At 37.8% G+C, this 254976-nt stretch overlaps 6 protein-coding genes across 82 annotated transcripts; 3 read left to right on the forward strand and 3 right to left on the reverse strand.

Moving 5' to 3' along the window:
• Nucleotides 1-7843: 7843 nt before the first annotated feature.
• LOC18438173 (chloride channel protein CLC-a) lies at nt 7844-17802 on the forward strand. Its single transcript, XM_088869531.1, has 7 exons — nt 7844-8383; nt 8463-8661; nt 9242-9421; nt 14402-14664; nt 15191-15460; nt 16262-17393; nt 17525-17802. Exons 1-7 carry the CDS (start codon nt 8205-8207, stop codon nt 17633-17635), a joined length of 2334 nt encoding a protein of 777 aa, XP_088725657.1. The 5' UTR covers nt 7844-8204; the 3' UTR covers nt 17636-17802.
• Nucleotides 17803-22281: 4479 nt separating this feature from the next.
• On the reverse strand, nt 22282-47797 carry LOC18438174 (S-adenosyl-L-methionine-dependent methyltransferases superfamily protein). 27 transcript variants are annotated; one of them, XM_088869534.1, is made up of 17 exons: nt 47579-47797; nt 47281-47395; nt 45650-45729; nt 45351-45457; nt 44645-44756; nt 41052-41096; nt 40876-40943; nt 39778-39832; nt 39560-39639; nt 39236-39319; nt 31383-31496; nt 27839-27957; nt 27025-27142; nt 26772-26905; nt 26150-26303; nt 25927-26006; nt 22282-22688 (listed from the first exon to the last, which is right to left on the reverse strand). In XM_088869534.1, the coding sequence occupies exons 4-17, from the start codon at nt 45372-45374 to the stop codon at nt 22571-22573; spliced, it is 1305 nt and encodes a 434-aa protein (XP_088725660.1). In that variant the 5' UTR covers nt 45375-45457; nt 45650-45729; nt 47281-47395; nt 47579-47797; the 3' UTR covers nt 22282-22570. The 27 variants fall into 27 exon arrangements, 12 of the variants coding, with proteins under 12 accessions (XP_088725660.1, XP_088725659.1, XP_088725658.1 ...); XM_088869533.1 differs by having other exon boundaries at nt 45351-45569; XR_016057531.1 differs by lacking the exon at nt 27025-27142 and having other exon boundaries at nt 27738-27957.
• Nucleotides 47798-54829: 7032 nt separating this feature from the next.
• LOC18438175 (oligomeric golgi complex subunit-like protein) lies at nt 54830-76951 on the forward strand. Of its 28 annotated transcripts, none has more exons than XR_016057559.1 (15): nt 54830-55356; nt 56004-56210; nt 66496-66832; nt 66986-67147; nt 67270-67369; nt 67474-67689; nt 67811-67958; nt 68860-69060; nt 73675-73779; nt 74242-74395; nt 74533-74667; nt 75603-75874; nt 76175-76289; nt 76412-76492; nt 76672-76951. XR_016057559.1 is itself a non-coding variant. In XM_088869546.1 (13 exons), the coding sequence occupies exons 1-12, from the start codon at nt 54892-54894 to the stop codon at nt 76286-76288; spliced, it is 2313 nt and encodes a 770-aa protein (XP_088725672.1). In that variant the 5' UTR covers nt 54830-54891; the 3' UTR covers nt 76289; nt 76412-76951. The 28 variants fall into 28 exon arrangements, 3 of the variants coding, with proteins under 3 accessions (XP_088725672.1, XP_011624936.1, XP_020525431.1); XR_016057552.1 differs by having other exon boundaries at nt 74273-74395; XR_016057554.1 differs by having other exon boundaries at nt 74273-74395; nt 75725-75874.
• Nucleotides 76952-81308: 4357 nt separating this feature from the next.
• Nucleotides 81309-111607, forward strand: LOC18438177 (nuclear pore complex protein). 5 transcript variants are annotated; one of them, XM_006848366.4, is made up of 9 exons: nt 81309-81750; nt 81933-81986; nt 82507-82566; nt 82683-82793; nt 104174-104239; nt 104318-104404; nt 110481-110582; nt 110722-110874; nt 110976-111607. In XM_006848366.4, the coding sequence occupies exons 1-9, from the start codon at nt 81499-81501 to the stop codon at nt 111096-111098; spliced, it is 1008 nt and encodes a 335-aa protein (XP_006848429.1). In that variant the 5' UTR covers nt 81309-81498; the 3' UTR covers nt 111099-111607. The 5 variants fall into 5 exon arrangements, 4 of the variants coding, with proteins under 4 accessions (XP_006848429.1, XP_088725675.1, XP_088725676.1 ...); XM_088869549.1 differs by having other exon boundaries at nt 81310-81750; nt 82670-82793; XR_016057573.1 differs by lacking the exon at nt 104174-104239 and having other exon boundaries at nt 81310-81750; nt 104312-104404.
• Nucleotides 111608-112386: 779 nt separating this feature from the next.
• On the reverse strand, nt 112387-194722 carry LOC18438178 (mannosyl-oligosaccharide glucosidase GCS1). Of its 16 annotated transcripts, XR_016057548.1 has the most exons (25): nt 194243-194722; nt 172335-172408; nt 171607-171748; nt 171248-171357; nt 158189-158363; nt 155935-156021; nt 151094-151162; nt 150724-150820; nt 146613-146695; nt 136294-136401; nt 123641-123858; nt 122153-122267; nt 121832-121953; nt 121483-121590; nt 121266-121339; nt 118677-118802; nt 117161-117228; nt 116865-117014; nt 116732-116782; nt 114356-114412; nt 113652-113795; nt 113405-113496; nt 113118-113227; nt 112900-112963; nt 112387-112806 (listed from the first exon to the last, which is right to left on the reverse strand). XR_016057548.1 is itself a non-coding variant. In XM_088869544.1 (23 exons), exons 1-23 carry the CDS (start codon nt 194531-194533, stop codon nt 112671-112673), a joined length of 2538 nt encoding a protein of 845 aa, XP_088725670.1. In that variant the 5' UTR covers nt 194534-194722; the 3' UTR covers nt 112387-112670. The 16 variants fall into 16 exon arrangements, 2 of the variants coding, with proteins under 2 accessions (XP_088725670.1, XP_020525551.1); XR_016057540.1 differs by lacking the exon at nt 122153-122267; XR_016057543.1 differs by lacking the exon at nt 122153-122267 and having other exon boundaries at nt 121422-121590.
• A 15022-nt stretch (nt 194723-209744) lies between these two features.
• Nucleotides 209745-225299, reverse strand: LOC18438182 (uridine/cytidine kinase UKL1, chloroplastic). Of its 5 annotated transcripts, none has more exons than XM_088869554.1 (16): nt 225115-225262; nt 224862-224995; nt 223606-223697; nt 223272-223407; nt 222069-222138; nt 220470-220588; nt 220253-220349; nt 215806-215885; nt 214003-214197; nt 213747-213830; nt 213579-213639; nt 212456-212516; nt 211560-211653; nt 211394-211466; nt 210206-210288; nt 209745-210036 (listed from the first exon to the last, which is right to left on the reverse strand). In XM_088869554.1, the coding sequence occupies exons 7-16, from the start codon at nt 220278-220280 to the stop codon at nt 209986-209988; spliced, it is 810 nt and encodes a 269-aa protein (XP_088725680.1). In that variant the 5' UTR covers nt 220281-220349; nt 220470-220588; nt 222069-222138; nt 223272-223407; nt 223606-223697; nt 224862-224995; nt 225115-225262; the 3' UTR covers nt 209745-209985. The 5 variants fall into 5 exon arrangements, with proteins under 5 accessions (XP_088725680.1, XP_088725678.1, XP_088725679.1 ...); XM_088869552.1 differs by having other exon boundaries at nt 209745-210139; XM_088869553.1 differs by having other exon boundaries at nt 209745-210139; nt 223590-223697; nt 225115-225220.
• Between the last annotated feature and the right edge of the window lie 29677 nt (nt 225300-254976).

Consider the following 254976-nt stretch of genomic DNA (forward strand, 5'->3'; position numbering starts at 1 on the left):
AGAGAGAGAGAGAGAGAACATTTAGAAAGAGAAGAAAGATATTTTTTGTGTAAAGATTCATGGTATAGGGTCCTATATTTATAGTGCAAAAATAGGATTAGGGTTTTTCATAGCTTGCATCTTCTTGTGAGATTAAATATACACCATTAATCTTGGGTGACTTGTGAGGTGCAAGATTTGAGCCCTCTATTCCATAAATGGACCGTCAACATCATATGGAAAGTACTAGCACATTTATCCCCTATTTCTTAAACCATTTTCCCATAAATAAAAATTAAATAAATTAATTCAAACATAATATTGTTCTTACCAAAAAATATGCACAATCCTCCTCATGCTTTTTAAAAATCCATTCAAAGCTTCCTCAAGGCAAAACCTTTCTAAAACATCACAAACCTTTTTTTTAAAGCCAAAGCTTAATCCAACAAAATTGGAAACCTCTTTGGAATGGGGCGTGCCACCTTAGGTGGCACTCGTGGGCCCCACCCACAATGCAATGGTGGGGCTATATAGCTTATTGGGCCTCCCATATAATAATCAAATTAATTAAAATATTATATAATGTTTAAAAATTCATAAAATTCAATTTAAATGATTAAATCATTCTAAAATCAATATCTATGTTTTTATAAATTCAAATTTAATTAATAAAATATCCAAAGATCTAAAAAAATTCAATAACAATTCAAAAAATCATATATTATTAAAACAAACATAATTAAATTCATTAGATGAGAAAATGATCCATTAGGTCTAGGAATTAAATAAACAAACATTGTGCATTCTACCTTCAACTGTAGATTGCGCTCCACACTTGCTTTCTCAAACTGGCTCAGTGTTGCCTATGGCCCATAGTCTGTACAGGGGCTCATTTGTGAGTTACCAAAGTCTAGCCAATGAGCAAAGGGTAGTAATCCAAGTTTGTGGATTTCAGGTTCTCCCCTTGAGACATACCAAAGTCACCCACACCTTATACAACCACAACTCATATGGTGCATGGGGGTATTTCTCACACATGTATAAGTTTTGGTTTGCTTATTTTAAATAACTATCATATATCATGTCTTGTGATGGAATGCGGATAAGACTCTGACCCCCATCTCTAAAGGCCACCATCACACACAAGGGCTACACAGTCCATCGGCTCACTCATCCAGACATAATTCGGCATCATCAAAGGATAACCTATTAAAACCCTTATCGGATAAATTTCTATACCTATATAACATAGGTTTTTTCCAACCGACTGGCGTATTTCGTAAAAGCTCAGTTTGATATCATCAAATGTTATTTGTTTAGTATGGTTCACAAAGGATCACACTCCCACTGAGTTCATATTCCATTATACCAAAATGTTTATTACAAGCACTCATAAGGCTTTAATGACCACACTCACCCAACATACATGAATAACGTAATTTTCACAAGTAAACATTTTTATGCAAGTATTTTTATATCTAACAAACATGGTATAAGTTTCAAGTCAAAGGACCTATGAGTGGAATCCACTAGCCTTAGAAATTTAAAAAAAAAAAAAAAGTTTTGAAGTGGAAATGAAATTGTGGAAAAATTATGTGATTTTTAAGATTTAATTTTTATTGAACTTTGATATCCTATCCAAAATCATGTGAATTTTAGAAATCATGTGATTTAATTTTCTAAAAATCATGTGAATTTTAGAAATATCCAAGATATTAAAAATCTATGTGCCCACGTGAGCCCTTAATTAGTTCTTCCTTTGGATGAGATTTTCCAATAAAATCTCTCCATGAGCCCACTTAACCTAATCCTCCATTGTTGCATTTTGTCCATTGATGAAAATTTGTGTCAAATTGTTCTACGAGCCACTTAGACCCGTATAAGAATTTTATTGGTTAAAAAGCAAAATAGATGAAATAAAGATTCTTTCTTAACTCGGAATTGAAAATCAAAAGAGATTTTGGGAAGAAAATGATTAAAAAGGAAAAATATATATATAATAATTGGTCTTAGATATTTTTATATTTTAATTGGATTTTTTTAAGGATTTTTGTATATCAATGTAATATGAATATTTTGGGACAAATTTAAATGAATTTGGTGAAACGGTGAATTTAGAAATCCACGGTTTTCAATTTCAGGCTAAATGTTTTTCCAAAATCTGAACTTGTGTTTTGCTTCTAATGAATTGTTATTGGGGTCCATTAGAAAACAGACAAGTAAGTGGAAACAAATTTCAAATTATTTATTAAAAAATTGGAGAGAAAATGCAAGAATAGCATACTGGTTTTTAGGCTCAAACAAATAACGAGCTTTTAATTAAAAAATCTCACCCATAGTATATCTTTGGATCAAAAAATGATTTTTGGGTGCTAACAAGGAATGATTTGTATTAAAACCGATCAAAATGGGGGTAGAAATTTTGGGACATCGGACCAGCCACAACCTTACAAAAAATAAATTTTAAAAAAAAGAAAAGGAATTTAAACCGGTTAGCCTCGGATAGAGGGGCACTTTGGAAAAAAATGAAAGTTTGGTAGTCAAATTTTTTTAAAAAAAAAAAAAAAAAAAAAAAAAAAAAAAGAAATTTAAACCGGTTAGCCTCGGATAGAGGGGCAGTTTGGAAAAAATGAAAGTTTGGTAATCAACCTTCTAGGAAAAAAATGAAATCCATTTGTTTTGGATGGGGTTTTTAGAGTCAGCCGACTCATATTGTACATATGCAAAGCCCTTTTAAAGCATCTTAGAGATAGATTTTTAATCTAAAATTTTCGGGATTCATTATTAGGTTAAGATGATCAAGAACATAAAAAAATAAAATAAATTTTATAATATTTGAAATATTATTTTTTAAAAAAATTTCTGCACTATGTCAACCTTGTGATTTTCCTGCAGACTTTGGTGAAGCCGCGAGCGTTTTTGCATGGGTTAATTCACGACGGACTTTTACGTTCATGTCCGTATGTAGATAACTGAGAAGGGGAAATCCGATTGGACAAATGTGGAAACCGAGATGTGGGCCCTATGCCACGTGTCATATAAGGCGTGAACCACGGGATAATGCCTCTTCGAGTTTTGGAGAGGCCGCTTATTTGAACATTCGTACGACCAAAAGATGCGACCGGTCTCATCACCAATCACATCCCACGTGCTTCAAGCTAAAAGGCATCCCATTCATTACAAAGCTTATAAACACCCTCGGCTCTAAACAATCAAAATTAGGACTCACTTCAAAAATTTCCTTAAAAATGGTTGTTTTGATGCGTAAATATTCTCAAATTGATCATCCACATCGAGATACATGGACATGATAAAAAATAGATTCTAAAGTTTGAAAATAGTGCATCTTCTAATGCATTTTTGGACCGTCAATTTTCAAGTTTTCATATATATGCTCGATCTTTGAAGCTTTAAATTTTTATAATTATGAAAATATATTTTAAGGCTCGCATAAATTTTTCTAGTATTGAAACTGCATTTCTCGACACTCTTTGAAGATAAGCTTTACTTTGATTGTTTAGAGCCGGATTGTATAAGACCGGTATCACAAATCACAATTATTTATGACCATACGTGAAATCATTCACAAAGTTCCATAGAATTTTGTTTTGAATCTTTGAGTTTGGTCAATGGAATAAATACAACCACCTAATGTTACATCTAATGGTCAAGATTAATTGTGACTACCTTGTACTAAAAGTAGATGGTCGCATGTAAAAATACTGACCCTTTAATAATTTATTTTTAAAATAAAATTTGATCCTAATTTTTAAGGAATATATAATCTTTAACATGGAGATTATAAGTCTGTAAAAATATATAAATTTTGGAAGCTTGAAATGTTAGTTTTTTGAAAAAATATTTGAACTATTGATTTTACTTTTTCTTTGGAGGACTATTATTTATGGGACCCGGTTTTGGTGGACGGTGTAGATCTCCAATCCCGCATAGTAACAGGTGCAGGCTTGGATGCACCAAACAATTTGTTTATTTTTTCCTAAGGTGTATTTCTTTATTGGGTGTGGTTTCTATACTGTTGCAATCTTAAACAATCCAATTAAGGTGCACCTCCAAATTTTATCATAACATGTAATTTTGGTGTAAAAAATTATTATAAGGTTGCAACCTTAAACAATTCAATTACTGTGCACCTCCAAATTTTATCATAACATGTAGTTTTGGTGTAAACAATTGTTAGGATTATCTAAAAATCTATTTTCATATCTAATTATAAATTTTTAAATTTTAAAAATAGTTAACATTAAGTAGATCTATAAACATAAGAAAATCTTGAAAATATACCGTCTAGATAAATATGTTGCAAGATGTTTCTAGGACTCAAAATTTTTTTTTTTTTTTCATGTTCATACATCTCGATGTTGAGATGATCCATTAGAGTGTTTTTCAACGTTACATTAACCTTTTCTTATGTACATCTTTAATTCTACATTTTAAAGTTACAACCTTAAATAAACTTTTTTTTCAAATGTTCTCCTTTGTTTAAAGAAAGAATTGGCAATTACCAATTAGGAGTCAGTCCAGAATTATAAAGTACATTAAACAGTCACATGATGTCAAGGAAAAATATTACTCTCTCTCTCTCTAAATGATACTTGAATTCCACTTGTTTAGTACATAAGTTATTTAACATTTTAAGACTTATTTTGAACTTTCTCTCTCTAAAAAAAAAGAAAACGAAGCAAACATTATAGGAATATTTCAAACACACAGTCTCTCTCATCATCAAACATATCCCCACAAACACATACATGAACATGTATAAGTTGAAAGAAGAGCAAGATCTTGTCCACAAATACTACACAACTTCCAATTTTTATAATCCTTTATCCTTTAAAAATTATATTTCTATTCCTTTGTCTTAGGGTCTTCGTTTGAATGATGGCAACTTATATCATCTTAATCACGTGCTGCAAGTTTTAATTATTTGGATAATTTTGGGTAATTATCCATTACACTTTGTTATTTTTTTTAATAATTTTTTTAGTATTTTATATTTGAGAAAGTATAAAATGAGACCATTTATCTTTGGTACAAGATGGTCACATTAATCTTGCCCATTTGATGTAAAATTGGGTGGCTGTAATTATTCTATTGATCAATATCAAAAGAATTCTTTCGATCTTTATGACACATCCAAACTATCAAATTTCGCATCAAATGGTTATAAAGAATTGGACCACCTTGTATCAAAGGTACAATCTTTTTATATTTTATGTTTGTCTCAATGTTTTGAGAGCTATCTTCCATTTTAATTCTATTTTTTTGTAATAACTTGAATTAAGCTTAAAATTTGAGTCTCCGTACTTGTCGCCATCATGTACCTATGAAAAAATATATAAAAAAATATCAATAAAATAAGGGGACCAAAATATTGAGCATAATCTTGTGCATACAAAAATAAAATTAAAATAAAAAATATGCACTTCAAAAGTAGAATATGAACATAAATAATGAAACATAGAAGACATTTTTAAAGTCTACAAAACATAAAAAATATTTATGAAAATTGCCTCAATTGCCGCCCACAATGTTTAGTTAAGACAATCCTCATCTAATCATAAACGACTTTTCTTCAATTTTTCCAAATTTTAAAACTAACCAACATAACATTTTACTGAGCTCCTTACTTTTTATTTACTTTCTCAACTAAAACCCATTTTAAGATTACTCATCAAACTCGAAATTTGGAGATATAACCTCTTCAACTAATATGCTAACTCAATAAAAAAAAAAAGTTCCAAATTGCAAGTTAAAAAGTATAATGCCTCATGATTTGGTATAAACTTTTCAATTTTTGAAGGGTGAGATCTAAGTGTTTAAAAGTTCAAAATTCAATTTTTTTTTCTTCTTTTGAACATAATCATCTAGTAATTTTTAAGTAGTTATCAAAATTTCAGATCGAAAAAATCATTACAAGTAAATCTTATGCCCCAAGGAAGTAAGTGTAAATATGTTCCTTTTTTAAAAAAACAAGAAAGTAAGTGTAATTATGCTCTCCCATTATGTACAATCTAATGTGCCTATCCTAATTCAAAATAAATGCATAAAAATCCTTTTCATGTACGGAAAAAGTTTATATCAGCTTGCGACCTTAAAATGTAGAATTAAAGATGCAGCTAAAAAATTTATCGGAAAATGTTGTTTCAATGTTGGAAACTCTAATTGATCAGCTTGACATACAAAAAAAAAGAAGAGATTTTGAGTAGCATCTTGCAACATATTATCTAGATCATCTATTTTCAATATTTTCCTATATTTATAGATCTACTTGATTTTAACTATTTTTTTAGTTAAAAATTTTATAATTAGAGATGAAAATAAATTTTCAGATAATCCTAATACTTTTCTACTAAAAGTACGTGTTATGATAAAATTTGGAGGTACACTTTATTTAGATTGTTTAAGGGTGCAACCAAACCATTCATGTATTATTTAGGGTGATTTTAAAACCTTGAATACATGTAATATGGTCCATCACATTCCATCAAGATGTGCATCATTGAGTATATTATAATGAAATTAGGAGGGTGGACGTTTTCAGGTCTCAAGGGACACCACAGCAATCTACATCATAATTGTCCAAAAAGAATAATATGCTCCCTCGGATCGTGATATACATTTACTCCTTCGGGATTAGAAATATATGATTATTTTCAACAAAAACTTAGCATCTTAAACACTGAGAATTTACCTGCTTTGGATCTGAAACCTGAATTTCGAACTCTATCCGGATCCGGGTATGGATCCAAGATTTAGATCCAACAAGTCAGATCTAGATCCAAATTTTGGATATGAAAAATAATTTGAATGGGATATGGGTACAGGTGGATCCGATATGGATCTAACCTAGTTATTAAAATGTTATATATTATTACATAAGTATATTTTTGTTATAGATTATTTCGTAGATATAAATAAGATTATTTTATAGATATAAAATAACTTTATTGGGTCCGATTGGATCCGGATCCAGATCCCATGTGTACTTTATAGATTTGGGTTTGGATCCGAATATTATGGATTTGATCGATATATATTTTGGATCCAAATCGGGATCCCCATAGATCTAGAGCCAATCTAGGCCCTATCTAGATTGTTCCTTCCGAAAATTGGATGGTTCAAGTGAGAGTTAAATTCTTTTTCCTCAAATGATGATTTTCGATTACAAAAGGGCAAGCTTTTTATGTTTTTCTTACAACTTAGAAGTTTTATCTAACCGTCCATTCTGAATGGAGGGCTAAGATTGCCCCAATCACAATGTCATGTCTCTACACTATTTTATTTTTAATTTTTTTTTATAAACTATTTTGACACCATATTTTGGACATTCATTCCTCTATTAAACTCGCACTAACAAAAAATATTAAAAAAATACTTTTAATAAAATAAAATGACCAAAATATCCCTGAAAGCTTTAAGGGGTATTTTAGTCATTATATTTTATCAAAAAATTATTTGTTATATTTTTTGTAGGTTCGTCTCGAGAAAATGACAATACCAAATTTCATATTCATAAAATTTGTATAAAAAAAACTAAAAATAAAATACTTGGGATGCCAGATCTAATATCAAACGATAAGTAACTCTTTTGATCAAAATTAGACGGTTGGATGGCAGGGGGATGAAAGAACTTCTATGTTGTAGGGGACGCATATAAACCTTTCCCATTACAAAAATCACATCCCTAAAATTTGGGATCCAAAAATACTCCTAAAAATAGTTTTGTTCGACAGAATATATGGATACTATACTCCCTCGGGAGTAGGAATACGAAGCTTGCTGGCAGTTTAGAAACAAAGGTGAGAGGGATGATCGGTTGCCGCGAGATCCTTAGTCTAAACCTACCTACGCCTTGACACTTGTCAATAATAAATGGCGATAACTTATGTAAAGACTATACTGCCCCTGCACATCCAGTGTCTTGGGAAGGCATTTGGCAATGTCCCTTCACATGATCTAGCGTCAGTTTTGTCATTGTTCGGACATTATCCACCCTTCACTGACGTTTTTTTTTTTATACAAAGCTGGCACCTGCATGTAGAGAGAGAAAGCTCGAATCAATTTGTTGTTTCCACTCTCTCTCCTCTCTGCAAGAGGCCTGGTTTCCCTCGGAAGGGAGAAACTGCTGGAGGGGAGAGAGAGGGAATTTGGAGGAAAGAAAAACAGTGGAAGACTTAGAGAGAGAGAGAGAGACCAGAGGGCTAATGGCTCTGCTTTCGTCATCAGATGCGGCGAATTTGAGGACCCCAATGGAGGAGGAAGAAGATGAGGAGAAAGACCCAGAAAGCGACAACCTTCATCGACCCTTGCTCAAACGCGTTCGCACTTCGCAATTGGCGCTTATCGGAGCGAAATTATCCCCAATTGAGAGCTTGGACTATGAGTAAGCAACCCTCTCTCTCTCTCTCTCTCTCTCTGTAATTCTGTCTATCTCATCTGATTTGTGGGTTTTTTTCTGCAAGGATAAATGAGAATGACCTGTTCAAGCATGATTGGAGAAGCCGTTCGAGGGTTGAGGTTTTGCAGTATATAATCATGAAATGGACATTTGCATTCTTGGTTGGTCTTTTGACTGGCTTGGTTGCAGTCTTCATAAACTTTGCTGTGGAGAATATTGCAGGGAGAAAGCTTCTCGCTGTTTCTCATATGGTGGACCAAAAAAGTTGAGTTTTACAGAGTAACTTTTCCTTTTCAACTTGCTTTGTTGTTTTAGAGAGAGAAGAAGAGTTGGATCTTCTGAGAATTTGATCAAGAAGTAGAAACTGCTTTGTAGAAAGAGAAAATAAGTATTTAGGGTTCAATTTTACGATTTCGGGAACTCCCTTGTGTGATTTTCACAACAATTTTGGTGTGGGGAGATAGCGTTTTGCTGCGGAGAGATGGCATTTTAACCGATTGGTGTGAAAAACTCTCACACTTAATACGAATTTTTTCAAGTTTATTTTTACGAAAGTATTTTCACCAGTATCAAATCGGCCCTTACGTTGGAAAATTACAACTAAAGAATGGACTGCCTTGTTGGGTTTTTTTTCTTTTTTATAGTGGAATATTAGAGGAAAAAAATGAGTTCTAGATGGAAGACATAAATTGGTTCGTTTTCTTAGATCATTTGATTATCAAAAGAGAAATGGAGGTAAAAATTTGTAATTTTGTAGAGTTTGGTTTTGTTATTATGAATCATTTGAATGTTGTTTGAGGGGGGGGGAAAAGTCTCATAAAAAGGGTGGTTAAAAAAAATTGCAGGTTCTGGTCGGGATTGATATTTTTCACAGGGGCAAATTTGGGGCTGACCATGGTGGCTGCTGCCCTTTGTGTGTGCATAGCACCCACTGCTGCCGGGCCTGGAATTCCGGAGATCAAGGCTTATCTCAACGGCATTGACACCCCCAACATGTTTGGTGCCCCAACACTTATTGTAAAGGTATTCTATCTCTCTCACAAATCCCTCTACTCTAGAGGTGGCAAAGCGGACCCGACTTGACCCCGGTACCTGGACCTGGACCTGATCTGGGTCTGGGTATTGGTTTAAAAATTGGACTGGGTAAGTTGGGTCTCGGTCAAAATTTTGAACCCAAACACTATTTGGGTGATAATATTTTCCGCGTCTCAATATATGAAATAGATTTAAATATATCGATATTTTAATTTTTAGATTTGATCCGGGTTTGGATCCCATATCATTTTTTGGGTCCAGACTTGCCGCGACCCGTTGCCACCCTTACTTTACCCTTTTCGTCTAGGGTTGGCAACAGGCTGGAACCGGGCCACCCCAAGCCTTGTCCCCTATAAGTACCTCAGCAGGCCAAAGTGACCTAAGCCTAGGCCTAGGCCCACCCTAGCCCTAATAGGGCCAGGCCAATTGTCATTGAAGAAAATAAAGGAAAAAATAAAAAACAAAAAGGCCAAATTGAGTTGGCCATGGCCCAGCCTGGCCTAGCCCTACCCTCAGGCCACAATGACCCGCCCTGGCCTAGCCTTCGAGCTACATTTTGTGGCCTAGCCCTACCCTCGGGCCACAATGACCCACCCTGGCCTAGCCTTTGAGCTACATTTTGTGGCCGAAGCTCTAGTTTTTTTAGGACCAAGCCCGTTGGGCTGAGTCGAGCCACCTACCCGATTGCCTCCCCTATATATCAAGGTCATGTCTTTTCTCTTTCGCACTTTACACGTCTTTAGTACATACTTATTGTGATCCCCAATGTTGGAAAGAGTGACTCACGCCAGGTACTCGGCCTAGGCACAAGTCCGCGTAGCTGCCTTGATTTGGGCGGTGTTGGCTACAAAAATGTTAAAAAAAAAATTTATTAAAAAAATTTAAAAAATAAAATACTCTTTAAGTAAAATCAAACAAAACATATCTAAATGAGGTTAAAAAGGTAGTGAAAATTGGATTTTGAGTTAATCAATTTGTGATTGGAGTATTTTAGAAATAAATTAAAAAAAAAAAATGTAAAAATAAATATTCAACACCAATATAATTTGTAATTTTGGCAAATAATAGAAAATATAAAAAATTAAATTACTAAAACATAGAAAATCATATTCCTAGTAAATTTCATATTTTAAATTTTTTTTATAATTTTTTAGAAAAATTTTAAAATCACCGAGTTGGACACTGAAAGCCAAAGTTACTGGGGCTGGTTCGAGGCGAGCCGGTCCGCTCCAAGAAATGCTCCATTGGACCTGCCCGCTGTCGACGTGGCTTTTCAAGTGGAACACTCTCCTTATACTTTCTCACACAAAACACTTTTAGGCCAAGATAAGCCAGTGCAAAGACATAATTATTTTGCCCCTCTCTCTCTCCACTTGGATCTCCCCCTCCCTTTCTCTCTCTACAAATTGACCAAATTGTAAGGCTCCCTTTGTTAAAGATCAATGGTATGGTCTTTAATAAAGTATAATAGCGACATACTAAATTTTGTGTAGCCGATTTTAATTAATAAAAAAATTTATTTTATCCAATTATTTTATTAAATTTTGTGTTGCTGATTTCAATTAATTGAAAAAAATACTCTATCCAATTATTTCACATATATAAAACATGGGCCAACACAAACTTAAATTCCTCTCCTAAAATAGAGGTCACCTCTCCTTACTCTTCATGAGGAACAATTTGAGGGTAAAAACTTCTCTCTTTTTGGTCTTGACATGTATCGCTTGCTCATCCTTATACTCTTTACGGGACAGCAGCTTTGTCTTTTTCATATGGACAGGTTTTTATAAGGTACACGGTTTCTATGTGGCCAGCCTACATATTATAGAACTGCAGGATTGGCAATAAATATATTTTTAAAATATAATTTGATCTTAATTTTTAAAGAATATATAATCTTTAACATAGATACTATGAATATGAAAATAATTTGAAAACTAAAAATAATAAGTATATTAAGAAAATATTTAGACAGTTAGTTACACTTGTTTTTAGATGGACCACCTATTTGCATCCAACTTTAAAATAGATGCTTTATACTTTTGGACGGCATATTATAGAAATCTGTTCCAGTCCACATGACATAATTTTCTTGTTACAAGTCCATGTAGAAATGAATCACCTCTTAAATATTTTTTAGATGAATTTTTTGATCTAATTTTTAAATACATATAATCTCTAACATGGAGATCAAGAATATGAAAAAATAAATAAAATTCAAAAATTAAAATAATAATTCCTATTAAAAAATTTATTTGGACTGTCAGTTTCAATTGTTTTTAGATGGACCACCTATTTGAATTCATATTTAAGATGGATGCTTTATACTGTAAATGTAGAAATGTGGTCCCCACCGCATGAAACAATTCTCCTTTTCGTATAGTATTAAAAATACTAATTATAAAATCAGCCATTTGATAGCATTTATACACCGTTTAGAAAGGATGAGAGGTGAGATTTTAGTCGATATTAAGCATTTTTATGAGAAAATTTTAAAGGAAAAAATTGAATTGTGTAAGTTTTTTAAATGTGAAATAAAGAAAACACATATTAATAACTATAGATCCGTAATTGATTTTACATAAAAAAACAACATATGCATTACTTCGTTCCAAAACCATGCATGTTATGCACCAATGGAGTTGCACTACAGTGTTTGATTTTTTTTCTCTAGAATAAATAACTCACTAGATCGCTCTTACTATAGAGCACGTATACTAAGCTCCTTCGAGATTATAATTTCCTTCTACTCCCTCGGTCAGGAGCCTTATTTGGAGGATTTTTTCAATCTAAAATTTTGGAAACCATTTAAAAATTATTAAATGATTCACCATCTAAAAATTGGAGGGTCTCTATTCAATCTTGAGACATTATTGTTTTCAATTGTATAGTGCAATTAAGAATTTTTTTTATTTTTATATTGAAGTTAATCTATAGATATAACATATTACATCGCTAAAATTTAGGGTCTTAAGATTAATGCTAAGTGAGATTTTACGTGAGAGAGTAAATGGACATTCTACTCGTGAGAAGTAGAATATCGTTTATAAGAAGCCATTTTCAAGTCCATCTCTCTCTCCATTAATAAATAATGTGATAAGTCTCTTTCTCAGTTTCAAAGTTTTATTAAAAAAAGATAGTGAGTCATTAATTCTCTTTCAATTAGATAAGGGGTTCTATGGATAAGGGGATAGGTCTCCATCTTTGCTTCTCTTTTTGTAATTTGACCTGAGCACACTACTGTTGCACCCTGTTTCTCTTCTGTGGGACTATGCTGTGAATTTACTCCCTCACCCAAAACATTTAGGAACATTTTTTTAGTCGAAATTCTGGGAACCATATAAGAATTATTAGATGATTATTTTTAAAATAAAAAAAATTTGAAATTGGAGTTTTCTGACATTTAGATCTAGCCTTTCAATAATTGGACGGCCTCGATTGAATATTGAAGCACTAGTTTTTTCCAGTATACAGAGAGTTTATTTGGGAATTTTTTTGAACTGAAATTAGTGCATGGGTTGTAGAGATTACATCCTCAGGTTTGAGATATAAAAAGTATCCCGTTTTGCCGGTGGGAGTAAATGGTTAGTATACTCCGGTGTGCGTGGAAAGACTTTTGGCTTTAGCCATTGGCCAGTTGCACGGTCCATAGAGCCGTGGAAAATCTATGACTATTAGTGTCATCGCCGTCCAATGAATGCTTGAACGGTCTTGAAGATAACGTGGGCCCATTTATAGTTCCCAATCTCCTGTATCTCCACCTGATGTATCCATTTAATCAGACTTTGTAGCCTGTTACTTGCACTCTGGTTTGGAATTTGGACAACTAATTGGGGTGTATGATGATCAAGAAAGGGAAAGAGTAGCTTATATGCACCGTGCCTACCAGTAGAGAGTATGATATACCGGCTTGGCACCCCATATTCATGGTCCCGGTAAACCACTGCCAATCAGTGCTTAGAGACTCACCTCAAGCCAGGTACTCCACCCTAGCCCGAGGTGAGTTTGAATGGACTAACTCAAGGAAAAAATAAAAAAATATTGAAAATTAAATGGAAATAGTATAGGCCAAATAAAACCAAAAAAAACTTAAAAGGTCCAAAATAGCTTAAAAAATATATAAAATATGGACTTCAAAAAAATTTGATTTGTAGTTGAGACATTTTAAAAATCCAAAAGAAATAAAAATAGACTTCATGACAAAAAAAAATTCATCAATCTTGGCCAATAACATCCAAGTTTTATATAGAAAAAATCTATACATTACTCCTATAATTTTATATATTTTATTAGGATTCCTTTTCATATTTTAATATACTGCAAGTTGTACTGAGTTACTCAGGGTAACTTGGCTCGCCGGAGTGACTCGGCTATGTCTGAGTGGCCTTGGCCGAGTCTCCAAACGCTGCTGCCAATGCTGTTGTAAATTATCCTACACTCGATTGGGACTATTGAACGATACCTTTTTTTTCTTTTTCCCATAAACACTGATAAAGGCTTCTACTAGTGGAGCGTATAGCACCTTTTTTTTCCCTCACATTTTCGAAGTTCATTAATAAAACCAGTGTTTGAAAGTACAAAAATGGGACTTGAATTGCCAGGTGACCTTTTCGATTCAATTCACGCAGTTCAAATCAGAGGGATTCCCTAGTTAAATCAATGTCTTGAAAAAATAGAAAAAAAAAAAAACCCAATAATAAAAATCGGGAGGAATAGGGGGTTCCAGGGCTCTTTAGAGGAAGATTTCCCCCTCTTAAGGCCGATCTTGAGTTGACTCGATGATTTTATAAACATTGATTTACAAATGGAAAATGCATTATGGTGCCATCATCTTTAAAGAGATTGAAGAAACTATATCAACCAACATAACCAACAAGATTGGGCTTTAAAATGATAATTTTATCCTTGAACTAAGAAGTCTCTAAGAACTCAACCGTCTCACTATAATTGGATTTGGAATATATACAGATAATCGGGAGCATTGCAGCTGTCTCAGCAGGGCTGGATCTGGGGAAGGAAGGGCCACTGGTGCACATAGGCTCATGCATTGCCTCCCTTCTAGGTCAAGGGGGGTCGACTAGGTACCACCTCACCTGGAAGTGGCTTCGGTACTTCAAGAATGATCGTGACAGGAGAGACCTTATCACTTGTGGCTCGGCTTCTGGCGTCTGTGCTGCTTTTCGAGCTCCAGTTGGTGGCGTCTTGTTTGCACTTGAAGAAATTGCAACTTGGTATGCGTAGCTACTCTATATTTTTTATCTGCATCTCTTTATGAGCAAATGTGGTGTTTTTGAGCCGATCCCGAATAGTTAGGATAAGGCTCAGATGATAATGATGCCTTACCGGGCAAATACGATATTTTGGTCCATATGGACTTAGAAAACTGATGCACTGGTGTCATGACCATGCAATCGGTAAATGAAAACAATGGAGAGAAATGTGGGGATCCAACTTAGTTCCCTGATTCCCTTACCACTCAATGCATCGGTAGAACAGTGATGGCACTTCTGATCCTATATTTCCTATGATTGTATGGATCAACACTCTCCATTCATCGGTCGGATGCTGAAGACACCTATGACCATATAGTTCTTGTGAATGTACGAGTCAACACTCTCCATGCATCGATTGGATGGTGATGGCACCTATTACCAGATATTATATTGTATTGATGAAATTATGCTTTCATACTATTTCCTAGATTCAATATTCATGTGGTCATGGCTCATGAGACAGATGTTTGGGTTTGGTTTGAAGGTGGAGGAGTGCTCTCTTGTGGAGGTCCTTCTTTAGCACAGCTGTGGTGGTGATGGTGCTGAGAGGTTTCATGGAGTTCTGCAGGAGTGGGCACTGTGGTCTTTTTGGAAAGGGAGGGCTCATTATGTTCGATGTTAGCGATGTGACTGTGTCCTATCACCCCATGGACCTTCTCCCTGTCGTTGTTATTGGCATCTTTGGTGGTTTCCTTGGCAGCCTCTATAATTACCTCCTTCATAAGGTTCTTCGTGTCTACAACCTCATCAATGAGTGAGCGTCCCTCCCTCTTCTCTCACAAAAAAAAGGTTCCAAAATAACTGACTTTAACTGAAAAAAGCATACTTATAATGCCAATAGCCCCACCTGTCCGGGAAAAGGGCTGGGGTCACGGTGGTAACACCCCCACACTCTAGTCACCATTGTGGTTTTCATCATACCACCACCCCCACACTCTAGTCACCGTTGTGGTTTTCATCATACCACCATCCCGGCTGATACCACCCCACTAGCGCCTTCAAAAAACCAAGTCTTAAACTATTTGAAAAAGGGGGTAGGGCCTGTCTTTCCCCACCCACTGAATTACGACAAAATAAATAAAAATAGCCCCACCCATTACGTTATTTAAATGGGGAGTATAAATTGGTAGTTATACTAAAATAATTGGTCTTTTATCATGCAAAATAACGGCCATTGCCTGATGTTAACTACTGTTATGGGGTTGAGCTTTTCAAACTAAAACAGAAGGAAAATGAAACAAGCATTACTCTCCGTTCAAAAAACAAACAAGCATTACTCTGAAATCAGCATCCATTTAAACGACTGTTATTTGAAATCAGAGTGTCATATATTTGAAGAAATGAATTAGCATTTAGAGTTCCTTTTTTAAATTTTTGTTATTTTTGATTTTTTTTTCTTTTCCCAAATTTCACTGCAGAGTACTGTTACCTGAAGGTAATGAACCGATTTGTATGACTGTAATGTCCAATTTTGGTTTCTTGATACTTGCACACAGTACCTGTAAAGAATAAAGATTAGTAATTTGGAGAGAGATGAAATGTATGCATGTTTCAGGAAGGGGAAGCTACACAAATTTCTACTAAGCGTCTCAGTATCCCTGATCACCTCCTGCTTCCTCTACTCCCTCCCTTTCCTGGCCCCTTGTACCCCCTGCGACCCCTCGATCTCCGAACCCTGCCCCACCACTGGCCGCACTGGCAACTTCAAGCAGTTCAACTGCCCCCCGGGCCACTACAACGACATGGCCACCATTCTCCTCTCTACCAACGATGACGCAGTTCGCAACATCTTCAGCACCTCCACTCCCTCGGAATTCCTCACCCTCAGTCTCATCATAGCTTTCTTGCTTTACTGTTTCTTAGGCCTCGTCACCTTCGGTATTGCTGTCCCCTCTGGCCTATTCCTCCCTATAATTCTGATGGGATCCTCCCTTGGACGCCTCCTTGGCCTCTCTATGTCACAATACACTCGCATCGACCAGGGCCTTTTTGCAGTGCTCGGTGCTGCATCGCTGATGGCGGGATCCATGCGAATGACCGTATCGCTATGTATAATCTTCCTTGAACTCACGAACAACCTTCTACTTCTTCCAATGATGATGCTTGTTCTCTTGATATCAAAAACAGTCGGGGATTGCTTCAATCCTAGCATATATGAGATTATACTGCATTTGAAGGGTCTTCCTTTCCTGGAGGCACATGCAGAGCCCTGGCTGCGTAATATAAGCGTCGGAAATCTCATTCGAGCAAAGGAGGAGATTGTGAGCCTTAGTGGGGTTGAGAAGGTGAGTCAAGTACTCGCAGTCTTGCGCAACACAACGCATAATGGGTTTCCTGTGGTCGACATGCCACCGATCTCACCAGTCCCAGAGCTCCATGGGATGGTATTGAGAGCCCATTTGTTGGAAGTTTTGGAGAAGAGGTGGTTCTTTAGAGAGAGGAGGAGGTCATCAGAGGAGGAGGTGACAGAAAGGTTCTCGTCATGGGACCTCGCAAAGAGGGGACGGAAGATTGAGGACGTGGTGGTGAGCGAGGAGGAGGAGGAGATGTACATCGACTTGCACCCATTCACTAACATGACTCCATATACAGTGATGGAGAGCATGTCAGTGGCAAAGGCAGTCGTGCTTTTCAGGCAGGTCGGGCTCCGGCACATGCTTGTCATGCCCAAGTCGCAGGTGGCTGGGGTAAGTATCAAAATAAGTGTATTCGTGTATGTCTTTGTGTGCGCACGTGTGTGAGAAAAAGAGAGATGGCTTGTTTGATATGTGTGTGCGTGAGAGAGAGATCATGACCAGAATGCTTTAAACTTGTGCAGGGTTCACCAGTTGTGGGGATCTTAACTAGGCAAGATTTGATAGCCAACAATATAAAGAGCGCCTACCCTCACCTTTTAAGAAGAGGAAAAAGCAGACACTCCCTATCCTAAACAAGAAGTGAAGGGCAAGTTCCTTGAGGGAACATCCATTTATTTTATCATTTTTGCTGAGTTATTGTATTCTTTACAGCATGTCTTGTATTTGAGGCATCGATGAAAGCTTGAACATTTTCTAGTTTTTTCTCAATAAAATATCTATTTTGAGCTTTGTGGTGAAATGGCGTAGGAAAATATACTTTTTCAAATACTTTTGAGGGGTAATAAAATGTACCAACAATTCTTCTATTTTCAAGCATAAAACTTCATTATTACATGATAATATTTGTCTCTTACCGATAAATATTTATGGTTTAAAACCATGGCATATGACAAATTATCCCATAAAAAGCACTTGTGGGGTGTCCTAGAGATCGAACTACAAAAGGATCACACCATCCAAACCTCGGTAGAGGATCCAAGTCAGCTCATTCTTCCACATTTTCTAGCAAACCCACATCTTAGATGATCCAATGAAACCACTATGTAGAAGGCAAAATATATGTAGAGGACCAAGTTAGCTCACTGTCCAGGACTCATGACATGCCTAAGTGAGACCAAGAACCAGACTTAAAAGAGTCCAGTTTAGCCACCCCTCTCGGGTTGACCCACAAAAAGCGTAAGAACCCCTAGAAGTCAATAAAGCCATGTCTCAACAGTTTAAGGCATACCATATTCAAGAAAGTCGAAAGAGGAAGAACCCCTCGAATCCAATAGGGGCAGGGGCAATGAGCACACCCTAAGGCAAAGAAGATCCTCTCCCCAATAGGGGCAGCCTCACCCAACGATGATATAATAGGGGCTGCATGTGAGGTTGAGGCTTCATCCTATGTACCACATGGCATTGTGTTTGAATGCGCCTGAGGAATTACAATTTAAACTAGTGTTTAAAATTTGGAAAAAGTTTATATATAGAACTACGGATGCACTTCAAAAATCGATCAGAAAAAGTAGTTTTAATGTTTAAAAACCCTTTGATTGATCATTTCGACATCGAGATGTATGACCATGAAAAATAAAAAGATTTTAAACAATGGTTTAAAAAACAAATCGGTGCTCTAGATCGGTGAATCGGCGATCTGGATTGAGAATTGACCAAATCGATCGGATTAAGCTTTAAAAAAATTTCAAAAAAATTATTAAAATTCATTATAAATATTCTTTTTCAATAATCCAATAAGAAATAGGGGTACTACATTATTAACTTTTATTTTTTTTCATCAATATGTGAATATTGAGATGTTCTTTCACTGTATGAACTTATGTTAACAATTAAATTTGCATCACACAAAAGAAAAATCATAGAATTATCATGGATGAGGTATATAATCATACATGGACTATAATAAAGAATAGATTAAATCGATGAAAAAATGGTCACTAAATTCTTGAAGCGGCGGAAAACCCTAATCCACTAAAAATCCAAATTATTACAACCTAACTAACATTAATCCAAAATTATTACAACCTAACTAATATTAATTCAAAATTATTATGACCTAACTAACTATAATCTTATATACTTAAATTGAAATTGTTGGTTTACATTTTATAATTATTTTACAATACAAATAATAACAAAACCAAAATATCTTATACTATCATCTAATTTAAAATATATTATTGATAACTGTAAGAAAAAAATAGTAAGTTACATAATTTATAATGAAAATAAATTAGTAAATAAAATATAAGATTTAGTTATCAATGTAGAAATTATTAGAATGCGTACCAATTTTAAAAATTCTAATTTTTTAGGTTTCAAAAATCAATTTTTTTTAAAGTTTCTAGAATAAACGCAGCTCAAATGCGTGCTTAAAAAGCATGATACTTGTTGTATTACTTTTATTTATTTATTTTACAATAATACTTGTTGTATTACTTTTTCTTTTTTTTACAAGAAAAATAAGAAGATGGCGCTGCCCAGGTAACTTTAATTTTTTTGAACTTTTATTTTTTGTCATAAATTTTATTTTTTTGCCAAGGTAATTTTTTTTTTTTAACATAAATATTATTTTTGTCATAACTATTATATTTTTGTCAAGTTAATTTTTATTTTTTCGTCAAGGTAACTTTTACTTTTTCTACAAAAAAATATTTTTTTGTCAAGATAACTTTTATTTTCTTTTTATAACTTTTATTTTTTTGTCAAGGTATCTTTTTTTTTTATATATATAAATTTATTTTTTTGTCAATGTAACATTTTTTTGTCAAAATAACTTGTATTTTTCTTTGTCAAGGGAATTTTTATTTTTTGTTTTGACAAAAATTAGTAATTTTTATTTTTTTGTCATAACTCTTATTTTTTTATCAATATAACTTCTATGTTTTTGTCAAGATAAATTTTTTTTTTTTTTTATAACTTCCTTTTTTTATTTTTGACAAAAAATCAAATATTGTTCGAAAGGTTCAAACTTATAACCCTTAGTGAGAAAAACAAAGGCAATACCGACCATACCATGCTAATATATATATATATATATATATATATATATATATATATATATATATATATATATATATATATATATATATATATATATATATGACTTTACGTTCTTAATATTACAAAGCTTAATATCCCACATCAAAACTTTTGAGGAAGATTGGCAAGTATAATTACTCACTGGTACCACAAAACATTGCGTGTGTGAAAGGTTGTCGCTTTGTGGGACGCTTGTGCGTGCTCGTCACACATGTATGCACATGCCTGACTTGCAAGTGCCCGTGTTTGTGACATCATAATTGCCTGGTTTCTTGAGTTGCGGTTTTAGGTTTGTGACATCATAATTGCTTTGTGACGTCACATAATTGCTTGGGTTGCCCCAACAAGTTTCTTTGCCCGGTGTTTGTGACGTCATAATTGCTTTGTGACGTCACATAATTGCCCGGTGTGCCCGTCATAAGTGCCAAGTTTTTTGTGACATCATAATTGCTAGGTTTCTATGATGTCATAATTGATGTGTGACATCACATAATTGCCCAGTGTGCCGGTCATAATTGCCAAGTTTATATGACATCATAATTGCTTTGTAACATCACATAATTGCCCGGTGTGCATGGTGTTTGTGACGTCATAATTGCCAAGTTTTTGTGATGTCATCATTGCTTTGTGACATCACATAATTGCCCGGTGTGCATGGTGTTTGTGACGTCATAATTGCCAAGTTTCTGTGTTTGTGACGTCATAATTGCCCGGTGTTTGTGATGTCATTATTGCCAGGTTTCTTTCTAGAGTTGCCCGCCTGGTGTGCCCGATCTAGGTTTTTGTGTTTGTGACGTCATAATTGCCCGATGTTTGTGACGTCATAATTGCCAGGTTTCTTTCTAGACTTGCCCGCCTGGTGTGCCCAGTGTTTGTGACATCATAATTGCCAGGTTTCTTTCTAAACACGAACGAGTTGCCAGGTTTCTTTCTAAACACGAACGAGTTGCAGTTTTAGGCCACAACCAGACTTGCCCAACTGCACCATTAAAAATTTGATGGGCAAGATTAGAATTACCTGATTCAACCCGAGAATGAATAGTCGATGAAAGTTTTACTTCCTTGACAATACAGGAAACGAGGCAATTCCCACTAGAATCGGCCCTACTTCCCTGACAATATAGGGAACCGGGCAATTCCCACTTGAATGGGCCGGGAACTAAGAGATCTCATTAAGAGAGATGGTGTGATTGTGGCCCACGTAAGTATGCCCTTCTCCAATTTTGGGTTGAACCGTAGTAGAGTAAACCATTTATAGCGCGTTACTTCCCAATAACTCATATTTCCCTGATGTGGGACTAATCAGTGTCTACTTATTACTTACCCATTGGTATTTAATACATTCTTTTTGGGTGGATAAGCTGGAATCAAAAGTACGTAGCTCTCTAGCTTCTAATCGTCTCTAGCCACAAACAACCTGAAAGGTTTAGAGCCCAAGGAATAAAAATAATTATGAATAACTTCATATTTTATCAAGAATGACTCACCCCACCCCTTTTCCCTCTCATTTTCACTCATTTGTTACGTATTTGACCTCCTCTCATTATATTTCCTCATTCGTTTTCACCCTCTTATTTGACCATCTGTCTCTATATGATGATGATTTTTTACCATCTACCTCCCTCTCTCTTGCACTTGTTGCTATCAAATTATCTCTCTCTTACCTCCCATTCACTTATTTAACCCTCTCTCTCTCATTCTCATTCGTATTTACATTTAACTTCTCCCAGTCCTGTTAGGGCTCTAGAGGGCAATGCCATTTTCATTGGGAACTCCCACCAATGCACCCTAACTCAAGATTTTTCCATATCTCAATTTTGTTTTTTTTTTTTTCACATAAGGGATTGTATACAAAGAAACCATTGATATAATGAGATCACAATTAATCTTGACCATTGGATATGAACTTGGGTTGTTGCATTTATTCCATTGACCAAACTCAAAGTTTAGAAAACATAAAAAAAATTCATCGTATAAGTTGGAACAATTGCAAATGGGTAAAATGTTAAATTTTGCATAATTCATAAATCTCCCTAGAATATTAGTCTTTTTACTCCATCCTTTTGGATTGCTTTCCAATATTTTAGTGCGCTAAACATCATCTGATTCAATATTTCCAGTAAAATATGAAAAAACCCATAATAAAATACATATTTTTTTAACCTAAAAAACTAGATTTTAAAGAAATTTTAGCAATTTGTTAATAAATTTTAAGGCCGGATCAGCCGGAATCCCCAGATACACCAATCTAGACAGCCGATTCGCGCATCTGGACCACTTTTTCAAGCAGCGAATCCACCCCACCAATCCAAGTTTCAAACATATGATTCAGACCAAAAACTACGGAGCAAAATTTTGTGGCCTCTCCTAAAATAACTACGGAGCAATGCTATGCTTAGGGCAAAGAGTAGGAGAACGTTTCCTTCAAATCATCTCTCCTCTTGCAATTGTTTGGTGAAACCACCTCAATGCATGTTTACCACTGCCTTTCGAGTTATCTTAGACATTCTTTTCTTCTTTTTCTTGGTTCCTGTCTGCCCCTTAAATTGGCCTCCCCTCTTGAAAACAGCTAGAACTTCTATACTGCATAGACAATCCAGACAAATGTTTTTCACTTCAAAAAAAAGAAAATATCCAGATGAATATTCCAATAGATATAAACCATCCTTGAAAGCCCATAGTGATGAAATATACATACTCTGAAGTCCAAGAAAAAGAGAGCTCTGAGTGATGAGAATTTCAACAAAGTTTTGAGCACTTAACAATGGTTTCTCCCATTTACTACACCACATTGTATGGATGAAAGGACCCAAGTATATGAGAGTTGTTTCCTGAGCCTTTATTTCATCAGAAATGTTTCGGAGAAACAATACATTGCGTCTCCTTGAAATATAACTTCCCATAAAAAAAACACCTTTAAATGTAATCGATGCGGTTTCAAGAAGTGTTGACGTATATTTGGCCAAGACCCAATTCTAAAATGCAGGTCGTCACTTGAACGGACTAACCAAAAAATAATCTACATGATGTTGACCCTATGTCTTTAGCCAACAAAGGATCTATATATATTGAAGCCAGTGCTTCAAAAACCAGGGTTGCCCAGGCAAACCAGCCACATGGAAAACTAATCCAAATTGGTGAGCAGGGAATTCTGATCGGCAAACCAGTGTTTGTTGACCATTACATTCATTTCACAATGAAATGAACTTTAAAGTGCAACAAATTACAATCATACCTAATTATCAAGAATATGACCACATATTCTAAAAGATACAACCTAATACCAAAACGAATGACGAGTTGCCTCATAGTCAATTGAATCCTGATTCCCAACGCATAACTATTGATATTAAATCATTGAGTTGGTTGATATACGAGTTTGGGGATTCAGACTCTTGAGAACCTGGTAGACCATACCTAGGAATGGGCTTAATGCACTAGTTAGGATGGCGAGATGCAACAACGTGGCATATCGAGTTCCATTTCTATTAGGTCCCATGTATATTGGGGTAGGGGTTGTTAGGTTTTTGTGGCCATTTAAAGGCCTTATGAGAGCATATACTGAAAATATATAATGCATTATTGACTCTAATGGGAGTACGGTCCAGCTTGGACTGTGGGACATTAACAATGCCGCAGACTCACATGAGTTTTGACTAGCTATGACTCAATGTGAAGTCCAAAACCCGTAGTCCTGGGTATCGTGTAAACACAACCAATAAGGGTTTCGATGTGGGGTTATCCCTAGATGAGATTGGAGATGTGCCTAGGACAGTTAGCCAGGGGACATGGATTTGACCCCTGTGTGTGATGGATGGCCTAAGAGGACAAGGACCTTAATCCTCATCATTACCATCACACGACATATACACTAGATAGTCGTTCAGGAAGCGACCCTTTGGATAAGGGTGTGTAAAATGTACATGTACGGAAGAGATGACGCCCTGCAACACTGAACTGTGTTGGAAGGACCCATGGAGCACACTGTTGAGATAGGCCCTGGACTTTTCTTCAGGGAGGGACCTGTAATCCATGGTCTAGGATTATATCTTCTCCATTTATTGGCTGAATTTGATTGTCCAATCATGAATCCCTACGATGGATTGTGGGTCATAGGATCGGTTGGGTCAGTTTGAGAAGATGTAGTGTTTAGAGAGGATGGAGTCCTCAGTATATTTGGCGTAATCCTAACTCTATGGATCCAATTCCCATCAAATCTTATTTAATATGTTTAAATAAGTCTCAATTATTTTATAAATAATTAAAATGAATTTTTAGACCTCTATGAGTATTTTATTTTATTGAAAAATGATTTTTATATGAGGAAAAATCAATTTTCTGGATTTATTTTTAATCAGAGAGAAAAATAACATATTTGAAGGTTGTGTTTTAATATCTAAAAATTAATATTGATATATTGAGGGCCAATGGGGTTCAATGGGCCCACCAATACGTGGGGTGTGGGGCCCACATGGACACCAAATGGGTGGTGCGCACCACCCCAAGCAACCTTTCCTTTTGTTTCATGTGCCTTCTAAGGCATGTGTTGTTTTAAAGTTTTGAAAAGTTCAGATGTAGAGATTTAAATTGAATCTAGATAAGAAAGTGTAAGATATCAAATAGTATGTATTAAATACTTTCTCTACACAAAATATTTGATGGGTATGGAGTTTTGGAAACTAAAGGATAAGGTTCCACATCATTCCTTTAATCATAATGGCTGATTTAAGGAATGAATGGCTGAAATCCCTTCACCCCATATATCTTCATGATCAAAGGTCAAGATTAAACATCACAATGATGGCAAAACCCTAACCCTAGAAACCCTAGCCTCTTGTCTATATATACTAGCTAAGGGGGTTTCTACTTCTCATCTCTGTATCTCTCTCTTTCCAAGCAGCCAAAGGGGGCACGCCTCACTCTAGCTTTCTCTCTTTCTTTCTCTCATAAAAAATTATCTTTTAGGAAGGTTAAACCTAAGGGGTGGCATACCCAAGCCACACAAGCCCTAGCCCTAGGTTCTTGCCGCATGCTCATGTGTCGAGCCTTGGTCAAAGAAATCCCATGTGATGCTCTCTAAGGGTTTTGCCATGTGATGCTCTCTAAGGGTTTTGCCTATGCTTCCCTAATTGTGAGGTGTGTTCTTGAATCGAGATCCTGTGTGTCATCGGTGGAGGAGACCCGGTTTGGGGTGTACGAAGCCCTTGGGGGTAACCTGAGGCAAGGTACGAGTTGTTTCATGATTTCGTGCTTTTGTAATTTTCAGTTTTATATGATGAATGTAACTTTCTTTTTATGGCATGCAAGTGAGAGGTTTTGGCTATTTCATTAAGTCAAAATTGTATTTTGGGCACTTGTAAGTGATCTGGGTGGCAATACATATAAGAGAGTGGCAATATATATAAAAGAGTAGAAAAATTTTAATTGGTATGGACTTGCCCAGTCACATAGTTCACCTTTCAGGGGTGTTTGCGTTTGTGTGTCTTATAAACACAAACATATCAGGTACTCTATGTGTATGTGTGTGCTATAAACACAAACATATCAAATACTTTGCCAGTTCCCGTCTCCCGATAGCCTGACAAGACAACATAGGCTACAAAGCCTTTAGAACTTGACATTTTGGACACCAAACTACAAGTGTCAAATGACTTTTTATAACTCAAAATATCTATTTCTATTTTGAGGTGTTATATGAATATAAATTCCCCCAAATAGTTGGGATAAGGCTAAGATGATGATGATGATGATGATATTAATATAAATTTCAATCAATAAATTGAGCAACACGTAGCTAAGTTCAAGAATGCAAAGTTGATACCTTTGGGTGCCAGGGAAAAAGTTGAAAGCATGGGCTTTTTCCAAACGCCATGTATTGTTGGACAACAAAGACCGGCAATCCTGTTCAGGATAACTGAGTTTCAGAAAATATAAACAAACCTCGGGCCCCCACCATTATCTGAATACACCATACATAAAACAAGAAAAACAGGAAATCCCCAACAATCAAGTTGATCTTGGTCAGTAAGCATGCTACATGATACCTCCTTAAAGTTTTCCCAACCACAGCTTATATAAATGAGTGTTTGAGGCCATGATTGATGTTTGTCCAAATTTGTCTCACTTTCTACTTCAACACAGGCTTCCCTTGCCCGCAGAACCCATGGTCTTTTTTCTTCCTTTCCTTTTAAATCAGAACTGTTCGAGCAAAATTAAATATTAACACATTGATGAACTTCCAAGAAAACATAACACAGCGCAAATTGTGAACATCAATAAACATGTGGCCTCCTATTGACCATTTCTATAGATAAATTCTGCCTGTACCATTATGGTCAAGGTGCAGACAGATAATTCCAAAAGGGACAGCACATTATAACCTGATGGACCATGGAAGAAACATACTCCACCAACTTCGACAGTGCAGGCATGGAGAAACCATAGTCCAACACAATGGATACTGAAGCAGAGAGCGGTACCCAGTAGAACAGGACATGGATTCAATGATGGTATCACTTTCTCTCTGCCATCCATGCCAATGAACAGTGGTAGCCCAGTGCCCTCCAAATCTTTTTTTTTTTGGGGTATGCTTCCATGGTCCACTGGATTACCCATCAAAAAATATGGAAGTCCCTAGACAAGAGAAAAACTTTCATGAAGTTTCACCTTCCAGACATACGAACAGATTTCTTTCCCAATTTTGACAGTTTCCCAAGAGCTTCTATAAGAGATGGGTGCAACCCTTTCCGTGGGGGATCAACCACGACAACGTCGGCATTCTCAAGCCAGTAGAGAGGCTCCTGAAAAGCATAGAAAAATACATTATAAAAACATTCAGATGTAAGATACAAGTACTCTGATTTTCTAGCTATATCATGGTACTGATATTAAATATATGGCCAGAGATTTAAGAACCAACAACTGAAACATCTGCGTGGTGCCAGCTGATGTTGCAATCTAAAGATTTGGGTAAGCGCCCGATGGACTTCTCGAAAGATATTTTAGACTCTTTGTTAACTTCTACACACTTTACAGTCCTGCAAAACTCAATTATTTATCCTTGACATCTGAAAGGCACAGCTGTGACATTGCATATAACAAGAATTTAGAGAAAGGGAACCATACTATAGTGAGTGTAGTCAAATCATAGTCAGCAAGTCTCTGATTAAAATATGATTTTTCAAAAAATATCGGATTTTTAAAAATTCATTAAGAATTCCGAGTTTTTAAAAAAATTACCTTTTTTTAATGGAACTGATATAAATCCATATTTTATCTTTTGCAAGAAAGAAAATTCAAAAAAACTTCCTCCCTATGACTTTATCACGAGAATGGGTGTCTAGGCATCAAAAAGAATGACTACACCTTGTAGCTTGAGATTGGGCGTCTAGTTCAAGTTGTTTGATGCCTTGAAAACTTCTAAACATCTCCTCTCACAAAAAAAAAGAAGGTTTAAATGCATCCATACAATAATTGTGCATGGTTTTAATGCATCCATACAATAATTGCAACTCATAATCCTATATTGTGTCATCTTTAAATATCCGATTTTTTTACTCCTTTTTTTTAGCCAAATCCAAAAAATTCATGATTCTCTAACTTAAATAATTTTTGGCAATCCATATTTTTTACCTGATTTTTTTCCTCCAAAATTTTGGAGAAAAACCAAATTGTGCTTTTCCATGGACCATTGCTATAGTATGCATTCCCTTGAGAGAAATACCAGCACTTGCCTGCATTTCCTAGTGACAGCTAAAGATAGGCCAATGACGCCAGCGCCTGCATACAAATCTACAACAGAAGCTCCATAAGGAATATATTTTTGTAGCTTTTGGAGGAGAGAATCAAATGCCTGCAAGGATGAAGACCTACCAAAGGTTAGGGAATATTCCAAACTTGGCATTCAGAAACCAAATTCCAAACATCTTAAACAAGGTTTGTGATGTGAAACACCAAAAAAAAAAAAAAAGAGGGCCAATTTTCTAGTATTAATAAGTCATTTTTTCACAAACATCAAAGACATGTTCAGCACAATGTTTGAACCCCTCACCTCCCTCCTCCCTTTGGCCCTCCATCCCTCCCTCCCTCCACAAACATCAAAGGCATGCTCACTCTCCCTTAGGAGTTCATATATTTTGCTTTAGCTATGATTCCCCTGTAAGCCGCAATGGATGGTGTGTTCCTTATATTAAAGAAGTTAATTTCTTTCCTGTGAATTAAGAAACAAATGATTAAAGAAATCGTAATTAATCCAAAATTCATATTAAATGAGTTAATATTGGGAAAAACAAAACTTTTTCTTATTCAAACTCCCATTGAGCCCATTCAAAATTTCATGGGGCTAATGGATTTATACCAATGTTCTAAAAAAGGGTCTGCCTGGGGCCTAAGCGCCCAAGACACCACTGGCCGCACGCCTAGACTTGGACGCCCCATTCTGGGCAGGCGCCCAAGCACATGGGCCTTTTTTTTATTTTAAAAGATGCCCAAAGGGAAAAAGGGGGTAATTTCCCAAAAAGGTTTAAATAAGTTATTGGGGTTATTTTCAACCCCCCAAAGTTAAAAGAACACTTCTATAAGCCGTCAATCTCTTAGCTTTTATGAGAATCAAAAGTAATTTTTGTGGTTTGAAGAAGTTCCTTAACTTTTCTTTTCTCATTGGAATTATTTTCTCATATGGAGAGTTGGAGACCATTACTAATACATAGCCTATTAGACTTCTAAACTCTTTTTTAATTTTGGATGGTTTGAATTTTCAAATTTTGAACAAGTTTATTCTCAACACGCGATATGTCATATGTATATATATAAAAAAATATGTTACAATATTTTCAAATGGAATAAATTACAAAATTGCCACAAATATATGCATAAATGTGTGTTTGGACTTTGGACGGCACATGTATGTATATATCTAAAGAATTTGTATATAAAAAATTTGTATATATCTAAAGAATTTTTATATACATATGTATATATATAAAAAAATATGTTACAATATTTTCAAATGGAATAAATTACAAAATTGCCACAAATATATGCATATATGTGTGTTTGGACTTTGGACGGCACATGTATGTATATATCTAAAGAATTTGTACTACAGGGTGTCTGAGGTTCTAGTGCCTGGGTGCTGGGTGCTCCGCACTAGGCCGGCAGCCTAGCATTTTTTGAAACCTTAATTTATACTACCCCCCAATAGCCCCATAAAGTGTTGTTTTTCCATTTCACAGTATTTATTGTTCTTTGGTTTTTAACGGTTTTTTTTCCTTTTTTGCTCTTTTTGAAGCATAAGTTTGTCTAAGTTGATCTTCCCAATTTAAACTTCATGGGCTTATTTTGAACCAAATCTGTGTTACTTGCCATAAAGTCAAGAATTGCAGTTTGTCTTGTGGGGAAACCCACACCATCCATATCCAAGGAGACCAATAAATGGAATCAAATACTAAAGTTGAAGTCCTCGGGAGATTATTAAGTATCTACTCCACATCCATGAAAGCATGTAATGTCCCTTACTGAATATAAACTGATTTTCAAACTAATTTTTATTATTAAATTAGAAATTCGCTTGGAAACATACTTCGCAGCAAAAGGTACAGTTATTGTGGCTCATTGATGTTCAAGGAAAAATACCTGATGGTATGGATTCCAGCCATATCATACTTCTAATTTTGAGGGAAAAAACCAATCACTGTGATGGTAAAATTGAACGGGAAAATAAACATGATCCTAAAGAGAGGATCACTAACATTCCAAATGGGCATAACACGGAAACATATGAAATAGCTTAAAATCTCTTAAACCAAACAATTCACTATACAAAATCTAGACCAAATGACCATTCAATTTCAAAACGAGTCAAGGGTGTGATGTCCCTCTTGACCAGCTGCTACCTAAATATAAAAAACAAAATAAGAAAGGAGAGTTTTCATTCTAGGTTGCCGTGCAATTGAATCTTCTGCGACCCATGATGTTCGCTTATAGCATTATAAACTCAGCAGTTGCCAGACCCAAGAGGTTGACCCTTGAACCAAGAAAAGGCAAAGCACAAAATTAATCCTTCCTCACAAAAAACAAAAAATATATATTTTTCTCATAGTAGTCATAGTGATTGCGCTTGTGGAATAGGTTATTAAGAAGGTTTAACCGTCCTACAACTTCTGCTTCTTTTCATTAACTGCTCTGACTATGGACCAGATCAAACTAAAATGGTGTATTAGTGTTGTTGGCCTATCGGTTCTTATAATACTCACTTCACATAATCACCCAAATTGTAAAAAACGGGTCATCGAAGAAAGTCATCAAGGGGAAATTCTCAAGGGGAAATTCAATGACGTTTGGCAAGAAAGTCATCTAAGGGAAATCAAGTGACATTTGACAAGAAAGATGGAAAAGGACCATAATGGTTCTACCAAGTTATTCTAGGATGGAGAAGATAATGCAGAAGAAGATCAGAACTAAAGTGATATTTCAAAGAAAAAAGAGGACAGGAGTGCTAAGTTGCAGACCTGTTTGTGGAATGATGAAAAACTAGAATAGTAGTCAGGTGCCATTCTGAGCATATGTGCACGGAAGACTCCATTTGGAAAGAAGCTAGGTTTGTTGGTGGGAGTTCTACTTTTCTTCTCTGAGCTTTCAAATTTATACAAATGAATTTATTACTTAGAAAATGAAAAGAGGGAAAGAGAATCCCACTTTGACACATGGTTGAAAGTTAAAACTAGGGTCCATTCTGAGCATTGTAGTAAGGTGCCATTCTGAGCATATGTGCACGGAAGACTCCATTTGGAAAGAAGCTAGGTTTGTTGGTGCGAGTTCTACTTTTCTTCTCTGAGCTTTCAGATTTACACAAATGAATTTATTACTTAGAAAATGAAAAGAGGGAAAGAGAATCCCACTTTGACACATGGTTGAAAGTTAAAACTAGGGTCCAAAATCTGCAAAAAGACAAGGTTCAGCATTCGAAAGGATAGACTATGTATAATATGATCTACAAGGTATAATAAAGTAGATAATTGCATAAAAACACATGTTCTCAATAACAAAAAAAGAAAATAGAATACTGAATTATAGATGTCAAGAAAATCATGATGAACAATGAAGTTTGCCTGCAAGAGGGAGTAACAATTAATTATAACACTCGTAATATCACACACAAGTTATATGCATAGATACAGCACCAATTTCTCCTTTTTTTCCTGATAATTGCAGGTTATTTTTGGGCATAAAGAATTGAATTTGATAACCAGGAGATAGCCAACATGCCCTTGGAATTACCTTCGTATTTGCTTGACCAAAGCTTGATGGAATCAAAGAGATATCAATTCCTCCAATATGCTCCCAAAAATCTCGTTCTCCTATCAAATGTCTCCACCTATTTCCAAAGATTATCTGCACACATTGAACAGATTCATTCAATGGATGTGGAGAACATAGGGAAGTCTTGCACAATATACATACATACATACATGCATGCAAACATAATATATACGTATATGTAAAAGGAAAAAGATTTGGAAGATGTGGAACCATGTACGCCCAACAACGTGATGTTTAATCTGCCCAATTGGACGGCCAATGTCACATTTTAAATTTTTTTATTTGACATGAAATTTTGAGGGGGCATATATATATAACTAGGGTGCACCCAATTAATATATAAAAAATAACTAAGAATATAAAAATAAACCCAAATACCCCTGAAATTGTAGATATAACCAGGATGCACTCAATAGAAAAACAAAAAAATAATTCACGTAAAAGACCAAAAAACACCTCAATGTTCCAAGGGTATTTTGGTCGACCTTTATTTTACAAATTATTTCTAATATTTTTTTATTGCGCACACCTGATTTGTAAGAGTTTATGACCCACATTTCATGTGAACTGGATTTGTAAAAAATAAAATAAATGAAATGCATTCATGGACATCGCACAGATTCACATTGTACCGTTGGACATACACTATTGTGCCGTTGGACATATACACTATTGCATATACGAGCTGGCATACCAAAATCGGCTCCTACACACACATGGTGGTGTATGTGTGTGTGTATTACATACTGGTGGCAGTGTCTTCCTTCCTTTATTCTACCTTTGTTTCACTACAAACCCTAATCTTGCCTATCTCGACCACTTCCTTCTAGGTCAATACTCTTGTATCTTACTCCTCTCTTGAAATCCGATCAGAATCTTCCCTCTCAAATGAGATCTCAAATTTTCAAATCAGATCTGCCTGAACCCTACATCAGATCTGAATCCCTAAAATCATATCTATGTGAACCCTGAAATTGAATCTTAAAACATTGAATCAGATTTGTGTGAATCCTAAAATCAAATATAAAAATTTCATAATAGATCTGAATTTTCCTTCAGAAGTTTCAAATTGACAGTCCAAATTATTCAAAACCTAAGTTCTCTTATTTGAACCACAACTGAAGTTTCAAACCCTAAATTCTCTTTATTTTGTGAAGTCTCATCGCCTCATTTATCCTTGCATAGCTTACTCATCTACAAACGTTTTTGTGACTCCTAAGATGCACACATATGATCTCTATTAAACTGGACTCTACCAACTTCATGATTCGGAAAAATTTAATTGTTCCAATCCTACGTGGGCTGAGATGAATGACATACCTTGATGGAATCATTTCTCCTCTAAAACTCATCGAGAAAGAGATTGTCCTCAAAGAGGGTATAAGGTCATGCAATTAGTCTCCAACCCTGAATATGAGAACTGGTTTGCCATAGACCATTCACAAAGGCTGGATAAATTTTCATTAATTCCCAAGGACATTATATCTCATGTGATAGGTGTTCATTCGACCAAAGAATTATGGGATCTCATTCATGAGCTTTATTCTCAATCATCTATGGCTATGAGGACCAAAAATAAGAATGCCGTTTTACATGAGGACCAAAAATAAGAAGTATATAAGGAGCAGCCAATGGAATACAGTGAAGGAGACCTAAAAGTCATGGTGTACAAATTAAACCAGGTGATATATGGGTTAAGGCAGGTATTACGGGCTTAACTCGATAGCTTCTGTAAGGTAGTAAGGAGGCATGGATTTCAGATAGCTTGAACGAATCACTCCTTATTTATTCAGCATGACGGGAAGAGATCACCTTTCTACTACTTTATGTAGATAATATCATATTTACAGGCACCTTATTGAAAATGTTGAATCACATTAAAGAAGTTTTCCTTAATGCATCCCAAAAGAAGGACCTAGGTAGTATAACATATTTCCCAGAAGTTGAAAAAAGAAAGAAATATAGGATCATGCTTATGCAACACAAATATGCTTTAAGATTTTTAAAAGGTACAGAGATGTTAGATGCAAAACAAGCCCCAGCAGCTCTTGTTTTGAATAGGGGATTGAGAGAGAATGAAAATTTTGGAGAACTTAATTCAAATCCAGAAGAATAGAAAAGTATAGTTGGTGTGTAACAGTATCTTACCTTCACAAGACTAGATATATCTTAGGCAGTTGATTAAATAAGTCAATACATGCATCATCCTAGAAGAGATCATCTAGAGGCTGCCAAAAATGTCAATCCCATATGGAATGCCTTTTCATATGCAAATTGGGCTAGGGAAACAAGTACCAACAGGTTAGTTACACGTTTATTGTGTGCTTATGACCAACAACTTCGTATCCGGTGTACCAAGAAGCAAAGGACAGTGACAAGGTCAATCCCAAAAGCTGAGTATAGGGCAATGGTAGAAGTCAATTCTGAAATTACATGGATAAGAAGCCCTTCTATTGTTCCTGGTCTCAGTCGCGTAGTAGTGTTCTATTCTATGTCAGTCAAAGTGCTATAGCCATTTCCATGAATTCAGTGCTTCATGAAAAAACCAAACATATTCAGATAGATTGACACTTTGTGAGAGAAAATTGAAGACAAAGAATAGTGGCAAAGTTTTTTTGGACCAATGAATAGGTGGTAGACATTTTTACAAAAGGGTTGACCAAACAAAGACAGAGACTTCTAAAGGGCAAGTGATCGAAGGCATTTGTATGGTCTTATTCATCTTGTACTCATATGTGTAACATTTGAGATTGCATTGAGTATATTTGTATTGTTAGCCAATATTCAGAAACTCAGCTCCGGCTCGAGACTTGGGGCCCGCCCAAGTCGATAACTCGAGCAAGTCCACTCCAAGAAAGCCCCAGAAAATAAAAAAATTTAAAAATAAAATAAAATAGTGAAAATCAAACTAAACCAAAAACTGTTGGCTATGTGGCCTTTCAAGGTCTTAAAGCCAAAATTCTTCTGCTTAGTGGGAGCTAGAGAGAGCCTGAATCTGGGTGCTTAGCGCACTGGGGCCCAGATTCATATTACTCCGAGTTTTATAAGGCATTGGGAGCTTGCGTTTTGGAGAGAGTAATCTCTCGGGGAGGTGTAAGGGTCACCTCCAAGTCAGGACTATATAGGTTAGAATGCCTCATAGTTGATGTGATAAGCCAAGGCATGGAGAATCCAAATTGAGAACAATAGAACCCAAGTGTATGGAATGGTCATAGCTTATGGGACATGAACCCATATCTTGACATGAGACCGTTCCATGGCATGTGCACCCACAGTCGCATGGGGAAGCCACTATTCTATAGTATTATCCGACTTAGAAGAGCTAGTACACATGTGCTTGAAAAAACCTTGAAATAGAGTAGTAATATGTCCCACAGGGGTACACCTGTAATCTATTGATAAGCCGGATGGTAGGAAGCTTTGGCTCAATGACTTTAATGTGATCAATTATGTGTCACTGCCATAGGTTATGAAGCATAAGTCCGTTGGGTGAACTTGAGACACCGGTGGACCATCATTCGCGACTAGCGTAATGGAGTACTCATGTTACTAAGTGAAAGCCTTGAGATCTCACATATACCTTTAGTTTAATTATGATGAGAAATGATGTAAATATGTTTCAAATATTTATTGGGATTTTTTGGAGATCTTTTCGGATTTTTTAAAGCACCAAAAATGTGTTTTTTAAAATTGTTTGACCTTAATTCCAAATGAGGACATTCATGTGGATGCCACATGGCACCCGAGTGGCCATAGGGTGGCCACGTGGCACCATGGGCCCTTCACATTGGGCCTCCTTCTAATTTGGGCATGGATCCCCTTTTGACACTAAATTATGTAATTTGATTTCCAAACCATATGTTATATGGTTATAACTTAAAGTTACATTTTAATCACATCGGTAATTGTCACACATGTGACATTCTTGGTTGTGTAAAGCCAAGGGAATTTTGAAATAAAATTTGTTATTAAAATTTATATCCATATGCGAAATATTGCATGTGAATATTTCATGTGGATGCACCTCATTGGTGTGACCCATGTGAAGGTGTGAAGGGTACGGGTTGGGTTGATTCTATTGGTGGTGTCATAACCCTCCTTTTGCCTTTCCCATGCAATGACACCATTTATTGTTTTGACCCTTGCGCTTGGGTATTTTCTGCACTCTTGAAATAAATAAATGTTAAGGGTATTTTTGTAAGTACACTTGAACATGTTTGAAATAAAAGCATGGGGTTAAGGATAATAAGGTAAATGTGGTTTTGACCTAGGGTTTTAGTGTGTGATAATGGTGGCAAATCTCATCCCTTCATCTTGATGGTGGATGGGAATGAGTGGCTAGGATAACTACCCTCTCATGTGCTATTGATGATTTGCATCAAGGGTTGAGATTCAATCCTACTCAAACACTTCATATAAATACAATCTTATGGTCCAACATAATCCTAATTTTTGAAAAACAAATTTTCACAAGAAAAAGGAACCTAGAGAGAGAGCAAGAGCTCCCATGAGTTCTATGCACCAACCATTGTAGAACTTGCATTCCATTGATTATATTTGTAGCTTTAGGGCGATCATTCACTACATGAGATAGAGTTCGTGTTAAGCCATCATCAAGGTAACACTCCGTCGAGTTTTTCCCAATTGTTCTTCATCCTATTCCACTTCAAAGCTTGCTGTAAATTCTTAGTCACGGTAGTTTTGTAATCCTTTTATCATTTGCTTCAAGTGATCTTTATGATTGCGTTTTATAGGGTAGTCACCCACTTGAGTATAAGCTTCATACCTTGATGATTCTTTGATTGAGTATAGTTTACCCTTGATTTTTATTATATATGAACTTTCTGGTACATTTCTTATACTCAAGTTTCAAATTCCAGAGATCTATTAACTCCTTGAATCATTTAGAGTCCATACTTTTGCATGCAATCCCGTTTTGGTGGTCCGGTAGACTGTACCATATAATTTTGCTCTATCTTACTCGATTTTGATCAGATCTCTCTCGTTTTTTTTGCAAATTGTTGTGGATTCATTTTATTATTGATTATAGACCATATGAAGTGTTTGTAAAGGTGTTTAAGCTTCCCAAATTGGATAGATACCCGTGAGATAAATAAACCACTCGTACGCTCATCTTTGGGACAAAAGTAAGTCCTTAAAAGCCCCGATTGTGAGCCAGGCACAAGGGGTTCAAACCATTGCTTTCCCCATATTTGTTTGCATGTTAATTTGATATATTTACAGTCATTGAGTGATTCATGATTGATAGAATTGAGTATATTACGTGAATATTGAGATTGCTCTTATAACTATAGAGTATACGCTTCAATGTTACACTTTATTATTTATGTGAATAGAGATTTCATTGTATTATTATGATCAAGCGTATGATGTGTATAAGATAATGTGGCATATGATGAGGATGAAGATCGAAGAAGATATCACTATTTAATTTTGATTTAATGAAGAATATTGAGTGCAAGTCATGTAATATGTCGTAGAGATGTACATTGTGCGTATTTTAACATTGTATTGAGTTTGACTGTATTTTTTAGTAAGGGATTTGTAAGGGACCTATTAGGGTTGAATTGTTTTTTATTCAAACGTGCATAAACCAAGCTTGTAGGTTGAAATTTATGTATTATGGTTTTGTATTGAGATATTCATGTATTTAAAGCCTAGTGTTTTAATGAAAAAATAATAATTAATGAGGTGTATCTAGCCTCTTGGTCTTATACCACCAACAAAAACAACATAAAAAGTCTAAACAAACTCAAAAAAAAAAAATTGATTTACAAGTGGAGACATCTCAAGAAAATACAAATATAGGGCATACGATAAGAAAAACTCACAAATCATTATCAAAAGCATCACATACAAAATATCTGTAAACCGATTTCACAATTTAATATAATTTTTGAATTTTTTAAACACCCCGATTTTCCCCAAGTGCTTGGTTCAGCAACAAGCCAAGTCCGAGTAACACAACTAAGTCCAAGTCGATTCAGCCAAGCTCATAAACAATGTTCATAATAATGTATACATGCATACATACCAATGTTTTAAAAACGATCTCCCTGACGCCTAGGTGCCCGCCTAGGTGGCCTGGACCAAAAATCCGCACGCCTAGACCCAAGCGACCCTACACGGGCAGATGTACCTAAGCGGGCAACCAGACGGGCCAGGCAAGCGCCTAGGCGGGCGCCCAGGGCCGTAAGGCCTTTTTTCGTGCTTTAAACCACCCAAAAGGGTAAAAAGGGTCATTTTGACCCCCAAGGTTCTATAAAAACGTTATGGGGTTTATTTTCAACCCCCAAAGCACCAAAAAAAAAAAAAAAATCAATATATAAAAACCCCCAAAGTGAAAAAACTACAAGGCGCCCGAGGTTCTGGGCGCCTGCCTAAGCGCTGGGCGCTGGGCGCCTGGCAGGCCGCCTAGCGTTTTTTGAAACCTTGATACATACATATAATACATATATAGAAGGACGTCCGAGTACACTATGGTTAGTCTTGGACATTCAGCTACTCTCCTTCTCCACTTATCCATAACCTCTATCTTCATCTTTCATTCAGGTCGATTGTTCTCTACGACTTCTTTTTCTTTTGTTTAATTGGTGACTGTTATTCATAATTCCTGTACAAATACCCCCATATCAAGCTATAGTCATTGCATATTAGTTAATTCATGTACCTCTTGTAGTTGAGATGAATCAATGTACAAAATTTTGCAGCTCTTCCTATGGGACGTGTTTCTTTGAAAAGTGAGAATTGTGCAATCAAGAACAATACAAATTTGAACCCAGATCTTGGTTATATGTGTTTCATTGGAACCTAGATTTCAAAAGAAATAAAGGTGACTAATAGGCAAAATGAGATACACATAATAGCCAAACAGTTAACTTTGTGTAGCATTTCTCTCCCGAAAATATACTTCAGCAAATTAAATTTTGTGTTCCTCATTTGTATTCAAAGATATGTCATCATTTTCAACAATTTTTGTGGAATCAATATCAACAAATATTTATTCACTTTCTCCCATAAAAAAAGATACTCGTTCAAGAGGTTTCAGAAACATAAAAATAAAAAGTTCACCAGGATAAGAAAAGTGCTTTCCTGACTTCCTAGAGGCTCTCGTAGTGCATTGTTATGTACCATGTGAAAGATGTAAGAAGGTCTCATGGTCTCTCCCCTAATATATGGAGAGATTTTCTTATTTTCATTTTTTTTGTTCACCAAGTTAGCAAGGGGTTTGAGTGAGTAACCCACCCATTGTATTAATGTGTGAAATAAGTACAAAGTGTATATAAAAGGAATGAAATGCAAAAGAGCTCTCAAGAGATCGCTATGCACAAGTATCCTCACAACAACACTCAGAGCTGTCGGAGTAAGAGATAAATCCCAACTCTTTTAGATAAGATTTCACTAATTATCTACACAGCAATTCAACCTGTTCTGCAACACTTTCAATCTCTTTTCTCCTGGAAGTACCATCCAATTATATGTTCTTTTAAATTATCCCATACATGCTTCTTTGAAGGGAAACAACCCTTAAATAGAAATTCAAAGTTAGTATGAAAAATTTTCAGGTATACCCTCAATTTCACATGGATAGTTCTTTTATTGAAATAATGATCCACATGGTGCAATTCCAAGCTATTCCTTCTTAGCACAAACAGCATCTAGAAGCAATAGTAATAAGTTGCTCAAGTAAGAAAACAAAATAACCATATAAATAATATCTTGTAACTTGTAGCAATAGAAACAGTGAGAATCTCAAATAAAAGTCTGAGGGTACTATTCTTAAAACTTACATTATTAGAAGAAGTTTGAAAGTTAGCCCACACAGAGTGAATAAGATGAAAGTCAGCACTACATCCGCCATTGCTCCACAGAAACTGCATGACACTTCACATTACCATAGTTAAGAGACAATGAAAGAAGTTGATGCAAGAAGGACAACGGTGAACTGCTTGAGGCAAGCACTCAAGAAGGCCGAACTAAAAATGTTAAAGTCAAATTCAGTAAAGAAATAAATAATGAAATTCCAGAATAAGATCAGAGCAACAAAGTTTAGCTCTTGGATCAAATATCAGTAAGCAATGTGCGGTGATTCTAAGAGAAAGTTATATCTTTACATCTGAGAGAGCATTCAACTTCTCAACACCGGGAGACTGCTCGCTTCTTGAATTCCAAACTAGAGCCACCTGAACTCTGCCTGGTGACCAATGAGAAGAATCTAAGCCTTCACAAAATATTCGTAACTGTAAAGCAAAAGTGAATACAGATAGAAAAAATATGAAATAAGAAAATATATAAGACTTAAATCACTAACCAATGCGCCAGATGTACTAACCATTTCTATAACGTTCTCCAACTGGCAGTGATGTATTATATGTAGTCACGGCCATCTGCAGGAATTTCAGAAACAGGAGAAGATAAGGAAATGTGCAACAGTAACTAAGACTAAATACAAAGAGAAACATGCCTGAGATCCAAAGATAAATTCAAATTAATCAAATAATTTTTGGCGAGAAGGGTGTTGAGTTTCATCAATACAACAAAAGGAAGCATAAGACATTTGCAAGAGTCAGCTGTCCTTTGTGAAAATACAAGAAAGGTTTTAGTGGCAACGGTTACCTAGAAGGAAGTCAATAACGTTCATTCTGTTTGAGAATCATTTTTGTAACTTTAAGACTTTCAATAATGTGGTGCAGGGCCCATGATTTTTCTTTACATCAACAATTTGAAGACCAATAAGCAGTAAATCATATCATTATTGACCTTCCCCCATAGTGCGAATTTGTGACGGTTTTAATGGAATGAAGTAAAATTTCAGAATATTAAACTGTTATAAGGAAAAAGTAACATAAAATTTAAATAAATTTCTTGCTGTTCTAGTTACATCCTCGTGTGCTCTTTTCGAGGTAGGGAGAGTTATATTCCAAATTACATTTATTTGGCCCTTTAAAAAATTTAACCATGTCACTGATAAGGGAAGTATAAATCTAATCGGGGTCAAACGAGCCCAAACAGAGCATATAGATCAAAAGGATAAGGATATATAGGACAGATAGCATAGAAAGATTAGGCAGCAAAGAGACAATACAAGGTGGGTATAATGGGGTCTAGCTTGTCACATCTCCTTGTAAACCAACTGTGGACAGCTGAAGTGTGTGTGTGTGTGTGTGTGTGTTTGTGTGAGAGAGAGAGATATGGGAATGGAAAATGTTGGAGCAACACCCTGAGCTATAGTGAATTCAAGCAACAGCCAGATATTTTTATCAACATAGATATGACTCCATTACTATCTCCAATTTAACATGATACATTCTTCTCCATATTGTTTTTATCTTATCGTAAAGCAAAGCACACTGTAAAACAGAATGTTAAAATGCAACTCTCTTAACAATCAACACACATTTGGCAAAAATCAGAAGTCCACAGTACCAACCTGCACATATCTCAGTTCACCAGTTCCCATATCTTCATCATATGGCTGGATACTCAATGCAGCAATACCTAGACAATTATAGGCAACCATGTTGAAGGAAGTTGCAAGTTTTTAATGTTTTCCAGTAATTTTCAAGTTTCACTAAAACTCATTATCAACAAAGACAATAGCCATGCCTTGTTTCAGTAAGTTGACAGCAGCATTGATGCTGGGATGATGAGCTGCAAGCAAAACGTCCAACACATAAGTCTTCAATCAATCCAAAACCATCAGCAACAAAAAAAATAAATATTTACAGAAGACAACGACTAACTATTAACAATGCAAAGATAAGTAATGTAGGCCCCATGAAAAAATGTCCATTTAGTCAAAGAACCCTAACTCCAGTGGTTAAGCCATTTTACCATTTGATCAACAGAAATGAAGAAAACATTTCATCTATCATATCAAAGTTTGGTGCACTTCATTTGAAATTTATGGAAGACAAATGAATCTCAGCTGCTAAACCAAGAGTTGACCTGGCTAAATGAATGAAGAGCAAGCAAACGAGCGAGAGAGAGAGTGAATCTGCACTATGGTTTCACATTCTACTACAATGCTAACTTATTGATACAGAATCATATTATAAAACTACACTTATCGGCTTATATGTATACATACATATGTAGAGATATAGATAAGAGACAGAGAGAAACAAGCTTTTTATCCAAAATAAGGAGGGAGGAACATCAGTACTCTCATTCCTATATAAAGGCTAAGGGCCTCCCTCAATGTTTAGTCCCATAGTGAAAAGGTAGATGGAGACAACTAGCTGTCACTCGAATAAAAAGGGTATATCTCGCTTAAAATTGTATAAAAGATAAATCAAACCCAAACATTTAATTTAAAAATGATATATTAAATTAAACTTTCATATTCAATTACATAACTAAATAACTATCCCAAGACATGGCATATCTTCTAACAAGACATGCATGTCATGCATGACCCACATTTGTGTGGTACAACATGATGTGTTGACTTGTGTCATGTAAACACACAAAATGGGATAATTTCATATGTCTAAGTAACATAGAGGACTGTTTGGATGACAATTATTTTCATATGGAATAGACTACCGTATCTGAAATTAGTGTACTCTGCATAATATTACTATTTTAGCTGTTTGATACATATACTTGTATTATATATAATATTTGTTAATTATCAAACCTTTTTTTACGATTTCAGCTATTTCTGGCTGAAAACGTGTGGTTTGCAGCAAATTACTTTAAAATAAAGTAAAAGGACAAAGTTATCTTTAAAACTGCCCATGGGTCTATCTCAGATAACTTTATATGCACACTGCCAAACAACAGATAATTCATTATCAAGATTAACTTTATTGAAATAGTGAACTATCAGTGATAATGAGTACATCAAAACCTGCCCTAGATTCATAGGCCTAACCAACAACAACTCAGAAAATCAACACACAATTCAACACACTATTGTCTTCAGTTTCCCTGAGAACGAGCTCGTGTCATGCATTTTCTCCAAATTTTGGAAATATTAACACGAAAAAAATTGCTGAAATTTTTGCATTTGGCAGTGTCAGAATTTGACAATTATATTCCAAAAAAATAATTTATGCACTACTAAAAGTCTAATATTTGAAACATTTTGATCTTATGAACTTCAGAATCCAGGATGCTTTAGAAACTCAGATTAGCAAATGCTAGAGAATACCCCTCTTGAACCATGTCACTATAACATGTGGATTTCGCCCACTTTTCACATGTCGACAGACATGACTCAGCAGTCATGACATGCACATGGTCGCATGTATTGAGGCACGTTACATCCAAGAAACATGTTATGTAACAAGATTTATCATAACTAAAGACGTTCATTTTGTTTGGTATCTATTCTTCCCATCTTTTTTTATAACTTCATTAGGAACATTCTTCTTGTATAGAAGCTAGAGAGTTAGTAAGTCTCACTACCTACTCAACATGAGACAAACTATTAAAGGACACAGTTAGCCTTTATAAAGAGTCGTGACTTCTTACCCTCCCTCTTACTACCTACTCGACGTGAGACAAAACATTAAAGGACACTGTTAGCCTTTATAAAGGGCTAAGACTTCTTATCCCTCCCTCTTACTACCTACTCAATGTGAGACAAAAAATTAAAGGATTTCTTATCCCTCCCTCTTTCTACCTACTAGACGTGAGACAAAACATTAAAAAACACTGGTAGCCTTTAAAAAGGGCTGAGACTTCTTTCAAAACTATTTGTGTGTGTATAAAAAAACTCATCTTTCTAACACCTATAATGAGTCATAAGCCATCCAATTAGTAATGAACCTTGAATCAGATCTTCATTTCAAAACCTATGAACCTTGAATCAGATCTTCATTTCAAAACCTAGACCTTGTATATAAAAGAGTTCTGTAAATAGACATTTGTTGATAACTTTTTTCTTTCTTTTTTTTGAAAAAGGTTACTTAAATAGTTAAATTTGTCGATAACTTTTATGTATAAATCAATCAACTTTCTATTTTTATAATTATTTTAGTGAAAATTTTCAAAAAATACCCAAGAGACGAACTATTTAACTTTGGGTGTGGTTTGTATAGAGCCGAGGCTCTAAACAATCAAATTAGAGCCCACCTTCAAATAGTGTCGAGAAATGTTGTTTCAATATTGGAAATCTTTGACTAGCCTTAAAATATATTTTCATCTTTAATTATAAAATTTAAAGCTTCAAAAATAGTGTAGATCAAGCAGATCTATAAAAACTTGAATAACTTAAAAATTGACGGTCCAAAAATGCGTACAAGATGCACTATTTCCAAAACTTGAAATCCATTTTTTTCTCAAGTCCATGCATCTTGATGGCGAGATGATCAATTTGAGGATATTTGGGCATCAAAACAACATGTTCTAGTGAAATTTTTGAGGTAGGCTCTAATTTGATTGTTTAGGGCCTAGGCTCTATATAAACTTTTCCCTTTAACTTTTCATCCATTTCTTTCGATTTAATTTCAAAAGGCCCATCAAAATCATGAGTTAGAATAGTTGATATTTTAGGTGTGAATTGATAAATTCCCCATTATTCTGTTAAAAGAATGCATGGATGTTTCAAAACCGTGCCTAATTTCGGGTTGTCGCAGATGACCTGAGTCTATGTCATGGTAACATAGCTCATGGGTGCCCATCCTTGATATCCAAAATGGCAAAAGACCTCAAATCTTGAGTTATATATAGATCTGAGCTTTCAACATATGGTTTGAAGAACAGTCCCATGACCTAAAAATGCATTATAGGATTCAGGTGTGGATTAAGGATTTAATCTTTCATCGGGCCTTAGGCCCCTCACTGAAGCGCTAAGGGGACTCAGGTAAACCAAGACTTCCCCCATTTCAAAGACTTTCTGCGAGACCGGCCCAACAAAGGGGCATCTGCCCCAAGTCTTAATGGAAGCAGAATAAATAAATCAACAAATAAATAAATAATTCAAACCTTAGTTTAATATATATACTTGATAGAAACATAAGTTAGTTTAACAGATATCCTTCATAGAAACATAAGTTATGATGAGTTCTAGTTCCAATACCAGCAAAATCCAAATAGCAAACTTTAATCTCATCAAGTAATTAATTCCAAATAAAATGGCACTAGGTATACATCTTACACTGTAAAATCCTTGTCTCTGCATGTCTCTTAGGTTGCATGTTATTCTTATCAGAAACATTAATGAAAAGGGAGGATCTTGGAAAATTAACCTTGGCAAAAAGGAATATCCGCAACAGAGTGAGTACCCTCTTGATAAAGTCCAATAAGAGGATTGTTTGATGATCCCCGAACAGCAAGTTTTGCTCGACATCTCCATTCCCACTATTACAAAGAACATAAAAATAAAAATAAAAGTATATTGGCAAAAAGAATAAAGACAAACCAAACAAAAAATTTACAAAACATAATCATCCTGTAACCCTATATTTAAAAAAAGTTGTCTCAAATTCACAATAAATAATTGTCAAGTCTTACAATATTAACTGTACCAGCATTCATTAATTTTTATCATCTACATTCATTAATTTTTACAACATATTTTGCTTTACTTCTAAGAAATCAGAGCAATTCAATCTTTTATAAGAACAAATTCACATCATTCCAATATAATTAAGAGTATTTCTGTAGCTTCGAAATATTGGAAGAAGCCCAAAAAGCAAAGACCAGCTTCAAAACCAGGCCCTTTTCTTGTTTGAGCTAAAAAGCCGTTCCATCAGTTACTTCCTGAGATCAGTCAACATCAATGTTGGAGGAACACAGATACGTTTCTCGGTATTTGACATGGATACAAGGTGTCCGACATCTCATGCCATGAAGAAGACGATTGGCGACACAGCTGTATTTTCAAAAGACAACTATATCCAACAATTGTTTTACTAGTATGTCATTTCATGCATGGAGCAAGAGATGATATACCTTAATTGGCTGAATTGTAGACATTTTGAAAGTTTCATAGACAAGACCAGCTTCAAAACCATGCCCTTTTCTTGTTTGAGCTAAAAAACCGTTCCATCAGTTACTTCCTGAGATCAGTCAACATCAATGTTGGAAGAACGCAGATACGTTTCTCGGTATTTGACATGGATACAAGGTGTCCGACATCTCATGCCATGAAGAAGACGATTGGCGACACAGCTGTATTTTCAAAAGACAACTATATCCAACAATTGTTTTACTAGTATGTCATTTCATGCATGGAGCAAGAGATGATATACCTTAATTGGCTGAATTGTAGACATTTTGAAAGTTTCATAGACAAGACCAGCTTCAAAACCATGCCCTTTTCTTGTTTGAGCTACAAAACCGTTCTATCTGTCACTTCCTGAGATCAGTCAACATCCACGTTGCAGGAACACAGATACGTTTGTCGGTATTTGACATGGATACAAGGCGCCCGATATCTCATGCCATGAAGAAGATGATTCACGACACAGCTATATTTCAAAAGACAACTATATCCAACAATTGTTTTACTAGTATTTCATTTCATGCATGGAACAAGAGATGATATACCTTAATTGGCTGAATTGTAGACATTTTGAAAGTTTCATAGACATTCTCAAAGTTCATGTGTCTAGAAATAGAAAAGAAGGTCAAGCCTCTAAATTGATGCAATCAATGGTTAATAAACAAGAAGATGAATCCAAAATAATCTGCTTCCGTTCATGTGTCAATACGTGTCCATCACAAGTATGGCACCCAAACAAAAGAATCCATGTAAAATAGGTCAAGTGGTCAACATAAGTCGGACTAATCAGACACACCACGGCAAAAAGCAAATCTGATCATCCACAAAAGAATGCTAGTTTCCTCTAGTATGGGCATGCTTTAAGGATGACTATACACAAGTAGATATTATTTTATAAACGTCAGATTTGGAATGAATGGACCGTACTCAATACTCCATTTTCAATTGAAGCAACGATGACGTGAGCATCTTTCGAGAATATAGTGCACACGTGTATTGTATATTTCCTAATAGTGCTAAGATGTACCTCTAGAGCTTATTTTCTATGAAACCTGTTTAAAATCTCTTTCATATCATGTGCTATCTTTTGCCACAGCCATTCAAACCTCCTCTCCCATCATTTTTTTATCAAAAACTCTTTCATAGTATGTGTTCTATTATGCCACAGCCATTCAAACCTTCTCTCCCATCATATTCTTATCTGTTTCAAATAGTGTTACTGTAAATTATATTGATAGAAATTCATTGTTGTTGACATCAAGTTCAATATTGAAAAAACTACTATGAGTCTGTTGTGTTTATTCTTCATGATTCTTGTTCAGTTTAAGACCCATTGAATGGAAGTTGAATAAAAGACTTCACCGCGCTGACATACTTTCTTGTCAACACAACTGCTTATAAACTTTCTAAAAGATCACTGCAACTCTAATTTGGTATACTTCAGTTATTTGGACCAAGAAACTTCCTGCATTAAAACTTAAACATTCGTGTCCAGACCAACACGGGGTTGTAGTAGTAGCCGTGGTAATAGTAAGAGAAAGCAAAGATGCCACAGTAGTAGTCATTGTGTTCAAACAGACATAGGAGACTACTAGTAGTAGTAGTAGCAGTAGCAGTAGCAGCAGCATAAATGGCATTGTAAAAGACATACCCAGTAGCAGTAGAAGTAGTTATTCATGTGCAAAAAAAACCGGTAACAGTAGTAATAGGAAAATAGAACTGTAGAAGTAGTAGTAGTAGTAGTGTGATGATGACGACGATGATAATGGTGACACAACATCAATTGCAGAAGAAAAAAGCAATGGATCTAGGACATCCCAACAAATGTTAGATGATCATGATATGATATAAACACAATATATTCAGAAGTAAACGAACCAATAGTCCACTGTCAAAGCTGAAATCAGGAACACCAATTCCACTGAAGAAATTATTCGCCTCTTTGATAATGTGGGGCTGGTCCAATCTCCACTCATGAGCGCACCCTGAACACCTGAAAACTCCAGACAAAACAAACAATTATTAAATAGAAATATAAACTCAAAAACCTAGCTTTCAGATTTCAAAGTAAACGAAAACGTGAGTAGACATACTGAAAATTGAAGATAGATAGATAAATGAGAGAGAGAGAGAGAGATGGGGTAAATGAGATAAATCAACCGGTAGAGAGAGATACATTTCAAAGTGCTGGCACTGTAGAGCGGTGGATAGAGAAAGGCCTGGGTCTTGCTTGGTGAGACTGAGAGAGTCTTTGGATGACGTTGAGGTTATGGTTAGGGTTTTATCACGATTTGGTGTTAGGGTTTGGTTTGAGCGCAGAGAAGGAGAGGAAGGAACGCAGGCGAAGGTCAAAGCCATTGCCCACCTCTCAGCAGACCTCTCTCTCAGTTTAGATGGCGTCAAAGCGATAAGGGGGGCGCATCTTATTGCAACGGCCATACTATCTTTTGTCATTTCGGATTGGGAAAAGTTTATATAGAGCCGAGGCTCTAAACAATCAAATTAGAACCTACCTCAAAAAATCCACTAGGTTGTTTTGATTCCCAAGTACTCTCAAATCGATCATCTCGATGTCAAGATCCCAAGTACTCTCAAATCGATCATCTCGATGTCAAGATGCATTGACATGAGAAAAAAAAAAGGGATTCCAAGTTTTGAAAATAGTATATTTTGTAATATATTTTTTAACCGTCAATTTTTTAAGCCTAAATACACTATTTTTTAAGCTTTAAAGTTTATTTAAAAGTTTATTTTTTTATCTTTGAAGTTTATTTAAACATAAAAACATATTTTAACGCTATCACAAAGATTTCTAGTATTGAAACTATATTTTTCCACACTATTTGTAGGTAAGCTATTGTTTGGAGCCTACGATCTATACAAACCAAAGTTTATATAAGGATACAACCTTAAAATGTAGAATTGCAGATGCACCCCAAAATTTGATCATAAAAGGTTGTTTTAATGTTGAAAAACCTTTAATTATTCATCTTGATATTGAGATGCATGAATATGAAAAAACAAAAATTGAGTCCCGTAAATAATGCATCTTGCAATACATTATCGAGAACATCCATTTTCAAGATTTTCATATGTTGATAGATCTAGTTGATTTAAACCATTTTTTTGAGTTTAAAATTTTCTAATTAGATATGAAAATAGATTTTAGATAATCCTAATAATTTTTATGTCAAAATTATATGTTATGATTAAATTTGGAGGTGCGCCTTAATTGGATTGTTTAAGGTTGCAAGCTTATAGAAACTGCGCCCCTTTTACCTTTTATTAGGTTAAAAGTAGGGGTGGCAACGGGTCAAATCTAGGTAAGACAGACCCGATTGGTTCCAACCCAAAATAGGGCAGTGATTTCATGCAATAGAAGTACAGTAATATAATACAACAACCTTAAAAAACCATGTTAGAGCCATTAGTTTGATCCAACTTTTAAAATATACACTCTTTTTATTTTAATGAACAATTACAAAAAATATAAATTTAAAAACGTAACTTAGAAAGCATTTTTTTAGCCAATTAATATAGGCCATCCATTTTGGTGAGATGCATAGATCTAGGCTTTAGAATGACTTTTTTTTTCCCCATAATTTTTAGATAATTTTATTATCATTAGATTAACATTATTAAAAAATAAAAAAGTGATTTTAAATTCATAAAGGCCTAGATATTGACAAATACAAATGGCCTCGTGGTATACAATCCCATTAAAAATATATTTAGAAACTTGTCCAATTTTTTGAACTTTATATTAAGGAAAAGTTTATATAAGGTTACAATCTTAAAATGCATAATTAAATATACACCTCAAAAATCATATGAAAAAGTTGTTTTAATGTTGAGAAACCCTCTAATTGATCATCTCGACATCGATATGTATGAATATGAAAAAAATGAAGAATTAGAGTCGTAGAAATAGTGCATCTTGCAACACATTATCTAGACCGTCAATTTTTTAGATTTTCATATGTTTATAAATCTACTTGATTTTAACTATTTTTGAAGTTTAAAATTTTATAATTAGATATGAAAATAGATTTTAAAATAATCTTAACAATTTTTTACCCCAAAATTACATGTTATGATAAATTTGGAGGTGCATCTTAATTAGATTGTTTAAGGTTGAAACCTTGTAGAAACCACACCTTTAAATTAATACCCCTTTTGGCATCTATTTCTATATAGGGTATGGTTTGCATGGGGTCACAACAAAAATAAGCATCCAAACAGTGTCATGAGATGCAATTTTAATGTCGCAAATTGTTAACATGCTTGATAAATTATTTTTTATCTCTAATTATAGAGTTTTGAACTTCAAAAATAGTTCAAACCAATACATCTATAAACGCGAACATCGTGAAAATGGACAGTCCAGATAATATGTTGCAAGATGTACCATTTTTAAGACTTTAAATCCTATTTTTTCCCCTATTTCCACACACATCCTGGCCCAAGATGATCAATTAGATGGTTTTCCAACATCAAAACAATGTTTTTTGATGAATTTTTTATGTTCAACTTCATACTACAATTTACGATGTCAACCTTATATAAACTCTTTCCGTTTGTCCAACAATACCATTTAGTTTGGTACTAGTTCCAAAAATAGCATTTCGTACTGATATATTTTTGTGCCTTTAATTAAATTTGGTGCAGGCCTTTCTTTGGTTGGTTTCTCTTCATCGCACTTTTGACAGTGAATAATCTAAGGAGAAGAATAGCACCACAGTTAATGATTGCATGTTGTACATGAATAAGGATGAAACTAGATACCACCTATTTCTTAAGGGATTGTATACAATGAGACCGTTTATCTTTGATACAAGATGATCGCAACTTCTTACAACTATTTGATGGCAATTTGATAACTTGGATGTGTCACAAAGTTCAAGAAAAATTCATTTGAAGTTTGAATTTGGTCAATGAAATAATTACAGCCGCCCAATTTCACATCCAACGGTCAAAATTAATCTGATCACCTTGTATCGAAGGCAAAATGGTCTCATTTTATACTTTCCCCTGTTAGAGTTTTTGATATGTTGGGTTCCCAATTTGCTCTTTCGAGATCGGCTACATAGATTTTGGGTTATTTCAAGTTAATTAACCTTCTTACAATGAGGAGATGTATTTGGATAATTTTTCAGGCCACTATTATTTGGGAGCTTTTGAGTAGAATGTTCATTTGCACAGTCGGGTAAAACTTGATCTGGAAATAATTTTAAGATCTCAAATTTTAAGGAGGTGACCACTTCAACTCACACATTAACGTCAATAAATATAAATAAATAAATAAATAATCTAATTGTACCCTTTACGCACTTGAAAAAAACCTCTCACGATTGAATAGTTGGGAAAAGGTGGTGATAATGATACACTTGAAAAAAAACTATCTTGAGATTGAATAGAGACTATTCGTTTTAGAAGGTAACATCCAAGTGTCATGTACCTTAAAAGTTTAATTTTTTTTAGAATAATCATCTATTAATTGTTAAGTAGCTTTAAAATTTGAAAAATTTATATATTAAGGTTGAGGCTCTAGACAGTCGACTTAAGGCGCACTCATATTAATAAAAGTTGTTTCAATGCTGAAAAACCTTCAAATCCGATCATCTCGACCTTGAGATACATGGACATAAAAAATATGGACTCCAAGTCTTGAAAATAGGGCATCATGTAATGCATTATTTAGACTGTTAATTTTCAAGATTTCCAAGTGTTCATGGATCTGCTTGATCTACATTATTTATATATTTCTCTTATGTTTAGTACTGAGAGCACCAAACTATCTCCTTCTTTTATATTCGGTATATTTTTTGTCAAAATCAATTTCATCATAGTGCATATCTAAGATTACCAAACTAAATGATATTTTTTTTTAAAAAGAAAAAGATGGAAAAAATAAAGGAAATCAATGTAAAATTCAAATTTTCTAGGACATTTTCTAAATACCCCAAAATAGTGGATATTCATGTTAAGTTCCTTAAAAAGGAAAGAAAAATCTTATTTGTTTCCATATTTTGAGCTCATGTTTTTGTTTTTCCAAAATATTACCATTTGGGTCTCCAAATTTCAAACCCGTGTCTTTTTGTCTATGATATGTCGATACAAAACTTAAAAGTTAAAACCATTTGAGAAGTGGTTTTGGAACGTGAAGCTTGCTAGCTAAAAAACAAATTGAAAATATAATATTATTCCCTACTTCTAACTTCTACATCTAATTAGACCAAAAAATTGAAAATATTACTTATAAGCAAAAAGACTCGATCCTTTTTATCTTCCAAACCACTAAACCCTTTTGACCATGTTTTGGTGACCTCAACAACTTATTAGTTGACTATATCTCTCTCTCTTTAAACTCCATCTCTCTCCCATATCATCATTTCTCTCTAAAACCCAAACTCCATATCTCACACTCACATCATCATCTCTCTCTCTCTAAACTCCATCTCTCACACTCACATCATTGTCTCTCTCTCTAAACTCCATCTCTCACACTCACATCATCATCTATCTCTCTCTAAACTCCATCTCTCACACTTACATCATCATCTCTCTCTCTCTAAACTCCATCTCTCTCCCTAAAACTCAAACTCCATCTTTCGATCTCTTTAAAACTGAAACTCTATCTCTCTCTCACACATAAGAAGGTGGCTCGTGTTCGAGCTCAAGCTAAACCTCTTGGCTGGTAAACTTATCGAGAAACGAAGAGAGAGAGAGATGGAGTTTGAATATGGCGTCATTTTAGTGTTTGTTTGGATCAAAAATTTACGTCAAAGGCGTCCAGGAGGTTGTAAGATAAAAAAGATGGTGACCTTTTGCTTACAAGTAATATTTTCAATTCTTAGGTCTTATAAGATATGGAAATTAAAAATAAGGGATAAGGAGATATTTTCCCAAAAATAAACAAGTGTCCTTGGTTCCGAAATTGAAGTTCCGAATCGACAATGCTTGTGCCCCTTATGAGTGAATAAGTAGGTTCAAACCGGTCTTCGACTTAGTTTGAAACTTCAAGTTCCAAGAGTTTTGGATGGGGTCAATCGTCTACTCGGCAACTTTCGAATTGCTTAATTTTCAAAAAAGTCTGTTTTGGAACTTGAAGTTTCAAACCATTACTTCACATATATTAGGGTGCGGTTTGTATAATATAAGTAGAGTAAAGTGCACCTTTAAATAATGTCAATAAATGTGGTTTCAATACTGGAAATCTTTTTGATAGTTTTAAATTTTATTTTCATCTCTAATTATAGCATTGAAAGCTTACAAAATAGTGTAGATCGAGCAGATCTATGAAAACTTAAAAATCATTAAATTGATAGTCAAAAAATGTATTACAAGATGCAGTTTGTGTATTTGTCTATGTCAAAAGCACTGGTTTGTACAAGGCACTAGAGAGGGGAAGAGGGCTTGACGCTAGAAGACAGCTAAAGAGGGCAAAGCACTATTTCCAAAACTTAAAATCCATCTTGTTCTCATGTCCATGTATCTTGAGGTCGAGATGATCAATTTGAAAGATTTTTGAACGTCATAACAACTTCTTATAGTGAAATTTTTGAGGCGCACCTTTAGTTGAATGTTTAGAGCCCCACACTTATATAAACGATTTCCTATTAGTTTTCTTGCTCTCATACTCAATGAAACGCATATGAATTATTGGAGATATTTTCATATTATTTCGCTGCCCATTTCGTTTACCTAGAAGATACTCATGAGAAGGGGAGGTAACACATTTTATGAGAACTTTTTTTTAAAAAATAAAAATAAAAATTTATTAGCTTGAAGGTCTCAATTTCAAATGATTTTGCTTCAACTGGTAACACATATTTTTATCAAGGACCCGCGACCAAGCCTACATATGTAGAAATGCGGGCCTATTAATAAATCTATTTTTGAGATGGATTTTTGGACTTAATTTTGAAGGGCATGTAATCTCTAACATGGAGATCATGAATATAAAAGAATAAGTAACTTTAAAAAACTAAAAATAGCAATTGTAGTAAAAGACATTTGGGCCTTTAGTTTACATTATTTTTAGATGGAATGCTTTACATTTTTTGGACGTATGTAGTCATGTGGTCCAGCCCACATGAAACAATTTTCCTTTTATCAATGGGTGAGAGGTTCCTACGAGGCGCCGACCTTATACTCTTCAAGTAAGGTGCACCTCAAAATTTTTACTTGGAGATGCAATTCTGTATCAAAACTTTATGAAGGTGTGAAAATCCTTATTCACCCCTAGTTATGGAATTTAGTTTGAGAAACAATACAAATAAAAAAAATCTACAAATACTTAAAAATCTTGAAAATAGATAATCAAAATAACTTGTTACAAAATGTACTATTTTTATAACCTATAATTCTTTTTTTTTTTCTTTATAGCTATATATTTTGTAATCGAGATTTTGAAATCGAGATAATCATCTGAAGGTTTTATAACTATCTAACATTCTTTCTACTAGATTTTTGAGGTACACCATACTCCAAGAGTATTAGGTAGTAGCTTTGTATAAACTTTTTATTTTCTCAAATGCACAAATGTGCTGCAGTTTCTATATGGCACAGGCTCTACCAAAAAAAGTAAACGTTCATTTTGAAATCTTGTTTAAAACGCACTTCGAGTATGGGAAATCGTTATGATGGTTCTAAATCTATGTTTACCACCGGTTACTCGTTATGATGGTTCTAAATCTATGTTCACCACCTGTTACAAAGTTTGTAGCTCAAAAAATTGTATAGATCTTGATATCCATGTACACTTGAAAATGGATTGTTTAGATAATGTTTTACAATATACAATATTTATAGGGGTTTAAATCTGAATTTTTTTCATAACTACACGGTCAAGATCAAGTTGAAAGTTTTTCAATGGCTAAATTGTAATTTCTAGTGAGTTTTGAGATGAGGCTTCACTTTTTCCCATAAGGCCTAGGTCTTACTTTACCATTTTCCAATGCCTATTTTCAGAAGGGAAAAGTTTATATAGAGCCAAGGCTCTAAACAATCAAATTTGAGCATATCTCAAAAATTTCACTAAAAGAGGTTGTTTTGATATTCAAATATCTTCAAATTAATCATCTTGATATCAAGAAGCATGGACATGAGAAAAAAATTGCTTTCAAGTTTTGAAATTAACATATTTTGTAATGTATTTTTGGATGGTCAATTTTCAATATTTTCAAGTTTTCATAGATCCGTCATTATTTTTTAAGCTTCAAACTTTATAAATAAATATAAAAAGATATTTTAAGACTTTCACAGAGATTTCCAAACCAGACTTCCCAATACTAATACTATTTAAAGGAAGGCTCTAATTTGATTGTTTAGAGCGTAGGCTCTATACAAACCGCACCCTTTTCAGAATTGCCCATGAAGGCCGGTAGAACGACGCCTTAAATTTCAGTGAGAGGAACGGTCACCAGGGAGTCACCATTTCCCCCCCTCTTCTCCCTGCAAATTCAGAGTTAAAAAACCATAGTAACAATGGCGGATCTCATCCTTCAATCGCCTGTGAACCCTAGATCAACCTCCGATCTTTTCGGTGACCCTCACGATTCTCAACCCCTCTGGTTCAAAAAGGAGGTCTTCTCTCAACAGGACTTCGATCCAGATGCCTATGTAGCTGATCTCCGACGCTTTGTTCCCCTCGAAAGCCTCAGAGCAGAGCTCAGAGCTCATCTCTCTACCCTAAAATCTGAGCTTGTTGAGCTAATTAACAGGGATTATGCAGATTTTGTGAGCCTCAGCACTAAGCTTGTCGATGTGGATGGTGCGGTTCTGAGGATGAGGGCTCCATTGAATGAGCTCAGGGCTCGAATTTCTCAGTTTAGGGCGAGCGTTGAGGCTTCTTTCACTTCCCTGAGGGATGGGTTGCAGAAGAGGGCTGATGCTGCAGCTTCGAGGGAGGTTCTCGAACGCCTTCTTGATACATCTCATGTTGTCTCCAAGGTGGGTTTTATGGTTGCTTCTTTGATCTCTGTTTCTTTGTTATTGTCATAATTTTTCGGATTTGGTGTGAGATAACTGAGATCTGAATTGAACATGAGTTGTGCTTGGATAGTAAATGGGTGTTCATGGATGAATTATTTTGATTGGTTGTTGGATGGACGTGATTTAATAGTGTTTTAGCGGATACTTTCTAATGTTATGCATAGGTGATAGTTTTCTTGGCCTTAGTTTGCTTTTGATTTTTTGTCAAATTTTCCAGGCATTTTGGTGCTGTATTTTTTTTTTCTTTTTAATTGAGTGGCATCAGTATAGATTTGGATCAAGTTGCATCAATATACATCTGAACAAATTGGAATGGGAAAGTTCATTGGGAAATATGTCTACTAATAGAAAAAGGCCTTTCACTTGGGTGATTTAAATGAACTGGAGGATAGGAGGCAATGAATTGGAAGAGATTGTCCAAGTGTGATATAATCCAAATCAGAGGCCAATTTGATCTGTAACAGTAACATAATTTTGAGTGGATTGATGAATTGATGGATCCTTTGGCTTTTTATCTTACTTGAAGTTAGTTAGAGACGGGGCACAATAATGGTAATTTTTTGAAGTTAACACATTTGTTTGATAAATGGGTATTCATTTTGCAGGTTGAGAAACTAATTTTGGAGTTGCCAAGTACTCCAGCAGACTGGTCGAATCCTGACATAGCTCCAACTAACAAGAGTTTATTTAGCAATGATGCATCTTTACAACCTGTTGAGCATGGGGCAAACCTGAGAGAGACTCAAAGTATGCTTTTGGAGAGAATTGCTAGTGAGATGAACCGGCTAAAGTTTTACATGGCTCATGCTGAGGTATGTTTTTCTTATTCCCCTTAAAATTTGGTTGTTATAAATGTTCTAAGTTGTTGATCTTGTTAAGTAAGTCTATTTGATTCACGAGACAACACCTAGGGCTATTTTTTTCCTTTCTTGCTTCATTGCCCTCTTCAAGTGGTTCTCTAAATTTAATTGTTGCTTTTGATAAAAAATACGCGATTGTTGCTTGACTCAGAGTTTCTCTGCATAATAATAGTTAGTAGTAGTGGTGGTAGTAGTAGTCATAATACTTATAATAAGGGAAATTTATGAAAGTAGATTGTTGCTTGACTAAGAGTTTCTCTGCATAATAATAGTTAGTAGTAGTGGTGGTGGTAGTAGTCATAATACTTATAATAAGGGAAATTTATCAAAGTAGCCACTAGAGATGAATTGTTCAACATTTTATCCATTTGCAACTATTCAACTCACAATCATGTTTTTCTTATAGGTATTGTGAAATTAAATTAAAAACTATGGGTAGAATGTCCAACAGTTCATCTCTTATGGGTATCTAGATAAATTTCCCATTGATGATGATGATGATGATGGTAATAGTAACACTACTACTAATAATAATGGCGCTGGAGGCTCGCAACCCAATCGAGCCATCTTTGGACGGAGGTCATACGACACAAATATTGTTCTGGGAATAGCCATTGGACTCCATAATGCAAAACTAGTGACCAGATCTTGGGTTTTTGGAGGTCCGTTCTTTGGACTAGAGAGACGTTCCTCAGCCGCATTCATTTTCACCGTATGGAGGGGACACGGGTGAAATTTTGGACTAATATCTGGATCGGCCATACCCCCCTTAGATATCAATTTTCCAATCTTTTCCTTTTAGCCCAGGAGAGCCAGTCCTCAGTCGCTAATAACTTCAGTATAACTGGAACCCTCAGAACTTGGAGGCCTATGTTCAAGAGACCCATCTTCGATCACGAGTTCAAAAACCTTTCTTCTTTGGCTGCAAGCCTACACTCCGTCTTCCTTCCTTCCTCGAGGGAGGACAAAATTATTTGGACCCCCTCGGTTACATGTATTTTCTCAGTGGCTTATTTTTTCAGCACAATCACTGCCCCTCCCAACCCTCAAGCCCACCTCCTGCCTTAGCTTCCGAGGCTTGGAACCCTTCTATTCCTTCAAGAGTACAGGTGTTCTCTTGGATTGCATTGCACGAAAGATTGTTGACGGTGGATCAACTACAAAGAAGAGGGGTGCAACTCCCAAACAGATGCAACTTTGTTTGATGGAGGAGGATTCCAACTTTCACCTTCTTCTCCATTGTGCACTCTCTAGAGCAGTTTGGAGGTCCAAGCTAAGCTTGTTTGATTGGGTATGGGTAACCCCTTCCAACATCCCTCAGTTGTTTCAAGCGTCTCTCTTTACTCTTTGGCTCAAGGCTGGAAGGCTTCTTTGGAAAGCTGCGATCTCAGCTACCGTTTGGGTGTTGTGGGCCGAGAGAAATAATAGAATCTTTTGGGGTGCAAGGTCTTCGACCAACCAGATGGTAGAGAAAATTAGGAACCTAGTAACTTTTTGGGCCTCCAACCACACTCTTTTCAAGTTCTCTTTCTCCACTGACGGCTATAACAATTGGTCCAACCTTTTATTCTTATCTGACCTCAGAACCTTGAGGGCCTCATGGTGGAAACCACCTGAAGTGGGAGCGGTGATACTTAACTTGGACGGTTGCTCCTAGCCAACCCTGGTCCCTCAGGTATTGGGGGGCTCTATCGCTCTTGTGATGGCAGCACCTTGCTGTCCCTTTCGCTACCTATCTGCTTTGTAGACTCCACTCTTGCTAAGGCTCTGGCCCTTCTGGAGGGCCTTTACAAGTTAGACCACACCTAGAGTCACAACGTCGTGGTGGACGGGGACACCAAAAGCATTATTCGCTGGGCATCCAACCGCTCATCTTGGCCTTGTGATGCATTATAAAATTTACCGGCAAACACCACCGATAAAAATAACCGTGTCTTAGAGAAAAGTAAAAATCAAGAAGGAAATCATAAGAAGAAAGAACAAAACGTACTGATACGAGTATTCCGGCGTGGGCCCATAAGCAAAGGAGAAGAAATAACACCCACAAAGGGTTCTCTCTCTCACTCTACACAATCTCAAAGATCACTTTTTTTCATTCATAAAATTGAATTCTCCCTGTTTACAATGGACGTTCCAGCTTTTATAACCCTATTGCCTTCAATCCGTCTCAATTCTTTTCCTTCCCATGAGATACATTCAAGTCCACGTGCCTGTCCACAAGATAGGCACCACCTCTTCAAGTTTAAAAGATAAATGGTAACTACCCTAATAAAAGCAACTAAAGATAATAACTGTTTATAGGAGACGGACGCACTTTCTATCTCAACTAAATATAATAATTACCCATAGGAAACGACTTTCTAAAAAAACCTAACTCTTTCTAAAAAGATTTATTCTAACTTTCCTAATTAAATCCCCATGTAGAAAATACAAACACTTTCCTAAATTATAATTTTATAAAAAAAAATCCCTACTTTTCTTATTTCTAAAAATTGATCCTAATAAAATAAAAATAAAAATTCTACCCAATCTCTAAAAATAAAATTAACTCAACCTCGAGTTTTAAAATGTGCTAAAATCAACTTTGTATTAGTGCCACGTTTTCAACCTGAATTTTGGAAACATGATATTGCGACTTGTGGGTTATTGCACTAATCTAAACATGTACTGAAATCGATAAGCCCTTGAGGATGGGTCATCGTATATGTTGTAGGGTATTTTTGACACGGTTGTATCCCTGGTACGAATAATGAAGAAGCCGGTGGTGACTTAAACCCGCAGGCACCAAAATGCCTGTGGATTGCAGAAACCCTGATTAGAGGAAGCCTAATTTTGAAAGGATTTGACAAAGGTGTCAGATTGACCTCAAAAAGCATAAAAGGGTGGTATACGATGTTTTAAGAGTGCCCACCAAATTTCATCCCAATCCAATCAAGATAAAGCAGATCAGAGTGAAATTTACATTTTGTAGAACCACTTTCTATCATGTTGAAAGGTACCTCATAACTGGAGCTATACTGTCAATGTCTCAGATGAGCATCAGACCACCGCCATTGGATCCAGAAGGCCCAAAAACCCCCAGATACCAATTTTCAGCTTGTTTGACACTTTTGGACCATCTTAGGGCAACTTACCCAAAATGGGTGGGTTTTACACTATTCATATGATGCTTCAATGAATCAGTTTCCATTTTTGGAAACTGCTATTTTCAATTTCGTGATTGACTTCTAAAGCTCATAACTCACTTATTCGGAGGCCAATCGAGCCCAAATTTGGACACGTGGTAGATCTCATCGAGCGCACGTTTTGATATAAGATATGTCTCGAGTCGATACCCAGATTGAGAGAAATCGTAGAGAGAAGTTGCATTTCGAAACTCATGCTTTGCAATATTTTTAAAGAGCGATATCCACCCATTTGAAGCGTCATATCTCGAAGTTCCGGCATCCCGATAACTTCAAGAATGGGTCCGTTGCAATCGTCGTACAAAGATCTTCAACTTGAGGTAAATTTTGCACATAATTGAGGACCAGAAAACACCCAATTTGAGTCCGAAAGAAGGTGGTACTTTTTTTGGTGGCCGGAATCCCATTTTCTGGTCATCTCCCCAATTTAGAAAGTGATCATTTGGCATCCAAAATGACGGATTTTTATTGTAAAATGATCGCAATAACTTTCCCTTCGATTTGTTATAAAGAAAATGGCTAGAAACAACAAGAAATGTGTATGGGTATAAACTGGCCCGCACATTGGGCGATAAAATTTGCAGTGCCTGGTTCTTGGGCTTCAATCTTACTGCCAGGGTAAGGGGATCTCCCCATTGAGCTATCAGGAAAAAAAGAAAAAAAAATAAAAGAAAAAAATATTATGGCGACTCCATTGGGGATATGGAAAAAATATTATGGCGACTCCATTGGGGATATGGCTTTATGGAGAGGTGATTGCATGCTTTGAAGTCACACAGTAGAAACTGTGGTACACCTCAATTGGGGAGAGTACTTTACGGTGTTGAGTTTAGAGTGATGGTGCTCTGTCACTGCGGATTTTGGAGCAATGGTCCTCCTTCACTGAGGATGTTATGAAGAGGGACATGATAGGGGCTATATGTGGCAAGGTGTCATGCTGCAACCCCATGGGGATATGTAAGAACAGGAAGCAGTTTATAGTCATGCAAACGATTTGTATGTCGCACAGTTTAATGTCATGCTACAGGGACGTAAGACCATGACACTTTTACCCGTAATGACCTGTAGGATAGGATCAACACGTCCATCATTTGAGAGTGAGTGCCCAGAAGGGTTTTCACCACATTCCATTTATTTTGGCACTTTTGCCTTTAGCGCCCTTACATGTTTTCACTATGGCCGTCTTTTCTCTTTTCTTTTCGACATATTTTACCCATGGTGGCTTTTGGGGTGCACACCATGTCCCTCATTTCTCTCTTTTTTCTTTTTTCCCGATAGCTCAGTGGGGAGATCCCCTTACCCTGGCGATAGGATTGGAGCTTGCGATCCAAGCGCTGCGAATTTTATCGCCCAACGCGCTGGTCGATTTATACCTAGGCTCGTTTCATGTTGTTTCCGACCATTTTCTCTATCACAAAATCGAAGGAAAGGTTATTGCGATTATTTTACAATAAAAATCCCTTGATTTGGATCAAATGATCACTTTCCAAATTAGGGAGGTGGCAAGAAAATGGGATTCTGGCCACCGAAAAAAGTGCCTTCTTTCCGACTCAAATCGGGTGCCTTCCTGACCTTGATCATGTGCAAACTTTACCTCAAGTCGAAGCTCTTCGTACCACAGTCGCAACGGTCCCATATTTGAAGTCATCCGATGCCAAAACTTTGAGATATGCCCCTTCGAATGCGTGGGTGTTTCTCTTTAAAAATCTTGCAAAGCATGAGTTTCGAAATGCAACTTCTCTCCACAATTTCTCTCAATTAGGGTATCGACTCGAGCCATATCTTATATCAAAATGTGCGGCTCGATGAGATCTACTACGTGTCCGAATTTGGGCTCGTTGGCCTCCGGATGAGTGAGTTATCAGCTTTGGAAGTCAATCCCGAAATTGAAAAGAGCAGTTTCCATAAATGGAATCTGGTTCATTGAAGCATCATGTGAATAGTGTAAAACCCACCCATTTTGGGTAAGTTGGCATTGGGATGGTCCAGAAGCATCCAAACGAGCTGAAAATTGGCATCTGGGAGACTTTTGAGCCTTTTGGATCCAATGATGGTGGTCTGGTGCTCATACGAGACTTTGATAGTATAGCTTCAGTTATGAGGTACTTTTCAACATGATAGAAAGCGGTCCTGGGAAATGTAAATTTCGTCATGATTTGCTTTATCTCGATCAGATTGGGATGAAATTTGGTGGGCACTCTTAAAACATCGAATACCACACTTGCATGCTTTTTGAGTTCAATCTGGTAGTTTTTCAAATCCTTCTAAAATTAGGCTTATTATGATCGGGGTTTCTGTAGACCACATGCATGAGCTAAGAACTTTTGATGACTAATTTAATTTCATTTATGTATTCTGCTTTGAGTGCTTCCTTTTTTCGTTTTTAAGGGGGATTGGGATAGAGGTTTGTATGCGAAAGGGACTAGAGCAGAATTGGCTTGTTTAGGTACCGGTGTAGTGTGATGTTGTTTTTCATTAGGGATGTAGGGAGAGTGATTAGGGGCTGGGAAGACGATAGAAGTTAAGAGCAGAGGGGGAGGGAGAAGAAGGTGGTTTGGACACGTTGCAGCATGTTGGATGTTGGGATTAGTGGAGGAGCTGTCAAGATCTCCAGAGGATGGATGGGGATTAGTGGGAAGAGACATTGAGGAAGGGTGGGGAGGTAGGAGATGAGATGTTGGGGCTGACACCTGGGGGTTATTAGAAATTGGGGTTGGCAAGGGTGGCGGATGGAGAGGGGTGATGATGGCTGTAGAGGGGGGAGAGCAAGGGCCATTAATTAGTGAGGGATGGGGGTCAGTCGAGGACACGGGCTTCGAGGGTACCTTAAAAGGAGTGAGAGCCACCATGTGAGGTGGGGGGGCATGCAAGCCAGAAGGTACAACGGACGACACCACAGTAACCTGGGTACTTAATGTTGGGGGTGGTGGGGGGTAACAAATGTCAAAGTATTCATGGGAATACTTTTGACTAGGCAGCAGATGGGAGGAATATGACCGGACGTTGGTGGTCTGACGGCCTAGGGAATGATCAGTGAGAGGTTCCTTACCTCGGTCTGGTTGAGGGCGGGAATCTCGGGACAATGGGTGGGAGGAACTTACACTGCCGGGTAAACAGTGATTATGGTCCTTGGTGGGAGCGGTTGTGGTAGGTCTAGATACTAGATTTTTGTTTTGGTGCAAATTGCTATTGTGGTCCCTAGTGGACTTGGGAGCAGCAGATGGGGGCCCCTGAGTACGGGAGTGTCCACTAGGTTTTCGTTGGACCACAATCCAACCTTCGTGGTCTGGCTGGGGGCGTTCATGGCGATCCAGGCCCTGGACTGTTACAGTAATTTTGTAAGAAAGGCCATCAAAGTGCAGTGAGAGAGAACTGGGGATAAGGTTTGCTGATTCAGTTGATGTTAAGATGACAATTTTTCCCAGAGCAAGAAATCCCATGGACTTCCAATGGACAGATAGGAATTGTCCACAACTGTTTGCTCGGATTTGAAAGACCTTGGTAGACCAAAAGATGGAGGGGAATTCCTTCTAATGTAACCCAAAATTTATTGATTGTTGGGCTCCCAAAGAAGGATTCCATTTCTGTAGGGATAATATCCGACCTTTAAAGCTTAAGGTGGGATTGGGAGGAATAACCAGTTTAAATTTGTCTGGAAATGAGATGAGGTACTTACCATTTGAAAGAAGCCTGCAAATGACATGAGGGTTGCTGAAGACAGACTGTAACGACAAATTAATCCCTTTGATGTCATTGCGCTGAGGTTGGAAAGTGCCTATAAGGGAGTTTTCTAGACAAGAGAGTCACTCAACAGCGTCACTATTAGGGGAGAGTCAGGTGTGGGGTTCAAGGTTATGGACTGAGATATGATACTCGGTGGTTTGCGATGTTTGTGATTGCCTAGGTTGGAGGGGGGTTTGCTGGGGTGGAAGCTACTGTCTGGGCAAAGGTTTTGGGATATACAGTAGCAAGATGCTCTTTACCAGGGAAGAGTGCGGTCCGGTTTTGAGTAGGGTGGGTAGCTTCTGCTAGAATGGGGGGATTGGGCTAACGGTGAGGTGGTGGGGGACGATGTGGTCTTGCTTGATGAACTGAGAGGTTGTTGGGATGAGAGTACTGGGTTTGGGGGTGATTAACATTCCTGGTAATGGGGTATTTACGGGGTAAAGGTCTTCTTAAGGGGGATGGTGTTTGATGGAAGATGGATGTTGAAGATGCTGATGGTGACTGCTATTGGGGTTCTGTGGATGGCTGTGGTTCGCAGGTTCTCTGTGATGGTGGTTAATGGTAGGATTCTGTGCGCTCAACTCATTGAAGTTTCGGTAGGTGGGCTTTGAATATCTGATGTCTTTGGGGTAATTGGAGGAGTAATAGCTGTAGTCTCACTGGTGAAGACGTCGTCTGTGCAAAGAGGGGCTGCGTCTAGAATGAAGATACATGTGTGGACTGTAACCACCTCGAGGAGAAGGATTGTGTCTAGAACGAGCCTTCATGCGAGGACTATATCCTCGATGGGGAGGAGGAGAATTGTAGCTGCGGTGAGGAGGGCTGTATCTTCCCCTCCCCCTCCCTAAGCGACCGATCCTCATTCTCAAGCATTCAGGAAATTTTTACTTTCAGGGTTGGGTATTTTCCAGAAGTGCTTCCTGTTTTTTGTCGTCAAATATTCTTGTAAGCTTTCTCTGTTGCTTTTTTATCTCCCCATCGATAAGAAAAGTAGATATCCTTGCTGCCTCAAGGATAACTTCTCTCCTATGATCTTGCTCTTTATAAAAAATAGGATCTTCATCAAAGATGATATCACTTTCATCTTGCTCTTCATCAAATATAGGATCTTCATCAAAGATGAGATCGCTTTGGAATGATAAGTCCAATTCATGATCCAAACCAACTGGTTCTTCATCAAACTTCACTAGATCACATTCCCGACCATGAGGAACTAGATCACTCTTCTGATCATGAGGCTTCCGATGAAAAGCATTAGTATGGATCGGGTTCTCGAAAATAGCATCTGACTCACTACCGCCATCATAGTGTGTCGTAACTAGTTTTTGTGCCAAGCGCAGGGTCAGCTCTTCTACTTGCCTTCTCAAAATTTTGTTTTCTATCTCTCGGAGAGTTTGGAGGTTTCGTTTGTGTTGAATGAGTTGAGTCCTGATACTTGGCCATTGACCTTGTCCACGAGCTATGAGGCCATTCGATAAACACCACGATCCACAAGGATCGGCTACGCTCTGATACCACCTGACGCAGTATAAAATTTACCAGCTTTCAAATTCGAGATTTCTCAAATGGTTTTTCTAGATTTCAGTGAGGGATGCATGCTTTGTGAAGAATGTTATGATGAGGGGGATTAATATATCTGATTGGTGTTATTCTTAAGTTTTTCTTTTTTTTCTCTCTCTTTGATAATTTACCAGATATTCTAAAAGAGCAATATACATCTAGCTGTTTTCCATGCGAGAGCACCAGGGATTGTTTTTTTTTTTTTTGGAGAGTGGGTGGGGGGGTGGGGCAGGGGGCATGGTGGGGTTGGGTGTTCAAGTCACGAAATTCTCTGCGACACTTCACTCCTTGTAAGCCCATTCATCATCTCCTTATCTCTCTTTAAGTGGTGCGGAAGGAGCTGCATTGATATTTTTGTAGATTTCCATGTCGCAAATGGAAAAAGAGTTAATATTGGAAAAATTTATCTTTGCTGGCTCGACTTTAACACTAAAGCTTCACAAATGTGCCATCTTCCATTAAGTGAATCATTTATGCGAGTAGGGGTTGGGTACTTATGCGTTCCTTTGTTGAGTGGTGGCTGGTGAGGTTGGCACCTGCATTGATAAGTTGATGGTCTGACAGAAGTTTTTGCATAAGAAATAGGGGGTTGAAGATTGTCATGATCTCAAAAAAAAAGAAAAAAAAAGGAAAAAAAGAAAAGAAAAGAAAAGAATTGTCACGGAGGTTTTGTTGAAAAAGAAAAAAAAAGAAAAAGAAAAAAAAGAAAAAGAAAAAAAAAAGATTGTCATAATGGAACGATTGATGTATGTGCACAGTTTTGAGAATCTAAACTAACCAATGCATCATCACTGCATAAATACACAAAATCATGTGTTTGTGCATTCATACATGCACATCTATGTTACATTGACATGGCATCGTGTCTCCGCGTCCAACATGGACACCTACATCTCAGGCAGGTTTGACACAAGCTTCCACATAAGAAATAGGACTTTGAAGCAAACCTCCACAGCTATGGTCATGGAGGCACCATTGATGCTATTCCTGAACACATGTATGTACCTAGTTTGGAATCCAAACTTAGCAATGCATACATAAAACTATGCATTCACGCATAAATACATATATTACTATGCTATGATGACAAACACATCTGTCCACGTCCAACACGGGCACCAAAGTCAGACATGCCAGCCACAGAACTGGGCTTTATAATATGACATGTCTATATGACATTGAGAAGGGGTTTGTTTTTTTTGGGGGGAATTGGATTTTAAGGAACTCCAAGTACTTTATTACTAATATTCTTTAAAAAGTTGAGCGGACCTAGGTAAGCGTTGGAACACGTTGTGTCATTGGCATGCAGATACATGCCAACCTTGGACTGTATATACATGCAGTGTATCACGCATGCATGTAACGGATGTAAATGGGTCTGCATAGCATACTACATGTATTAGTCCCCATCTTCCTTTCTCTGTATTGGATGGTGGATATGAACCTTTTTCTCTGCTTGAATGGAGAATGGTGGAAGGATGTTTTCCCTCACACTGCATGTCTAATATGGGCATGGTAAGTCTGGGCGCTCATGTTTTGTATGGTTTGAATTGTCCTTGCATACTTTGCTTTCCTCCTGTAATTGTTCTGATTCAATATTTTCCTTTTTCATCTATGGAGTTCATCTGCAGCTTTGGTATTCTAAGTGATAGTGCATATTTTATCACTTCGTATATCCTGGTTTTGATAATTCTGATTTGTATTTGCAATGTCTCTCTAATGGCATCCATAATATCTTATTTCTGCACTATATTATGGCAGTACAGAATCTTCCCTTCATAGCAAACATGGAGAAGCGGATTCAAAGTGCTGCTTCATTATTGGATAGTAGTTTGGGTCATTGCTTTGTTGCTGGGCTGGAACACCGAGATACAAGTGCAATCTATAACTGTTTACGTGCATATGCTGCTATTGAGAATACCGCCAGTGCAGAAGAGATTTTTCGTTCAACTATAGTGGCTCCGTTGATTGAGAAAGTTATCCCTCATAACCCTTCACGGGAAGTTGCTGAGAGTTCCGCTGATGAGCTTGGAGATGATTATCAACAAATTAAAAGGCTTATTGAGAAGGACTGCAAATTTCTATTGGAAATTGCTGCATCCGGTGCATATCTTGTTTCTTTTCTTATTTTCATCTTGTTGTGGTTTATTATACATTGAATGGCCTATTGGTTTTGTTTATTAATTTTTATGTGGAATGCTTACCAAGAATATTGTTTTTATTCTCTTTACTGGAACTTTTTCATATGATTTTCAGCCAATTCTGGACTGCACGTGTTTGATTTTTTGGCCAATTCGATACTTAAAGAAGTGCAATCGGCTATCCAGAAAGGCAAACCAGAGGCATTATCTGCTGGGAAACCAACAGAATTCTTGAGAAATTACAAAGCAAGCTTGGATTTCTTGGCCCATCTTGAAGGTAAGACTAGTCCATACTTGAGAGTATTAATTTCGGGATACAAGTAGTAAAATAATTTGCTTTTTTAATGTTTAGCATTGGATTTGATATTATTTGCTTATAACTTCACATTGTCATGTAAGGCTACTGCCCGTCCAGATCTGCTGTGTCTGAATTTCGATCTCGAGCTGTCTACATTGAGTTCATTAGGCAATGGAACATTGGTGTCTACTTCTCTCTGAGGTATTTTCTCCATATTCTTGCTAACAAGTATACAGTTTGCATACATCAGGTCCTATATATTGGTCACAGTAGTGAGCTACACATTTGATTTCATGTTTCCTTAGATTTCAAGAAATTGCCAGTGCTTTGGACTTGGCATTGATGGTCACCACTATTACAGTAGTTGGCAATTCACATCTTAACAAAGGCAATTCTCGGGAATTGACCTTAAATCAAAGTGTGCAGCTTTTGGAGTGCTTGAGATCCTGTTGGAAAGAGGATGTTTTTGTCCATTCTCTCTCTGACAAGTTCCTTCGGTTATCTCTGGAGCTTCTTTCAAGGTTGGTTCTTCTTTGCATGCCTGATTCAGTCTTTATCTTATTCGTTTGCTCTTTTGGTTTTAAACACTCATGTTTGTGCTTTCTCCTCAAAGAAGCATTCATGTTTGTGCATACAATGCAGGTATGCAACCTGGTTATCAGTGGGGCTCGCTGCCCGTAAGGGTAATGCAGCTACTCAGTCAGGTAGTGCAAGTACTCATGCTGGTAATACAAGTTCACATCCTGGGGGCGAGTGGGCATTGGCTGCAAGTCCAGAAGATTTCATTTATGTAAACTCCAACTCATATAATCTGTATTTATTCATTGCATTCTCACTCATGTTTCTCTGTCTTCTTGTTCTTTTGAAAATTTCAAAAGGTTTTTTAATTTAATCTTTGCTTAGTATGCCTGGCATAAAAATTATGAGTCTGAAAATTAAGCCTGTGTCCGGGTCATTTAATTTGTTGGGGCATTTCTTATGTTGAATATTATCCTAGAACTATGGTTAAATGAGTATAACAAAGAAATCTTTACTGCTAATGTGTAATCATTAAAACGAGTAGTTCTGACTTTTTATTTTATTTTATTGGGAATACTGTGGAAATATCTATTGTCAACCAGTAACCATCCTAATTCCAATTTTCTGCTGATTGGTAACTCACTTTGGTCCCTTGTCATGTCGCCGTTTATTCAATTGTTTGTATGCCATGCTTGTTCAATAATCAGAAGTTGGAGAAGAAAATGTGATACAGTGGAACTTGAAATAGTAATCTTCTTGTTCACTAATGTCATTTAATTATTTTAGCTCCGTTTAATAACGAATAAATCGGTTTACTCCCCTGCCCATTTAGGAGTTTAGAAGGAAATAGCTTGTTCCTCTCCCCTATTCTAGAGTATGAGCCTTAGAAGTTACACCTGCTTATCCTTAAGTGCATTTTCTGCAATGATAGCTTATATTAGGGTTAAGAACAGTTTGTGACGTATTATCTTATGTCTAAGTTAATGTTAATCTCTCTTATTTCTTATATTTCTGGATCGCTTATGAGATATTGTCGGCAGTTCTGTTGGCTTTCTCTCATGGTGGCTTATGGTAATTTTTACCTTTGTAAATATGGTCTATGAGGTGATCTATATCCTCTTTGCATGTGCTACATTTTTAGCAACTATTTATGTGGCTTCGATAATTTTCAGGTGATGCACGATGTAGATATTCTGGTTACTGTGGTAAATGGTGATTATATGGAGAATGTGCTTCAACTTCTGTCTAGTTGTTCAGCTGATGTACTTTCTCAAGTAAGGCAAAGCATTTCATCGGCTGGGAAGAGATTGGTGGACTTGGTACCTAGTATAATGGATACGATGATTGAAGGACTTGTGGAGAAATCTGTTGAGGTCAGTGTCAACAGTTATGTTTTCATTATACAACTATTGATCCTCATCAAATTATCCGTTTCAACGATTTGTCGAGCAAGGTAATTTGATAAGTATGGTTCAAATAGGTGAAGAGAATTCTGTTTTTGAGAAACTTTTGCATCACTTGATCTTAGTTTTGATGAGACCACAGAGATTTACTACTAATGCATCGTGTTTTCCTTTTTTTACAAATGGATTCAATTCTTTGGATCTTCATATACACTAATCACCTTGTGCAGCGATGAGACATAAATGGCTTCTATTGCACTATCTTGGAAGCTCAAGTCCTTAGAAGTCAGATGGACTGTGCAGAAGAAAAAAAAGGCTTTCATTAAGTTATGAAAATTGAACTCTGGAATGAACCAATAGGGTGGCAGGTCTGGTGAAAGCAACCTATTTTCCAGATCATAACGGGCTTGGTCAGCTTTTGAGAGTATGGCAGTATTTTAAATGGAAAATTATCCTGTAGTATCTGTCTATAACTTGTTTGCATATAAAGAGGTTCTCAATCATCTGATGTTAAAAAATGGTTGGGAAATGGTTATTCTTCTCTCAATGTCCGTCCAATGTGGAGAGAACCTTCAGTGTGGGAGCAATTGTCAACTGTTCATTCTTAGCTTTGCATAATTGAGGGAGCTATTTATAGCCTGTTTGATGTAAGAAAAAAGTTTTCTAAGGCATCAACCTTGTACTATAGAAGTAAGACACACCTCAAAATCCATTAGAAAAGGTTATTCAGATGCTTGAAAACCCTACAACAAATGATCTCGACTTTGAGATGCATGGATATGAAAAAGAATTATTTGAAGTCCTAAAAATAATTCGTCTTATAACATATTATCTAGAACATCCATTTTCAAGATTTTCAAGTGTTTATAGAATTGTTCGATCTTTACTATTTTATGAGCTTTAAATTTCACAACTAAGAGTGGTGATGAATTTCATAATTTTCATAAATTCCATAATTTAATAATACTACTATACCTATTTATAATAATAAAGGAGATGCACAGAATTCTACAAACTATTGAGGGATCAAACTAATGAGCAACACTATAAAGTTTTGGGAGACAGTAATTGAGCAACACCCACAACATGAAATGAGTTTATAAAAAATTAGTTTCGGTTCTATACCAGGGAGGTCAACCATTAAGGCCATTTCCCTACTTGAGCAATTGATTGAGGAAGTTTAGGGAAATGAGAAGACCCCCACATGGTCTTTATTGATTTAGAGAAAGCATGCAATTGGGTACCTAAAGAGTTAATTTGGTGGGTGTTGGTAAATAAAGGAGTCTCTAGAGGATTTATTGACATGGTGAGGGATGTGTACGATGGAGCTCAAACCAGTGTAAGGACAGCTACTAAAGAGACAAGTGAGTTTTCAGTGACAACAAACCTACATCAGGGGTCAACATTGAGCCTATATCTATTTAGTTATTAATGAGTCAACTACACATCTACAGGATGAGGTACTGTGGTGTACATTGTTTGTGGTTGACATAGCTTTGATTGACGGCAACGTAAAGTTAGAATTTTTGAGGGATGCTTTAGAATTTAAAGGTTTTAAAATTAGCCAAACTAAGATAGAATATATAAAATGCAAGTTTAGTAATAGTAGCAATAGAAACATGGAATTAACTATGATCGATGGTCAAGAAGTACTTGAAAGAGATTATTTTCGATATCTTTTATTGATAATCCATGAGAATGAAGAGATTGAGGAAGATATCACGTGTAGAAATAGAGCTGCGTGGACGAAGTAGAGATGTGATCATCAAATTTCAATGAAACTGAAGGGAAAGTTCAATAGGACTGTTGTACGACCAGCCACGCTTTACAAGACATAATGTTGGGTGATCAAGAAACATATCCATAGTAGAATGAGTTTAACTGAGATGAGGACATTGAGATGGATGAATGGCAAGAGAAGAAAAGGTAGAATTAAGAATGAATACATTCGAGGGAACTTAGGGGTGGCTGCAATAAGCGATAAGAGGGAAAGTAGACTTATATGGTTTGACCATATGCATTTCAACCTAGAACAACGCTGGTTAGGAGGGGCGATTTGTTCAAGTGGAAGGCTATAAAAGGGCAAGGAGAAGCCCAAAAAGACATGGATGGAAGTCGTGAGAATAGATATGGTGACATATGGTCTTACTGAGGGTATGACCCTTAATAGAGTGGAAAGGTGGAACAAGATTTGTGTAGCCAACCCAAAATAATTGAGATGAGGCTCGGATGATGATGAATTAGGGGTGGAGATAGATTTTCAAGCAATCATAGGGATTTTGGTGCCAGAACTCCATGTTCAGATAACTTTTGGATGTGCGTGTTACTTTGGTTACATTGATTTAAACAGCGGTCCGCCCAGCACCTAGGCGGGCGGCGTGGCCTGGGTGCATCGCCCAGGCTTGGGTGGACCAACTAGGTGGGCTGTCCCTAGGCGCCTAGGGGGGTACTTGTTTTTTTTTTGGATTATAAAAAATGAATGGATATGTTTTTTTAATACAAAATCTAGACCTAAAACAAGATTACTTGACACCTCTTAGTCCTTTTTGAACCTATGCCTCCTAGGTTCTTGGCGGCCTAGACCTCCCTGGCTGCCTAGGCGCCGCCCAATGTTTTTTAGAACATTGTTTTGTTATTTAAAATTAACACCTTTTACAAACCGCATCCTTGATATGAACATGTACAATAGTGTCACCCTTTTGAAATGCTATAAGCCAAAATTATCAAGACCAATCCCAAGTGCAACGTACGGTGGTCCTATCTAGTCCAAACCAGTTTGACGGGTCGGTCCAATAGATTGGACTGGTATGAAAGAAAAGCAAATTACAAAAAGGAATCTAAAAGATTATCAAAGCAGTCAAAATGGTATGACTCATTGGATCGACCAATTTTGGCCGGTTTTAGGTTTTTCGCTTTGTTCATCAAATCAGACCTAATTTGGGCCCACTTCCTAATTCAACTAGTTCTGTCTTTATGACATTGTGATGAACTAGTGTTCAAGAAGGCGGATTTGGCTGCCTAGGTGGGTGACTAGATACTTGGGCAGCCTGCACATAGGGGGGCAGGGGTGCTCTAGGCCCTTGACGATGATATTGGGGGGTTGTGTTTGTTACTAAACCCCCTTGTGATTGTGCAGAACATTTGTTTTTATTGAATAATATTGTTTCACAGTTTTGTGTGGGTTAGTTTTTCGTGCAGTACAAACTTAGACATACATGACTTTGAAACTTGAAATTGAATAAATAAAACTTTAAATTAGTGAAAATTAGTCGAAATTCCTCCATGGTGCAACATTATAGTCTCAATACCCATTACATGTCAACATGCCATTACAAGTCAAAAAAGTCACTAATGCCAAATTAAATATAAAAAGGAAATCACCCAAAAATTTAAAAAGAGGCGGCAGTCAAATAGAAAAAAATAAAATAAAATTACCTTTTTTTTAATTTTTGGACAATCTAAGGAAATAATAAAGTAGAAAAAAACCTAGCATTTCAATAAGAGCCAATAATCTAAAATTAAAAAGGCAAAATAAAATAAAAAGCAAATCTAAACCGAATATTTGTAATTATTTATAGATGTCACCAAATCCTAAACGAACAAATGAAATCATTTAACTTTCAAAACCAATCAAACTTGGCTCGAATCAGACCTTTGGTTGTCGAAAGACCTCTTTTGCAACCACTGCAATTCGCATTCTTGCAAACCCCTCTGCCGAGAGAGAGAGAGAGAGAGAGAGAGAGAGGAGAGAGAGAGAGAGAGAGAGAGAGAGAGAGAGAGAGAGAGAGAGAGGGATTCGTTGTGGATTGTCCTTGGGGTGGAGGTGAGAGATATATATATATATATATAGAGAGAGAGATTCGTTGCGGATTGTCCTGGGGGGGGTAGGGGGGTGGAGGCGAATTTTTGTTCAATATTTGCCAGTAATTTCAAGGAATAGCTTACCAGAGACCGATACAATAAGGCTACGAAAAGCTTATGAATACCTTTTCACAAGGAATACTGTTAACCTTTAATGTGTGTTTGTTTGTGTCGTTAATTTTGACCAGTAGATTAGAACATGATAGATATTTTACGAAGTGGCAAGGGCATATATATTATGCAACAATAGGATATGTGAGATGATTTTAATGGTAGAAATATATCACAGACAATTACCACCAGCTTCTTGGGAGGCATGTGGGATTTCTTGTGAGTTAAAGGAAAGCAAAGATTGAGAGAGGGAAAGGGGAGAAGGAAAAAGGAAGAGGAAATTGGTTACCCTCTTTCTCAAGTTACCTGCAAATTGTTCATTCTTATTTTATGTGATACATGATTCCCTCAGTTAAATCTCTAAATAACTCCCTGTCATTTTGCTGACATTATTTGTAAAACCATTTACAAGTTCACATTTCTAAGGTGTTTATCATTGGTTCCCCCCCCCCCCCCCCTTCTTCCAAAACAAAAAAAAAAGGTGAAATTTGTGTTACTTTGTGGATTTACTGGTACTCTTTTTTTTTTTTTTTTTTTGTGGTGCAATGGTGAAGGTGTATTGCATATTTACCACATCTAATATATGTTTATGCTTTCTAATGAGTTTTTCAGGACTTGAGGCAGATTAAGGGGATACCCACTACATACAGGATGACTAATAAACCACCACCTGTTAGACATTCACCTTATGTTTCTGGCGTTCTGCGGCCCCTTAAGGTATTCTTTATCTTTTGGTACATGCCTTTTCTTAGGATGTCTTGATGTCTTTTTTGAACAGTTTGAACTGTTAAAAGGATGTCTTGATCTATCAATTTAGCCCTGTTCATATCTGCCTTGTTCATGTCTAACTTAAAAGTAATCTGGGCAGCCTGCCATAATTTGGACCTGAAGCGAAACTGAATCAGTTTATTATCAGTAGGAAAGATAACCTGGAATGAACCGACCCATTTATAGCTGTGTGATTGAGATAACCCTGTTACAATTTCTTTTGGTATCATTTTTCTCTACTTTCTTTGCTAGGTCCTTATTGGTTCTTTCCCAAAATATAGTAGTTTTTTTGGGAATCTTCTTTTTATCTTTTGTTTTGAAATATCATAGCATTTTTAAAATCAAAGTAAGTATGAAGAAGTTATCTGCATTTTATAGCACATACCCTTGAAGTCCTAATTTTCTTTGCAGTTAATTGACTTAGTCTGGGAATAACATATAGGCTTTTCTAGAGGGAGAGCGCGCTGCATATTTGGCAAGCGAAACCAAAAGCAAACTGATACATGGTGCAGCTGAAAGGATTACAGGCCATTATTATGAAATAGCATGGGATGTTGTCAATGTGGTTGGTTTTCCAGCTTTTCATTTTATATGAATTATACTATCATTTTAGGTTACCACTTTAGTAGCAGACATCATTTCCAATTCATCTTTACTTTGCATAAACTCTTCTGTTGATGAAATAATGGCCTGATTGAATAGCAACGGAGGACAGAGTCCTCGCTGCAACGGCTCAGGCAAGGAGCTCAGAGACGAGGTGGTGCGAGCTCAGATGCATCTGACCACAATATCTCTGATACTGATAAGATTTGCATGCAGTTATTTCTTGATATCCAGGTAAAACTTAGCTATAAGAGAAATTTCTGGTTTCTGAAGTTTATCATATCAATAGTGCTATAAAAACTATATACTTCTTTTTGGTTTCATCATGGCAATTTCAATGTCTTTTGTTACTTTCATTCTTGTCAAATATCAGAAACTTCCTTTGATAATTGCAGCCTTTTTTGTCGATATACAAGTTGATGAAAAGCTTCGTCTTATAGTTGAAGTAAGAAAAGATGGACTGCTAGGCTACTTCGACATTGTATAAATGTAATAATGCAATATACAAAAAACATTGAAATGATTTTTTAGTCAGATGATACGAACAACTTATGCTTGGAGAATTTCCAAATTGAGAACCTAATATTCTGTATATACAGCTTGCATAATCCTGGTGTTAAAAAAATTACACTTCTTTTTGGTTTCATCATGGCAATCTCATTGTCATAACATCCAGGGACTTACATTTTTGTTGAATTTCAGAAAACACCTTTTGATAGTTGCAGCTTTCTTGTTGATATACAAGTTCCTGAAAAAACTTAGTCCTGTATTTGGAGAAAGGATAGAAAGTCAGATGATGCAGAGAAGTTATGCTTACTGGTTTTCCAAAATGAGAACCTTAATATTCCTTATATACAGTTTCCATAGTAGTGGTATTAGAATTTGGTGCTTGATTTCTTTATAGTACAGTTACTACAGAAAAGGTTTCATTTGAAGTACTTTTGTTGCTCTGGACTTTGAATTTTTAAGCTTTTTGATTGACACTTTTGGATTTTCACAATCCATCCATATACATTATATTAAAATAATATTGTTATAAAAGGAACTGGGTGCTTCTTTCCTTCCCCCCTTTTTTTTAATAACTGGCTTTTATATCGAAATAATTCACTTTTCTTCATTTTCACTTCTTACTCGTTTAGATTACGTTAAAACTGTCTGTTGTTACACAGGCCTTGGTAGTGGTACAATGCTCTTTTACTGATCCTTCGTCAATAGTGAACTATGTTAGCCTCCAAGAAAATGGATGTCTTAACCCTCGCTATCCCTTACGGATTCGCTTTCCTCATGACAGAAGAGGAAACTGCATCCTCCAATAAGAAAAAGGAACGTCTTGTCTGTAAATGCATAGGGATTTTCCAGCATCCTAGTGAGCGAACCATGCTCTCCTTCCCCTAGGAAAAGGCTACTCCTGCATTCCATATAAGGGACTTTCTATTTAAAGGTGAAAATTCAATGGATAGTAAATCTTTTCCTTTTCCTGGTTCATCATAAAGTCAGTGATTAAAATGCTAACACTCGTTTAATGCATGTACATTGTACCCTAGAATACATTGATCATCTTGATTGTGGTCAGTTTGCATTGGTTGCATTGATGGGAGCACCTGTATGTAGTCCATGAGTCATGCATGCGAGCATGTCAAAAAAGCATGCATCAAGGCATAATATATGATCATTTTGTAGCATATTATCTCTTTCTTTGATGGCTTTAGGTTTCTTATCTTAAGCTTTCCCTTGTTGCCAGGAATATGGGAGGAACCTATCCACTATTGGAGTTCAAGCAGCCGATATTCCTGCATACCATTCGCTTTGGCAGTGTCTGGCTCCTACAGATATGCAGACGAACATCAGATTTTAGTGTATTTATTCTGTCATACACCACTTTGACGTTGGGTAGATCACTTTTTGAGGTTGCAATGCATTCGTTGAGGCTGTTCTTTCTCCTTTTACTGATAATTGTCATGTCTTGATGTTGATTTAGCATTGCTGGTCTCTCTCTCTCAACACACACACACAGCAGATGACAGATTCTAGAGAAAGCCTTCTGAGATAGCCACATGAGGTAGCAATGCTATATCTGTTCATTCTCCTATTGTGGGCTGATAAGGGATATCAGTAATGCATTAGTGTTAAATACCTTTACTTGCCATCTCTGTTTCTCTTTCGAACATTGCATCTCTCTCTCAAATTTTTATCCACAGGGCCTATTTGCTTGTTGATTTATGAATTTACTGTTTATAGGGACTATGAAATACGGGCAGGCCGATTAATTTGGATTTCTTGAGAGACATGGGATAGAATAGGAATGATACGGAGAATATTTATTTGGATTTCTTGTAAAGATTCAGTTTGAATTTGACTCCATGAAAAATTCCATCCCCTATTGCCTGTAACTAGGGACTCGGGTCTTTTTCCGTTTGTGGCTTTTTTTTTTCCTCATTTGGTTTTGGGCAAGATTTTGAATTTGTGAATGTTCGAACTCACCAGTTATTAATCATCATAATTATTAGTATTTTTTCAACTATTTAGTGTCGGCTATACAATTCCTAGTTTGCTATTTTGTTCTAGGTATTTTGCACGCACACTAGTAATTAGTGTGAGTGCAAAATACCCACAAGCATGTGACTACAAAGATTGACATAAGTAGCTATGATTACATACCACGAGAAGGGTGTTTTTAGCTGGTTAAATAATAAATATGCAAAAGAATTGTATGCTATGAGAAACTATTTATCTGTTATATGGGGGTCACAATTATTCCTAGCCATTTGATGTGAAATTGGATAGGTTGGGTAATGTCATAAAGTTCGAGAAATTGTTTTGGGATTTTGAGCCTAGTCAATAACACTCTAACGACCATCCCTCCATTTGAAATCTGATGGACAACAGTGATTTGTGTTCTTTTTTATGCAAATAGGCTATTCTTTTACAATTTCTAAATCGGTGAGAGAATCACTTTTAAAAAATTTCTTCGTATCAATTTATTTCATTTTTCGTGCCTAGTATAATACCATTTTCGGTCTGATGAATCCAACATTAGTTGACAATTATAAGAGACTAAGAGAGATCACTTATTTCTTTTGCCAGTACCATTGACAGTCCAACTAAAATTACTTGATTGGGTTGATAGATTGAATTCTCCGTTTGCACAAACATATCATATCAGAATTTCATATTGGGTCTTGAGCGGTCCATCTGAAGATCTCAACAGGAACATACGCACTAACATGTTGATGGAGTTCCTTTCTATTTTATTTTTTATTCTTCTGATAATACTTTAGAGAGGCAGAGATAACTCTCACGTATCTTTCATTAACGGAGAGAAGATGAATATACAAGGGGTTATTACATATGACAGATGACACGTACCAATCTAAATGGGTAGTGTAAAGAATCTCAAAGAATATATTTTAATTAATATATATCTTTTAATATCTCCTTCAAACTCAAGGTACCTTGAAAGAGAGCAGCTGGAGTTTGGATAATGGATAATAAGTAGCGAAAACGTGTTTTAGTGTGAGTTGGTTACTTGGTGTGTTAAGAGAACAAAAAGAAGTGTAATTGTCCCTTGTAAAACATGATTGTGAATAAAATGACAATCAATTTCAATGTGCGTCTATGAAATACATCATTGTGAGCTATTTGAGGGATTAGAGCTGGAAACACCCATGTCTTGGAGTTAGCAAGATAATCTTAGATTCCATGTCTTGGAGTTAGCAAGATAATCTTAGTTGTAGTAGAAGCAAATGCACGATATTTAGCTTCGGCACTGGATTGAGCAACTATTCATTGTTTCTTGCTTTTTTAGAAGATACCAAAAAAAATATGATATCCAGTGGTACAACGATGATATGTAACATCACCTACCCAATCGGCATCAAAATCAGCTTGCAATTTTGGTTTAGATGTGAAGGAGAAAAGAAGACCTTGAAATGGAGTGCCACGAAGATATTGTAAGATCCGAAGTATTGCAGCATAATGAGGTGCAAACATAAACTGATTGACAATATGAACGGCATGACTGATATCTAGGTGAGCACAACTCATTGAGGGAATAGGGGTAGGGCCTCACACATCAGAATCTATAAGTTCAAAAGGTGACTTGGTAAGAGTCTCACTATTAGAGAAAGGCAATGCGGCGGGTTTTGCCAACTTACAACTAATGTGGTTATGATAACTATCAGTTTGTATTGACTGACTCTAACTTTTCAGAAGATATAAAAAACTTAAGACAAGAAAAAGAAATATGACCTAATCTGCTATGCCAAATAGAAAAAACCGAGGTACACTTGTTCTATCACAAAGAAGTCCCAGTACTAAGTAAAGCACCCGGTTGTCGAAGAATATGTAGGTATTCCAAGACAAACAAACGACCAACTTTATGGCGTGCCCCAACTTGCTTCCTCGTCAAGTGATGCTTCACAATACAACCAAATGAAGAAAATAAGATGTCATAACTTTGATCACATAATTGAGCCACATAAATCAGATTTATAGAAAGATGAGGTACCGGGAGTACATCAGAAATTGAGAATTTGAGGGACAGTACCGACATGACTTACAGATATTATTGAGTTATTAGCCGTACGGATGGGAGAATGGTTGTTACAGTAATCGATACTTAGGGAGATTTAATACGCAAGGAATAAAAAGGAGATCATAAGAGTTTTTCTTATAACAGATGATATATGACCTGTTTGATGACAATCTGATTAGATCAGCAGCCGGAATGCGTACAAAGGTCACGCTGATCAGTAGTCAGAATGCGAACAGAGGTCACGCTGATCAGCATCCCAAATGCAAACAGAGAACACGCCGATCAGCAGCCAGAATGGCGACAGATGTTCCGCCGATCAGCTGTAGCAGTTTTCTTTACAATCCTCAAAATCAAGACTCGCTTATTACTGGAGATTCACCTTTTGAGTTAACCTTGCTATGATGCCATGATAATGCTTAGAGGCAGAGAAAACTCTCGTGCATCTTTCATTAACAAAGAGAAAATAAATATACAAAGGGTTGTTACATACTACAGATGACAAATGGCACATACCTATCTAAATGGAAAGTGTACAGGAAATATACCAAGATCAAATTTGTACATATCTCAAAGAATCTCAAAGAATATATTCTGATTAATATGTATCTTTTAACACTTTTCTACTTAGCAAGTGGCAAGGTAAAAATGAAGCAAAGTGGCACCAATTTTGGGAATCGATATTATGCAATACAATTTGCAACGTAGAATATAAAGGGAAAGTATATAATGAGACTATTATATTGTGGTTTGTATAAAGCCGAGGCTATAAACAATCAAAGTAAAGTGCATCTTCAATAATATTGAGAAATGTGGTTTAAATACCAGAAATCTTTGTGATAGCTTTAGAATATATTTTCATCTCTAATTATAAAAATTTAAAGCGTTAAAAATAGTGTAAATCGAGCAGATCAATGAAAACTTGAAAATCTTGAAAATTGGCGGTAAAAAAATGCATTACAAGATGCATTATTTTCAAAACTTGAAATCCATTTTATTCTCATGTCCATACATCATGAGGTCGAGTTGATCAATTTGAAGATATGGCATCAAAACAACCTCTTCTAGTGAAATTTTTGAGGTGCACCCTATTTGATTGTTTAAAGCCTTGCACTTATAAAAGCTTTTTCTACTTACATTTGGTATAAGATAGTCACAATTAATTTTTTGATCAATAGATGTGAAATTAGGTAGTTGCATTTATTTTATTGACTAAGCTCAAAGTTTTGAAAAAACTTTTCAAACTTTGTGACACACCCAAGCCATCAGATTTCACATAGAAAGGTGATAAAAAATTGTAAAATTTCTATACCAAAGGTAAATGGTCTCATTCCATATAAACCAAAAGAAAAATTGACAGGTTCCTTAATGAGAGTACATCAACCTTATCTCGATCGTATTTATACTTGAATTCAAATGACTAAAATCTCATTTCTTGCGGCACAAATTCGCATTAAGTCAACTCAATTCATACAGTGGGCGAGTTTTATTGATGGAAAACTTAGGATGGATCCAAGTTGTTTGTATTTTAATTATTAATTAATTGGTGAGGGCCCCATATAACTCTTAATGTATATTTGACAAATGCGTAGTCATTGCAATGTGTTAGTATTATGGTATATCTCAAATGAGGGCATATGAGACTAATTCCCACTACGATCCCACTTTTTTTTTTTTTAAAAGAAAGAGAACAAAAAAAGAACACAAATCATGCAGTGGAGGGTTTTTTTTTTTAATTGTAACTATGTGGCCAGATTAGAGAAATGATTGAAATATTATGAAATTTGAGATTGTTTCAAAAAAGACTTCGTCACAAAAAACTCACACTAAAAATTTGAGTCAAAGAGATTCATTTTCTTATAATGAGTTGTATTTTAAGTTTTTAATTTGACTATAAAATGGATGTAATGAACAATAAATACTGAAACATGCGATATCTTTTTTTTAATATTTGTGCATATCTAATAAAAAAGAGATGATTTTATGGTACCTTTCTATACCTATATGTGTAAGAACTCAAAGGATGGTCATTAAATTTGATACAGATATCTAGAAAAATAAATTCTACATTTGTGTAATAATTTTTCTAGAGATTTATGTCAAATTTAATGGTAATCTTTTTAAAATCTTATATACATAGTGAAAGGGGGTTTTTAATATCATTATTTAGAAACCAAAAAGCCGATTTTCTACAAATTAGGATTTTTGAAATCTTTTAATATCCGATCTTATCGAGGCCGAATATCCAATCCAGTGCACGGATCGAACGGTGTTTACTTTTTAGGGTGGCCAATCCATGTCACCGTTCCGTTTTTTTTAACCTTATTTTTTTTTTACGGCGAACTGAAGAAAGGAAAACTTATTACGGGACAAATATTAGAAGGAAGAAGTTGGAACTGTTTTCCCGCTTGCCCTAGCTCTCCTCGGCAGAGTCTCTCTCTCTCTATCTTCATGTCCTTGATTAAGCCCATGGCGACCTTCTGAAAACTGCCTTTCAGGTCCATCCACCATTGACGACGGGAAAGTTTGCAGAGATGTTTGGGCAAACCGGCGCTTCTGCTCCGGCCTTTGGCTTTGGAGGAGCAATACCTTCGACCCCTTCTTTCACGACGCCAAATGCCCCTGCTTTTGGGTCTTCATTGTTCTCTACACCTGCAACTGCAGCTACTAATGCTTCTCCATTTCAAATGTCTCAGCAACCATCCCCATTTTCTCAGCCTCAGCTGACTACACAAATGGCGCCCATTTCTCCCCTTCCATTTTCCATGGCTGATAGAGATATCCAGGTCTCTAGATTTCTTTTGGGTGCTTCGGTTTCTGTCCTTCTTTTTCTCACACTTATTTGTTTTGTGTCATTTGGATTGCTATTGCTTGGATTTATTATGCTTGTTTGTGAATGGTTTTTGTTTGTGAAGAATGATGTTTTGCGTTGATTTGGAGTATATAATGTTTTGGTTTTTCTCTCTAGGGAATTGTGGATGCTTACAAAGATGAGCCTGGAAACCCTAAATATGCTTTCAAGGTGAGTTGTTAAAGTCCCTTCTCTGTTCTTCATGTTGTGTTAAAGAGAATCGTGTTTTAAACTTTCAATTCATAAGTTGGGTTTTGTTGTAGGGTGTTTTCATTTCTTCAGAAGTTGGATTTTCTCCAGTCATTTTTTGCGCGGGAGAAATTGGCTCTGGATTTGTTTGAGTTTTAGTTTTTTTTTTTTTTTGGGTGGATTCTGTGGTGTTCTTCAATTGTTCCTATTATGATTTGGATTCAGTGTCATGTCTTTTTTTCTATCAACTCAGAAGTTGGATTTTCTCCATTCACTTTCGTGTGGGAGAAATTGGCTCTGGATTTGTTTGGGGGTTTTTATTTTCTATTGGGTCTTGTTTGGTGGTGTTCTTGATTTTTCTGTCCTATGGGTTGGATTATTATTGTCATTATTGTTGGTGTTGTTGTTGGTGGTGTTGTTGTTGGTGGTGTTGTTGTTGGTGGTGTTGTTGTTGTTGTTGTTGTTATTATTATTATTAATGTCTTTGGTTTCTGTTATGCAGCATTTGTTATTCAGTGTGACTGATCCATCTATGAGAGTGAAGCCTGTCGGGATATCAGATGTGAGTTTTCATTGTTACAGTTGTTTATACTTTATATTGCCATTTTGTTCACTTATTTATTTATTTAAATTTTTAGAAAAGTTTTATTTATTTCTATTTATAGTTTGCTCTGCCAGATCATGTGGGCAGAGGCGATGGCCAAGCTAGAGGGGATGGAGAGTTCTGATCGTGAAAGGCTGTGGCCTCAACTTGTGCAAGGTTTCAAGGATCTCTCTCAGAGACTTAAAGTAATTTGACTTTTAACTTGGGGTGGGCAATTGTTTTCACCTGACTTTGCTTGGTCTATACCAATGGTTTAAAAAGCGGATTGGTGACCTGGATCGGGCACTTTAAAAACCGATCCGGATTGGTGAATCGACGATTCGGATCGGGAATAGGCTGAATCGGTCAGATTAAAGCTTCAAAAAAATCCGAAAAAATGATTAAAATTCATTATAAATGTTGTTTTTTAGGAATCCAATAAGAAATGAGGGTACTACATTATTAACTTTTATTTTTTTCATCAATTTGTAAATATTGAGATACTCTTTCCCCGTATGAACTTATGTTGACCATTAAATTTACATCACACAAAAGAAATCGTAGAATTATCATGGATTAATTATATAATCATATATGGACTACAATAAAGAGTTGACTAAATCGATGAAAATTTAGCCACTAAAATCTCGAATTGGCGGAAAATCATAATCCGTTAGAAAAACCCAAATTATTACAACCTAACTAACTATAATATTATATACCAACAATATTTTATAATTATTTTATTATATAAATAATAACAAATCCAAAATATTTTATAATATCATCTAATTTAAAATGTATTATTGACAACTGTAAGAAAAATAGTACACTACATGATTTATAATACAAAAATTAATAAATAAAATAAAAGATTTGGTTATCAATGTAGAAATTATTAGAATGCGTACCAATTTTCTTTAATTTCTTAGGTTTCTAGAATAAATTAGTAGAAAAGATTGTTAGCAGAAAGAGAGATTTCAAATGGCCTCATTGTATGAATCCTATCTTTAAATTAATATTACTAAATTTATGTTAAAGACCATCATGTTATAAAAATAAAAAATATAATTAGAATATTTATTCCTAGGTTGTATTAAGAAATACCTTTTATTTTTTTGAGAAGAAATACTTATTGTGCTATCTTTTAATTTTTTTACAAGAAAAATATGATACTTGTTGATTATCTTTTTTTTTTTTTTTTTGACAAAAGAAGAAGATGTTGTACTACATTTTCTTTTGCTTGTTGTATTACTTTTTATTTTTTTTCACAAGAAAAATAAAAAAATAATGTTGCCAAAGTACATTTTATTTTTTTAGGCCTTTTTTTTTTTTTTTTTGCAAGAAATACTTGTTATATTACCTTGTATTTTTTTTACAAGAAAAATAAAAAAATGTTGTATTATATTTTTTATCTTTATCTTGAAAAGCTTTTTATTTTTTATTTTTTCTAATTTTTTACAAAAGTATTTTCTGCCTTTGTTTATTTTTGTTGTCAAAATTTTTTTATGGCTTTTGTTTTATTTTTTTTTAAGAAATACTTTTTATATTACCTCGTATTTTTTTTACAAGAAAAATAAAAAAATGTTGTATTTTATTTTTTATCTTTATCTAGAAAGGCTTTTTATTTTTTATTTTTAAGCTTTTTTTACAACAAGAAAAACTTTTTATTTTTTCTATTTTATTTCAAGCTTTTTATTCATTATCTTGAAAAGCTTTTTATTTTTTATCTTTATCTATATTTTTTATCTTTATCTTAAAAAATTGTTGTATTATATAAACGACGACGAGCGGGGGGTTCGAACTCAAGACGCCCGTCTGAATATCAAGGTTGTCAACCAACACCACTACATCGCCGGATGTGATTCATTAGCTTCTATAATATAATACATATTCAATCATCTTGCTTGAATGGTTTTTTGGGGGAATTATCCCACATCGAAAGATGAGTGACCCTTTGTTCTCTTTAAAATGCTGTGTACTAGTCCATCAGCTGCGCGTATAGAAAAGAGAGGGGGGCTTACGAGTGAGGTGAATTAGCACATGTGGAAGATTTTTAGTTGCCACGTGTCACTCTTGTGAGGCTGCCACGTGTCACTCTCGGTGAGACTCGCAATTCACTATTGGGAATCGCCCGGTTCTCTCTGGACACGGGCGATTGCCGGTTTTTTCGTGGAATCAGCTCGGTATCAGACGATTCCCGAGTCGAACTGGGCGAGTCCGTCTCGACTAGGCGAGTTTTTAAACACTGGTATATATAATTAAGACATTCAATACAATGGTGTGAATTTGATTTAGCTGTATAACTATACTTATTCTTTTGTTGTCATGGGAAATATCATCAGGAAAGTGCTAATAGTGTTGTGACCAAAATAATATTTTCTATGCAAATGATTCTAAGTTACATTTTCATGCCCAAACACTTATTGGAAGCCATAGGATCATTGACTTGTTCAGAATGAGTATTTCTTTTTCTAGTTTTAAATTGTCATAAAAAAATCGCTGGCTATGAATTACAGTAGCCCTTAGTGAAATATGGCATGCCACTACAGTAGCCATTAGTGAAATATGGCATGCCACTATAGTAGCCATTAGTGAAATATGGCATGCCTGAGTCAATCATGGAAATCAACCTTGTGTACTAGACGAGCATGGTGGGCTATAATTGTTAGTAATAAATGTATATATTTTTTAGAATCGTAGAATCCCATTTGTATTGTTTTAGAATCCTACAAATTCTTTATGTTGTATGATGGGTTCTTGCTTTTTCAAGAACGAAATGGACATAGGCTGATAAGCTTGATGTCACACGGTAGGAATACCAAATGCAACTGTACATTGATGAAGTGCCACATGACATTATGCTCGAATTTGTTTAAACTGGTGGAAATACCCTTCCAAGCATGAGAACAATTCTTACTTTTAGATAGCCATATAGAGGAGTTTCTAAAGTACTTGTGTTTGAAGAATCTTGAGAACAAGGAGGAAGGGTTCAGTAGCTATGTAGATTGGAAGATAAGATAGGTTTGAGCCATATTCCTTTGCCTTGGTTGCGGCTCAGGTGCATAGAGGCCTTTCAAATGAGCTAGAAGCCTTCTTTTCTTAGCTATGTAGGGTACTACAAAGGACTCCTGAGATAGGCGGCAACCTATCTTGAAGCTAGCTTCATCATACTAGCTAGGTTAACATCCTGCAAGTTTCTAATACCAAGACCACTCAAACTTCAAACCTAAGGCAAACTGTTTTCCAATTAATGAGATGGATTCCCTTATTATCATAAGTCCCAACCCAAAGAAAAATCTGTTGGCATCTTTCCATTATTGCACATTGCATGTGCGAGTGGTCAAAAGAAAGGATAGAGTCCAATATATCGACGATGGACTTCGTTCGTTGATGAACTGCTGTTTGCCTACAAAGGATAGTGTTGACGCTTGTCAGGTTCCAATTTTAGCAATCATCTTACCAACTGTCGAGCCATGGGAAAGAGGCAGGCCTAATATTTTTCTTGGTAAGTTGCCTTCCTCAAAATAGTGTATATATTTAATTGCCGACTTGAGCTCCACCCACCAAAAAATATAGACTTGTTTTTCTGCAACATTGAGCTTCAGACTAGTGGCATCACAAAAAGAATCGACAATATTTTGAACCGAACTTGCAGCCTTGGTCGATACCTTACAAAATATCAAAACATCATTTGTATATTTTGACCTAGAGGGGAATGCTGTGGACAAGTAACCATTCTTAAAAGCCTCCTCTAAGAGATAAGGAGATAAGGAGTCTCCCTATTGGAAACCTTGCTTGCTTCTGAAATAGCTTTTAGGGGAGCCATTCACCAAGATCGAAAAATGAGTGCTAATACAATGCATCACCCAGGTTAAGAAAATATCAGGAAAACCTAAATCCTATAGTCTCTTCGATAAGACGTCGTGGTATACCATGTCATAGATACTGCTAAGGTCAAGTTGGAGGCACATTTTAGGTTTGGAGTCTGCTTTGTGACACATGGAAATAATTTCAATAGCCAGTAAAACATTATCAGTAATGAGCCGACATTATCAGCAGTGAGCCAACCCGTCAAAAACGTCTCTTAACAAGGGTGAATAAATGCATCCTATGCCGTATGCAATTTATTAGCCATGATTTTACTCGTGATCTTGTAGAATACATTACATAAACCAATCAGCTTGAAATCTTAGACAATACGGGGTTATTTAATTTTTGGGATCAGGCACATGAAAGTGGGATTTACCTCCTTAAACATTTACCTTTTTTGAAGAAGTCCTTGAGAGTTGAGAATAAGTGGTAGATAATTTCCCAACCAAATTTATAGAATTCTACTCCAAAACGATCCAGTCTAGGTGTAGTTTCACTCTTCATACTCGAAAGACATTTGGGAATTTATTCCATCGAAATCTCTTTTAAATAATTCTGTCTCTTTGTTGATTTTGAAATTAAGATTTCTGGTAGAAACTTTGATGGTGAGGAGGAATTGCAAAAGGATGCTGTTCAAGAATGCTCAATCGCTCAAATGTACCAAGAAGGCCTCCTCACTCCTTTAAATGCAGTCACATGGCCCAAAGGTGTCTCATCTGCAATACGCAGATGACAACTTGGTGTTCTTAGACGCCTCCCTAGAAGAAATTGAAAATCTGAGGCTCTTTCTCAAATGCTTCGAGACAGCCACAGACTTTAAGGTCAATATGGATAAATCAAAGATGATGGGGGTGGGACTTACCAACGACGAAATCAGGGCACTCATCCCAAACTGGGAATGTAAAGTGGAGGATTTCCCCACCACGTACCTGGGTATACCATTGGGATTGGGAAAGCCTAAAAGGAGACAGTGGGCCGAAGTCATAGACAAAGTGGACAGGCGTCTGGCAGGTTGGAAAGGGAGATGCCTCTCCTTGGCTGGCCGCACAACGCTGGTCAAAGCAACACTGGCTAATGCTCCGGTGTACTTAATATATATCTTCCACATGCCAGCCTCGGTGGCCAATCATCTAGACCAGCTTATGAGCTAGTCTGGATAGGCTGAAAAAACCAGACATCACCTTATCTCTTGGGATGAAGTCCGACTACCCAAGTCCCAAGGAGGGCTAGGGATCAAGGACTTAAGAAAACACAACTTGGCTCTACTAGGGAAATGGTGGGGGCGCATAGCCACCCAGACTAATTCTCTATGGGCCCAGGTTATTCGCAGCAAATACAGGATCTCGGAACATACATGGGTGGCTGAAAGGATTTCCCTGAGTAGGGCCTCAGGAGCATGGAAGTCCTTTCCCTACTCTCTCTCGTTGTTCAAACAAACCATCCGATTTCATCCTAGAGAAGGTACAAGAGTGCGTTTTTGGTCTGACCTCTGGATAGGATATACTCCTCTAAGGGACCACCCCTTTATCATCTTACCTCAAATAAAGACTCTACCATTGTAGAAGAAATGGTCCTTTTAGGGGCCCGAAGAGTCTGGAACCCTCTTTCAGAAGAAACCTCAATGAAGAGGAAACTAGACTTTTCCTCTCACATTTGGTAGCTTTGCACCCCTACTTCCTAGCTCCACTTGGGAGGGACTCTCTAGTCTGGACCCTTACTCCCATTCGGTACATTCTCAGTGGCCTCATTCTACGAAAGACTCATTCAAACCCCCACCTTCTCACTTAATCATATTTCTGTCCTTTCCAAGGTCTGGTCCACCATAGCTCCTTCAAAAGTGCAGACCTTCAACTGGATTGCATGTTCTCAACGGGCTCTCACAGTTGACCAGCTTCAAAAGAGAGGAATTCCGATCCCCAACAGGTGTGCAATGTGCATGAGTGAGGAGGAATCGAATCCACACCTTTTCATTCACTTTAGTCTCACTTTTGACCTGTGGAGCCAAGTGCTACAATTGTTCCGCCTAAAATGGGTCACCTCCTGGCCCTGCGGGAGCTGGAGGTGTTTTCCGTGACCATCATTGTAGTATTCTCTTCACTTATTCTGAACACTTGGGCCATGAAGACTCTCAGTACACTGAAGCCATGGCTCTTCTCATGGGTCTTAAAATTTTTAACCCTTCTTGGGGCTCACAATTACTGGTGGAAGGATACGCCCAAAATATCATCTCCTGGGCAGCAGGCACTTCACCACATCCTTGGTACCTCTCCTCGATTTTTGATGAGATTGCTAACATATGCAGGGATATGAACATCCTCTGGAGGCAAATTTGGCGGACGTCCAACGAGTTCGCTGATCTTCTTGCAAAAGACGGAGCTAGAGCCCATGCTGAAGACCCCACCCGGTCCATCTCCTTTTTTGCTCTGAACCACAGAGGGCGTTTAGGCGCTTAGTTACACACGTCTACAGATCTTGTAATTGGGCAAATCTATATGTACTCTAACACCATACAACAAAACAAAAGTTAACTCTCTCTCAATAAAAGGAGCCCTTGGAAGAAAGATGTTATATGACTCTTCATTGCAGAGTAATCAAAGATATCATGTGCTAGGTCTATGCATTGTGGCCGTAATGGCTTGGTCAAAAATGTCTATTACATTAACTGAATATATATTGGGGTTCCATAGCAAGAAAACTCTAGATTTCCCATTGACATCATTTTGCTACATATGGGTTATAAAAACTAAGTTTATGAGAGCACTTTCTAACATTAACAAAATTTTGTTTGGTCTCCAAAAGGAAATGAATTTCAGCATGCCAAAAGACTGGAAAATATTTCCTAATTGCACCCTTTAAGTACTTGGAAAAAATAATGTCTCAAACCTCTTCAATACATAGATTAACCTCAATACAAAATTTCTAATTGCACCCCTTAAGTACTTTGAAAAAACCATGTCTCAAGATTGAATGGAACTGTCAAGTTTTTAGTGGGTAAGATCCAAGTGTTAGAAAAGTAAAAAATTCAAATTTTTTTTTTGGAGAATAACTATCTAGTGATTCTAAGGTGGCTACCAAAATTTCGGATTGAAAAGATCTTCCCAGGTAGGTCATTGCATCAAGGGATTAGACTGAAACTATGCTTTTGAGGGAGCATAGTAGATATGCTTTTCCAATATCATGGTCAATCAAGAGTTTTTTAAATTTTGATAATCTCCCTTGAGCATTTATCCTCCTAGCATTCCAAGATAAAATAAACATATAATTAAGGGGGAGGAAACATGGCCACCTTCATTCTTTGTGATTGCTTGGGGTAATTTAGAATAATGGTCTCATCACGCCATTCATCATTTCTCACTACATGCTTAGAAACATGAGACTCCTTTTCCTTGATACAGGCCACGTCAGCTGTATGGTGAGATATCGAGTGGCTGATATCAATTAATTTATGACTGGACTCTTTCTTGTCTTTATTGTATGTACTTCGACTACTCCACCATTATCTATGCCATGTGTAGCAATGTCACATCTACCAGCCACTCTATCAAGCTTTTCTTTTTCTATTGGTATGTCAATGGAAAACTCACCGTGCAAGTTTTTGTCAACAAATTGCGGCTAGGTAAACTACTTTTTTGTTCGTCATTCACACCACAGGAAATAGTCGACGAGTTTGCCGGCTCACATGTATCTTTGCAAGCTAATAAAATGACCTCCCACAGGCTCCCTTGAATATTGTCAAATTTTTACATGTCTCGCTCCTCAACCACAATATCATGATGGTTTCCAATAATAGAGATCTCGTACCCGCCTGGTTGTGTGTTATTCTCATCACTATCATCAATGGCTCTCGATTTTCTATATAAGCGCTTGTGATGGAGTGGTCTCTCGGTTGCAACTCTTTTTGAGTTGCCACATCAGTAGAGATGACAAAATCCTCAACAAGCTTATGTTGAATTTCACCAATAAAGTCCATGGATCCAAGCAATAGTTACTCGAATCTCTCACTAAAGGTCGTGATTCTGATTCAGAACCCCGAATTCGGCGATTCTGACTAAGAATCGTCATGGAGCCAATTTCTTTGAAGTCTAGAATCTTGATTCCAAGACTTATAAAATTTTGTTTCAAATATTTATTGATTCTGGATTCCGTAATTGGTGAATTTCGATTCTATACTTGTTGAAACTGGTTTCCACATTTATTGGAATTCTACCACCTTCCCTCCCCCCCCACTACTTGAGCTAGACACTCAAATCTAAGTGACAATGTGTAGTCATATGTTTTTTGGCATGAAATGACCAATAGAAACTAAAGTGGTGGTCAAGTTCTCTATTTAATTCTTCAAGTATGGATTGTATTAATCCAAATGGAGAGCAAATGTAGACACAATGCAAGGCATGCGTTAAGCATTGTTCAATGCCATTCCACAGTGAGCAAATGTTGACACAGTGCTCGACAAATACATGAACATTGTGGCTGCATTGGCGCTTGCCAAATGTGTGTACCATAGTTACCGGAAGCGCCTCAACAGGGTGGCGCTTTAGCTCTGGAATCTAGCTTTGGTGTTCCATTAGCAGAATCTCGCTCAAAGCGCGTTTTTTTCTTTTGGGATCTCACTCCCATTTTATAGGTGCTCACTCTAATGAACAAAAGGATCTCGACCCCCACATACCATAGTGCACTTTCATGAAATTGTAGATTCTGTTCCCGAATAAATTAGATCCTCGAACCCGGAAATTTGGGAGCATGATCCCTGTGTACACGAAACTCCATCCCTATCCAGATTGAGATTCTGTTTATGTGGGAACGAGTTGCAATGCTTAGTGGAATCATGAATCCATTTGTAATGGGGTTGGGTTCTAGATACAAGTGGAGTTCTGTGATGGGACTGTGAACCAATCATGTAGGGTACGTGATCCGTTATTAGTGGAGTTTGATACGTTCAAAATAGGAACGCGATTCAATTGTAAATGGGATCTCGTTCCTTTTCCGGATGGGAGCACGATCCTATTGCATATGGGAACATGATCCCATTGTGTATGAACTGCGTCCCCATTTAATAAGGATCTATATGTTGTGAATGCGCTCCGCCTTCATATGGGATCTCGTTCTGCTACTTCTACCCTCACCAGAACTCGCTCCTCGAGAGCCGGAGCTTTGGGTCGCCATTGATCCGATGTTCCCGTTCCTCGGAACCATTCCCGCTCCGGTTCCTGGTAACTATGGTGTGCACTGCTAGCCTTGCACATTGTGCATGTGATTGCATGTGTGCAATGATGGGCATGCAATGCATATATGGGGTACTTGGCACACTTCACTGAACACAATGCTAACCATGCACCAGTGTTCAGTGCCATTCCATGGTGAGCGAATGTCGGCTCAAATATGGAGCTCTAGTGGACCCATGACTGAGAGAGGCACAAGCAGCCATGACCGAGGGTACTTTTGATTCTTTCATGCCTTCAAGAGAGGGATGCAACTATGGCGACGATCCTACCATGGTGAATCCTTTGGATATGAAGCCCTCCGACCCTATTGGCTTCTCTCTAGACGCTATTGTTTCTTCTTTGTTGGGTGAAGTTGGAGATCCACTATCTTCTACTGATGCTGATCTACACATCAAAAAGCCTAGAGTTGATCTCTCAAATATTGGTGTTCCTAAAGATGTGCCTAATCTACATGTTGAGAGACCTTGATTTGAGATTCCTAGTTGTTGGATGGATGTTTTAACAACGGATCTGCTGTTTGGAAGTCACGGTGCACAAAAGGGTATGGTTTATTTCAAGATCAGGCTTCCTCTCAAACAAAGGATATTGAGGGTTGATGCATTTGTCAAAAATCGACTTGAATCTGTACGAGACATGTGCATCAAAGTGGAATTACTGTATCATTGGTTTCTTTTTGGGAAGAAGGCTTGAATTGTTCTTTATGTAAAGCATGCTTATGACGATGGGATATTAAAGCCGAATTTGAATCTTCTTTCTCATGGATGGCTTCCTGTTGTTTTGTTTTACGGAGTTGAGAGTGATATGGAAACAGCCATGACATGTGGACCTTGGTTCATTGACAAAAGATGTTTGGTACTCTTAGTTTCAAGTTGTGTTGAAAATGGATTTTTTTTTCAAAAGATACCATTTGGTACTGAGACATATTTGTGCCTTTAATTAAATTTGGTGCAGGCCCTTTCTTTGGTTGGTTTCTCTTTATTGCACTTTGACAGTGAATAATCTGAGGAGAAGAGTCGCATTGTAGTTAATGATTGCGTATTGTACAAGAATAAGGATGAAACTGGAGACCACCTCTTTCTTAAGGGATTGTATACAATGAGACCATTTATCTTTGATTCAAGGTGGTCACAATTCCTTACAACCATTTGATGTGAAATTTGATAACTTGGATGTGTCACAAAGTTCGAGAAAATTTCTTTTGAAGTTTAAGCTTGGTCAATGGAATAATTGCAGCCACCCAATTTCACATCCAATGAATGTGATCACCTTGTATCAAAGGTTATTGGTCTCATTCTATACTTTCCCCTTTCAAGATTAATTTTCCTTTTAGAGTTTTTGATATGTTGGGTTCCCAATTTGCTGCTTCGGGATTGGCTACATAGATTTTGGGTTATTTCAACTTAACCAACCTTCTTTATGTGGGGAGATGTATTTGGAGAATTTTTTAGACCGTTATTCTTTGGGAGCTTTTGAGTAGAATGTTCATTTGTACCATCGGGTAAAACTTCATCTGGAAATAATTTTAAGATCTCAAATTTTAGGGAGGTGACCACTTCAACTTACAGATTAACCTCAATAATAATAATAAAAAAATCTATTTGTACCCTTTACGCACTTGAAAAAATCTCTCACAATTGAATAGTTGGGAAAAGGTGGTGATAATGATGCACTTGAAAAAAAAAACGTCTCGAGATTGAATAGAGACCATCCGTTTTAGATGGTGACATCCAAGGGTTGTGTAACTTGAAATTTCAATATTTTTAGAATAATGATCTATTAATTCTTAAGTGGCTTCAAAAATTGGAAAAGTTATATATTAAGGTTGAGGCCCTAAACAATTTACTTAAGGCGCACTCAAATTAGTAGAAGTTGTTTCGATGCTGAAAAACCCTCAAATCCGATTATCTCGACCTTGAGATACATGGACATAGAACAGATGGACTCCAAGTCTTGAAAATAGGGCATCTTGTTTAGACTGTCAAGTTTCAAGATTTTTTAAGTGTTTATAGATATGCTTTTTTTTTTTGGATAAAGTTCATAGATATGCTTGATCTACATTACTTGTGTATTTTCATGGATCGACTCACAAATCAGTAGTTTGCTCTAAAGGCTGGAAGCAAGGGTCTGTGTGGCACTGAACATTGCTGGAGAGAACCTTGAAGAGATTTGGATGTGATATAATGGTAAGAAAGTAAGAAAACATGTTGTTTACTAGTTTATGCTTGTTAAGTATTCTAAATGTCATGCAATCGGACATAAGCCGCATTTTTGGAAGAGTAGCAGCTCCATTGTTACTGCTAACCAGAAGGGTAAGTCAGTGCCTCCGTTGTTACTGCTTGCACTAGATTCTTCTCTCTCTGTGGCTGTAGCAAACCCAATTGAACCACCCTTGAGGGACCTCTCCATCTCAAGTGTCAACGTGGCAAATTGGGAACTATTGGTCTCAACTGATTCTTTGTTGGATGGTGATGGGGAAAACACACAAGCGGGAGGTTTGGATATTAGTAATTGTCACGATATCTCTACCAAAGAATGAAAGGTGTCAGCAGGGGATTCCAATTTTTTCGACTAGTGAATAGCATATTGGAGGAAACTTTGTTGGAGGGAAACACAAACTTTTAGGGGCGGAAGTTAGATGCTTTTGGCAAAACTTAGGTGCATAGAGGCACTATTTCAATGCTTTTGCTGGAGACTTTAAGTTGCCGGAAAAACATGATCGGAGACATATACTGCTCAGGGGAAGAAGTTTTGACGGCCAAAAAAAGTGCTAGTGAACGGGCGACTCCATAGCCTCTCTTTTGCAGTGTGATTGATGAGGATAAAAGCAGTTTATCTAGCCTGAATTTTCTAGCCAGGAAATCGCACGAGGTTTTGGAGGGTGCAAAGTCACAAGTTACGAAGAAGGTTGAATTGTTGGAGGGAGTCGAAAATGATTTGTTTGACGTTCCTGACAAAATAATGATAAATTTCAGTTTTGTTGCGCTGACCCCGTTGGAGACTTTTGGTTGTCGAAAAAATTTGGACGGAAATCTTGATTGACGTAACAGTGCGAGTGAGCCGACAATCATTGTGTGATTCGTTTGATGTGGGAAAAATATTTTGCCTTGCCAAAATTCTCTAGCTAGAATCTGCGACAATGTGTTTTCCATGGTGTTGCGGGAGGTTTTGATATGACATCCGACGTGGTGGTTAAACGACGTATTGAAGATTTTGGAGTTACTGAACTCTACAAGAGCAAGTTGGCTAATTCTAGCTACCCGATGAAGAATTATGCGACTGAGAAGGTTGGACTTACCAAACTTGATCAGAGCAAATTGATCAATACCAGCCACCCAATGTAGTATTATGCTGCTAGTGATGTGATGAGGCTAATTTGTTGTATGATCCCAAAGAATCACGGTCCATGAGGGCTCAATGCATTCTTAAGAATAAGCCTTCCTCCATGAGTGCTCACTCTGTCAAATCAGGTATTGCCTCCTACCACTTAATAATGTCTATTTTATATTGGAGTGTTAGGGGTATCAGTGCCCAGGGGAGATTGTCCGATAATAAAAGATTCCTTTTGAGCATATATTGGAATCCTATTACTTTTGAAACCAAATTAAGTTATGATAAAGTGGATAAGTGGTATCATAAACTTGGTTTTTATAATTCGTATGTTGCCAATTATGTCAATGGGAAATCTAGAGTTTCTCTCTTATGGAACCCAAATATATTTTTAGTAAACATAATTAACATCTGTGGTCAAGCCATCGCAACAAAAGTATGTAGACCTAGCATCGGTTCTTCCTTCACTGTTACTGGGGTCTATGGGAGTAATTTTGCAGCTAAAAGGGAACTCTTATGGAATCACGTGAGAGACTTACACCTTAATATTTTGGGTCTTTTCTTGATTCTAGGTGACTTTAATTCTGTGATTGACAGTTTTGAAGAATTGGGAGGTAGTGCTGAAATTTGAACTGATGCAGAGAGTTTTTCAAAGGTCATGGTTGATAGTGGTCTTACGGACCTTGGATACTCTCGTGGTTGGTTTTCTTAGTCTAACCATGATATTGGCAGCAAATGTACTAGAGAAAGATTGGATTGCGTCATAGCTAATGCAGATTGGATTCTTTCTTTCCCAGGGACAAAGGCCGATCTATCACCTAAGGGCACCTCAGATCAACTGCCCTCTTTTGGTCTCCCCTGAAAACACTATTCCCATGGGTCCCAAACCTTTTAAATACTTTGTAGCCTAGTAATCAGCTGCTGTTTTTATGGATCTTATTAAAACTTCTTTGGGGGGCCAAATTGGAGGTACTCCTATGTACCATTTTATGGGTATACGAAAACGACTTGTTATCATAAGGTGGAATAAGTTAGTACTTGGGGATATTGCGGTCATAATAAGGGACCTCGTGGTAGACAATCAGAATTGCACGACCTTCATAGGGACCCCTTCCAATCATGCCTTGGCTCAGGAGGACAAATGCACCTTGTCTCTAAACCTTCTTTTTTGCCTAGAGGAAAGTTTCTGGCAGTGGAAATCTAGGGAAGTTTGGCTCCAGGATGGTTATGCAGTAAAATAGAGTCGAGGCAAGAACAATTCATTAAACCATCAAAACATGCCAGATTTTAGTGGACTTGATTTTCCTTGCACAAAAAAGAGACCTCAAAACCCTAGATAAGACTTGTTACCATTCACTACGTATTTTTACTATTCACGCCCCACAAGTGTTAGAAGAAAACCTAACACTCGGGCCCTTTTATTACATTATAATGGAAAAAAAGCCAAAACTACCCCCACTTAATTCAAAAAAGTATACTAACAGTCCTTTAACTAGGCAAGACAATTCTTATGGGCCTTTTAACCGAATTAGTTTATTCTTTAGCAAGCCCCTTAATGACGATCCACATCTCAATCTTGCAAGGAGATTCAGAAGGGGGAAGATCGATTTTTAGGAATTTATTTTTAGTTTGTTGCTATATTTATAGTCTCTTAGTAATTTTTAGTGTTTTAATTACAAGTCAGGGCAATCTAGGGATCTTTTATGTTTTTAATTCAAGTGAAGGGACTTATGGGGGATTTAAATAATGTTTTAACTTAAGTAGAGGTAATTTTGGTCTTTTCTTATTATAATGTAGTTAAAGGGCCCGAGTGTTAGAGTTTCAGACACTTTTGGGGTGCGAACAGTAAAAAAAGGCTATGAATAGTAACAATAAGACCTATCTATTGGGGTATTTTTTTTGTGTAAGGAAAATTAGGTCTACCCAAATCTGGCTTGCTTTGATGGCTTAATGAACTGTTTTTGGCTTCCTTTCTCTATTTTTTTGTATCATATGGTGACTCTAGTACGAGGTTTTTTCACATGTATACTCTTGTGTCCATGTAATAACTTTCTTTAAGGAACTCCTTGAATCTGAGTACCCTGCTTCCCCTCTTGACACCCCCTTACCCTTTGATTTCCTACTAGAAGTGTCACTTTCCAATCAATATAGAGAATATTTACTAGGGAGATTTTGCTTGAAGAAATCAAGGAGTGCATTTTGTAGTATGAAGAGTGAAATTGCGCCTGAACCAGTTGGTTTTGGAGTTGAATTCTAGAAGTACAATTGGGAAGTTATTTGCCAAGATTTATTTTCAGCTCTGAAGGGTTTCTTCAATAAAAGAAAATTCTTAGAGGAGGTCAATTCTACTTTCATTTGCTTGATACCAAAAATAAATCTCTCCACACTCTGAAGCATTTTAAGCCAATTTGTTTATGGATCATGAGTAAAATTGTGGCTAAAAGATTGCACATGGTATTGGATACTCTCATTCTCCCTTATCAAGCAACGTTTTTGAAGGGTAGTCTCATCACTGGCAATATTTTAAACGAAAATTAAATTGTTTCCATGTGTCATTAGCTTCTAGACCCAAAATGTGCCCACAACAGGATCTTAGTTGGGACCAGTGTTTGAAAAAGCGGATTAGTGACCCAAATCATTCACACCAATGTTTAAAAATTCGGTCCCCCAATTCGGAATCGTGTGATCCGGATCGAGAATTGTCTAGTCTGTCCTAGATCCGGTGGAAAAACGGAATTCGACGAGTTTTCTGTACAAAATCATTATGCTGATGTCACGACACGGCGATTTTGTACAGTAACTCGGTGAGTCCATCAGTTCCTCTACGAGTTTGACCTTTTTAATCAATTATTTGATCAAAAAGAAATATTTGATCAATTTGTAGGCTTTGGCAGATCAGTTTATAACCTTATAACGCATTATAAACGAATCCATGCTCGATTTGATATAACAAATTTGATTTAAAAAACCGTGAATGCAACGAATTTGTGATATTAAGTTGAGCATGGATTCGTTTATAATATGTTATCCTGCAAATCGATTAAAGTGTTATGCGAAATCCTGCAAATCGATTAGAGATTCGTTTTTGATAAAATAATTGATAAAAAAAGATCAAACTTGCAAAGGAACCGGTGGACTCAGCGAGTTACGGTACATAATCGTCGTGTCGTGACGGCAACACACCGATTCTGTACAGAAAACTCGTCGAATCTTGCTTTTCATTGGATCCGAGACGGACTAGACAATACCCGATCCGGATCACCCGATTCCGGATCGTGGCATTGAGTTTTCAAACACTGGTTGGGACCATGTGCTGAAGAGATTGCGAGCTTTGGGTTTCCCTAATAAGTTCATAACCTGGGTCGTGCATTGTATTAGCATACGTAGTTCGTCTACTTTGGTTAACAACTTGCCTAAAGGTTATTTCAGAAGCAAGTTGGGGTTGCGGCAAGGTGATCCCTTATCTCCTTATCCATTTTTAGATCTTACGGATTTTCTTAGTCGGCAATTGGTGGCCTTTAGAAACGTCTCGTTGCCCACAACATTCCCCTTTGGTTTGAACTATGGGGTCTCTCAGTTATTTTACGATGATGTTTTGATTTTTCTTTGGGGCATTGCCCAAGGCTGCAAATTCAGTTAAAAATATTCTGGACGTGCCATGGGCCAAAAGCTCAATTTTACAAAGAGTAAGTTTCTATTTTTTTGTGGTAGTGCTGGGCACAAATCCGGCGATTAAGGATATTCTTCATTTTGGGGAAGGTGAATTACAAATAAAACATTTGGGTTTAGTCTTTTTTATGGTCTCTTAGACGCACCCATTGTCAATCTTTAGTGGGGAAGACGATTGCAGAAATTGGGTCTTGGCGATCTCTAATACTCTCTTTTGCCGGTGGACTTCAATTGCCAAACTGGTTTTACCTGCATCCTCTTTTTATTGGTCTATCGTTTCTCCGACTAGCTCTCACATGCAATGTTTTGGAGAAATTCCAGTGGAACTTCCTCTGCCTTCCATTTGAGGAGGGTGGTCTTACTATTAGAAACTTATAGGATGTTAACTTAATTGCCATGATGAAGCTGACTTGGAGACTAGTTGCCAATCCTTCCTCCCTAATTTCCAGATTCTTCCGACAGATGTATTTCAGAAATTCCTTCATATATGGTTATCCAAAAGTAAGACTTCTTCTCATGCGTGGATGGGTATTTTTACTGCTTTAAACAGATTAAGGCATAAAGTCGAGTGGATTGTGGGATATGGTAATTCTATTTATTTTTGGGGGAATCCATGGCTGCCTGAAATTTCTATTTGGAAAAGTTTGGCTATGATATATATATAAAGACTTGGGACATTGTGCGAAATCTAGCTTGGCCGATTTTCTATGAGCAAAAACCCGCATAATGGTGATTGCCTGATCGTGCCACTGGGCTCCTTATTCGGGCATAATAAGAGTGCATGGAACCATGTCAGAAATATAGCTCCCCCCGATGCAAACTTCAAATCCTTATGGGCCTCCCACTCTCATCCAATGCCAAATGCTTTACTTTGCTCAACCCACATTGGAGTTACTCCAGACAAGAGGGATCCTTTAGCACATTGGTGCCCCTTATGCCTCAATGGGGGTGACTCAGCTATCCATATTATTCTATTTTGTTCTTTTGCATCAGTACTCTGGTGCTTTATCGTGTGGGCATGTGGCAAAAATTCCCATAGGGTCATCGATACCCCTCTATGTTTGATACTTGGACAGAGTATCCGTTCATATTGATGCGCTTTTGGAATTTCTGGACGTCTTTGTTTCTGACCACAGTTTGGTTCCTTTGGACAAGAAGTAATCACACATTTTCGAGGGAAGGAGACCCACAAGAGAACAAGTGTTGCAGCACATTATTTCTTTTGCTGCAGATTTGGCAAAAGTAAAAGGATGGACTCTTCACCCTTTAGAGAAACATGTTGTTGATAATTTGAGAATCCAGTGACGTCCTATGCAAGCCAAAGCTCCCATTATGGTTTCGTTATCTCCACCCCCAGCATGCTACTACATTGATGGTTCATCCCTTGGCAATCTTGGAGCGGCTGACTGCAGTGGAGTTTTCAGGAATGACTTGGGTGGTTTCCTTGTTGCATTTGCTAGTCCTCTGAGGCACACATCTAATAACGTTGCTGAATGCTTCCCTTTGATTATTGAAAGGCGATTCACAAATCCTTGTGCACTCTCTCCTTGGTTGTCACAAGGTCCCGCTGGAATCTCCATATTACAACATCTAATTGCTCTCGCCACCTCAATGGCCATTCTTGAAGCATTTATCATCTTTATAGCATGGCCAACATGGTTGCTTTCTGCTTGGCCAAAACAACTGCAATTCTCTCCAAGGCCATGGCTTGGTGAGCCTGGTCACCGGATTTCCTTAGTTCTATCATTTTTTTGACAATCACATTACAGGGAAGCACCCTGTAAAGGGACATGTGTACATATACATAGAGAGAGTCATTTTTGAACTGTAGTGACAAGTGCTAGACTTGTTCTTAAAGGGGAGAACTAAATTCCATATTCCAAGATAATGGTCTCACTGTTTATTATCCAACTTTGGCAAACCAATCATGAGCCCCTGCTTTAAGATTGTGGGTCATGGGTCGTTGTTGGGTTGGATAAGAATGATTTTTGGGGTGAGTGGAGTGCCTTTATTGTCGTTAATTTTGACCTATTGGTACCAGTCAATTCCTAATATATTTTGATATTCAAAAATATTTTTATAAATTTTTAAATATTTTTTCAGAATTTTAAAATATTATTCTTGTTGTAATTTTCATCAAAGGGGTATTTTTGAAAATTTCAGAACTTAAAATAACGCATGTGGGACTCAGGATTCAACCCCACATGTGTGTGGTTTTTTTTTAGAGTGGGGACCACGTGCCACCCATTATGTACCATGCCGTAATTTTTTTAAACAAAAAGTGGGCGCCACTTTTTGTGGAAAAAGTTGACACCACTTTTTGGAGAGAAAGGAGGTATGCTCCCATTTTTTTAAAATATTTGTTTAAACTTTTTTGAACTTAAGTGGCAAGTCACCTTTTTAAGAATATGGGGCACACTACTTATTTAGGAAGTGGGGGGTCCTGCTTTCTTGTAGTTTTTAATATTTAAATTAGTTAAAGATAAGAAATCTTTTCAAATAAGATTTTGGTTTCTTTATCCTATGTTTTTTTTTTAAATATAGATTATAGGAGAGCTAGATTATGATAAGATTGATTGTATTTCAGTTTTAAATAGGAGTTGAACTTGGGTTAAAATCTAATGGTATAAGGTTTCTATCTTTTCACCCAAAATCATGATAGCTGATTTGTGGGATGGATGATTCTGATTAAATCTCTCTAACCTCACACCCGATTCCTTGACTAATGGCTCATTTCGTACACCTTAGGTGTTGGAAATTATAAGATAGGGAAGCTTTGTAGGCAATACTTCTTTTTTTAGGGTTTTAGAGAGCTCAAAAATCAACTGAGGTTTGTAGAAACCCTATGGGAAGAACATAGGGCCTAACTTGTGAGTTCATCTCTCTCTTAGCTGAGCTTCTCCCTACTTTCTTCTAATACAACAAACTCCGCTTAGGGTTTATGTCCCATCTTTCCTCTTATTTTCTTTTGATAGAACTTACCCTAATAATAGGAGAGAGTGTTGTGATAGAAAATAGGAGAGAGGGTGGTGTGAAAGCAAATAAGAGGAGACATGGTGGCTTGAGAGAGAAAAGGGGGAGAGAATTTTGTCTTGTGAGAGAGAGAAGGAATCTTAGAGCATGAGAGAGAAATCTAGATCTTCTAAGGGAGGGGGCTTGTTTATATAGAAATAACATAGATTTTCTATCTTGAATAGGATTCCCTTAAGTATGCCGTACCTAATTTCCAGCTAGACCTTTTAAGATAATTTAAGAAATATGTGGGGTGTGATATTTAATCGGAGCCATCCATCCCACAATCAATCATCATGATTTTGGGTGAAAAGATAGGAATCTTATCCCTTTAGATTTTGACTCTAGTCCAACTCCTATTTAAAATTAAAAAATAATCAAACTTATCATAATATAGGTCTCCCATAATTTATATTAAAAGAAACATATGATAAGGAAATCAAATCTTATTTGAAAATATTTCCTATTTTTAACTAATTTAAATATTAAACAACAACAAGAAAGTGGGGTGTGTCTGCCAGTTCCTAAATAAGTGGCGTGCCCCTAATTGTTAAAAAGGTGACATGCCAGTTAAGTTTAAAAAAGTTTGAACAAATCTTTTAAGAAAGTGGGGCGTGCCTCCTTTCTCCCAAAAAAATGGCGTGCTCACTTTCTCCCCAAAAAGTGGAGTGCCCACTTTTTTCCACAAGAAATTGCGTGCCCACTTTTTGTTTAAGAAATATTAGGGTGTCGTCCTTTTTGGGGGGCACATAGTCCCCACTCTAAAAAAGAGCACACACATGTGGGGCTAGATCCTTCATCCCACAAGTGTGATTTTACGTCCTGCAAATTTTAGAAATACCTTTTTGATGAAAATTACAGCAGAAATACTATTTTAAAATTCTGAAAAATATTTAAAAAATCATAACATTTCTAATACAAAAATAAAATATAATAAGAGTGGATTGGCACCAACAGGTCAAAATTAGCGGACAATAAGGGCATTCCACTTGCCCCAGAAACCATGATCCACTCCTGTTTTCTTCTCCAACCCAACAACGACCTAGGACCCTCACAGTCTCAAAGCAAGGGCTCATGATTGGCTTGTCATAGTTGGATAATAAACAATGAGACCATAATCTTGGAATGTGGATTTTTGTTCTTCTTTTAAGAGCAAGTCTACCACTTGTAACCACAGTGCAAAGCGGGTTTTCTCTACACACATGTACATGTGACCCTTTATAGGGCTGCTTCCTAGTAATGCAGTTGTCATGTGTCTTTTTCATACGAAAGTTTGTTGAGGTTTTGGCCGTTGCTCTCACAGGGCTACAACCACCCACAAGAGACCTCACAGTTCTCTTGGCCTACAACCATCATCCTTAGGCATCTCTCCGATCTCAACAAGGGATGATCCACTGCAAAACCTTCTCAGTAGTGTCACTTGCCCACGGGTAAGGGTTTTTGGACATGACCAAGGCCATAAACCACTAAACCCTTGGTCAGTCAATACACAATCCTATTGAAATGTATATTCCACTATAAAATATCATATTTCTTTGTTTCTCTTTTTCCTTATTAATGAAATGGGGCGGAGGCTTAAATCCCCATTGGTCCCCCCCCCCTCCCCCCAACCAAAAAATAAAAGAACAAAAAAAAACATGCGCTTGCATTGTGTGTATGGCGAGCAAAGTGCGCTATTAACGGGTGCGGGCATGTGCAATGCAATATCTATGTTGCGTGGGCTCCAAATGCGCAAACAGGGCTTCATGCTTGGCGCTCTGTACATGGTGCACTTGCACCATGCAAGGTACGTGGTGCACATGCACAATGCACTATGGAAGGTATGTGGTGCAAATGAGGAATGTACCATGGAAGGCGATGTATGCGTGTATGTGGTAATATGGGGTAGCAGCTGCGTTATGCAAACTGGTATATGGTGGTGTAATGCTTGATGTGCCGGTGCGTTGCAATGGGTGAAGTGTGCAATGCATGCCCAAGTAGTGCATGTGCATGAAATGCAGATGCGTCAAGTGCACGTGTGCAGTACATGAAAGCAATTTAGTAGACATACTAGTATGATCTCATGCTGATAAAGTAATTGCATTTGCGTGAACTCTTTTTTTCCACACACACACACACACACACACGCACATATATATATATATATATATATATATTAGCTATTGCTTGACATTTTTCAAAATATTTTTTTTTAGAAAAACAAGTTGTGCTTCCCTTGTTTCTACGGGTTTTACTCTTTTATCTTCCATGTCGGGGGAAGGGGGGGGGGGGGTTGCAATTAACATGTGAAATTTGCTTGTACTTGATGGTTTTAAAATTCAAACTACTATCAATCTTTTATGCAAATGCCGTATCTGATCTCATTTAAAATAATTTTATTGGATAAGTGAGCTGCACTATACTTGTTGAAATATGAAAACAAGTCAGCACCCTTTAACTGGCTTTTTGAGTCTAATTTGTGTCTTATGCTGGTATTCTTACAGCTTCAAGATGAAGCTTTGGTATCTGATGTTGAAAGGCTTCGCACAACTCAAACTAATGTGAAATTGGTCTGTGTAATCTATGAATTTCTTCAGTAACTCCTCATTTTATGTGACATTTACCGAATGAATTTGTTTTAGTGACAGCTTGAGCGGCATTTTCAAGTCGACACTCTTCCTTGGATTCAGAGAATGAGGCAGAAAGAGCAAGGGCTACAAAGGCGTCTCTTGAGGGTTTGAGATCTGTCCTGCTTCTTCTTTTGTGTTTTGATCTTTATTGTTAAAGCTCAATATTTGTTGTTTGAGTTTCTAGTGATGTGGGTTATACTTAATCCTTTCCTTGTTGTTTACCATGCTGCTATTTTGTTATAACATGTGGTTGCTCCTTTTTTTTTTTTTTAGCTGAGGTGGTTTTTATCCTTCTTTCTACACTTAATCTAGGCTATTTGATTTTAGAAATAAGTTTATGGGATCTTGTGCACATCAGGTATTGAGTCACTCATGTAATGGTCATCTCTCTTATGGTTTGGGGTACTTCTGATGTTACTGCCACTACCATATATTTATTTATTCTAAATTCATTAAAAATTTAGTTTTTGTCTGAAAAATTTGTTGTATCTGATCAAGTCTTGGGATCTTTTCAGATCTCATCAGTAGATAATTTTATTTTTTTTGGGATAATTAAATCGAACATATGATTTCTTGTGTTCTCTTACCCATAGATGTGGGATATTTCTTCTCTCCTATTTATAATCTATCGGATTATCAGACACCCTCTTCTCATTGCAATTTACGTCTCATCCATAAATTTTCTCTTTTCATGTCTCATCTTATTCTAGATTCTCTCTCTCACTCCCTCCCTCCTTTAATCGCCATACTCGTATTACTCTCTGTGTGTGTGTGTGTCTCGTAAGCATTCCCCCCTTGGTCCCATCCTCCTACCCTCTTCCCACTTGTCCACACACTATTTTCTCTGTCCTTTTTAAAATCCCATATACTATCTCATTTGTGTGCTCTTTCTTCAACTGTAGTTTTATATCCTCTCCTCTCTTGTTTTTTTGAGGGAAGGTTGACTGTATTGTTTTACTTTATAACTAGCTTACAGAAAAGCACTTTACCCTACACAGCAGCTCACAAACTGAGTGCTCAAAAGATCAAGGGCAACAAAAATAAAAAGAGAATGGAGGAAGAGAGAGAAAAGGTTATTTAGGAAATCCACATCCCAGGTGCTCCAAAAAATACAACAAAAACTCCATTCTATACAAAACCCGCTTACCCACTAGAGGAGCTCTTGTAACCACTAGATGGCATTTGTGAGAACATAGCCTACAATAGAGAATAAGATGGAAAAGGTTGGAGAGAGTGTCAACGGTATTGCTTCAAGTTGGTGAGGGTAAAGCCACTGAGTCGCTGTTTGTCACCAATCCACCCCGAGCACCTTTCTTAGCCAGCTGGTTTGCGCAATACTTGGACGTTCTCGGAATATCGTAGAAGGTCATCGGGAAGTTCCTGCAAATAATAAAGATGCGCTTGAAAATATAAGGTGGCGGAGCCTCCCTTGCAGCACAAGCAATTAGATTCCTAGTGCCCTCCCCTTCCACTACCAGAAGCCTTGAATCTGTGAGGAGGGGGCCAACTCGCTTAAGGTCCTCAAGAATAGTTGTAGATTTGGCTATAGTGGAGTTTTTGAAACCTATGAACCCTGAGAAGGAAATAATTTTTCTTTTTGTTGCTGGCTACACTGTCCCCAAACACTGAGTGGCCTGAGTTACCTAAAGAGCACCCACCCACATTTAGCCTAAGGGTACCTTGGGGTGGAGGGGTCCAAAAGGGCCTAATGGATGAGGCCATAGGGCTAGACGATATATGTTCTCCTGATTCTTCCTAAAGTCCTCGGGACTTAGAATTTAAAGGAGTAGAAGGGTCTTAGTTGTGGGTGGTTACCCACGCTGTAGGCATGGGAGACCCGTGCTGCTGAGGGCCTCCCATGCTATAAGTGTGGTCCACCCATGGTGGGGTTATGGCTCATGCTGTAGGTGTGAATGTCTGGGCTCAGCGCCCTCGTCTATGTTCTGCAAGGTTGGGCGCAGGTCCAACAGATTCGGCCCGGCGCAAGCTTCAGAATGGCTGTGGCCTCAAGTGTCTCCCGTTCTGGATGTGGATGTGGCTGCGGCAGTGAAAACACCGGTCGGGTTACTATTCATTTTCTGCCTGTTTCCATTTTGCCACTTTGTTGATTCCTTATTCTATGGAAAACATGTTGTCTTTGGGATGTTTGAGGGCCTATAGGGTCTGTCATGCATGCTCCTTGCAGACTCTGGTCATGGATTTCCCTAGGGCTTCTGGCATTAGGTCAAGGACCCTGTCATCCTCTTCAAAGTGCCCTGATACAAAAGGAGATGTTACTGACTCTCCATCGGCTCTTCTTTTGTCTGGCCATTTTGGCCCGCCCCGTAATCCTTGTGCAGCTACTCCATGTTTTAAATGTGAATGGACTTTACTCTATCTAGGTATCCACGCTCTAGACTCAACGTGGGTGGGAGCACTGTGATTGGTCACCCGTGCTCCAGGCTTCAGGGTGGGTGGATGTTCCTGATTGGGCACCCACATATATCTCAACATGGGTGGATGTCTCTGAATTGGGCACCCACGCTTCAACGTTAGTGTGGGTGAGTGACTTTAAACTGAGGATCCACTTCCTATCTTGGCATGGGTGGGGGCTTCTGGTTTGTGCACCCATGGTTGTGGGCTTGAGCGTGGGCGGGTGGCTTCAAACTGGGCACCCATGCTTATGCATTCAGTGCGAGGCCCTGGGCACCCACAATGTGGGCTTGAGTGTGGGTGGGGAGCATCATACTGGAGCACCCACACCTGTGCCTTCAACATGGGTGGGGATTTTGGCATGGGCACCCTTGCTGTGGGCTTGAGAAAGGGTGGGGGCGTCACTTATGCCTTCAGCTTGGGTGGGGCTTCTGGCTTATGCACCCACACCTGGCTTGAGAATGGGTGGGCCCCCTCTTAGGACTGCCATGCTGAGTTCAGCATGGGTCAACTTCTTCAGGGGGAGACGACCACACTGTAGCTTCAACATGGGTGGGGTCGCTTTTCATCTTCTTACTTTAATCTATGGAGGATTCTTCTGATCTGTATGAATTCATGGCTGACAAGGGTCCCTCCAATGGTACTAAGTAATATGCTTCTGATCAACTCCCTCCTAGCTGGGAGGATTGGTTAGTAAATTGATCCAGAATCGCCCTTTCATGGCTCCATTTCCCCAAAGTGTGTGCAAACAAAGATTTTAAAGGACTATGACTCCATCAAAGCAAAGCATTACCGGATAACAACACTCTTTGGAGAACAAATTCGTCCATACTTTATATAATGGAAAATATGGATTTTTTACAATGCGGGGGTTCGTGAGGAACTGCGAAGACTTTCAAACTCAATTACAATTTACTCCAAGTCAATATTCGAACTCAGAAACCTTGATTGAGGTCTTGACAGGCTTACAAACTCAAAGAAAGAAAATGTATAAAAACGGAAGAAAAATATCAACATCTGGGCATAAACCTGTATTGAGAGATGTTGTCTTCACTTCTCTGTATTCCTCAAAGCATGGTCTCCTTCAAGCGAGGTTTTCAGTGTTCTTTCTATCTATTCAGTCACCGTCTCTCTCTAGAAAATGTGTAAAAAAAATATGGGTTATCTCTCACAGGATCCCAGATCGATTCCCCCTTTAGTGTGTGGGAGGGAGTGTTTTATAGAGTGTTGAGTGATTTGTTCTAGAAGATAAGCCTCAATATGATTAATGCTTATTCAAAAACCAGATGGTTGGAGCCTCTGTTTCACGTATTGCTTCCAAGTGACAGGCCTCAATCATCTTCAAATTCAAATGCTCCATTAATGCATTCAAAGGGACCTGCTTCGACTAAATTTGAAGCTCTATATGAATTTGAGACTCGAACCAACACATTTTGACCTAATGCTGATGCGGGAGATTTTAGGGAATTTGTTAACCCAGTGCCTCCACTTTGTCCAGACATGTCTTGATCTAACTGGTGCTGCTCTCAAATGGAAAGTCCTTTGGCTGTGAAATTTGCTATGCTTAAAAAAGCCATGACGAATCAAATGGTTCAAGACCCACCTCATTTGGACCAATATTGAGGGAGATATGCCTCGAAGTTGCGATGATTATGGACCCAATATCTTCTTCCTCAGAAAAGAGTTTGCCATGAAACTTTGATGTGTTATAGAGCTCGTCATAGAGGACATCTCCACCAAATTTGTTGGCTAAATCCCCATAATTTAGGAAATATGAGGGTCTGTTGGTTAAAATCTGACATAGTAAATGGTCTTTGATTTTAATGGCTGGAGGTCATCTTGGCTCCTGCACGGCACCTTCACAAACGGCGCGTATAGGTCTTTACTGCCGGAGGGAGAGATATAGAGGCTGAGCGTCCTGCTATAGGACTAAAACTATGGGAAAAGGGTTATTGAACTTCAAATATGATCTTTCCAACATGCAAATGAATCTGCAATTGCCATTTAGCATTGCCTACGTTTCTCAGATCACCCAGTTCAGGTTCGTTTTCAAAAGGGAGGGAAGGAGCCTTCGGAAGTGGAGAACAAGAGGCCGGGGATGTTCCATTATTTGCATTGGGGCATTGCTTCAAGATGGAGTTTGTGTACTTTGGGAAAGCGTGTCATGGCCAATAAGAAGATTCAGAGGAGAGCATCAGTATATGAAGGGTTGGTTCTCACGGACCGCTGACATTCTAACTTGCTTTGAGGGGTGCTTCGCGGGGCCCATCTGTTGGCAGCTTCTTAGTGCTATATGTGGATCTATGACCATTGTTCGGGCACTGTCAGAGCCTTTTTTGAGTCTTGATGTGCAGGGAGTAACACGACTTGCAAAGACCGGGGGAGATAACCATTTCATTGCTTGACCTATTCTTCATTGGTGGCCTTTTTGATGTAGATACAGTGAAGATGGAGGAAAGATGAGAAAGAAATAATTAAAATAAAAATAGTAATAAAGGACTGAGAGCATATACTCGCTCTGAGGGTTTGCAAGGGAGTCCACTGCAAACATTTCTTCATAAGATACAAAAACAACCTCTTTTCTCAAAATAACCGGTTCTCAGAAATGGACCTCCTGCCCTCTAAATGCAAACGAAAACAAATAATTATAAAAAAAACCACAAAAACTCTCTCTCTCTATCTTTCATAGCTCTCTCTCTCCTTTCTCTATATTCTCACATAGTTCTCTCCTCCTCAATTAGTAAGCTCCCACCTAAATTAAACATCATCCTTATCTCCCTTCTCCCATGACCTCTTTTAACATATCCTAATCACTTCATCTTTAAAATAAAATAAACTTCCAGTTCTATCCCTCGAATATCTACAACCAGTAAAGACAAAAATAACCCTAAAACAAAGCTAAAAACCCAAATAATACCAAATCTAAAATCTAGAAAATAGTAAAAATAAATAAATTTAGAAACCATTATATCATTCTCTTGGGTTGGGAGAAGCTCGACCTTGAGCTTTGTTGAATTCATATTTTTTAGAGGCCTTCTCAAAAGTTGGTAATAAAGTGCCACCATTATATCAGGTTTGTATGAAGCAGCCGCTGATTTCTATCAAGGGCCTTTGGTGGATTGTTTACCTCATGTTCCATGGTGTCCGTAGTTTTGCTTTGGTGGATTGTTGTTCTCTCATGGTCCATGGTGTCTGTAGTTTTGCGTACCATTTAGATTGGTGTTATTTTCTCAATGCCCATCCAGTCTTGGAATTAGAACTTTTGGTTCCCTCTGGTTTACCATTCCATAGACAATTAATCTTATTTCAAATCTTTTGCCTCTACTGGGTGGCAGCCATAAATAGTTTCTATGTTTTTGAGCAGAGCTATGTAGTTTACCCAACACGTTTGATGACAATTTGAGCTTCTTTTAATCCTTTTCTCATGCTGGGTGCTACCAAAGTTCTGTGCATAACTGTATGGTCTCAGCTCTTGGATAGGGTTGTCTCCTCGTAGTTTATATATTTTACTTGAATACGAAGGATAGTTGATACATAAATGACATTGATTCCTTCTGGTCAGTTTTAAAAAGGTGTTAGCTTTTAGGATGGATAAGAAAGGTTTGATTAGTTGCTGGCTGAAAAGTTACTTCTTTCAATTTGCTTTCTGTTGGCTCTGTTAACAGTCCAGTTGTTTAGTTCTTGATACCCAGTTCCAACAATAACTAGGTTTTTAATAACTGGGTTTTTTGTCCTAAGAAATTTGTACATTGTGTTTATTCTGAAGCAGGTTATGCGAATTGTGGAGGCCTTGGAGGGTAAGGGGTTTAGGGTGCCACTAATGAAAAACGAAGCCCAGTTGGCAGAAAAATTAGCTGGATTGGTTAAACAGGTTATTAACCACCCTGTGTGTGTGTTTGCGCATGCGTGTGTGCACACATGCCCTTCCAGTCATGTGTGTGTGTGTGTGCACTCGCAAATGTGCGCCCGTGTGCCCTTCCAGTCTTGACACTTCTGTCTCATAATGGCAGTTAAAAGGAGCAGGTGCCGAATTGCCTAGAAGGGTTCATAATTTGCTTGCAGTATCTCGCATGCAAGAGAATGGCATGACTGGTGCTTCTGTTTCTGTTTATCTACCCAGTTCTGCAAAAATACAGGAGCAGAGCCAAGCCGATATGCAGGAGGTAGACAGAAATTTAGTGAGGCATTACTCTTGCTCATATTTCAACAACAGTTATCTGTAACGCAATTTGTTTCATGCATTTTGTGTACTGCCTTTTTATAGGTTTTGCAGCAGCAAACAGAAGCAATTGCAAGGCTGGGGAATGTGTTGAAAAGGGATATGAGGAATATGGAGATCATCATGTCTGAAGACACCAAAATGGAGGAAGAAGCTTCACAGAGTTAATGGAGTTGATTTGAGTGTTGTTTCTATTTTGGTTTGCCTTGCCCATTTGTGGTGGTTGAGGGGTAACACTTTCTTAACCTTTTCCCTGTCTCAACAAGAAAAGGGGGGAATGAGAACACGTTTTAGCAATATAGTTCGCTAGTAATGTGTAATTTTTCAGCCAAAATCTTTTTTTCATGCTGCTTTTCAATTTAGTCTGGTTCATCAACTTTCTACCATGAAGTTTCTGATGATGGTAGGAGTATGGGGTTGGAATTTAAAATGCTTCCTGCAGGTTTACTAGCAGAAGAGGGGAATTGGCTAGGTGTCATGGTGGCTTATAAAAACAATGGATAAAAAATAAGGATTGTATATCTTGAGACTACCTGTGTTTACTACAAGGGCATAATTATTCTTAGCCAATAGACTTTAAATTGGATAAGCTTGGGGTATGTCATGAAATTCAAAGACACTCAATTGCCCAATTTGAAATTTGACAAAAATGGAGTACAAATATTTATATTTTCAAAGTAGATTTAAACTTGCATGCTTGTGCTTGTGTTCTCGTATGATTCTCAATGCTCGCATAATTTTCTTAATGGGCCTCTTCGTATGGTTTGTCGGTAAACAACGGTAATGCTGGTGCTTAGTAGAATTAGACTTTTCAAGAACAAGTTTAAATGGTTTAACTGCTAACTACAGTCCTCCCTTAAATGGTACATATGCTAATGCTTTGACATGAAGGGAAAAACTGTTATGAAACATCCCCATTTTTCAAGGGGAAGGTTTCATTACTCGTATATATATATATATATTCCCCCTTTCCTTCCAGCTGGTCAATTTGAATCACTGACCATTTGATCTAGATCGAACGTTTGAGTACTTTACTTTTAACATTTTTTTTTTTACAAATTATTTGAATATGAAAATTTATGCTCCCTTTTTTTGTTTTATTTATTTATAGTTTTATAAATTATATAATTATGAAAATTGATATGCACCCTCATCTTAATGGGATGCACCTTAAAAATGTTCAAAAATGTTTTTGATAAAACAAAATAACCAAAATACTTTTGAAATACTTGTGCATATTTTGGTTATTTTATTTGATTGGAAATGTCTTTTTATATTTTATACAGATGTGAGTTTAATAAGTGTGAGCCCAAAAATAAAAAAATTCAAGAGGCGTGACATTATGATTGGGGCCATTTCAACTGTCCATTCAAAATGGACAATCGGATAGGAGGAAGTATGAGTTTTTTTTATGGCAGGGTAAGTATAGAAAGCTTGCCCATTTTACAAACCAAAAGAAAAAAGAACAAATATTTGATTTCTATTTCTTAAGATTTTATGAAGTTTGAAGTGGAGGAAGAAAACCTTCACTCATCATCCACAATTGACATTGGATGTGCAGAGCTGCTGGTACACAATTTGAAACCAAACAATCTCCTCAATTGCTAATGCAGTGGGCAGTGCACCAAGCCATTTCGTCTAATGTAGAGTGTAGTGCATAGATCCGAGTAACCTTTGCAATGGTAAACCATCAATTCAGAACATTTATCGAGAATACAAGGGCTAAAACCTCTTATTCTATCATGCTTCGGCCATTACCAAAAGAATGAGGGAAGTCCAGCCAGTAAAGGGGCGTGAACCCTTTCCCTTGCCTCCATTTGTCTCATCATATTGTTCCCACAAATACCCACTGCGATGGTAGTTCTGTACAACATTCCTAAGATGCACAAGGAAATAGCAGATAAATACAGAGCTCCACACATTGCACGACTCTGTAATATCACTTCTGTACCAAGTAATGCATGCATACCTGATTAATATCTCCCTAAGCTCTTTATAGACCGTGCTGGCTCTTTCCTTATGAGGTCCATCCTCTGCTTGCACACAACAAAAAAGTAAACTGCATATATATTGTGCCCTTTTTCTTGATATATACTGTCCAGAGTTTCTATCACATCAATCAATTTGTTCCCCACCCCCACACATCCCTCCTTCCTTCTCTCCCTCTAACACACACAAATGCATTACCTTGGGCATAATGTCGAAGGGCTGAAAGTGTCATGTAGTTCATATTCATCCAAATCTGGCCTCTCCAGTAAGGTGGGTCATGCTCGGTATTGCGCTTCATGTACAATGAGCTAATACCATAAAACATAATCAATCATTTCACTGAAGAAAGGATGCAAATATGAAGCACCCGAGAAACGTATATGAAGTAGGAACAAGCTTCACATGGAGGAGGAGAGAGGAGTAAAACTGTTTAAATACAAGGGAAAAGGCCATTCATAACATTTACATTATTTTGATAAAAATACCTGGTTTTTGCAAGAGATCGAAGTCCATATTTGGTCCATAGGATGCTTTGATTGGCGATAATATCAAGTTGTTTTCCAAGGATCCAAGAGTCCTGAATGGCAAACCCAATAACAAGCAAAAGATTGTATTATGAACCTTTTACCCAAAAGACCAAACAAAAGTTAATATGATCAATTAGATCATCAAGCACACTAATCAACTGGCTTATATAAAACTGTAGGACCTAGAAATGAGTTGATGACTCACAGATGGAATAATCTTCATCATAAATGGGAAGAGACTGACATAACCAATATGGGGTACCAAACCCAACTTTGGTGCTTCTGTAACGACCCGAACAAGTTCTCGCTGTGCATGATTGCCCATCACTTCTAGCCATCTCAATTTTACCTGAAAAATCACATAAGTGTAATTCTAGTCTAATGCAAACACAACACATTGCACAAACTATATTTGTCAAATAGATTTTCAGTTTCCCAAATTCCATTTTGCTCCAAAGTGGTTTAAAGTGAAGTTATCTTGTAAGCAGAAAATATCTGGGTTTGATGTCTCCATTAAGTTTTATCCTTCATATAAGCATGGGAATTGATACTGCAACCTTAAGCCCATTAGTTATTGTGTTTAGTAATAGAACATGTCACTAGTAATGGGTAGTGCAATGCCAATTGGAAAATCCCTCTTGCTAGTTATACCATCCATGTTTTTGGTGGCATAATAAAAAAACATTGGATGAGTTATTGAAATTTGTGTGGCTGAATTAGCATCTTTAATTATTCATCAAATATAGGGCTTCATCACTTTCATAATCTTTGCTGTGGACTCCACTCTCTCACAGGCCTTCATAGCGAGTGACTAGTCTCTAACGTTTGAGTGACAGTACATTAAATTGGGTTTCACATAAGAAACCAGTATCATGGTACTTGATTATGCATAGTTTCAATGAAGCATACCTTCTCAGTGTGGTTCCCATAATCACAGTAAACTCCAGTAACACCATCAGAATGCATCTGTCATTATGTAGCGCACATGTCTGAATGAACCACATTATGAAGCATCATTTTGGATATAGAAGGAATGCACAAAACATATCGTACTAGTAACAATATCTAAAATAAAATGGCAAAACACAGGGAGCACATGTTGGCCATGAACTAAATTGGATCTTCCAAAACTTCTGCAATTTTTTAAATGTAATCAGCAGAGCACATGCAAGACAGCAAAATGAAAAGAAGTACAAAAGCAAGGTCTTCAAAATTTGGGATGGGGTCTCGTTCGCTAGTGATGGAGCGGGGGAAGATGTACTCATGGAGGGGGAAGATAGTGAAGTGAAATGCTCATGAAGGATAAGTGGCTTCTGTTGAAGTTGATGAAGAACAAAGGAACCCAAGAACTTTTCCAGCACAAGGTTAAAGAAGCTTTCTTGTATTCATTATATGGAAAGCTAAATTTTTTTTACACTTTTTTTTAGAGAGAGAGAGAGAGAGAGAGAGAGAGGGGAGGGGGAGGGAGGGAGGGAGGGAGGGAGGGAGGGACAAAGGCAGCCCCGGGAGGGAGAGACAAAGGCTTGTCAATTGGGAAATCATACCTAGTCTCCTATATTTTCACATGCTTGTGTTTCTTCTAATCTAATGGTTAACATTAAAAACTAAAAGAAACAATGTGTGTAAAAAATGAACCAGATGATCATTTCTCCATAGAGTAAGTCAATCGTTTTCAAAAATATCTTAGCAATCCCTAGAGTGTTGGGGACCATATCATCCAACTAACGGAACATGCTTAACTATCAACAATATAGGTTTAAAATTACTCTTAGAAATCCAAAACCCAACCATAAGCATTTGAACTCCTCCTTGAATTGTTTGATCCAAGAGACCCCACAAAATGATAGACAACTGTCCATATTGATTGTAAGCACTATTCCAGAAAATCTTAGGCTATATTAATCAGAAGATAAAGAGAACCTCCACTCTATTGGAGCAAGAGAGAGGCACATATTCCTTGGAGATTAAGGACTATTTTTTGTCAGATTTGGGATATTCTGTCATGCTCCGTGGCCACTATTCAACATTGTTACAGGAAGGCGAATGTAGATGCCGACTCCCATGTCAAAGGAGGAGTTCATGCTTATTCTTTTTTGGTCACTTCTTTTCAGTGATCTTATGTTTTTTTTGTACATCTTGTTTTCTTTTTCACCTTGGATTAATGGATGTTTTACGTTACCGCTCAAAAAAAAAAAGAGAACCTCCACTCCGATTTTAAGTCTCACTAAAGTTTATGTTCATGTAGAAAAAAAGACCATTCAGTTCAAGGTCTTATTTAAAGGAATATTCCTTGAATCACATTCTAACTCCGGCATGGCCAGTCCTAGGCCGGTCATGCTAGTCCCAAGCCAATCATGCCGGCCTCAAACCCAAATATAGGAGGAGAGTTGTGTTACGTTGGCAGACAACCTAAAACTTTTGCCATATCCATTTCATGATTCTTGATCCAAAATGGCAGAACAGGATTCACGTAGTTGACCCCAAATAGTTGGGATAAGGCTCAGATGACGATGATGATGATGATATTTCTTGAATCACATTTCAAGGATCCTACAACCCCTCCAATCCATTCCTTCCAATGCCGGCATATGGTATCATCCAGGGAGGTGCCTAATGATCTAGACCAACTCGGACTTGTTAAAATTTGTCTTGTCAAAGTCCTGGAGATTTTCCGCAGGACATATATCCCGCACAAGGAAGGAACACTCTATATGAAAACTAATGTAATTCAAACTCCATGTCTAATCCTTTTCGATTTCATGATAAGTTAAAGGAGCCTCCATCAGCTTTGCATACTCTATTCTAATACTAAAACGGGTCAGCTGTTTGTGTAACATAACTGGCTTACAACCTTTTCCTCTTAATAATTTCACAAAGTGGTGCCCTTCTTGAGATCGTATAAATGAGATGCTGCAGGAACAAAGGATTTGTGGGACCTCAAGTCGTAGCTCAACCAGATAATTACTAGTTAAAAAATTACTGGAAAGTGCTTGACAATGATATAATAGTGCACTAGCTCAAGTTCACTGAAATAACAAAGGATAATGCTGTGCATCAAAATCTAGCTACAAAGAAAGTTTTATTTGTCGATACAATAAATGGATGGAAGACATATGTCTTAGAATCATAAACATTGTAAACATATTAAAAAGATCCCAAAACAATGGAAATAAAGTAGTAAACTGTCCCACGGAGAAAGTACTATCATAGTAACACAGATAAAGTGTCAATATGGAAAGATAAAAAAACAAATAAAAACATTGAATAGAAATATAATAGTAATACCTCATTGAGATAATCAAAATTGGAAAGCTCTTCAGCCATTAAACTGTATCCCTGCATCAATTTAAGTAAAAAGCAATCAACACAATGACTTGACTAAACAACAGAAGACCAAGTTTGTACTGAGGATAGTTACTTTTTCCAGTCTATTTGTTGATCCAAGAAGGTTAGAAATGGAATGCATGCACTTTGCAGCAAGAAGCATCCAACATCTTAGATCCAGATGCCTCTCTTCCTCACTAGGGTGAGATGCACGAGGATAATCATCCAAACCAGAGGACAGGGCCTAAACAAACATGTAGCAAAAACCCAAATAAGCTCACAAAAAGAGCAAAGGAAAAAGATATCAGATCACACAACACACCATATATTGCAAGTTATAAATTTGGGACATACAACAGAGTCAATCCATTAAAACGTTCTTGGTAATACCTTAGGGTTCAGCTCACGAACTGTCGTATTATCTCTCCCATGCCAATAAAAGCTGCCTGGTTCCTTCCCTAAAAATCAAAAGAAAGAGAAATAGTTTACAGAAAGGTTACATAAAGATAGGCCGCTATGAGTAACTCTGTTGATGGGGAGTATGCAGTTATGGTATATGAAAAAACAGAAAAAACATCAGGAGAGGTGTAACACAAAGAAATGTAAAAAGAAAGTTCTAGCATATGCATGATAACATGTACCCATAGAGTACATCAGTCACATTATTTACGAAGTAACATACAAAACCAGTAAATTTACAAGTGATTTTTTTTTAAAAAAGGGGCCACAAATTCTGGAAGTACATGCAACGCTAATAGTACTACAAGAAGTACAAGAAGTTATTGACCAAGAATCTCTAATTGCTACTTTCTTCCCACACAAGGCAGCAATAGAAATACACTGAAGCATAAGATTAATGAAGTATAAACAGCATTCAATCTAAGTGGCTTGAGAATTACATTGGACATGGAGAATTAAAACCTAAACAGTATCCAAAGCTTGCCATAGAGCATGAGAGTGCTATCCAAGAAAAACAGTGTAGTTAGTTATCACAGTCCTCAAATATAAAATAATGGCACTTTTCAATCTCTAAGCTTCAACAATGTTAGTTTAGGCTGGATATCTGTCCATATTTTCTCACTTTTGTAAGTTAGGAACTAACATAATAAGAGAGTTTTTCATATGTTTAAAATTTATATTTCTTTAGTTCAGTTTTCCCTACCTATGTCATTAGCCCCATCATTGACTACTACAAGAACAAGGTTCCTTTTAAAATAGCAGAAGAGCCCATAGTAAATTAAGGAAAAAGCTAGGATTAGCCCACTAGCTCATATGAACATAAGAGCCCAACGGTCCATATTGAATCTGGGCCGATTTGAAGATCACGGATATCCGGTAGTACTTGGAATCTTTTTTTCTTTTTTTTTTCTTTTTTTTTGACAAATTCAGATTACTTGAAATTTTAGGTGTGTGTTCTTCTCATCAAGGCGCATCTAATAAAAATATAAAAAACATTATTTGAGAAAAATAAAATGACCAAAATACCCCTAAAATTTTCTGGGGTACTTTGGTCGATTTATTTCATGTAAAATATTTTTTTGATATTTTTTGAAGATTCACTTATTTTTGATAAACACACGCCTAAAATTTCAAGTGATTTGGATTTGTAGAAAATAAAATAAAATTCAAAGAGTATCGGACATCCGTGATCGTCAGATCGGCCTAGATTCAATCTGGACCGTTGGGCTCATATGTTCATATGAGCTAGTGGGCTAATCCTAGCTTTTTCCATAAATTAAATAAGAGAAAGGATATAATGAACAACACATAAATAACTTTGCCTTAAATTTGATGGAACAATGTGAACCCTGTAGAATTCAAAATGTTTTAGAAGATAGATGTTTTTCATTGACCAAATTTCATGAAACTTCAAAACTCATACACAACACGTTTAAGTAAAATTTACCTGATTGGGTAGTATTAAACCACTGAAACCATGCTTCAAGTCTGACGAAGGCCCTCTCCAGAAATGCAGCAATTGCATCACTTTCACCGGGAGAAAATATGTTTCTTTCGATACCAACGGTAAGATCTGAAAGGGTGGAGGCCCCCAAGATAAGCTAAGGTCCAAATGGAGATAAACTTTTATAGAGCCTTACAGGAGATGACGAGATAAACAAATTTTGGAATAAGTACCCAAAGAGTATTTGCAATGCGAAAGCTTTCTGCATTTCATGTTTCTAAAAATTTGAAACAATCAGAAACTAATCACTGATATCTGTGTCTAACAAACGGAGGAAAGACAATTGCTCATAAGCTGTTAATATGCTAACGGTAAAAACCATGGGCATCAAATTAAAAGTTTCTAATTGTTTCAAAAGATTCATTAAACTTTAGAGAAATAATTCTCTTAGGAAGTGCATAAGCATGAAGGTTCTAAAAATATAATAAAAAATTTGCAAAGCATGTAAAACATGGTGTGAATATTTGTACGTAAAATATTAATTTTTTTTTTATAATACGTGTTATGCATAACATCCAAATAATTTTTTTTTAGTGAAGGTTAACTTGCATAACATACAAGTGTAAGCACATTAACTAATGAAACACTATGAAATCTACGCACCGAAATTAAATAAAAAAGAAGAGGAATTCTTTACATGGAATAGACCCAAAATACCAGCACTCTGGCCATGACCCAGTGACAGTTGTACAAATACCTCCTATCTGTTCTAGTAACGTTTAAAGCTATGATGATCTGAGAGGGCACAAAGACCACATCAGGGATTTTGGGATCAAGGTATCCAAAACAAAGAATAAGTAATTTGAACAGACAACAAAAACTGGATTTAAGAAAATGGTTGCAAGAAAGTGAAGAGAGGGCAGGAAGATGGTTTCAATTAGCTGCTACATTCCCCCTGCAAACCACTAGGCAGGGGCCACGACGTAAAATTTTGAGCTCCAGTTTGCCAAAACTAGAAAAAAAGAAGTCGAACAAAAAACATTCACTGGACTCATAAAAACTCAGGAAGACTTTCCTCAATTTCGAGACATGGCGAGTCGACTCAAAGGGACTTGCTTAAGTTTTTAAAACAGAGAAAATAGACTTTTCTATGTTAAAAGCCAGTACCTTCATACATATTCAGACGGACTTTTTCAAGTTGACTTTAGCTAATCAATTCAGACGGACTTTTTCAAGAATGCTAACAAAGAGACATATTCATGGCAATTAAAGACATTCGTGACAAATATAAGAAATGTGCAACAAACTATTAATTGATCTGCATACCTGTCAGTCCATATACCAATAACAACAGTAGTGATATAAAAAACTAAATAATTCCACCTGTCAGTGTTTTAATTAGTGATATAAAAAACTAAATAATTCCACCTATGTCAGTGTTTTAAGCTCAAACAAAGACAACACTCACACATTGGCTTTGGTCAAATCTAAGGAATTTTTCAATAAGTTAGTCACAGATTAGTCAACCTAAGCAGGACAAGTTTGTCCGTAAGGATCAATTTTCCAAGACTTGCAGCTTTATCACTAGCCCAAGTCGTTGGGCAAGTCATAAGGTGAGTTTTTTTTGTTTTGTTTTTCCAAGCAAAATACATACAGACAGACACACACACATACATGAATACATGCATGAATGCGAGTATAACTACATTAATAACACACATCAAGAAATAAATCATGGGTAACTAAACTTGCATGAATGCGAGTATAAATACATTAATAACACACATCAAGAAATAAATCATGGGTAACTAAACTTGCATTCAAGCATATGTTTTTGTTTAAAAGAGAAGAACTAATGAGGAGCTTACAAACAATCATCAACACGTTTGCCCCAAAAAAATTATCCTCTACTATGGTATGATGTTTCCAGCCAATTCCACTAAGAGAAGCAGTTATAAAAAAGAAACCAGCATTATATCATTGTCAATCCAGAACCATATGTATCCCTTTATACATGAATTTTAAAAGGCATAAAAGGAAATAATGCACATAGCCCATTTATTGATGAAGTAGATTGGAAGATCCAGATATACATAAGTCGTCAAAGTTGATCAATAAGAGCATATATCTTATCCACATTAAGTTATACAAAATTACAACAATCATCATCTCAAAGTTGATCAAACCTGAACTCAGGTCCTTCTCTTTGCTTCAAATAAAAAATTTGTTACATGCATGAAATAAAGGTGGGCAGTTATTCAGGTTTATCAAAGATGAACAAACACATGGAACATAATCATTCAAGGAATAACAGGTGCTCAATTATTAAAACATAATCATATTAACTTTTTTTGAATTAAAATAGAACAATAAGGAAATAGAGGTTTTTGCATTATTGAAATCCTATTTTACTTCAACTAATGGGAAAAGGGATATCATATTAGCCAATGAGAAATTACTGGAGAGCTGAAATTCTCAAAATCAAATATAAAAATTTTACTACAGAGAAAACAGAAATCTGAAATCAGCTAAAAAATAATTTCCTTCCAAAGAATCAATTGCCGAAAGTTTTTGACAAATGATTGAGAGTACCCTGTAGAACAAGAAATAATGTTGGTGGATTGCCATTTGTGGGATGCTGACGAACAAATTCATCAGGTACTTTGCTGTATGAAAAATAATAGGTAAGTCAAAAACGACAATCATTCGTATGGCACACCACGTGCACTAGGCACTCTACCTACTTACAATCAGATTAGCGATATCCATGTATATTATCCAACAGAAGATCCAACAACAGGAAATACACCTCAAAGCTTCAGCTCCCAAGATCTGCTCACGAGGAATCCACCCATCAACATTTATTAGATCTAACCAGTGGCCAATGATATCCAAGCATATGCCAATATCCCAGCGCCTGTTAAACAGAAAGAATCCAATAATCATGTTTCTTTTTGGATGTCATAATCCTCTAATGGATTATTTTAACTACTAAAATAATCCCGCAGCACAAAAGATGGTACAAAAATCTGTACTTGGATGGTTAGATAATCAATTATTAAAAGCAAATCCATATGCAAACAAGAGAAGGAAATGTTATCAGAAAACCAAAAACAGCAAAGTAACAGAACGAACTTTTGGGAACAGAGACAACTAACCAAATAAGTAGCTGATGAAACCCCTCGTCCCATAGAAATCCCCTTGGAAAGAAAGACCGACTTGGAACAGCTGTATATAAAGCAGCTGGCCAATAAGAAATAAAATTTTCACCGTCTCCATTCTGCAAAAGAAAGATACCGGCACAAAAAAAAATGGGTATGAGGTTACAAGGATAGAATGTCAATCTCCGTGAAGCAAATAATTCAAGATGCATCTAGGTGAAATCAAAAGTAAGGGAAGAAAAAAAAACAGAAAATAAGCTACAGGTGAATATTCTGATATTAAAGAAGCGAAACAATGTAGTTAAGCTTTAGTATTACCTAATTCACCTAAGAGCACAGAATAAATTCTGGCAGCAAAATTATATGAAATTAGTGTCGTCCTGTCTCATTAAATCGCTGAAGTAGTTCACAGACAAAGTGTGTATGTATCACACTGTAAAAAAGCAGGTTACAAGTGAATTCCATAAAATTTGTTGATCGTTCGAGTATAATGCCAATCATGAGTCAAGGTGCAGTTATTGATGATGCAGAAAACATGATCTTCTAAGATAACAAACACATTTAGAATCTGTGGCTAAGGTCATACTTGTGCAGAAGCATAAGTATGAAATACAAAATGTCATGTTTAAGTTAACGAAGGTTACTAGACACTTTTGCAGAAGCACAAGTATGATTGCAACCATAAAATAAGGCGAAAGCAGAAGATAATCAAGACTGAGGTCTATTTCTCATCAACCACACATGATGTGTGAAAATAACACACTGAGAATATGTAAAGGACAACTTCCCTCAAGACAACAAAATATCCTACTGGAGAGTACAGTTACAGAAATATCCTCATAGAAATAGAGCACAGAAGTATGATACATGTGTCATTTACTCATGATGATGTAAATTAAGACTCAAGCATTAGTTTGCTGGCAAGGTATATAAATTTGTCCCTTGGGATTGTCACTGTTAAAATCTGCAAATATTGCATCTACAAATGCCCAACTCTTTCTAATGAACTAAATGGAACATCCTTTTTCCTTGGACCATTCCGCAGTTAAGTTCACTTTGCATCCCCTCAAATTGGTCACTGATTGCCTTAAAGGATTTAAAGAAAAGACACGAAACAACATGGAGCTGGAACATAAAGCAAGATGGCTTTGACAATGTATTCCCTACGACATTGTTATTTTCAATCCTACTCCTAGCAGACTTTGTAATCACCTGATCCCAAAATGATTTCCTTGGTACCTCAACAGAGGAGTAAATGCAAATATTGTCAAAATGTCCTCAACAACCTACTCACTTTACTTCTTGAGCTGGATCATCAGCTGACTGACATAAGAACCCACTCCCATGGATCTAACTTTCTCTAAATTTACACTTTGGTTTGGAACCTTCAAAGAAAGTTCAATATAAAAGTTCAAGGACAGGCTGCAGATCATCACTTCTCCAAAGTGAATCATATTGTCAGCAAATTTGTCAGTGGAATAGAGCTTGGACATGCCTTCACCTAGGAAAATGCCACATCCAACAAAACAGATATTTTCACTTAAAAAGGTGGTCAGTGACTCTATTATAATAGTAAACAAAAGAGAGGATGATAGGTGCTCTTCCCTTCAACCTATGAAACCATGTAGATACCCCTTGTGTTCCTGTTAATCATGATGGAAAAGGTGGTCAAATTGCACACGCATATATGGTATTTATATTCTTTAAAATCCTCTGGTCTGAGAATGACTTTTGAGAAACTCTGGAATGTATATCCATGGGCCTTTTCCAAGTTGACAAATAACACCCAGATTGCTAGAATTATACCTTGAAAGAATCAATGATGGGCAACCCATGCACCTAAATTTCTGCCTTCTATAAAGTCCCATACGTCTAGCCAAAATAAAAGCTTTATCGTCTTTGACAGGTTCAACAATATACTTGTACAAGTTGCTTCTCAAATATATCGAAATAACATACTTGGTGTCTACAACCTCCTCCCTCTTGCACATAAGGATGATAAAAAGTGGCATTAACCCCAAACCCTGAAATAATGTTCATGAGATCAATTTAAATAGAATATCAGATATTAAGGAAGACACCAATCAGGAAGACATTCAGTAAAGGAGATTTGACTAGTTGATGCAGTCGAAACCACTCTCTACTATCTGGAGTGTTCGGATCGCAATTGCAAGACAAAGAAATAAAAAGACGATTTAATTTTTTGGATTTTATTATTTTGGATAAGCCTTTCTTGGTAGGACATTTTTTTTATCTCTTTTAGATAGCGTCGTCTTTTTTTAATGGTCATCTTCATATTAGATAGCATCATCTGATTATTAGGAGTAGATAATTATTAGAAGTAGTTTTATGAGATAAGTCCATTTTTTTTTTGGAAGGGTGTGGTTTTCCATTATGCAAAGCATACCCTTATCCATTGGGTGTTGATTGGTAATTGGAGATAAGGGAAGATAGGAGGCGTTAATTATCTTGCAAAGGGAAGGAGCATAGTATTAAAAGGGAAGAAGGTGCATTGTAAACAAAAGTTTTGACGTTGAATGAGAATTACAGAGGTTCGTTAATTTCACTCAAAAAAAAGAAAAGAATGAGAATTACAGAGGGTTCCTCTTTTGACCATAGAGAGAGAGAGAGAGAGAGAGAGAGAGAGAGAGAGAGAGAGAGAGAGAGAGAGAGAGAGAGAGAGAGAGAGACCCCATTGTGGGTTTATTTATTTTTCTTCTTGCTTGTGGGCCAAGCTAGACTACTCGGATCCGCACGATTTTTTCTTTCTTCTTGTGATTCCCTTCTCATTTTTATTTCTCTCTCTAAAACGTGGTTAATTTTTGCCGGTGTTTGTCGGTAAATTTTATATTGCGTCAGGTGGTATCAGAGCAAAGTTTCCAATTGATAACAAAGAAAATGCCAGAAGCACCTGTATTGGCTTTACCAGACTTTGATCAAATTTTTGAAGTTGATTGTGATGCATCGGGAGTTGGTATTGGTGCTGTATTAAGTCAGGAAGGAAAACCGGTGGCATTCTATAGTGAATAGCTCAATAGGTTTAAGGTTAACTATTCTACTTATGATGTTGAGTTTTATGCCTTTGTACAAGCACTGAGGAATTGGAGACATTATTTGGTGCAGAGAGTTTATTCTTTTCTCGGATCACGAAGCTCTTAAATACATCAATGGTCAGCACAAACTCAATAGAAGGCATGCTAAATGGGTGTCTTACTTGCAGGAGTTTACTTTTACCTTGAAGCATAAAGTAGGTGTTCATAACAAGGTAGTTGATGCTTTGAGCAGGCAAGCCATGCTACTTACCACTCTGAAGATGAATGTAGTGGGATTTGATACCTTCAAGGAGTTGTACCAAGATGATTCTAAATTTGGAGCAACGTTTATTGAAGTTTTAACAGGAAAGCGTGATGATTATTTTGTGCATGATGGTTTTCTCTTCAGAGGCCTGAGACTACGTATACTAGATTGCTCACTACGAGATAAGATTCTCAGGGAGTTGCATAATGAAGGTCACTTTGGTCGGCCTTGGTATCGAAGGATTACATTGATAGATTTGTAGACAGATGCTACATTTGTCAAGTCTCCAAAGGAAATGCGCAGAATACTGGGCTTTATACTCCATTACCAGTGCCCTCTAAACTTGGGAGGATATCATTATGAATTTTGTGTTGGGGTTACCAAGAACACAGAGAGGCATGGATTCGATGTTTGTGGTGGTCGACAGATTCTCTAAAATGGCACACTTTATTGCCGGCAAGAAAACTATGGATGCTTCTAATATTGCAAAAATTTATTTCAAGGAGACTGTTCGATTGCATGGCATTCCAAAGTGAATCACTTCAGACAGAGATACAAAATTCATGAGTCATTTCTGGAGATCTCTATGGAAGTTGATGGGAACTGAGTTATGTTTTAGCAGCGGATATCATCCACAAACTGATGGTCAGACCAGTGTTCGCAAAATCGAACCGGAACGGTTAATCGGACATGGCTGGAAGTGGTTTAACCGGCCTAATCGATAAACCGGCCGATTCAACCACTCTAATCGGACAAGTCCCAAGCGGTCATAAAAGTGTTGAAAAAAATAAAACAGATACAAAAAAATACTAAAATATAAAAAGCATATAAATAATGATTAAAACAAAACACATTCAAATGAAGTTCAAAATTAATGAAAAAAATGGATTTTAACCCATTTTATATTTTCCAAGGGCTATTTTAAAATTATTCTAAAAAAGATGGGAAAATATAAAAGTGAGTATTAATGACCAAAACAATTTTAATCTTTACTATAATGTAAAGAATATTTAAAAATGCATTACAAATCAAATTCCTTATTTTTGAGAATTTAAATACATTTTTTTGAATTTTTTTTTTAAATACCGGTTGATCACCCTAACCACCCAAAACTGAAACCGACCACTGGCCGGTTCCGATCTAACCAGGCGGTTAGATCAGGCGATTTTGCGAACATTGGGTCAGCAGAGGAAGTGAATAAGAGCTTGGGAAATTTATTGCACAGTTTGGGAAGAAACAAGCCGAAGCAGTGGGATTTGGCTTTACCTCAAGCTAAATTTGCTTTCAACACGGCCCATAATTGAACTACTCAGAAGAGGCCATTTGAAGTTGTCTATGGATATAATCTAAGCAGTGTGCTAGATTTGACTCCTATACCTGATGCAGGGAAATTTAGTGACAAGGCGGAAGATTTAGCTGACCAAATCAAAGACAATCATGAGCAGGTTAAGAAGCAGATTGAAGTCAGTAATGCAAAATACATGGCTGTTGTAGATAAGCATCGCTGCAAGCAAGCGTTCGAAGTTGGAGATTATGTGTGGGCTGTTTTGACCAAAGAGAAATATCCTGTTGGGGAGTATAACAAGCTCAGTAATCGAAAGATCGGGCCATGCGAAATTCTAAAGAAGATCAATGACATTGCCTACAAGTTAAAGCTACCAAGCCACATGCGGACCTCTGATGTCTTCAATGTCGAGCACTTAATTCCTTATGTAGGAGATACTTCTAGTGACGAAGAGCTTATCTTGAGGACGAGTTCTCCCCAACTAGGGGAGAATGATGCAGTCGAAATTGCGCTCGAAACGCTGGAGTGTTCAGATCCCAATCGCAAGACGACGAAATAAAAACACGATTTAATTTTTTGGAATGAGTTTTTATTATTTTGGATAAGCATTTCTTGGCAGGACATTTTTTTTATTTCTTTTAGATAGTGTGCTGTTTTTTTAGTAGCCATATTCATATTAGATAGTGTCATCTGATTATTAGGAGTAGATAATTATTAATAGTTTTATGAGTAGTTCGTTTTTGTTTGGAAGGGTGTGGTTTTCCCTTGAGCAAAGCTTACCCTTATCTATTGGGTGTTGATTGGTAATTGGAGATAAGGGAAGACAGGAGGAGTTAATTATCTTGGGGAAGAAGGTGCATTGTAAACTAAAGTTTTGACAGTGAATGAGAATTACAGAGCGTTCCTCTTTTGAGCGTAGCCAGAGAGACCCCATTGTGGGTTTATTTTTTTTTCTTCGTGCTTGTGGGCGGTGCCGAAATACTCGGATCCGCACAATTTGTTCTTTCTTCTTGTGATTCCCTTCTCGTTTTATTTCTCTGTGAAACGCGGTTAATTTTTTCCGGTGTTGTTTGTCAGTAAATTTTATACTGCGTCACTAGCCCAACAAAATACTACATTCTTTTACATCTATAAATTGTCTATCTCTCAATCCAAATTGCACTTTTGGGACTCATCCACCTAGATCCATGTTATTCAGGGTAAGATATCATACTTTGTCTTAGGATCCATGCTACAAGTAAGAAAGTAACAATGAGAATCGCAAAGGTCAGACAACAGATCCTCCCTTCTATTATCTCCCAATCTCAATCGGCCTTCATCAAAGACAGACAAATCCTAGATGGAGCCCTTCTAGTTCATGAGAGTATCCATTCTAGGCACATGTCTAAAACGCCGGGACTTATCTTCAAGATTGATTGGGAGAAGGCTTATGACCACGTTGATTGGTCTCTCTTGGAAGAGGTCATGAGAAGAATGGGGTTCCGAAATCGGTGGAGGAGCTGGATGAGAGGTGTCTCTCTAACCCTCATTTTTCCATCCTCATAAATGGTTCCCCAAAAGGCTTTTTTCCCCTTCTCGAGGGGGATACATCAAGGGGATCCTCTTTCTCCCTTCCTCTTTGTCATTGCAGCCGAAGTGTTTAGTCGCTCCATTTCCCGTCTCAACCAAGCAGGTTTCCTTTCGGGCTTCAAGACCTCTACCTGTGGCCTAATTGTGTCCCACTTGCAGGCAGATGACACATTTGTTTTCCTAGTGAGAAACTTCCTTTGGTCGGGCCAAGCAGAGAAATCAAACTTCCATTTAATCTGTTGGGATAAAGTTCGATTACCGAGAAAACAGGGAGGCCTTGGGAGCAAAATCCTAAGAAAACATAACCAGGCTCTTCTAGGTAAATGGTGGTGGTGCATGGCCACACAGACTGATTCTCTATGGGCACAGATCTTGCGTAACAAATATAAGATCCCCGAAGGGACATGGGTACCAGAACCAAGGAATTGTATCAACGCCTCAGGAGCATGGAAATCCTTCTCATCATCTCTCTCCCTCTTCAAGAACTTCATTCGATTCCATCGAAGGGAGGGAAAGAGTGCGATTCTGGTTGGATATTTGGCTAGGACACACTCCCTTAAAGGATCTCTACCACTCCCTTTACCACATTGCTTCAAACAAAGAAGCGACAGTCGCAGAAGACATGGTGGTGGTGGGAAATTGAAGGGAGTGGAATCCCTCTTTCAAAAGGAACCTAACTGATGAGGAAACAATAAACTCTCTCTCCATGTCAGCAACCCTACACTCCTCCTACATAGCAATACAAGGGAGGGACAAGTTGATTTGGTCTCTCACACCCTCTGATATTTCTCGGTTGCATCCTTTTACATATAACTTATTCAGCCACCCACTTTTCCACACAACCCCCCCTCACTTTTATCCATGGTATGGTTTACCATTGCACCCCCCAGAGTTAAGCTCTTCAATTGGACTACGGGCTCTCAAAGGGCCCTCACAATGGACCAGCTCCAAAAAAGAGGCATTCCAATCCCCAATAGATGTATCTTATGTCAATGCGAAGAGGAATCAAACTCACACCTTTTCATTCACTGCAATATGGCCCATGACATTTGGGGCCATATATTGCAGCTTTGCGGAGTTCAGTGGGTAATGCCATCAACTGTTAAGGAACTCCTATCCTTTTACCCTACAAATGACTGGCCCAAGGCAGGATGAACACTTTGGAAGGCAGCGGTAGCAGCTACAATTTGGAATATCTGGAAAGAGAGAAATTCCAGGATATTCCAAGGAAAAGTTACTGAAAGCCCAACCTTACTCCACAAAATTACCTCCTCAGTAATTTTTTGGGCAACCAACCACCGATTTTTTTCAGGGATTGCTGCTAACACTTTCTTAAGTTAGTGGCAAAACATCATGCACCACAATCCCCATAATAGAAAGAGACCCCACAATTGGCAACCTCCCCCACAAGGAACAATCAAACTTAACTTTGATGGCTGTTCCATGGGAAAACCCGGTCATGTTGGAGCAGGAGAAGTTTTCAGAGACCAAAACCATAGGATTTTGTTTACCTACTCTGAATACCTCGGTATTCAAGATTCTCAGCACGCCGAAGCCATGGCCATTCTTTTGGGGATCAAGAGGTTCAACCGATCATGGGGCTAAACCTAACAATGGCGGGAGGCGCTAAAAATATAATATCATGGGCAAGAGGGACTTCCTCTCCTCTATGGTATCTTGCTTTCATCTTTGACGAGAACACTGATATTTGTAAGGATATAAACGTCTCATCGACACATACACTGAGGACGTCGACCGAGCTAGCCGATCTCTTGGCAAAGGACGGGGCCAGGGCTCCAGTTGAAGCCCCTACCTTTGATTTGGACCACAAAGGGACCACCGTGTAACACTGCGTGGCCGGTTTTGATTGCTTTAGATTAGAAATTGTTGGTGTAAAGGGGCAATACTATAAGGCCATTTTTTGTAATCTCATTGTATATTCTGTATAACTTTGAACAAATACGATCATTTTGTATAGGGTTGACCTATTTTTCATGGAGAGTCCCAGCATGAAGGGACTCTTGGTTCAAGCAATCCATGTAAAACATTTATAGCAATACAGTTAACTTTATCAACAAAAAAGAAGAAGATAAACATGAACTGTTTAAAAAACGAAAAAGAAAAGAAGGCTGGACAAGGTAAACTATAGAAAAGTCTGGACATGTAAAAGGATGATGACACCTGCCCACTCAGACGTATTGGGCTCATAACATAGGCCAGATCTGATAGAATACAAAACAAAATGAGGATACTCAGTGTGCATCTGATATCAGTTTCTTCCAACCAGTGTTTTTTACTACTCGAGCTCAACAGGTTGCCCTACCCAAGTTCCACCCAAAACTTTGATAATTAACATAAATTTTATATTGAAATAATTGGTCAACTTATAATTGATTTAATCTTTTGATTAAATCAATTATAAACAACTCATTTAGTTTTGTTTATTCAGGGTTTTATGCTTTTTAATGATTTTTTTCTATTTTGTTATATTTTCTCATTTTCTTGAGAATATGATCTTTAAACAATTTTCTTTTTCTTTTCTACTTTTTGAAAACTTTTGTCTCATCTTTTGTAAACACTTTCTCTTGCTTACATAAATTCAAAAAGCGCTCTGCCCAGTGCCTAGGGGCCTGAGCGGGCCAACCGGGCGGGCTATCCCTAGGTGCCTGCATAGGTGCAAAAAATATCTGTCAGGCGGGGTATTTTGGGTTTTGTTTTTGTTTGGATTATAAAAGATGCATGAATATGCAATTTTTATACAAAATCCGTATCTAGAATATGATTATCAGACACCACTTGCCCCCTTTTAAACCTAGGCCGCCCAGGTTTTGGGCGGCAGCCTAGACCCCCCTGGCCTAGGCACCACTGCATGCTTATCAAAGTTTTTTGGAACAATGCATGCTTATCAAAGTTTTTTTCCCAACTTAAACAGATTTTTATGAATTTTTCCTTTTCCAATCTTTGTTTGACCATTTTTGAGCTCGGTATGGGCTCGGGCGAATCAACTCTGGCTCACCAGAGTAACACGGCTACGTTGGTGATTGATTTCCACGACTCAGCTGAGATCTAAAACACTGCTTCCAATATATCAAGGTAGCCACATTAGGTGCATCCAAAATACACGGTGATTGATAATTATATTCAATAATATTGAGCACACGAAGTTTGAATAATGGACATGTTTAATTGTCATATTAAGAGTTATTTATCCACCTCAAATAGTGGACTTGAAAAATATGGGATGGATGCTAAGCTGATCCTATAATTACAACATAGGTCTTCACTAAATTCAGATAATTGAGCCCTATGGATATGATATTTTTACACAAGACACGCATATCTTTCAAATGGGGGTGGTTTGAAAGTGTTTAGACCTCGTTGATCCTTTAAAAACTCATTAGAAGGGAGATATCCTACCTGAAACCTAGTGTGCAGTTGGGACAGTGACATGTCCCACTTAGCACAGTTATAACTTTCAATCCATAAGGCATTTTGAAGTGTTTCCAAAACCAAAATTCGAGTAAAACACGTTTGAGAACATTTGGACTCCATTTGGGCATTCAAAAGTTCGTGACAACCAAAGTAATGGTTCTGAATTTTATGATATCTGACCACATTGACATATCTTCACAAATAATTGCATAACTCTCAATCTAGGAGGAATTTCCCCCACATAAACAAGAAGAAAATAAAAGTTCTAGCAACAATGAAAGAGCTGTGGCTCTTGAACTTTCTTTGAAATCTGGACTCATAGGAAAAGGAAACATAAGGTCCCTAGATTTGAAGATTTCTAGAATATCGAAACCCACAAAACATTGACTAAAGTGTAAAGACAGCTAAAACTGAAACAGAAAGAAAACCTCAAAGAAACCCAAAATTCTCATCACATCCTAGCAGGGTTACCGGAAAGATTATGTGTCAGCCGTCTAGTTCCTCTCCCTTCTCCACCCACCCCTTTCTTGTGGCCAATTGGAATCTCATGACTTATTTCACCATTCTCCATTGGTTGGAGGGAAGTCGACCTCAAGTTTGATTGGCCTTGTTCTCAAGAATGGTCTTCACCATTAGTTTCGTATCTCTTTCATTGGGTCTCCATATCATAATATCCTCCGCATCCTTGTGCAGTGAAATTATATCCTTCAAATCCCCCATAACCAATATAGTTGCAAGCCATTAGAGAATTCTTTTAGAGAAGGGTCTCTGTACTAGCAATTGAACTTCTGAAGTTCAACACCTTCCTCGTACAATACAAATCCTTCTTACAAAATTAAAAAAGGAAAGGATCTTGATTAGGTACTTCTTTGATCACCTCTTCCCCATTGTAGCAGTGGCTTGTCCCAATTGTCAAACTTTTACTCATGGGTTTTGCAAATGAAAATAGCCATTTGATCACAAGATAATTATTACTAACAAAAGCTTGAATGGGTGATGCCTCCCAATCTTCCAGATAATGCAAACTTGGAACTTATGTATGAAAATTTTAACACACAGCTCATGATTTTGTTCAAGGGCTCGAACTATCTCATTTTAAATCCTTGAATTTTCTAACTCTTCATAAGAAGCACAATTGTAGAAGGAGTTCTCAAATGAATCCTTGATTTATCCTCCAATGCCCTGTCCTTATTGGATGCAGCTCTGTCTTTGCTCTAGGAGAAGTAGAAGTTGCTCTTCTTGTTTCATGAGTTCTTGCAACACTTTCATCTCTCCTTCGGCTAGCCATTACAGCACCGCAAGCTCTCCTTGGTGGCTTTAAATCACTGTTTGAAAGATCCAAAAAAAGGAACTTGGTCTGATACTAACTGTTGGAAACCTCTTGAGAACAAACTTGATCGGATACCAAAATGATGCAAACCAATCCTTGAGAATGTCCTACCCTTTTGTAAGCTCGCCAAGTCTGGGGGAGAATACCTAGCTAGTGGGCCACACTTGAGCCTTTAGGAGCTACGGAGAGCAATCAGGTCATTTTGAACCCATTTGTGCACTTCCTCCTATAGTTTCCAAAAAGTGGCCTGCCCAATGCCTAGACGGGCTAGCGGGGCTGGGCAGGCCCCCAGGGACTGTGCCCCTCAAGAAGCAAAGTTGCCCTTGTGGGGGGCATTTTTCATACTTTTCCCCCAAATAAGGGGGAAAAGGGAGGGGCTTAGCTTTTCACATGTCCTACACCCCCTTTTTAAGTAAAAAAAAAAGAAGCAATTTTGCTTCCAATCAATTAATTGAAAGTATCAAAAAATTGATCCAAACATCAGCATTTTGAATGTGGATATGATTTTATCAATTTTAGAAGCTTACTAGAGTGCCTTTGAGATTGACAAACATCTAAAACATTGAAGACTAAGTGGTTAGTTAAGAATCTTCATATTTGAAATTTTATTTATTATTTCAATGACTTCTTCAATATTTGAGATGTTATTTTCAATGACTTCTTCAATACCTAAAAGAGATTGTTTCTAATACCTAAGGTTGATAATCCAGGAGAATAGAGAGATTGAGGAAGATGCCACACATAGAATTAGAGTTGGGTGGAGGAAGTGAAGACGTGCATCCCAAGTTTTATGTAATCGCCACATGCCATTGAGACTGAAGGGGAAGTTCAACAGGACGGCTATAAGACCAGTCATGCGTTTTGGGACGGAATGTCTAGCAGTCAAGAAACAACACATCCATAAGATAAGTATAGCTGAGATGAGGATGTTGAGATGGAAGAGTGGCAGAGAAACAATGATAGAATTTGGAATGAATACGTGCGAGGGAACTTCTTCTTGTCGACTAGGACATCCTGGATGAGACCATGGTTCGCATGGGTTTTGGAGCGTGCTAGAGAAAATGGATGAAAGGATGTTGCTCCCAACCTTTCTTCTCTGTTCTAATTAACGGCACACCCAAGGGTTTCTTCCCGGCTACAAGGGGACTACATCAGGGAGACCCCCTTTCCCACTTCCTCTTCGCCATCTCAGCTGAAGTATTCAACCAATCCATTTCCCACACATGTACCAGACGGGCCGTCTCTTGGGTTTCAAAAGTAGCCCCCAAGGGTCGTGTCATCTCTCTACACTGATGACACACTCGTATTCCTCGACATGGTATCTCAGGAAATCGAAACCCTGATAATCTTAAATGTTTCGAGTTCGCCACGGGTTTCAAAGTCAACATGTCTAAATCCATTCTAATAGGAGTCGCCCTCACCCCGCAACAAACTCGTTCTGTTGTCTTGGCCGGGAATGCAAAGTGGACGCTCAGCCAACTAGCTATCTTAGTATGCCACTGAGCCATGGAAAACCAAAAAGATGCAGTGGTCCCACATCATTGACAAAGTGGATCACCATTTGGCAGGTTGGAAAGGCCGCTTTCTTTCCTTCATAGGCAGAACCATGCTCATTAAGGCCACCTTAGCCAATACCCCCATTCACCTCATGTCCTTGTTTCACATGCCAGACGCGGTGGCCGCCCGCCTTGATCAGCTCATGAGGACTTTTTTTGTGAGCGGGAGACATCAACACCAAGGAATACCACCTCATCTCCTGGGAGAGACTTTGCCAACTGAAACATCTGGGAGGTCTTGGGATTCAACTTTTGAGGAAGCAGAACACGACCTTGCTCGATGATTGGATACCGTTGCAAATACCGTATCCCTCTCAATGATTGGATACCCACCAGCAGTCTTCCAGGCATGGTCCTCCATCTCTCCCCCCAAGTCCAATCTTTTGCATGGATAACGCTCTCTAAAAAATCTCTTATGGTGGATCACCTTCGGTGTAGGGGCGTCCCCATCCCCAAACGCTGTGTTATGTGCCTCTTGGACGAAGAAAGCAACCCACACTTTTTCCTCCATTGCCACATGGCCCACAACCTTTGGAGTCCATTACTCCAATTGTTTGGTTTGCAATGGATTACCCCCCTCTCCATCCTGGTACTTAACTATTTAAATCTCGCCACCCCCAAAACAAGGGTGGAATTGGGCTCTCGAGCAAGGGTAGAAATTCTCATTTCTCCCCTTAATAGGGGTAGAAGGGTTTTGGACACTTCCTAGCTTTTAGAGTGAGAAAACCCTCAAAACAAAGATTAGATAATTTTTTTGAAGATTGGAATTTTATTTTCGGTTCTTTTGATTTCTGAAGAAATTAAAAAGGATAGAAATCGTTGATTGTGAAATTCAAAGATGTGCTTATATATTTTAGATGTTTTCCCAACTAAAGGCTGCCAAATCGGGCCAACTTTGATTAGGTTTTGAAAGCTCAGTTTTTCCTTTTTCTTCCTTCCTGGGACTTAGGAGGGGGCAGACAGGTCTTTTGAGACTTGTCTTTGTTTGTAGCGTCAATTGCTCTGTTTAATCCATAAGTTTGATGGTCCATATTCACAAGTTGTATGACCTATTGACCACTTCTTATTTTATTTCAAGTACTACTAGTTTGCACAAGTTTCAATATTCTAGATTTCTAATAAGTCAAGTTTCTAACTCATGTTTGTATCCAGAACCAAAAAAAAGAACCCAAACCACACTAAAAGTAAGAAGTGTAGTTTATTTTTGAATAATAATCATACTTAGGGAGCTTTGGTACTAATCCCATACCCCATACAACTCCTGACCCCACTACTTCGGTTCTGGGGCACCTCAAAAATGTGTTGCCTGTCTAGGAGGCCATGGCACCCCCAAGGCGACCAGAACCCCCGGCTGCCTTCTGCTTTTAAAACATTGAATATATATGCAAGACACAGCCTCTAAGGTTCAGTCAGCCTAGAATTTTTCCAAATCACAGAATTAATTCGACTATGACCTTCCTCAATACAAATTGTAAAATCTGGACTCACAGGAAAAAGGTAATGTGCAGTCCCCAAATTTTGAAGACATCCAAAACAGTTTCTATCGTTTGAAGGTTTTCAAAGCATTGAAACCCATAAACATCTACACAAGTCTATACTCTAAAAACAAGTAAAATTTGTAAAGATAGAAAACCCCAAAGAATCCAGAAATTCTCATCACATGCAAGCAGAAGGCACTATCCAAAATACCACGAGTCCCCCTAGTTCCTCCAGTTGTTTCTTCTTTCGTCCAACTGTAATCTCATGACTGGTTTCATTAGAAGATACCTCAAATACAAAGGGTTTCTTGAATGTAGGAAATCTCAAGAAAAAAATAAAAGCAAATTTCAAAGCCTTGGAGATATTGTAGCAATCAAATATCCACCAAAATTGTAAGAGAATCACATTTCGTCCACCAAGAAGCAATAAATCAACAGCAAATATAGAATGAATTTATTCATCTAAGAAAATACAGAAACAAAAGTCATGTGAACTACTGAAGGCGACTTACATCCGTACTCTTCAGAAGGGCAATCTTTGACTGCCCATAGAAGTATCCAATACCTCCTAGCAGATTTCCAATAGAAGCCTTACCAACTGTCAGAGCCTCAAGGCCAACCTGAAAGAATATTATCATAAGATCAAGGCATAATAGAAAAGGGGCTGGGGCTGGGGTCGGGGCGGTAACATCCCCACACCCAGTTACCTCATCGTGGTATCCATTCCTACCACTGACAACGCCAATTTAACACCTTCAAAATGGAACTCCCTAATCTATTGAAAGAACAGGTAAGGGCCCGTCTTCCCCACTGAATTACCCAAAAACAAAGATCAAGGCATAATGACGATGACCAAGTCCAATAACCACTGCCTTTTATAAGTAGACCAGTAAACAGTTATTTTAAAAGTCAGTCCAATGACCAAATTAGGATGGTTAAATCCTTGAATTCCCTCAAAAAACATTGAAACGTATATACATGTCATGCCCTTGAAACTCAAAAGTAAGTGAGTCAGTAACACAAATCACTCATAGAGATTCAAAATAACATAAAAAGCGATATCTCAACACATATCAACTCTATTAAAAATATTAGAATATAGCATATCACAAATAAAGAAACACATTCTAATGATTAAACAGTGAAAATGTCCATCATAGAGAGCTGATGTACATAAAAGTAACTAGTGCTAACAACTCGGAAATTGCATGCACACATGTGCATACAGGTGAGTGAGAGTGCATGTGTGCTTGCTGGCACATATGCTGCTAAAGAAAGAAACATAACTGTAAATTATATACTAGAAGCTCTGAAAACATGCACATCAAAGGATGGAACAATTACGAAAGAAAAGCGCCAGTATAATCATGTCGTTTGCCTATTAACCAAGGGAGGTCTTGGCATTGGCTATAATATACCTCAGTAATTGTGAGTTGGAGCCCCAAAGTGGCCACCATGGATCATTGGTCGAGATCCCCCATCATTCAAACCCAAGCACGTGACTGAGAAGCCTCATCAAGGATGTACATCCTTTCTTTTTCTTCTTGGTGTACACCATACTTTTGGATGAAGTCCAAGGTTTGGTGTTTTTGTATTCTAAGCCAAAACATGCCCCCCCCCCCCCAAAAAAAAGCCAAAACTGTATGGATTAGAGCACAGTTGTTGGAAACGACTGGGAACCCGAATCGTTTTAGGAATCGGACTCGCATAATCGTGGCTGGCTAGAAGATTCCTATCTTAGGAATCGTTGTCCGTACAATAGGAATCACTAGAAACGAGATTCCTAGTTTTTGAGAATCATATTTTGACCGAAATAGATCCAAGTTTCATCCACATATGGAATCAAGATTCCCATCCCCTTAGAATCAACACTCTAGGAGTCAAGATTCATTAATATACGGAATTGAGATTCCGACATCTATGGAATCGAGTTTCTGACATATGTCGAATAGATATATGTGGCTGTTTCAAATCGTGATTCTAACATATTTGGAATCAAGTTTCTAAAGTATAAGGATCAGAGATCCATGCTAGTTTAAGATCGAGATTTACAATAATATGGATGATGAAATGCGTTTGACGACCCCTACCAGGAATTGAGATTTCATTTTTATGGAGAACGAAGCCACAAGCACATCTTGAGCCTCACCAACTTTAGAATCGATATTGGGTGTCTCTTATTAGAAGGTTTCCCAAATTTTAAAAGGATTGTGTTGTTTATTGAACTTACTGTCATTACATACAAAAGTCAAGTATTTTTAAATTGTAATTTTGACTTCATTATTATAAAGACAAAATAGGATTATGTCTATGCCATGGTTTTATTTTAGTTGTATGTGTTGTATTTACCAATTATATTCTAAATTTAAAGTGAAGGCCATTCATGGTAGCACAAGTAAAATAATGAAACCTTGCAACCACTAGAAGCATTTGAAGGAAGATTTCTACTCTAATTGATGTGGAATCAAGATTTAATCCTCGCTGGAATCCATATTCGATTATTTGAGAATGTCTACCCACAATTAATGAATTCAAGTTTCTAAAGATGTGTTGGATCGAAATTCTAAAATTAAGGAATCGAGCTTCCTTGGTTCCAAGAAATGGTTTCTAAAGATGTGTTGAATCAAGATTCCGAAATTAAGGAATCGAGTTTCCTTGGTTTTGAAAAATGGTTTCTAAAGATGTGTCGAATCAAGATTCCGAAATTAAGGAATCAAGTTTTGTTGGTTTCGAGAAACGGTTATGTGGAGATTCCTTAACAAAAACGCGGAATTAGGTTTCGAAACTGGAGATATCGGTGGAGAGATTTGGTAACTATGGATGACAATCAAAGAAAAGGAGAACCACCCCATCAAAGCTAAGGCAGAGGTGGTGTCTGCCTAACTAGCCCACGAGGCCTACAAAGTCATAACCTAGGGCTATGGTTTCACAGGGCCTCGTGATGTAGGGTAGTGACACCATAGGACCTCATTGGCCTCCTGTGGGATCCATGTATCAACAATGTGCTGTATCGGGTCCATGGAACCATGAATTCAACAAGCCTAGAGGACCATGGAGCCAATCTATAACCTTGGGTCCCATAGTATCAAACAGGCAATCGTGTGTCCAATGGGACTCAATAGTGACGAGCCCTGAAGCCAATGAGATTACAGGTGTAAACACGTGAGGTCCCTCATATTCATAAGCTAAGTTTATTAGATTACAGCCTAGAGCTATCATCCATGTCCCACCTTAGCTGTACAAAGGTGATGAATGTAGAACCTCCTTATGAAGCCTTCATGGGGAATTCTAGATCACTTCTTGCACATAATTTGGACCCACATTGCATGCCACCAGGACTTCATGAGAGTAATACATGCTTCGAGACTTCATGAGAGTAATACATGCTTCGACAACGAACAATTTACAAAAGCCAAGCATCCCTCAAAGTTGTTGTTTGTGCGATATCTTTAAGGGAATAAGGAATGAAATAATGGAATTTTGGAGTGACATGGAGCATGTGGTGGTAAATACAAGCATCAAGAACAGTACCATGTCATGGGCCCCTGGTAGAGAGGAGTTTAGATGGGCAAAGAGCAAAGGATCTATTCGAGAAAAGGACGACTTTGGTAAGAAAGGAAGCTTCCCAAGAGAGAATGACATGGATATAAAAGTTTCCACCAATTGAGGCACTGAAGCTGATCTTCTCTAGCAGTTCTACGTGTAGTCTGCGCGGTATCAAAAGCTGCCAAAAGATTTCCTACTCCCGTCGAAGTATACCATCCAATTACTCCCTCGGGCAAAACACATGTTAGGGATACTTTTTGGATCTCAAATTTTGGGGATTACTCTCTGCAACCCATAGAATAATCTTAGCAAAACAACATCCGAAATAGACTCTCTAGGTACTAGAAAAACCTTATGCGTCAAGATTGAATAGAGACCGTTCAATTTGCAAAAGGCTAGATCTATGTGTCACAAAACTCAAATTTTTCTTTTAAAAGAAGTCATCTAGTAGTTCTTATGTGGTTCCCAAAATTTAAGACCAAGAAGATTCTTCTAAACAGGTTTTTGAGCGAGGGAGAAGACGCACAGTATTCTCCCGCGACAGCATAGTATATGCACTCATAAAAGCTAATAAAAATGAATCTAGATCATCTCACACAAAAAAACACAAATGCCACCTTAGGATGTAATTATCAAAATGCAAATGATCAAGCCGCCACATCGAGCAATTTAGCCGATTGCATGAGGAATTTCATCTGCGGCAACATGGAAGGGCTCGTCGAATTTTATGACCAACGTCAATAGAAGTCAGACAAATAACTGTTGTTCCAATTACCACTATTCTTTAACCAGCACATGAGAGCCACAATCACTAGTGCCCTGATCTGCAGTGTGCTTCGACTGTATAGAAAAAAGCGTCATACTTTTGATGAAGGACTATTGAGTATAGATTCGGAGAAAGGTAATTTGTTCGATGGTGATGTTCCGTCCCCACCTAGATTCCATTCATGGGCATCAGTAAGTTCCATCTGCAAGGCACAGCCTTCCTTAGTCTTTCACATTGGCCCCCATTATGACAAAGGATCTTCAATGGCAAAAAAGTAGAACAAATACACTAAGATGGAAGAGACCTACTAATATATCCAATGTCTCGGCTGTGATATGATGAGAAGCTATTCCCCCTGGAACAAAAGGATCAAAACCTTCCCCATGCCGGATTTACAGATTGCACTTTTCCTGTTAGTCCATAAGGATCAGACACCCATATTTCAGGACCATACAAACCTGTGACATGAAATGCGCCAAACCAAAAGCAAGCCACCCCTGATAGAAATAAATGAATTCCAAAGATTATGCGGATATAAATACCAACACCTGTCCCCTCTTTGCCATAACTACACTCATTTAATCAACCCACCCAACATAGAAGCACACACCAAAAAGCTACCCTCCATGCTTCAACCTCTATCCCCTCATTCACAAAATCCCCACTAGTATATCCGCTGCAAAACCCTCCCAACCAGATCCTCTTGCCTAAACAAACAAATGAGCCTCTTCTCAGACTTCATCCTTACCCCACCCAAAACCAAGAATACCGGTTCTCAAATGGCTCCAACCAGGCAGACGCCACAACCATGACCAGGAAGATCACCTCTCCTCTCCTCATATGTAGCTGATGGCTTCTTTCACTTGTCCCAGGAATGATGTCCAGGGAAGCCTAAGGTGGCTTGAATCAATTTTACCCACCTATCCGTTGGAGGCCCTTACAATCAGGCGGGTACCTGGTCTCTTTTTCCTCCAAAAAAGTCAACTGTAAGGCTCTAAGCTCCACAAATCTGTCCTTAAAGGAGGTCCCCTGCACCTGAAAAGATTGTCAGAGGCCATCTGATGATGATCTATCAAAAACCAAAAACTCTGGATAAATACCAATGGAATCATGGCACATCTATGGAACCAGCAAACCTTCCAGACTACTAGTGCTTGCTGTGGAGGCTTTGTCTTAGCACACTGGAAATCATTTCGCAAGTACCCTATCTATAGGTTCAGCTCTACATTGTGACAGATTAGCCAACCCCCAAACAACCTAAAATTCATATTTATTCACTCTTGGGAGTTCTACTAAAAAATTGAAATTCAATCCGATGGGTTCAACCCTCTGCAACCATGCACCATGGGAGGGAGATGGTGGACCATGAAAAGAACCACCAAACCACAATCTAGGAGCAGAAGAAGGGTTGAGTATGGGAAAAAATGAAAAAACAGAATGTCATACCTCAGAGGTACTGTGAACCATGGTCTTTGCACCTCCAAACAAGCATCTTAAGAGACATTTCAAAATCTGTGCTAATGCTCTACAGTCGTACCCAAGAACATGTCAACGTCGATGTAACGACCCTAAATTTTTAGAATTGATAAAATAATAGTAATAAAGGAGATGACCCTAAAACCTTTTTAACTGAAAAATAGTAGTGAACATAATATAATAAAAATAAAATAATGATATAAAGAAATAATTTTTGATAGCGGTTCATTGTGTTGATATGCACCATGGGATCATTAGTTCACAAAAACTTTTCATTTATGTTAGGAGTGTTAGTTTTATTTAGTGCTTCAAAACAATAATTTCACACGTTTGACTTGTGGACCATTTATATAGTGTGGTCCAAGGTGACCAGTCTTTTCTTTTTGCCTCCTTTAATTGGCGTGGAGGGACTTCCTTTGCTACCCATTGATGTGACAACCAAGCAACCCTTTTTTTGAAAAAACAAATTTGTGCTGGTCCATCTTGTTGTGGTGGACCTTTGGTCCACCATCTCTAAATTCACATTTTTGCATGACGTGGGTTCTTTTTCCCACTTTCGTGGCAGTGAGGCAAACCCACTTTATTATTCTAGGAATTTTAAACACTCTCTCTCCCCTATTTTAACCCCCTTGCTCTGATACCACAATTGTAAAAGGGTTGCTTGGTTGTCACGTCAATGGGTAGCAAAGGAAGTCCCTCCATGCCAATTAAAGGAGGCAAAAAAGAAAGAGTGATCCTCTTGGACCACACTATATAAATGGTCCACAAGTCAAACATGTGAAATTATTGTTTTGAAGCACTAAATAAAACTAACAGTCCTAACATAAATGAAAAGTTTTTGTGAACTAATGATCCCATGGTGCATATCACCACAATGCACCACTATAAAAAATTATTTCTTCATATAATATTTGTTTTTTGTTTTTATTCTATTACTATTACTATTAATATATTATGTTCACTATTATTTTTCAGTTAAAAAGGTTTTAGGGTCATCACCTTTATTATTATTATTTTATTAGTTCTAAAAATTTAGAGTCGTTACAGCCGAGATCAGAGAGGAGACACATGGCAACCAACAAGGGTGCTCTCCCCCTTATCCCACAAACCCTCCCCCGAGAAGGGGGAAAAAAAAGAAAGAAAAATAACTGTGCTGCAAAAATTAGCTATTTATCCCACTGCCCAAAGCCAACCCACATTTAATGACAAACACATTTCCCCTGCCCTAATTAATACTCCGGTCTCTTCATTTCCAACGCCCTCAAACTGCCAACCATCACGTCCATCAACTTAGCCAGTATGGAATTCCAAGAAGAGGATCATTGACACCATTCCTTAGCCCTACTCTAGAGCTTGACCTCTTAAGCCCATCCCATTCCTCGAACACAATTCCCCACGCAAAACCATCAAGTCCCTTATCAAGCTTGCAGCAAGTTCCCCATCCCTGTCCACCCCTCAGGAATGACAAAAGACCAATGGAACAACAGTTGTAGGCTGCCATTATTATGACAGCAAGCCAAAATATGCCATGTCCCGAGTAGAGGAGTCTCATTAATGGAGGAAATCCACACCCAAGTATGCCCGAATCCTGCATTTAATATCCCTCCACAGTCCCAAAACAATGATGGTTCTTCATCCTCCACCCACAGCAAGGGCCCCAGCAAAGACTTGACAAGTGCATTTCCTAGGACCATAAAAGTGGCAGTGTAGATAATTCCAAAACTCTGCAAGTCACAAGCTCAAGCCACCTCAATTAGTGAGGATTCACCCAAGCCACAAGTGGCAGTGTAGATAATTCCAAAACTCTGCAAGTCACAAGCGCTGCCTAGCTACCTGCCTTCCATTCAAATATACATTTCCCTTTCCATTCTTCAGAGTATCACCCTCCCAAATCCTTATTCAATCCTCCCACCCTTGCCACTCCAGAGACCTTCGTGTCTCACTGATGGAGGGTAAAATTATTCGCATGTTTTTATCTTATTCAACTTTAAAAAATGTATATTATAGTTTTAGTTAAAGGGTTTATTTCTAGGTTTTTTAGTTTTTTAGGGATTCCAGGGTTTTTACTTTTTTATTTACTTCATAAATACTATATTTACAAGTACTATTCATGTTAGAACTTCGCTCGGACAAAGCACCGGGGGCCAACTGGTTCCTAGTTGCCCTCTTTAACAAACATTGGGAGGTATTTACCCCAGACCTCCTCGAAATTTTCAATGAATGCTACAATTAAGGGGGAGAATAGACAAAGGAATGAACACCACCTTTTTGGCCTTAGCTCCCAATGTAGAGGGCACTGAACGCCTTAGGGTTTACTGCCTTATAAGGCTCTGGAATAGCGCCTATAGAACCTTGATCAAGATCCTTGCCTCGCGTCAAAAGGATGTAGATAGCAAGCTCATTTCAAAAACTCCAAAGCTGTCTTTGTGGCTAATAAGCAAATCCTAGATGGAGGTCTCTTGACACATGAAACCATCCACTCTCACTATCATGCCACCCAATTTGGCCTGGTGGTCAAACAAGACTGTGGAAAAGCATATGGCCACTTTCATTGGTCTCTTCTTGATGAAGCTTAGAAAAGTGGCTTTTGACTAGACGTGTTGCTCTTGGATCTAAGGCTGCTTCTCTTCCCCCTCTTTCTATGTCCTTATTAACCAATCTCCAGAAAGCTTTTTCGAAGACTCAAGAGGACCCTCCCTAGATTTCAAAATGTCCTTTCACATGCCGGTTTCCGTGATGAATAGGTTGGAAAAATTTTATGACACTTTCTTTGGTCAAATGGAAAAAATAACCACAAGTTCAACTTTATTGCTTAGGAGAAAGTCTGTAAACCGAAGAAAGAAAGGGGCGTTTATGCTTTAGAGACCTAAAACAGGTAAATTTAGCACTCTTGGGTAAGTGATGGAAGCAGCTTGTTAATGAAGAAAATCATCTTTGCTCAAGTCTCTCTCTCTCTCTCTCTCTCTCTCTCTCTCTCTCTCTCTCTCTCTCAAAGTTCTCTCTAAACCCATTCGTTCCTTCGTCTTTTTTCTATAGAGAACTGTCTTTCTCTACACCCATTTATCCCCTCACCTTTTCTCAGTTTCTCTCTCTCTCTCTCTCTCTCTCTCTCTTTATACACCTATTTATCTACCCTCTCTCAAGCTATTGCAATCTACCTTTTCTCTAATGCTTCAATGCCACAATGAGAAAAGGCCCATCCATTTAATAGAAGCCATTTCTTCTTTTCTTTTTAGTTTGTCTATCTTCTTCTTCACTTTCAGTTTTAGAGAGAGAATGTTAGAAGAAGCTAGGTGTTAGAGAAAATATGTGAGATAAGAGAAAAATGATTTGGATTCTTAGGGAACATGGGAGGAGGGAAGAGCATGGGACTTTTGTAGAGAAAGGTGAGAAGATGAGTGGGTGCATGGGGAGGAACGGGGGGGGGAGGTGGGAGAGAGAGTGAGAGAGAGAGAGATGAATGGGTGTATGGGAGGGGGTGAGGGATGCATTACAACACAAAGAGGGAAAAAACAGCCCATTGCCCCTCTTAATGTGCTTATGTGGAGTAACAGGAATAATTTCAAAAATTAAAACCTGATAGGTCCAGCATCTCCTTGTACCCCGCCCCTTGTCCTCGCAAAGCAGGTAATGTGTGGTCAAACTAGGCACCACACCAAGTCCAAGCATTTCATTGGATTGCAGTACCAGGAAAAAACCCTCACAGGGGAACAAATGTAGCAAAGAGCGTTCCATCTAGCTAGTTGTTGCATGATATGCCTACCCAAGAAGAATGTTTGGATCACTTGTTCCTAGACTCTGAGTAGCCTTCTGTTTATGGTCCAGCATACCAAGCCTTCGATTGGCAATGAGCCTTTCCCAAATTTGTAATCCAGCTCTTTCAAGCCTTCCCCTCACACCCTTACCCCAAGCTTGGAATTTTCTTGTGGCGAATTTTGGTCATGGCTACTTTGCGGAGTCCAAAGCCCTTTTAGATGGTCTCGTCTCAAACAAGTCTCCTAGTGCAACTTCTACTTGATGCAAATCTTGGAGGAAGGGATAACAACTATATTATAGCATGGCCTCAAAGAAAGCACAATTCCGATGGCGGCTAACTTCAATTTTTCACCACATATACTATCCATGCAGGGACTTGTAATTAAGGCCTCGAGGACCCCTACTTGGAAACAAGCACCTGATGTGTGGGTTGCCTTTTTTGTATCGAGAGCTCCCAATATGTGTTTAGCCAAATTTTTGGTTGCCTTGAAAGCAAATCACTTGTATAATACATAACTTTCAAATGAGTAATGCTTAACATTCCATAATTCAAACAAAGCCTTCGATGACTTATCAACTGCCTTGCTTGAGGAAGAGTTTCACGAAAATGGAGACGAACCGGAATAACATCCGATCTTGTTTTTGGATTAAGTGAAAAAGGGATATATGAAGTTCGTTCTGTTCCTCTGTGCATCTCTGTGATGGGTAAATCCCCATGAAAAAGGGACAACTTTCGTGTAGTTTGTAATTTGATGTAACTGTTAAGATTTTTTTTCGGATAAATCTTTCTCTTAATAGATCTCTTCTTGTTCCTCAATCTTCAGAAACAATCAATATTTTCTCCCTGAACCAAAAAAGAAAAAAAAAAAAAAAAGGAAAAAGAAAAGAGCAGTGTTCCAAAAAACACCGGTCGGCCGGGGGAGGTCTAGGCCGCCCAGAACCTAGGCAAATGGTGTCCAGTAATCCTGTTTTAGGTAAAAAATTAATCCCAAGATAAATAAAAGAAACACCAAAAATACCCCACCCAATGGTTATTTTTCCACTTAGTCAAGCACAGTCCCCTAGGCGCCCACCTAGTACCACTTAGTCAAGCATAGTCCCCTGGGCGCCCGCCTAGGCGGATACTAGGCGAGCACCCGGGGACAGCCCGCCTAGTTGGTCCGCCCAGGCCCCCCCAACCTTCCTAAGTGGTTGCCTAGGCGCTGGGTGGACAGCTTTTTGAATCAATGCAAAAGAGCAACAATTACCGAATCTAAGGTCAGATTTGGAAATTACAAAACCACTTGCCTTATCGGTTAAGTTGAAATGCCTCGTAAATTTCGCATCGAAAAAATCTTCTTTCTCATTCAACTTCTTACTTAAAGAGACCCCTGCAAGTAATAAGCAAGAGAATCACTAATATGACAAGGGCAAAGGAATTAAAAAGAAAAAAAAATCTATCATACAGGCAAAAGAAAAAAGAAAAACCAAATTCGACTAAAGTAAAACGAATATACTATGAAAAAACGATCAACGATTGTGTGAACTTCAAAGCCAATAAATATATAAGATCCATAAAACTACCATCTCTCCACCATAAATTTTCCTAGGATATAAGGTCTAAATAATAACGGGAGACTATTCAATGAAATATTATCCATCTTGGACTCTCGAATTTGGACCATGGCTTTTATTCTCAAGACAAAACTTAAAGAGCCTCCCAACACCAGCAACCATCTGAAAAGAGGCAGCTTCTATCATCATGCAAAACAAAAGCTAAGGTTGTTTCGCATCTTCTCAAACACATATGAAGGGGCAGCATTGCACGTACACAACATAAGTGCAGTTCTCTTGGTGCAACAAATTTCTGAACACTAATTTGCATAATTTGACAGAAGATAAAACAAAATACAATGAAACTTAGTTGTTGGAATTGGGAATGAGAGCAGCATGGAGAGCAAGGGATTGTCGCTTGCAAGATGCTCCCTATTAGGGAGTGCCCACACAATAGCTACTAAAAAAGTATGTGCGGCTTTGAGCAACATTTGTGGAAAGAGTTCTCAACAATATCAAAAAAATGTTCCCAAATAATGGGAATCATTGAGAAGGAAGTTCCCAAAAACTATGCAATGAACCAGTGTTTGAAACTTCGGCCGCTCATCCACCGAGGCAGCCAATCGTCTAAAATGACTAGGCAGAACCTAGGCGGGGGAGGCATGCGGCTTGTGTCTAGGCGCCCGCCTAGGTGGGCAAGGCGCCGCCTAGCCGGGCAAGGCGTCGCCTAGCACTACAATCAAGGTGGCCGCCTAGGTACCACCTTGATGTAGGTTGGCAAGGGCGGAAAAATGCCCTCGACTATGGTCAAAATAGTAATTTTTCCTTTCTAAAAAGGAGGGAAAAGAGTTTTGGGGAACATTGTAACCCCAAACCAATTCTATGCCACATCTAGAAAGAGAAAAACTCCCAAAAAACCTCTATATTGTGATTTATCGAAAGATCAATAAATTTTCAATTATTTCTAAAATCAAAGGTAGTGCTTTGTGGTAGTTTTCAGAGCTTCTAGTGGTCAATAATGAGGACTTTTGGCAATTGAACATGCGAGGTTTGGGCCGACATCATTTTCATTTAGATAATTTTAGAGCATTATGCCATCATTATATTTGAATAATTTTAATTTTCTTTCCTATAACGTATTATACTTTGAATCATTTGATTTTCGTTTTAACTTTTTTTCCTTTTATGATATATTTACATGGTTTTAGTTGAAAAATTGATTTTTTTGTAATTAACTGATTATTAACTCGTTTGGATGATGAAATTGGTTCTATATCGAGTTCTTTTATGAATAATTGGTTCTTATTTTGTACAATATGTGATGTTTTAATATCCTATTAGTTTTATTTTACTTTTTTGATATATTTACTTATTTGTTGATGGAAAATTTACAGATTTGGAGTTATATTTAGTGAATAGTCATAAAATTTGGATCAAATTAATATTTTGTGAATATATAATATCCAAAACCAAATCTTATGGATATTAATTAATAAATAATAATTATATTATAATTTATATCTAAATTTTATGTGAATAGTCCCTACCCATCCATAGGCAGCCAAGGCCCCCAAAATGCCTACACGCCCGCCTATGTTTTTTTGAACATTGCAATGAACATATTCAAATAATAAGAGATCAGCTAGATACAGATGTCTAGAGCTTTGGGCTCGAAAATGGCAAGAAAAACACTTATCTCATCCTGTCTTCCACAACATTGATCAGGTCTATATGAGACACAGTAGTTTTCCATGATCACTATGAGAGATCCAACTTTAGGAAAAAGGACTGCACTAAGACATTGATGCTTGATGTTCATGAAGGAAAGTAGTTTCTTCAGAAGAAAGCAACCTGCTTTGGACAAACTGGATCAAGACTATAGACCATGGCCACAAATCTTCAATGGAAAGGCAAGTCATGGAGGATTATGCTAGAACGCAATTTTCAGCATCACCAAGACAAGATCCCTTTCAGAGGGTTTTCAGTGTGCATCATACAAATAAAGATTATAGAAGGTCTTTGATGAATCCCAAAACATGAATTGAATGACCAGTGTGTTAAAAGATGGCCCAGGCCTCGGATTCAGCCTTAGCCAGAGCAGAATAACTAGGCCAAGCCCGAGTGGAACCAGCAAAGTAGTGTATAGTGCCCAAAAGGCCAAAAAAAAAAAAAAATTACTTCAAGATAAAAGAAAAATTGTGAAAGTGAAACAAAACCAAAGTCAACATAAAAAGTCCAAAAAAAAAAACAAAAAAGAGGAAATTTCAAAATAGGGCATATGTCAAGAAAAACCATCTGCATTATAGAACATGGATTTAGAAAATAAAATAAAATGATTTATTGTTGGAGACGATTTAGAAAAAAAAGAGGAAAATTAAAAATAGGGCATATGTCAAGAAAAACTCACAAATCATTGTAAAACCCATCCAAATTACACTATAAAATTTATATATATATATATTCCACAATTTTTGCAGTTGTTTTATTTTTTAGATGGCCCAGGTTGGCCCCAAGTACTCGGCTTGGAAAGAAGCCAAGCCGAGTGGACTCGGCTGAGTTTTCAATCATTGCGAATGAAAGAGGGCATAAAGAAATATTCAACTCTTATTTTGAGGAGATAAAGGCTGTGGATATCAATATCTCGAAACTAGCATATTTGGCTGGCAGCCATCAAACATAAAGGAGTCCGATTAAAGATCACCATAGCTTTTAGATGGTCTCAGGACTTCCAAGTAAATCAATTCAATATATAAAGCGATGTATCAGCAAGTAATCTATAAGATCAATTTTTTTTTTTTTTTTAATTGAGTTTGATGACTTTTTCAAAATCCAAACTTAGGATTTGAAACAAGAAGGATACCATGGTTGAGAACATTCATTGGGATGGCATTTTTCTCCACCATGATTGATGGGAACCACAAAGGTTATCTTCAGAGTTGTAGGAGATAAAGACAAGACGTCTCATTGTACCCATTCTTATTACCAGCAGAATCTTTGGCCAGGATATTGTCCCATGGCAAGGACTAAGGGCTTCACTTTAGGTGTGGTACGTTCAGATCTCCCACCTCAAACTCGCCGATAATGCAGATGTTTTTGAGCGACCAGCAATTTAACAATCTTTCGCTCAAAAATTTGCGACACACTTTGTAAAGGTTTCTAGAGAAAAGCTTAACTTGGGAAATAATGAGAATTATGAACATGGTGGATGGTTGAGGATGAAAGGAGGTCAAGATTGACTAGGTCCTTGGGTATACAATTAATGAATAAGCATGCTTGAAGAGATTTTGAGAGGTTTGAGTATGAATGTAACCTTGTGCAAACAACTGAAGATACAATTTTTGTCATATCCTCATCCCCAGGGAGCAAAAGGTAAGATCACCCTTCATAGTTGCCTGAATGAAATCATGCTTGGTGTCAAATCAACTAGGTAACACTCAAGAATTTCAAACATTTCAAGAATCAATCTTCCACAATCCATCAGAAAAAAGCAAAGGAATTTTAAAGTCCAAATGAACATATCACATAGTCAATGATATCAAAGAATTTATTGGAAATAACAATAAGTAGAGCTTTTCCCTTATCTGGAAAATATTGTTCTTGGGGGGTGGGGGAAGGGGGGGTGCGGTTGCTCATTTCTAGCCAAACTGAAGAGGATTTTGATATTGAATGCAATCATTCTATGTTTATGAAGACCTATTCACATCAAGCAGTAAACAAAAATGGCATACCAAATTCAAAGCAACTAATGGTAGTTTCAAGGAGGGATTCCTCACGAGTAACCACTTAGGCTTGATAACAATTAATGAAACAGACTTAATTTGAATCATGTAACATCCAGAGCATCTACCTCATCCAGAGCATCTACCTGTTAGGCTCTTGACACGCTCTGCAACCCTTGAAGTTTTCAGACCAACGCCAGATACAAATGCCAAGTCCACTTTGAAAGATAATTTTGCAGAAATCTGATCACGTGTTCAACAAAACAAAATAAATTTCTCTCTTAATTGAATGCACATTGTGGCACCCCTTCACTCTGACCACTTATGCCTTGAGCCTAGTCCTACCAAAGTAAAGTAACCACTGAAAGTATTCGGAAACGAGTATAACATGGTATACCTTAATCATTAAAATGGAGTACATCATTATTTTATGAGAGCTTTGAACATTAACAGCTGCATTATAAACATATAATGGAAAAGAAAGAAAAAAGAGGTGCAATGAGTGAAACATATCACCTGGAAAACAGCAATATTGGCAGAAATATCAAAAGTGTCAGGTAGTTGCAAGCGCCCCATCCTTCTCGTCTGAAGTAAGATAACAATAAAAGATGGAACGTCCACATACAAGACTATGAAGAAGTGCAAAAACGGAAAAATGCCAAAATAGTTACAATATGAAGCATAGATTAAACATTTCTCATGTAAGGATGAACTCAAAAAATTGAACAATGAATACAGCAGCACTAGATTAAAGTTGAATCTTTTAAAATAATGAAGGCTACCAATAACTTTGATCATCAGACTTGCAATAGACGTGTTAAGAGTGCTGAAGTAGCATATTTCGAACAGGACTTGCAAAGTCAAATGAACAAAATTTCAATTACAAATTGGCTAGAGCACCTAAAATCAAACATATGCAGGTGGAGTAGAAGCAGGAGGGTCCAAGCCTCCACAACCATGCATGTAACAAAAAAGTACACACCATCAACGCATGTCGAAATCCTTATTTAAAGGAAATATCAACTATATACAGGAAGTAAACTATGTTGAGTCGATCATATATACAAATCCTCCATGACAATAAGGCCATGACTAAAGTCATAAACAAGCATAGACCGAATAGGTTACCAGCCTACATATGTATGCACGATAATTGCAAGGATCTTGGTCAAGGGGTGGCGATCCCCTCTTGGAATCTCAATCCGGCGATCCCAAAGATAAAGTCCGAGCGATACTTGCTTCCTCCCATCAAGGGATCTCAACCCTGCCTATTAGGCTCTAGGTTCCCAACTTAAAGGGATCTCGATACCTGATTGCTAAGGATCTTGATCCACTTATCCAAGTTGTCTACTTAATTGATGCTTTTTATTATTTTTATATTATTCTAAAACATATTATAATGACGGAATTATTTCATATATTTGCTTTTTTCTCTTTATTTTAGTTTAAATATGTAATTTTTAATAAAAATTCTTTTCCTGGATTTCGTAATGACCTTTGTCTCATTTCATGCATTTATTCTATCTCATTTCAAATATTCCTAAACTCTTTACATTATTTTTAATGATTAATACTTTCGTACTTTTTTTTTTCTTAACACATTTCTTTTCTACCTTTAAAAAGTGTCTACTCAATTGACAAATTTTTTTTATTTTATATTATTCGAAAGTGTATGAAAATAATGACACTTTTCATTAATTTATTCATTCTCTTAATTTTCATTTAAAGAAATTTTTTTTAGTAGGAAATCTCTTCTTGGATTTCGTAATGTCCGCTATGTCTTTAATTTCTTAAATAATCAAGTTAATGTCATTTCATGTATTTACTGTATCTCACTTCAAATCTTTACTAAGATCCTTTCCTTGATTTTTAATTTTTATGATTTTTATACTATTTTTTTGACACAAAATGTCTTATCCATCTTTCAAAAGTGCCTACTCAATTGGCGGACTTTTTTAAAAAAAATTTATATCACTTGAAAGCATATGAAAATAATGCCATTTTTCATTGATTTATTTATTCTTTCATTTAAAAACTTTTGTTTACAGTAGAAAATCTTTACTTGGATTTAGTAAGATCATTTATGTTTTACATTTCTTAAATAATCAATTTAACAACATTACATGCATTTATTGTATTTCACTTCAAAAATTCCTAAAATCTTTTCCTTGAGTTTTAGTCATTCAGATTTTCGAACATTATATTTTTTAAACACAAACTGCCCCATTAATTGTGTATAAATTCTTCTATTTATAATAGAAAATCTATTTTTTGACTTTGTTATTCTCTTATGTGTACCATTTGCTGATGTCTATAGACTGTACTTTATAGATCCTAAATCTACTCTTTTTTTGGATTTCGTAATTTTTTATGGGGCCTTCTGGCAATAAAGTTCTTATTAGCATGTGTTCAACATACTGATAATGCAAAAATACGGTTTGTTCATTCTTTTATTTTTATAATATATCAACACAACCATGAGCTGTTAAAATTTTATGATATAATGCATGTATCAATGGGAGACAAAAAAAAAAAGAAAAAAAAGAAAAAAAGAAAAAAAGGATTCTCTGAGAGAAACAATCATTACAAGTATGTGGAACTTCTAAACCAAAAATATTTCCTTAACAAGGATAATGAATGGATTTTAAAAATTTTTATGATTTATAAGAATGTAGACCATTATTCGGACCAAGTTTCCAAGATCAAGGATCATAATATTTACATCAAAATCAGGATAGCCATAAATCAACAAATTTGTGAACGTCCACTCAAACCATATTCAGGGCCATGAATTGAGATTTGGAATTGCCTGTGAAAGGTCCTACCTAATACTTGTAGCAGGGAATGGTTGAAAAACAATACATAACCCAGATTGAACAATAGGGAATTAAGGTAATTAAAGAAGTTTGACACATTTTTGGCAAGCTACGATGTAAACTACAAAAAAAAACTTTCGCCATTATAAAAATTCATCTTCATCATTTGAGCCTTATCCCAACCATTTTGGCTTGCCCTTTGACTCCATGAATACATTTGACAAATTAATGATTAAGTAAAATGTGGAACTAAGAAAGGCCTACAAATCAGTGTAAACCAAAATCAAACCGGAACGGTTAACTAGAATTGGCCCAGAAGCCAGTAAACTGGCCAATTCAACCGTTCTAAACGGGCAAGTCCCGGGCGGTGAAATAAGTGTTGAAAAAAATAAAAAAGATACTAAAAAAATCTACTAAAATATGAAAAGCATATAAATAATGATTAAAACAAAACACATTCAAATGAAGTTGAAAATTAATGAAAATAATGGATTTTAAAGAATCAATTTGTGCCTAGGGGTATTTTTTAGAATTTTCTTAAAAAAAAAAAGGGAAAATATAGAAGTGAGTATTAATGACCAAAACAATTTTTAATCTTTACCATAATGTAAAAAAAATTAAAAAATGTATTACAAACCAAATTCTTTATTTTTTAGAGTTTATATACATTCTTTATTTTTTAATACCGGCTGATCACCAAAATTGCCCTAAACCGAAATTGCCAATGGCCACTTCCGATCTAACCGGGCAATTTTTCCAACAGTGCTACAAATACGTCGCCTGAGAGAAGGCTTAGTTGCAAGAATGAAGGGCTATTGGCCGTTGGCATGACATGATGGAGTTAATTGAATTCTGGCATGTTTCTTTCGTGATTCTCATTTGAAGGTGTGATATTGGAGTTTTGAGGGTTATAAGAAACTGACTTACACAGCCCCATTTCAGTTCATATTACAATTTGGGTCCTTAAAAATAAATTTAGAATTATGGCTCCACTCAAATTTGACCCGGCTGCACTTCAAAAGCAAGTAACTATTAGCGAGCAAGTCCGCATACATGTTTTGATCTTGAAAATTTTAGATACTCCATAGTGACCCGTAAAACAAGTAATATAGTGTTTAGCAATTTGGTTGCTGTAGAACCGCATAGCTTTAAGGAAAAACTAAGAGAACCTAACTATTGTAAAACTGGTTTAAAGTTTAGACATGCAAGAGTGCCATTTCAAAGTTTATTTGGAAACTTTGTCTACCTAAGAGGTTAGGGGGGCTAGGAATTAGTAACTTGAGGAAACATAACTTGGGAGAAACTTTGTCAAAGAGGTTAGGGGGTCTAGGAATCCGTAACTTGAGGAGACATAACTCAGCTTTAATTGGAAAATGGTGGTGGTGCCTTGCTACCAAGGAGACCAATTACGGAATGACATTCTGAAGACACAAATATCGCCTTGCACCTTCTTCATGGGTGCCAAACTATAGGGCAAGGAAAACAATAGATCCTCCGGGATTTGAAGATCTATCTCTTTCTCATTAGCCTCTTTCAAAAGCCTCATTCGCTTTCACCCTAGAGAAGATAGCCGAGTTCTTTTTTGGAACGACCTTTGGTTAGGCCAAAAACCCCTCAAGTCAAATACCCAGAAATCGATTCTCTTGTTCGCTTCCAAGAGGCAATGGTGGCAGATGAAGTGATCACCGCCGGCTCCTTTCGAACCTGGAACCCGGTATTCAGAAGAGCTCTTATCGACTCAGAAATTTGCGTTTCTATGAGCTTGCTGCTGCCCTTCAAAATTGTTTCCTTGCTTTTCAAGGTCTGGATCTCATTATTAGGCCTCCCCCCTCTAGTATCTTCTTGGTCTCATCATTCTATCACAAACTTTTCCAACCACCTACTTTCCCTCTCTCTCCTACATCCCCTGCAGCCCAAGCTTGGTCCTCTTTCGCCCCTCCAAAAATCCAGGTATTCATGTGGCTAGTAGCTCTTTCCCAGAGGGTGCTCGCCAACGACATCTTTAGAGAAGAGCCATTGCCCACCCTAATCACTGTGTCCTTTGTATTGCAGACTAAGAGAGCAATGCCCACCTGTTCCTTCATTGCCTCTTCGCCCGCAAGCTCTGGGGAAAAGTCCTTCACTTATTTAAATGCCAACGGGTCATACCTGCCAATTTACCCTAGCAGGGATATGCTCGTCTCATGGAGGCATATTTGGCAAGAATCAAAACTTTTTTTAGATGGCTCATTTTTTGTGGCCTCTTTATAATCACATCTTGTAATTAATTGTAAGAAAGGCCCTTATTTTTGTTTCTTTGCTGCACCAGTAAGGTGCTTTTTGTATATAGAGCTTCCGCTTGTGGATAGCCTAGTTTTTGGAAAACTTGCATCTCTTTTAATTTCAATACAACATTAATATGTTAAAAAAAAAAAAACTTTATCTATGATAATTACCCCACATGACAACGAATATGCATAGCTGAATCAGATAGAGTTCTATACTTGGATCTCAAATGCATACACGGCAAACTATTAAACACCTTCCTATTCTTTAAAATACCTGAACTGCAAGGGTTCTCTGAACAAGATCGGTTAAATTATGCATGTGAGAAGTTTTGAAGCCAGCATAGTGGATTTCCATGTCATCCTGAAAAGAAGACAAGGAAATCAGTCAGAACAAACAATCATGGATTTGTTGAAAAAAGTGAACATAACAGGTAAGTAAACAAAGTTATGCATAACAGAAGGTAGGAAAAGAAAAGCACACATAGAATAACCAACTAACAAATGGACTGATTAATCCCTGAAATGCATCATGAAGATAACTGACGCAAGTTCACTCCCCATTACATGCATTCTAAAGAGGAAAGAAGACAAACTGATCAAAAGGAACATTCACAATACCAAGCAACAATAATAGAAACAAACAATAAAATAAACAACAGATATGCACAACGAGATGCACAATAAATAAATGTCTCTATTAAAAGCAAATATTCCATCTATTTCACCAAATTCTCATTGGACGCAAGCCTATCAAGATGCACATGGAAGGACAGAGAAAAAAAAGCACTTCTATTCCCTGAAAAAACCCACTAATTATTGTATACGTTCAGACGTTCTATAATGGACAAAAAGGGCTGCCTAGAAGTACTTTCTGTTCTATTCCTTTGGCTAGCATGAAATCAAAAGGCGATGTTTAATATGCATACAAGGATATTTCGTGCAATGTAAGGAATACTCATCTGGCCATTGGCGAAAGAAAGACCTTTTCCAAAAACCATTTCCAATACCTCATAGGCACTATATCTCACAAGATACAATTGTAGCCTGAGCCAGAGTCTAGGAATGCCAAAGTTCCTTGTTTTTGTTCCTGTACATCAATCCCCAGCTTCACCACCCATTCTTGAGCTCTTTCTAAGAAACAACCAAGAAATGAATTGACTAGTTGAAAGGATCGTGGCAGCCCAAACATTCTCTGGCTAGGTTTTATTCCCTTATCTCATGGACAAGCCAGACATTTTCTTTCCCTTGTCCAAGCTCTCTCTTGATTTTCCTTATGGCCTGTTTTTCTTGCACTTCTTTTCCAGCATCTGGAGTTCTCCGCATGTGTCTGAAAGAAAAACTGGTATTTTCATAAGTGTGATGAGTTCTAAGACTCCTCTATATACAAATAATAAGGTCTTTCTTGGGTTGTTGCCTGGAAGGTGCAAGAGAAAAATAGTGATGCACTTGCCTCCATTGAGAGTATGTACACTTGTACATTGACAATCATCACAAGTACTACAGTGTCATACTGTTATACTCAGAGAAATCAGGCATGGCACTCAAAATATAGTTTTGAGAATGTTCAAGAGCCTCTGAAAACATCTCCTCTTTTTAGGGCGAAGTCCTTCGGAAACATCCCACATCCAGCAAGCTTTTGATGATGGGTGGTTTAAAAGAAATTGTTGGATTGGCTCTAAAGGCCATATTTTATGGTAGTCTTCTTGTTAGTAGGGGGGAAAAAACAGAGTTTCAAGACAATATAGCTGTTCAACGAGCACAAAGAACCCCTTTTGTAGCTAGATCAACATTGGGTAGTATCCTAGTTACCCTGGCTTGAAGCAACTACGCTAGAAAAAGGTAATAAAGGGAAGGAGGTGGGGCGGTGACATTTAATAGCATCATGCATAACAAGATTTTCGACCAAAGTGCCGCTTTTGTTCCTAAATTACAAGCTAAAACAAGAAGAGGATACGGTTGGTGCCATTTCTGAAAACTTGGTGTAGGAGCAGCAAGCACCCCTAGTGTCAAGTTTAGTGGCTTATTGACATTGATTTTATGACAATCGAAATGGTGAGTAGGGTGCGAAGTCACATCACTCAGGATGTTCGGTATACAACGATCTCACCATTTCTTCAGCCTTCATGGGCCTCGGGATTTGTTACTGATGATAGACCTCATAATTGCTTTTCCCTATCCTGGTAGTGATTTATCCAAGGGAAAGTAGGCAAGGCATCCACAAACCATTTTCCAAATACATGGTGTAATCTATATCCACAGCTCTGGTCTGTCATGTCCACAGTACAGTTCATTGTCCATGCATCTTGAAAAAAGTTGGTGCATGCCCTGCCCATTTCCCTTAGAGTAAAGAAAAAATAAAAAAAAAATTAAAGGGAAGGAACACGATATTTATATAGAAGGCCAAGGATAGATTATAACTGCACAGCTGCCAAGCACAAAAAGAAGAAAATATAATGGAATGCTCTGGCATGAATTTCCATCAAAGCAGAAAGTTTCATTGACATTCGTGTTATTAAGAAAATGCCTACCGAAGAGTTTATATGGAGCTCCCAACCACCAACATCTTCACGAGAGCCTGACACTAAACGAGAACTTTTCTGCAAATCAAATGCTTCTTGGTCTATAGTTAAGGGATATCCTCCTTCATCTGCTAAGTAGAAGAAAAAATGACCATTTTCTAATGACACCTCATTCATGGGAGATCTGTAAATAAAGCACACAAAGACAGAGATGTTCATTTCCTTTTGGTGGTACATCATATGAGATATCATATTAGCTGCCACCTATAAGTATAAATATATAAATTCTAAAGCTAAAAAGCACCGAATAAGCGGATTCCAGGCATGATCACAGTCAAATAAAATAACAATATAAGATCATTTAATAAGTTATTATTGAATGAATAAATATGGACATGCATACTAAGTTATTATTGAGTGAATAAATACGGAGACAAATAGATCTCAATTTATGTCCATAGTTCATATAGGCCACATGTTAACAACAATACAGAAATTAGAGAAGTTAGAAAGGAGAAATCTTCCACAAAGAGGATCAAAGTCTATGCTACAAAGATATGGACACGTGAGTTAGTAGATGACGTGGATGCAGATGTCAAAAACACCAACCCTAAAAATTAACCTTTCCAACATGAAATGTCTATACATTATTTAGATAAAAGGGATAAAAGGGAAGGTCGGATTTCGAGTGACGTATAAGCTCTTTTACAATAAAAGTTCAACTAGAAAGTTAATATATGATGTCTAAGTTTCTAATGTGTCAGACATCAATTTCATGCCCTCAATAAGTCGATATGTGTCAAAAATTTCGTGTCCTCAGTGAGTCGATATGTGCAAAAACCCATAGACATACATCTCCATGTTACATAAACAAATATTCAGATGTCTGCAATCCCATCAATGGAAAGACATAATGAACATAAATGCACTCATAATACATGGGAAGTTTTAAAATCCTTTCAGGTGCAAAATCTTAAGCCATGTACCAAGAAAGACCATAAGCAAAGCCATAGGTACAAGAAGAAAAGTTGTATTCTACCCACAGCTATGTAGTCTACATGTCTTCTCTTGTCATCTAAATCCAATATTTAACTATTTATTAAAAACTATTCCGATGAGGGATTAAAAAACCAAGATCTGGCTGTCAGAGTTCTATGATGTTAATGGTTGCAGTAGGCCCACTTATGGATCAAATCATTCCTTATGAGTTGTGAAACTCCATTTTTTTCGAGATTTCTTGTATGGATGATCTTGTGTCCCTTTTCAAAGTATTTTTGAGTGGCTGGTTGTTCCTTCATGTTTTTCAATCTGTATTGTGGCCAATATGTCGAGTTTGAGTGATTCAAGCCCCTCTTCCACCTTCACTAGTACTCCCGATGTCATCTCACATATGGGTATCCATGGAGATAACTCTGGACTGCAGATTACAACTGTCAAACATGATGGAAAAAATTATTTAGAGTGCTTACAAATTGCTAAAATATTCATAGGTGGAAGACAAAAGTTGGGGTATGTCAATGGTAAGATTATTGAACCTGAAGAAACAGTTCTAGGACATGAAAAGTGAGAAATTGGAAATCTTACATCTATAATCTTGATTGTTACGCTCCATGTAGCCATTGATTAGTAGGGGTTTTTTGTTTATTCAAACTGCAAAATAGATTTGGCACTCTGTATATCAAACTTCCACTCAAAGCAAGAACATGGCTCGAGCATATCAACTAAGGCAGCAAATTTGCCATGTTCGACAAAGGGAGAAGTCTTTTGCTAAATATTTTTCATTACTTTGTAGTATGTGGTAGAAGCCAGACCACTATTAGATGTATAAACCATCCTGGAATGAAGTGATAAATACAAAGAGGTAGTGGAAGAAAATTGCATTTTTGAGTTCCTGGAGGGTTTGAACCTCGAGTTTGAATTAGCCAGGTTCAAATACGTAAGGATACCCTTCCAATGCTTAACATGTATATTCCTCTGTTCAAATTGAATAGTGTAAAAAAATGTCATGTTTCCTAGACAAAACGTTGATCGAACTACTCTTACTTCAGCCTCCTTTCCTCCTAAAAACAACAAAGGGGTGGGACCCAAAAATTTGAAAAAAAAACCTAACCAAGGTGATAAAAGTAAGCTCAAATGTGACCATTGTGGTAGAATTGGTCATCACAAAGAAACTTGTTGGGATCAAGTTAGTCATTCCAGCTAAATTCAATTGTCAAGGTCAATTTAACGCTCACAATGCAGCATGTACTAGGCACAGCTGCTGCTAGAACAAATTAGTAATTCAAGGGCATCAATGTTTGCAAAATCAGGCGGTTCAAATTAGAACCGCTTGATTAGATTGGAACCGGTCACTGGCCGGTTGCAGTGATCCGGTTAGGTATTTTAGAAAAAATTTAACCAAAAAAAAAAAGAAAATACTAATAATAATAATAATTATATATATATATAATCTCAAAAAAATAAGGGATTTGTTTGTAATGTGTTTTTTAATGTTTTTCATCATTTTGACAAAGATTGGAAAGTGTTTTGGCCATTAATATTTATTTTTACATTTGCCCCCATCTTTTTGAAAATTTTCACACAAATTGATTTTTTAAAATCCATTTTTTCACTAATTTTCAACTTCATTTTGATGTTCTTTGTTTAATCATGTTCTAAATATACTTTTCATATTTTTTTAGATATTTTTTAAACACTTTTTTGACCAGATTAATTAAAACAAGCCCTTGGCCAGTTCGATTTTTCGCACACCACGTCAAATCATATGTCTTCCTTGTTTTCTTTATGTTCTCAAGATTGCTCATGGGTCTTTTCATCCATCGTAGGAAAAGGAATTGGCAATGTTTCTCCTAAATTATCATTGTCATCATTTCTTCATGTTCCCAACTTTGTTACAAGCTTAATGTCTATCAGTAGTCTTATCAAAAGAGTATATTGTAGCATGATTTTCTTATCTTCTCACTATGTCTTTTAGGATCAAGATATGAGGGAGACAATTGGCAGTGATCATGAAGCCCGTAGTCTAAACATTCTTGACTCTGCAACAACTACCGCTCAAGCCTACAATTCAGTTTTACTGCTAGTAACGATCGTATTTGGCAGTGGCGTCTTTGACTTCGTCATTTATCTTTTAGTTTCTTAAATTGTTTATTTCTACTAGTGTGTTTGAGTTTCAATGTGAGGCCAGTTTATCAAAGCGTCGTAAAAACTCCTATTTACCTAGTAATAACAAAAGCAGGGTTCCTTTTGCTATTGTTCCTTTTGATGTTTGGGGTCCTGTTAAATCTTGTTTTGGTTATAGATATTTTGTTTCTTTTGTGGATGGTTACTCTCGATGTACTTGGATCTACCTTATGAAAACCAAAGATAAAGTTCCACATATTTTCAAGGTCTTTCATAAGATGATTCTCACTCAATTTAATACTAAAATTAAAGTACTTCGATTTGACCAATATGGGGAATAGTCTAATGGAGAGTTACAGTCCTACTTGGAAGAGCAGGGGACAGAACAACAAAATTCTTGCACCTATACACCACAATAAACTGGTGTAGCTGAAAGAAAGAATAGACATCTTTTACAAGTAGGCCGTGCTCTTCTCTTGAGTCTGAATGTACCCAAGAAATTCTCATCTAATGATGTGGTCACTGCATCTAAATTGGATGACATCTTGTGCTTTAAATTACAAGTATCCATATAAACTTCCCTTTTTTGATCATCCACTATTTAGTATTCCTCCTAAAGTCTTTGGTTGTGCTTGCATTGCTCATGTTCTAGGTACATACCATACAAAATTGGATCCCAAATCAGTAAATTGTATTTTCCTTAGTTATCCATCTTTGGGAAAAAGTTACAAATGTTGTGATCCAGTGACTAGGAAGAAATTTGTCACTCTTTTTAGTCCACTCCTTTCTTTCCCAATGCACTTCAATGCGAGGATAGTGTGGAAGGGAGGTCCAGAGATCTTCATCTTTCGTGGAAGAGAGGTCCAGAGATCTTCATCTTCCGTGGAAGAGAAGTCCTTTATTCCTCTTCCTCTCCTTACTGTTTCTGACTTTTGAACCCAGGATGACAATGGGGGGCATTTTCATGGTCCTGAAATGAAAGAAATGAATGTCTATACTTACAGAAACATAAGGAAGTGGAGACCACTATAGCTGACGAGCCCTTACGCCAATTGTATACCTCCAATCCAGGTAATAATCCCAAACCCAGTATGATGATTCTGATCTGCCTATCGTTGTTTGCAAAGGTAGACAAAGTTGCACAACACACCCAATTAGCTATTTTGTTTCCTTTGAATCCTTTTCTCCTTCCTATTGTGCTTTCGTGTCGTCTGTGTCTTCCATTTCTATTCCTTCCAGTGTTATAGAAGCCTTAGCTCATCCCAAGTGGAAAGAGGCTTTGTGTGAGGATGCAGACCCTAATGCATAATGGTACCTGGGACCTAGGAGATCCTCCTAAAGAGAAGAAGATGGATGATTGCAAATGGGCTTACACTGCAAAGCATAGGGCCGATGGTACAATTGACAGATACAAGGCATGGTTAGTTGCTAAGACATCTACCCAAACTTATGGAACAAACCATAGTTACCGGAAGCTTCTAAGGAGGGGGTCGATTTCGCTCCAGAAGCTTGATCCCGCGCTCTAAGATACGGGCTCTCGATTCCGGGCGATTCCTTGATATTTGGGATCTCAATTCCAGAAATCGAGGAACACGATCCCATCTAATGGGATCCAGATCCCTATGCCAAAGATCATGGTTCCATGAGTAAGCGAAACCACAATTCCACAATCTTAGAATTGAGTATCCTCGAATTAGGGAGCGGGTTTCACCGATGCATTTCTTTTGTTCATATACAATCGAGTGTAGACCTCCAAATTTTTATGACCTACAATCCCTTTGAACTCCATGATTTCTTACATATTTTACGAGGACAAGGAGAGAAGCAAGAAGATGGTAGGAGATACAAAAGTTAGTCGCGTTATGGTTCAATTGAAGAATGTCAATATGCTCAACTTCCTTGGAGCTAGTTCCACTAAGTCTTGTATACTTCTTGAACGACTTCTATCGCTTGCGTGTTTGTCAACCAAATTGAGCCACATGTGAGATTGCCTTATGGGTGATGGAATAACATATATGCGTGGAAATGTGAGGTCTTTCTCATGTATATGTCTGTGAACCCCTAGCAATCTTCGATAGAGGAGAGCTATTGGGAATTATATATGGCAATGGCTTTCCTTTTTCTTTCTTTGCAAAGGAGAACTTAACTATTGCGGCATTTTTTTTTGGAAACAATCTATCACAAAATTCTTATATTAATCATTATTTGATATCCGAGCAATCCAACTGATTGGTGCCAAAAATGAGGACATGTGCCTTGTGGGCAGACCAATGTAGGTAGGTGTGCAATTTCTGTAATGGATCCACATGTCGTAGGCAGACCAATGTAGGTAGGTGTGCTGTTTTTATCACCCTCCATTCCCATTGCTAACATGGGATCGAGGACCTAGGTTTTTTTTTTTTTGATATGAAGTTAACTTGTATTAATGATGAAGGAGATTACATGGCTATGGGAGTCTGATGTTACCCACACATGGGGGACTCAGCAAAAAATCGTTTAGTCTATCATGCACAAAACGGGCTTATAGAAGTCGCCCAATTACATAATTACATTGAGCTTTCACAAAATCCAACTATGCAAAAAAACCTAATAACATAGAGGTTTAAGTTGTGTGCCACTGGTCCCGCGCAAAAAAGAAGGTGGACCCGGCTTGAACATCTTGTCTTTGACTTCTAGCTCCCTCTTTCGCCAAGCAATCTGCATAGTCCTTGGATGTCCTCCATATATGCTTCCAGGAGACGTCCATAGCCCTGCAAATGTGATGAATCTCATAAAAAATTGGAGTTAGGTGCCATGGTGGAGAGCTTGCTCTACTTGCCCAGGAGATGACATTTTGTGAGTCACCTTCCACTGTGAGGTGTGAGCCCCAAGAATGATTGAAGTTTTTCAAGGCTATTAAGAGGGCCAAGGCTTCTGCGTGATGGGAGTCCTTAAGGCCAAGGTGCTCAAACAGTGTTAGGAGGATATTGCCTTTGTGACCAATTGCGGTTGATGATGGAGGACATTATTCCATTGGGTAAGGAAGAAGCTCTCTGGGATACTCGAAAAGACCTTGTGATTTGAGGCCCAAAAGGAGACCATAGAGATTGCCTTGTGAAAGAGTGCCGGTGCATGGAGTTTAGAGCCCAGAAAGATTCTTGAATTTCTTTCCAGCCAAACAGTCCAGATAGTTGCAGCTATAGTTTCCTTCCACAAGATTCTTCCGGCCTTTGGCCAGCATGAGTCAAGATCGTAAGATGTCAAAGCCTTGACGGAGGGGGGGGTGACCCATATGATGCCAAATAGTTGCAAAACACGGCCCCAGAGGTCGTATGAGAAGTCACAGAGGATAAAAAGGTGGAGGTTTGTTTCTTCCTCACATTCACACAAAGCAAACCTATTAGGGATGGGGATCCCTCTCTTTTGGAGGTGGTCCACTGTGAGGGCTTTATGAGAGAACACAAGCCAGTTGAAGGTCTGGACTGTAGGTGGAGCAATGGTGGCCCAAACTCTGGACAGAACTGAGTTATGAAACCCCAAGGAGGTGGGTAAGAGGGTCAAGCTTTTATAGAAGGAGGCAACCGAGAAGTTCCCAGAGGGGACTAAAGTCCACAATGGCATCGTTGCCTTGAGGTAGGATGAAGAGAGAGTGTACGGTTGTCGAGAGTACCTGGAAGTAGCTGGTTTGCTCTTTGATTAGGTTCCTTCGAAAGGAAGGGTTCCAAACTCTACGGCCTCCAGTCAGAATCATCTCCTCAGCAATAGAGGATTCTTTATTACGAGCAAGAGAGTAGAGGGTAGGGAACACCTCACACAGGGGGCAGGGTCCTAACCACAAATTTGACCAGAATTTTACTCTAGAGCCATCTCTTGGGTGGAACCTTATGGACCTAATGAAAGGAGTCAAGGCAGTTGAGAAGGTTTTCCAGGCTCCTGAGGCGTTGTGCCGTTGAGTCCTTTCTGGCAACCAGGCACCCTCAGGGAATCGATATTTTTGCCTTAGAACCTGTGCCCAAAGTGCATTAGGCTGAGTGGCTAGGCGCCACCACCATTTTCCGAGTAGAGACAGGTTGTGCTTTCACATGACTTTGATACCTAGGCCACCCTGGTTTTTAGGTCGACAAACATTGTCCCAAGCTACTAGATGATATTTTTTCTTTTCAACCTACCTCGACCATAAGAAGTTTCTCATGAGTTGGTTCAGATGGTTAGCCACCTGGGCAGGCATCTGGAAGAGGGATATGAGGTAGACTGGGGAGTTTGCAATAGTAGCTTTAATCAGGGTCGTTCTACCTGCCATTGAAAGGAATCTACCCTTCCAGCTTGCCAGGTGCCTATCTACCTTATCTAGGACTTGGGACCATTGCCTGTTCTTAGGTTTCCCAAGTCCTAGAGGTAGACCAAGGTATGTGGTAGGGAGATCCTCGACTTTACACCCCCAGCTTGGCACGAGTGCTCTGACTTCTGCAGTTGTCATAGCAACCCCCAGCATTCTGGATTTTTGCAAATTAACTTTGAACCCAGTTGCTATTTGAAAACAGTTGAGGAACATTTTTAGGGTGTCGACTTCGCTTGGAGAGGCATCCAAAAACAACAGGGTGTCATCTGCGTATTGCAAATGAGACACAGTTGGGCCATGTCTGCTAGTTATGAAGCCAAAAAGGCGACCTGCCTGATATATTCGAGAGATAGAGCGACTGAAAACTTCTGTCGCGATTGCAACCAGGAAGGGGGAGAGGGGGTCTCCTTGATGGAGACCCCTCGAGGAGGGGAAGTATCCTTTTGGGCTTTCATTAATGAGAATAGAGAAATGTGGATGGGAGTAGCAACCTCTCATCCACATCCTCCATCTCTCCCCAAAACCCATTCTGGCCATGGATTCATCCAGAATTAACCAGTCCACATGGTCATAAGCTTTTTCCCAATCGATTTTGAAGATAAGACTTCGTTTTTTTGTCAGATGTCTCGAGTGAACACACTCGTGGGCCACTAAAGCCCCATCGAGAATCTGTCTACCTATGATGAAGGCTGATTGTGTGGAGGAGATGATAGAGGGGAGAATATGTTGAAGCCTAGTGGCGAGTACTTTAGCCAGAATCTTGTAGGAGGAGTTAAGAAGGCTGATTGAGAGGAAGTCTTTTATTTCCTTGGCTCCTTCTACTTTTGGGACCAGTGTTAGGAAGGTGGCATTCAAGGCTTTATGGAGAGTTCCCTTTTGGAAAAATTCCTCAAAGAAGAGAAGGAAGTCAGAACGGAGGACTTCCCACAAAGCCTTGAAGGGGGCAATCAGAAAGCCATCGGGTTCGGGGGCCTTGTCTTTGGCTAGAGCATTGATAGCTTGTAGAATTTCTTCTTCTGTAAAGGGTCTCTCTAACCAAACAACTTAGTCTTCAGTGAGAGTTAAGAAATCAAGGGAAGACATTCTCGGTCTAGGACCTGAGGGAGCAGAATATAGGGTCTGAAAGAACTCTATGATTGCCTGCTCTATTTCGCCAGGTTGGGTAAGGTAGGTGTTGTTTACTTTGATCATCGAGATAGTATTGTCTCTTATGCGACAGTTGGCTATCTGATGAAAAAAAGCAGTATTATAGTACCCTACCTTCAACCAGAAGACTCTTGATCTTTGGAACCAGTAGATCTCTTCTTTCTTGAGAGTAGAAAGATATTCCAATTTTGACTTGGATCTGAGGTCCTGCTCTGAGGCATCTAGAGATCTTGTTTCCTCCAGAATGTCCAAATTCTTGATGGTTCCTAACAGTGAAGACTTAATGTGGGAGAAGTTACCGGGGATGGAACTACTCCATGTTTTGATGGCTGATTTAAGCAGTTGGAGTTTGGTCTGAACGATATAACGAGCTCTACCCGTAACATGGGGAGCAAAAGAATTCCACCAAGTTTGGACAAGGGTAAGTAGGGACTCTTCTTGGAGCCAATGAAGTTCAAATCTGAAGGGTTTGGGGCCCCTCGTTATTGCATTGATATCAAGCAGAATAGGACAGTGGTCCGACGTAGGTTTAGGTAGGGCCAAAGATAAAGATCTCGAAAATTTTCCTCCCAATTTACTGAAAGGAGGAATCTATCTAATTTAGATGGGATTGGTAGAGTGGTTGGACCATCTATACCGACAACCCTGTAGAATGGTTGGACTTAGGTATTACATCACAATATTGGATTTTTATATCGCCATGTGTAAGATCATACTTCAATGACAACAAAAGCGTAAAAGAGAATTTGAATGACATGAATTTTGTTAACATTGATACTAGGTTTGTGAATTTGAAAAAAGTTAAAAATATTGTTCAATGGTAGTCGCTGCCAAGTTACAATACAGTTGATAAGTGAACTTCGAGAACCTCGATCCTTATCATGGAGGACAGCGATCCCATTTAGTAAAGAATTCGCTCTTGTAAAGATATGGAGCACGCTCCCTAAAATTCAGGGATCTCGATCCTTTCACTTGACCATGTACGAACCTCGTTCCCCAAACCACTAATCTTCGAGCCTACCTTGCTCCGTGCTCCTGCTACCAATTCCAAAGCTCTTGTAGCTCCCGTTCCCGGTAACTATGGAACAAACTATCAAAAGACCTTCACTAATGTTTGTAAGATGAATTATATTCAACTCCTTTTATCTATAGCAGCTAACATGGAGTGTCGTTGCACCAACTAGATGACAAGAATGTGTTCCTTCAAAAGGATTTGCAGGAAGAAAAATATAGCTAACTTCCACCTAGATTTAGGGCTCCGGGAAATGAAGGAAAAGAGTGTAGATCGAAAAGGGCATTTATGGATTAAAGCAGTCTCCCCGAGCATGGTGTTGACAAGGTTTAGTGGTGTTGTCGAAAGAGTTGGAGATGCTCGAACTCATGCTAAGCACACTCTGTTTGTGAAACATACCAACTTCGTTACCACCGCCCTAATTGTGTATGTGGATGATATTGTTGTAACAGGAAATTGCCTTTGAGAAATTCAACAACTCAAAAGCTTTCTAATTAGGGAATTTGTGATTAAAGATTTGGCCCATTGAAGTATTTTCTTGGTATAGAAGTTGCCAAGTTGAAGAGAGGAATCTTTATCTCTCAAAGGAATTATGTGTTGGATCTTCTTAATGGAACCAGGAAGCTTAAGGCAAAACCTGTTGATACTCCCATACAACAAAATCATAAGCTCGATGACAAAAAAGGTGAAGCACTTAAAAAGTACATATTTTCTAAAGGTTGATGTGTATATTGATATATCTTTCAGTAACGTGTCCAGATATTAAATATGCTATGAGCATCATCAGTCAGTCCATGCATGCTCCTAGAACTACTCATATTGAAGCTGCTTACAGAGTTCTTAGATATTTAAAATCATCACCAAGTAAACGATTGCTGTTTGCGAAAAGTGAGCACATCCAAGTTGAGGCTTATATATGCGCAAATTGGGAGGTTGGTTGTGTTATAGACCAAAGTTCCATATCATGCTTTTGCACTCTAATTGAGGGTAACATTGTGACTTGGAGTAAAAACAATCAATTTGTAGCCCGAAAGTGCAGAAGCAAAGTACTGTTCCATGGTTTATAGTGCATGTGAATTGTTGTGTTTAAAAATCTTATTATGGGAACTTGGTTTTCCTGTGGATCAATGTCTTACTCTGATAACAAGGCCGCCATTAGTATAGCTCACAATCATGTTCCGCATATGATCGGACCAAGAATGTTGAGGTAGACCAACATTCTATTCGATAGAGAGTTGCTACCAGAGAAATTTGGCTTCCTCACGTAAAGACAAAAGATCAACTAGCAGATACTCTAACAACGATGGCTGCTAAATATCGACTATGAATTATCTTAAGCAAGCAGGGCATGATTAATATCTATGCACCATTTTGAGGGGGAGTGTTTTGAGAGTGATTATTTAAGGCTTAGTTCTAATTATTTTGTATTTAACTCTCTAAGGACTTATTTTTCCTATTTTGTATTTAACTCTCTAAGGACTTATGTTTCCTTTTCTCCACAAAAGAACATTTTTATAACGTAAATCTTTTATAACTAATCTAAATATATGAGAGGTGATGAAGCTCAATATGACCTAACATCGCACTCTCTGTTTCTTCCTCTCTCAACATCCTCTTCCTTCCTCATTCTCTCTCTTATAGAGCACTTGATTTCTTCATGTTGTTTTCTTCCTTTTTCTCCTCCTTTCATTATTTACTCCTATATTTTAAATGTTCTAGGTTATCAAAAAATGAGAACCTGCAACTTTCAACCCCTCAATGGAAGATTTCTTATCCACTTTTATAGGAAGTTCACCTCACCATTTTTTCGCTTATCCCATATTTTCCTCTCTCGTGTCACAACCCTAGCCATTCTCTTGTCTCTCTCCTTACCATGCCCATTTGTCTCTCTTTTCGCTCTCCTGCGTGAATATTGTCATTCTCTCTTTTGGAGATCTCTTCCCTCATGCTCTCTCACCTTGCAAGCCCAGCCACTGTCTCATCTCTCTCTCCCATCACCATTGCCACTCCACTTTCTTTTCTCTCTCGTTGTCATTATTCTATGTATGTGTGTGTAGAAAGCTACAAAGCCTGATCTCCATGAAGCATTGTCAGATGATTATGAAGCGCGATCTCTGTATTCGAAAACTTCCAGACAAGAAATCAAACAAGTACTCCAGAACTTCCAGAAATCAATAGTTCCAGCTTCCAATGAACTGGAACTCCCAAGTTCCAAAGAACCCCAGCTTCTAGTTACCCAATAGGCCCTAAGTTTGAATCAATTAATTAAGACCACACTCATGTGGTGCTAGTTTTGTTATCAAACTAGGTTAACATAGTTCAGTGTTGACAGGACCCACTGCTAGGACTAAAGTGAGTACTTCAAGTCCCAGACTGCCAACACGTACAAGGTACAACTGAAATGGAGCCAAAGTGGCCATGCTGTCTCAAACTGCCTTAAATAAGCCTCCCATTTTTAATATTTATGCATGCTTACCATGTGATGAGATGATAAGCTCACGGATGAGTTAATGGATTCACTTTTGCATTGGAGGTGCATGTGTCTCTCTTGCAAATAAGCTACTAAAGGTAAATCACCTACAATTGTGTAAACAATCTAGGGATATATGTGATTACCATTTATTGCATAAAACCTTTTATATAAGGTTTTCCCACCCTATAATTGCTGGTGGAAAATTGGTCAGGGACCCCAAGGGATTGGCACTCATAAAAAATTCCACTTTTTTTCCTTTTGACAAATAAAGTTGGCTCATGGAACATCATATGATGGCTTTAAAACAATTATGCTACACCCTACTGAAATGTATTACTAGTATTCAAAATTCAAAGATGGAACACTGGAAACATCTATCATGGAATTAAAGGGATGCAGACTTAGTGGTAGATAGCTTATCTAATTTGGAGGTCTCAATTCGGGTAGAATTCAAGTATTTAAAGTCAAAATAAATTGTCACTCTATAACATATTATGTGATTTTAACTTTCAAAGCTGTTGAAAATTTATGAGTTATGAAAAACAAAAAAGTGAGATTCTATACAGGAACAAAACATGCCTTGCCAATATTGCTAATTGCTAAATAAAAAGGCATGGTAAAACATGTGAAAATATTGAGGCATTCAATTTGAGGCAAAAGAGCTCTGAAGATAGGTATAAGTTCCAGAGTCAATTGACTACAGGCATGCATGCACACACACAAGCCATGAAATGATCTTCCATGGAAGCCAAATGCAAACAGTAGACGCCCACGAAATCATGTGCAGACCTAAATGTCCACACACATGCTAACACACCGTTGTTGGTAAATATATGGATGCATCTATGAGCATTTGATTCCAGTAGGATCTAGTAATCATTTCACTGAACATTTTATTTTGTTAATTACATGAAAGCGAAAACATAGAGCCGCTATCATCCAAAACAAACAGACCATGAAACAATATCGAAACAAACTAAAAGGAATGAATATTACTTATCCAGATTTGCATCGATTCGTACAGCCCAATCTCCACCATAGCCGGACCCAATTTCATGGGATTTCAGAAAGGAAGTAGATATATGCGTATCTTGATCAACCAACACCTGACAAAATCAATAGTCAAACCTCTATTAGAGATTCAAAGTCAGCTAGGAATGAAAACAGAAATGGTCCAATGATGCCTACTGCTTTAGGATAGATGAATAAGAATCTAAACAACGGATATAGGATAGATGAATAAGAATCTAAACAACGGATATTTCTCATTTTTCATAGAATCACTGAAGGAGAAGCCCCATCAACAACTACTACAAGAAAGGGTACTTCTAATACTGATGAGACTAATTTCATGCCTGTTGTCCATAATCCCGCCCATTGTGACGAAGCCATCCATAAGTGCGCAGATCATCTGAATCTTCGCAAACATGCCTTAGAAAGTATTGCCCATCCTTGAGTCCAATCCACATCAATCCAGCCATTAATGACTTCGGAGTCCTGCGAATTCAGAAGTCAATTACCACAAATACCAATCAGCATGCAGCATCCAACCCGGATCTATTTGACAATGGGCACACCAAGTTAACCACTTAATATAAAATATAATAATCCTTTAATTCATCAAAGTGAAAAAGCTTTTAAAATGAAATGGCTGCCCCATTATTCCCCTGTAAGAGATTCATACAGACACGAATACAATCTAAAAGAGTTGCACAAGAGTACAAAGAATTCAAGAACATAGGCTAACAGCAACATTACAAGTGACCAAATATATATTTAAATAATGAACTGATGAACAGTCTGCATTATTTAACATAATAATTTCATAAAATAGAAAGGCAGCAAATACAAGGAACACATACAATATGCGTTATATTATTGATACGCACAGGCGACCTTAGAAAAGTGAAGTTATAAAATTGAAAACCAATTGTTGCAATTCAAATGAACTGATTAGCTTTAAAGCAACACACTTAGATAACCAGTGATTCTACCATAGTCACTATGAAAGCCTTAAATAAATACATAAAAATTGTGAAAGCATATAACAAACTAGATGACTCCATGGAAACAATGACCATACCTTGCTCGAATCCCTAGATAAAGGTGTGGCCTGTAAGTTCCCCAATACATGCTTTCCCTATGCTCCCCTTGAAACTGAAAAATAACAATTCTCTCCATTTATGCAATCAATTCCAGATCAAACAATAAAAAACCAATTGAAATTCTAAACTCAAGAACACTATTCTGCAATACAAATGCTCACTTGAAATTGCAAAACAATCTACACTTCTCTAAGTTTATGCAACTATTTCTAGATCTAACAATCAAAAGCCCAACCAAAACTTCAAGTTATAGAAACCCACTTCAATAACCAAAATTTCCCCCCTAAAAATCCAAATTTTATCAATTACATCCATTCATGTTAGTATTTACAGACCCAAAAATCAAACGCCCCATTCAATGACCAAGTAAACCAAATGCTCACTAAAAATTGCAAAGAATTGTACAATTTTCTTGACTATGCAACCATGTCCCGTCCCAACTATCACCCAACTGAAATCCTAAATTTAAGAAAACTAGATCCATATTTTAAAAACCCAAAACTTTCCCTTTGAGACTAGAAAAACTCTGACAATTTTATCCATTTATGCAACAATTTCCAGATCCAATCACCCAACAATCTCAGAAACCCTATCGAAACCCTGATAATCAAAAACCTCATTAAAAAATTTAAAAACCTAAATGCTCACTCAATATTACAAAAAATTCAACAATTTCTTGGATATGCAACCTTGTCGAGTCCCATCTATCACCTAACTCAAATCCAAAATTTCAGAAACCAGTTTGATATTTCAAAAACAAAAATGCTCCCCTTGAAACTGCAAAACTTAAACAATTCCATCCATTTATGCAACCATTTCCAGACCCAGTCACCCAAAAACCTCATGAACACTATCAAACCTTGATATTCAAACCCAATTGGAACGAGCCTAAGAAAGGAATACAAGGATAAAACAAAATAACTAGGAAACAATTAAATAGAAAAAAGAGAATGGGCTAGAAAACCCAAGAACTCAGCAGTAAGAGGACTACCTCCTTACAAGACTCAATGTCAGCTTCTTCTTATCTCCATACCACACCCCATTACAGCAATTTATAGAACTCAATGACACCTAAACTTCACCATCAAGTCACATACTTTACTTGACCATCAAGTTGGACACTTAGTGACCGAATTCTTACATGTCAGCCTCCCAAAGAGAGCCCTGTCCACAAGGCTGAAAATGGGGGAAGCGCTCGACGAATTTGTGCCATCATTCACATGTGGCATCATCAGGTTCAATAGCTTTTCATTGGACCAGCACCTCAGTAATGGCATGGTTTTGAAATTTGCACATGCAACTGTCTAAGGTGGCGACAGGTTCCAGCTCCAATATTCCGTCATTTGAGAGTTGAGGAAGTTTGGTATGCACTATTGATCTTTGTCCCGCTACTTTCTCCAAGTATGATGTATGATGCATGAAAGACTGGGTAGATCTTGGATGATTCAGGTAGCTCTAACTTGTAAGCAACATGTCCAATGCACTCAATAAACTTATATGGCCCATAAATTTATGAGCAAGCTTCTTAGGCCACAAACCTCCACAAAGGTCGGCAATATGATTGTAACCACAAGGAAGACCACATCTCCTATTTGGTACTCTCTTTCGGTCCACTTTTTATCTGCTTGGTTCTTCATGCAACATTACTCAGAATTTAGATTTTCCTTCAAAATTGTGTGACATGCTCTCGACTTTATAGCCTTGAATCTACAGCTTGAACACTTGTAGCCCCAGGGATATAAGACATGATAGTTGCCCATAAACAGCTTCATATCATTTTGATGGAATGGTGGTGGGTGGTAGTGTACCGCCATTCAGCCATGGGGCATCTAACCCAATTTTGGGTTGGCTCGATGCGAAACACCATCAATAGGTCTCAAAACACTAGTTGACCACATAAGCCTACTTGTAAGTTTGAGGATCGTAGGGCAAACTCATTTTCAACTGGGTATCCTGCAGCTTCAACAACTGTCACCTAAAATTACTCACAAAACCAGTTGCATCACGATCACTCACAATAGCACTTGGCATTCCAGAGCTTAAATATATGATCAAGGAAAACTTAAACAGCCACAATAACAGTAAATAGGGGGAGAGAGAGAGTAGAAGGACGAAGTAAGCATACTTACCCAACTAATCAACAACCAATTATTTGACGAACTTTCCATGAGAAATAGGAAGAGTATTCAGTGAAGTCTATTGAAATATCAGCTCATTTATGATCGAGTATAGGGAGTGACTGCAATCATCCTGGGGAGCCTGTCGTTTTGATCATTGGCGTACTTCACGTTCTGCAACAAACTGTTCAGCATCATGCTTAGTCCCGTTCCAATAGAAGGACCTCGAAACCCACTCGTATGTTTTGAAAAAAACTGAATGCCTCGCATATATTTCCAAGACGAGGTAGGGGCCAACACTACACGCCTCTGTATCGAAAAACCCTTGTCATCTATATTTGGGCTTTGCCATGACGTTAAATTTCCTTCATGAGAGATTTTATAGAATCACCCTCCCCCCACTCTTGTTTGATGGCAGCCATCTACTCAGGCTAAGGTGAAGATATAGCATTGAGAGAAACGGCTTCCTCATGGAGATGTGAAAGGGCATCTGTAAGTATGTTCTCCTTCCCCCTTTGAGAGACAGTTCATAGTCATAACCCATGAGTTTGGTGACCCATTTTTGTTGCTTAGGAGTTGAAATTCTTTGCTTCATAAGACTGTGATGATCATGTGGATAATAAAGCGTCGTCCAATTAAATACAGTCTCCATTTATTTATGGCATGGATAATAGCTAACATTTCCTTTTCATATGCCGACAATGACAAAATTTGGCCTGAAAAAGCCTTATATTGAAAGCTATTGGTTGTTCCTCTTGTATAAGCACAACAATCAGTCAAGTCCCTAAGGCCTCTCCCTCTATAATGAAATCTTTGGAGAAATTAGGTAGAGCTAATACATGTGTGGAGTTCATTGCCCTCTTCAAGGCATGAAGGGCAAATCATGGCATTAGAAAACCACTGGAAGGAATTCTTTTCTAATAAGACAAATACATGCGAACATGTTCTACTAAAATCCTTTACAAAATTTCGATAATAACTAGTAAGTTCAAGAAACCCATGCAAGATTTTCAATGTTTTAGGGAATTTACCATGCTTTCGATCTTCTGAGGATCTGCCTTGATATCGTCAGCCCCAATGATGTGACCCAGGTATCAGACTTTCTGCCTTCCAAATGAACACTTATTGTGTATGAGATAAAGTTGACGGGCCCATAGTATCCACAATGAACATCATAAGTGATCCAAGTGCTCCCTGCACGTATTGTTGTAAATTTAGAAGTCGTCAAAAAATACCAAAATAAATTTTCTCAGATAGGGTTAAAAGATCTCATTGTTCCAGCTTTAAATTATTGTTGGTGCATCGGTGAGTCCAAAGGGCATAATAAAGCACTCATAATGGCCTTCATGGGTCATAGATCATGGGAAATTTGTCCTTAATCTAAACATTATTTAAGGGATTGTAATCTACGAACATTCTCCATTGACCACTCTTTTCACATACCATGAGAATAGGCAAGAAGTAAGGACTACTGCTAGGACAAATGATACTTGCTTCCATCATTTCTTGGTCAAGCTTTTCTAGTTGTCTTTTGAACATATAGGTACCAGTAAGTAAAATGTCGTGATCATAAGATTGCGGATGGGGTAACCCCTTGGACCCCATAAACACATCACTATATTGTTATAACAAAGACATGAACTCAGGATGCTCCGAATTTTCCACCATTACCAACAATGAGAATAATTGTGCTACAATTCCTTGAGACCCCTTGCACACGAATTTCTCCATGCGACATGAACTAATGATCTTTGTTGGCCAGCATGAACCACCTTTAGGGTATATTGATGCTCATTGATTTTGAACTGCATCCACAATTCAAAGAAAACCCATATAATTAGTCGCATTATTCTAAGCCAATGAGTTCCTAAAACCATGATGCAACTTCCCAAGGGCAAAACATACACATCGAGTTTGGTTGACAATTCCCCATGGTTATAGGTACATTTCCACATCTTCCCTTACAAGCTAGCTTGCATCCATTAGCCATCATAACCGCAATGTTTTTTTTTGAGGGAAGTTAACTAACATTTAATAACAAGTGAGTTACAACAATACTAAGAGGTCCACAAAGCATGGACCTCGATAAAAACGTGGTCCTTGAGAGGAGGACCAGAAAAAACCTGCTCTACGAAAATTAGAAAAAGGATTAGTAGAAGAGAGAAGTGAGTAGGGCTTATAGGAATGTCCAATTACAAAAGCAGACAAAAAAGGAATGCATGGTAGGGGCTTATAATTTTGCCCATTTACACACTACTTCCATTTAGTTCTGTTGCCGAGCTGCTTCTTTAACGAGTGCATCTGCTATTGCGTTTGCGGTACTCCGAGTGTGCTTCCAAGACACTTCCAAGTCCTTGCATAAGTGGTCGATCTCATCAAAAATATGGGCCAGATACCAACGTGGGTCAATTTTCCCCGATCCCCACTTGATAATGTTTTTGGCATCTCCTTCAATCTCAAGGAATCTACCACTGAAACTGTTATATTTCTTGAGTCCAATTAGGAGGGCGATGGCCTCTGCCATTTGCGAGTCCTTCGTTCCGATGTATTCATAGTAGGTTAGAAGGACTCCTCCTACATGATTTCGATACACGCCCCCTGCCGGGCCCGGGTTTCCCAATGAGCATCCATCAAAGTTGAGCTTTATATAGCCCTCTGAAGGAGGAGTCCATCGAGGGATACTTTTAACTCGGTGATGACTAAGGTTAAGGAGGTCATCCCACTCTCTCAAGAAAGAAGAGGCTGAGATACCCACGAAGGGTTTTTGTTGGGAAACCCAAAAAATAACAAAGGACGTTATTTTTTGGAATAGGGTCTGGAATGTTTTCTTTTTCCCTCAAAAGATCCTAGAGTTTCTTTCCCCCCATATGTGCCAGAGGGTAGCCATTACTGTGGCATTCCAGAGTATTTTCCCAGATTTCCTCCAACTGTCCTCGTAGGAAATGACAAGCAAAACAGAGACGAAAAGTGGAAAAACTCATGAGAGTCTAAATAACTAAAATAGTAGACGCCAAATAGAGGATGCAAAGTCACAATGCAGTAAGAGGCGTGTTACAATTTCTTCTTCTTTAAGGCACATTATGCATCTGTTAGGAAATTGAAAACCTCTCTTCTGAAGGTTGTCTATGCTAAGGGGCTTACCTTGAGCCGCTAACCACCGATAAAACTGTGCCCTTGGGGGTGCGATAGAATTCCACACTCTATTTGAGGAAGGGACTATATCTGGCACTTCCGTCAATACCGTGTAAAAGGACGCTATTGTGAACCTCCCTGAGGGGGATGGGGTCCAAATCAGGGAATCCATCCCCGATTGCGATAAGAAAATTCCATGGAGTTCAACGCTGAGGGTAGCAAATTGAGGGACTACGTCATCGGAAAGGGACCTTCTAAAAGATGAGTTCCAAGTCTTGCAATTGCCAGTGAGAGTCATCTCCTCCGCAAATAGCGAGTCTTTACGATTGGATATGGCAAAAGGAGAGGGGAATATGTCTTTGAGTAGTGATAAGCCCAACCACAAATCCTCCCAGAATCGCACTCTACTACCTCCTCTTGCATGAAATCAGATGCTTGTTCTGAATTGAGGGAGAAAGGATACCAGAGTTTTCCAAATTCCCAATCCTGAGGGGTAGGAATTAGTCTGTGGGGATATTATATTTGCTTCTTAGCACCTGCGTCCAGCACCTGCGTCCAAAGTTGATTTTCATGGTTGGCTAGCCTCCACCACCATTTCCCCAATAGTGCACAGTTCTATTTCCTAAGGTCTCTTATTCCCAATCCTCCCATCTTCTTATGGGTACAGATCTTGTTCCAGGATAATATGTGAATCTTGTTTGTTTCTGCTGATCCCGACCATACGAAGTTCCTCATAAGTTGTTCTATCCTCTTTTTTACTGAAACCGGAATTTGGTAGAGCGACATATAGTAGATCGAGGTGTGGGCAAGAGATGCTTTGATGAGAGTACATCTGCCCACCATAGAAAGATATATTACCCTTTCCACCCTGCCAGTCTTCTATCTATTCTATCAATGACTTGGCCCCAAAGCTGCTTTTTGGGTTTGCCAAGCCCAAGGGGTAGCCCTAGATAAGAGGTTGGGGTTTCTTCCACTACGCACTCCCAATCTGGCATAAAGGTCCTGGTTTGGGAAGAATTTAGACAAACTCCAATCATTTTAGACTTAGTCATATTGACCTTAAATCTAGTGGCCAATTCAAAACAAGCAAGGAAGATTTTGAGGTTGTGGACTTCAATCTTATTTGCATTCAGGAAGACCAGGGTATCATCTGCATATTGCAGGTGTGACACGCATGGGAGAAGGCCAGCCTGGAAGATCCTGGAGATGGATTGGCTGAAGACCTCTCCCACAATAGTGAAATGGAAAGGGGAGAGGGGGTCTCCTTGTCTTAGACCCCTAGACGCATGGAAGAAACCCTTTGGAGAACCATTAACTAAGACAGAGAAGTAAGGACTAGAGTAGTCGCCTCTCATCCACATTCTCCATCTCTCGCCAAACCCCATTCTAGTAAGAGTTTGTTCAAGGAGTGACCACTCGACATGGTCATAAGCCTTCTCCCAGTCAATTTTAAAGATAAGGCCTAGCTTTTTATCTCTAAAACGAGAGTGAATACATTCATAAGCAATGAGGACTCCATCCAAAATCTGTTTGTTTTTAATGAAAGCTAACGAGGAGAGGGATATGACATGACCAAATTTAGGACCTGTTTAATCCTAAATGCAAGAACCTTGGAGAGGATCTTGTATGACGAGTTAAGGAGGTTGATAGGACGTAGTCTTTAATATCTTATGCTCCTTCTAACTTGGGCACCATCGCTATGAAGGTTGCATTAATGGCTTTATTAAGTCTTCCATGCCAGTAGAATTCCTCGAAAAACTGATGGAAGTCTTCCTTAAAAGTGGTCCAGTATGTTTTGAAAAAGGCCATGAGGAATCCGTCTAGACCAGGCGCCTTGTCAGAGGCTAAATCATTCACTGCCCTTGCAATTTCCTCCTAAAAAAAAGGACATTCAAGCCAATCTGCTCTATGGGTGGGAAGTGTGTTGAATTCTAGATCTCCCATGCTGCGTCTAGGTAAGTTTGGAGATGAATATAGGTTCCTGAAATGGCAGATGATGGCTTCTTCAATATCTAGTGCAAAGTCAAAAATCGAGTCTCCAACTTTTATGGCCTAAATCAAGTTGGTTCGGTGTCGGCTATTCGCAACTTTATGAAAAAACTTGGTATTTAGGTCCCCTGACTTAAGCCAAGAAACTCTGGACCTTTGATACTAGTAAAGCTCTTCCATTTCATGGGTAGAAAGATACTCCGATTTAGTGGATTGTCTGAGGTCAAACTCCGCAGGTATGAGGGATCTGGACTCCTCTAACCTATCTAGGTCTTGTATGATGTCCAGTTGTCTTTTTTTGTTGGTAGTGAAGTTTCCCTGTAGTGAAGAGCTCCAGGATTTAAGTGGCTTCTACAAGTTTTGTACTTTTTTCTGTAGCATGAACCCAGCCCTACCTGTGACCTGGTTAGAGAAGGATTGCCACCATAAAGGAATGAGAGAGGCTAGATCGTCCTCTTGTAACCAGGCTAATTCGAAGCGGAAAGGCTTGGGTCCCCTAGGGATAGGCTGGGTATTAAGTAAAATGGGGCAGTGGTCAGAGGTGGGTTTTGGAAGAGTAAAGGCATGAGACCTTGCTAAGGAGTCTTCCCAACTAGGAGACAATTTAGAGAGAGTGGGCTGGGCCTCATGATCCAACCACGTGAATTAGTTCCCTAGGAGAGGGATCTCTAGCAGCACTTGTCTTGATATGAAATCTGAGAAATCTATCATGATCTTGGTAATAATATTTGTGGAGTTTCTTTCGAAGGACCATCTGGTGATATTGAAATCTCTCCCCAAGCACCAAATGGGATGAGGTAGGGTAGCCATGTCTTCTAGCTCTTCCCATAGTTTAGGTCGCATAGAAGATAGATTCGGGCCACAAACCGCAGTGAACTTCCATTCTTAGTTATCTGAGTTTCGAGAAAGAAGGACAGTGACCGTGAAGTCGCCGATATGGTAGGAGATGAGAGAGTGTTCAGTGGGGTTCCAAACTACCCATATTCCTCCAGAGGCCCCTACAGCTGGGCAAGAAAGCCATTAGCATGGAGACATTGTTTCAAAAAGCGGACCACCCAACGCCTGGGCGGCCTCGCCTAGGCGGATTTTCTTGGGCCACGTCTAGGCGACCACCTAGGGCCTGCGCCCCACCCAAGGGCGGAACTGTGGCTCCTTGAGGGTATTTTTGGGTCATTTTTTTAATACTAAAGAGGTAAAATTGTGGGTTTTAGGTTCATTTGAAACCTAAAACCCATTAAAGGCTATTTTAGAGAGAGAAAACCCAAAAAAACCATATATTTCTACTAGGCCGCCCACGTTCTTGGCGCCCGCCTAGGCATTGGGCGGCCTGGACCCCCCCCCCCCCCCACGACCGCCTAGCGCTTTTTGAAACACAGCATGCAAATAAACCCCAAATTCTTTTGACTGAGAGAAGATTAGGTTCCGACCGTTTGGTTTCTAACAGCGCCAAGACAGAAGGTTTAAACTTGGCGCAAAGGTCTCTTACGGCTTTTTGTTTCGAGGTCGGTCCCAGACCCTTAATATTCCTGGAGATGATAATCATCTAAGAAACGAGGAGGGGGTTGCTACTGCCAATCTGGAAGACCTCCTGGCCGGGGGCCTTCCAATGGACGAGGGGGACTCAGAGGACAAATCCGAAGGGTAGATCTATCCCGGGTTTATTGAGGAAAAGAGGTTAAGTACTTCTCTATAACCTTTTTTCATCCGCTGCAATCTGTCCCCCAAGGTAGAGTCTAGTGAGAGGAGAAGGTGATGGTATGTGTCTTCCAATTGAAATCCCATAATGCTGAAAAAATACTTAACCTTTTCTTTAATATGGTCTGGGTTGTGATCTACCTGGCTGCCTTGCCAGAAAGACCCCTCCCTGAACGACGATGCTTCCTGCAACTCATGGGCCACCTGAGGATATTGGTTGAGCGAATCAAGACCTTCCTTACCTGGCTGAGAATTATTTTGAGGGATGGGAGCGGAGAGGCTCAGGGGTGGTCCAGACGGGGAAGCAAGGGAGTGAGAAGAAAACCGGGGGGGGGGGGGGGGGGGAGCGCGAGGGGGGGGAATGGGGGGCCCTGGTTGGTAGATTGGGAGATGTTGAAAGCAATTATGCTTACTGAAAGGGATCATTAGAGTCAAAAGCCCCCGTTTCATTTAGATGGCCCACTATGAAGGAGGGGTTAAGAGCTATGTGGAGTTGCAGGAGAGGCTGTACAAACCGAGGGAAAGCAGTGCAAGGGTTGAGGGGGTGGCCATGATTGCGGTAGAATGAGAGGAGTGAGGAGCTGAGACAGCAGATTGGAATAAGAGAAGGGTAAAGAGGGAGGTAATGGGCTAAGTATGAGGCAAGAACCTCCAAATCCAGCGACGAGGGAAACAAAGTGTGGACCATCAGAATACCAATAGGGTAAGGGGACCAGTCCGCATCAGGTAAGGTGTGGGAGGAGAGAAAAGAGCGAGAGATAGGAGACAAGGTGCAAGCTAAGAGGTCAAGGAGGACCTCACGGGAAGGGATAACCTATAAAACTGGCAACTCAGAAGTAGCGTCAGTCAAATCCTCGGGTCCTTTTCCGGTGATAGCAGTCTCCAGGGTTAGCACCACCTTACCAGTGTCTGCCGCCGGGGGTTTGGTCGCCATGGGAAGGGGAGGATGGATATTCTTTGCCGCCTCTAGTGGACTGACATCTCCAAGAGGAGGAAGGCTTGAACCAATATTAGAGCACTCTACAGCCAGGGGTTCAGACTCTGGAGTAGAGGAGGACAGAGGGATGACCGTTTGAGTTACTAGACTGCCCTGGGCCGAGGACAGAATTGAGGGTTCCAGGGGGTTATCTCTTAGAGGGGGAAAAGGGGAGAGGAAGAAGATGGCAGGACCGAGGGAGTAGTGGAAGAGAGGGGGGACGCATGGCTGACGGTACCAGGTGGTGCATTCGACGGGGACGACTGGGTAATCAGTCCCGTTAACTGAGAGGACGCCGGGTCACCTGCTACTGGGACGCGTGGCGAAGGCATAATGTTTTTACAAGGGTAAATATAAATTCATCTTGCTTTGCCACTTTAGGGTCTACAAAAGTTATTGGTACTACAAAAAACAATGAGAATGATGATTAGATGCTTCTTTAAATACCATTGCACTCGCATAGCTTGAGGAGATCTAACCCTGGCTAGAGCATGTATCAATATTTTTTGGTTCTCTTCAATGACTTGGGGAGGGTTAGTCATCCTCACTCTTGTCATCCTCAATTGCTTCCTCATAAGTGTCCCCATTCAGCAAATATAATTTCTGCACCTTGCAACAATGCTTGCTGATGTACTACTTGTCAAAATTAACAAAGGCCATTCTCTCAATGTTCTCACATCTTTGCTGGTGAGGGCTTTTTAATAAGGGTGCCAAAGGTCATGCGGTTAGCGCCGTGTGTTTTGGTGACAAAGATTTGCTTTGTTGTCGTTGAGCCAGCAACCATATTCTTGCATGTCTGCCAACCCCCAATGGTTCCAACATTGGTATTCGATTAAACAATCGCATATCATGGCGAATTTCTTCCTTGAGCCTACTAACAAAACAACTGGTTAAAAAGGCATCTGACACTCCATTTGTTTGATTAGCCAATTTCCTGAATTGGATTTGGACGAAGCTTAATGACCTAGTGAAATCCTTGGATTGGCTTGGGCCATAATGTACGCATAGAGCTATAGTAAATTCTTTCCATGTGGGGATTCCATTGACTTTCTCAAACCACTAGTACCATTCAACAAACCACTGGTACCCATTAAGCAACTTGTTCTAAATGAGTGGAAGCAAGGCGTACCTTACTCTCCCCGAGAACTTGATGAAATGCAAAATATTGCTCAGTTCTGTAAATCCAAGTGATTAGATCATCCCCATCAAAGTGAGGTTAGTCTAACTTAGCTAGAAAAGGGAATAGGAGGCATGGAAAATTACTAGATGAAGCAAGCACTTTTTTCTTGATGGAAGGATTCAAATGTAAGTGAATATTGCAGTGGGGATGAGGAACCAGTATGGTGTGTCTTCCGTTTACAGATATGATCTCGTTTTGAACTTGTTTCAAGGAAGAAGACATGATATCAAGTATGTGCTCTACAACAAAAATTAACGCATGTCTTTGACGGCGCGAAAATGCTCCTGAGTGTTATTTCTACTTGGTTTAACTCTGACTCAAGTTTTTCGATAGTGGAAGCCATTAACCTAGGTGATCAGATGAGGGAGAAGTGTTTGTTCATCATACCTAGGGTTTGATTCCAGTTTTTGAGGTGCTATGAGTCAACAAGGGTGAAGCATAGAGGATAAATCAAGCAGAATCATTCCCAAAAAAGCGCTCTAACACTAGATAGAATATGAACCCAAGAAAGGAATAAAAGGATAGAAGAAAAAAACAAAGGAACAAGTGAATAGATAAAGAGAATGGGCTAGAAAAACCCAAAATTCACTGATTAATGGTCACTTTGAGGGGGCTACCTCCTTACTAGATAATTGTGCTACATTGAGGGTTTTACCTCCTTACAAGACGCATTGCCAGCCTCTTTTATCCTTATACAACATCCAATTACAGATATTAACAGAATACCATTAAGTACACTTTACTTGACCATCAAGTACCACATTTATTGGTTGGAACATTACACCGATTCAACAATTTATAAACCCAAACGCTCACTTGAAACTGCAGCAACAAATCTCTCCATTATGCAACTATTTCCAATCTCAACAATTAAAACCCAATTAAGGCCAACATTTCCAAAAACCCAAACCTCCCCACTTGAAATTGAAAAAAAATCCAACCATCGAATCCACTTATGCAACCATTTCCAGACCCAACAACCAGAACCCTATAACTCAAAGGCCCAAATCAATAACTCACACTTTTTCAAAAAGCGGACTGCCTAGCGCTTGGGCGCCCGCCTAGGCGGATATCCCTTGGCACCAGCCTAAACCCGCCTAGGAGGCCGCCCAAGGCCTGCACCCACCCAGGGGTGGAAATGCAACTCCTTGAGGGTATTTTTTGGTCATTTTTTTAATACTAAAAGAGAAAAGTTGTGGGTTTTAGGTTCATCTGAAATCTAAAACCCATTAGAGGCTATTTAAGAGAGAGAAAAACCAAAAAAAAAATATTTTTTTACTTGGCCGCCCAGGTTCTAGGCACCCGCCTGGGAGCCCACCTAGGCGTTGGGTGGCCTGGAAACCCCCGACCGCCTAGTGCTTTTTGAAACACTAATAATTCAGAAACTCAAATGCTCACTTATGACAGCAAATTCGACAATTCTCTCCATTTATGCAACCATATATGAAGACCTAACAATCAAAAACAAAATCAAAACCAGGGTCTTAAAACTCGGTTGAGTATACTTGGACTCAGCCAATTTGCTTGGACTCAGCCTCTTGCCAAGACAGGCTCTTGTGTACAACCTCAAAGTAAAATAGAAAATTTATTATAAAGTATGACAAGTTTTTTTTTTTTGGGTAAAATCAATGTATAAATGTTTTATGTATAATTCTGATTTTTTTATAATGATTTGTGTGTTTTTCTTGGTGTGTGCTTTATTTTTATGGCTTCCCCCTTTTTTGTATATTTCTGAATATCTCCAGCAATAAATCAATTTTTCTAAGAGTAATGATACTATGAGATCCTCCCACACCCATATGAGTAAGACCCCAAAGGATCACCATTAAATTTTGACACGGATCTCTAGAAAACCCATTCACCCAAGTCCCACACCCATGTCATAACTTTTCTAGAGATCTGTGTCAAAATTTAATGGTGATCCTTTGGGGTCCTACTCACATGGGTGTGGGAGGGTCCATAGCATCATTTCTCTTTTTCTAAATACATCTTTTATATATATTTTTTAATCTTATTTGAATTTTTAATGTTGTTTATACTTCTTTTTCTGTTTGTGAAGTTGTTAACATTGTATTGAAGGAAAAGAGAAATTACAAAGATACAAAACAGCCCGCGGTCACCGAGAGAGGTAACGGGGAAACAATGAAAAAGAAAGAGGGAACAAAGGAAAAAACAGGAAGAGGAAAAAAGGCAAACACTAAAATAGCAAATACAGCCAAAATAAAAGACGACTAACACTAAAAAGCAAATACATCAAAAACTAAAAATGGCAAAAACTGCGTCACAGGGAAAGCACCCACCGAACCTTTGTTACTCCAATGAAGCTCCTTGTGTCGCTAATTCATTGGCTATTAGGTTGGCCTCCCTCCAAGTATGATTCCAAGAGACTTGTATATGCCCAGTGTTCAAAAACATGGACCGCCCAGCACCTAGACGGTATAGAAGGCCTGACGCATCACCCAAGCCTAGGCGACCAAACTGGGCAGCAGTCCCTAGGCCGCCGCCTAGGCAGTACGGAACTCGCCTAGGCGAGCACCCAGCACCCAGCCCCTGGGTGACTACCAAGGGCCTATGCCCCGCCTAGGGGAGGAAATTTTTTTTTTTTCGTTGTATTGATTCTTTTTAAAATATTAAGGGTTTGAAGGATGGGTTTTAGGTTCATTTCAAACCTAAACCCACAAGAACCCATTTTAGAGAGAAAGAAACCTCAAGAAAACTAAATTTTGTGACTTTCATTGGATAGAAGTGTTTCTTAAAAGATAGGAAAAACGGATCCAAACATCACCCAAGTAAATTTGATTTAAGTTTTGAGTTTTATAATCTTATTAGAGGGTGTTTTTTATTATTTTAGCACCAAAAAACATCTCAGAGGTGGGAATTTGGAGTTCGAGCAATCAAAGTAAGTGCAAAAATTTATTTTTTAGATTGCTTGTTTTATTTTAAGATAAGTTCTTCAGGATCTAGTCAAAGTAGAGATCCGAGTTGGAAACATGGATATAATCCGAACTCAAATGACAAAAATTGCATTAGATGCAATTTTTTGTGAAAAAAATACGAAAGGCGGCATAAACTGGTTTAAGAAACATCTTGGCAGTATTAAAGGGGATGTTGCCCTTTGTAAAAATGTTCCTGAAGCTATCAGAGAGGAGATTAAGCAATATATGAGTACTGTAAAACAAAAACAGGAACAAAATCCTTGTCATTTGAATAAGTCTATTTCTGCTACTTCTAGAACAAGTGATCCGGGTTGGAAGTATGGTTATAACCCAAAACTAAGCGATAAAAATTGTATAAGGTGCAATTTTTGTGAAAACAGATACCAATTGGGGTATTAACCGATTCAAGAAACATCTTGCCGGTATTAAATGGAATATTACTTCTTGTAAAAAAGTTCCTGAAGCGATTCGGGATGAGAATAGACAATTTCTGAATTTAAAAGAACCAGAAAATGATGAAAATGAGCCTTGTTCAATGGAAATATCTTCTCCAAGTTCTTCAAGAAGTGGTGATCCGGGTTGAAAGTATGGATATAACCCGAATCCGAATGACAAAAATCGTATTAAATGAAATTATTGTGGAAAGGATACTAATAGGGGCATTTACCGATTTAAACAACACCTTGCCGGTAATAAAGGGAATGTTGCCCCGTGTAAAAATGTTCCTAAGACTACCAGAGAGGAAATTATACAATATTTAAGTTCAGGGAGGCACAAAAAGATAGAAAAGTGTGGACGTAAGAGTGAAGACTCTTGGTGTTGAATGTTGAGTGTTGATAGTTGACTGTTGTGTTGACTGTTGAGTCTTGACTGTTGTGTTGACTGTTGAGTCTTGACTATTGTGTCCTAGACTGTATATTTTCTGAATTTCTGTATATTTTCTTTTTCTTATTTTTAGTTTCTAGTTCAACTTTCTAGTTTTTAGTTCTACTATCTAACTTTTGTGGGTACAGTCTACAGTGTATCTACACCCTCGAGAAAGGCACCGGCCTCAGCCTCAGTAGAATCAGCTATCCCAATTGAGCAAGAGAAGGAGAGTAGCAAGATGTCGTTGTGGTTCCCCAATCCTTTCCGGGCCAGGATTGCCCAATGAAGACCCGTCAAAGTTTAGTTTAACTATACCCCTATATCCCTTCTCCAGAGGGCTAACAGGGAGACCCTCCTTGGCCTATAAGAAAGAACGTTGACTCAGTTGAGTTGGAAGTCGTGGGCAGGCAGGCCTTTGATATGTTTGGGGTTAGAGGCCTAAAAGATAACCAGTCCCCTAATCAATTCCTTACTTTTGGGGAGAGGTGCAAAGAGAACTTGAAAGATCATGTTGCATTCCTTCCAGATAAACCAAATGGCCACCGCCACGGTGGATTTCCAAAGTAAAGCTTTGCCTTTTGGCCAGGGAAGAAAAGCTGACAACTTGAAAAGACTGGGTATCAATTCAGAGGAACCCATATGCAGTCGAATAAAAGTAGGGTGTCCTTCCAATGGTTGCAAGCCAACAGGCAATGGATGAAGAGGTGGTCGATGGTCTCCTCTGCAGAGAGACACATCACACATATGTTGGGTAAGCGGAAGCCTTGTCTTTGAAGTTGACCGACAGTGAGAACTCTCCCCCACAAGGCAAGCCAAGAGAAGAACTGGATTCTCGGGGAAATGAAAGCTTCCAAGCTTTGTGATAAGAAGAGTTAGTGGCTGAGGATCCCACATTGGCCTGGTTGAGGGCACATAAGAGGGAAGAGACCATAAAGGCCCCAAAAGGATCCAGGGTCCAGACAATATTGTCCTCTCCAAAGGATAGATTAGGGAGACCTTGGGGCCAAGACCTTGGCCAAGATCTTGTAGGAACTGTTTATAAGGCTAATGGGTTCAGTTCAACTGCGTCTTCGATCTTGGGAATAAGGGCTATGAAGGTTGCATTCATCCCTTTGTGGATAATGCCTCGCTCATAGAACTCTACAAAGAAAGCTAGGAAGTCGAGGCACATGATGTCCCAATGGCGGTTAAAGATTGCCATCGAAAAGCCATTAGGACCCAAGGCACGGTCTTGTCCTAGTTCTTTGATTGCAGTGAGGATTCGGTTTCATTGAAGGATATTTCTAGCCACTGGGATTGTTCTAAGGAGATGGTTAGGAAGGAAAGGCCAGTCATTTGGGGTTTAGGCCAAGAGGGGAGAGAGAAAAGATGTTTGAAGTTTCAATGATGGATTCTTCAATAGCAGTGGGATCATCAAGGAGAGCGCCTTGATGGAGTATCTAACTGAGGTCCCCACAATTAAGCCATTTTATCTGGGAGCGTTGTGCCCCAAAAGATTTCTTCTTTCCTGAGAAGGCTCTAGAGATTGCCTTGAAGCTATTGGTGAAGGAGGCATTCGTTGTGGGACAGAGGGCAAGAATCCTCAAGGGTGTCAAGGTCTAACATAGAGTTCAGTTGCTCTTAGAAGTTCCCTGGTATAAGGTTACTCCAAGTTTTAAGAGAGGATTTGAGAAGCGAAAGCTTCTTTTGAAGTCTAAAGCCTACCCAGCCGAGAGCCAGAGGTGAAAAGGAAGTCCACCAAACCTTCAAGTTCTCACTGAAGTTGGGTTCTTCCATCCAACAAAGTTTGAAATGGAAGGGTTTGTGACCCCTAGGGATTGGTCAAGTGTCCAAAAGAATGGATCGGACGTAGTTATAGGCAAGGTTGTAGAACAGGCACCAAGAAAGGAGGTATCCCATTCTTGGGAGCAAAGGAACCGGTTGAGCCTGGATCGAGATGAGTTGTTCGAACATGTGTATTTGGTACCATGTAAGGGTATGTCCAACAACTCATGTCGTACAATAAAGTTTGCAAACTTGAGCATAGGTAGTGTAATACGAGAGGAAGAGTTCTGCTCATGTGACCATCCCGTAACATTGAAATCTCCTCCTATCAACAACGAGAGGGAGGGTGCGTAGCTGCCTCGTAAAGTTCGTGCCACAAGGCAAATTGATTTGAGTTAGGTCCATAGATCGCAACTTCCAGTCCAATATGTTAGAGATTCGACTGATGGGGCTTTGACCCAAGACTTGACAAGGGAGAAAGACAATGGGTCCCAAATAAACCAGATACCGCCAGAAGCTCTCGTGGCCTCAAGGGTTACCCATCGACAGGATCTTTGCCCTCAGACCTGTCGAACTTCGAGAAAGGGAAGCTTGGTCTCGATTAAGGACAAGAGGCCCGAGGAGTGTTTGAAGCAAAAAGTGTGCACTACCTAAGTCTTCTGAGTGGAGCCAAGACCCTGAACGTTCTAGATAAGAGCCTTCATTATCTGGGGAGGGAAAGAGATCTCCTAAACGAAAGTCTGGAGGAGACACGCACACGGAAAAAATCATCGAGGACAGCGATGAGCTAGAGTGGGTTGGGCAAAAAACATTATAATTGATCTCGCAAGTGAGATTGGAGAGTTCCCTTGAGGCTTTGAAACTTACTTTGAACCTAGACACTGGGTTGGATTTGAAGAAGGCTTTTACATCCCACTTGAAGTCATCAAATTTGAAGCCGATGACTCCCATGACCTTGTCGACACTACCCTATGCCTTGTCCATCCTGGAGCAAAAACTAGAGCCCACCAATAATGTCGAGGATGAGAAGGAGCCAAAACTACTAAAACCATTTGAGGGTAGGGGAAGCAAATATTTGCTACGCTACATGAAGGGGGAAAGACCGAGGGGGGAGATGCCGAAGCAAGGGGGGTGAGGGGCATCCAGAATTGGGGGTTGGGGCAAGGAGGGGGCGGCAAGGGTGGGTTGGCAAACAAGGGTGCCTCAACCTCCGCGAAAACACTAGAATTCTCAACAGGCGGAAAGGGGGCAATGGGAGTGGGAATAGGTGCCAAAGGTGGAGGGTTGAAGTAATCGAAGTAAGCTAGGGACCCACTCCCAAAGAGAAAAGGAAAGGCCAATCAGGAGTGGGGGTACAGACGATCCGGGGGGGGAGGGCCGACACCTGAGAGTGAAAGACTCCCACCAAGACCGCCGCAACAGGTTGGATGAAGTGGGGCCAAGCCAGGAAAAGAGAGGGTGGCAGGGGGAACCAAGGAATTGGGGGAGGTGAAGGGGGGCTAGCAAGGCGCGAAGGGGGAGGGGAGAGTGATTTGGTAAAGGAGATAGGGGATTGGAAGCGGCGGAAGGAGCTGCCAGAGCGGTTTCAGCGTACTATAGGTGGAGAAGGAGAAGGGGAGGAAGCTAAGTTTGTTGAGGGGTGGTGGTCAGAGCAGGTTGAGGGAGGCTGGGAATCGAGGAGAGAGTTTCTCGGAGCCAGAGGGGAGGAGGAAGGAGGGCAAAAGTAAATCAAGGAGAGGAATAAGAGGTTGAAGGGATGGAGTGATTATGGGATCCGGCAACAAATCAAAGATGGGATGGGGGAGGGGAGGTGCAGTGTTTCAAAAAGCGCTAGGCGGGTCCTAGGCGGCCTGAGGGGTTCAAGCCGCCCAGTGCCTAGGCGGGCGCCCAGAACCTGGGTGGCCCAGTCGAATCCAAAAAGGATGCCCACTTGAATAAAAAAAGGATATATAGTATAAAAAATAAAAATTAGGTATTTAGGGCACGCATACTTTGAGTTTGATTGCTTAATCTTCAAACTTCCACCTCAAAGATGTTTTTAAGGACTCAAAATCTTCTAAAAAACCCCCAATAGATTTATAAAACATCAAAAATTAAATCTAACATCAATGGGTGATGTTTTGATCAATTTTTGTCAACTTTGAAAACCCTTCGATCCTAAAGAAATCACCAAAAACTAATTTTTTGGCTTTCTCTCTCTAAAATAAGCTCCAATAAGTTTTAGGTTTCAAATGAACTTAAAACCATCCTTCTAACCCTTTATATTTTAAAAAAACATCAATACAAAAAAAAAACAGAATTCCGCCTCTGAGCGGGGCACCCACCTAGGCGGGTTTCGTACCGCCTAGGCGGCCGCCCAGGGACTGCCGCCAAGATTGGCCACCTAGGCCTTGGCGATGCTCCCAGGCCTTTTGGACAGCCTAGGAGATGGGCGGTCCGCTTTTTGAATCGCTGGGGAGGTGACAAAGGAGGAAGGACAGAGGGCTCAGCAAAGGGAGGCAGAAAGACGCCCAAGAAGGAAGAGAACAGAGGGGCCAAGGGGTGAGCTGGCAAACGGGGAAGGATAGGGTGAGGTGAGGGGCTCGAGGTACGAGAGAAGGAGAGGGGTATCAACGAGGGAGGAGAGAGGGATGGCCAGAGATGGCGACAGATTGTTACCGGGGAGAAAAGGATAAGGGGTGGGGATGGAGGGGGGGCCATGGCGAGGTGTCAGAGATAGAAAGATCGAAGGTCAAGCAGGAGGGGGCAGGTGGCTGAGCTGGCACGGGAGGGTTACCGTGGCAGGGTGAGGGAGAAAGGGAGATTAAAGGCTAGGGAGGAGGGCCGAACGTGGCAGCAGAAGGATGGAGAGGAGAGGCAGAAGGGGTCACTTGACCCCTCGTATTGAGTGATGCAAGAGCCTCAGGCGAGGAAGCCAAGGAAACAGGGCTGCCATCGATGTAGCAGTGGGTGGTAGTAGAAAGCCGTTGGGCAAGTGCACGATCCTCAAGGCTGGTACGATGAGGCAATGAATGCCGAGAAAGGAATGATGGGTGGATCACGTGTCCCGATGTAGAGAGGGCAACTGGCGGGGCCTCACGTAGGCACAGGAGTGAGGCGATGGGCACGTGGAGGTGAGAAATGATATCGGGCTACGAGGCGAGGGAACATTCCTCAAGCCGAAAGCAAGGCAGCAAGAGGGGGCGGGGGGCAAATGATGGTGAACACACAAGGCCCAAGGTAAAGGCAACGTTTGGCGGGGAGAAGGTTGGGGCACGGAGCGCGGCAATCTCCATGGCCAGAAAACTCCACCGAACAGGGTGGTGACCTCCACCAAGGTTCCACACAAGACCCCTAGGGGGAAGGCGGGGTTTGCAAGGAATAGCGCTAGGACCACCCACCGGAAAGCGTCTACCATTCCTACAAATTGTAGTCCAACCATCAGAGGGCTCAGCCAAGATGGCAGAAGATTGAAGGGCATTGGGTGAGGCTGCCAAGACAGCCGAAAAAGATCGTCGACTAGGCATGCCCAAAGGGTAGGTGGGATAGAGGCAAGGTCCAGGACCTCGTCCAGGAGGAGGATGGCACCTAAGGGGAGGTATTTGCACAATTGCCTGTTGGTGGCAATGAGTTTCCCACACTTGGCCCCTATAGCAAAGAAGGTTAGAGGGTGACAAGCATGCAAAGGGACATTGTCAATGCGGAGCCACACTTTTAGCGATCGGGAGGCATCAGTAGATGTTGACCAAACGCACAATGAGAGGGAAGCTCTTCTGAAGGAGGGAGACGGCGAGTTGAGGGATTCGAGGGACCCCGATGAGGAGAAGAAGAAAGAAAGAATTCTTCCTTCAGAGAAACATATGTAGGACAGTTCTGGGTCTTTTCAAAAGGTTGAGCCCATATCTCGATACCCCGTAAATCGTCTCTGCGAGGACAAAAAGTGTTGACCAAAGCCCCATCCAAACGGATAGCAGATTCCGAGGGAGGAATAGGGCAAAGCAAGAGGAAGCAAGAAGGATCAATGCCGAAAGGGCGGCAGGAGGGTGGTGGAGGGATAGAGGACTCCTGGGTGGAGGGCGTTTAGGAGCACCACCAAGGTTAGCGAATGAGTGAGGGTTAGAGGTACAACCAAGTGAGTGGGGTTTGAGAAGGTGAACATAAGTGAGGTAGATTGGGGGCGGGCCAATAGGAGGGGGCTGAGAGGTCGGCACAGGCAGATGCCTGGTGCTAAGGGGAGGTGGAGGCAGGAGGAAGAAGGGGGCTGATGGACAACATAGGCGATTTCCCTTTGTCATGGCCTGAGGTGGAAGTAAAGGGCGGGATCCAGGAGCCATTTTTTTCCTTAACACACAAGGTTATTCCATTAAAGGATTGGATGTTTTCGTCAAAAAAAAAAAATTCAATGGCTCCTTTTGTTGGACAAAAAAGAATCTACAATCAAGCCAGAGATTAGATGAACATGTGTAGCAAGATATAATCTTTGTTTATAGTTTATTTTTTTATTTTTAAACAATTTTCTTATGACTTTTTCACTCACCTTGAGCACCCAATGCTCTAGAAAAATGAAAAATAGAAAAATATGAAAAATAAATTTGAAGTAGTAGAAGTTAAATAAAAGCATCCTTAAAAAGTCCAAATAAGCTTAAAAAATAGAAAAAATGGAAGTAAAAAAAATTGATTCCTAATTGGGACATTTGACATATCCAAAAAAGAGAAAATATGAAAGTAGGGATTATGGCAAAAACAAACTTACTAATCTTGGTCAAAAACATCCAAATCATATATAAAATATCTACAACAATCCCATATTTTTATAATATTTTTTGGAATTCTTTGAATTTTTTATGTACTCCAAGTTTTTGTTGGGTGAATAGGTACCCCAAGTTGTACATACGACTTGGGGCGTCAGCCAAGTCTGGTAACGCTGTGTTTTCAAATGTTAGCTCTTTTTTGCCCTCATACACTACTTGCGAGAGTCCGAGTATTGCCCATGTTACTCGGCTCCAGCAGGGCAGGAGTCCCGAGCACAAGCAGAGTAAATGAACCTTGATCAAATCCATATATTTCAAAAGCGAAATTCAACCATTCCCCACACCAAAAAAAAACAAAAAAACAACTGCAAAAAAAACCTCAATTTTTCAACTTATCTATGCAACCTTCTCCGGACCCATCAATGAGAAATCCAATCAAAATCCTGAATTTCAAAATCTCATCAAAACGCTAAAACCCGATAACCTTATTCCAATCATACCTGAGGCAGGTCCATCATCTTGGGAGCAGGCAATGGAGTGACAACCCGAGGTAGATTCGCATTATCACGCAACCACAAAGAATTATACATCACAAGCCAGATAAATAACCCGAGAACACAAAACCCTAAAATAGCCTTCAAATTGAACTCTGCAACCCTGAGCAAGCCAGGCTTTCTTCGTCTCTCTCTTAGGAGATTAGGAACTAGGTTATGGGTCTGAGACGAAGGATCTTCGTCATTAGACTGTCTGTTCCTGCTCCTCGCTGTCCTTCTGCTGCTGATTCCAGTCATGCTGAGAGAGAATGAAGAATGAAAAAGGATAGAGAAAAAATTAATGCAACAGAGGGTTAGAATGAATTAGTAAGAGAAAGTGGAATAATGGTATGGTAAGCGTGAACGTGGAGCTCTGTAAATGTAGAAACTAGGGTTTATGGACTCGCGAGGTGAAAGACAGTGCTCGTTGCTCGGATCAGTCAGCTCGACACAGGATTCGAATATCTATTTTTAGATATATTTTTTTTGGATTTTATACTCCCGAGGGAACATAATGTCCAGTTACTTCCTAGTGAAAGACCAATCTACGTAAGGGGTCGCAATGGACCCGGACCATAGTTAGCAAATCGCCTTTTAATCGGCGAGTTTTTCAAACAATCGGAGATTTCTGGAAACAGTTTAAACGACGATTTTTTAAAAGATCGGAAAAACTCGCTTACTTTTTAAAAAAACGTTTAAAACGTATTTTTTTAATAACACGATTTAAATCTGGCCAAAAAATCGCATATTTTTTTTATCTATAATTTATTTTTTTAAAGATTTTTTTTTTTCCCGTTTTGTGTATTGAAGCCATTGCTACTTTCATGCTTTTGAAAAAAAAATTATTTAAAAAAAACCTAAAATAGAAATTTTTATCCCCTCTATATTCTTCAAAGCCACAATTGCATATTGAAGGTATGATTATTTTTTTTTCTTTTTTTTAAAAAAACTTAAACAAATAGATGCAGATATCAGTGTTATTATGGAAAATTATTGTGTAAATGAAATACTGTTTATAACAAATCATTTTGTAAAGTAAATCATTGTGTAAAGAAAATCATATACATGCAAATTTATGTGATTATTTGTGATAATTGTTTTTATTGAAATACTATTTATGGCACAAATTAGAGCTCAAAACAGTCTTTTACTAATGAATGAGAAGCAGAGAGTAGCATAGAGTGTGACTACATGACAAAGTAATCGATATTTTGCTTTTGATTATGTGATAACAAAGATAACAATATAGTGTAAATTGTAAACTTACAGGAGCAAGCAATTGTTTAGCTCGGCTTGTTTCCCCAAGAAAGCCTCTTTTTTTAGTTCTACTTGTTGTTTCTCCAAGAAAATGGAAAACCCTCTTTTTTTTCGCTTTCTAAAAATCAGTTAAGGCTTCTTGACAAATCAATATAGTTAGGGCGTTCTCTCAAACAACATCCCAAATCTGAGAGAAAAGCCATCTTCAAACTATCCCAAATCAACATCCCATCTTTCTTTTCTCTTTTTAAAAATCAGTTAGGGCCTCTTCCATAGCTCTGCTTGTTGTTTCCCCATGAGCTCTTCTTTTTTCGTTCTTCATTCTTCTGTCTCTATAAACCCTGGCTATGAGCTCAACCCATTTTCATCTCTTCCTTCTTCCTCCTCTCTCTAAACTGTAAAAAGAGAGCTGTGAAACCCAAATTTCTATGGGGCCACTTGTCAATTCAAGTAAAGAAATTCATAAAACTTTAACCATAGCCATGATGTAACCATGCTATAGTTGAATGCTTGTAATGAGAAAAAAAAATCAGTATTTTTTTTTTGTACCTACCAAGTAGGTGTGATGTTAAAGTATTTAATGAATATATAGTATATTTGTTTTTGGTATGTAATGGGTAGATTTATATGGTATAATTTTTTTTTGGTATGTACTAAGTAATTATGTATTTAATATTGGAGGATTGCATCAAAGTTACGAAGCATCTAAATTAATTGACTTCATTATATTAGTCGAGTAAAGTTTTTATAGATGAATTAATTATTGATAGCTCTGACATAATTTTTATTTTTTAGAATTTAAAAATTTCTAATATTATAAATTTATCTGATTTTTTTACTTCACTTTTTTAGCCTAATCTGATATATTAACAATATCTTTATATGAAATATTTTTGCCGATCCGTATTTTTACCTAACTTTTTCATCCGACTTTTTAAAATGACAATGATTTGTTTCCGATTTTATGGTGAGCCGATTTATTGATAGTCCTCGACTTGCTAATTATGACCCGGACCCGACCTGAGGGTCTACCCGTAGTTGGCAAATCACTGTTTAATCAGTGAGTTTTTTGAAACTTCGGCATTTTTATATAAATAATTTTAAACGGTGACTTTTTTAAAAGGTTGAAAAAAAAAGTCGCGTAGTTTTCATAAAACCATTTAAAACGTGCTTTTTTCATAATTTGATTTAAATTAGGCAAAAAAATCGTATCCTTTTTTATCTTTTTTTTTTTTTTTTACTGTTTTGCGTATTGCAGCCATGGCTACTTTCATGCTTTTGAAAAAAAAATTATTTCAAAAAAAAGGACCTATTGCTACTTTCATGCTTTTGAAAAAAAAATATATTATTTCCAAAAAAAAACTAAAATAGAAACTTTTATTCCCATTGTGTTCTTCAAAGCCACAGTTGCATATTGATGGTATGATTTTTTTAAAAAAAACTTAAACAAATAGATGCAGATTTCAATTGTTATTCTAGAAAATCACTGTGTAAATGAAATATTGTTTATAGCAAATCATTTTGTAAAGCAAATCATTGTGTAAAGAAATCATATACATGCAGATTTCTGTGATTATTTGTGATAATTGTTTTTATGAAAATGTTGTTTATGGCACTAATTAAAACTCAAAACAATAGTCTTTTAATGATGAATGGAAGCAGAGAGTATGACTACTGGACCAAGTAATCAATATTTTGTTTTTGATTGTGTAATATGTAAACTTACAAGATTAAGCAATTGTACATATAGGATTAGTTCCCCAAACTTAAGCCTTCAGCTTTGCTTGTTGTTTCCCTAAAAAAATGAAAAACCCTCTTCAAACTATCCCAAATCAGAGAAAAAAAAAACCCTCTTCAAACTATCCCAAGCCGCATCCCATCTTCCTTTTTTGTCTCTAAAAATCAGTTAGGGCCTCTTCCATTAGGGTTTGTGAAGCCCATGACCTCTTTCTTCTTCCTTATTCTTCTCTTTATAAACCCTAATTGCTATGAGCTCAGCCCTATTATCTTATCTTCCTTCTTCCTTCTTCTCTCTTCTCTTCCTTCTTCTCTCTTCTCTTCCTTCTTCCTTCTTGTCTCTTCTCTTCCTTCTTCCTTCTTTTCAAACCCAAATTTCTACGAGCCTCTTTTCAATTAAAGAAATTTATAAAACTTTAACATAGTTATGGAGTGACCATAGTAACTAAACCATAGTTCAATCATTGTAATGAGAAAGCAAAAATCATGTATTTTTTTGTTGGCAAGCTTTTTATGCCTCTTCTTCAGCATAAAAGTTATATACTACCATTTATCCAACCGTCCATTCTGAATGGAGGGCTAAGATTGTCCCAATTACAATGTCACGTCTCTACACTATTTTATTTTTAGTTTTTTTTTTTCTATAAACTATTTTGACACTAAATTTTGAACGTCCAATTCTATGTTGAACTCGTACTAGTGAAAATATTAAAAAAAATATTTCAATCAAATAAAATGATAAAAAATACCCCTAAAAGATTTAGGGGGTATTTTGATCATAATATTTTATCAAAAAATTATTTTAAATATTTTTTATAGGTGTGCCCCAATGAGAAGATGGCACGCACCAAATTTTATATTTATAAAATAAACTAAAAATAAAATAGTTCGAGACGTCGAATCTAAGATCAAATGGTGAGTGGCTCTCTTGATCAAAATTGGACGGCCGTAGGGGAAGTATGGAAACCTTTCCCTTTTTTTTGGTACCAGCTAAGTAGGTGTGATATTTAAGTATTTAATGAATAAATTTATATAGTATATTTCTTACCATACCATAGTTAAAGTAATTTAATGAATAAATTTATATAGTATATTTGTTTTTGTATGTAATAAGTAGGTGTGATGTTTCTTAAAGTATTTAGCAGGTAGATTTATATGGTGCCTTTTTTTTTAGTATATACTAGTTAATTATGTATTTAATATTGCATGATTGGATGAGAGTCACGAGGCATCTAAATTAATTGACTTAATTATATTAGTTTAGTAAAGTTTTTATAGATGAATTAGTAATTGATGGCTTAGACATAATTTTTATTTTTTAGAATTTCAAAATTTCTAATATTATAAATTTATCTGATTTTTTTACTTCGATTTTTTAGCCTAATTTGATATATTAGGGCCACTTTGGATTTCAAATAAAAAAATATTCACAGCGAAAAAAAATGCAAGTTTTTCTACCTTCATTGGAAAACACTAGGTAAGCTGCTTGGATGTCTTATTTCATTGATTTGTCAAAAACAAACCCCATTAGTCAGCTTGGGTACTAGACTAGTACCGACAAAGAGGGGCTGCCCTGTTTGCAAGTCTTCGGTAGTCGGTTTGGGTTCTGATTAGAGAGAAAGGGTGAGGGCAAAAGACAGACAAGTATCCGGAGAGCTCTTCTCATGGTTTTCTTCATCCCAAGCCTCCCTCAAGCGTTCTCGGTGGTGACTCTCTCTTTCTCTCTCTAAACTCTCTCTTTCTCTCTCTAAATGGGGGCCATTGGTTTCTAATTCCCTATGAAGCTCTATGTGTATGAGCTGTTGTTGTCTTTCATCTTTCATTTTGTGTCTGTGTTGTGTGTTTTTTGGTGGTTTTTTTAAGGGGCTAATGCCTCTGTCCTTGGTTGTTTTTTGAAGGGAATTTGGGGCCATTTTTCACTTTGAACTGCTCTTCTACAATTTGTGTATAAAACCACTAAGTCTGCAACTTTGTAATAGATAATGGTGTATATTTTTTTGGCCTCCAAATATAGGGAAATACTTATGAATATATTACACCACCTCCTGTTTTGGGATCAAAGGTACTAGGCTTCTTCAAGCCTCATTCATCACACTAGTTGGAAATGGCAGTTTTGAGGGCAAGATTAGGGATTAGGGCTGAATCTTCTAATTGGGTGGAGGTCATGGTCATGGCTCACATTTCCGCCTTATTGAATTGCGGCCCTTTTCCTTGCATGGTTAGTAGCCCTCCATGCCTACATTCCTTCTTAATATTAGAAAGATGGAGGCAAAAAACCAGAGCTATCTCTCCATATAAATGGAGGGAAACAAAACAGAAGAGCTTCCCTAGAGAAACATAGAGAGATTGAGGAATACAGATTCCCTAAAGAAAAAGCCCTAAGCTTCCCTAGAAAGGAAGACATTGAGAAAACCAGAAAAATGGTGTGCCTGTTTTTGTTCTACAACTGCCTTTGATGCCTTGCGAGAGGGGGCTTGATCTTGGGAGAGAGAGGCGTTCTTGACAGTAGCAGAGAGTTTCTTCGCAGCAGAGCTCTGGGTTTTGAGCGAGAGAGAAACAGAGAGTTTCTATGCAGTAGAGCTCTAGGTTTTGAACAGTAGAGCTCTAGGTTTTGAAAGAGAGAGAGAGAACAGAGCTTTGAGTTTTCTTCTCGCGCATGGGAGAGAACAGAAGGAGACGAGGGAAAAATAGGGAGGAGAGGGAAGAGCGTGCGGGTTAGAGAGAGAGTTTGAGTTTTCTTCTCGCGCATGAGAGAGAACAAAAGGAGACGAGGGAAAAACAGGGAGGAAAGGGAAGAGCGTGCAGGTTAGAGAGAGAGAGGCGCGAGAAACGCGGCTTAAGCCAAAAAAATTCAAGTCTAACTTGAATTTTGATGGCAATTTTTGTCTTGAGATGGGATTTTTTTATCTTGCAATCTAAAATTCTTATAAAAGCATGCAGTTGTCCAAACGGTCAAAGTCACTTTCACAAGATTTTTGGATTGCAATCCAAAAATATTTAAATTTTAGGAACATCCAAACTGGCCCTTAGTGATATCTTTATATGAAGTATTTTTGCCGATTCGTATTTTTTGCCCAATTTTTTCATCTGATTTTTTAAAATAAAAACGATTTGTTTCAGATTTTATGGTCAGCTGATTTATTGATCTTGCTAACTATGGGTCTACCAGACACAGGTTTGAGTATGGGTCCAACATTTGGACCCGGCGAGTCGGGTCCGAGTCCATAACCTGGACCTAAACACTATTCGGGTCTGGGTCTAGGTCTGGTTACCCGTACCCGTAAATTGTTGGAGATGAAATACTTCAAGCCCTATTCGCTTGGGTGTATTAAGGATTGTGTACAATAAGAACTTATAGTCATCTTTAGTTATTAAATGACAAATCAAACGGCTTGAAATCTAATGGTCGATGATTGCGACCATGTTACAATAATATGGGTATATGATGGTACAAAAAGAAGGCAAAATAATAATAATGAAGCTCATAGTGAAGGTGGCAATAGACCCCACTAGACCCGGGACCCGACGCGTATGGGTATGGGTCCAACTTTTGGACCCGAATACTATTTGGATTTGGGTTTGGGTCTAAGTCCAGTGAGACCCAACTCGTCTAAGTCCAGTGAGACCCAACTCGTACCCATACCCCACCCATTGCTACCCCTAAAACTAGGAGTATTCTTAGGTCTCTTAATTTTGGCAATATAACCTTCTCATCCGCCCTTGACAAAGTAAAATGGCAATTAGGAATCTTATAGCCGACTCCAAATAGTTGGGACCTATGTACCAAATTTAAATTAAAAAAATTCTAAATCACAATCTGCATGGCTCAAATAAAATAATGCACTCAAGATTGAATAGAAAACATATAATATTTAAAGTGTGGAAAACAAGTATTAGAAAACTCAAAAAAGTACATTTTTTTCTTTTAAACAAAATCATTTGGTGTTTTTTTAGGTCGTTTCCAATAATTGAAATGAAAAAAAAATTCACTTAATTTTGTTCTCAAGGAAGTAAATGTAAGCATGCTCATGTGGGAGCATGTATAGGAATGGAGACAGAGAAATATTGACAGCAAAGAGGTATCTACTTACATTGTTTTAATATTGTGGTTCCATTCCTGGTCACCACGTTGTGGTTTTCATTCTCACCACTAACACCACCCAACTAATACCTTCAAAAAGCTAATTTTTAATATACTAGAAAAAACGGGTAGGGGACTGTCTTGCCCCCTGAATTAGCCAAAAAAAATTGTTGGAGATTAATCCTAACCTGATTTGAAATGAGAGAACATTGACCGCTATTAAAGTTGTAAATAGGAAAAGATCATATGAAGAGAGATCCATGTATAATCCAGATTGTTATATAAAAAAAAAAAGGAAATTAAATTATTTGTTTAAATAGGTGTACGTAAAATCCATATGGTTATAAACAAAACAATTGAAATTGAATTGTTGATTTAAAATAAGTATGTTATTCAATGAGGTAAGTTTCCAAGAGTGCTTGTGAAGTTATACAGTTCCAAACTGGTATTTAACTTGGAACTGGTATTTAACTTGAAAGAAACATAAGTACCATGCACTAGAACTTAAAGTCCTTAATCGAAATTTCAATAAAAGATGTAGTCTGGAACTCCAAGTTCCAAATTACCAGTTTAACAAAAGGATATGCTTGAGAACTTGGAGTTCTGATCCAAAACTTTAAACAAAGGTGCACTTTAGAACTATTAGTATGTTTTTTGTCAAAATAATACTTTTTTGTATTTCATAATAATATAAAGTTTAGTGTGGTTTTTCTAAGTTTCTAATAGTCTTGAGAGTGAAAGAAGTGGGTGTTAGTTCTCACATTAAAGAAGAGAGTGAGGATTAAGTGGTTTTATATAGGAGCACTCTCGTACCTTATGTTCATAGAACACAGGTAAGAGTGTGGGTACTAGTGCCAAGTATGCACATGTGTATACAAAAATACAAGGGTACTTGATGGCGCACGCTTGTATCGGCGCATGAGGTGCCCCTTGCCCCTTATCATGTATGCATATTAGGCTATGAGGGTCGCCCCACTTTTATGAGAACACTTCTTAATCCCACCAAAACCTCTATAAATAGGCTCTTTTTTTCTATAGGAAAACACAAACTTTTTCTCTCTTATACACTTTCTCACTACCCAATTTTTTCACTCTCTCTAATTTAAAATCAATTTCTCTCAATTTCACTACCCAATTTTTCACTCTAGTGCTTATAATAGGTTTCTACATCATGTGCATAGAACTTAGAAGCAAAATTTGAGACCTTACGTTTTCTTGTATCTCAAGGAAGCAAAATTTGAGATCTTATGTTTTCTTGTATCTTAAGGACGAATTGCCCATTTGATGTAGATTGCTATAACATACATAGGGGGCAAATATTGTATTGAGAAAACATTATTGCATACTTGAAAATAAGAAGGATTTAAGTTCTAATACGCATCCAAAATAAGAAGGATTTTATTTATTTTTCTGCCCTTATAGCGCCTATTTTTTCTAACAGCCAGGCCAATATTATGGGTGAAATAAAGTGACAGCTATGACTTATTTGAAAGTCATAAATCATGATTTTACAAGATTGGAGTGTTTTAATGGTATGAATTTCAAGAGATGGGAACAAAATGTGCTTTTTATTAACTACCCTCAAAGCGGCTTACATAGTTATGAAGTCTATGCCGGAATCACCACCACCAACTGAAAATGCAAATTGAGGAGCATGCCGAATTATACAAAAAATGCATGCCGAATTATACAAAAAATGGATGGACGATGACATTATTTGCAAGGGCCACATTCTCAATGCATTGGCAAATCCCATATATGGTATGTACACATCAGAGGCAATGGCAAGAGAACTTTGGAAGCTTCTTTCCATGTTTGACTATAAACTAAAATATCATCGAAGAAGACTAAGATGAACTTACGAAGATAATTTTTGAAGACCTCATTTATCAATGATTGGAAAGTGGAGGGAGCATTAGTAAGGCCAAATGGTATTACCAAATACTCGTAGTACCCTTGGTGTTTCAGAAACGCCGTTTTTGGTATAGCCGGAGAATGCATCTGAATTTGATGGTAGCTTGATCGCAAATCCAGCTTGGTGAAGAACCTTGCCCCATGGAGTTCCTTCAGCAGTTCATCGATGATGGGTATGGGAAACTTATTTTTGATGGTTGTCTGGTTTAAAGCTCGGACGAATGATCATATCAGCCACCAACCTTTCAATCTCGCTTTTCTGGAAGTGGGGATATCTGTAAGGCTTTACACACACATGATCACTTCCTTATTTGAGGAGAATTTTGTGATCATGAGACCTCGAAGGAGGCAATCCTCGCAGCTTCATAAAGACATCTTCAAATGATTGTAACACCTGCTCCAATTTAGAATTAGTCATAACTGGATGCAATAGAGTGTGGGTATTACCGTGTGAGTTCTCTAAGGAAAGAGAAAAAATCTGCAACACGACACCCTCATTTGCCTTTTTTAATTCTTTGAACATTTTTTGCTCATTTACTATTTTGTCTTTTGAAGGCACCACACCAGTCAGTGCCACTTCTCTTCCATCCATGTTGAACTTCATTTATAGCTTGGAAAAATCCCACATAATGGGTCCCAGTCTGCTCAACCATTGAGCGCCAAGAACCGCATCACAACCCACGAGTGGAAGTAAATAGTAGTCGGCCGTGATAGGCACTCCTTGGATCATAGTATGAATTCCCTTTCACCGACCTAGACTTTGGATTTTCTCTCCAGTGGCCACAGCAACTTCGAACCTTTCTTCAGCGTTGGGAATCACATCAAGCTTGTGCGCTACCTTGCTATTTAGGAAGTTATGAGTACTCCCCGAATCAATCAGCAATGTAATTCGACGCTGACCCATTTGGCCATGCACCTTCATAGGCTGTGGAGTCCGCGCACCATAAATGGCATGAGGGGAGATTTATGGTGTCCCTTCAAAAGTTTCGTCAGCCTCCTAGTTGGTTATTTCATCATTGTCAGACCAAATACCTTCAATGAGAAATAATTTTTGTACCGATGTCCTCGGCCAAATTTTTCGTTGCAGTTGAAACATAGTGCCTTTTCTCTTCTTTCTTTAAGCTCATCTGGACTCAACCTCTTGATGGGCATAGGAATTGGGCTGGTATTCGAAGAATTGTTTGGCAGCAGCTTCTTCACATTTAGTTACGTCGTTCACCGAAGGGATTGATTCCGAAACTCATACAATCTTGCTAACCCAAGAGCAGAAGAGAGTGTGGCGGGTTTGCAAGCTTGCACATCTATCTTGATATTTCCTTCAGTCAGCTTACAAAATAGCCAACTTGGTGAGTCGGTGTCAACTTCTCCACTCGAATCAACAATTTTTCAAACTAAGTTTGGTAATCTCTTATTGAACCCATTTTGCTGCAGCTTAGTTAAATCACCAAAGAAATCCCGGAATGGGGTAGGTCCATACCTCTTAAGGAGGCCGTGTTTGAAATCCGCCCATGCTATGATGGGAAACTCCTCCTTCAGCAGTTGGTACCACAGTTGGGCATCCCATTCGAGATTGACAGAGGCTAACGACACCTTATTGTCTTCAAGAGTGTGGTGAAGTTCAAAAAACCTGTATGCCTTGCAGATCCAGCCCGTTGGGTCCTCCATCCCATTGAAGGGACGAAAATCAAGGTTCATGAGCTTAGGCAAGTAAATGCTGTTGTAGCCTTCACGATTTGGTTCCTCCACCCCCGATGTTATGGTTACCATTGATTCAATTTAAATTGTTGGAACTGTCCCCACTTTCTCGTGTTTGATTAACAGCAATGAGGTCGAATTTGGTATTCATCTCGGCGAACTATTTTTGCATTTCTTTGAGGATTCTCTCCTGCCCTGTGGCTAGAGAACTAACCTCAACCTCCAGACGACCCAGTCGTTGCTCCTCCATCCCTGGCTTTGATACCAAACTGTTATATGCTAACGTAACTAATCGAGTTTCTGGTCGGTTAGCGGAAGGTGGTTGGGGTTTTAGGGCAAGTTTCTTCTTATGTTTCCCTATGATGGATAGGAAAATAAGAAGATTAGATAAGAAGGGATAAGAAAAAGCGTTGGTTTGCTTCGACGGAAACCAGATGCCTCCAATAACACAATTAAGTGCCGAATAAAATATCTCATGCTTCATTAAACCAGAATTACAAACTTATATAGTAAATAAAACAACAACTAAATCCCTAAAACTCAGTAACTACTAACCAAGATAATCTCCTAAACCAACGACTAAATCCCTAAAACTCAGCAACTACTAACCAAGCGAATCGTCTAAACCCACTCCACGTTCACAAAATAACAACCAGGACTAATTCAACTCTAACCTACTTCTGACGTCTCTGAGTGAGACTTATTTGGCCATGCAAACACGCACTATAATTGACTGCTCATAACATATACTCAACTATAAAGTCCAAAATTATGGCTTTAGACTCGGTTGACAAAAAGAAGAATGGCTAAAGGACGTATTATATAATAGGCCAAAACCAATACCTATGATCACAATAAATTATAATAATCATATTGTTGTTACGGAAGCATGAGATGACGTACATAATGCTAAATCCATAAGTAATGTGCGCCGGCGCAAGTCCATTAGAATATAATAAAATATGGAGTGATTATTATAGAATATGTGAGGTCAAAAGAAAATTTGGTCAATCTTTTGACAGAAGACCTTGCAAGGGATGATATCGGTAAGATGTCATAAAGAATGGGGCTAAAGTCCATAAAGTAAACATCTACAATGGGAATCCAACTTAATCTTTTGTAACCTCAAAATTCTAAGTTCAATTTAGTAGTGACAAGTTGTGTGTATGATTGGTTTGGTTAATAGTCGTTGAAATATTATAAGTACCCATACCAAGGAAGTCCATATAGTGGATAAGTATAGGGATGAGTTGTATGTTAGTAGGTTGAGTTTGACTCTTAATATTGTACATGACTTTTATAAATCGGAGTGTTTTAAATACAAATCCATAATTGATATACACACTTATATAAGTGAGAAGTGAGATTGCTTCCAATATAAGATGAGACTTATCTCTAGAGCACTTATGAAATCAAGATATAAGCACAAGGCCCAAAATGTACCGGCAGCTAAAAATACCATGATATTATTTTTGAGTTATACTATTGGTTTGGTAAATAAGGAATATAGTTTAAAGTTAGACCCTACCATGAAACTTGATGGACTTTGTTGTACATACTTTAAGTGAATGTTCAAATTGAAAAATACCTTCATGGTATATAACTAATATACGCTTTCTTATGTTTTTCATATTATTTTGAAATAGTAAAAAAAAATGTTAGTATTTTTGGGTTTGAAAAATACTATATTATATTTTGTAATAATATAAGGTTTAATATGGTTTTGCTAAGTATATAATAATCTTGAGAGAGAAAGAAGTGAGTTTTGGTTCCACATTAAAATAGATAGTGAGGATTCAATTATATTTGTATAGGAGCACGCTCATACCTTGTGTTCATAGAACAAAGGTAAAAGGTTGGGTGCTAGTGTGGAGCACGAGGGTGCAAGGGCGCTTGATAATGCATTTTGCATTTCGCGTGCCCTCATCAATGCATGAGGCACCCCTTTCCTAAACACCTGTGTAGGTCGGGAACGAGACTCGTCACATTTTAAAGAGACATGACCAGGTCGGGAACGAGACTGGTCACATTTTTACGAGACATGACCAGGTGCATCGGATGGGGATGAACGTGCGAGATCCAATAGCGGTGATACTAGCCGTTGTGATGAAGTGACTATTGGCTAACGGTTGTGGCAATTACAAGCTGTTGGATAGTGACCATTGGGTTTCCAACAGTCACATGTCATAGTGAACAGTCCTTGTTTCAAATGAAAAGTTACTTCCAAAAGCCACCAAAACCTCTATAAATGGGTTCGGCTTTTTCCCCCATTTTTTTTCTCTTACACTTTCTCTCTATCAAATTTTTTTGTTCTCTCTCTAAAGTTGAAATCTATTCTCTCTCTACTGTTATAGTACGTTATTACATATAATAAATAGGCTTTCTAGTTCATAAGCAACTTAAAAGCAAAATTTGAAACCTTTTACTTTCTTGTATCTCGATGACAAATTGCCCATTTGATGTACATTGTCTACAATACACAAATGCAGCAAATATTATCTTGAGAAAGAGCTTCTGCGTACTCAAAAATACGAAGAATTCCATCGGTCCTTCGGCCCCTATTTCACCTACTCTTTCTAACAAGAACTCCAAGTTCCGAATGCAATTTTTGGAAAAGGAACATGCACGTAAGGGCATTTTCTAGTACTAAACATGATGATATTTAAGCTAAATTACCTCGTTTCTAAATACTCTTTTAGCAATGAAATTTTTATTACGTGGCTCTTGTTTTGGGTGAATTACTAAAATCAATTTAATTACAGTCTTTAAATTATTACTAGATATCAATTAAATGGTCATATCACTTTAAATTTATTAAGGCGGTCAAATCATTTCATTTAACATAAAGAGTGGTACTGTTTTAATTTCGTTTCACTCATGTACCTCTTTAAAATATAGTAAAAATAATTGTGCTGGTCTCTTCTCAGGTTTGACAACTCTAAACAAACGAAGACATTTTGATAATTTAGCTTTACCCTGCCATATGAATCAATTCCCCCAATTAGTCAGATTTTACTTATTTAAATAGATCAATGGAGAAAACCTTTACTCGTGGTAAGAAGAGAACGCAAGACATGATATTATGGCTTTACCCTGCCATATGAAAACTTTTACTCGCAAGACAAGGGCTATACGATATCTTTTTCCATATCTTAATGAAGTACTCAAGTTCACTACCATTTAGAAAGCAACAGGGAATGTGGTTTGACCATCAAATTAATAATTTCATTTCTTTAAATAGATTATCAATATAAATTTATTTAGGAATATTTATAAAAATACCGATAACAGTTAAAGTCTTTAACATTTTACGTATTTGCACTATTACAAGTCATGAACATGCATTGTTTAATGACTATGTTGAATTAAATCAAAATATATGAATAGAATGTTGAAGAATTCGTCTCACTTGGGTGTTTAGATAAATTTCGCTTTACACACTACCCTTTATGTTCCCCTGTTTTGGGGAATAAGTAACGAGAAAAGTTTACATAGAGCCGAGGCTCTAAATAATCATATTTGAGCCTACATCAAAAATTTCACTAGAAGAGGTTGTTTTGATGCTCAAATATCTTCAAATTGTCCATCTCGACATCAAGATACATAGATACGAGAAAAAAATGGATTTCAAGTTTTGGAAATAGTGTATTTTGTAACATATTTTTGGACCGTCAATTTTCAAGATTTTCAAGTTTTCATAAATCTATCTATCTACACTATTTTTGAAGCCTTAAATTTTATAAATAAATATGAAAATATATTTTAAAGGTATCACAGAGATTTCCGATATTGATACTAGATTTCTTGATATTATTTGAAAGTAAGCTCTATACAAACCGCACCCCATAAGTAACATCAATTTATTTATAGAAAAAAGTTAGATAAGGTGTCAACCTTATACTAAGAAACACATAAAAAATCTTCTAGAAGAGTGTTTTGATGTTAAAAACCCTCCAATTGATCATTTCAATCTCAAGACATATAAACAAGGAGAAAGCATTTCACGTTCAAAAGTTACTCAAATATGCTATTGATACTAAACCACACAGCAACCTAAGCTTGTTTTAAGGAACAAGGTTCTGAACCAAGCAACAAACCAAAACCTACGATCTATCCACAAGTACTCGCCTCTTTCTTTTTCTTTTTTCTCCACATATATTACACGTTTTTTTTTAATGTGAGCTAGGTAGTCTTTCTTTTGGCAAAAGAGTGGAACATATACACACTTTTTTTTTGGCTAGGTTTCCCATCAATTATATATTATGAGACTATCTATTTTTTATATATTATAAAAATATCTATTTTTGGTATATAGATTTCACAATCACTTTTAGCCATTAGATATGAAATTCAATAAAAAATGTATTACAATATATGAAAAATTTTGTTTTGGACTTTGTGCGTAAACAATGACACATCCTCAATCAACCATTTTCAAATCTAATGGTCAATGATGATTGTGACCTCCTTGTATCACAACTAAATTGTCTCATTGTATACATTTCCTGACTTATTGGTTCATCATTTACATGTTCTATTGTTGCAGTGCAGGTTACTTCAACTTTAATGGGAGAGCATTTAAAAAGTCCCAAGATGCTACAAGCCCAAAGCAATTTCTGAGCAATAACATGTTCAAGTAACAGGTTTTTGTCACCCTATTCTCTGCCATATTAAGGCAAGTGAATTGAATACACAAACACATGGTCAAGACCGATAGCACCATAAAGACTGCCAGAAGAACCTCAGACAAACACGCATATGATGGTGGCCCTCGTCACAGTAATATGTAAGGATAAATCCACTTGAAATTATGAAATTCTATAGAAATAAATATAACACCATCTGCCTGGTGTATATGTAGCTTCGAACATTTTCTCACATATTACAGTAGGAGAAAACACCGTGCTGCAGTTTCCATGACAACTAGGCATATAGCCAATTACACATTAAAGGAATGCAGCAATCAAATCAAATATCTACTAGTGAGAAAGACCAAACCTCCAAACTTGTGCAAAGTTGTAGTCTCCTAAGAATCAATCATCAGTGCCGAAATAGCGATCGCCAAACTCACCCATCCCTGGAATAACACGATACTCTTCATTCAAGGCCACATCAATCTCCGAAGTAACAATCTTTAAGGATGGAAATCTCTTGCAAACGGTATGGATACCCTCAGGGGCCTGAATGTGGAGTTCAAATGTCAGAGATCAATTCCACATATAAATTTAGGGTTCAGGTTTACGTACAGAGATAAGATTGAGAAAGATTATATGAGATTCGGGAACTCCTTTCTGTATGAGAAGTTCTATTGCCTGCCCAGCCGAGTTACCTAAGAGACATGAACAGGACGTCAACTTTTACTGCCATTGCATGCACAACTAATAAAGCAAACTCTGAAAAATGAAAGCACTTTGAGCAAGGGAAATAAAAATATACATCAGTGGTGTATGGGATATGGTGTCCACCATGGAAATGTCCACCGTCCATTCCCAGTAAGCAATAGTGAAGATTAATGGCAGTTCATGATGATAGGTAAACCTCCTAATGCATTATCCTCTACCCTATCACTGGAAACAGATTGTAGGTGCCATGCAGTGTACCATATACCATGATAAACAAGTAAAACAACAGAGATTTTTTCACAGTAAAGCAAGTAGATATGCATTTGTTTATCCAAAAATCTATATTCAATATTTGCGAAAATTCTCATCAGGGAAAGAGACAAATTGGACGCCGGTCAATTGATCAGAATATGGTACTTGAGTTGTGCATCTTGGGTACATTCTCTAGGAAGTCAGTCTGTCAGATATGATAAAAGATCAAAATATGCCAAGCAATTCATCTGCAAAGAGAAGGTAATCAATTCAACAATGTTCAAAAGATAGGTTGCTGCTTGAGGATGCACAAATTTGGCATTGATAACTTCTAATTAAAAAGACAATAAACCCATATCCAGTTTTAGTTCAATATGGTTTCACTGGGAGCCTTTTTATGTAAGATAGGTTTCCTTTGTGCCATGGAGTAACTAATTCACAAAACTGTCCCCAGAGATGAAGACATGGTTCATGAACAGCTCTGCAGATTTGAATGTTTTTCTTTTTCTTTCTCCAGAAATACCAAAGCAAGGGAAGCATGAATCGGAGCAGGTAACTTTGCTCGCCACTTATAGTCAATTCAAACTCAAGTACTGGAAAAAATTGAGGGCCCTTTTCCAATGGTTGCTTTTCAACTATCTCAGAACAGAAAAAAGAAAAGAGGAAAAAGGAAAAAGGAAAAAGGAAAAAAAGAAGAAAAAAGAAACAACTCATAGGATCAAATAGAAAACTATTCTCAAGAAAAACCATGCACTAGCAAGTAGCAACATCTACCAAACAACTGAACCAAAAAAAAATCCAACAACTTGGGCTCCATATCAAGAAAATGTGATGTTTTACCTGTAGCGAGCACAGGATCAAGAAGCAGGACATGCCGCTCAGAAATATCTTTCGGCAGCTTTTCATATATAAGCTAATTTTACACAAGAGATGTATGTCGACGCATTAGTTGCTCGCCTCCTATTTAGAGAAGAACTCAAAGCATCATGTCAGATAGGGAAATTACCTGCTTGCCATTGTCTCCATCACGATGAATCAGAATTTTACCTATCTTAATTCCTTTACAGCATGCACGCAATGCATTCTCCATGCTTTCCCCACTGCAACCAAGCAAAAATAAGAAATCTACCTTCATTTTCTGCCAATGTGAAGCACTGGCATATATTATCCAACACAGAATTGCAAGTTCCTGTGCAATGCCTTATGTCACATCATATATTTGGGCTCTTTTGAGAAGCTAAACAGCCATAGACAAAGGAAAAAACTATACCTAACTTTGAAAAGTCTTCCCCTATGTCCCAGAACAACATCTCCAGATGAAAATAACCTACTAGGCATGTTTTCGATAAATACAATTTTAAGGTCCTAAGCTGTCATAGATGAAAAAGGTGGAAATTATAACTAATGTGCAAGGTTTTATGTCAAATCATTCAAGATGATAAAAACCTATTTGATGTTTGTTAATTCAAAATGTAAACCACAACAGATGAAAATATAAAAGAATGTGGTGCAAAATTTTCCTCATATGTCTTATAACAACTCATCCACAAAGAGGAAAAGCCAATTCGAACTTTTTCTCCAGGTAAGGTTTAAATCCTAATGCATAAATTCGAAGAAAAAGTCTAGACTATCTATGTAGAAGAATATAGCGAGGGTTAATCCTTATGTAGAAGAATATAGCGAGGGTTAATCCTTATGTAGAAGAATATAGTGAGGCTTAATCCTTCTGTTTTACTTTAGGTTGAATAAGCTGCATTTCTACCATATACAAGGGCTTTGAGGCCCTTTCGTCCTAACCACTGAAACAGATATCCCAACCCCTAGGCCATGGGTTTGCTAATGAGGAAAAAAGATTGCAGCAACTATCTTAAGAAGCTTATATGATAATTCATCGGGGTTCACCTTCGAATAATGGATACCCCACACAGTTTCTTGCAAAAGTCAACTCCTGTATAGACCGAGCCTGGACCAGTAACATCAAAAAGTTATTTAGTACCATAGAAGGAAACAAAAGGAAACTAACAAGATGCAAAGACTCCGATTAGCAGGAAATGTTTATAACAAAAAATAGTATAAGAGAATCAAATTAATTTTTAGTCCAAGGGAGAAAATGGAAGCTTCCAAATTCTTACCCTAAGAGTAGAATCCTTAATGCATATCTATATCCATAAAAATTCAGTATGTGACTAGCAAACAACTCTTCTCATATGGTACAGATGCATCACCCTTGGATATGTGTTAAATGCCAAGCTCCGGAGAGATCCAGCACTCAAATCACTATTTGAAGAAAACTTGAAAAGATATTGAAGACATCTTGAAAAGATAATCCATTTAACTCATCCAGAGGATGACACAAACAAGAGGGGAAGAAGAATGAGAACATCATATAAAACTCCTGTAAGCCAACTCCTTATACAGTGCAATAATGATAAAGGTTGAAAGCAAAAAATGAGATGACAGGATCAGAATCTAAATGATGAATATAACAGAAGAAGGCTCTGAGTGTAAAATGTAAGACAAGACGGGAATCAACAACAAGACAAACCCACAACAATAAACATCTTCTGATTTGGAAAAATCATTAGGCACACAAGTCAGAGATGCAGGTAAGCAAGAAATACAGTAAAAGATCAAAGAATCTGTAGCCAACATACTGTATCCTATGGTCTTTTGCAAAGTTAAGAACAGCAAAGAAGAAGTCTCCCTCAGCAAGAAAACGTAGTTCAAACAATGGATAACAAAATAATAAGCAAACACTCCTGAGTTCGAAGCATGAATAATGGTTTTGTCATCTCCACTTATCTTTTGAATATCATGATATCTTGTAAAAAGTGACAGAGTAAATTTATAATTTGACTGGAATAAGCAAAAGAAATAATACCTTACAGACCATAGTAAGCAGAGATGCAACAAATATCTATTAGTACAATATGCATAGGCATAAGATCTAATATTTGATACACATCTAGATATTAGCAGTCAACAAAAACAAAAAAATTGACAGTTGCTTCTTTTCTCAGCTGACCTGTAGGTGTGATCACCTGCTTCTCAGTGAATGGCAAATGTCCAAGGCCATGCTCCACAACCTGAGAAAGTGTTCATTACATTGATGATTTTTTCCCTCTTGTTGAAAACAGCAATCATTAATGAATGTTATAAACACCAAATTTGGAAACAATTAAAGAAAAAATACCAGCCTAATAAGTCGATCTGAATAGAAGACAAAGTCATGCTTTGAAATTTCACAGTCTCGAATTAAGGTATGCATCCCGCGTATCTGTTCATCAGCAGTTGTTATGTGCAAATTGACACTGGGTCATTAAACATGAAGATATCCCATACATCTCAGAACAAAGGACAGCTTTGTATACATAACAAACCACCCTTATATTTTCCTCCCCTTATATTTTCCTCCCCAACCTTAAAAGGAAGAATCAGAAAAGGGATACCTGGAATGTGGATTGAATGACATACACATTTGGATAGATTTTGCAGAGATCATGCTGACCAAGTTTTGTGCGAATATGTTGCACAATTAAATCGATTGCTACATGATTATCTCCACCACGAGGTATAATTACATCAGCATATTTCTTGGATGGAAGGACAAAATCATCAAAAGCTGGCTTGACAAACTTAGCATACTGCACAGTGGATAAACCATTATCAAGGAATATTAATTTTACATGTCAGCATGGATAAACCAGTATCAAGGAATGTTAATTTTACATGACAGCATGGATCGCTATAGAAAGTTGAAAAAAAGTACTGTCACTTAACAGAAACAACCTCTTCGAGACTTTAATGGCATATGTGAGAATCTTGACACAAGTATATATACAGCATAGTACTCACTCAATTATAGTGTCTATCACTATGTGCCACTTGTGACATGCTAAATTGTAATTGCCCTTTGAAAGCAATCATTTTAACATGGATCTCCTCTCTCTCTCTCTCTCTCTCTCTCTCTCTCTCTCTCTTGATATTTAGCCCACCGAAGTGGGGTGGGGGTGGGGGTAGGGGTTGGGGGTCTGTATGTTAGTTTAACATGCCAATGTCTCAACTCATTCAAGTTATGTTAATGATGGATATAAGGAAGAACATAATTTACATTACAATGTATTCTGAAGTACTAACAAAATGGTCAGTAGTAACTATAGATTAGTTGATGAAATAATAGGACTATGGTTTCCGTGTTGAGCTGCAACAGTGCCCTAGATTTCAAGGCCAGCAATGAAAAACTGAGGGCCAGGAGATGTTCCAAAGAGATAACTATTTCACTTGAATAAGCAGCATATCTGTCCACTTCTAATCAATACAACAAGGAGGTGAATCAATAAGCTTTTCTAGATGTTGCCATTCTCACAGGGTGGAAAAGAACTGTTTATGCAGAAACCAGCTACCTCAAAATGGGATAACCAGACCACACCAGCGGCTCTGATTGATTCTAACCAAAACTGGATCCCTACTGGTAAATCAGAATAGTGAAAGGGATTCCCTTCTTGCCTGTCTAATCACACGAATTGAGCACCACCCCTTCCAACAGGCCTGTCAGGATCCAAGAGAGCCTTCTCCTCAGTAAACAATGGAAACAAAGAGTTCTAATCCCTAAAAAGACTCCCCACACCAGAAGGATTTTTCTTAGGAGCAACCGAGCAAGAGAGAGAGCGAGAGAGAGAGAGAGAGAGAGAGAGAGAGAGAGAGAGAGAGAGAGAGAGAGAGAGAGAGAGAGAGACGGGCCCCCATAGGTTAATGGAACAAAAGAGTTTGAGTTTCAGTTAAGTATTTAGATATATGGGAATAGACAAGGTCATTCCAGAATCCAAAAACTACAATTATATGAATGAGGTGCTTTCATGCCAATCCCTTAATTCGTGAGTCCATATCCTATTTTTTTTTGGTAAATAAGTCTTCATATTAGCATGCATAGAAAGGAGATGACTCGTTCACTGCATATTTATATATTGGAGGAGAATTTGTGATGCATCAAAAAGTTAGACTCAAAGTTAGAAGTTCTGATGGTTCCAAGTGATGTGAGTCAAATGCCATTCCTTGCATTCAAGCCAATTGATCATGATCTGAATTTGTGAAGGGCATAAAACAATTATTCTATTTCAAGATATTTGCATTAACTTCTGGAAGAAACAGCTCCATACCAATTGCACGACAAGAACTAAACAGAAGTTGACAACTAGGTCACTCAATATATCATATATCATAAAGGAAAATCACCACATTGTTGTAGGTCTTGCCTGTTCAAGAACAGAATTTATATCTCTACCCCTCTCTACAGTGTCACGCCGTATCCTTCTAGCAAGCCTGATATCAGCATCTAATAAAAAACAAAAAATGGTCGAAATGGATATGAAATTAACTGCATCTATATAACTAAGAACCAAAACATGCTCATTCTATAGAAATTAGAATTGTTATGTACCAATAAACATACATACATACGTATGTACGCACACATTCACAAAAAGAACACATTTTTATTTCATAAACTTGCAAATTTCCTTTAAAACACGAGGAACTTAAAAACAAGAATGAGCAACTAAGTAATTATTGATTAATCTAGACCACAAGAAAAAACTCAAGAATGGAAATTATTCAAATTTTAAGGTCAGCGTCATTTTGGATGATTCATATCTCAAAAAATTACTATACCATATCTCAAAACAAATCATTCTGGAATTTTCCACCAGTGCCTAAAAAAAGAACCCATAAGGACAAGTGTCTTTGCCTTTTTGTTTTTCTTCTTCTCCTCCTCCTTCTTCCTCTCGCTCTCTCTCTTGGTTGACTAGGCAAACCGAGGTTTTTAAGGACCCACTGTTTATTACCTTGAAAAGAGAATATATACTTATTATGACTATAAACCTCCCTATTATAGGAAAGAAAGCCCCCCTTCCTCAATCACAACAAACAAAATGAAAACTGAAGGTCTACTAGTTAGTCCTCTCCTCATTGCGTTATCTATCCCTCCATTAACCGATAACTGACTTGGAATAGGCACAAATCCTCAAACACAGCTTTGCGTGGGAAGAGAGGTATTCTGGTCCATATAATGAGATCATCACTTTTTACATCCCTTTATATCATCAAATTAGCTACTCAGCTGCAATGGTTGTAAGTATGTGAGAACTGTACTTCTTAGCATTGTTTTTAAACTTGGACTCGAACCTGGAATCAGACAGGGACCAGGTCTGAGTTAGTGAATCAGACTCAGGCATGTCCAAGTCAGAATCTGAAACAATGAAACTTTCAGTGCCACTGAGACTTGGCCAGTTCCCTTCCGAAGGATTTACTCTCGGACCCAGCACCCTGCCAGGTCCAAGTGAATTTCCCCAGTCTGAGTCAGACATGTTGAGTTGTGAAACACTGGTTAGAATGCCGAGAATATCCACTGCTATGTTCAAGCTTCTCCCAAACTTTGTACCCAGCGTTGTTTCGTAAATTGATCAATATACAACGAACTTTGAATCTGACTCCACCCATAGTTTAGCCCATTTCTTTACTCTCTCGAGTCCCATCAAAATCACATTTTTTCAGTTCTGCATCATTATTGCTGCCTCTTATTCCACCTGCAAAAGATGCGTGGACCACCACATATGCCTCCAAACCCATCTCTGCCTTGTGAACATGCCCCATCAGTGTTGAGCTTTATGTAATCCCTCCCAGGTGGTAACCAATGGGGACTCCACGATCAAGCTTCTCAAGGGAGGGTTAGGCTTCATGCCCAATTGATAAGTATCTGTTTGTATGATTAGATGGCCCCGCTTCTGTGGCTGTGCTTCTAGAGAACATAGATTTGATATGCCAAATGTAGTTCCTTAAGTCTGTCTCACTTTGCTTTGCTCTCTCTTCAAAAAGACTGAGTATGTTGTTCTATCCGTACTTTCAAATCACTATGGCCATTGTTCGCACACTTCAGATCGACCGATCAACCAAACGCACCAGATTGGATGTGAATGTCCTTTTTGTTTGGAACCTCTCTAGTATGAATTGCCAAACCGCATTGTGAAAAATAGGCATCCATGGTCCTCTTGTTAACTCCAACATAGTATGCATAGCCAATGCAAGATCCCAACTCTTGATATTATTCCTGAAGGCAACCTTAGGTAGTCTTCTAATCAAACAAACAGGCTCTTCAAGGGTTCCATTTCAGCTCTAGATTTTCCCTGTTCATGGCCTGATGTTGGTATCTGATCCCAGAAACTTATCACAGTAAAATGCCTCAACTCTCCAGTACCCACATTTGCTCATCCATTCCATTGGTTTCACCTGTGGGCACACTAAATATAGCTTTGAATGTTACTTTCATCTTTCCAAGGGTTGAAGATACTGATAAAAGAGAGATCACATAAGATTCTAGATAAGGCACTTGCAACGAAGTCAAGTAGGTTACCTGGATTGGTGATCTCTTTTATCATTTTGTTCAGGGCAGACAAATTATAGAATGGTGCTTTGGTGGCAAATGAGTGCATTGACTCAAGATACAAAGAAGGCATCTAATCCTGAAATTCAGTTTAGAGAACGCATACGATTATGCGGACTGGGATGTCCTGTTTCAAGCTATGGCCTTGATGACCTTTGGCCAGCGATGGATTATTGGATGTCTCCTAGTGTGGCTACAACTTCTTCCTCCATCCTTGTCAATGGATCTCCGAAACGCTTCATTAGAAGCTTGAGAAGGCTTAGATAGGGAAATCCCCTTACTCCCTTCCTTGTTATGATCATGACAAAAATGTTAAATTGGTTCATAATAAATGTTTGGCTGGTCTCTTTTGATGGTTTGCGCCAAGCCTGATTGGACACATAATCACCCATTTACAGTATGCAGATGATACTATTATATTTTGTGGGGATACATTAGATGAGATGAAAATTTTGAAGCATATCTCATCTTTTTGAGATAGCCATGGGCCAATTCAACTATTGATAGGCTCAGAATGCAAAGTAGAAAAAATTTCCAAGCAGATATCTGGGATTTCCTTTATGCCATAAGACTAGCCTCTCGGAAAGGAATGTTTCTATCTATGGTCTGAAGCATAACATTAACCAAGGCCGAGTTGAGTTCTATACCAGTACATTAAGCATCCATTTTCCAAGCACCTTGTGCAATTATAAAGACACTTGAGCACATATAAGCGCAAATTTATGGCAAGGAAATTGTGACACTGCAAGTTCCATTTAGTTAAGCGGGAAAACATAGGCAAGCCAAAGTAAGCAATGGGGATTGGTTACAGCTACCAGAAACTGATAATAAAGCCTTATTAGGAAACGGCCATTTTCACTATGAGGGTGAAGCATTGTGGGGAAAAGGTTTTGTTGCTAAATATAGTTCTGAAAGAAATGGATGGAAATCATCTCCCAAGATAATCAATAATGTAAACCGTTTGGCATGGTATAGATTCAGTAGCTCATGTGTTTTAGGAAGGAATGTGGATTAGAATTGGAAGGGGAGATTACAGTTAATTTTGGGATGACATAGTGGAGATTGTTCCATCCATAATCACTTGCCAGTGCTTTTTCGAGCAGCCCTTTTGCCTGAGATTACAGTTAAAGATTGCTACAACAGAGTAGGCGATGGTGTAGTGTGGTGCCCAACGATCCATAGAAACTTATATGATCAATAAAAGAGCATTTTACCCTGTTGGGATAATTGCAATCATAGTAATTTAAATTTAAGGGAGATTTGAAATATATTTTACCATCGCAACGTTGTGTCCTAATAAATTGGGTTTCATTGCATGTATAAGAAAAAATAAATTCATAAGCTAATTAGTTTTTAATTTTCTAGTTACAAACTTTTGTTCTTCAAATAATATTTTTGATAGATTTAAAATAAAATGTTAGGAGGAATCTCTCTATATAGAGTCCTCGTAGATAAGGTCTCCATGCATTATACAGGATTCAGATAAAGCACTTTTTATTTTTATTTTCAAAGCTAAAAATATGAAAATTTCTTTTTCAAAATTTTTAATTACGAATTATGATTTTTAAAAAATAAGTTAAAAAAGAAGGGACTTAAAAAATAATTTCTTCTTATAGAGTCCTAAGAAATAAGGTTTCCATGCATACATAAGATCAAAATAAAATTGTATCTTTTAATTTTAATTTCTAACAGTGAATAACATGTCACTTTCTTAAACTTTTTGAATTTTTTTATCATGAATTTATTGTTTAAAAAATTTATAATTCCAATTCTTGGGATTGGAACAAAAGTTTACTGTTGCATAGTAGTTTTCTAATAAATAGGGTTTCTTTGCATGCATAGGATGAAAATAAATTCCCAAGATAAATACTTCTTTATTTTTTAATTACGATTTCTAATTGTTTTAAGAAAATTTTATGTCACTTTAAAATAATTGGCCTGGCAAATATTTCATAATTTGATTAGAGCTTGTGTTAGATTGAGAAAGGAGGAGGGTCATGTTAGGCTGGCAGCCAGCATAAAACTTTTACCACATTTCTATATGAATCCTGATAGCCAAACCCAAATAGTTGGAGTAAGGCTCAGATGATGATGATGATGATGGATGGAGCCTGTGTATCTCACAGGTTGTAACAACTGAACTATATATTATGACAGCAGACTGCTACCATGTATTCAAACATGTTTCTTTTTTGATAGAGATAGAACAAACATTTGTTATAGAAAATAATCATTAGTAAGCAGCTTACAGAGAGGAAAGATACCTGTGTCCACAAAAATTTTCATGTTCATCAAGTTACGAACTCGCTGATCGTGGAACACTAAAATTCCCTCCAGAATAATGACATCAGATGCATTGACCTGATGTCAGTAATATTTCAATAAGAGAATAACATTTTCATTCAAGTCCAGCACTCCAAGAAAAGAATATATCTTGCTCCATAGTTCAGTAAATATTTCATATTTCTGTTGAGCCCATACCTGTCGAAAAGCATCTGAGGACCGCTGATGCCGTTTAAAATCATAGATAGGAACTTGAACAGAATGCCCACATTTTAGCTTGCCCACACATTCTAAAAGTTGTTCAGTGTCAAAAGCATCTGATAGAAAGATGGTCATAAAGTTAACATCATAATGAAGAAAAAGATGGTAATACAAAACCTAATGCGTAAATAAATACACATGCACAGCGATATACATATTCATACATCCATAACACAAAGATTATATTTTATTAAAAGTGATTTAGGCTGTTATTACTTCACTGGACTGATTTAAACATATTTAAATCCTCTTCGACCATTGACCTGGCCATTGGTAACTTTCCTGCTACACAAGCTATTCCTCCACAAATAGCCTAATGCATGAGAAGAAATCCCAAAAACATATTTTTCAAAAAGTCAACATCATCATAACCCTGGGACTTTTCTTAGACTATGTTAAGAGAACATAATCAACACCAAACTGTTGTACCAACATAAATACAAGACAAGGTTCCCTAGCAAACAGAATGAAAAAGGGGATAAATTCTCCCAGCTAAAGAGGAAAGGAGGGTACATAAGTAATTATTACTTATATATATAGTATTTTTTTTTTTTTTGAGAATGTTAACCTTAAATATATAATAAATTAGATATACAGTTACCTCCAAAAGTGTGAGTTTGCAGCAATTGGGTGGACAAAAAAACAGATCTCAAGGTCGGTAGTAGACCACCGGCCAGTAATTTTCTAGAAACATTAACTAAAGTCTTTTATCCAAGAACCTAACTGCCTCTTCTTCATAGTTGTCAAGGTTTCAAAAAACGCTAGGCGGCCTACCTGGTGCCCAGCGCTTAGGCGGGCGCCCAGAACCTCGGGTGCCCTGTGGTGCAATAAGTTTAGAGATTGAGGGTTTCTTTTTTTTTTTCACTTTGGGGGTTAAAAAATAAACCCCATAACATTTTTATACAAACTTGGGGGTCAAATGACCCTTTTTGCCCTTTTGGGCGAATTTAAAGTCGAAAAATGCCTTATGACTCTGGGCTCCCGCCCAGAACTGGGCACTCGCCTGGGTGCCCACCCAGGTACAACCGCCCGTGTAGGGCCGCCTGGGTCGAGGCGTGCGGTTTTTTTGTTCAGGCTGCCTAGGCGTCAGGCGGACCGTTTGTTGAAGCCTTGATAGTTGCAGGACGGAAATGGCATGAAGATATTTACAGAAAAGGAATTCCGATATATAGATTCCGATATCCACATGCTCTACACAACAAAGTTTCAAACTCAGCCAATTCCTAAGTCTGAGCAGGAAGCAGGTGAGTTGTCGAGAATAGTTGACTTGGATGACTCTCATGTCATCTCATCAATTTTAAAAACTTAAGGATCGAACACAGACCAAATGCAAGAGGAGTAGCTTCCAACACATTATCTTTTATGACCCATTAATTGCTGGCATTTTATGCTTTCATATGTATCAGGATGACTGAACCTCGTAGTTTCAAGCTTCTTTTGTACCTTCTAAATATTTTACACAAACATGAATGGTAAAGTCTTTAATTCATGATAGAATATCCATCCAGGCAAGCAATAGACAAACGGCAGCACTACCTGGATGATCAAAGTTATACTCTTGTACATGTTCCAATTCTTCAGCAGTCAAACCACGGTAAAATGAATCCTGTAGATTTTCCATAAAAAACTATGTATAAGGCAACTTTGAGAGTAAATGATAATGTAAATGCAGAATAAACTATCGCTATGCATGATTAATCAAGTGAGATTTAAAATCATCACATCAATATCCATCAAACTCAGATATTAAGTGATCACTTAAAATTTGTAAGTTAAAGTTATACGAGTAGGTTTCATGTGAGATTCACACTACCAAAAAACATACAGACCACTCAACAAAATCTCAAGGTCCCCCTGCAACATGGTCTGAAAATGCAACTTATACAGGTAAATGGGCAATATAAGCGGAAAGGAAGTACATGAAATCCTGGAATAGGGTCTCTAAACTGATTTCACATAGGATGACTAGAATGCGGAATGCCTGCACATAGACATCATGCTCATGACATGCGAATGAAATATGAGCTTTTACTAAGAAATATAGAATTGGACTTCTTAATGGTGGCAGAAATGGCATTGCGGACCAAGAAAAGTAGATAATCTTAAAAAAGACAGCCTGTTAAGGCATTTATCATGCAAAAAAGCTTGGGGCAGGAATGAAGACGAGCTCACATGGCCTTCTTAGCTTACAAAGTGAGTGATGAAAAAATGAATCTCAAAAATAAATCACAAGCAAATAGAAGCACTACTCTGTACCACAGGCCCCTAATAAGGATCATTAGTCATTACAATTCAGGAACATAACCAAGCTCAGTACAAAAGTAAAAGAACTAATATGTGAAACATGCAAAAGGCATCGATGGGATCATACATTGGAAATTAAGTAAAAAGAATCAGCCAATAACTTGAGAAAGATCAGTTAAGAACTTTAGAACTGACATTAGACTTCCTTGAATTGAACTGAGCAAGCCACATACAAATGAGGAGGACATCAGGTTCAAGCATAACAGAGACTTGAAACTTTGTAAAGCTAAGATCTAGAACATGATCCGTGAAGGAGGAGGACTCTCGATGTCTTCTAATTTGCATTTGAAAAATATACCTATAGAACTAAGAAGCCTATATTGCACTTCAATTTATGGCGAGATATAGTCACAAAAGAAAACACTCCTCACCCCTAAAACATCTCATATCATGCACACTCTAGTTTCTTCTTTAGAAATAAACATAAACATCCACCTTGATAAGCTCATCATTGGGATCCACATTGTATTTATTCAGGCCCTTGAAAGTGACGTTGCAGGATTTGCTTGTGATAGAAGTTGGACCGCAAATGTAGTTTGTGAGGTTTCAAAGTTATCTTTTTCATCTGGTCCTGGTCATCGACAATATTTTAACTTCAGGTGTATTTTCAGTAACTTTAAATCCATTTTATTTTACTGCAGTACTTTGAAGTTTGGATTCTATTTCAGAACTCATAATAGTCAGATACGATTGAAAAAACACTCATTTGTGATTTACAATTAACAAGAAATGTACACATCTAGTAGCACCTACAAGTTCAAACAATTACTTGATTGACAAGAACCACACGGTGATCATGAAGTTGTTGGATGATCATATCACAAACAGTAGTCTTCCCTGAAGCCGTGCCCCCAGAAACTCCTGTGAGGAACATGAAGTATCTAGACATCAAAAACATACAGCAAAAAAGATGCCAAGAAGTGATTTTAAAAAAAGCAAAGCAATAAACCATGGCAACATGCATATGCAATCTCATTTAAAAGCAAATCAATGACATGGATCAGCAAATGCAGACCCACACCCCTGCGCAAGCACATGTGCAGTCAACATTTGCGATGCAACTCAACTCACACGCATGTGCTTGAACCTTCACTTGCGCATTCATAAGTTCGTATAATGGGAAAGCAAGCATAACACTGTAGACTCTTTTCAGGAATCCTCCATGTCATCTCAGAAACAACAGTGGAGGCAAGTGTCAGTCAGAGCAACTGGGATCAGATTGGTCAAAGGCGTGTTATCTCAACAGCACCTATGGAGCCTAATTTGGACGCCACTCAGGAGACATTCAGTGTTGTTTCAGTTGCATGCTCTCTTTTTTTTCTTAATAAGCAGTCTTCTACTTTAAATGGATTGATGACACATTTAGATGAAGTAGTTCATACGATAAGAAATACACAAGTGCCAATAAAAAATGTGAAGCACTCGTTCCACACACATCTTAGCTGGAAAAATATGAGCAATGCAGCCCATTTTATGTCCATTTGTGCAATTTATATATTTAAGTTTTTTGTTTTTATGTTACAAGTACACAAAGAATAAGGAAAAAAAAGCATATACAGTGCCCAACTCAGTTCCTTTTTCAAGTCTTAAAATTTGTTAAAAATTATAAGAGATTAAAATGGAACAAAGTTCAAACATTTCCCTAGATACTTAGAATCTTTTCTGAATTAAATTGGAATTCATGGCAGTATAGAGCAAATTGCATTAGAACGCACTATATATATGAACATTGAACAACGCAATAATTTCATTAAATACATGTTCATATATACGATAAATCCTTACATTCACATAAAAGACTGAAAATGCATTGTGAAATCTGTTCATGTAAATGACAAATTCTCACATAACTGACAATGCATAGCGAAATCTAAACCAAAAGGAGAAAACAAGAAATGCGGAATTACATCTTACAGAAGTACACAAATCTTGAAAACTATAAAGAATTTTCATAAAACGACGAAGATCAGCAACAGTTCCTCAGATCAAAAGAAAAGCAACACTAAATTATGCGAGAGCACTTGCCAATAACAAATGGCTGCTTGGGCTTGTTCTCCTCACTCTCGGAGGATTGAAGGAGCACATATCGCAGGCCCGAGAAATGCGCACCTGAGGCTGCCTCCAAAACGTATTCCATCTCTGGTGTGGGCATCGGTTGCCTGCACATCCCCACCATCCAATCAAAGGTTAGATAGAGTGGGGGAGAGAGAGAGGGGGGGACGGAGAGATGGTGCAGATAATGAAACCCTAGCTGCTAAGATGTGGAAACTGGAATTACCAGGCGAGAAATGGAGCAGCTGCAGAGAGGAATTTGCAGAGAAGGAAGAAGGGTTTTTAGAGAGAGAGAGAGGGGGCTCAATAGTGGAGGAAGAATGGCTTGCAAAGGGAGGGAGTGAAAAACACGCGGGAAAGGTATAGAGTGAGACAGAGAGAGAGAGAGTTACTCACCTTGAACCGTAAACTTCACGGAAGACGAGGGCATGAATGGAAGAAAAAGGTAAAGTAAGATTCTGTGAACCCGCGGAGCATTTCCTCGGTGGAGTGCCTTTGGGATGTCACCTCTACCGACCACCGAATTTTTGGACTTAATTTTATAATCTCTATCATAGAGGTCATGAATGTGAAAAAATAAATAAATTTTTAAAATTATAAATAATAATTCTATTAAAAAATATTTAGACCGTTAATTTTAATTGTTTTAAGATAGACCACATATTTGCATTCATTTTTAAAATGGACGTTTTATACTTCTGGTATGCATATGTACAAATACAGTCTGACCCCATAAAACAATTTTCATTAGCTTAAAATTCTTGATCATAAATATCAATTAAAGTAAACTAAATTATGATTTTAACTAAAAAATACTATATATAAAGTTTAGAAAGTAAATTATGCTTTGAAATTAAATATTAGAAATTTAGTTAGTGTAAAATATTTGTGATATCTAGAAATTTAAGTACTATATTAATTTTTAGTATAAATTTTTTATATTTTTAAATTAAGTTTGGATTTTGAATGTTGGAAAATAAAAAATACAAAAATGTAAAAAAATAGAAAAATAAATAAAAAGCAATAAGGATTTTCCTTTTTCTTTTATAATTCTAAATATGAGTTATATTATGTTTTTATAGAATAAGATTTTTTTTGCTAGAAACTCTAATTTGAGTCATTTATTATTTGGTTAATTATTTTTTTCTATTTTTCTTTTGCATTTTTCTGCTAAAACTTAGTCATTAATAGGCATATAATGCTCGTCGTATACTATGCCAAAGGAACATCAACCATTTCTTCTGTTAAACAAATGATAAAGATAAACGTGCTATTAAAACCCCGCTGCGACCGCCTTGGCCAACCCCGATTCCTAAAATAGACCTAATTTCTTGAGATCTCAAGCCTATAAGACTGGTTTAAGGTCCCATTAACTCAATTGTTGTATACTCCAAAAGTCTTACAGCTTATCTCCGAGTCAAAGTATGTGCTAAATGCAACATTAGGAAGGGAAAAGTTTATATAGAGCCTAGGCTCTAAACAATCAAATTATAGCCTACCTCAAAACTTTCAATAGAAGAGGTTATTTTGATGCCCAAATATCATCAAATTGATCATCTCCACAACAAGATGAGATTTCAAGTTTTATAAATAGTGCATCTTGTAACGTATTTTTGGACCGTCAATTTTCAATATTTTCAAGTTTTCATAGATCAGCTCGATATACATTATTTTTTAAGCTTTAAATTTTATAACTAAAGATAAAAATATAATTTAAGGCTATCACAAAAATTTTCAGTATTGAAATCATATTTCTCGACACTATTTGAAGGTGGGCTCTAATTTGATCTTTTAGAGCCTCGGTTCTATGCAAACCGCCCCCCATTAGGAATAGACTGCACATTAGGAATTAGAGCCTCAGCTCTAATTTGATCGTTTAGAGCCTCGACTCTATACAAACCACACCTTTTTTTAGTATGTGTGGTATATTCCTAATGGGGTGCGGTTTGCATAGAGCTGAGGCTCTAAACGATCAAATTAGAGCCTACCTTCAAATAGTATCGAGAAATGTGGTTTTACTACTAGAAATCTTTGTAATAGCTTTAAAATATACTTTCATCTTTAATTATAAAATTTAAAGCTTAAAAAATAGTGTACATCGAGCGGATCTATGAAAATCTTGAACATTGACGATCCAAAAATGCGTCACAAGATGTTCTATTTCCAAAACTTAAAATCTATTTTTTTTCTCATGTCCATGCATCTTGATGTCGAGATGATTAATTCGAGGATATTTGGGCATCAAAACAACCTCTTCTAATGAAATTTTTTAGATGGGCTCTAATTTGATTGTTTAGAGCCTCGACTCTATATAAACTTTTTCTTAATAAAAAAGACATGTATTTTGAAACATAACCATGTTAATCGTAAAAGTTTTCTAAACCAAAGAACCAAAAAATATTTGCAAAGACATTTTTAGCTTCGCAAAACTTCAAAAGAAATACCAAAAAAGAAGGAAAAAAAATCAGAAATCAAAACAATGCAAGATCTTCATCTTCCAAAAAGTTAATATGATCGGTTAGGCCTCGATCTCATTGGGTCAAAAAACCGTATGCAGGGACCCGGATGGGGGTCCGGCCCAAGATCACTCTCTCGGAAACCGCAGGGCGTATGGGTGCGTACGCAGGCAAGTACCAACTAATGAGGGAGAATTATAGGGTGTGAGGTGGGACCTACCTCACGATGGGTTCGTGACACGCTTAGACGTGAGCTGACGCCCACTTAGATCTTGATGGAAAGCCCCCCAAGCTTGAGGCTGGTTCGGCTCTAACTTCCTTACTTCAATTGTGCCTTACTAACATACATGCATGAGATGGTCAGACAAGTGGGTCAGAAGACCTTGAATTCTCATTAGATGGGTAATTTATCGAGAGAATGATGGGAGGAATAAAGGAGATGACTTAAGAGAAATGAAAAGTTATTTATTAATTTGACGGCCTTTCAGCATCATCTTAAAGAACAACCTCATAAGAAATGAATGAATAAAATATCTTATGGAAGAAATAAGGTGAGAAAACATTAATGAAAGAAGAATGAAGCAATGATGGATGAGAAGAGAGTAGGAGATGTCAAAAGAGAAAAGACAAGAGGTAGAGAGAGAAAAAAAGAAAGAAGAGAAAGTAGAGAAATTGAAATAGAGAGAGAGAGAGAGATAAGGAAAGAAGGGGGTGAAGGAAGATAGAGAGAAAGTGAAACGAGAAAGAGAGAGAAAGTGAGAGCGAGAGATAAAATAATAGAAAAGAGAGAGCATGATGATAAGAGAGAGAGTGAGATAGGGGAAGAGAAACGATAAAGAGAGTAAAAATGAGAAAAAGAGAGTGACGGTAAAGAGAGAGGCGACAGTGAAAAGAGAGAGAGTGAAAACAATAATAAGAGAGAAAGAGTGAGGAAAGTGAGAGAGAATGGCGATGAGAAAGGGAGAGAGTGGCAGTGAAGAGAGAGAAAGAGAGACTGAAAGGGAGGGAGAGAGAGTGGCGGTGAAGAGAGAGAAAGAAAGACTGAAAGGGAGGGTGACAGTAAGAGCGAGAGAGAGCCAGTGAGGGAAGGAGAAGAAAGGGGAGAAAAGAGGAAGAGAAAAAATAGTAGAGAACAAAAAAGAGAGAAGAGAGAAGAAAAATTGAGTTCACCTCTAGGTGTAGGCCCGGAACCTAGACATGGGGGGGAGAGAGAAGAGAACGAGAGAGGGAAAGAGGGACAAGAGAAAGAGTAGAAAAGAGAGAAAAAAGGATAAAGTAGAAGAGAAGAGAGATGGGGAAGAGAGAATAAAGAGTTGGGCCCGCCTCTAAGTGTGGGCCCGAAACCTAGGTACAGGAGATAGAGAGAGAAGAGGATAAGAGAGAGAGTGAGAGGGAGAAGAGAAAGAGAGAAAGGGAGAAAATAAGGGTGAGGGAGCAAGGCCCGCCTTTAGGCACAGGCCCCAAGTTCGAACATGAGAGGGAAGGGAAAAAGAGAAGAGAGGGAGAAGAGAAAAGAGAGAGAAAGGGAGAGAGTAGAAGAGAAGAGAGAAGAAGAGTTGAACCCGCCTTTAGGTACAGGCTAGAAACCTGAACATGGGAAAAAGAGAGAAGAGAACGAGAAAGAGAGAGAGAAAAAGGAAGAAGAGAGAAAGAGAGGAGGGCAGAGAAGAATGGAAGAGAGAGGGAGAAGAGAGAAGAAGAGCTGGGCCCGCTTCTAGGTGCGAGCCCAGGACATGGACATGGGAGAGAGAGAAGAGAACGGGAGAGAGATAGAAAGAGGGAGAAGAGAGAAAGAGAGGAGGGGAGAGAAGAAAGGAAGAGAGAGGGAGAAGAATAGCTGGGCCTGCCTCTAGGTGCAGGCTCGGAACCTGGATATGGGAGAGAGAAAAGAGGACGGAGAGAGAGAGAGAAATAGAGAAAGAGGGAGAAGAGAGAAAGATAGGAGAGGAGAGGAGAGAAGAAGTGCGAGAGAGTTAGGTCCACCTCTAGGTGTGGGCCCGAAGTTCGAACATGAGATGGAAGGGAAAGAGAGAAGAGAGAGAGAAGAGAAAAGAAAGAAGAAGGAAGAGAACAGAAGAGAAGGGAGAAAGAGGGAAAGAGGGAAAAGAGAGAAAGAGAGGAAGGGGGAGAAGAAGGGTAAGGGACCTGAGCCCGCATTTAGACCCAAGCCAGAAGTTCGAACATGAGAGGGAGAGGAAAGAGAGAAGAGGGGGGGAGAAGAGAAAAGAGAGAAGAAGGGAGAGAGTAGAAGAGAAGAGAGAGGGAGAAGAGGGAAAGAAAGGAGAGAGAGAAGAAGAGAAGAGAGCGTGAAAATAGGGTATGAGAGCTGGACCCACCTCTAAGTGAGGGCCTAGCACTTAGACTCAAGAGAGGAGAGAAAGAGAGAAGAGAGAAAGAGCAAAGAGAGAGGAAGAGTTAGGCCCACTGCTAGATGCGGGCTCAAAACCTGGACATGGGATTGAGAGAAGAGAAAGGGAGAGAGAAAGAGGGAGAAGAGAGAAAGAGAGGAGGGGAGAGAAGAAGGGAAGAGAGCTAGGCTCGCCTCTAAGTGCGGCCCGGAACCTGGACATGAAAGAGAGAGAGAAGAGAATGAGAGAGAGAGAGAGAGAAAGAGGGAGAGGAGAGAAAGAGAGGAGGGGAGAGAAAAAGGGAAGAGAGAGGGAGAAGAGAGAAAAAGAGCTAGGCCCACCTCTAGGTACGGGCTCGGAACTGGACATAGGAGAGAGAAAAAGGAATGTGGGAGAGAGAGAGGGAGAAGAGAGAAATAAAGGAGGGGAGAGAAAAAGGGTGAGGGAGATGGGCATGCCTCTAAGTATGGGCCCGAAGTTCAAACATGAGAGGGAAGGGAAAGACAGAAGATAAAAGAGAGAAGAAGGGAGAGAGTAGAAGAGAAGGGAGAAAAAGGGAAAGATGGAGAAGAGAGAAAGAGAGGAAGGGAGAGAAGAAGGTAAAGGAGATGAGCCCGCCTCTAGGTGCGGGCCCAGAGTTCGAACATGAGAGGGAGAGAAAAGAGAGGAGGAGAAAAGAGAGAAGAAGGGAGAGAGTAGAAAAAATAGAGGGAGAAGAGAGAAAGAAAGGAAAGAGAAAAGAAGAGAAGATAGAGAGTGAAAAGAGGGTAAGAGAGCTAGGCCCGCCTCTAGGTGCAGGCCTAGCACTTAGATTTGAGATAGAAAAAGAGGAGAGTAAGAGGGAAGAGAGAAGGAGCAAAGAGAGAGGAAGAGCTAGGCCCGCCTCTAGGTGCTGGCCCAGGACTCAGATCTGAGAGAGAAAGGAAAAATAGAAGCGAGAGAGTCAAAAGAGGGTAGGCCCGCTTCTAGGTGTAACCTAGACTTGAGAGATAGAAAGAGAAGAGCAAGAGAGAAGGGAGAAAGAGATGAAGGGGGAGAAGAAGAGAGGAAGACAAAAACCAGGTCTGCGTAACTTTAAACGAGAGCAAGGGAGTGAGTGAAAGAAAGAAAGAAGAGAGAGAAATTGGGTCCGCGCCTAGACGCAGGCTTGTGATTTTGGACGAGAGAGAGAGTGAAGAAGAGAGAGAAAAAGAGTTAGGGTGATACCTTAGGTTAGAAGTGGGAAGTTCTAAGTCGGAAATAGGAACTTTTAAGTAGGAAGTGGGAAGTTTTAGGGGTAGTCCTTGAGGGTTAAAAGTTTTCTCTCTCCTCCTTGGGATGAAGGAGATGGAATAAAAAAATTACCAACCAAGGGGGAAACCAATGTATTTGATCAATACTTTGAACTTGCCTCAAGCTTACATCCAATTTTTTTTGAATTTAGGGTTACAAATGAGCATATGATGCTTATAAAACATTCCCTTAGAACAAGGGTGGATGCTCAAAACTAAACCAAATTTTTACAAATTACATATTAAATGAATTAAAACTAAATCCCCCTTTTGGGGCAAAATGACCATTTTGCCTCTACCCACAATCTTGGAAATGGTGAGATGGTCCCCAAAAAGGGTACCATAGGCTATGGTGATCATTTGGAACTCATTTCGAGTTCTTCCAGCAACATCTTGGTAAAACTAATACCTCAAAAGTGATGGTATCGACGAGACGATCGTTTTGACATATAATTCGATCCTTAAATCAAGGTTTCAAACCCTTCTTAAAATCCGACGAAAGATGAAAATCTTGCAATCTTGAATGCTTAATATTGCCCGTTTCTTATTGTTTTGGGTTGATTTTTTCATCAAAGAATGACGAGGAAGCCGTCATGGTCGTTTTGTGATAAAAATGACTCAATTTGGTCGTCGAATCATCACTTTTCGAATTGGGGAAGTTGTTGGGATATGGATTTCAATCGTCAAATTTTTTCCCTTTTTTCAACCTCAAAATACAATACTTTTGATATCTTATCACATGGGATGTTTACTTTGAATCGAAGCTCTCGACGTCACCGTCGCAACAAACCTGATTTTAAGACGATCCGAGATCGGGGCTTTGTGATATGACCATTTGATCGAGGGGGTTTTCTTCTTACAAAAATCTGCAAAATATGAGATTTTTTGGGCAACTTCTCTCTAGAATTTATTCTGTCTCAGGCCGTGCCATATATAAAAAAATGTGTATGTCAACAAGATGAAGATCCTCCTGAAATTTAGGCTTGATTGAACTTAAAACAGAGAAGTTACAACATTTGGAAGATGATCTTGAAATCATAAGGTACAATTTCTATTTATGGAAACTGGTTCACCGAGGGTGCACCAGAATAGTGTATTACCTACCTTTTTTGGGTAAGTTGGCCCTAAAATAGTTCATAAGAGTCTGAATGAGCTGAAATTTAATATCTGTGGGTTTTCGAACATTCTAAATCCAATGGAAGAAGTTTGGTACTCATTTGAAACCCCCATAATGGTGCTGCAGTTATGAGGTTTTTTTTTTTTAGCATGCTAGGAGCCGAATTTGAAAACTGGTTTTTCATCAGATCCATCTTAACTTCATTGGATATGGACGAAACTTAGCGGGTCTTCTTCCGGAGTCAAATGCCACCCCCACATGCCTTTTGGGACCGATCTGATACCCTTAAAAAATTCACTCCAGATTAGGGTTTATTTTGTCAGTGCTTCCATAGTCCACATGCATTTTAGTGCTCATAGGCCTAGGTCGCAACTAGTTTCATCCTTATTTGTATCGAGGACACAAGTGTCGAAAAATACCCAATAACGGCTTGCCCCGTCGAATGTTGTGCTTCGAGAGAAATGAAAAGGACAACATTAAGAATCAGTGCTATCCTTTTCCCTGGGGATGATTGAGGTGCTTCGACGACTGGGGGCCTTGTTTAAGGGCTTGTAGAACCAGGATCGTCGAGACTTTTGAGGGAGAAGAGACTTGAGCCACTGGTGGGGGCCTTGCTTAACGGTTTTCTTCCCACTTCAGCAGTTGTTCTTTTTGGTTCCAACAATTGGGGATCTTGCTTAAGGGCTTATAGACCCAATTAGTCATAATCAGGGTTTGTCTAGCAGTAGGGGGGCCTTGCTTTAGGGCTTTCTTCACACTTCAGGAGATGTTTATACTTTGGATAGATAGTCGAGGGCCCTTAATGGGGCATATGAACTGCTACACCAGGGTTTGGAGTATGTTTGATAAGCGGGGTGCCTCTTTGGGCCCCAGTCTACCGGATCCAGTCAGGGGTTTGTTGGCCATCCTGAAAATTTTCAACCATGGATAGGTGGAGTTTTGATGAGACAATCTATTTGGGGCGTGAAGCCCCAATCTTACTAGATTTAGTCGAGGGATTTTTGTTGGCCATCCTGAAAAGTCTAAACCATCAGCAATTGGGAACCTTATTAAGACTGTTACCCTGGATGTCGGTGGAGGTATTAATTTGGCTTGATAGTCAACCACCTTTTGGGAGTATCCTCTGCTTATCATCATGGTTTTTTTGTTTTTGGTGACTTCTTGGAAATGAGCTCTTTTAGCACAGAGCCCCGACTTACCATCTTGTTGATTTTTCTGACCTTGAGGGTCTCTTCATGGATTGACTCTGGCCGTTGGAATTGTGGGGGGAGGAAGTGAAAAACTCTCAGGCTAGCTACCAATATTTCTTGACTAAAATGTTGGTTGAGCCAGCTGTTAGGGCAAGTGCTGCATCAATCTGCTTATTAGTTTGGGCGCCCTTTCAGGTTTTCACCTGAACTCAGTGAAAGCGGTGCCGTAGAACGGTTTTCACCAACTTCCTTCTTTTGTTGGGCTCTTTTACTCGTGATTTTGTGGTCACGTCCATCTCTTCCATTTTTAATCACAGTGCCCTCTCGAGTTTTCACCATACCTATTTTTTTTGTTTTCAAAACAATTTTGCCTCATGGCTTCGTGGTCATGCTCGTTTGTCATTTTTACTTATGGTTCCTTTTTGGGTTTTCATCATGCCTATCTTTATTCTTTGGCAATTTTACCCATAGCTTCATGTCTATGTCTGCCGAAAACTCTTACTTTTACTCATGATGATCCTCATCGGATGCTCATCATGCCCGACTTTTTTTATGTTTGAGAGAAACCCTCCTCCATGACAATACATAGGATAGAGGGATTATAGGTGTATAAGGCTCACTCGGGTAACAAACACCATGGGTGAGGCTTTGATTGGGAGGAGTGGACATCACCGGGGATGTGTTAAGCTTTGCAAGGCGATGAAATGTCCACACTTGCTGGGTATTGGGGGCTGAATAGACTGTTGTGGTAAGATGGGCTACTGTAGGTAGTGATTCCCTAGGGATAATGGTCTATCGGGGTTGATGGACTATCACGGTTAATAATCCATTGGTGTTGAGGGGCCACTTGAGAATGACAACTTACCACATGGGATTAAGGATTTAAGGGATTAATGTACCATCGGGGGCAATGAGCACCATAAGGAATGACTCACTGGAAATGATGAACTATCGGGATTTGATGGTTCATTCAGAACAATGGTCCACTGGGGATAATAACTTATCACTGAGGATTGTAAACCAGATGAGTGACAAACCTCTCCGGTGACGAGTCATTGGTGTTAATGGTCCCTTGTAGTGGTGGTTTACTGGGGAATGATGGACAATCATGGGTTTTCATGACTGCCTAAAAATGGCATCATTCATTGGGGGTCTCATGGAGGTTCAATAGGTAGGAGATGCTCCACGGGAACTATGGAGAACAAGGGTTTGTGACGGGGTGATTGAGACTCCCATTATTTTTGTGAGGCATTCGGGTTAGTGTATGATTCTGCTGGGGTTAAGTTTTTTGAAGGATAAGTATCATCTTTAAGGTTCATCAAAGCTCGTTGGATTGAACCCAGGGTTGCATAGGATTAACGAGCTTGTGACTTGAGCTGAGAGGGTCTAACAAAGGGGCCAATGAGCTCAGGGTTTCGGGCTTCACTTGGCCAAAGGTTACCTACTGAGGGGATAGTCTGTGCAAGTAGAACAAGGAGCATAGCCCATTTGTCCACCGTGTGTCATTGTGCACAGGTGTGTGCTCAGCTTATGGTTGAATGATGGGCTTGTGTGGGTTTGTGAAAAGATTGTGAAGAATGAGAGAAGGTACACTCTTGGACATAGGTCCATGTCTTTAAGCGTATAGGAGAGGAGGATAAGAGAAAATGATGGTAAAGGAGATGTGCTTGCGCCTAAATACGGGCCCGAGCTTTCAAATGAGAGATGGGAGTTCGTGAGTCTGTGAGGCGGTAGGAAAGATGGGCCCACTCTTAGGTGTGGGTCAGCAAGTGAGAGGGGGCGAGCTATGAGATGAATTTTGACGGGTCCGTGCCTAGTTTTTTTTAATTGAGTAAGAGAGAGTAATGAGAAAAGTTAGACGTGCCCGCGCCGAGACACGGGTCTAGGGGTTTGCAATGGACGAAAGAAAATGGGAGAGATGAGATTGTTTTGACGGGCCCATGCCTAGACGCGGGTCCAGGGCTTTAGCATGTAAGCGAGAGAGGGAGAAGAGATTTGTGATGGGGCTTGGACCTAAAGCTTTTTAGTGTATAAGAGATAGAGAGAGAGAGAGAGAGAGAGAGAGAGAGAGAGAGAGAGAGAGAAAGAGAGAGAGAGAGTTTTTACCCGAAGAAGTGAATTGGGTTTTCACTTTTTACCCCACCCTTCTCCTTTTTTCACCACCATCTTGACATTTTGAGAGAAAGTATGAGAGAAAAGTCCTTCAACAAAATGGTGACTTTCGAAACCATGGCTAGTGCTAAGCCCCAATACTACCACTTCGATCTAGAACCTACATGCTGATGCTCACGATTTCGATAGCCATACCAACTCTTTGGAGGAAGTATCTCGAAAAGTATTTAGTACTCATTTCGGTCAACTATCAATCATCTTTATTTGTTTGAGTGGTATGTACTTCCATAGTGCCATTTTTTCCAATTATGAAGCATGGTTGAGCGATCCTACCCACATAGCACCAAGTAGTTTTGTCGGTTGGTTAATTGGTCACATTTTATTTATAAAATGGGTTGGATTTGTATTATTCTGGATACGGAAAAATCATTCTATTAGATCAAATAAGTACATTAAGTACCTTGTGTCAGAATTGAGAAAGTCTATGACTCAAATCTCGAGTATTCTCTTGTTTATCACCTGTGTCTACTATTTAGGCAGAATATCATCGTCTACTTTCACTAAAAAACTGAAAGAAACTTCAGAAACATGGGAACCTAAGGAAGAAACAGATGTAGAAATAGAAAGAACTTAAGGGGACTGAACAGGAAAAAGAGGGATCAATCGAAGAAGACCCTTCTAGCTCTTCCCGTCCGCAACGTGTGACCCCTTTTTCATTCTTTTGTTATTCCATGTCCTTTTTCGTGGTTTTTTTGCTTTTCTATCTTCTTTTGTTTCTCCCTTGTATACCACGTGTTTGAGGTTATTCCCCAATGCCATGTTTTAGTACAACCTTGATGCCTAGAGCATCCCTTGAGCACCCTTTGCTCATTCTAAGTGCATCTTGCATCTTTATGCATCATTTCAACCTTTCTTAATGCATCTTGCATCAATTTCATGCCTCATGAACATGTCCTTAAGCGTCATGGACCTCTCGGTTGTGCTCATCATTTTTCAATATTGTGCTTGACTCCTTGAGAATTTCAAGAATTTGGTTGAGCACCATGAACCCATCAGTTGTGCTCATCGTAACTCAATACCATTCGACCATCACAAACAAGTTCATGAACCATGAGCATTTGGAAGCTTTATGTTTAAACTCTCATGGGCATACTTCGACCTTCATGAGCGTTCTTGAACCTCACTGACACGCTCGGTCGTCACAAATGCCACCCGGCTCTTCATGCATAATGGTCAATCGTCATGCATTTTCTTTTTGAGAATCATGCTTATTCCTTTGAAGTCTAGTGAATACTTTTGAGCTTCACGAATGCCCTTGAGCATTGCCTTCGCACTTGAGCATCACACACACAAGAAATTCTTTAAGCACTTATGAGTACATTAAACTTTTACAACCATTCCTTAGGCTGTCATGATCCATGTATTTGAATTACACGGTCATCTTCTTTGAGCACTTCGGGCACACCTTAAATACCACCAATTTTTTTCTTAGCACCGTTGCGTATCATGGATATCCCCTTAGCATCCCAAGCATTCTTGTAGCATCTTTACATACCACTTTGTTGAGGATTGATGTCTTGTATTATGAAGAAATAGATCTGTCAAGGTGGAGTAAAAAGATGACTTTGGAAATTCGTTAAAAGCCCGAAGGGCCGAAGGCCCGTAGGGCTTGAGGCCAGGAGGAGTCGTCCTGACAAGTTGACTTGACGGACTCGGCCCTGGCGGGGGTTCGGGGGGGGCAAGCCCCGAGGAAAAAGTCAGATGTATCCGTACATGGGATTCAATATATCTGGGACTTAATATATGTCCGTACAAGGGTATTTCAATAATTTATACCATCTATCTGAGACTCGATATATATTATTGTGATTGGGGGTTTATCAAGGGTTAAGGGAAAAAAGCAGATCTCTTTATAATTAGATAAAAACAGAAAGGCATGAGGAAGAGAGGTAATTGTAATCCTATTTTCATTGCCAGTAAAGAAGCTCTAATCTCCCGTGGATGTAGGCACGTTACCGAACAACTTATATCTTTGCGTTGTGGTTGGTTGTCTCTTTCTTTTGTGTTTGTTTCTTCTTTCTTGTTTGTGTGGATTGCTTTTTGTTTCTACACACTTGTATTTCAAATGCACCTTTTGCATCATGACCTTGACATTTTAAGCACCTCCACTGCATAGTTATGCATTTCAAAATTCTTTTGAACACTATTACGCATTCTCATGCATCTTTTCGACATAGTCAATCATAACTGAGCATAATCATGTGTTATAATGCATTTTTTTTTTAGCTTCACGCATAGTTATGTAATATTGGCCATTCATGGATACTTTTCTGGTAGAAAAGGGAGCTCTTCAGGGTCACTTTTCGTGATAAGAATTTGATCCATGGACTCGTGACTTCTGAGAATCTCCCGGGTGTCTTGGATTTAGCTAAACACCTTCTTTGTTGACCCTTTGCATATAGGGGAGATGTTGCCGAAATTTGCTAAATTCCTAGTGTTTTGCCAGCCCACATTGAATTGAACTGTCAACTTGTGCTTTTGCTCATTTTTCTTCATGCTTCTTTTGCAGTCAATATCCTTAATGTGAACCAATTGCCTCGCCCTGGAGAGTTGGGGACCAATACCTATACAGGTGTTGCTTTTACCAGATCTACTACCCTTGAGGTTCTCGAAACCACCCAGAGGCTAGAATTGCCTTTGAGCATTACCTATGTAGGGCGAATGCTCGATTTTGTTACATGCCCAGGCAATAGGGGTTTTCCAAATCAATTGGCCTAGCACATCAAGCCAAATCTGAGTATCAGCAAATAACATTTGCATATCTTGATCTACAAGGAACCATACTCGTACTGAGATTTTATTCTATTATATCAAATATTTAAATACAATATCTCATAAAGCCTTTAATGGACACAGAAACCCAACACAATTTTTTTTGTAGAGAAATTCTCCATTGTTCACGTAGGGACAAGGCAAAGAAATGAAATTTATTCGTCAACAGCAGAATTACCAAATAATGCTATTTTATTTCACATGATTCAATTTTTAAGATTGTGACTTACTCATGATGAAATAGCATCTCCAAACTAGGCAAACTTTTTCCAAACCTTGGCAACATCCATATTGGATTTCTTCTTCACAACATAAGTGTTTCTCTAAAAAAATCCCAAGCTCCTTTTAGCCAATATCATAAGTTTTAAGTCCCTGCACTTGTTAGGGAAAAAGCATAAAACATTCCCCTGCCCCCATAGAAAATAGGAATGCATATGTTTATTCAAAAATACATTTTTGACTGAAAATATTAGACTTCCAAACTGAGCCATGGTTTGCTTAAATGAGTTTGGAAAATGTTGTTCAATGGTTGATAGCTCTCAAACCTAAAGGGTCTGTATAAAATAAGACTATTTATTATTCTTATAAAGAAGTCACAATCATTATCGATCACCAGATATAAATCGGGTGGCTAGGATTGTATTATTGACTGGGCACGAAGTAAAAAATATAACTTTTCGAACTATATGACACACTTTAAGCTATCATTCATTTCGATGATTAAGAGTGATTATGACCTCTTTATACCAAAAGTTAGTAGACTTATGACATACAATCCAAATGTTAGAACTCCTACAGTTGTCAACCTCGTAGGATCTGGCGTGAAAGAAACTTTTGTGATATACGTACTCAACTCTAGTTTAGCTGAAAGAAGGACACGTATGATCTAGTCGAACTATATAATAATTTTCTTTCTTTCTTTTTCAATTCTTTTATTTTCTTCAGGTCTAGATCACTCACACATAGTCCTTTAACAATATAATCACTTCAAATAAAATAAAATAAAAGAATACAATAGGATCTCAAGGACTTGACGTCATTCAAAACCACACATTTCATTAACAAAAGAAAAGACATATAAAATGCTTGGGAATGAAGAAAGTAATAAAACAAATAAGCAAGAAACAAAAGAGGGTATTGGAGATTACCTCAACCGGGCTTTTTACACACCACAACGAGTCACTGCCTTCCAATGGTGCAGGATCTAATGGTCAACCTTCAATCTCAATAGGGAAAGCAAGTTTGGACAAGCCACACCAATAGAACATGAACCCCTTAATCACAAATATCAAACCCTTAGGTGAACCCCTTAATCATGAATCTCAAACCCTTAGGTGAATCCCGTTAACAACCTAGTTTAAGAGAGAGATGCTTATTTTTTCTATCACAACCCTATATTCTAAACCCCAAAGAGATATGAGAGATCATGAAAGACACCATGAGAGAGAAGCCATGGGATGAGAGAGAGTGGGGCGTGCCCCCTTTAGGGCTTTCAAGAAAGAGAAAGTTTCTAATGGAGAGAAATATATTCTAAGTGGGGCGTGCCCTCTTTGGTAGGTTAAGAGAGAGAGATAGTAATTCTAAAGAATAGAGATTTGGGTAGGGATCAACCCTTTTTATAGTGCTTGAATAAGATTAGAGTTTCTTAGGGTTTTCCCTGGCTTGCCACTCATATGCGATTGAATATGCACTATTGATCTTGGGTGACTTGTGGGATAAGAGATTTGAGCTCTCCATTCCATAGATGGGTCATCAACATCCTATGGGAGGTGCTAGTACTATTATTCCCTACTTCTTAAACCATTTTTCTATTAATTAATTCAAATAAATAATTAATTAATATATCATAACATTATTCTTTCTTATTTTATGCATAGGCCTTCTTATATATGCCAAAATATCATTCAAATTTTCCTTAACGTTTAAACTGTTTAAAACAACATAAACTTATCGCTCAAGCTTCAAAGCTTGACAACATAAAATAGAAGGTATCCCTAGGTGGGGCGTGCCACCCATTGGGACACATAATGGGCCCTGCCCAATTTGAATTGTGGGCCCAAAAGACCTATTAAGCCTCCCATGCAATTATGTTATTTTTATATTTTTAGAACTACATAAAATCAGTATTTGAATATTTAAATCATTATAAAATTAATATCTTTGTTTTTCTAAATCCAAATTTGATATATAAAATATCCAAAGATTTAGAAAAATTTAAATAACAATTCTAAAAATTAGATATTATTAAAATAAATGAAATTAAATGCTTTGATGGGAAAAATATTCATATGGTCTAGGAATAAATATCCACTGGGGCACTCCATGTCCAACTGTGAACTACGAACTACACATGCTTTCTCAAATCGACTCAGCATTACCCATGACCCACAGTCCATGCAAGAGATCATTAGTGGGTTACCAAAGTCTAGCCAATAGGCAAGGGGTCGTAGTCCTAATATATGGATTTCAGGTCCTCCCCTAGAGATGAAACCTAGGTCATCCTGACCTGATGCAATCAATAACTTGATGGTGCACAGGGGCTATTTCTCGCACATGCACACGCTTCACCCTGAAAGGTGATACGCATTCCCAAAAATGACTATCGATGTGTATGCCGTGTGATGGTATAAGTGATATGTCTTTGGCTCTGTCTTTGAAGGCCTCCATCACACACAAGGGTTATATAGTCCCTTGGCTTACTCATCCGGGCATACTCTGACCTCATTAAGGGATAACCCATATAACCCTCATCGGTTTGTTTCTTTATGCCCAGGTAACATGAGTTTTTCCTAACCAGACCGACCTAACACATTAAGCATAGTCCAATATCAGCAAATAACGTTTTCTTAGTATGGTCTATATGGGACCACACTCTCATTGAATTCATGTTCTTATATATATTTTTATTTTACAAGCACTCATAAGGCCTTTAATGGCCATACTCACCCAATATCTCCTACTTCGTCTTTGAAGCCCTTACATTCTCTTTGTCTGACTTTCTCTCATCCACATCTCTCTTATATGTATCACAAAAACATTAGGGGCAACCCCCTTTGTCAAATGGTCTGCAATCAGTATCTTTGTGGATATATAGCTGATCTCGACTTTTCTCAATCTCGCCTCGTTCCGTAGGTGATAGACGTAGGGCTTTATATGCCTGGAGTTCTTATGGAAATGTGGCTCTTTTGATACACAGATTGCCACCGAGTTATCGTAGAAAATCCTTACCGCCTCACAACGCACTAGGTGAAAGAAGTCGATTAAGAAATTTCTTAATCCATACACCCTCCTTGGTCGCTAAACAATACGCCACGTACTCAGCCTCCATGGCGGACAATGTCACCAGATCCTGTTTTTTAGACTTTCAAGAAACTGTACCTCCTCTAAGCATAAACACATATCTAGATGTAGACTTCATATTATCTAGATTTGAGATATAACTTGCATCTGAATACCCCTCAATTGTAATCTTAGTTCCTCCTCATATGTAAGCACGTAATTCACAGTCCCTTTCAAATATCTGAGGATTCACTTAATCGCTTTCTGACACTCAACACCGGGATTGCATTACAATCAGCTAACCATGCTCATGATGAAAGACAAGTCAGGCCTTATTCTTACATAAGGGACCCCACCGAGCTTCTATATGACACTCTCTCCATGGATTTTATAACTTCATCTTCAGTAGGACATATTTTATTATCGAGTTTTGTCTTTTTGTCTATAGACATGGAGTTACATTTATCCATCTCAAACTTTTCTAATATCCTATTGCAGTAGATTTTTTTGGAAAGTTTGATGGTTCTCTCTCTTCTATTTCTTATTATCTTGATGCTCAATATATGTGAAGCTTCTTCAAGATCCTTCGTATCACAGTGTTATACGAGGAATGTTTTCATCCCTACTACTAGGGCAGTCGAGCTACTAACGATTAGTATATCATTCACATATAAGGAAATAAACACCACACCACTCCCACTGTTCTTTTAGTAGATACAGTAGTCATCATCATTTGTAGAGAACCTTGCAAGAGCAAGGTTCTCTTAAAATTTTATATACCAATGACATGACACTTGTTTAAGGGCATAGAGGAATTTATTAAGTTTGTACACCAGGTTTCCCTTCCCTTTCCCTAAGGTTGTTTCATATACATTTCATCTTCTAAATCACCATTTAGAAAGACAATTTTCACATCCATGTAATGAACCTCAAAATCAAAATGGGCAGTTATGGCTATGAGGATGGGGACAGACGAAAACTTAGTAACATGGGAAAATGTTTCATCATAGTATATCCCTTCTTTTTTGGTGAATCCCTTAGCTACTAGTCTAGATTTTTATTTTTCTATTCTCCCCTCTGAGTTCAATTTATTCTTGTAGACCCACTTACATCCGATAGCCTTATGGTTCCGAAGTAGGGGTACTAATTCTCAAACATGGTTTTTGTTAATAGAGTCATACTCATCTTTCATGTCTTCTACCCAATATTCCTTTTCAGGACAGGTCAAGGCTTTATGGTAAGTTTAGGCTGTGTCAAGATCTTCCCCAACCCTATCGAAGTGTTCAAGGTATAAAGGTGGTCTAGTGGTTCGATTACTTCTTCTTAGTTCGAGTTCTGGTTCAAATTGATTTGAAGATGGAGGTTCAGGTTTAAGTGGATTGGAGGTTTCAGGTTCGAGTTCTCGAAGCACACCCTTGTTTCTCGCCTCCACAAAGAGAGCAGCTTGTTTGTGACTCAATCTTGCTTCAAGCATTCTTCCTTGAAGTAGTGAGCATCGCAGCTTTCAATAACCACCTCAATATCAAGGTTGTAGAATCGATACCCCTTACCATGGTCAGGGTAGCCAATAAATATGGATTTCACAGTTTTGTGTTGAAGCTTAGTTCTATTTTGGTATGGGATTAAGACATGGGCTGAGCATCCACATACTTTAAGGTGGTTAAGGGAAGAAGTATGACCAGTGAACATTTCGTAAGGAGTAAGTAGGTCAGCTTTTATAGCAGTCCAATTAATGATATAAGATGCCGTCAACGCGACTTCTCCTTAAAATTCAATGGAGAGCGTTGCATGTCCCATCATACACTTACCACTTCAACTAGGGTCTTATTCCTTTTCTCGACTACACCATTTTTATTCGGGGGTGTATGACATAGTGTATTGATGGATGACTCTATTTTCTACACATAGGTCTTTAAAAAGACCCCTCTATCAATTTTAAGGACTTTGATTGTTATATTTGTTGGTTTTTGACCTCGACTTTATATGTCTTAAACTTTTCTAAGGCTTTAGATTTAGTGTGCATTAGGTACACATGGTAATATTACGAGTGGTCATCTATAAAAGTGATGAAATATGTTTTGCGGCTTTTGGTAGCCACATTCATAGGACCACATATGTCACTATGAATGATTTCTAATAAATTAATAGCCTTTTTTTCCCCGGTGGTATTTTTTCTTATTAGTTTTCCTTGCACACAAAACTCACACACATGTGATAAATCTCATTTATAGTTTTGAAAAATCCCACCTTTTTTTAATCTTTCCATTATCTTGAAGTTAATGTATTCTAACCGCATATGTCATAGGGTGGCATCTAAACCATTCGGGGACGAGACATAAACAACGTTATCTTTCACTTCAATAACATAAAGACTGTCCACAATACGCGTGATCATAACAAAATTTCCTCCACTCTTGACTACCACCTTATCTCCAACAAAGTGATAAAACCCGCTCTAGCCATCTTGAAAACAGAAACCAAGCACCTCCTCATATCGAGAGCATAAAGTGTTTACTTTAGGATCAAGACGCTCACACTCTTCAATTTCAGTTCAAAATCTCTAACTCCTAGCACGTCAGTTTTTTGGTTCTCTCCTAGATAGATATGTTGCTCTCCCGGCCACATGGGAGCAAAAGAGCGTAAGCCATCTTTGGTGTTCGTGACATGAGCTATATTTCTCGAGTCAAGACATCAAGAAGTTCACTTGGGGCTGGCTAGCAACGTTTCAAAGACCACACAAGTAAGTTCCTTATTGGTTCCAACAACTTTCTTGAATCGGTAGAACCTTGCTATGTGGCCCACCTTCTTGCAATTAAAACAAGTCTTAGTGTCTCTCCTCTCCTTATTTCCAAAATCTCTCTTCTTATCATCCCCTTACTTTCTAAAATTGGATTTACCTTTCTATACTTAGGTTTAAAAAGGGTTGTAGTTTTACCATGTGCACGACCTCCCTTTGAGATGGTGCAGGGGCATGGTTTGAGTTCCTCCTCTCCTCATCGCCTCTGAGCATCGTGATGAGCTCCTCCAAGTTTAGGGCTCTCTCTCGAGTAGAGAGAGAAGTCCCGAAAGTCTCCCATGACTTAGGAAGTGCGTTTATGAGATGAACCACTTGCATGGGTTCAATGGGTTTCATGCTAGTAGCTTCCACATCTTGAACTAGTGCACAAAGTTCGATATCTTAGTTCCTTCGGGCATCTTTAACTCATTGTACTATTTCATGACCATGGCTTGTCTCATGAGAGAGGGATCTAAAAACTCCCTCTCAAGTCTCGCATAGATTTCCTTAGCATTTGCAATGGTTCGTCATTGCACATAAAAGGGTGTTCCTACACTTAATGTTTTTGTGCTTCTAAGAGACGTACACATCTTTAATTTCTTGAGATGAGTTGTCACTTGGATGAGTTGTCACTTGGACTAAGAGAGGGTTGCTCATTGAGGATCTCTTGCAAGCCTTCATCATAAATCACATACGCTCTTTCTCTTCCAAGAAACATAGTTGGTCTCAGCAAACCTTTTCGACTTTTGGGATCTCGGAGCTAAAGGTCTGGGCAGCCATATCTTATTCCCAAGTAAGATCTAGACTCAATAAAGAGAAAAAAACTATTAATGGCAACAAGTATCAATAGCTCGGATACTAATGAAAGAATGATACGTGTGAACTAACAAGAGTATATAATAATTTTTTTTCATTCTATTTCATTTCATTTCTTTTCTTCACGGTCTAGATCACTCACAAATAGTCCTTGTACAATATAATCACTTCAAATAAAATAAAATAATACAATAGGATCTCAAGAACTTGAAGCCATTAAAAACCACACCTTCCATTAACAAAAGAAAAGACACAACCTATGTTTGGGAATGAAGAAATCAATAAAACAAATAAGCAAGAAACAAAAGAGGGTGTCAGAGGTAACCTCAACCAAGGTTCGTACATCCCGCACCGAGTCACTATCTTCTGATGGCGCAAGATCTAATGGTCAACCTTCAATCTCAACCGAAAAAGTAGGTTTGGACAAGCAATATCAATTGAACATGAATCCCTTAATTACAAATCTCAAATCCTTAGGTGAATCCCCTTAGCAACCTAGTTTGAGAGAGAGATGCTTCTTTTTTCTACCACAACCCTATAGTTTAAACCCCAAAGAGAGATGAGAGATCATGAGAGACACCATGTGAGAGAAGCTATGGGATGAGAGAGAGAGTGGCATGCCCACCTTTAGGGCTTTCAAGAGAGAGAAAGTTTCCAATAGAGAGAGATATTCTAAGTGGAGCGTGCTCCCTTTGGTAGGTTAAGAGAAAGAGATGGTAATTTTAAAGTGTAAAGATTTCGATAGGGATAAACCACTTTTTATAATGATTGAATAAGATTAGGATTTCATAGGGTTTTCCTTAGCTTGTCACTCATGTGAGTTTGAATATGCACCATTAATCTTGGGTGACTTATGGCAGACAGATATGATCTCTATAGATGGGCCATCAATATCTTATAAAAGTTGTTAGAATCATTATCCCCCACTTCCTAAACCATTTTCCCAGCAATTAATTCAAATAAGAAACTAATATATCATAATATTATTCTTTCTTATTTTACGCATAAACCTTTTCATACATTTCAAAATATCATTCAAATTTCCTCAAGGCTTAAACTTTCTAAAACAATACAAACTTATCTCTAAAGCTTCAAAGCTTGATAACATAAAATAGAAGGTATCCCTAGGTGGGGTGTGCCACCCATTGGGGCACATAATGGGCCCCCCAATTTGCAATTGTGGGCCCAAAGACCTATTGGGCTGATACAATTATGTTATTTTCATATTATTAGAATTACAAAAAATCATTATTTGAATATTTAAATTATTATAAAATGCATATATTTGTTTTTCTAAATCCAAATTTGATAAATAAAATTTTCAAAGATTTAGAAAAAATCAAATAACAATTCTAAAAATCAAATATTATTAAAATAAATAAAATTAACTTTGATGGGAAAACGATCCATATGGTCAAGGAATGAATAGCCACTGGGGTACTCCATGTTCAATCTCGAACAACAAACCACACATGTTTTATCAAATCGACTCAGCGTTACCTATGGCCCACAGTCCATTCAGGAGATCATTAGTAGGTCACCAAAGTCTAGCCAATGGGCAAGGGGTTGCAGTTCCGATATATGGATTTTAGGTCCCCCTTGGAGACGAAATCAATGTCATCCTAACCTAATGCAATCCATAGCTCGATGGTGCACATGGAGTATCTCTCGCATATGCGCATGTTTCACCATGAAAGGTAGTATACTTTTTCGAAAATGGCTATCGATTTGCATGTCATGTAATGATACAAATGATGAGGTTTTGACCCTGTTTCTGAAGGCTTCCATCACACGCAAGGATCATACAGTACCTCGACTCACTCATCCGGGGCATACTCCGACCTCATCAAGGGATAATCTTTGTAATCATCATCGGTTTATTTCTTTATGCCCAGGTAAAGTGGCTTTCTCCAACCAGACTGACCTAGCACATTTAGCACAATCCAGTATCAGCAATCAATGTTTGCTTAATATGGTCCACATAGGAACACCCTCACACTGAGTTCATCTTCCACTATATATTTTCATTTTACAAACACTCATAAGGCCTTTAATGGCTACACTCACCCAACATTAGTTTAACAAAATATTATCATTATGAAAGGGAAAAGTTAGTATGCTTGTATTTAGTTCTAAGGATAAAACACCTCACGGGGATTTTTTTAGGGAAAATAGATATATTACCCCCCTCTCTAAAATCATTATCAAGCCTATGGAATCCCCCAGGTTAAAATGACATTTAACCCCATTCTTACCTTTTCCACTGTTCAAATAATAGAATTTACTATTTTATTTAATCAGCCCCTTAGATAAACCGTGGAAAAACTCTTCCTCTCTTTCTCTCTCTTTCTCACTTGTGAACCTCTTCCTCCCTCTCTCTTTCTAGCAAGCCTCCCCTGAACACTTCTTTCTCTCTCATATGATGAATCTCAAAAGTAAGTTAAAAGATACATCACAAACTATATTTATATGATGAGGTTATTATGAAAAAACAAAAAGGGTAAATGAAATAATCTGGACAATGAAAATTGTGAGGAGGAGGTCAAATATCTTTTTCTTTTAATTGAGGGGTTTACATTGGCTTTTTATTTACTTTGGGATAATAATTTTGGAGATGAAAGTATGCTTTAGTTTTTCCCTTTTTTTTAGGGAAAGGTTTCTATACTTCCTCTGCTACATAGAAGATATATACTCCTCTCCCCCCCCCCCCCCCCCCCACCCAAATCCAGCTATCCAATTTAGATTAAGTGAGCTACTGACCGTTTGATTTAGATCCGACGCTTCAAAGTATTTTATTTTTAGATTTTTATACAAATTATATGAATATGAAATTTGGTATGTGCTATCATCTCAATGGGGCGTACCTAAAAAAATATTAAAAAGAATGTTTTGATAAAAAATATGATGATCAAAATACCCCTTTAACTTTTAGGGTATTTTGGTCATTTTATCTTATTGAGAATATTGTTTTAAAATTTTTTTTACAGGTGCGAGTTTAAGATAGGAGTGGACGTCCAAAATATTTTGTAAAACAAAAATTAAAAATAAAATAGTATAAAGATGTGACATTGTGATTAAAGCCATCTCAACCGTCCACTCAGAATGGACGGTTAGATAAGGGGAAGCATATAAGTTATATGCAGCAGGGGAAGCATAGAAAGCTTGCCTTTTTTTTATCCACGAATCTGTCAAATTATAGTTACTTATCTCTAGGATCAATCTAAAGGAAAAGTTTAAAAGAGAGAGTTAAGATCGTGTATAACATGCTCCCATGGGAGCATATACTGTACAACAACTCCCTCAGGCAATATAGCTACTTCAAAGATTTATTTATTTTTTATTATCAAGAAATCCTAGAATCCATCTAAGTAAAGTTAGATGATTATTTTCAAAATAAAATAAAAATATATTTTGAGTTCTTGAACATCTAGATCTTTCCCTCAAAATATTTGACTGTTCATGTTCAATCTTGCGATGTCATTATCTTTTAGGCGTACAGAGGGTGTGAGTTATTTATTTATTTATTTATCCTTGAGGTTGGTTGCTAGGATCTAGAGATTACAACTCTAAAACTTGAATTTCAGAAAAACATTTCCAGCTTGAGTTTTGACTGAGGGAGCAAGTAGGGAATATACTATGTCATCATCATCATAGCCTTTTCCCAACTGTTTGGGGTCGGCTGCACGAATCCTAGTTCACCATTCTGCTCTATCAAGCGTCATACCCTTAATGAAACCATAAGGCCCCATATTTTTTCTCATTCCTTCCAATCAAGTCTTTTTGGGTCTACTCCTTGCCATTTTTTAGCATTCCACTTGAAACTCGTACCTCCTAACTGTTATTGTATTGGGCTACACTGCAAATGGCCAACCTACCTAGGTTTACTTTCTCTTATCTTATTGCATATTGGAGCCACACCTAAGTTCTTTTGAAGTATTCATTTTGAATTTTATCCCTTCTTGTCTTGCCACTCATCCATCTCAATATCATCATCCTAGCTACACTCATCTTATATGTATGTTGTTTTTGAACGCCCAACATTCCACCCTATAAAGCAAAATTGGTCTCACAGTTGTCCTATAGAACTTGCCCTTCAACTTCATTGGTATGTGACGATCACATAAAACTCTGATTGTGCATTTCTACTTTACCCACCCAGCTCCAATTCTAGGTGCGATACCTTCATCAATCTTTATATTTTCCTAGATTATCAACCTAAGATATCAAAAGTGTGCATTTTTTAGTATATAAGGCCGTCAATCTTAACTACTTCCTCTTATCTACTCCTATTATTACTAAATTTACATTTTCATATACTCTATTTTGGTTCGCTAATTTTCAAATTTTTATATTCTAGAATATCCCTTTGAAAGTCTAACTTTGTGTTGACACTACTTCGTGTCTTATCAATCAAAACTATGTCTTTTGTGAATAACATAAACCACAGTAGCTCATCTTGTAGTGCCTAGTTAAGTCGTTAGGTAGTATGCTCTGTACGAGAAATCTTTTCACAAAATTTAATTTGGTATATAAAATGTTTGAAATGAGTATCCACTCCAGTATTGACTATAAAGCAATCCTTTGATGAACAATCAATTCAGGGTTTCCAAGAATTCAAGATATTTTTTTGTTGCTTTTTGTTTTTTTCGAATATCGACAGTAGGATTCATGATTGTATCCTATCGTGAATAATTCTTAGCATTCAAGAGTTCTTCTAATAATAGAAGTATCCCTTTGCGCTAAGGGAATAACTCTTGTTGGTGGCATTAAGCAGTATAGGGAGCTACTATTTGAAAACTAACAGGTAGTATAGTATACTTGAAAATTAAAACATATCACGATGTATTCTAACCATTATTAAGGGAAGGCTGAGGTTTGTACAAGGTGCTCACCTTATATTGTAAAGTATGGTGGATCTTTAAATTCTACTGGAAGATGTAGTTTTAGTATAGAAAACCTTATGATGGCTTGAAAATCCACACTCAACCATAATTATTAAAATTTCAAAATTGGCGCAAATCCAATAGAATTATAAATATTTGAAAATCTTCAAAATAGATGGTCTAGATTATTTGTTACAAGATGTACTATTTTTAAGACTTAGAGATTTCTTTTTGTTCTTTATATCCATACATCTCGAGGCCAAAATGTTTAGTTAGAAAGTTTTCCAACTTCAAAACACTCTTTCGTATATGGTTTTTGAGGTGCACATTACTTCTATAATATCGGATTCCAACCTCATAAAAACTTTTTCCTCAAGGGGGATACTTATAATAGAACTAATATATATACGTATATTAAACAATGGGAAAGTATGTAATGAGACCATTTACTTTTGATACAAGGTGGTCACATTAATCTTGACCATTGGATGTGAAATTGAATGGCTACAATTCTTATATCGACCAAGCTAAAACTTCAAAAGAAATTTTCTCGAACTTTGTGATACATCCAAGCCATCAAATTTCATATCGGATGATTGTAAATAATTATCACCACCTTGTATCAGAGGTAAATGGTCTCATTGTATACAATCCCTAAAACAATTTGCTAGGGTAGTTGGAACTAGGGCTGCCTCGCAGCTTGGAACTGTTCATGCCCGGCCTAGAGAATTGACCATGAAAAGCCTAAATAGTCTCGGAAATGTACCAGTGAGGCCCAGCCCGGCCCGTTAAAATTCTATTGGGTTGGGCTCGGGCCGTCCCATTAGGAAACATATTTTTTTCCATTTTTTTAACTCATTCTTCAAACTTTTCTCGGTAGTAAGACCCCAAAAAAAAAAACATATACTAAAATATTTTTTAGAGAGAGAGAGATTGGGTTTCTGGAGCGAGAATGGGTTTTAGGGAGAGGATTCAATTTTTAGAGAGAAAAAGATAGATTGTGTTTCTCGAGAGAACGATTTTTTAGAAAGAGAAAGAGAGATTAGGTATTTTTAGAGAATGAGATATTGGGTTTCTAGAGAGAGCATGAGTTTTAAGAGAGAGAGAGAGAGATTGGCGTTCTAGAGAGAAAATGGGTTTTTGAAACAATAAGAGAGATTGAGATCTTCGAGAGAGTGATTCGCTTTCTAAAGAGAGAATAACGTTTTAGAGAAAGAAAGAATGGGTTGTTAGAGAGAATGGGTTTCTAGAGAGTTGGGTTGTTAGAGAGAATGGATTTCTAGAGAGATTGGATATCTAGAGAGAGATTGAGGTTTTAGAGAGAGAAAGATAGATCGAGTTTCTAGAGAGAGAATGGGTTTTAGAGAGAGATTGAGTTTTTAGAGAGAGAATAGATTTTTAGAGAGAGATTGGGTTTCTAAAGCGAGAATAAATTTTTAAAGATATTGGGTTTTTAGAGAGAGAATAGGTTTTTAGGGAGATATTGAGTTTCTAGAGAGAAATTGGATTTTAAAGAGAGAAAGAGATATTGGGTTTCTAGATAGATAAATTGGGTTTTTAGAGAGGGAATGAGATATTGGGTTTTTAAAGAGAGAGAGAGAATGAGTTTTTAGAAAGAGAAAGAAAGATTGGGTTTCTAGAGAGAATGAATTTTTAGAGATAGAAAGAGATTGTATTTTAGAGAGAGATATTGGATTTCTAAAGAGAGAATTGGGCTTTCAGAGAAAAATAGATAATGGGTTTTAAAGAGAGAAGAATGAATTTTAGAGAGAATGGATTTTTAGACAGAGAGAGATAATTTCATAGAGAAAAGAGAGATTGGGTTGCTAGAGAGAGAATGTGTTGTTAGAGAGAAAAAGAAGAATTGGGTTGAGAGAGAGGGAATGTGTTTTTAGAGAGAAAAAGAGAGATTGTGTTTTAAATTTAGCATGTCTATTTTTTTTTTTGGCTTACTACTACAAACAAGAAAATTTTGAAAAGTGAAGATTTTTTTAATTTTAATTTTTTTAAAAAAGACATGTTTAATAGGCTACGCTGAGACATTTTCGGGCTTACCAGACCAGCCCTTCTCGCTAGCGGCCCATTAGAGACCCGGAAACAGGCCAGGCCTGGTCCATTAACAACCCTAGTTGAAACCAGTAGGTTGGATCCGGATTTGGCTAGGATCTAACTAGGTCGCGACCGGAGTGTATCCTGCAGTTTGGGTCTATATCAAGCTCAGACCCATCCTGGCCTGATTGAAATTAACCTAACTCATGTTTCCATATGCGACCCAGACCAGACCTAGCCGGGATTGGACTCGATACAATGCCGAACTATATGCAACCTGGGGCCAATACACTCAACACATGAGTAGTAGGACAACATCATCCAGCTGGTGAAAGGCAGCATTGGCAGGGTGTTCCAAAAATGGATTCCCCCAAGCTGTTACAGCCTCCGGTCACCATAGAAAATTCAGAACTCTGTCATCACCATCTCTTTCTCTCTCTCTTTCGGCCGGAAAGACTTTTGAAAAGAGATTTGGTGCAATTAGAAAACTTGAAAGACCTAGGTCTTGCTGCATTAAAACCCTGAAAAGCAAGGGTTTCGGGGTCGCAAGAAAATGTGTTTTTGGACCCAACTGTAATCAAAGAAAATGTTTTTTTGGACCCAACTGTAGTCGCGCATAAAACTATTAGTGTTGTCAACTTTTTTGTGCTAAAATACTTTCCTTCTCCCTTTCTCCAGCGGTGTATAGCAAACGGTGTTGGAAGCACATGCTTCCCACTTGAAAAGAGTATAGCGCAGAATAAAATGTCGAGAACTTGCATACAGTGAAAAATTGCATGGGAATATTGAGATGTGTAGTGACTTGACCTGTCCCCATTAACTTATAAGGGGTGTGAATGGATATGAGAGAGAGACAATTTAAAAAACCGCCGATTCGATCTGGAATCGGACGATCTCCAAATCTAGTATCGGTAAAATCGGGCGGTTTTGACTTTTTATTTTTTAAATCCGACATTCTTTTTGCACGCCTAGCTTTTTTGAAGTGTGATTACTTACCCGATAGAGCCTATCCCGCTAGAGCCGATACCGAAAGAGAGAAGGGAACCGCTTACCCTGGAAAGAGGGTTTCATCTACTATCAGCTTGCCGATACCAAAAGTGAGAAGGGAACGGCTTACCTTGGAAAGAGGGTTTCATCTACTATTCGCTTGTCTGGAAGAAAAGATTTCATGTCCATAGTTGCCTTCCTACTGCCAACTTCAAAGAGCTTGGTTTTCAACTGCTCACCGTAACTTCACTAAAGGTTTAGTTGATGACCAAATGATTGGATTTATAATAAAATAACCATCCAATTTTTCTTTCGTTTCACCACCTATTTTAAATTATAAGTATTCTTATAAGTATTCTTAATCTCTTCTGCCTTATTCCTTTTTCTGTGGGTAACCTGTGAAACATTTCGAATTGAATTGATCGATCCAAATTCTTCCGTCTCGAAATCTGAATATGAATACTAAAAACTAAACTACCTATTTTAAATTATAAGTATTCTTAATCTCTTCTGCCTTCTCCCTTTTTCTGCAGGTAACCGGTGAAACATTTCGAAATAATTGAATTGATCGATCCAAATTCTTCTGTCCCGAAATCTGAATATGAATACTAAAACTAAACTACCTATTTTAAATTATAAGTATTCTTAATCTCTTCTGCCTTATTCCTTTTTTTGTGGGTAACCGATAAAACATTTCAATTATTAAATTATAAGTATTATTAATCTCTTTTGCCTTATTCCTTTTTTTGTGGATAACCGGTGAAACATTTCGAAATAATTGAATTGATCGATCCAAATTCTTCCGTCCCGAAATATGAATATGAATACTAAAACTAAATCTGAATATGAATATGAATACTGAAACTAAACAATGTATCTTCAACTTAAAACCTGCACATGCAAGTGACGACCAATATAAACCTTCAGTGTGCAATATGCTTCACGTGGCCAAGATAACATCCAATTTAGCAAGATCGTTGGGTTTTTTTATAGCATTTTTGTTTTTCACATCGCTTCGATATGGGACATATCTGTGAGTTGAAAAAAAAGCTAGCAAATATTATTAGCTTGGGATAAATTGCAGTGAGATAATATACGCACGATGGTGTACGTGTGACGGTGTATGCCCATCATGAATAAAAAAGTTGTATGTCCGATTGTGGCAATTAAATTTGATGATTAAAAAAGAAAGAAAATGATTAAAAAAATAATTAGGTGCCCATCACCCTTATCTTTCATCAAAAAAATTTAAATTTACTTACTAAAAAACATAAAAACTCTATTAAGCTATTATATCATGGGATTATTTCATTATATGAGTAATAATTAATTAATTAGTTAATTAGGATTAAAAAATTAGTACTAGCTCATAAGATAATAATAATAATAATACCATTTCTAGCCTATTGGATATTAAAAAAAAAAAGTTCAGAGGATATTTTAAGAGAGAAAAAATAACACTAACTCGTACCACTTTAGAATTTATTTCAAATTACTTTATCAATTATCACACATTGCAAATAAATTTTTTTTAATTTATTAATAACCAAATCTTTTATATTATTTATTAATTTATTTATATTATAAATTTTATAATATATATATATATATATATATTTTTTATAATTGTATATAAGATTTTTTAAATTAGATGATATATAAGACATTTTATATTTTTATTTGTATAGTAAAATAATTATAAAATATAAAGTTATAAACTAACAACCTCAATTTCCATATCTATTATTATAGTTAGTTAAGTTGTAATAATTTAGGATAAGTAAAACAAATTAATAAATGTTTGATACTTTGATGTGATACTAATTTATGTGGGAAATTAATTTTTTAATCTTCTAATATAGAAGTGTTTGTAACTAGTTACCTCACATTGCAAGCATGAATTTATTTATTTACTTTTTAATTGTATTAAAATATTATTCTAAATTTATATTTCTACATTCTATATTTCTAT

The sequence above is a fragment of the Amborella trichopoda genome, chromosome 6, assembly GCF_054954075.1.
Source record: "Amborella trichopoda isolate Santa Cruz 75 chromosome 6, AtrichopodaSantaCruz75HAP2 v2.0, whole genome shotgun sequence".
Lineage (NCBI taxonomy): Eukaryota > Viridiplantae > Streptophyta > Magnoliopsida > Amborellales > Amborellaceae > Amborella > Amborella trichopoda.

Excerpts from the sequence above, each read along its gene's own strand:
- LOC18438173 (XM_088869531.1), top strand. The coding sequence starts at position 8,205 with ATGGCTCTGCTTTCGTCATCAGATGCGGCGAATTTGAGGACCCCAATG. Across the intron at positions 8,662-9,241 it reads CTCATATGGTGGACCAAAAA|AGGTTCTGGTCGGGATTGAT; the intron begins AGTTGAGTTTTA and ends AAAAAAAATTGC. Across the intron at positions 14,665-15,190 it reads CTTGAAGAAATTGCAACTTG|GTGGAGGAGTGCTCTCTTGT; the intron begins GTATGCGTAGCT and ends TTTGGTTTGAAG.
- LOC18438174 (XM_006848363.4), bottom strand. The coding sequence starts at position 47,760 with ATGGCTTTGACCTTCGCCTGCGTTCCTTCCTCTCCTTCTCTGCGCTCA. Across the intron at positions 40,944-41,051 it reads TGTCAACTTACTGAAACAAG|GTATTGCTGCATTGAGTATC; the intron begins GCATGGCTATTG and ends ATAATTGTCTAG. Across the intron at positions 22,689-25,926 it reads TTTTTCCCTGGCACCCAAAG|TATAGAAGTTCTAGCTGTTT; the intron begins GTATCAACTTTG and ends TTGTCTATGCAG.
- LOC18438175 (XM_011626634.3), top strand. The coding sequence starts at position 54,892 with ATGGCGGATCTCATCCTTCAATCGCCTGTGAACCCTAGATCAACCTCC. Across the intron at positions 55,357-56,003 it reads CATCTCATGTTGTCTCCAAG|GTTGAGAAACTAATTTTGGA; the intron begins GTGGGTTTTATG and ends TTCATTTTGCAG. Across the intron at positions 67,690-67,810 it reads TCTCTGGAGCTTCTTTCAAG|GTATGCAACCTGGTTATCAG; the intron begins GTTGGTTCTTCT and ends CATACAATGCAG.
- LOC18438177 (XM_006848366.4), top strand. The coding sequence starts at position 81,499 with ATGTTTGGGCAAACCGGCGCTTCTGCTCCGGCCTTTGGCTTTGGAGGA. Across the intron at positions 81,987-82,506 it reads ACCCTAAATATGCTTTCAAG|CATTTGTTATTCAGTGTGAC; the intron begins GTGAGTTGTTAA and ends TCTGTTATGCAG. Across the intron at positions 110,583-110,721 it reads TAGCTGGATTGGTTAAACAG|TTAAAAGGAGCAGGTGCCGA; the intron begins GTTATTAACCAC and ends TCATAATGGCAG.
- LOC18438178 (XM_088869544.1), bottom strand. The coding sequence starts at position 194,533 with ATGACTGGAATCAGCAGCAGAAGGACAGCGAGGAGCAGGAACAGACAG. Across the intron at positions 158,364-171,247 it reads ATCGATGCAAATCTGGATAA|ATCTCCCATGAATGAGGTGT; the intron begins GTAATATTCATT and ends CTTTATTTACAG. Across the intron at positions 113,796-114,355 it reads ATGGGAACCACACTGAGAAG|GTAAAATTGAGATGGCTAGA; the intron begins GTATGCTTCATT and ends GTGATTTTTCAG.
- LOC18438182 (XM_011626636.3), bottom strand. The coding sequence starts at position 224,988 with ATGCCCACACCAGAGATGGAATACGTTTTGGAGGCAGCCTCAGGTGCG. Across the intron at positions 220,350-220,469 it reads CCTCAGATGCTTTTCGACAG|GTCAATGCATCTGATGTCAT; the intron begins GTATGGGCTCAA and ends TACTGACATCAG. Across the intron at positions 210,289-211,393 it reads TGATCCTGTGCTCGCTACAG|GTAACTCGGCTGGGCAGGCA; the intron begins GTAAAACATCAC and ends CATGTCTCTTAG.